Source organism: Pseudorasbora parva, chromosome 17 (genome assembly GCF_024679245.1).
Source record: "Pseudorasbora parva isolate DD20220531a chromosome 17, ASM2467924v1, whole genome shotgun sequence".
In the NCBI taxonomy this organism is placed as follows: Eukaryota; Metazoa; Chordata; class Actinopteri; order Cypriniformes; family Gobionidae; genus Pseudorasbora; species Pseudorasbora parva.
In genome coordinates, this window is record NC_090188.1 from 3378858 (window position 1) to 3591052 (window position 212195).

Below are 212195 nucleotides of genomic sequence, written 5' to 3' on the forward strand. Positions count from 1 at the left end.
TTCGATTTCGTTTCAACTCCTACGGTGGCCGATTTAGTCATGGCTTTCAGTTCGACCTCTTCGGTGAGTGTTGCGTCAACTCAAGTGATGAGGTAATTTTTGAAAACTATTATAATTTGCAGTTATTTAATTTACCAAATGATCTATGATCAAGTTAATCTATGTAAAATTAATAATAGAACTGAATAATAACCAGTTCATTGCTAACATCAGCTATCAGGTTCCCAGACGAATGCAAGCTCTTAGTAAAGGAACTTTTATCAGTGCTATCATTATTCTGTATGTTGTACAACACCACAAGCGTAAGGCAAACAAATTATAATGCAATTAAAATATTAATCTCATGTTATCCGTCATAGAACACGGATTTATGTTATAAGGTAAACAATACTTTTTCATCATTGACGCGACGAAAACTATCCTAGACGTCGTTCTAGTGTTATGCACAGCACACCATGATATAATTAGCTAAGCAACAATAAAACTTCCAATATACACAAATAGGCTGAATTAATATTACCTGTCGAGAAGAAAGCAGGCAACGTCGGCGTCCTTTTTAAAATCGTTGCTCCTCATGAGCTCTTTCCATCTTGGAAAGGCCACTCCAATATTGACTTTTGTCTTGTTGATTTGCCTGTTGCGCTGCCGTCTTAATTCTCTTTTCCGCTTCCTTGGCGACTCTGATCCATATCCCGCAATGTTACTAGGTCCCCGACCTGGGTCGAATTCGGTAATCAAATCCGGGACGTGGTTGCTTTCACACAGAAGGCGACCCGGCAATGCTCCGGGAATATTGCGGGTCCGACGTGCAGTGTGAAAGGGGCTTAAGAATGATCCTCCATCATCATATAGCAATCCCCCTCTTCACATTCGACACGGTGCCATCGAGTGTAAAAACGCGAAAAGCGAAGCTTGAATTTACGGGTATGTTCCTCTTTGGCTACTGTACTTTCAAGATGGAGGAGCAACATGGCGACCGCCATCCGAACCCCTCACCCGTATGTATTTTCAATGGCATATTATAAACTTACAAGAATACTTTATTACTTGAAAGAAGTAAATATACATTAATGAGCACATCTATTTTTGAAAGAACTAAGTGATTTTAGCTAAGAATAAACTAAAAAAGTTACACAGTGTAGCTTTAAAGGTCTGCATAATTAAGGGCGTGGTTACAGGTGGATAGCCATTTATCCGCGGTCTATAGTCATTGCGTCACTTAAGCTCCGCCAACATCCCGCCTTTTTGCCCATTTTCTGTTATCCGGGAGTGACACGCGATGACTCGCTCGCAAGATGGCGACACCCAGCTCGCCCCTACTTTAAGCTTCAGAACGGCTCATCGGGATCCTATGGATGATGTCATGGACACTACGTCCATATTTTTTTACAGTCTATGGTCAAACCCCTTTATCTAAACCTTACCGTCGGACTCATGTTTGTAGTTTTTAAAACACTTTTTATCCGCGTTTGTAGTTCGAGTCTAGCTCGCAATGGGTTGTGGGCAATATTAGCCGTTAGAGTGTGCGTCGATCCCATTTATTTACAGTCTATGGTAGGCTCTAATCTCGATCCTTACTCTGAATTCTGACTGGGAATAGTAGACCATCCGGTCATCTTTGCATTATCTCTTTTCAACATACTACAATTTGGGACTAGACATGTGCCAATTTTCGGTAATGCAATATAGCACCATAATGAATATGCGCAATATTGTTATCCTGGGCACTTTAAAATATCGTAAATAATAATTTTATAACAATTATTAAATTTTTTATAATGCACTCAGGAATATGTTGCCCATCAACCGTATAAATGCTCAACACTGCTGTATTCTACTTCAAATGGACACGTGCTCAGATGAAAATGAGAAGCACATGAACGAGTGAAGGAGACGCGCTGCTGAAGTGCCGCTCGCTGACAGCAGAGGGCGCTGATGAACGGCAGGATACAGCGATTACCCCGGAAACCCGCAAACACAAGCAACTGCGCTAGTGAAGTTTTTAAAACAACCAAATCTCAGCACCAAATACTTAAAGACTTAATAGGCTATTTATTTTCAAACTTAAATATTTGTATGTTTTAATCTGGACTACAACGTGCCCTAATGATTAGAATTATTAATGATTTGATTATTCGTTATTGTTCAGTAAAACTTTGAGACATACGACTTCATTAGTTAACATGTTAATTCATTATTACCAAACTGACAATGAAAAATACTTATAAAGAATTAATCATTCTGAGTAATGTTAATTTCTTAGTCACTGTTTAAAATCAAAATAACTTTTTTAATGGACCTAAGATAAAACTAACAATGATCAGTATTTCTTATCTAACATTACCAAAAACATTATACTTTCTGTACCAAATGTAGCTATTGCTTAATGTTAGTTAATGCAATAAATAACGAGACCTTTTGTTACCTGTTGTTTTTTATAGCCTAATTCTCTTGCACTTTAATCTGTTTGAAAATTGTACTTTAAAATTGTAATTTCTCAATGTTAAGTGGTCTCATTTTTTTCCAGAGCTGTATATATTTATGTTTTGGTGTATTATTGTATTTAAACATTCAGTTATTTTTGTTATTACAAAAAGTTCTTAAAGCTGTTATACTATGACAATGCTTTTTGTGCAACTTATTTCAATATCGTGATAATATCGCATACCATGATAAAAGCTTCGCAATTAATCGCAACATGAAAATTGATATCGGCTCATGCCTATTTGGGACATACTAATTCTATTTTCGAATATGCTAGAGTCTGGGAAACTACGGTACTTCAACACCAAAAATCAAGACAATCAACGGGCTTGATCAGTACGAGCACAATGTGTGGTCCGGCGATCTTAGCCCGCTACCGCATGTTATGTTCCCAGCATAGACTGTAAAAAAATATGGACGTAGTGTCTGTGACGTCACCCATAGGATCCCGATAAGCCGTTCTGAAGCGTAAAGTAGGGGCGAGCTGGGCGTCGCCATCTTGCGAGCGAGTCATCTCGTGTCTCTCCCAGATAACAGAAAATGGGCAAAAAGGCGGGACGTGGGCGGAGCTTAGGTGATGCAATGACTACAGACAGCTGATAAATGGCTATCCACCTGTCAATCAAAGTAACCACACCCTTAATTATGCAGAACTTTAAGGCTTTATATAATGTAAACGAATGAGTTATAAAAAAATTCACCCCCCTCACAATCGTCATGAGGGTCATAATTAGCCGTATAGACCAAAACCACAATTTGTACCAGACTGTAAACATGTTTTTATTCTGCTATAAAGTTGGGAATTTTAACATGAGCTCAATGAGATTCTGCTCCTTCTGGATCCTGCCTCTAGTGGCCAGGCAAGGAATTGCAGTTTACATTACTTCCGTATTGGCTTCGAGAGATCACGGGAGGTTGCCGTTTGGTTCCCAGGTGTGTTTTCTTACCTTGTTCGTGGTGTCAGTGCGCTGCTACAGCTGTACGGCTTCTTAACAAAGTGAAATGCATTTAACGTCAAATAATCGAAATGAGGAATTTTAAAAGTCTAGTATTCCCTGTATTTTTGTTCATGTTTCAAAACACACCAGTGCTGAATGAATCCGTGTTTGATCAAATCATTTAAAGCATTTTAAAGCCACAAGATGTAGTTTTTTGCCTCTAGAGGTCAGTTATTCAAAACAAAGGCATAGCTTGATGACGCAGAGCTTTTCTTCTGCCACAGACGAGTGCTCCTGCTTCTGTTACGCAGCGCTGTTATCATATTACACACATTTTGTGTTGAGAGTGATGTTATAATGCTACTCTGTGCGTTCGCTCAGTGCTACTGAGACACTTGTTCACACTGCGGTGAGCGAGATCATATTAGGCTTGGTAAAACATGGTACTCACAGTAAATCAAGAACAGCAGATTTAAAGAATAAGACTAACTGTGTTGAGCTGGAGAACAATGATTAGTTTCTGTCCATCAATGATCCAAACAGTTGATCACCGGTCTAATAAAACACACAATTTATCTTTAGTGTTTTCATGGTTTCTACAAAATTAAACCAAAGGGTAACACGGGTATGATGTCATAGTCATTAAGCCCAGGGCCCCGCAAAGCTTAACTCGGCCCTGCATAGGCCTGTCGCGATAGTCGATACATCAATTAATCGCACAATAAAAAAAAATGAGCTCGATAATTTTTCCAGCCGCGATAATTGCCATTTGCATGCTTTGTTTTCCTCGTTTCTCTCATTGACTGCGCGCGGCGAGTATAAACACCTCGGACAAACGGACGCGGCGCGCGCAGTCAACGAGAGAGACGAGGAAAACAAAAAAACATGCAAATTCCAATTATCGGGTGCGCCGTGAGGAGGCGTCATTCTCGGCCAGCAGATTCGTCTGGAACTCGTGGCTCTTCGGTTGTGGAGCCACACGCAAAGTTACGAAATTTTACGCGCTCAACGCCAAGCGAAATGGGTCTCGCGCACTCCGCGTCGGCGTCATTTTTGCCGCGCGCACCCTCGCACTCGAGCGGACGCGTCGTGGATAAACGAGGCTTAAAGCTATACTGAAGTTTGATAAACGCAAGTTAATTCTTCAGTTCAATCTTTGTGTGCTAAAAAGGCACATGAGTTCCTGTAGAGATATCAATACACGTTCTCCTTTTTTTGCCAAATAAATGAAAAGCATGTCATCAATGTCTTCTCTCGCTGTATCAAAATATCACTTTCCTCAGTGATGGTCAAGTTCGGTTTGTGCATGATTAAGCTATGATATAACATTTTTTCCTAAATTGTGGATAATTAATATATCATATGCTGAAGTATTTCTGGATTAAAAGAAAAAAAACAACAAGAACCGTACAGAACGGAAAACCCTTGAGCCTAAAACCGCGATACGAGCCGAACCGGGGGTTTGGTGAACCGTGCCGCCCCTAATATGCTCCTAAAACACAATCATCCGTTGCAGTTTTCATCCATTTTATTTATTGTTTTTGGTACTTATTTAAATGCATTTTTCTTTACAGACAGAGAGTCCATGCTTTTATTGTTTTTGGTTGTTTTGTTCATTTATTGTGGTTATTTAAAATGTTTTCCATTTTTAGTGTTAAATAGTCTTTAGAAATGAAAGTTAATTGATCTTTGAAAAGGTGTACCTGCATTTTTATGCCATTATCATGATTTTAGATGAAAATGGTCTCAGAACGACAATATTATCGTTTATCGCAATAATTTCTTGGCCAATTTATCGTCCAGCAAAATTTGTTATCGTGACAGGCCTACTCGTACATCGCACTCGGACTGCAGAGAATGCGCTCAGTGTAACGCACTTCGACAAAATAATACAGAACCAGAGAATATGGTAGCTTGTAGGCAATAACTGCACTTTTGGTTTAGAATAGTAATATTAATGCTAAGACTTTTCTTTCTCTATTAATGTTTGCTGTTGCATCCTTTACGTCTGACTTATCTCAATTTTTTAAGTTTTTAAACTTAACGCGTTAACGTGGACTAATAAATTTAGTGCCTTTAAAATGAATTTGCATTAATTTGCATTGTTAATTTTGACATCCCTAATTTTAATCCAAAAATGACTTGCTCATTAAGAGACACCTTGACACCAGTTTAAACATTAATCTAATAGTATTTATGCAGTTGTTTCAGTGTAAATGCATGATCCACACCACCTCTGAGTGTATTCAAGTCTTTATAGCCTAATTATTGTTTGAATTTGACATTAGATGATACATTTAGACTTTGACAAAATTGTCTATAAAAAGGTGAAATATATATCTTTTAATTATAAAAAACCTGTCACTTTCATGTTTACATTTTTATGATTGGTATAGTTATAGCTTTATCAATTCTGGTTTAAAAACAAATCATGTCTGGAGCAGAAATGCTGCAGGACTACACAATGAACTTTAATACTGCTTGCTTCTTAAACAAACCTCTAACACTAAATGTGCTGGAAAAGATTTAATGGTGTACTTAAAGTTATGGTTTCTCTTAGGTTTATATATAGTTCAGAACCAATATTTTCCACACCAGCTTCTAAAACCTGCTGACATGGCACAGCAAAGATGGACCACGGACCTTAGAACCAGCATAACTATAATGAGGTTAATAAAACGTGAAACTTATTGCAGAAATGTATTTATTTCTGAAATTACTACTTCCTGCCCTGCTCCATTCTACAGTAATGCTAGTCTCTATTACACCACCAAGTGTTGAGATTGTCGTTTCATAAGAGGAAAGAAACAATCAATGATGCAACTGACTTGTAAAATTAGCATTGTATCAGGAATGGCAACTTTTTACCCACAATAAATATCAGACCAGTGAACACAAGACAATTATTCACCAGTCAAATGAAATTAAATCTACTCATGCATTAAACAAACCTTCATAAATCCTCTTCATGAGAGAAACGACAGCGCAGGAGCCTGTAGTGTGTGAGTGTGTTTATTCTTGACCTCAGCTCTGAGTCTTATAAAATGCACACATTTGTTTAAAGGTAAAAAGTGGTGAGCTTTCATACATCAAACTCTGAGATATCGTCTCAGTTCAGTATTTCAGTGGAAACATACATAACTTAATTCCAGGAGTGTTAAAGCTTCCGCACGTGAACTCAAGGCCTCGTTACAACATCTGCAAAACTACAGGACACAAAGGGCAATCGGCTCTTATTTAACCAATTTTTTGCTGTGGAGGCAAAATAACAGTACAAAGGAAAAAAAAAAAAGTTTATGAAGTCTGAGGGGAAGTGATTTACACGGGTCATTGTTTTGCGTGGCTGGCGGTCGCTCCACCCCCAAGCTCTTTTGATTGGCCAGCGGAAGCTCCGCCCTCAGGCTCTTGATTGGCCAACGGAAGCTCCGCCCTAGGACTATTTTGTCCAGCAGAAGCTCCGCCCTCATGCTCTTGATTGGCCAGCGGAAGCTCCGCCATCAGGTTCCTTTGATTGGCCAGCGGAAGCTCCACCCTCAGGATCTTTATACATGCGACTCAGATGCTCCATTAAGGCCTCCAGTTCGGGGTTTCCTCCGAGCTCTGCGATGAGCCGGTAGGCCTCCGCTTCCAGATCCATCAGCGTCTGGCGGGTGTAGGCGAACGAGCCCACCTTCTCCAGGTAGTCAACGCAGTAGCGTTTAATATCCAGGTTTTCCGTGCGCTGGCGCAGGATGTTTTGCACTTGCGTGCTTTCAGGGCGGGACCAGATGGCGTGAATGGTGGGGAAGGAGAACTTGCCTTCCGTCAGGTCTTCGCAGAAGCTCTTGTTGGCGCTGTACTCTCTCGAATTCAGGTTGGCGTAGTCGTCGCGTATCTGGAAGAACAGGCCCAACGTGTCCAAAAGCGGCTTGAGATCTCGCTTCCACTCGGAGAAGAGCTGCATAAGTCCCACTGCGAGGCCGAAAAGCCCGCCGGTTTTCTGGAGCACCATGGCCCGGTACTCGGCCTCGCTCGGGCAGGTGTATGTGTCCCGCCAGTGGATGTCCAAACCCTGGCCGCGGTGCAGCTCCAGCAGCTGGCGCGTAAAGACCCGCACCGCCTCAGGGTGCTCCAGCATTAACACCTTCTCCAGGCCGAGGAAATAGACGTAGTTAGCGGAGTTGATGACCGACGGCACGCCGTAAATACTGTGGGCCACCGGGAACCCGCGCCGCAGCGTCGAACTGTCTTCAATGTCATCGATCAGCAGACTGGCATTGTGCAGCATCTCAGTCACCTCAATAATGACCTGAGGATTCAGAAAAAAAAAAATAGATCGACATGAAAACCAGATCACGTATAAACAGTCTAAAATAATCCAATTACTCAAACCACAATCTGAGCGATCAGACACATGCTTTTAGCAGACTAGAGCTAGACGATACGGTGGCTTTCTGCTCAAGGCAGTACAAATTGTAAAAAATAAATAAATAAAAAATAAATCTAAGTCTTCAATTAAATTTTCTAGTGACTGATCACATCTAAAAAAATTTCAGTTGGCCAAATTTAATTTCTGTGAATTGGGCTGTGCAATATATCAAAATATCGCAATATGCATATCGCAACAGCACTCAATATCTGAATGAGTTTAATAGGCTACTTCAACATTGGGAAAAGTGTCCGTTTTAGGCCGACGCATAGAGCAGAGAATCGACTGGGCACACGACTGTTACTTATGGGACTTGCTTGATGTTAAAAAGAGTTATTAAAACAGCTGCTTGCAGTCTGGTCTGGCACGCACACTCCGCCTCTCTGAAAGCATGTGATCCCTTCAGTTGTTTTGTTTTTTGTTACACACTCAAAACTGTTAACACACACAGTTATGTCAAAATGGCTGTCTTGATGAGTATTCATGTAAATCCAGTCGGTTATGCTTAAATGAACGATATCAGTCGGGAAAAGAAGCTGAATGCATGTTAATCGGATCCGTGCATTAGCTCTTAAAGTGACAGGCGGCTAATACAGTAAACCTGCCGCTGTCTGTCATACAACAGAAGAACAAGAGAAAAATCTCAGTGCTCTTGGCTGAATAACCTGAGCTTTATCATATATCAGTCTATATTTAATTCATATGAAGACTACAGTTTTTAGCTCTTATTTTTTAATAAGAAAGATAAATGAAAATAAAAAAAATATTTGTCCACCCCTAGTTCAGGAGTCTCTGTTTATCTGGATGTTCTAGATGTTAAGTTTTAGGTTGATTACCAAGTCAAGCAAAGAGTTTTTGGTATTTAAATATTTGCATAATTTTTTGTTTGTTTACACTGATGTTAATATTATATTGTCAGATTTATGACATTAACTTTTGCTAAAACACTGCTGGTCACTTTCAGAAGTTGTAGCGATGCTTTCTTTTCCTAGAAAGAATGTGAACCACATAAGTAATTCTCAGTTTTTAAATACTTTTAAAAAATATAATAGATTTTACACACACTAAAAAATTATTTAGAAAAAAAAAAATGACCTGGTTGCCTTAATTTTGAGTTCATTGAAATTCAAATTAAGTTAATACAATGAACATTTTTTGAGATTAGACAACCTTTTAGGAATGTTAACCGATGACTGTTTGACCGTATCAACGTTAACCGATCAAAGTTGTCGGTTAATAAAAAGTGATCTCTGAATTAGTCTATTATAGACAGTGGACTAAACGCTACTACAATTAGCCGTCTCATTCCAAAATCTTTGTGTGAAGTGAACATATCCCTCACACTCAATTTTTCATAACTCGCCTGTTTGTGCTTAATAAACCAATAAAAACATTTGGCGCGAGGTAAACAGGCTAAAACACTCGAGGTTAGAGTCAGGGCAGACGACAGTATGAAGCATCATTACATCTACATTTCAGTGGTAACACAAGGTGTTGATCATCTTTCTTTATTATTGTTAGCACTACCTCAAACTAAAGCGGCGTCTCTTCGGAGCTGTCATTTTCTTAAATGAGCCGCGGCAATGTTTTAAATGAACTTCTAATGCTAGACAAACGCCTTTATTTTCAACGCGATCACCTTGTACCCAAACCGTTTCGAAACTATACACTCTCAGAAAAAAAGGTACAGCGCTGTCACTGGGGCGGTACCCTAAGGTACAAAAGTGAAAAGGTACATCTTTGTACTTTACTCACCCCTAAATGGTACATATTAGTACTGTAAAAGGTACATATCAGTTCTTTAAGAGTGCAAATTAGTACCTTAAAGGTACATATTAGTACTTTTTTTCGGTTTTGTACCTTAGGGTACCGCCCCAGCGACAAATGTACCTTTTTTTCTGAAAGTGTAAGGAGCCATTTGTCCGATTACAAACAAGCTCCTCGGCGCCACGTTTGCGGGACTCATGTTTCACGCTGTAGGGGCTTTTAAAAAAGTGGCGTGAGTGGAAAAGAGGCGGCGGCGCCGGGACTGTGTGTGTGTGTAGTTTTTGTTATTTTTGGACCCAAATGTATTTTGGATGCTTCAAGAGACTCTAATTAACCCACTGATGTCTCATATGGACTACTTTGATGATGTTTTTATTCCCTTTCTGGACATGGACAGTATAGTGTGCATACACTTGCATATGCTCTCGGACTAAATATAAAATATCTTAAACTGTGTGTGAAGATGAACGGAGGTCTTACGGGTGTGGAACGGCATTAGGGTGAGCAGTTAATGACAAATTTCATTTTTGGGTGAACTAACCCTTTAAGGATGTGCTGAAGTCTATTTGAGCGATGTGTATGCGGTCATGAAAAAGCGGTCGTAGGATTTAAGATTAGATGTAAGCGGTCCATCTCTGATGGAAGCCTGCGGTCAGCTGAGCAGAGGCGGCTGTTATGTGGATCAGTGTGAGTTGTAATGGAGGTGAGAGCCTGCAGAGGGCAGCAGAGGCTCACACTGCGCTAATCACACAGGACTGTTTACCAGCAGGGTGTGTCTGAAACACACACACACACAACATCCTATACACTCAGTGAAGGACATCACACACACATCGCTGATCGTTAAACGCTTGATCATTGTGCACACACACTTAAGCCTACAGAGAATATACATTTATAAATATATTTAATTAAATTATGCTTGTAAACTAGAAATTCAAAAATATTTTAAATTAATAAATTACACTTACAACAAATTGTTAGTTTTCAATAATATATAATACAGTATAATTTATTAGTGACTAATCAATTTAAAATCATTATATATATATAAATAAATAAACATTAGTTTTAATTTAATCAACAATTAGATATTAGAACATTATATACAATACATAATACTACTAATAAATATAAGCCAATTTAACATATTAAATAACCATTTAAATGCAACAAAAAAAAAAAAAAACACCCAATGTTATTTTTCTTTAAATTAAAAATATTTAAAAAAGTCATCACAAACGAAACACGTTTAAACCAAGCTTTCCTTTTGGGAAGATGACAGCTGAGATTATAATATAATAACAGTGATTAATTGCATCCAAAATAAATGTTTTTTACATTGTGTACTGTGAATGATTATTTGTGTAATAGCAATTTTCTCACAATTTACAAATAGTTGGAAACATTTGGGATATTGTAGGTACTCAACTGAACAAAATATATAACACTGGCCTAGTGGTTTTTGGATATTTTACTGCAAAAATACTACATATTGCACCTTTAAATGATCATTTATTCCTGTGATCAAAGCTGAATTTTTTTCAGGATGGTTCCTCCAGTCTTCAGAAATCATTCTCATATGAGGATTCATTATGAGTGTTGGAAACAGCTCTGCTGCCTAATATATTCAATGAATAAAAGGTTCAAAAGAAAAACAATTTTCAAATAATATAAATCTCCTTTACTATCAATTTTTATCAATTTAACACATCCTTGCTGACTAAAATTGATTTATTTAAAAAAAGAAAAAGGAAAAAAATGAGTGACCCCAAATTACTGACCAGTGGTGTATAGTTACAACAAAAGAATTCTATTTTTAAAACATTTGCTTTTTCTTTTTTTTAATTAAATTTAAATCAAATATTATAAAAAAGTATCACAGGTTATGAAAAAATATGAATCAGCAGAACTGTTTCCAACACTCATTAAATCCACATCTGAGAATGATTTCTGAAGGTTCATGATCACTGAAGACTGGTGGAATGATCCTGAAAATTCAGCTTTGATCACAGAAATAAATGATCATTTAAAGTAGAATAAATTGAAAACCAAATATTTTACATTGTAATATATCACAATTTTACATTTTTTTTCCTGTATTGTTGATCAAATAAATGCAGGCTTGATGAGCAGAAGAAACTTCTTTCAAAAACATTACAGTAATGTGTCCAAACTTTTGGTCTGTACTGGACCTAAGAAATATTCATGTATATACATTTATAAATAAATATTTTTAAGTATATATTTAAGAAAATATGTTTAATTATACACCACAGACCACACACTATGTAAACAAACTTATTTTGGATGCTATAGATTTGACAGCAATAATATATAATACAGTATAATTTATTAGTGACTAAACAATTTAATATCATAAATATATATATATATATAATTAATACTATTAGATGTAATTAAATCAAATAGAAAATATCAACATGTTAGTTTAGACGAATTTAAAAGTTATATTATATATTAATTATATTGCAATATATTAAGTGAGATTGTATATTCTCTCGTGTCATAATTACAGAATTGATATGATTAAATATCATGAAGTGTCACGTGCGCTGTATTCCAGAGTGAAAAGCTAATGCTCTGTGAGTGAACCGGCGCTCGCCGCACTAAAACGGACACGAGCGCGCTGAGAGGGAACATATGGTGAGCAGAGGGGAGTCTGGGTAATGTATTCTCTCGTTAAAGCCATCAGCGCTGACAACGGCCCTCGAGGCGGGTCAGGTGACCTGTTACCTCACTGACACACCTGTCACCGTACATCAGCCAATTAAAGCCATGCAACTCCTTCTGTATGCTCAATATTTCAGCCTAAATTTGAGATTTATGTATTTGAATTGCATATGCAATTTAATGTGATGCACACGCCAGTCATACAGATTTATGCAATGGCGCTAATAAACTGAATGCATTTTAAAGGCACAATAACCAGGTTCATATATGTCAACTAATCTGATTTGTTTTAATCTCAAACATATGAACTAATTGAATATGGCTTGATCCACATCTAGTCATCTTTTAAGCGTTCATATACGGTTTAACTACATTAATGTCATTTTCACGAGGAACAGATTCAGGACGATTCGAAGCTATTTGAATGAATGCATTTTGGTAATATAGCATGATTATATGAATGCAGAACTCATAACAGTTTCAACATTTTTTTAAATAAAACTTGTAATTTTAAAAATATCAATTTGATTGCATTTATGAATGAATAACTAAACATGCACTATTTTTATTATACAAAACATATTCAAATACACATTAATTTATGCATGCATATATAAATGGAAATATTTAAACTATGGCATGATTATAAAATGAAAGGGACAAATATGCATCAGATTTTTTATATATATAAATTGTAATTGTATGCATGCATATATAGATGGAAATATTTAAACTACGGCATGATTATAAAATAATGAAATATGCATCTGATTTTTATTATATAAAAAATTGTAAATGTATGCATCCATTTTTTATATTTATTTTTAAACTATATGTAAACTATGCCATGATTATTTGAGTGCGGAAATTGCAGGCATAGAATCACAATTGTTATATAATTAGATGCGTGTGTGTGTGAGTAAGTGAGAGCCAAATTGATGAAACCTCTAAATGAAGAAAAAAAAACAAAGTATTTGATTTGCATGATGCATGCTGTAAAACAGGACCTTGATTTCCTAAAAGTCGTCAAGACTAAGAGCATTTAGATCAAGTCCACCAGCCCATCATAGTAACCTACTTTAAAGACAGGCTTGAACTTTACTTTCAAAAACGACAGAACTAGAAAACAAACTCGACATGAAAACACAACAAAAGCTGCTGTAGCAGAACCACCAGCAGGGGGCATCAGTGTTGGCATCGCTTCAGACATGAACGCCGGGAAAGGGAAACCGCCAGCAGGAAGACGTCCGGGGAAGATTTCAGAAACGGAGTTGACCTTAACAAGTGCGTATCAAGAGCTGCTCTGAAACGGAAGTTAAAAGCACTTACTGTAGACTACAGCTGTCAGTAATGGACGCGGCTGAGCGCGAGAGCATGCTGGGCATGTGGCCAGCGTCAGACATTTATCCTGTAAACATGCTTCTGATCGTGAGATGTCCCTGCAGAGCCTCTATACACACGTGCACACACACGCACAGACAGAAACAGACAGTCAGACACACACACCGACAGACAGACCAGAGACAGACAGACAGAAACACAGAGACAGACAGACAGAAACACAGACAGACAGACAGAAACACAGACAGACAGACAGAAACACAGACAGAGACACGCACACACAGACAGACAGAGACAGACAGAAACACACACAGACAGACAGAGACAGACAGAAACACACACAGACAGACAGAAACACACACAGACAGAGACAGACAGAAACACACACAGACAGAAACACACACAGACAGACAGACAGAAACACACACAGACAGACAGACAGAAACACACACAGACAGACAGACAGAAACACACACAGACAAAGACAGACAGACACACACACACACACAGACAGAGACAGAAACACACACACACACACACACAGACAGAAACAGACACACACACAAACACACAGACAGACAGAGACAGACACACACACACACAGACAGAGACAGACAGAAACACAGACAGACAGACACACACACAGACAGAGACAGACAGAAACACACACAGATAGAGACAGACAGAAACACACAGACAGAGACAGACAGACAGACAGAAACACACACACAGACAGAAACAGACACACACACAAACACACAGACAGACAGAGACAGACAGACACACACACAGACAGAGACAGACAGAAACACAGACAGACAGACACACACACAGACAGAGACAGACAGAAACACACACAGATAGAGACAGACAGAAACACACAGACAGAGACAGACAGACAGACAGAAACACACACACAGACAGACAGAAACACACACAGACAGACAGAAACGCACACACAGACAGACAGAAACACACACACAGAGACAGACAGAAACACAGACAGACAGAGACAGACAGAAACACACACAGACAGACAGAAACGCACACACAGACAGACAGAAACACACACACAGACAGAGAAACACACACAGACAGAGACAGACAGAAACACACACAGACAGAGACAGACAGAAACACACACAGACAGACAGAAACACACACAGACAGACAGAAACACACACAGACAGACAGAAACACACACAGACAGAGACAGACACACAGAAACACACAGACAGAGACAGAAACACGGAAAGACAGACACACACAGACCGAGACAGACAGACCACACACACACACACACACACCTCGGATTGATTGTATATCAGGTTGACGTCTAAGAACACTTGTGGAAGGAAAACAGATAAAGATCCCTACTGAACGTGTCTGCCCATGCCTGTAAAAACCTTAATCCGTTCATTCATTCACTGCAATAATCAGACCTGCGTTCACACTGACCGTGTCATGATGGACGGAGATCTGATGAGCAAACCGATAAAACTACGATTACTGGGACAGTGACATGTTTTGGTGAGATTCACTGTTTCTTTTAAATAAAATGATAGTCTGACTCTGACCTGTGACTGAAGTGCAGTAACTCATCGAACCGGCTGATTAAGGTTTCAAAATAAACTCCTATCGCAAGCTCTTAAAGGGTTAGTTCACCCAAAAATGAAATGTCTGTCATTACCTCCTCCCCCTAATGTCGTTCCACACCCGCAAGACCTCCGTTCATCTTCACACACAGTTTAAGATATTTTATATTTAGTCCGAGAGCGTATGCAAGTGTATGCACACTATACTATCCATGTCCAGAAAGGGAATAAAAACATCATCACAGTAGTCCATATGAGACATCAGTGGGTTAATTAGAGTCTCTTGAAGCATCCAAAATACATTTGGGTCCAAAAATAACAAAAACTACGACTTTATTCAGCATCATTTTCTCTTCTGCGTTTGTTTTCAATCCTCAAAAAAAGATTCAAACGGTCATGAATCAGCGTATTGATTCATGATTGGGATCGCCAATGTCACGTGATTTCAGCAGTTTGACACGCGATCCGAATTCCTGCTACATTGAACCCTCTAAATACACATGCACACACTGACTCTCACAAGCCCCTTTCACACTGCACGTCGGACCCGCAATATTCCCGGAGCATTGCCGGGTCACCTTCTGTGTGAAAGCAACCACGTCCCGGCATTGATTACCGAATTCGACCCGGGTCGGGGATCTAGTAATATTGCGGTATTCGACCCGGGACGAGCGCTGTGTGAACAAAAGCCGAAACTAATGCCGCACCGTGTACGTAGTTATCGTGCGACTCCTAGAGCTTGTTTTTTTCAATAATACAACCCTGCAGTGCCAGAAGAGCTCGGTGTTTTAAACGCAGAGAGTGTTCGTATACAAAAGAAATTAAACAAGCAGAAATGTGCGCAAACTGGACACCAGTCGAGACCACGGAGCTCCTTACTATCCGCACTGAAGCTGAGATCGCTCGCCGTTATACGTCACATCAGGATGTCACGTGTCAACTCGACCCGGGACCGTTACGGGTTGTGTGTGAAAGCGCACATATTACGGTATTTCGCTGGCAGTGTGAATGGACAAAATCTAGCGGCCCGGGAACAAATGCCGGGCCGCATTATTTGTGTATTTGCCGGGATCGTAGTGTGAAAGGGGCTACAGAGAGATACACACTCAGAGAGAGACACTCTCAGACTCGCACACACAGACTCTCAGAGAGACAAACACACACAGTCACAGACACGCACTCAGAAACTCACCCTCAGAGAGAGACACACACACACACACACACACAGAGGAACACACATTCAGAGACACACTTACTCTCTCACACACACACACAGACTCTCACAGAGAGACACACTCACACACACACACTCAGACTCTTACAGACACACACTCACAGGGAGACACACACTCTCACACACACACACACACACACACACACATACACAGAAACTCAGACACACACTCAGACTCTCAGTGCAAGACACACTCAGACACACACACAGATTATTAAAATAAACCCTCAGCTGATGTTGCTTTAGTTTAAATAAATAGTTTGGACATTATAAGCACTAAGAGTTCATGCAACATGTATATTTTTTTCTTGCTGACAATGATTTGGGGAGAGAAATTATTTCTGATAAAAACTAAATTGCAATGATGGTATATATATATATATATATATATATATATATATATATATATATATATATATATATATATATATATATATATATATATATATATATATATATAATAATAATATATAATGTACTGACGGTAACAGTTGCCTCGTAAGGTGAACTGGAAACATACATTTACATGCTGGGATAATTAAAAATGTGAACTTAATACATGATGCAGTTAAACGTCACAGGACCAAGAGTGCTGAATACCATCATGACTGGAAATGTGCCACTGATTTCAAATGAAAGCTCAATAAACAAGTAATGCACTATATATATATTTTAGATGCAATATTGACTGTTTCTTTTTTTCTCATCACAGCACAACCAGAAGGCGTCTCACAGCAGCATTCAGCCATTACGTAATGAGAGCATTTACGTAATGAGAGCATTTAGCGTCTCATTACTGAATGATTCATCCGTTCGAACGAATCATTTGAATACATGAATCAATAACTCTCATGGAGACGGTCACCTGACGCCACCTACTGGTGGTTTAGTGTCATGTTTAAAAGTATTATTCTTTCCAACATTTTTTTTATTGGTAAATTCAAAAAAATTATCATAACATTATTTAAAACAGTAATTGTTCAGTGTAAATGATTGGCAACAGGCCTATAGTCTTTTTCTAATTTAATACATGCTTCATCTTTCATTTTAAATTCTACAATTTGATCAGTATATTTCAAAAGATTAGGGGGAAAATGCCCTTTATAAAGATTCAAATATCAAATATGTCGAAGCTGTCTGAACAATGATGAGCATATTGCTTCAGAATAAATTATATTTACAACACAATTTTTTCCCCCCGGACAAGCAAATGTTTACTAGGAGCAGTGCATGACTGATTTACTTAAAGGCTTAATGTTGAGCTCTGAAATAATAAAATAAATTCAGGTTTGCTTGTTTTTGGGCTGGGAAAAAAAAATAAAAAAAAAAATTGCAATTTTATATTTATACATTTGTCTATAAAGTATTTATTTTTTATAATATTTCTGTTAAATAAAAATAAACAATTGCTCATTACTTTTGTACTTATTACGGCAATGTAAAATTATTTTTACAGTACAACTAATACTAATATTTAAGCGTTAATTTCTTCATTTTAAAATGACTACAATACTTACAATGAAACATCCAGCATATATGTATATTTTGTATTTAATATATGTGTATTACATAAACCATCACACACTGTGAAACAGTTTGGAAAAAAAAGTTACCTGTTTGCCTTAATTTTGAGTTCATTGAAATTAATTTTGAGTTAATACAATGACATTTTTTTTGAGATTCGACAACCTTTATTAAAAGATTTTGTAAGCATATTGGGTAATTGTGTGTTTTATTTCTGACGACGCAGTGAAACATGCCAAATAGTGCTATTTTCATGATTTATCACATTTTTTATGTGGTTCAGATACAATATTTTGAGTTTCAATTTATTAAACAAATTTCCTTCATTGTATCAACTCAAATTTTTAATTTCAATAAACTCAATTTCAAGGCAACCAGGTTACTTACTTTTTTAAGTTAAACCAACAATAACCCAATTTTTTTTTACAGTGCAGACTTTTTGATAAATCAGTCACGAAGTTACTAATTTATTTTGATTAATCAATCGAGTCCTAAATCTCATCCAGAATGCCTGAGCTCCAGTTTTTCCACAGAGCAAAGAGGACGTGGTTTAATAGTGCCAAGCTACAAAAATATATATGTTCAATAAGTTATGACAACATATATTTTTACATTGTTTTAACTCATCAAAATAAGTTAAGAAATTATAAACTTTTTTTATTAGTTATACAAGTTCTAACTCATTTTTAAAAGTCAGTTTAACATAATTTAAGTTGAAATAACTTAAACATCCAAGTCGATTGTACTGCATAGTAGTCCATATACATGTGTACTATATTTAAAGGCTTCTGACAATATTCATTCTAACATTTCTGATAATTCACTGGCAATCTAACCGTTCCCTGAAGCTCTGAAATGGACAATAAAATCAAATGCACTACAAAAAAAAAAGTAATCACAAACATTTCACAGCAGAGGAGAATATTAAATAAAGACGGTCATCTGTTCCTCTCACATTGACAACTTGCACGGTTCATTTTGGGACCTTGACTCGTCATGATCTGTCATTGTATGAAAAGATGTGCACCATAAAAAGCAGATTATCTATAGAAATATAGCCCTACTAGAGACTTACAAGAGAAGACGCATCACTTAATTGAGCAGCAAATGAGTGCATATTCATCATTCAATCAATCAAAATGTGCCTGCAATGTCAAAATACGAGTGACAGACGTTTTCAGCGAATTTGAGGCTCATCTACTAAATGATAATTGAGTTTTAGACTTCAACTGAATTTCTGTCAAAGCAAACGACCAGGCATTTACTACACTTATGTTAAAGTCAAAATAAATCAGATCAAATCTACTTTATTAGAGAAATCCTCAAAAAGATCCTTGCCTACATTATAGCAAACACAATGGGTGTAAAAATGTCCCGTATTATGCACATGAAAACTGCTGGAATGATTAAAAATTCATGCTCTGTACGGCAGAAAAACCCTTCCTGATATAAACAAGCCTTCTAATGATTCAGCCAGAGCTCCTACACCTCTGACCGCATTACACACGTCCAAAAGGGAAGCTGTTTTCAGTTCACAAGATCAAATAAACGTGGAAGCGGAGACGACAGGCTGCGTTAAACAGCGTTCCTGACTTTCTCCCGTCTGAAGAGCTTTAATGAAATATTCAGGATAAAAGGAGAGCTGCTGAACAGCCGGTTGAATGTGATCTGACGGACTTAGCAGATAACACAGCACATTGACGGAGATCGGCTGATTCACAATGACAAGATTAGCATAGCTTACTCACCGGATGAGTTACAAGTTCAGTATGATCGCTCGCAGACCAAAGCCTTCCGTACGGATAGTTTAATGCTTTACGTGAGGAGCCGATTAGCTAATAGCTGTCCTGTTACATCTATACAGACAAACTAAAGTCAGCATGAAACAAGTCTTTTCTTCCCTATATCGTTCACTAATCAATTATGAAAATCTACAACGATTCATTATCGATTAGTCACGTCTGCCCTGTGCATGGAAAACTTTCACCAGTACTGAAACAGGGCACCAAATCACAGCCCTGAATAACACATTCCTACGGACAAAATGAATCTAGAACAAGTGGAGACAACAGAGTGAGCTAAACATGAGAGTGGCCAAAAGAGCGTTTAACACACCCTGTCATGCGCTTTGACAGATGTGTGTGCATGCTCAGCACAAAACGGTTATCTTACAGGTTATCCACTGATCTATATAGAAAACTGTAGTTATATCCTCAACTGTAAATGTTACAAATTCACACAAGCATTTCCATTTAGCACTAAAGCACATCCTGACAGTCTGACATTAAGCGTCAAACTTTGCGTGCGCCAAACAGACGAAAGAACGCAGTCAAGAGGGAGACAATTAATATTCAGTGCAAAAACATTCATTTAGCTTGAATATATCTGCTGTTAGACAATTGTTTTAAAAGTCAATGTGTAATTGAATATAATTAAATGTTTCTACAGGATAAAGAAATATCTGGAGTTTGTTTTTCGTTATAATCATTTTTATATCATTGTAATATGTAGGGATTTAAACTGTCGTTTTGCTTAGTAACTTTTTTGCACAATGTATAACAGACATACACTCTCAGAGAAAAAGGTACAGCGCTGTCACTGGGGCGGTACCCTAAGGTACAAAAGTGAAAAGGTACATCTTTGTACCTTACTAACCCCCTAAATGGTACATATCAGTACTTTAAGAGTGCGTATTAGTACCTTAAAGGTATATATTAATACCTTAGGGTACCACCCCAGTGACAGTAATGTACCTTTTTTTCTGACAGTGTACCCTTACGAAAATTAACCATGGATTTATTATAGTAAAACTGATGCGGATTACCATTTGTAGCAAACTTCCCTCTCCCTCATACTCTTCTCCTACATTTGTTCTTGTTTGAGAAGCGTTTCACTCAGATATACGGCACAATAGAGAAGAAAAGATGCAGCTTCATGCCGACTTTAGAAGATAAGCATACGGTCAGTTTCAGAACAATTAAAAACCTATAAAACGTTTGCAAATAAACATAACATTTAACAAATGTAACAACTAATAGTTAAAGGGGTACTTCAGCGCTGGGAAGATGAATCTGTATTTAAACTGGGTCATCAATGCAGTAGAAATGTGAAATTATTTTTGAATTTGGTGTCTTCTAGACTGAGAAAAGACAGAAAATGTATTTTTGTCCCATGGGGATGAAAGACTACAATTCCCAGAATGCTTCGCTTCCCTGTGAGTTTCAGTTCATGCCTTTGCAAGCTTAACTTTCATAGAAATGAATTTGAGAAGTTAAAAGACTTACATTGCTCACCATAGCTCCGTTTAAATGATCCTGTCTGCAAGCTGAGCTCTCTCTGCCAGCTGAGTGTGATCTCCCATCCCCCATGCGCGGATTCAAAACATGCGGAAATGGCTCCCTCTGCTGGCTGTAGTCTTTAGCCTCTGGGCAAACATTCCTCCTATGATGCAAAAATTGTCATTTTGCATCATAGGAGGAATTTTTCCAGAAATAAAATGCATAAATCTCTTGTCTCAGGGAGATATGAGGGGGGAAAGCACAATAATTTGAATATTCTCCAGGGTTTCTACTGATACAAAGCCATATGCTAATCGCTGAAGTAACCCTTTAAATTAATTAGTCTGCACTAATAATCCAAATGGGTCAGAAAAAAAAAATTGCAGTGGCATTTGGAGCAGAGGACATCAAATCTGGCACAAACAGGCGCTGCATGTCTTATTTACACTTCTGTTCAATCAAAGTGTATTGAGATTTGACAGCAGTGGCAAAAGATAATCAATCAATAACGACTCAGTCTGTTCCCCACAGAAATATAACATACGGTATAAATTCAGAAGATTTGTAGGTATATATAGACTACTTTTATGAAGGCAAGTAATACGTTTTTTAAACCATTGATGTATTCCAAATAGAAAATGTATATATATGTAACGGAGGCCAGCTAGTAGTAGTAGTTGCTGTGTGAGTAAACCTCACTCCCCTGACCTCAAGAGACACTCTAGCGACTGACGCTAGGGGTTGCAGCCTTTAGCCTCCTTGTTAGAGCATCCGACTCTCATGCTGGCGGACCCGGGTTCGAGTCCCGGTCCTAACAGTAGGGGTTACATATACACACACAGACTGTGATTTAAATGGTGGCATTTTGCAACCTTTTTTCCAGCTGGTGCAACTAAATTTTGTGGCAGAAATAGTTTAATTATTTTTACATCATTCATCTGGTACTTTTGAGAGTGAAATTAAAGCATTTAAGAGCTTCATACTTTTTCCAGCACTTCAAAGCTCTAAAAATAAATAACATTAAAATGTGATCATATTTAATGTGGCGATTTGTAAAACTAAAAGTTTAATGGTGTAAGAAAACTAACACTTTGTGTGGCAAACAAGCACTTATTTAAAAAAAAAAAACAACAACATTAATTTACCACTATAGCCAGTAGATGGCAGCAGAGGAGCACTTATTGACTTAGCCATTTCCACTCCCCTTTCCTAATATTTGGGAAAAAAGTAGGAAGCCACAGTCTCATGAAAAACAAAAACTTTAAATTGTTGCACAAAGCAAGTAAAGAGCTGCTCTTATAATCACTGAAGCTGTTGGTCAGTTCAGTGCGAGACTATAAAAGAAAATCCTTGTGATTTTTCCTTGTGAAAAATTAGGTTTTTGCACATTACTGTTGTTAATAAAATGTAAATTTTATCAGCATATTGATTTAAGCTCAGTGCTTCACAGTTAAATTTCCAATAAACATGTAATATTATTAGTGACTGCACTTAAAACAATGCAAAACAATAGTCATTTTATGATTTAATTAACTTTATGATCAATTTTCTTCTAGCGCCACCAAATCAGGTGCTGGCGCCACTGCTCTCAAATGTTAGTCTGGAGCCCAATAAAATACTTTCATTATATGGGAAACATATTTTGGATATTTTTGCTAATTCTCATCCTTCTGCAAAACACAAAATAAGGTTGGTGTGTTATGATTGCGAGTAAATTACAAAATCAATCACTGATCAAAGGAATGCCGAGAAGGGTCTGGTGCGTTTATTTCTCTCTCCGCTGTAACACGATCCCCCGTCATGAACGCTACAACTCAATTTGAAGGGCAGAATGCTGAAAATGGCCCATGATGTGATGGTTAAAAGCTCAAATCCATTTGCATTGATCATTTTCAGTGTCTGCCATGCCAGTGCAGGGAAAGAAAAAAACAAACAGCCAAAACAGGAATTCAGGAAATGACCAGAATGCACAAGAAAGAAAAATTCTCTGAAAACGAGACAGATGTTTAAAAGTAGCCGTGTAATCTGATGAAAAACAGTAACAAGAAAACCATCAATATTATGACATCTGACCACCAACAAATACATATGAATTATATCATAACTGATTAAAAAACATTTAGAAATATCAAAACCATTTACATATACAAGTATTAAAGGTGCAGCAGTGATTCAGAAACAGGCAAGGGTCAGAGAGAGGGTGCAAAAGGATCATGTGAAGCTACATCACTGCTACAAGAAATCTTAATTATCATAAGTCATGTTAAACGTTGATTCAAGACAAAAGCCAGTGTAATGCGATAACAACTGTCCTCTTAATTAGCAAACAAAGACAGGAGGTTGTTAAAAACACTTTCAGAGAGCAGCGTGAAGCAGCCAATAGCGGGTTTTCTGCCAAGCTCCTGAGCAGAGCAGAAGTGAAACAGATCTGCTGCTTTACGTCTGTTTAAACTTTGCCCTCGGCAACCACAAGATGACTGCTAAATTTACCGTAATGTCTGTTGATTTTTCAGACGTCTGGATGTCTTTCACTCAGCTCTGACTGAGGCAGGGAGAAGTTTATACACACACACACACTTTTAGGGGTGTAAATTGGTCGGTTCATCACGATCCGATATCGAATCTCATAGCTAGCGATACGATATTTTACGATGCCTCAAAAAGTTCAGCAATATGATTCAGGGGTATATCAATCAATATTTCAAAATCATGTGCACATTTTACACAACCAGTTAAATTTGTATTAACTCAAAACAGTAACCAAAATATATAATAAACGTTTATTTAAAAATTTCACATACTGCACCCTGATTGGGGCACCCACAAATTTAAAAAAAAAAAAAAAACAGTAATCTAATGAGAACTTATGACATGACAAAAGTCAAGAAAGTATTTTAGGCTTCTGCAACAATGACTTTGCGTAAACATACACGCCACTTTCTAAAGCCAAGTTTTGCGTTATCTGTACGGGTTAAGTTATCCGCATGTATGTCTATGCCGAACCAAACCATTGTGTGTGTGTGTGTGTGTGTGTGTGTGTGTGTGTGTGTGTGTGTGTGTGTGTGTGTGTCCACAGTGTAAATGGATTTATAAAAGTACTAAATTATGTTTTGAAAATGCAGAATGTTTCTTGTGATAGGTAGGTTTAGGGGCAGGGGCTTTGTGTGTGTGTGTGTGTGTGTTGGGTAGGTTTAGGGGCAGGGGCAGTGTACACTTTGTACAGTATAAAATCCATTACGTCAATGGAGGCCAAACGGCGTTGATAAACATGCTAAAAAGTGATTGTGTTGATAGTGTGCCAAAATGGCATACGAATTGGCGTATCATACATATGCCATTTCAGGAGATCAGTCTAGCTTTGGTGCTAAAATTTGTCATGTCAAAAAAATGATAATGAAGGGGAAAACAATTATATAGGCTAAATACTATAACACAAAAACTAAATATTTATTTTTAATTGTAGAAGCAGATTTTTAATAAAGCAGCAACATATGTAGGAAAGAACAAGATATGATAATATTTTTTCATTGTACAAAAGTGTTATAATGTGACAGGCTCCAGTACTGAGCGGCACAAAGAATGATGTGCTTGAAGCAACACAGTCACAGCGCGCCGCTCCTATAGCACAGTTTATTCTTTTAACAGTTTTAAATTTCAGTGTGAAGAGCGATTCCTAGCGCTCTATTCTCCTCATATGCAAAACAATAGACCTTTATCAACTGAAGCACAAAATAAGTCAAAGAATCAATCCTGTGGCCTATTTGAGCTGCTTGAGATGAGTGCACGATGCTTTTTGCAAGGCTTAAACACGAGCAAATGATAAACTTTCGTGAAGATTCAGCACTGGCCCATTCCATTGACTGTCCCGAGCGACTTTAACAGGGTCTTAAAGGTCATTTAAACGAGAATGAACGCGTTGGTGAGATTGCGTAGACTGAGATTGAGGGGAAATGAGTGTGTTAAAACAAATGTGCCTCTTAAAGGGATAGTTCACTTTAAAATGGAAATTCTGTCATCCATTACTCACCCTCAAGTTGTTTCAAACCTGTATGAATTTCTTTCTTCAGCTGAACATGAGGGAAGATATTTTGAAGAATGTCAGTAACCAATCAGTTAACTGGAGCCATTGACTTCCATAGTATTTTTTTTTCCCCTACTATGGAAGTCAATGGCTCCAGTTAAGGTGTTTGTTTTTACTAAAATTCTTCAAAATATCTTCCCTCATGTTCAGCTGAAGAAAGAAATTCATACAGGTTTGAAACAACTTGAGGGTGAGTAAAGGATGACAGAATTTCCATTTTAAGGTGAACTATCCCGTTTAAATATATAAATAGCTTACATGTATCGATTTCTAACACGTGGCATCGATGCATAATATCATTGGACATTAGATAGATGCATTGTTATACCTCTATTATGCATATTTAAAAATATATCATATTACAATGTCTTAAACGGAAGTACAATAAAAATAAAATAAAAACACTATTGCATGAATGAAAATCTAAAGAGAAACATAGGCAATAGAGTTAAAGAGTCAAAATTGCACAGTGCATTAAAACATGTTTTCGTGCCTGTAGGGATTTGTAGGGCTGGGCGATATGGACAAAAACAAAACAAAAAAAAAACTATTGTGTTGGCTGAATGGCAATTATACAGTATATATTTATTTATTTCTATTCGTATATATACTTTTTTTTTTAAAAACAATCCTGCTCAATGTTGAAGAATAGAAGAATACAGTGAATATAACCCATGCAGTCATATTGTGCCATTCACAAAGCATGTGTACACGCACAAATTTGTGTGTGAAAATGTGCATATGAACGATTTTAACAACAAATCATAAATCCACCAAATATTTCATAATATTTTTTTTCTTTTAAATGTAAGAAAAAATAAATATAGGAACAACTGAAACCACAAGTACGCAAAAAGAACTTGCTGTGCAATCACTGCGCAAATAAATCACGCTATTCGCGAGCAGTTGGACGCTTGAGTTTATTCGCGCGTGACATTCGCTTCACAACAGATGTGAATTTGCATCATGGGAGGGGCTTCTGCCAGACGGCTCATCTCATTGTGAAATGGCTGCCATGGATTGTTTTAAAATACGACGACTAAGCTCCATTTGCCGGCTTTAACTACCTTTGAGGGTGCGTTCACACTTGTCATGTTTGGTTCGATTAAAACGAACCCTGGTGCGGTTGCTCGGTTAGTGCGGTTCATTTGAACATATGTGAACGCTGCCATCCGAACCCTGGTGCGCACCAAACAAGCGGACCGAGACCGCTAAAAAGATGGGTCTCGGTCCGCTTCCAAACGAACTCTGGTGCGGTTCGATTGATATATGAACGCAACACGGACCAAAGACATGTAAACGGACCAAAAACCAGACGTATAATGTCACAAGATGCCACGCATAATGCAGCTGATTTGACGACGCGGAAAGATCGGTGTACGTTATCCAAAATGAGTAACTTTAACGTTAGAGGGCAAACGTAGAGCAACGAGGAAGAGCCTCATCAATATTTGGTCAGACGAGCATGTTTCGAAAATGCTAGAAAAAACACACAAAAAGCATACCTGGCTCTTCTCATCAAAGTTCCTGTGCTGCCCATTATTAGCAGGTACAGACGACAGAACGGCTGTCTTTTGCACAACGGAGGAAATCCTGCTGCTGTTTTGAATATTTTAAACACTTTATGAGCTCTTCATGAGTTCTCAGCGGGTAAAAATAATGCCACATGTACACACATAAAATGATCGCGTTTAATCCAGCACACAGCGTTGAACATTTCATGAGCTCTTCATGAGTTCTCTGGTAAAAAATAATGCCATATGTACACGCATAAAATGCCCGCGCGTGTAATCCGCACACAGCATTGTTTTGCATGTTCGGTAAGCGAGCTCCTACGTCATATAAGCCGACCAATCAGGTTGTGAGCGTCTCCCTGTGCCTTTGGTTCGGTAACTTTAGGTTCGCTGTTAAAAATGCCCGTGTGAACGCTATGCGGACCAGGACTATTATGTTTGTTTTTGTTTTTTGGTCCGGACCAAACTAACCAAACGAACCGAACTACAAGTGTGAACGCACCCTGAGTCTCAATATGTTGAGCTCAAATTGAGTAAAGAGACTGTCTGACCTCCAAGCAAGATCCTTTTTATTCCCGTTTCTATAAAGTACCAAGATGTATCGTACAGCTCCGGGTATCCACATGATTTTGACGTTTTAATTTGTCACTACTAGAGCATCTCCTGATTGGTTAACGCGGCCGAATGTCTATTTGCCTCTTTGCGTTGACTTAACATGTAAATCCCTCGCGCTTAACGCTTCATTAGCGTCTGGTGTGAACGCACCATTACTCTGTATTCAAACTCGATATATACACACACACCGCCCAGCCCAGCCCAAATTACTTGCCTTAAAAACAACAGCTGTAGTACAGTTGAACCAAGTCGAAAAATCCTCATATTCACTCATTTTGTGCATTGTATTTGAACAGATCCACATTTAAGACCGCTTACTGATAATCTATACCATATGCGTAATAAATACATTTAACTTTCTGCATCATAAGGGGACGGAACCAAAGAGGGGCTTTGAATCTATTGAGAATCATTGGGAGTAATGGAGAACTCAAAAACATGAAGATGCATGTTTTATTATTTGTGAGAATTGCCTCAAAATACGCATGAGCTGTTGAATGATCGAGTCAATTCAAAGATTTTCATGTTCCCCACCTTCCACAACGTATTTGAACAAGTGTCAATCCAGCAGCACTGAACGTTTCTTGATAAACTAAAGTAAACCTTACCTGAAGTTTATCCTCTGGGACATTGAGCCAGTGGTTGAATGCTTGAGAGAGTTTTGTTCGGACTTGTTTTCCTATCAAAACAGAGAAAAGGGGGGAGAGATGACAAGAAATCAAAATGAGTTGCAGCGCAAACATGGACATGCCAATTTTCCAAGTTGGAAAAACACCCTATAATGGTAAAAATATCCCCACTTTTTTTATCCCCATAAATCATAGGCAGCATCTCAGGACAAGCAGTTTGCAGATTCTGGGGAATGTGACGTCACTTTTCACAGTCTCCGCCCACAAGTGTTGCTTTATTAGCATAGACCCCGCCCCAAGAGAGCCGTACACAGTCTGCCATGTTTATTCCTTATACCTCGCCAGAGCATTCAAGTAAGAAATGTGTTCTTAATAAAGCTACTAAAGTCATTTAGTCGAGCAGCGAGTGATTTTTTGTTTATCTTCTGTTGTTTGATTCGTATTAACAGCAAATATAGCAGCAGGTGCTGTATATTATCACATTAATACACAGATCTAATACACACACGGGATTTCTGTACTTGCTGCATACGTGCACAGACGGCTTACAGTGAACTGTGTGCGTTTCTGACATACCCTTGTGTGCATTTGACAGGTTAATGAAAGATTAAGGTTTCAGTTTTCCTTTGATTGAGCTGTGAAGGCTCCGCCTCTGGGGCGTGGAGCAGCAACTCATTTGCATTTAAAGGAGACGCACAAATCAGCTCATTTTCTCAAACCCAAAATTTGCCATTTTCAAAATGGTATATGAAATGATTTATTAGGAACTTTGATCTGAAACTTCAGACAAACTCTGGGGACACCGGAGACTAATTACATCTTGTAAAAAGGGGCATTATAGGTTCTATTTAATCTGAAATGTATACAAACAAAATATTTTATTTATTTGTTAACAGATCGTTCATACTTTTTTAGTCCTTAAATTAAATAATTGATTAATTTTGAATAAAAATAAACACTTATATTTTTTCCAAATAAATTTAAGTTCCCCGTTATAGGACTAATCCGCAATTTTGCACATTTCAAGTTTATTCCCGTTAATTCCCATGGAAAGTTTCCAAATCGCAGAATTTTGCAACTCTAATCATCATGATACATGAAACGAGCACTGAATAAAGTATTAATACGGTCATAAATCAATAGAACCTTTTTTTGCCTTTTAAAACACACTTGAAGGCCGAGGACTGACGAGCTCAGATTATTCAGCAAGCCGTCTTCACCAACCAAAGGCACCAAACGAATGTCATTCATCTCCATTCATGAGGCTTTCGCCTCCAGCTTCCTGTAACTCAAGCCTTCACTGAGTGAGTTACTGCAGGTCGCACTGATCTAATGACTTACTGGCAGCATCACTCCTTCACTTCGAGCCACAGTTTCCCTCTCTGCCCTTTACTAATAGAGACGGTCTCATGTAATCTGTCAAGAACATGTCAGACTCATTTCTCTATCCCAAAAGAAAATTAACATTTCAAAAACACCTTATTACTGTAATGCACAAAAAAATATTGTTTTTCGTTAGGCTTGCTGCGATAGTCTGTGTTATATCACTTGCCCACCGTGGTGCAGTCATTTTAATATTATCGAGTTAGAGAAGATGCACTACAATTAAAAACGGAAGGGGTCTGCTTAATAAAGCGTGAGCTGAACGAGAGTCGCAGTACAAATAACATGACGACCGTGGAAGATTAGGGTTCAAAGTAGACATGTGCCGGTATATGGTAATACAATAATGAACATGCACAATATTTTTATCATGGTCACTTATAAAATATTAAATCACAAATTATTCTGATATTTAGAATGCATTAAAAATACTTTATAGATTGGGTAAACCTAGCCTGATCTGCCGGCGATTTGATTTCGCCTAGCAACTCAGTCTGGAAACCTGTACATTAATTTCTACTGCTTCCATTACACTTTTGCCGGAACCAATCACAGACTGGCTTATCCAACTGTGTCACTATTGGTGGGTTTAACATGATGACGGATAGAGAAGCGATGCCTGTTGATCACGCATCTTGTGGTCTGATTGGTTGAAAGACTATCCAATTGCGTACAGAGTCATTTTAATACTTAAAGCCTTAAAGGGTTAGTTCACCCAAAAATGAAAATTATTTCATTAATTACTCACCCTCATGTCGTTGGACACCCGTAACACCTTCGTTCATCTTCAGAACACAAATGAAGATATTTTTGTTGAAAGCTGACGGCTGAGAAAGGCTTCAGACAGGCCTCCATTGGCATTCAGTACATTCCCACTGACACACTCACAAGACCCATAAAGGCACTAAAGACGACATTACAAAGTCCATCTCACTACAGTCGCTGTACAATAATTGTACCAAGCGGCGAGAACAGTTTTTGTGCGCAAAAAAAAAAAAAAAAATCAAAATAATGACTTTATCTGCCAAGATATTGTCTTCCGTGTAGGTCTCGGACGTGAACTCACCTGGAACTCGCCCGATAGCGGTGCTCCTCTTCCGGGTCATGTATTTGCTATGATTCGAACGGCGAAGCTGCGTCATATTCTCGCGCATGCGTCGAGTTCACGTCAATAATTTGGTGGATTATATCGTTATTTCGATTTTTGTGCGCACAATAACTATTTTCGTCGCATTGTAAAATTATTGTACAGCCCCTGTAGTGAGATGGACTTTGTAACGAAGTCTTTAGTGCCTTTATGGGTCTTGTGAGTGGGTCAGTGGGAATGTACAGTTTAATTTTTGGGTGAACTAACCCTTTAAGTCTATTTATTTTCAAATGTAAACATTTTTATATTTTGATCTGGACTACGTGCCCTAGATATTGTTTGAATGTTCTGATTTTTTTTATTTTATTTATTTTTTGCTCAGTCACACTTCATTATTTAACATTAGTTAATTCATTAGTTAACAAACTGACAATGAAAAACACTAAGAAATTATTAATCCTAGTTTAATGTAAACTTCAACATTTCATAACATTATTGAAATCAACAGTTGTATTACTGTATTATTAAATGGACCTGAGCTAACATTAACTTTTTTTTAACTAACATTATTAAATAACTTGTTAAAAAAAAATGTATTTGCCCTAGTAATGTTAGTTAATGTATTAACTAGCGAGATCTTATTGTAAAGCGTTACCTTTTGTTCTTTATAATTCTTTTTTTCCGTTATTTTATGTATTATAATATTTTAATCTAGTATCTTTTTAAAAACTATCGGTAGATTAATCGGTTATCGGCAAGCGAGGTCCAACCTAGCTATCGGTAAAATCCACTATCGGTCGACCTCTAATCAACACAATTACAAAAGAGTTACATTACTGACTTTAGTTAAGCAAAATTAATCTGTAACTTATTTAAAAATAATAAATAAAATTATATATAATTAATCAAATTAATTAAATGCAATCATAATACTAATTTAATAAAATAAAATTCCCACTAATGGGAAAAATCCAGAGAGTAAAGTATGGCGTTTAAATGAAGTCAAAAGTCGCGCGCACGAAAACCACGAGCACGCGAATAAACCCAAGCGCGCAAAACAGACCCACGAGAGGAAAATAGCAACGCGAGAGCGCATCTGTGCACCCGCGAGAGCGCATCTGTACACCCGCGAGAGCGCATCTGTGCAGCCGCGAGCGCATTTGTACACCGCGAGCGCGCGAAACAGTATTTAGGGGCGGAAATGAATACTAGCGCAAGCCCCTGCTGCCTAGCGCGCACAACTGCAAATGAGCGCTCGCGTGACTACCCAACACTCGCTCGCTCCTCGAGTTGACTTTTGACACTTTGAGGGCGGGGCAATGACTTTTGTCTTCCCACCTGTGATTGGTCATTTGTTTAATCAGTTTTACTCTTGTTTAAACATGTAGCAGGACTAGGACAAGGCACGTTTTAAGGAACCATTATGTCCGACCCTGAGTAGGTAATTTAATTTTTAAGTCTTTGTGTTTCGAGTGCAATATATTCAATATATGAAATTGTATTGTACAATTTCGAAGGTATTTTGTTTACAATCATCTTGAATAGTTTGCATAGGACCTTAACACCAAAAAAGATAAGCTAATTTAAGATAAAGCTGACTAACCCATAAATGTAGGATGTTAAAGGTTATTTTTGACCTACATTGACAATATACAGTAAATAAATCATCGCTGAGTAGCATTTCTAGCTACTTAACAAAGCTAGTATGCTAATGTATAAACAAAGCAGCGTAAATGCATCTTTGTGATTTATTTATCTGACACATGGTGCTGGATGTTCCGCTTGTGCCCGTATAAGGTCAAAGAGCTCTTGCAAAGCCTGGGTGATACCACCCATTGGGCCACTGAATCTGCATTAACGACAACAGCTGGGGCAACAGCCTTAGTCCTAATGGGTTGTTATCATAGCGCATCAAAATCCAGTGTTTTGTATTTTGCGTACGTGAGTTTTTGTTGTACATGTCTATTAAAAAATAAAAATAAAAATATGTACTGTGCTAATTAATTGAGATTTCTTACAGCTCTTACAGGTTGTTGGCCTTGTCCGTTTCGTTGCTTCTATTACTCTCCCCTTTTTTGTAAGTCGCTTTGGATAAATGCGTCTGCTAAATGATTAAATGTAAATGTAAATGATAGCAGGGGGTACTTGTATGTGACTGGACAGGGCCTCCAGAATATACAGCTCCTGACGACACAGAAACTCCAGATAATCTAAATCCAGTGGTGTTGTGCTGAAGGCCTGTTGCAACTTGTGTAAAAGATTTGCCAAAAAGTGGTGTCTTAGCTATTGACAGAACAAAGAATAATTAATGAGATGTTAAGATACCATGTCACTTTTGTGATAAACACACTTCAAAAGTTGAAAGGGTTACATTATCTCTACTCATCCTTTGAGTCCAGGAAAGTATTAAAAAAAAAATAGATAATGAGCATCAAAGTTTGATTTTACTTACTAATTTCCCTATTTCAAACATGGTCTTAGTAGTACATCTATCAAAATTATTTTCTTAATTGTTTGCATATAGGATGACAGAAAACATCAAAACGTCACTTTTTTTTGTTTTACACTTTTTACAGGGTCACATAGACCATCAGCAGAAAAACGCTTTCAGTGATGTAACCCTTAAGTTTCACTAATGCCGTTTGTAATGTGTTCTAATCATTTTATAAACGGCATTACGATAATAGCAATAGGGCAATAGGGGTCGGTGCTGTGGTTTGAATAAATTACAAAGATTGCATTTACGCTGCTTTGTTTAGTACATTAGCATACTAGCTTTAAGTAGCTAGAAATGCTACTCAGCGATGATTTATTTACTGTATATTTTCAATGTAGGTCAAAACTAACCTTTAACATCCTACATTTATGGGTTAGCCAGCTTTATCTTAAATTAGCTTATCTTTTTTGGTGTTAAGGTCCTATACAAACTATTCAAGATGATTGTAAACAAAATACCTTCGAAATTGTACAATACAATTTCATATATTGAATATATTGCACTCGAAACACAAAGACTTAAAAATTAAATTACCTACTCAGGGTCCGACATAATGGTTCCTTAAAACGTGCCTTGTCCTAGTCCTGCTACATGTTTAAACAAGAGTAAAACTGATTAAACAAATGACCAATCACAGGTGGGAAGACAAAAGTCATTGCCCCGCCCTCAAAGTGTCAAAAGTCAACTCGAGGAGCGAGCGAGTGTTGAGTAGTCACGCGAGCGCTCATTTGCAGTTGAGCGCGCTAGGCAGCAGGGGCTTGCGCTAGTATTCATTTCCGCCCCTAAATACTGTTTCGCGCGCTCGCGGTGTACAAATGCGCGCTCGCGGTGTACAAATGCGCTCGCGGGTGCACAGATGCGCTCTCGCGTTGCTATTTTCCTCTCGTGGGTCTGTTTTGCCCGCTTGGGTTTATTCGCGTGCTCGTGGTTTTCGTGCGCGCGACTTTTGACTTCATTTAAACGCCATAGTAAAGATTCATGGCATCAATGAGAAATCAAGCCTCTTGTTTCTGTGGAGAAATGCGACCTGCACAATTTAACGCGATTCACCCACTTCAATGCAAATTAATGACCTACTGGCGGTCTTTCTCAATCGCTTCACATGTGCGTCTGTTTTCGTTTGCCCTTCACTGGCAGAGACCACCGTTCAACTTCAGTTCCTCAATGATTTCTTCCCTGACCTCTGCAAAAACTAGCCAAGAGGGCCATCTCAGCCTCGCTGGTGCAGGGCTTCTGCACACTGTCACAAAACACATCATTAAAATTGCAAGAGGACGACAGGAAAACAAGAGAACGGGGTCTGATGCTGCAGCAGTATTTCTCAGCAAACTGAATATTTGAGGTGAAAACACTTTGAAACTCAGCAGGGCTTTAAAGGGATAGTTCACCCAAAAATGAGAATGTAATGTTTATCTGCTGACCCCCAGGGCATCTGAGATGTGTGTTTGTTTCTTCAGTAGAACACAAATGAAGATTTTTAACTCCAGACATTGCGGAGTCAGATACAATTGAAACAGTCGCTTAAAACCAGCATAGAGAGAGATTTAATTCTGTAAGATGGTGGAGTTTAAAAAAAAATGGTAATAAACCAGCATTTTTATCTTACAAAATCATGGCTGCATTAAAGTGTTCCAATAGTAAGGGGTTGTCAATACATTTTCATGGTAAGATGAACTCACTCCTCCAAAGTTATCACCATTTAAAAAAACATCCATTGCCAATTTGGAAAAATAAACCTACATTATAGTAAATGGAGGCTAAGCTACATGGAATAAAAACCAATCACAAATTGTCCTTGAACAGCAAATGAGTCTTTCACAGACTCTAAGAGTTATTGTATCACTGGCTTTTGCTGCGAGTCGACAGCATGAGTTAATAATAGACACATGGTATTGTCATGTGTTCGGCATTGTGCTGACTGCAGACTTCCTGTTTGAATGCAGAGCTCTTCTGACTTATAGGATGATGAGGATGATGCTTGTACCACAAAATGAGTAGCTGACACGAAAATGTCAAGCAGTAACAGCAGCTCCTGGCAATGTGACATGCTGTTTTCTATCTATACCTGAACTCTCATATTACTCAAAGACTTATTTGTACCTTTACATATTCAAAATATAGGGATGCACGATATATCAGCACCATATCGGTCAATAGATGTTCATTTATGTTATCAGCCTGGTAAGGAAATATATATAGGGCGGTATATAGGAGCCAATTAATTAATATATTTACTTCAGATGTTTAACATGATGGTTTTGAATCGCTTGAAATATGATTGCACTTCAAAAAAGGAAAATATGGTTAATGCAACATGAGCAGTGCAAGTCTGACATATTGGCTACATAAAATTATAATGAGAGAGAACATCATTGTGTGCTTGGGACATTAACTTAAATGGTGACACTTTTGTAATCAGGCTCTCAAAAATTATATAAACATTTGGATTTAGATTTGACGGCCAACAAATCGATTGGTTATCGGCTTTCAAATATCAATAATTTATCTGTATCGGTGCATTCAATGTCATTTTTTTACATTGTCACAAGGCATAAAATTGAAGGGACTAGGAGAAGAGTGAGGTAATTATATATTAATGCTTTTGCTCGCAATGTAGGGAAGTAAAAGATGACAGTGTTAATTATTTGGGTAAACCATTACCAATACCATATGCAAAATTCACTTTTACACAGTGTTTGAACATAAGTGTGGTGGCAGTGTGTACACAACCACCCTATAATGGTAAAAAAAAATCCACCCACTCCTTTTATAGCCCCCATAAGTCATAAGCAGCTTCTCAGAACAAGCCCTTTCCATGCAATTTGACATCACATACTTAGGCCCTGCCCATGACTGCTGACAGACTCCGTCCAATTAGCATAAACCTCGCCCCTTAGTGAGCGTACACAGTCCGCAATGTTTATCTCCTCGCCAGACCATTCAAGAAATAAATGTGCTCTTATTAAAGCTACTAAAGTTAATCAGTCAAGAGCTGTGAGTGGTTTTCTGTTCATCTTCTGTGGTTTTATTCATATTAACAGCAGATATAGCAGCAGGTATTGTATATTATCCAAGCGGCAACCTCCCGCGATCTCTCGTCAAATTGTGGTTTTGGTCTATGCGGCTAATTTTGACCTTCATGACAACTGTGAGCGGGGTGAATTTGGTCCTATAGGCGACATCATATTTTTTTTTTACAGTCTATGATATAACTTTATTACACACACACACACACACGATTTCTTTCCCTGCTGTTTATGTTCACAGACATAAACGACTGTGAACTTTGTGTTTTTAACAGTTTAAGCGCAATAACACGTGAAAGAGAACTTAGTTTAATACTCATGGGACACTCCATCTGACACACAGCTTTCTGTGTGTGTGCGTCGGGTGGGTGCGCTCAGAAAACCATATATCAGAAGTTTACACGCGTATGGCAAACTTTCATAATGATTAAGAATGGCAATGTTGCGTCAGCACGATAAGAGATTATAAATCAACAAACATGAGTAACGAGGCATGAGCTGTACAGGCTCTGCCCTCTTTAGATAGGGGACGGGACAGTATGGGGGTAATATTGTAGCTTTATTCCAAACAAATATATTGTTATCCACAAATAAATGTAAAGCGATTCACAAAAAATATTTTCACAAATCAATAGAATGAGATCCACAAATATATGCAGGAGTTTCACAAAAATTATTTAGATTCACAAATAAATACAATGAATTTTTGAATAAAAAAATTCCACACATATATTTTGATGTCACAAACACACAACTCTGCCTTGCATAAGTTGCATTCATCTGTGAATCGATTCCTGTGCATTTGTGGATCTCTTGCCCATCACAGCACAGCGCGTGGATTTTGAAACAATTCTAGCGTCTAGACTCAAAATCCACAAATACGTAGACTCCAACCACAGTTTACTTAAACCAATCAGATCACGGCCATATCGTGCTGACCAATCGTAGCACGTTCTCGTGCCAACCAATCATGTTTTGGCCAGTGCCGCTGAAAAACAGTTACGACCACTGATCTTTATGCGTCATGATACAATGCCATATGCTAATCGCTGAAGTGACACTTTAAGCATTTTAAACATGTTGCGTAGTTTCGTTTGGCAAGGCCTGTAATCGGAAAAATCACAGGCTGCATTTTTTTTTACTTTGCTACCTTAAATTAAAGCAGATTTTTCAAGCTGTTAGTGCTTCCAATTGCCAAATTTGTTGACAGAAATGCTTTGCACAGTTCTGTTCAATTTAAGAGAGTAATCAATATTAAATTCCAGCTTAAAGCAGGTCAAAATAAAGTCATGCAAAATATGTGCTTATAAATGTGGAAATATTTCAGCAAATGTCATTAGTTTCCTTTAAGGCTGCTGCATAATTCTGCAATAAATTAGTGTAGTGCACTGTACTAGACATTCATCATACCATCCTGCTGAAATCCCCTTCATCTCCATAGTGAGCACTTTTTCTACAGTCATGCCATTCTTAAAATATAATTTAAACTAGCTTTCAGTCTAAGATATCAAACTATTAATATATCTGACATTAAAGCAATAATTCTCTTCTAATGTTGTTCCAAACCCATATGCCTTTCTGCTGTGAAAGCAAAACACAAAAGGAAAATTAATAATATTCACGCAGATTTTTCATTCAACAACAGTTCATAGAGAATACAGCCATGAATGTCTATAATAAACAATAACAGTCGCTCGTACTCCTTGTGCACTTTAGGGCTGGGTGGTAAATCGATTTTGTACAGTTTTTATTTTTATTTTTAGAAGCTATATGGAGTAAGGCATGTTTATATTGATATACAGTAGTTTGAGGCTGCAGAATGAGCTGATGCGGGGAAAGTGCATGAGACAATTTGTCCCAAACATGACGTGCTTTATATTAAGGGATTCAAATGAACTGTTAAGACATGTGGTTTGAAGCAGCTGGCCCTGTCAGATACTCGCACCGTTTAAGATGTGGTGCTTTCCTCAGTGCATAACTTGCATTTCACAGGTATATTCTCCAATTGTAAATGTTAGAAAGTCATGCAAATTTTGCTCAATTTTCACTGTCCGGATAGGACAAGCCTTCTGCATGCTTAAATTCAGGCTTCCGTGAACAAGCACCAACAAGATGGAGCACAATAATTCTGACTAAAATGTTGTTGGACAATAAATGTGCCAGTTTGTTGATCTCTCTCTCTCTCTCTCTCTCTCAAAACTGATCACATCCCTCTTGCCCGTAAAGCTGCCGTCCAATACTCAACCAACCCTAGACCTGGAGGTTCTTGCTAATTATAGACCGATCTCAAACCTCACCTTCCTGTCAAAGGTTCTAGAGAAGAAAGCCGCCTCTCAGCTCCACAACCATCTCAAAAACTTTGAGATATTTCAATCAGAAATGTGCTCGGCCCACAGCACCGAAACTGCTCTGCTTAGGGTGACAAATGACCTTATGACAGCTGATTCAGGATTACCATCACTGCTAATTCCCCTTGATCTATCAGCGGCATTCGACACAGTGGACCATACCATCCTCCTGGACCGCCTCGACAATACGGACTATCTGGAGCAGCACTGCAGTGGTTTCAGTCCTACCTTTCTGACAGGACTGAGTGTTATTTTGGGATAATGTGAGTCCAGGCTGCTCCCTGTTACATGTGGTGTTGTGCAGGGGTCAGTTCTTGGCCCAATCTTATTCATCCTCTACATGCTTCCCCTCGGTCCGGTCATCAGCAGACATGGACTATCTTTTCATTGTTATGCTGATGACATGCAAATATATCAAGACTGCCCCGAGCCCCTCCACAGCTTTGTCACGACTCCCCACATGTCTTGCGGAGATTAAGGCATGGATGGGAAGTAACTTCCTCCAGCTAAACTCCAGTAAAACTGAGGCACTACTGGTTGGCACCCTTCATCAGATCCACTCCTCTCCCTTATCCCAGCTCATCTTTGACGGCCAGGTCATCACTTTCTCCTCCTCAGTCACAAATCTAGGGATTCGGTTTGACCCACAGCTGACCTTCAATGACCGCATTAAAGGGGTGATGAATTGAAGAATCAACTTTCCCTTGAGCTTTTGATATATAAAAGGTCATGGTAATATAAGAATATCCTGTAAGTTTCAGAGCTGAAAACTTCCTCGTTAGTCACAGAAATGCTTGTATTTCTTGGCGCAGCAAACGGTCCTGTGCTTCATACTGACGTCAGTGCGCGATGAAACACTGCCTCTACAGCGCATCTAATCCAGTAGCCTCGCCCACCGACTCATGGAGGGCTCGTGCCAGCAGCTCAACAACAATAAACATGCCGAGGAAGATTAAGATATTGCGCTACTCCTGGATGTGGAAGAACAGTCGCTGCATAAGCTTCCTTCTGATCCTAATATTAGGAATGAGTGGTTGAACTTTATTTTTAATGAAGTTTCAGCTCACGTGGGGAAGACATGTTCACTGCGGGATCATTTGCAAACAAATCTCCGGTCGATGCTGGATCGGGATCCGAGGAATTCTCTCTCTCTGGGCGGAGCTTGCGCCAAACGTGTATGTGCGCACAGTTCGCGCTTATATTTTGCGGGCTATGTGTAATATAAAAATAATAGTCCAATCAATCGAGTGTCGATGAGAAATAAAACATTGTGTTTGTTTGAGAAAGACGTTTACAAGCCCTGTGATCGAGAAAATCATTCTGGTTGTTGCTTCTCCCTCATTCTTTCCTTTCCGTCATGTGGACTGACAGCGGAGCTGAAGCTCATTAAATATGGAAATATTATCCAATCCCACGCCCATCAAAACCCAGCATTCAGGAGAGAGCCCCAAAACCAAAATAGCCTGTTACTTATTCGTTATGATTTTTTTTAATGTAAAAATCACAAAAACGTCATTAGTTGACCTCAGACAACTACATATATATATATATATATATACAGTCTTGTTCAAAATAATAGCAGTACAATGTGACTAACCAGAATAATCAAGGTTTTTCGTATATTTTTTTATTGCTACGTGGCAAACAAGTTACCAGTAGGTTCAGTAGATTCTCAGAAAACTAACAAGACCCAGCATTCATGATATGCACGCTCTTAAGGCTGTGCAATTGGGCAATTAGTTGAATTAGTTGAAAGGGGTGTGTTCAAAAAAATAGCAGTGTGGCATTCAATCACTGAGGTCATCAATTTTGTGAAGAAACAGGTGTGAATCAGGTGGCCCCTATTTAAGGATGAAGCCAACACTTGTTGAACATGCATTTGAAAGCTGAGGAAAATGGGTCGTTCAAGACATTGTTCAGAAGAACAGCGTACTTTGATTAAAAAGTTGATTAGAGAGGGGAAAACCTATAAAGATGTGCAAAAAATGATAGGCTGTTCAGCTAAAATGATCTCCAATGCCTTAAAATGGAGAGCAAAACCAGAGAGACGTGGAAGAAAACGGAAGACAACCATCAAAATGGATAGAAGAATAATCAGAATGGCAAAGGCTCAGCCAATGATCACCTCCAGGATGATCAAAGACAGTCTGGAGTTACCTGTAAGTACTGTGACAGTTAGAAGACGTCTGTGTGAAGCTAATCTATTTTCAAGAATCCCCCGCAAAGTCCCTCTGTTAAAAAAAAGGCATGTGCAGAAGAGGTTACAATTTGCCAAAGAACACATCAACTGGCCTAAAGAGAAATGGAGGAACATTTTGTGGACTGATGAGAGTAAAATTTTTCTTTTTGGGTCCAAGGGCCACAGGCAGTTTGTGAGACGACCCCCAAACTCTGAATTCAAGCCACAGTACACAGTGAAGACAGTGAAGCATGGAGGTGCAAGCATCATGATATGGGCATGTTTCTCCTACTATGGTGTTGGGCCTATTTATCGCATACCACGGATCATGGATCAGTTTGCATATGTTAAAATACTTGAAGAGGTCATGTTGCCCTATGCTGAAGAGGACATGCCCTTGAAACGGTTGTTTCAACAAGACAATGACCCAAAACACACTAGTAAACGGGCAAAGTCTTGGTTCTTGTTATGGATTGGCCAGCCCAATCTCCAGACCTTAATCCAATTGAGAACTTGTGGGGTGATATCAAAAATGCTGTTTCTGAAGCAAAACCAAGAAATGTGAATGAATTGTGGAATGTTGTTAAAGAATCATGGAGTGGAATAACAGCTGAGAGGTGCCACAAGTTGGTTGACTCCATGCCACACAGATGTCAAGCAGTTTTAAAAAACTGTGGTCATACAACTAAATATTAGTTTAGTGATTCACAGGATTGCTAAATCCCAGAAAGAAAGAAAAATGTTTGTACAAAATAGTTTTGAGTTTGTACAGTCAAAGGTAGACACTGCTATTTTTTTGAACACACCCCTTTCAACGAATTGCCCAATTGCTCAGCCTTAAGAGCGTGCATATCATGAATGCTGGGTCTTGTTTGTTTTCTGAGAATCTACTGAACCTACTGGTAACTTGTTTGCCACGTAGCAATAAAAAATATACTAAAAACCTTGATTATTCTGGTTAGTCACATTGTACTGCTATTATTTTGAACAAGACTGTATATATATAACACATAGCCAGTTCATGACACCTTTAAGCACATTTCTAAAACTTCCTTCCACCACCTTTGAAACATCTCCAAACTCTGTCCCCTTTTAACCTTTCCAAATGCAGAGAAACTTGTCAATGCCTTTGTCTCCACCAGGCTGGACTACTGCAATGGACTTCAGTGGGATTTCTGGCAGAAATATCCAGATGCTTCAATACTTCCAGAACAGTGCTAACAGAGTCCTTATAAGAGTCTGTAAATATGATCAACTAACTCCCATTCTACACACTGCACTGCCTTCCTGTTTCATCCCGGATCGACTACAAAATCCTCCTGCTCACACAAATGCACCGGACATGCACCTCCATATCTACAGGAACTCATCACTGAAATCCTCCACCTGCACCCTCAGATCTTCAGGCCACCTGCTTCTTTAAGTTCCCACCACCAGGCTTCGTACCGTGTGTGTGTGTGTGTGAGAGAGAGATGGGGAAAATCGAGCTTTCTGCTCGGCTGCACCGCGGCTTTGGAACCAACTTCCCAGTGAGCTGAGAGCAGTACAGAGCCTGGAGTGGACCAGTTTAAAGCAGAACTGAAGACTTTTCTGTTCAGAAAGGCTTTTATACGTGTTGATTGTTTGTATTATTCTTTCTTTTTACATTTTATTAATTTGTTATTTTTTTCTCTTTTTCCATTGTTGCACTTTGAGATTCTTCGGAATGAAGTGCGTTATAAATGAAATCTATTATTATTATTATTATTATTATATATATATTTTTATGAAAGTGGCCATTATAATGGGATAATCAAGTGTAGGCTAATAATAATTAGTCTGTGCTACGTGGATTAACCCTTCCCCCCTTTATTGTAATATTACAATGTCAGAATGTAATGTGAATTTAACTCCCTTTTTGCACACATAGCCTACATTCACGCATGTGACTTTTTAATAAATAATTATCCAAATAGAAAAACATAGAAAATACTAATATACTGTACATTCAAACCAAAATGTATTCAGTCAACATTCTCACATTATCAGTTTATTCACTATAGTTTAGAAAATGGTAATAAAATATGACAAGAGCTCAGAGATGGAATACAAATCAACCAATCAGCTGTTAGATTTAGCTACACAATTATATGAAACATTATAGGAGTGTCTGAATCAATTTTGGTTTGACTGTATAAATCGCCATTTTACCAAAAAATATAGAGATATGACTTTTTGGCCATAATCGCCCAGCCATACTATGGAAGTCAATGGGGTCCATCAACTGTTTGGTTACCAATATTCTTCACAATATATTTTGTGTTCAACAGATCAAAGAAAATCATAAAGATTTGGAACCACTTACAGGTGAGTAAATGACAGTATTTATTTTGTGGTGAACTGTCTCTTTAAATTGTGTTAAACTGATACATAACCTAAAATTAAAAAAACAACAAAAAAAAAACACTCAGCTTCTGCTTGAGTGCCATAATCACCATGCTGCTGATTGAAAGAAGCCAAGTGAAGACTTGTCATGTTTTTCACAGTAGAAAGCCAGTTTTTGAAAGACATGATGGGGAGTAAAATGCATTTTTTTTCTTTTTCGTGAGCTACTCCTTCAGCCCCATTGTACATGAAGACAAAAATAAACTACATGTGTAATGCCTTACCTGGCAGTTGTAACAAGTACTTGTACGGTTCCAGAAGAATCCTTTCAGAAGTTGCTCTTTTTTCTCCATCCATCCCTCCGTTTCAGAAACCTGCTGAGAGAGAGAGAGAGACACAGAGAGAATGAATAAGGTGACCCCTCAGAACGTCTCATAGATAATCTGACTAAATGCACAGCCAATTATTCTTGGCGGAGTTATTAATTCAATTTGCTTTACTTCCTGGTAAACACCTAACATTATGCATGCGGTGTCGGGACACCGTAAACATGGCATAATTTGTTCCAGGACACGTGCAATCCTATTTTAATAGAGCTCAATCTAATTTACTCTTGAAATAAATGTATGATACGGTTTAAATAAGTGTAAATACAATATATTTTGCACTGATAAAAAGTTTGGGATCATTAAAGAATTTTTTTTTGTTGTTGAAAAAAGTCTCTTCTGCCCACCAAGGCAGTTTTCTATGTGAATAGTAAAGTGTAATATATTCCTGTCATTACTCAAGTCTTCAGTGTCCCATGAGCCAACAGAAATCATTCTGATATGAGAATCTGATGCTCAAACATTCATGATTATTATCAGTGTTGAAAACAGTTCATATTTGACATATTTGGGGGAAAAAATGGTTGGCGGACCAAAAAGGTTGTCCCTCGTCTCTTAATGAGTCATGGGTGCGTTTTGGGTGAAACGTGCAATAAACCAATCAGAGTCTCATCTCCCTTTACCTATAAAACCCAGTTGCGCTCGCACCATGGAGGATTCACTTTTCACATCACTATAAAAATCACTATTTACATGGAGGAAAGCCGGAACGCTTCTCCAGAGAGGAATCCTTTATGTTTAATATTTAAACGGGTGCTGCGCATCCCTGTGTGTGTACTAAGCAGTGTACACGTGTTGTGCGCCCCTATAGGGTCATATAACTAAATCACGCTTTAAATGACACAAAAAATACTGCGCTATTGACTTTCAACATGACATCATGACTTTGCGTAAACATACACGCCACTTTCTAAAGGTAAGTAGCGTGTTATCTATACACATTTTGAGCTATCCGCGTGTATGTCTACGCCGTGTGATTCCGCCAACCTGATCTGACAGAATTTATATTTATAGCCTAATTTTATATTTTGGAGCAACTAACTCCACTACTACCCTAAACCTACCCACTCTCAACAATATAAAAAAGGTAACAGGCAAATAAATGTACAGTCACAGGTATTTATTGCAAAAACTGACCAAAAAAACAGTATAAAAGTATTAAGTCATGTTTCATACCAAGTCTTCTGAAGTCATACGATATCTTCATTTGAAGAACAGAGTTGATATTATTGTTTTAATCGTTGAAATGATGATCGCGCCCCTTTGTGAACAGAACACACACGCACTCGATTTCTGTCTGATTCAAATGATACACGCGAGACAAAAACGATGAAAATGACGCGATCAGTCACGAGAAACAGGAGGGCCAATGGCATTTTACAATCAAAGCTGACGTTATGACAATTAGTCACGAGACACACGGCAGCCAATGCTGTCAAAGCTGACCTGACGTTTCTTCCGGCGGCAATATTTGAAATTTATTATTAATCTTTGGCGGATGGAGTCGGCGTTCTGATCGCTTTTGGGGATTTTCTTCACACAAATCAATCGTTTGGCCTTGGAACACTTGGGAGTATTTGTACTTTCTGATAGGGGTGTAAGAAAATATCGATACACGTGAATATCGCGATATTATGTTTGGCGATATTGTATCGATTCTCAAAAACGCTGTATCGATATTTATATATTTATTTATTTACATCCAAGATCCGTGGCTTTGTGTTCGGTTTAAAACACAGACTGTATAACACCCAACCGCTAGATGGCAGTGTTATCTCAGAACGTATAACGGACGCGGACCCGGAGAAGCGCATGGTAAAAGTGCGCATCACTAGTGTTTACATTAGCAAACCCAGCTCTCAAGACGATAGAATTATTCCGCTCCTGCAGTATACAGAGCTGAAGTGTGGACTCATTTTGGCTTCAGCTAAAAAGAAGCCACTTAGGAAATCGACAAGAATCATTTTGTTTACAAAATAGACCAAGTTATAATCTAATACTCGGGAAACACATTGAAACAGAGAGCTCGCTTAACATCCTGACGTCACCCGCGCTGCTGATAAGTGTTTCGATAGAATGTCCTGCACGCTTTCCTCTCAGTAACAAAATAAACACATGCCAAAACTGACAGCGGTGGCAGGAGAACGAAAGATAATAGCGATGTGGATATGGATGCACCAGCTCTGCAGCTCAGTAACGTTACTTGAAATAGCACTTTATACAATAGACTGCTTTATAGAAAACAGCTTTAGGGTCCGATCACACAGAACGCGTTTTTCAGGTTCGAAAACGGGAGGCGCACTGTACTCCCTTTTTTGGTCGGCGTTTTTTCATTCAAAAATGAGCAGTGCGCTTTAATGTTTCAAGGCAACCCCTGAATCACCTGTACTGTCAGTCAAATCAATGTAACGGTCAACACAACGGAAGGCCCGCCTCTTCTTTCATTCGTTTGGACAACAGAACATAAGCGTGATGATGTTGCGCGCTTTTCCGCTCAGAGTTGACTTTTTTTTCAACTTCATGCGCTCGGAGCGCTCCTTCAGAAACGCGAGGCGCCCAGGGCGCATAGGCAGCGCGCATAACGCTCTCTGCCAACCGAAATCCATTCAAAAAAGGCGCCCCTCGTTGCAAAAACGCGTTCTGTGTGATCGGGGCTACTGTGTTAAATATAAAACAAACAGTCATTCAGTCATGAACTGGACTGCACTTCCTGTTGTTAAATAGCCACTGCTATACTGTGAACCTTTATAACATATACACATAAAGAACCCTGCAGTCACTTTACATTTCCCTTAACTTAGATTGCACATTGCATATGATTAGTGATATAAATTATAGGCTGTATTAATTAAATAAAATACTTTGTCTTGTGTTTTAGGCTTATGGTTGTGTTCTTTATTCTTTTAAATTATAAAAAATAACACTGAAACACACAAAAAAGAAATATCGCAATATATTGCCTCTCTTACAATATCGCAATATATTGCAATATATCGTATTGTAACCCCTGTATCGTGATACGTATTGTATCGCCAGAGTCTTACACAGCCCTACTTTCTGAATAAATTGTGCCTGCAGTCGTATCTGCCCGATATCCTGTGTTTTATAATACATAAATGGGAAGGTTTAGGGAAGAGTTTGAGTTGCGCGTTCAAAATGTGTCTGAATATGTGTGTGTCCACAAGGTAAATGGATTAATAAACATACTAAATTATGTTTTTTTGAAAATGTAAAAATGCAGAATGTTTCTTGTGATGGGTAGGTTTAGGGGCTGTGTGTGTGTGATGGGTAGGTTCAGTAGAAGGAAACAGTGTTGATAAACACGCTAAAAAGCGATTATGCGTCTTTATAGCACGCCAAAATGGCATACAAATTGGCGTGTCATGCATACGCCATTTCATGAGATCAGTCTGTGACTTTAGAGCAGGTTTGTGTTGGTCAATGGTCAGTCGTTTCAGTTCCTCAAAATAGCAACACACCAACAATGCTCCTGAACACACCTGGTTCTCAGGAACTCAACCTCGCTATACTTAATAATAATTATATCTGCTTTATAGCGTTCCCTCCAACTGAGTATTCTCTGTCTAGCTGTCTAGCGTGCGCAACTTCATGAGCTTGTATGAAAATCCCCGTTACGGATGTGACGCGAGTACATTTTTCCTTGCAGACACATTACAGTGAGCGGCTGTGAACAAATGAGTGCAGCCGTGTGCATTTTACTTTCGGTTTAGAATAAACACCAATTTGGGGGGGGCTGCTTGAATGGTTTATTAGCCTGTTATTCTTAATGGAAAATGCAACAAAACTGTACAATGACAAAGTCAAATGGCGCTTTGAAACCAAATCTTCCGCAATCATCTTGTCATTCAGCTCCTCGCTCTCGTGATGAATGAGATCTGAGCCCTGTGACTTTTCTTTCGGTTCAGTTTTTAATTGTAGTTAATCTGTTCCCTAACTGAACTAAATGATTTTTACTAATTATAGTAATGCATTTCTTTCTCTTTTCACTTTACTCATGGGCGTCAGAACCATGTGGGCGGGACAAGACCCACACACTTTTTTAAAAGCAATGATATTAGATCCACTCACTTTTATTGTCTCCAAGTCAGCACATGTCTGTTTGCCTACCCCTAACAGATAAACACTATTATTACACGGCTCTGTGAAATACTTGATTCTGATTGGTCAATCGCGCATTCCAGCGGTATGTTATTTCCAGATAACACCCGCTCATACGGGTACTACGAGTTATCTTGACCGGTACTACTTCTATGCTCAACGCTGGCGTCATCTTGTGGCTTAAACAGCCGTGGGTTACAATGGAAGACTTCAAGGCGGGTTTCCTTTATAACGTTTTTAATATAGATCTTTTTCTTACACAAACGCATCGATTGGAATCAGACGGCTCTATTAACCCATCGGAGTCATGTGGAGCACGTTATTTGACGGACAGCTGCATTTTTTATGACAAAAAATTTAAAAACAGCTCCAACTACTGCTGGGATTAACGTTAGCCTGGACTTTTTAAATATAACTCTGATTGTATTTGTCTGAAAGAAGAATGTCATATACACCTACGATAACTTGAGGGTGAGTAAATCATAGGCTTGGTTTCATTTTTGGGTGAACTAACCCTTTCAGCATTCATTCTCAACATTTATCAAGGGCATATGGCAAATCTTCAGCAATAGATAAAGGCTTAAAGCAGTTGGAACTGTTTTCCTTCGCGGAAGCTTTGTGTAAGAGCTAATAAAATATTTAATCTCGAGACAATATTTTGTGCCTAATAATTATTTATTTGATACTAGTAGCCGTGTAATAAGCGGGATAATGTACACCCAGCCGGTTTTTAATCGCAGAATAAACCCCTTCAGAGTGACGCTTATGGAGCGATTAGCATATGGCTTTGTATCAGTAGAAACCCTGGAGTATATTAAAATGATTGTGCTTCCCCCCCTCATATCCCCCTGAGACAAGAGATGTATGCATTTTATTTCTGGAAAAATTCCTCCCATGATGCAAATATCGTCAATTTGCGCCATCGGAGGAATTGTTGGCCAGAAGCTAAAGACTACAGCCAGCAGAGGGAGCCATTTCCGCATGTTTTCGACTCGCGCAGGGGATGGAGATCACACTCGCACCATTCATCTAGCAGCTGCAGCCTCAGGCATTCATGTTTAAACGATGCGGCCAGCAGAGCAAAGTGAGTGTTTCAACTTCTCAAACTAATTCCTATGAAAGTTAAGCTTCCAAAGGCATGAACTGAAAACGCGCCAGACTGAACACGCGCTGTAAATCTATGCCACGGACGCGTTTACCTCAGCTCTCATCACGAGCTCATCCATGACTGTCAGTATATCTGACTCCTGCAGCGTTTTGCGCTGTGACTCTCCCTCAGCGGCTCAATCACATATTGAACTGACACGTTCAGTTTTTAATTGTAGTGGGTTCTCTAACTGAACTGATTTTATGAAAATGAACGCGGTCGCGGTGGGAAAGTGAAAGTAATTCAGTAATCTAGTAGCGGTGGCTTTGGGAGTGGCCTCGTAGGGCAGCGAAGCATTCTGGGAATTGTTGTCTTCCATTCATGAGACAAAAATAAATGTTCTGTCTTTTCTCAGTCTAGAAGGCACCAAATAAAAAAAATTATTTCACATTTCTACTACATTAATGACCCAGTTTAAATACAGATTCATCTTCCCAGCGCTGAAGTACCCCTTTAAACGTATGTTAGTGAATTCCAAATGTGTAAAAAGGATGCGCGTGCACGCTTATTCATAATTTGCATATTCCCCCGCCCATGAGTTACAAATGCAAATGACGTGACCAGGAACGCTGTGGACTCATCTGGAATTCTCTCTCAGGTTTGGATCCATGATTTTGCATAAATGTTGAAGAGACTAATTGGCCATATGACTAGCAATAAATGTTAAATTTTCGTGTGTCCACCAAAATTATGTTTTAGCCAGCAAACACCTGGTGCTCTTCTGAAAACGGCCAGATGGTGGCGCTTGAAAGCGTTTTGCAAGGGCAGCTTTTTTTTCCAGCAGATACTTTGGTAGCTATGATACAGAATATCCATGGCAGTAATGTGATACTAGTATCTAATTTTGAAGAATAGTACTGAATTTAATAATATTAAAAATATTAGAATATTACTGAATAAAAAAATAAAAATAAATAAAATAAAACTATTAACTGTTATTGTATTAACTGTAACAATAACAATATTGTTATTGCATTGTATTACTAATAGTATTAACTATTATTGTTGTTCGGTTCGTGTACAAGTGGGATGATTGTAGTTTTTGTCCCGGCTCTCCTCCACTGTGTATTGGACGGCCTGGTAAAAATTAGATAATGTCACTAGCATTTTGCTAACATGATTTAACATGTTACTAACATGTTTTAACACACTGCTAACATGAAGTAACGTGTTAACATTAATAAGCAAATCATTAATAATCTAGCCGGATTTAACATCCCTTCACTTTATTGTGATACTAGTATGAATGCTAACTAGCCTGACAAGCCAGACCCACATCAAGATGTTTGGTCTGGAAACTCACCATTGAGAGCTCAATCCGAGGGGCGGATAAACGGCTGTCTTTCAAACTCCCTCTGCACGCGATAGGATAGCGCTACCAGAGCAACAAAGGTGAAACGGAGCTCGCTGACAGATTAAACATTCGCCGTATCCGGTCGGCTAAACTCTGAACACATCTTCCCTTTTTAAGAATGACTTCAGTGCCGTTCTTTGTTCTTTTCTCAGAGAAAAGCTTAACTCTAAGTCTTCCAGAGTCGCGGTCAAAGCTGATTCGAAAGACCGCCGCCGTTCGCCAGTTTCTGTGTTACTAGAAGCACAAGCGCAACTCGGCCGTCGTCATTATGGCCCCGCCCGCCGACTCTATACACGATGTGATTGGCCTGTCCAGATTGTGAGGAACACAGCTCAGAAGGGTATTGAGAGTTCCTAGACGACACTTGCAGGCAGATTAAATTTGCTGCCGCTAGGGTGCGTCTAGATTTCTAAGCTAAATGCTAACATGAATTAACATTATTAACATGTTTTGACACATTGCTAACAAATGAATTAACATGTCTTTAACATGATTTAGCATGTCGCTAACATTAATTAACATGTTAACATTTGGACATTTTGTTAACATGTTATGTTTTAACACATTGCTAACATGAATTCGCATGTTGCTATCATAATTTGCATTTTATGTTTTACTGTAGAAACATGGCAGCGACTTCACTGTAAGAGACCCGCAGTATGTGTGGATAGAAACGGCTATTAAACGGTAATAAAAACATAACGGTTCATTATGTAAGGTCTTTATACTCCATTGAAAACATAGTTATGAATATTATATTGCATTTCTGTCAATAGATCCTCACAAATTCTACACACTGCACCTTTAACGAAAATCGTAAGTTGGATCAGTTTGAAAAGTTACAGCAACCAGTAATAATAACATGTAATAATAACATAATGCATAAGAAAATATTGCGATTTTATACAGATAAAAATATTTTATCACTCCCTGAACAGACAACGCTCAATATAGACTATATCAGCAAAAGTGACTCCTTAACCCTGTTTTTGATTTGGGCTTTCACAACACAATGTGACAACACAATGAACGTGGTCTAACTGAAAGCCTTGCTTAATGGTGTCATGAGTATTGTGTGCATAATAAAGTTTTTGGATAATCAGAATCATGCATGATATTGGCATTTAAATGCACTTACAATTTGCCAAACAATTTCACTTATTAAAGAAATATTCACATTATCAAGGTTCATCATAATTACATTATTATTACCGTAATTATTATGCATGTATAATAACAGTTACAATAACGGTTATTTGTATAAATGTGCATTTATAATAATACAGTATGAAAAAAAAGTAAAATAAATATCCCACCTTTCCGACAGAAAATCTGCTTCCGCTTTCGTAAACCAGCACGTCACTCTTCCGCTTTCAATTTTTTTTCCAATCGCAGCCAGCTCGCTAGCAATAGCCAGTTAGCCAAAGACGGTAATTTAACTCCACTTTGGTTTAGAGCCTATTCAGAGCGCGATCAAAACGGCACCTCATGGTCTATAGTACTGTATTATCACGTTGTATGGAAAAGAGAATATGTTTTAGAGCCGCGCCAGAGCCACTTCGGTTGATCTGTCATGTCTGGGTTTGACAGGAAGCTCACTCATCCCTGCTGCTCGCGCTTAAATACGCCATGGTGTCCACAGAGCGCAAGCGCAGAAAGTGGGTGGGGCCTGAAGAGATTTTTTTCCTCTGACGCTGCATTGAACAGTGGTAGATGTAGTTTATATCTGCGCAATATATATATATACAACAACACTCATTCAGTGGATACTAACAGTGATGAAGAAAAGGTCTCAAAAGATTAAACTTGTCTTCTACACACACACACACACACACGTGTGTGTGCAGAAGACAAGTTTAATCTTTTGAGACCTTTTCTTTCATCACTGTTAGTATCCACTATTTATATATATATTTTTTTTATTTTTTTATTTTATTGATTTAAAAATATATATATAATTTCTTATTATTTGATGTTAGCTTAAATATCTTAAATTAGCTTAAATATCTTATTTTATATATTAGCCTATATATATTTATATCTATACTTATCAACCTATATTTTATATATTAGCCTATACATTTTTTATTTTATATTAGCGTATATATTTTTTATTTTATATATTAGCCTATATTTTTGTATTTTATTTTAGCTTATACATATTTTAAATGACTTATTTTATATATCAGCCTATATATTTTTATATATTAACATATATATTTTATTTTATATATTATCCTATGTATATATTTATATATTAACCTATATATTTTATTTTATATATTAGCCTATATATTTTTTTGTTTTATATATTAGCCTATATATGTTGTATTTTATATATTAGCCTATCTATATAGATATAAATATAACTATTTATTTAGAATCAGAATATAAAAACAGTCATGTTAAAACTTGAAAGATTGGTCCGTTCTTTCATTCAAATAAGCGTTTAGACTTTTCCTCAGATTTAATTGTGCGCAAAGAGCAGGCGCGTGAAAGTGGGTGGAGCCTGGACACATTTCCCCACCCGCCGTTGAACTCTGGGAAATGTAGTTTATGTCAATTATTGTGCGTTTCATCGTCCCAGTGACGACATAACGCGGGTGCCATCTTCAAAACATACAAGTCCCGTGTATCTTTGCGATTTCCTTGCGATTAAATTAACGCCGAGGCGTTTTTCTCCGATTTTACCTTCCAATAGAGAACGAACTGGGCGGTTGGTGCGCGCGGAGCAGCCAATGAGCGCCCGCGGTGTCCACAGTGGGCGGTTTGTGTATCCTTCAGTCCGTTTCAGACGCGGAGAGGATTACCACAGGAAAAAAAACGAGTGCAATTGCGGAGCTATTTTGTCGGATTTGCATCCCGACACATTTCCTACATTTTCGGACGACGTTTCCAGCGTTGATCGTCGATGATTTCCCTCGATTGTCCAATGGATTACTAGTTAAACGGAGGAACATCGCGATCTGTCGGATACATCAGGTAGGACATTATGTTGACCAGATAAAGTCTTAATGGAGACGGAGATCGAAAGAAAACTACACTGCGTCGAGCGTTCAACTAAACCATCACTTGTTAACATTATCCACGCGACTGCAATCGAATCGTTTGCCTTTATTTAGACCGCGATCTGAGGTTTTGTTAACCTTGTTTTCTCGCTGGCCAGAAGGGGTTTAAATAGTGCATCTAAACAGCAGGGGACTTTTTGTTCGCCTTTATTAGTTTGTTATTAGTAGATGTAGGAGACTGGGCAACTTTGGGCTTCACTTGTATCAGCAGATGTTGTGTTGGAATTTGCCAAAACACTCGATCACTTTCTTTTTCGCTGCTTGGCATGCATCAAATAGATGATGGGGAAACACTGCCTGGATCCCTTACGTAAGGCTTTGTGCGATCGAAAGAGATATTTAGACTAAAAGCGCTGAAATCTTTGAGTGTATGAATTGGGGTTATGTGCACAAGCTGGGATCGTTCACTTGCTTCCACTCCTCCCGTACGATCGTCCCTTCGAATGAATCAACAATCGTGCAGTTTTTGGTTCCGAACGTCCAATTATCGCCTATTTTCTGGAATTGCTGTGTTTATTACGAGCTCTAAGGTTACCTTTCTCCGGATCAGCGGATCTTTCTGAGCGTGAGCAGAAATGGCTGGCGAGTTTTCGAGCAAGCAGATTTTCATCATTACCGTCGGGTAGTTGTCAACCTAGTTGTTGTATTTGCCAAGATACGTTAGTCGGTTGCATTTCGACGGTTTCGAACGTTTGTCTTAAAATGACCGTTATTATTTGAAATTGTTTTAAAACGACCGTTATTGTTTGAAATGACATTGTCGTTAGGCGCATATGTTTTCCATTCAGTTGACGGGAGATGTCGGACGAAAACAAGTCCGATTTCCCCAATCGCAGCAAGTTGTACAAACCCTGTTGGGTTGACCTTGTTCGGAAAGCCTTTAGATCGTTCATTGTGTGGCACACAAGCCGTCAGCATTTTGTAGCCGAGCTCTTGTCGCCTCCATTTAAACAACGAAAGCTGGTCTCGTGTCAGTTCTTTGTGATTTAACCGTCTAGTTTGCGTGTGTTTCTCCATTGGGCTGTTTGGCTTTATTCGAAATAGCAAATGTCGCTGTCGTCCCACTTCATGAAGTCAACATGGCTTACAGCATTAAAGAGTGGGGGCGACAGATTTCGTTCCTTTGTACATTCAAATCAGCGCTGAACGTCGCAATGATAAGAATGTCGATGTCAAGCGACTGCAGTTGTGTGGCACAGAAATGGCGTCATAATGCTGTAGCGCAGTCGACATTACGCGAACCCTTGCGCGCGGACTAGTGTAGTTTAACAAACGCTACCTCACTTTCTCTAGTAGTTTAACTCTAGTTGTTTTACTCGATTGTAATGCGGACTGACTCCTCAACTCCGTTCTGAGCAAAGAGTTGAAGCGCTTCTGGGGTAAAATTGTGGTCATCATTATATAAACGGCTGAAACAGTGGGGGCTGTAAGCAACTACCACAAATGAAATGCACCTATTTCCTGACAGTTATCACTGAAATTGGTGTCTTTACAAATCACAACTGTCTCTGTGACAGCCACAGGCTCTGTAAACGGCAAAAAGAGTCAGGGGAGCGGTCCGTCCTTGCCTTAGCCAATCAGAAACGTGCTTTGTCCGTCAATCATTTTGTGCTGACATTGCTGGCATGTCTGTGGGGGGCGGTGTTGAAGTGATGGGGGTTGGGTTAATTCATTAAAAACAAGTGTTGGGGTAACTCATTACAAGTAACGCGAGTTACGTAATCAGATTACTTCTTTCAAATAATTAGTAAAGTAACGCATTACTTTTAAACGTACAATGAAATATCGGAGTTATTTTTTTTAATAAGTAAAGCAAGTTACTTTGTTTTCCCGTTTATTGACTGACAGCTCTCTTGTCCCAATGTTGAGTTAAATCGTAAGTACATAGGCGTTGTGTGTAAATGTGATGGTTATTGTAGTTTTAGACTAAATGTGAGCATGCATTTACTCATCTCACTTGCAGAAAAACTGATTTAGTATTCCTCAAAAAGAATAAAAAACGTGAAATGCAAAGTCAGAATATTACTAAAACCTGCAATAATTAAATATATTAAATTACACAAATATACTTTATGTATTTAACCCACTGATCTATATAGACAACCGGATTGTGGATTAAAAATTGAAGCCGCCATATTTGTATTCCCTAGTAAATTAATGCATTCTAATAAATTAAAAGGAAATTATATGATTTTACTGATAAACATTGCCTAAGCATATTCTTACAGCACAAACGTCCTAAACATGTAAATTGTTATTCGTTTAAAGTCGGGAATTTCCCCTGCTATTAAAAAGTTATGTTCATATTTATTAGTGAACATGATCAGATCAGCTGACGGATGAGACACTTCAGCGTATATATATATATTACAAATGTCAAAGTATGCATTCTGAAATCAGAATAAAGATTTATGCCTTGTAATCTGAAATGTGCTTGTACTGTTGTGTTTGTGTGTTTGTTGTGTTGCAGTATTGTTTTTATTCATACTGTAGGCTAACTGCAAATGTTTCAACAATGATTTCAGCGTTTTAAAGCAGTTAATGATGTAAACCATGGTTAAATTAATAATAAATTCAACAACATACCATATAACACTTAACTCGTATGGAAACTGAAAACAGCATACATTTGCATTCTAAGAGTGTTTAATAGATGTTGCTCAATCATAAATAAAATACACACATCTTAACTTATTCAGACAAATAATGCTGACTGCTTTGTTTCCAAAATGATGATGCATGGCAAAACTTTGACTTTAAAAACGATATAGTGCAATATACTATACAGTAAGTAACAGAGGCCTGTTTAATATTTATTGTATAGTCTATTCCAATCAATTTCTGAAGCTAAACACATGTACAAGTTAATCTTTAATATTTCCTCCATAATAATAATGATGATTATTAATTAAAACTTAATAAACATGTATAAATGCATATTTGTCATTTAAACTGAACTTAGGACTTATGATCGTTGGTCATTCAGTCTTTCTCTAAAAATAAATAAATAATGATAATAGATAATGGTAATTATTATTAGGGCTGTGTATTGCCAAGAATCTGGCGATACAATACGTATCACGATACATGGGTTACGATACGATATATTGCAATATATTACAATATTGTAAGAGAGGCAATATATTGCGATATTTCTTTTTGTGTGTTTTTGTTTTTTATAATTTAAAAGAATAAAGAACACAACCATAAGCCTAAAACACAAGACAAAGTATTTTATTTAATTAATACAGCCTATAATTTATATCACTAATCATATGCAATGTGCAATCTAAGTTAAGGGAAATGTAAAGTGACTGCAGGGTTCTTTATGTGTATATGTTATAAAGGTTCACAGTATAGCAGTGGCTATTTAACACCAGGAAGTGCAGTCCAGTTCATGACTGAATGACTGTTTGTTTTATATTTAACACAGTAGCCCCGATCACACAGAACGCGTTTTTGCAACGAGGGGCGCCTTTTTTGAATGGATTTCGGTTGGCAGAGAGCGTTATGCGCGCTGCCTATGCGCCCTGGGCGCCTCGCGTTTCTGAAGGAGCGCTCCGAGCGCATGAAGTTGAAAAAAAAAGTCAACTCTGAGCGGAAAAGCGCGCAACATCATCACGCTTATGTTCTGTTGTCCAAACGAATGAAAGAAGAGGCGGGCCTTCCGTTGTGTTGACCGTTACATTGATTTGACTGACAGTACAGGTGATTCAGGGGTTGCCTTGAAACATTAAAGCGCACTGCTCATTTTTGAATGAAAAAACGCCGACCAAATAAGGGAGTGCAGTGCGCCTCGCGTTTTCGAACCTGAAAAACGCGTTCTGTGTGATCGGACCCTAAAGCTGTTTTCTATAAAGCAGTCTATTGTATAAAGTGCTATTTCAAGTAACGTTACTGAACTGCAGAGCTGGTGCATCCATATCCACATCGCTATGATCTTTCATTCTCCTGCCACCGCTGTCAGTTTTGGCATGTGTTTATTTTGTTACTGAGAGGAAAGCGTGCAGGACATTCTATCGAAACACTTCTCAGCAGCGCGGGTGACGTCAGGATGTTAAGCGAGCTCTCTGTTTCAATGTGTTTCCCGAGTATTAGATTATAACTTGGTCTATTTTGTAAACAAAATGATTCTTGTCGATTTCCTAAGTGGCTTCTTTTTAGCTGAAGCCAAAATGAGTCCACACTTCAGCTCTGTATACTGCAGGAGCGGAATAATTCTATCGTCTTGAGAGCTGGGTTTGCTAATGTAAACACTAGTGATGCGCACTTTTACCATGCGCTTCTCCGGGTCCGCGTCCGTTATACGTTCTGAGATAACACTGCCATCTAGCGGTTGGGTGTTATACAGTCTGTGGTTTAAACCGAACACAAAGCCACGGATCTTGGATGTAAATAAATAAATATATAAATATCGATACAGCGTTTTTGAGGATCGATACAATATCGCCAAACATAATATCGCGATATTCACGTGTATCGATATTTTCTTACACCCCTAATTATTATTATTAAAAGATCGAGTTTAAGGTACGCCAAATACGTGTACGCCGCTCATCCGATGAGCCGAACTGAAATGGCGAGTAAAATCAAAGAATTTATTAATTTGGTAGCTATAATGTGCATGGCTGCGTCGTCACACCCGTTTCCCCTTGTGAACTATCGTTGTCTGAAGTGTAGTCCGTCTGTCGCACACGTTTTTGGACTTAGTCTGCTGACTGAAGGCATGAAAAGCATTTGATTGCAGTAGGAAACGTAGCGTAACAGTTTCTCAGTGTTGATGCACTTTGGGAGTTGTAGTTTTTATTCCGATTGTATTTCACATCCATTCATGAGAATCGATCGGGTCACTCGCACCGGTGCGCCTAAATATTTTTTCACAGTCGCACACAGTAATTTTCAGGCATAAATGCGATCAAAATTGGGCCCTGACTAGACTAAGCTTATTCGTCATCTCAAATCAAAGTACCAATATTGCTATGATTCTTATAGTATCAACTAATTGGGTTGTAATTGATTTGAAATTATAATGCCGCACGGTAGGGGTGTGCCATATCATATTGTCCACAATTATACCGGTATACATTTTTACATGATAAAAAAATGTCATACGGCGTTATCAATGTTATAGCGACGCGACAGCGTATGGCGCATTTACTTTCCCTAGCGCTCACAACAACACCTGTCTGAGAGCAACACGTCAGCCTCCGATGATGATTTAGTACCTAAAAAGGAGCTACTTTGTTACATGAGGTCAGCGTTCTTGACAACTGACAAAACATTGACAACTGAAAACTGTTATTGATGTTTGCAGCGCAATATTTGACCGGAAGGGTAACATTGACGGTTATTTTCGTCGGTTACAGCTAGTTAGCATTCTGCCTGCTTTGAGTCAAAGATGAAGTAGTGTATAAAGTAATATGTTTATTTGAATGAATGGATTATAGAATTTATTTGAGAGAGAGAGAGAGAGAGAGAGAGAGAGAGAGAGAGAGAGAGAGAGAGAGTGTCGTACATTCGTGACTGCGTCTGTTCAGCGTCTCTGTTAACAACGAAGATGTGCGTTTATTAATTAAAAATAGCAATGTAACCCCATCATTGCTGAGAAAAACAATGTAGTGATCCAGTGGTGAAGCTATTTTATTGCTGAAAGTCGTGGGGCAGCGTTGATAACAAGTTTCCGTGCTCCTGAATCTGCAGCGCGATCTCCGCTCTCTGTATATGAGTGATGCGTACGTGTGTGTGTGTGTGTGCAGGGTTGCCAGGTCCCAGAAATATTTCTAGCCCAATGACAACTCAAAACCCGCCCAAATGGAATGAAAACTAGCCCAATTTTTCAGTGTCCAATCAGATTAGACAACCACTGGATTCCCATAAAGGGCCCACAAATAAACTCATATATAAAATTAATATAAAATGTATTGTTTTTAAAAAAAAAAAGTCTCTTCTGCTCACCAAGGCTGCATTTATTTGATCAAAAATACAGCTTAACAGTATTATTGTGAAATATTTGTACATAAAATAAATAACTATTAAAAATAACTTGTTTTAATATAATCTAAAATGCAATTTATTTATGTGATTCAAAACTGAATTTTCAGCTGAATTATTCCAGTCTTCAGTGTCACACGATCCTTCAGAAATCATTGTAATATGATGAGTTGCTCCTCAAGAATTATTTATTATTATCAATGTTGAACAGTTTTTTTTCAGGATTATTTAATTAATAGAAAGTTCAAAAGAACAGCATTTATCTGAAATATAAAGCTTTTTCAACTTTATAAATGTCTATACCGTCACTTAATTAATTTTAAAGGCATCCTTGCTGAATAAATGTATTCCTCTCTTTGTTTACCCACCCCCTACCCCCGGTAGGACAATGTTACTAAAGTTTTCTATTTCAGATGAATACTGTTTTGTTTTTGTTTTTTACTTTCTATTAATAATCCTAAAAGTGTTTTAACATTGATAATAACCATATGTTTGTTGAGGAGGAAATAATTATTTTATAATGATTTCTGAAGGATCATGTGACACTGAAGACTGGAGTAATGATGCTGAAAACACAGCTTTAAATCACAGAATAAATTACACTCTACTATATTCAAATAGAAAACAGTTTCTTTATATTTTAATAATATTTCACAATATTACAGTCAACATTACTTTTTTATTTTTAATAAAATAAATGCAGCTTTGTTGAAGTTTCAAAAACAATCAAAATAGTCGATTCCAAAATTGTGTGTGTGTGTGTGTGTGTGTGTGTGTACAGTTTACAATCTCAGGGCTGTCTTCATTTAGACATATGCTAGTCTCTTCCCCACCCTTCTCATGTGGTGCTGAATAGATTTCAGCAGTAAAGAGAGAAAGCATCTGTGGTGATGGTTTTCTCCATTTACCTGACATTTTATAGTGCTGCTTGTTCATCCACGGACAACCGAACCGATGCTTCAACCACCAAAGGCATAACTCATGTGTCGTGATGATGCTTGATTTGTGAAATGCACAAGTGACGTGTCTACTCACGTGCAGCGGTTGTTGCCATGTGAATTCGTTCCCGGGGATCAATAACCACTAATAAACCGTTCCATTTAATTTTTTCTTTGGCTCTTTTATATTGTTTCGCGGCTGCTGTACTTTTTAATTGTAGCCCAAAAAACCGCAACTCCGTAATTTTTCCCGCAACTCCTTTTTTAAAATAGCCCAATTGTGCGGGAAAACCGCGACTCTGGCAACTATGTGTGTGTGTGTGCTCTTCATAATGAAAACAGTGCATTAATATAGAATGATCATTCATCTGACTTGGAACTACCTGTGCATTAAACAATTTTATTGCACACCTTCCAGCAAATCCGAATTGAATATTCACACAGACCATGGCATAAATTACTTTAGCTTTTGCTAAACTAAAATGTTATGTAAAATGTTATAGATTTACATTTCAAATTAAAAATTCTCTCAATGACAGTAGCTCATTGGAAAAGGATGCACAATGCCCTTAATTTTGTTTGCACTAATAAATGCTACTACTTACCAGCTGCAGTCACTAGGGATGTCCCAATCCGATCAAGTGATCGGAAATCGGGCCCGATCACGTGATTTCAGACTCGATCGGAATCGGACGTTACATCCCGATCAGGACTCGGATATATTATGGGGTGAGGTGAGCAGGGGTGCCGTTTAAAAGGTTCGCACTTGCACCGCGGTTCATCTCACATCTGATGACGCATTATATTATATTAATATGGGTTGTTATCTAACTTGAAAATAATGCTTTATGTATATTTCTGTAGATGGATACTAGTGCTGGCTCCTCAGTGATTCATTACAACAGCGCTAATAAAAGAAAAACGTGGGCAAAACGGTCTATCTGTGTAAACTTTGTTCAATTCATGCGAGTGCTGCCGTATTGTCATTGAACATGAGCAGTCATTTTCACCATCATCACCCGTGTGTAGAGAAGACGCGAATGAGACCGCGCGCGCTGATCTGTCTCTGTGCATCATCCGAAAGCGCGCACTCGTCTCACAGCGCGCAAATATTGAGTTCTCTTTCAAGTCTTGCGCTTAAACGGACCAACTCACACAAGAAGTATGTCAACATGTCCATCTTGATGAGTATCCAAGCAGACATAGTCTGAATATGCCTTAAGAGGACTTTATACAGTCGAGAAAGACGACGCAGAGCCTTCCATTAGGTCTTAAAGGGGCAGTAGCCTTTACTGCTGTCTGTTTAATGTCAAACAAAAGATAAGGAATCACTCACTGCTCTTGATTGAATAGCTTTTGTAAGGATTAGTCTTTAATTTAAACAGTTAAATATGCAGCTATTTTACATTTGATTAGCCTACTTTATTCAATTTCTCTACCTAAAAACTAATGTTAGACCTATAAAAACCTGAAAAGCATTGTTAATTACACTTCAGTCAAATTACATTTAAAATATTTTTTCCCCAAAGTTAGTTTGTCATTGTAGGCAGTTATCGTCACGATGATTTCATTTCAAGTGTTCGTTTTTTATTTTTTTTTAGTTTTAGTTAGTTATTTGATGCTATAAAAATGGCTGTGTGATGTCATGATTGACAGCTGAGATCGACAGCTTCTCTGACTGAAGTTGTCACTCAGGCACTAACAGACTTTTTTCGGGATTTTTGGGAGCAGATTATTTAATTTAATTTCCATAACTGTTTATTTCACACCAACTTTATTAATTGTTCTGCATCTGTGAGAATATGGGTGTGCTTTTGATATCGCCATTGTACTTCCTGCTCTTTTTATATTTACTGTTGCACTAAAATCCAAAAGTGAAGAATTTGTTATTTATTACTTGATTGTTCAAGCTACCTCACAGAAGTGCTCTGTTTGTTAGAGTTGTTGAGTGTTAAAATAAGATGAATAAAATAAAAAATAAGGAACATCCTGGTTCGTTTTTTCGCTCTTCTTTATTTTTTTTAAATGTATTATAGAAGTATCGGATCGGGACTCGGTATCGGCAGATACTCAAAATCAAATGACTCGGACTCAAAGGCAAAAAAACCTGATCGGGACATCCCTAGCAGTCACCAATAAAACTTTGCTCCATATATTTTTTTTCTATACTGTCAAAAATATCGTTAACGCAAATATTCTTGAAATATTGTGATATAATCTTGAGGCTATATCGCCCACCCCACCGCACGGTAGACTTGCTAGTTTCTTGTTGGTCTATATTGTCTGTGCACTACTTCTGAAAACGTAAATGTTAATCTCAAATGTATATTAGATTCCGAGGCTTGAATAATAGTGTGTTAAAAACGCATATAAAAAACACAGCATTGATGGTCTCGACCACCGGCGTGAAGTCTATCTCCAGCTGCAGGCGTGTGTGCCGCGCGACTAACAACACACTCTGAAGCACAGTTTGCTTTCATTGCAAAAATACAAACATGAAGCTGCAATCAACTGGTTGCATTACTATTAGTCATTTATTTGGGACTTTTATCAGTACTGATTTCAGTGACAGGCCCTGTGAAATAACCTGACGTTAAGTGTTTTCATCAATGGTTATTGGACTAACCATTTGATTACCATCTCAGGTTTTATGTTAAAACGTGCAAATATTTTGTGTAACAAATCTGAACCATTTGTTTTCACTTTTGTACAATTTAGAGCACATTCTGGGATAATGTTGTGCATTGGTGTTTCTGTGTAGATCTAAAGTTATTCACATTTCTCAGCATCAAAAAGCCTATGATGGATAAAATAGTATTGCTTTACTTTCTAACAACTCGAAGGCCGCCAGCTGGTCACACATCAGGAGATTTCTATGACTGTCCTTAGAGATGCACTGGTCCACCAGACATAAATTGGCCGCATTTACATTACATGGCTCAAGTTTCCCAATTTAGATTATTTTCCCCTCTTGTGTGGCATTGATCGGATACACCCCACAAATGTGTAAGCAAGAAAAAAGCACATGGATTCAGATAGTCTGCCATGTAAGCAGAGATATTTCCCTTTCTTTATTGAAAAAGTGGCGGTAGCGGCAGGTGGACACTAGGGCTGTCAAAATTGCTAAAAAATGACATTCGAATATTCCCTCTAAAACAAACAAAAATATTCAAACTATTTGAACATCTGGTTGCTCATTTTGTCCATGACGCGCATTACGTCAATAATAGGACAAATTAATAAAAGAGACATAACTTCTTGTATAGGTAATCTATTTAAGTTTATACATATTTAAAGGGTCATGAAACCCCCCTGCTGCAGCGGTGTTTTTTCACACCTTTGATTTGAAAAGGCTTGTTAAAAGGGGAGTGGTCGACTGTGAAAAGGTGGGATGGTATTGTGTGGAAAGAGGGAATGTTTGCATAAATAGGGGAGTGTCAGTAGGTGCATTAAGATTAGCGATACCAACAGCAGCAGTTACAGCGGTTCTGAGACATGTTCTTGGTTCACGTTGGCATTGTTTACCACAGTGAGATTAAATGAGCGATGAGTACAGCGAATGAGAGAGCTATGAGTGGCGTGCAGCAGAGATCGCAAATCATTCAGCTCTTCAAAGTTCAAACCAGCATAATTCAGTGAGAAATGAAAATAAATGTTATTCTGCATGACGAAATATTTTGCAAACGTGATAAAACTATATTTGTCCAAATATGCACGCTGTTTGGCAAGATGAACAACGCGCCGACGTGATAAGAGAACGTGAACCACCCAACATGCGATGTGACAGAGATGTGTAATTCTAGATCGGGGTAAAAGCGAAGGGGTTTGAGGCTTCATAGTCTCGACCGCGCATCTGAAGCACAGAGCGATGCGCGCTGGGTTGCCGTGACGATCCGCGCTGTCTATCACTCGGCAGCTAAATCTATATTTGTCCAAATATGCAGCACACTGTTTCACTAAGAGCCCGAACACATGCGGTTTAATGCATGGCTGTGACCACAAATAAAACGGAGAAGACGTGGCTTTTGTTGATTATCCTACAGATTACAGATTGGTTATTTTGCACTCCTGACAAAAAGTAGATAGTCAACGCTTGCAGGTTTGGCGTGCGATTGCTCAAGTTAATTTGACTTTACCGAGCCTTTGTAGCAAAGGCTTCCACAGACGGCGCCGGTTACAGCTCGCTCGGCGCCCTTTATGTTATTTCGTATCAGCAGAACGCCTAGCTTTCCTCCGTGACTTTTCCGCACGCTGCTTCCAAAACTTCCCCACCATATCTCTACAATAATGATGGAAGACGAGCCTGACAGAAGTGACTGTCTCATGCATATTAACTATATTATCTTGTATGCATACTACAGCGCAGGGATTGGACTGAATGAGCTTTATGTCATGAATATATATTGAGAATCGCTCGGAGCGGTCGACGTCAGCATGTGCCCAGCAGCCCATACTTGGGCCGAAAAGGCCGCGCCGACGTCAGCATTTGTGACGTTGCTCCGACTAAGCTTTTCAAACCGGAAGACAGAAATCGCTCTGAAAAATGCAAAAATAACTATTTTCACATATGAATACCATTAATGAGTACCCTTAGTGTTTTCAATAAAGTGCAGCCTATACATATCTGTTTACATCTCAAAAAAAGTGTTTTGGGGTTTCATGACCCTTTAATAACGTATTACTTACACAAAAAACAAGTAAATTAACTAATGGCCAAGAGCGCAGACCTCCCCCCCCCCCCCCTCTCAGGCTTCATTCAGTGATTGAAACAAATATTATTAATATTAATTGAAGTTTTATAGCATATTGAGCGCTTCGAGCGAGCTGTGCTGGGCTAAACATGAAGCTTTTCCTTGACATGAAACAGTAAATAATCACACCAGTGAAAGCGGTGCATTTATCCTTTATTCATGCAATATCTCTTCAGTCAGTACAGTAGCCGTACTCTTTAGTAATGTTTCTGTTTAACGTTAAATAAAATGAGGAATGGTATGCTAACTGTATCTTGCATAGCTTGCATATAACTTTATATCGTGGTTCAACAATTTTACCTCCTACCGACCAAAATCTAAAGTACTTCCAGACATGGCTTGGCTTGCTCAGTTGGGGACACTAAAATTATGATCAAAGGTATTCAACTAATTATACAAATAACATTTATGAATTAGGTTTTAATTAATTCTATAAACTGTAATACAAATCTGCCAAGATTGTCGCTATATGATAAATTGGAGTGGGCTGATGGCATCGCCGTTTTCTCCGGGGCGACTGTGCAGCCGAGTCTGGTTTTGTCGCAATATTATCCTGTTTGACACTGTGAAGCTGCTTTGACACAATCGTGATTGTACAAGCGCTAAATAAATAAAGTTGATTGATTGATGGCTTTAGATTTTGGAGGGTTTAAATCGCTTTCTCTGCTGCGGTCGAGTTGGGCTCTGCACTTTCTTCAATGCAAGACGAGTCAACTTTCAGCAGCGACTCCTGTGACCTGTCCCTGGACCCAACGAGCAAAGCTGACAGCCACGCCTTTAATACCGTGGGCGTTTTTTTAAATTGTTTTTTTATTTATTTGAATATTAATTTTCACCTTCGAAATTCGTTTTTTTAAAACTATTCGAATATATATTCGGATTTAGAATATTCGTTGACAGCCCTAGTGGACACCAACCACGATCACACACTCTTTTCAATGGCGCAATAGAGGACGAATGCTCAACACAATGTTTTGCTGACCGGAAGCACGAGCTTGTTTTATCATTTATTGCTGTCCATTGCAAATTGCACTGTTTTTACATTCTCTTCAGCCTAAGCTTTTTCAGGTCAGTTTGTTATAGTGTATAAATGCAGATACCAAATATAGGTCACTTTTAATAGAAGATGTAAGCTGGTTGTCAAAAAAATTGGACATAGTCATAGGGCTGGACGATATGGCCAAAATTCATATCACGATATTTTTCTTAATTTCGGTCGATACGATATAATTCCGATATCGATATGAACTATATAAAAGCTTTACAAAAAACTACTAAGAACTGCCACAAAGGATGTCTGTACCTATAAACTTCTGAAAAATGTATTGGCCAAGTCTATGAATAGTCCTCCTATAAAATATAATATTTTAGAAATAAAACCAGTACAAATAAATTAATGTTCACCTTTTATTTGTATTTAGCCTTTATATGAAAAAGAAATGTGAAATCAACATTAAATAAACATAAGACTCTCACTTTATTAATATTAATATCTTTAAGTTTAAACTATAATATAGGCTGATTATATTATTCTTAATATAGATTAAACAAAAGTGCTTCAGCCAGGATTCAGCCTGACTCAGAATATAGCGGATGGATCTGCTTCAGATGGTGGATCTGCTTCACAGCGTACAGCGCTCCTATGCCGCAGACGCAGTTTATTGAGCATTTTCTTTTAAGTTTTAAATTTCAGTGAAGAACAATTCATAGCGCTCTATTTTCCATTTATGCAAAACTATAGCATATATTTAATGCTGCAGTTATTTAATTAAAAATGCAGTAAACAACGTAATACAGTGAAATATTATTCTGATCTACATCATCTGTTCACTACGTGAATATATAGTAAAGTGTCATTTATTTCTGTGATCAAAGCTGAATTTATCATCATTACTCCAGTCTTCAGTGTCACTCATCATTCTCATATTAGGATTTGATGCTCAACAAACATTTATGATTATTATCAGTGTTGAAAACTGTTTTGTTGCTCATGATGCTCCTTCATTGCTTTCATATATTGTCGCAATCGTCTGACTGTCGTCGTCACCTTTCAGCTCATAACGATTTGTATGTATATGTAACGTCCTTCAGCTGCAGCTCCAGCGTGACAGTAACGTTAGTTCTGAGAATCCGCTTTTGGACTTTCTGTGAGAGCGCCCTCCTCATATTTAGATACGAATAAAATGACAGGTCATGCATAGATAATTTTTTGTCTCTGAAATTAAATCTTGATGTATTCACGTTGGTTTCTATGTATAGGCTACACTTGCCCGTGACCTCAAGAAGCGCGCAATCAACCGAGGTTAGAGAAAGCGGTCTTTAGCGTCCCTGTTAACTTGCCCGCCCTCGCTCCAGGTAACGCCGTTTGGAATCCCGCTCGGAGCGGGTCGACTAGGACCGGTGAGACCCAGTAAAAGTGCGGGGGATGAAAATACACTTTATTAAAAACGCAGGGGACACGCCGAACCACTTCCACCCCACTGAATTAACGTTAGTCTTTCTTCTCTTATCAACTATTTCTTTCTCCTTACTTGTGGAAGTTCGTTCAGTCACATTTGTGTTGCGGTCAGGGAAACTCTTTTTGTAGCTAAAACTTGCCGCGTTGGATCTATCAGCCTACTACTGCTGAGCACTGACTGTGTTTCTGTGGTGTACGTCATCGCGCAAGTAGCCAATCATGTTCTGCTCTTTCTGACGGCTGCGCCCTGAACATCAGTCAGTGAGGAATGCTGTAATATATTTATCGAAATATCGGAAATGTGTTTAAAAATCATATCACCGTTATTGAAAAAAATTATATCGCGATATATATTGATATTGAATTATTGTCCAGCCCTACATAGTCATAACAAATTGGAATAGGGCATCATGACCTGCAGTGTAAATGCAGGCAATGCACACAAACTGCATTGCAATTCTCTGTTCTCATCCTCTCTCGTTCTCATTATGAATATGTTTCCTTGTCTTTCAGCTGAAGACCTGAAAGTGAGTTCACTCAAGAGGATCACCGTCACCGTGGACGGAGATGAAGGTAATGAGCCTGATCTTTACAGCCACTGTATGAAGAGGAAATGGTCAGATGAATTGAGTTGTTTATAGACATTGGTTTACATCACAGCATGAACACTTGGGTTTCCACTTGCTTTTGTCATTTGGTTGTAGTTTGTATTGGGCGAGATGCTCATTGACCTGGACAGTTTTGTGTTTGCAAGTGTATAAGTCATTGGTATTCTCGGTTCTTTTTAATGTAGGTGGAAGACAAATGCGTAAATGAATGCTAAGTTTGACTTTTGATGAATGCTGCAAGCTTGAAATTGGATTTCCTGGGGTTTATAAGATGCTCATTGCCTGTTTTTACAGTAAAGCGTTAGTATTAGTTTGTTTTGGTAATGCATTATTATTTAGTGTGGATCTGTGTTTTTTTTTTACAAGAATCTCTCCTTTGTGTTGCACTTAATCTATTTTAATGCTGAATTTTGCATGATTAAAAAGTGCAAGCATGTTCCCTTAAATGTGCTGCTCTCTGGTATTTATCTTCACTCTAGTAACACACACCGTTAAATATTTCATTTAACTTCTTGTGCTCGGTACAGAAAACATAAAAGCGTTGCTTCCTGGTTTTCTCTTGGTCTATTTCTATCTATAAATTCATCATTGTATGAAATTTAATACCAGTCGACATTTATGCTTTGCTTTTGTTTCCATGGTGACTAGCGACCAAATCGTTACCTGTAAATGTAAAGTGAGCACTTAATGTATATCATATAGACCCTTTTACAGCCCACGTGATCAAAGAGTTGCACGCGCATTTTGGCAACGGAAGTGGTGTTGTTCCCTAGTGGTTCTAACATGTGAACGACTCCGAAAGTTTATCAAAACGGTTTCCCAGCATCAAAATGTCTAGCTGTTGCGTTTTTGGTTGCACTAATCGCTATTCCACCAATGGGCTTAAGTTTTAAAGGATTCCGACAGGATCACGGCCGTTTCAGAAGAACCGGCGGTACCTGTGGCTGCAGGCGATTAAATGCATTGATTGGAACGAGGACATAAAAATGCTTGCATAAAAAAAATCATTTGTAAAACATTTACTGCACTTGAAACTTAATTATTTATAATAAACCTCCCAACATTGGTGGCCACTGGTGTGTATAATGTACCCCCTATCCCCAGATTATCATATCAATAATCACACTACTTATCAATTTCATTTGTAATGATTTTATTAATAGTTTAATTGCAAAATAACCATCTGAGAAATGTATGCAAGCAACATAGTTGCTATTAAAGTACTGTAGCATTACAAAATTAAACTTTAAACAGAAGTGTGTCAACATAAAATGTAAGGAAAAGGATAAATGTATGTCGGTGTGAAGATTAAGAATAAATGTCGAAAATTGTATTGGACATTCTGTACATGCCCACAGACAACGTATTCATAAGCATCCAGTGATTTATATGCTTGTCTCGGGTGTACACGCTCGGTTTCTCGACTAAATACGTATCCGATTACTAAGTTATATCTGGCCATCTGCTAACGTCTTCTATCCACTCCACTATAGTACACGGATCTGGTAGCCGAATACCATTTGATAAAGTCAACTTTTTAAAATAACTTTCTCGGTTTGTGTTGCTTAATCCGCTCACGTAGCTTGACATGCTGCTGATTCTCGCCACTGTTTGTTGCCAAAATGCGCGCGCATACGTTGCTACGTCATGATTGTAAACAAACAGTAAAAGGGTCTATAGACTAAACTAGGTTAAATAACAAGGGGCAGTAGGGGAAGAGAATAGTCCAGTGGATGGCGAAAGCAATGTTGAAATGAAAGCATGCTCTGTCAAGGAGAAGACTGATAATCTTCTGAATTTAAGGGCCTGTTTACTAAGAGTGGGAGTCTTTTGGAATCTCACAATTTGATTTAAAATTGATTATTGGGGTCATGATTCGATTAAAACCCGATTCTAGATTTTGAATCAAATTTTGATTGAATATATGCATACGTTTGAGTGCCTGTGTGGAAAGATCGATGAACTGCGCATGAATCTTTCACAGAAACGGCTGATCTAAAACCGTCCTATTTGTCCACACACATAAGTCAACCTGTGCCTCAATTGGTTGTAGGCATGTGCCGATATCAATTGCCGATATCAAGCTTTTATCACGGTATACAACTTTATCACGATATTGAAATAAGTTCCAAAAAAAGTGTTGCCATAGTATAACAGCTTTAAGAACTATTTTTGTAATAACAAAAATAACTGAATGTTTAAATACAATAATGCACCAAAAATATATACAGCTCTGGAAAAAATTAAGAGAAATCAATTTTAAGTGGTCTCTTATTTTTTTCCGGAGCTGTAAAAGTTAATTTTTCAAACAGATTAAAGCGCAAAAGAATTAGGCTATAAAGAACAACAGGTAACAAATTACAATAAGGTCTCATTATTTAATGCATTAACTAAGATTGAGCAATAGCTACATTTGGTACAGAAAGTATAATGTTTTTGGTAATGTTAGTTAAGAAATACTGATCATTGTTAGTTTTATCTTAGGTCCATTAAAAAAGTTATTTTGATTTTAAAGTTATTAAACAGTAACTAAGAAATTAACATTACTTTTATATTTGAAAGGCGATAACCATATATTGGCCGATTTTGAGAGCCTGATTACAAAAAGAAAAGTCTCCCCATTAAAATCCATGTCCTAACACACAATTATGATGTTCTTATTATAACTTTATGTAGCCGATATGACAGCGCTCATTTTGAACTGAACTGTATTTTCCTTTTTGAAGTGATTCCAATCATATTTCAAGCTATTCAAAACCATCATGTTGAACATCTGAAGCATATCAGCTAAAGGAAATAATCCATTATTTATCGCTCTAATATATCGGCACAGTTTTCTTATCCAGCCAATAATGTTAACATTAAAATATATAAACATATATGAATAAAAACATATATCAGCTCGATAGTGATATGGTGACCCATATATCGTGCATCCCTAAAAAAATATAATGCATGCTGTTGCATTCTCAATATTTAGTAATTTAGCCTCAGATGCAGGATATACTCATTCGCTTTTACAAGCAGGTATTGATTTAATTCTGATACCAAAACCAATATTTGCCATTTGCTGTCTTATTTAAACTTTTGTCATTTAAAATAGAGTGGTGTTTTTAAAAAGCAAAGTTTAAAAATGCATGCATTAAGGTATACTAGCTAGTTTATTGCTCCATAATGGATCCATTTCGCATTCACCAACATGTATAAATACAACAGAAAGAAGTGTTAAACTGACGTGTGTGGTTTGTTCAGAGACTGTAGGGCTCTTAAATGTACTCAACATATTATTATTGAAAAGACCTTTTAAATGTTCTTCCGCGTTTCTCCCTCGTTTTGGCGGTTTGTCGTCACACAGGGTTAGATTTCTGAAAAGCTTAAGGTGCCCTCAACTCTTTGTTTTCTCTCCATGGTCATATTTTAATATTCATGTGTCTGTAATGAGTGTGTTTTATTGGTTGTTTCCTCACAGCATCATTTTGTAGGGCTTTGCAAACCTGTATTAACTCTAGTGTGGAGTTTTTCTACAATATTCACTCGTCACAAAGGGGCATTCTAGTCAATCTACTGCAGTATTTCCTCTCTCAATAAATAGAAAATGTGTTAACACCCGGTCATGCATTAGAAAAAACATACCGTCATCTACCACGAAACCGGTATAATTTAGAAAAATACCGTGATATACATTTTTGGTCATGCAGCCCAGCAGTAACTCACAACTTTGTGTGTGTGTGATTGGGATGCGCGGTGTACCGGTACTGGAAAAATACCGGTATATATTTTATTTCAAACGGTTCGATATCATGATTTCACACATTTCGTTATGCTGCTGTTCTGAAGTTCACCGCTAGATGGCAGCGCGCTACCCAAACTGACCCGAAACAACCGGCAAATGTGACGACATAAGCCCCGTTTCCACCAAAATTACCCGGAACAATTTGTACCAGGAACTTTTTTACAGGAACTTTTCTCCCCCCCAGAACTGCAGCTGTCTGCGTTTCGACCGCGATAAAGTTCCGAGAAGATTTGGCAGATTAGCCCGGTGATCTAGGACTGCACGCGACTGTTCCTCCAAGCCAGTGACGGACAAGGGCTGTCACTTTTCGATATGCATTCGAAGATGACGTGAAATATCCGTAATCGAACTATAAATAAACTATCCGGTTTTTAAAGTGCCATGTACAGGGCTCTACGCTAACTTTTTTCTTGAGGAGCACTTGTGCTCCTAATTAAAAAAATTTAGGAGCACAGTCAAAAATGTAGGAGCACATTCTAATCCATCAAACACATTCCAATTATAACTTTGCCATTACAAGACGATATTTGTCCTTTAATGTCCAGGGTCATTTTTACCATTATAAGAGCAATGTTTTCTAATCTTATTAAATGTATGCATCATCTGTCAATTTCTTAAATTCAACATAATTCTGACATTATATTATCATTAACTTCTGAGAGTACAGCACAAATACACACAAAAAGCAGAACTGGACTTCATACTATCAAACACCTGTGCATTTAATGCATGAGTTAATGTTGTATGAATGTTTTACATATAAGTTTTTGAATTTAGAAATATGTACAAATTAAACTTTAAAAGTTTAATATTTTAAATAAAAAAAGTCCATGCAAAGTATAAATATGAAAATAAAAACCGCCAGTAGGTGGCGGCAAGTCATTCAGTCAATAGTTCAAAACACAAGATTCATTTGAATCAAATCGCTTGGAGATGCGAATCAGTCTCGGTGAGGCTTTGATTTTCACAAATAGACAGTGTTGTGGCTAAAACGTTGTTACTTAATATCAACTTGTCTATTAGATTGTTGTACGAGATCAGTATCACACATGCAATCATGCCAATACTCGGAGCTCTAGCAAGCTGTAACTTTTGGCGCTCTGGCGCTTCATAAACAGAACCGCATGCGTCTCGCGGGGGAACATTGCAGCCGGATCTACTTCTCTCTGTTTGTGGTGAGTCACGCAGATATTGTGCTAATCCGCAGCGGGAAAAATTTATTTTGTGTGTAACGTTACGGTGATTCAGAATAAGACAAAAACCCGGTTTGGAAAAAATCTTCATGATATACTCGCTCATTATATACATTTAGTATTTTTTTTAAACAGCATGTGTGATAAAGATTAACTCAAGGGCTTTTTAAATGTATTATTAATACATTATTGTTTGATGGCATTTATGCCCCAAGCATCCGCTAATTTCTGGGTTTATGATAATCCAAACGTGGTATTTCCAGTTAATTTTGATTTGGCTGATAAACAGCGCGACGCGTCTGGTAAAGTGCGCATGGCTGCGTCGTCAGACTCGTCACACGTTTCACTTCAATCGTTGTAAACAATCGTTGTTTGAAGTGTAGTCCGTCGCACACGTTTTTGCTCTTCTTCTGCTGAGTGCTGACTGAAGGCATGAAAAGCAGTTGATTGCAGTAGGAAACATAGCCTAACAGTTTCTCAGTGTTGATTCAGTCAGTGTTGTAGTTTTTATTCTGATTGTACACATCCATTCATGAGAATCGATCGGGTCACTCGCACCGGTGCGCCTAAATATTTTTTCACAGTCGCACGCAGTAATTTTTAGGCGTAAATGCGCCCAAAATGGGCGTTATGTAGAGCCCTGATGTAGCGCAATTTTTTTTTTTTTACTGTCGGTGCGTTTACATGGAGCACTGTAATCAGTTTAAAAGTCCAATCTGAAGAAAAATGCTCCATATAAACACCTGATCAATCGTAATAAAAATGCCCAAACTGAATGAAATTTTAATCGTTTTGAGATGGGTGGATAAACCTTTTCATGAATCGATCAAACGAAACATTTCACCATGTAAATGACCTGACCGGATTACTTTTGAGTGCGTCCTTTTGTGATGTACACAGCGCACCTTCACCACTGAAGAGCACACGTCGTGCTCATGCACCAAGCATGACAAGAGAGGAAATTACATTTTTCTGAGGGATAAACTTTTTATTTCATAAGACGTTATGAAGATAATGTTGGCATAATGACACTGTCCCTACGCCTATGTAAGCAAACAATCATTAACTACTTCAACTGCGCCTGACATTAGAATTTATTTTTTCTGAGATGATTATTACACTTTACAACAAATTAATAGCTTTTATAAAACCGTAAAGTCCTGGTGGCCGTTGAGAGTTGCTATGGCATCCGTAAACACATTCCAGCTGCTGGAGATGACGGCGTTGTAGATAATTCAATATATTCGAATGCATTGCTTGATATTTTAATTCCGTTCGAACTAGATTTTTTTTTCCAAAAATGACAGCCCGGACAGTATTCATTTTTGTGTGTACCGATTGAAAGATTTAGTGGACTGTTTAGATGAGACGTTATCTAAACCGATCTGGTGTTTACATGTGATGACTTTCAATCGCAATCATTTTGTCACATAAGCAGTTTGTCTGCCGCATCAAAAATGTCAACGCTGTTTTCTCCAGCAGCTGAATGTGTTTACTGTAGCCATAGCAACTCTTAGCGGCCACCAGGACTAATACAGTATTATATTATAAGCTATTTATTTGTTTAAATAATCATCTGAGAAAAAAATAATCTTCTGTCAGGCGCAGTTAAAGTAAAAACTGCCTGTGGCAATATACGCTGTGTCATTACTCCAACATTATCTTCATAACTTACGAAATAAAAAGTTAACCCCTCAGAAAAATCATGTCAACATGAGCGCGGCGTGTAAGACTGATTATTACTGAACGTAGACCGAACCTCGCAAAAGACTTTTAAAAATGCCGAGTTGAAATAAAATGCTGCGTCAGCTCAACCAATCAGCATGTTCAGCGCCCAAGTCCCGCCCTCGAAAGTTCCTGAACTTTGAAAAAGTACTACCTCGCGAGCAGGGCCGTTTGGAGGGGGAAATATTTACCCGGAACTTCATTTAGACCCTGGTTCCTGCGGTCTAAACACACTGAGTACCACCCAAAGTTCCTGGTTCCTGGGTAAAGTTCCTGTGGTGGAAACAGGGCTATAGACGAACAAAATGGATAAAGCAGTTGAATCTCACTCAAGATGCCCAAAACGAATTAATAAAGAGAGGAGTAGAAGGGAAATTTGTAATTACTTTGCTTATAAAACTGATGAAGAACCATCAAACCCAGCCAAGAAGCATCTGTCACTATCCTGACTTTAAGACTTCTGAAGAGATCGACAGGTCAGTGATCATTCAAACCATCTCATTTAGACATTTTTGTTTTTTTAAAGGGATCCCATGGTGTTGAGACTTGTATGGCTTAATATAACATAAATGATGTCTCTTACTGAATTATGTAGTAGAAAACCCATGAAAGATCTACGTTATTTAAAAAATCGATTTTATATTTGGACCATGGGCGGCGCCATTTTGTTTGCGTTCTAGGTTGATGACGTAGAGTGGTTGAACTCCTCAATCAGCTGGCGTTACCCGTTGCTATTTTTACCACAACGCAACTCGAAAATTGTTTCAGAGTTAAACAAAACAAATGAATTGCTTTGTAATTGTACTTAAAACACACTCAAACATACATGTGCACACAAACTCACCTACACAAGTCACAAACAGATCGGCGGGCGCGCACACACACACCTCTGACAGACTGCTCTGTCTCAATCGCATGCATCATCACCAAAACATCCTGCCTCTCTTCCTCACGTTACTTTATCCCATCGTCCTACCTAGATATTTCCCTCTGCTGGTCACATTAGGCATTATAGTTAATCTACTATCAACAGTCTATCTGGGGAACAGGATGTGTTGAACAGGATATACACAGGGAATAGATTGAGGGTTATGTATGCGCGCGCAGTGCGTGCGTGTGTGTGTGTGTGTTCGCGCCGATCTGTTGGGCTGTGTGTGTGTTCGCGCCGATCTGTTGGTGTGTGTGTGTGTTGCTGTGTTCGCGCCGATCTGTTGGGGTGTGTGTGAGTCTGTGTGAGAGAGAGAGTTTGTGTCCACATGTATGTTTGAGTGCGTGAAGTCGGACAGCTGTTTGTAAATCGGCTTTACACTCGTTATTGCGGTGAACGTGAGACTGAATGACTGCACTCGAACATGTCCACTATGGTGTCGGACAACACTACAAATGTCCGTCCCTTCAAATAATGCCCTATTTAAGGGTATAGGGTCGATTTCAGATTCAGCCCCTGTCGTGGAGACTGAGCAGCCCAACATCTCGATTGAGACAGAGCCTGTCGTGTGCGCGCCCGCCGATCTGTTTGTGACTTGTGTAGGTGAGTTTGTGTGCACATGTATGTTTGAGTGTGTTTTAAGTATAATTACAAAGGAATTCATTGGTTTTGTTTAACTCTGAAACAATTTTCGAGTTGCGTTGTGGTAAAAATAGCTACGGGTAATGCCAGCTGATTGAGGAGTTCAACCACTCTACGTCATCAACCTAGAACGCAAACAAAATGGCGCCGCCCATGGTCCAAATATAAAATCGATTTTTAAAATAACGTAGATCTTTCATGGGTTTTCTACTACATAATTCAGTAAGAGACATCATTTATGTTATATTAAGCCATACAAGTCTCAACACCATGGGATCCCTTTAACACTGATCAACGCACACACACAGCCTAACATAAGATCGAATATCACAATCTCCAGCGTTCGTTTCAACCAATGACATTTAGATCTCATTATATTTGCACGCGTACTATTGCACTACATTCACGTTAGACACAACCGCCTGTGTTTATGTGAATACTCACTAAAGACGGACATTTTTACATCATTCTGTGTATTTGACTGTTTAAGGAAACTTAATGTGTAATGTGCGAGCTCTAAGTGACAGGTTTGTGTGTGTGTGTGTGTGTGTCGTTATGAGCTCATATCTCCTCTAACTGTTATTACGAAATGCTATAAAATCTCTTGCGTGTTCAAATGATTTCCGTTCTCCATCCCGAGACGAGCGTGAAATGTTGAATCGGATTATGCAGATCGCTTTAGTGTAGTGCGACGTCTTTTGAACCCAGAAGCAATTTGCTGATTTTGAGAGATTTTTGCTGAAATTATTTCTCACAAGGAAGTTTTCAAATGACTGATTTGATGTGATAAGCTTTGCTGATTCATTTACTAATAAACATTTGTGGTAATTTCCCACTTTATAAACTCAAAACTTGCATAATTCTACTCGTTCTCATGCAATATACCCGCGGCAATATCGACAGTGTGGTATTGTTTTAATATCGTTACTTCGGTATTAAATTGTGGTACCATACCGAAGCCAAAATTGTGGTATCGAGCCATCCCTAGTGTGTGAGCTCAAAATCCTGCTCAATCTATGCCACCCCGTGCTTAAACTCAGGCCCTGTAACACCAGCACCATTAAACCGGAGTGAATGAAACGAGAGAGGAGGTGGGTGTGTGTGAACCCGCTGTCGGAGAGAAGAGAGCGCAGCTGGTATTGGTGTATGGAGACTGTGGAAAATGTGCTTCAGATATTTCAGTTTTTATTTTTCTCACAGCAATAAAGTGCATCATGCAGCACAAGTTAATAGCAGTTGTAAACAGGCCTTAAGGCCCACTGTGCATGAGTTCAGTCTTCAACAGCGCTGTGATGAGAGTTCAGGCAGTGACGTGGAGGTGCAGTGGGCACTGAGTCACGCTCCATTAGCAAACTCCAACACTTTTTGCTTCCACCCCTGTAACATATGGTCATGCCCAGCAGCGAGGATGACAGCATGAAGATTATCACAGAGATCCATCATGCACTAGTGGTCAAGTCGGTGGCGGCGCTCAGACTCTCTGTTGGCTGTGGTTGCTTGAATGACCATAAGTGGTACAATGAGATTTACCCATCTGCTCCATTGACTAACCTGAGGCTCTTGTTCACATTGTTCATCAAGCTGCACTGACTGAACTTTTACTGCTCTTTTAGGTTTAGTATTATTATACTCGGGAAGAGAAGGCCATTTAATTGTCATGCTTACATAGTTTCTCACACACTAGAGACAGATGCACATTAGCCGAATCAACTCTTGTGTTTAGTGTCACGGCCAGCTTGTTTCAAGCCACAGCTTTAAAGAGGAATCACCGGTGTTTAGCAAATACAAGTCATTTTTTATTATCTTTAATGAATCTGTGTGATTATGATTTGATAGAATGAAGCAAGTGCGCCTTGTGGCTTCAATTAACTTGTAATTTGAGGTTATAGTGCAGCAAAATATATAGTTTTTCCATTGATTATTGGTAAATGGTAAGACTGCAGTTATATAGCGCTTTTAACAGACTTATGGCCATCCAAAGCGCTTTACATATTGCCTCACATTCACCCATTCACACACCGACGGCGGTGTCAGCCATGCAAGGCACCATCGTCGGGAGCAGCTGGGGTTAGGTGTCTTGCTCATGGACACTTCGACACTTGGTCAGGTGGAACCGGGGATCGAACCCCCAACCTTACGTTTTGTAGCCAACCTACATAAACCACTGTGCCACTGCCGCCCATTATTGTGATGTGTGCATCTGTGATAGTAACATCACAGGATGTGGGATGCCAGGTAGGGATCGTACCGTACGGACCTGGCACCACGGTTCTAAACACACGTGATTCTCGGCTTAATTGCAAAGTTTAACCATCAAAGAGCTAAAGTCTATTGTTTTCATGTGTTTTAGGTCCTGTCAGTTTAAACATTCGAGTGATTTTAAAACCGCTTGAGCACAAGAAGACTCAAAACAGAACTCAATTCAGAACCATGTTCTGCACGCACAAACACAGAGCAGCACAGACAGTAAATATACAACAGAATGAAAACAATGCAAATTTTGTTCTATTTCGCATCTATTTGTACTTGAACGGACATATACACGCCAAATTATGTCAAAATACCTTTCTCTGCAAGTATCATAAACAGTCATTTGTGGCTTAAGAAAGAAAATGCATATCATTATATTGGATCCGTGCATTAGCTCTTAAAGTGACAGCAGTCTAATATTCCTGATGTTCGATGTCCTTAATGTGAATCAAACAACAAAATACAAGGAGAAAATCACTTTTGTAGCTGTAACAAAGATAAATTATATTTAATTTATACTGAGAAGACATTTGATTATTCGACCAGTACCTGGACACTGTTAGACTGATCTAAAAACATAAAGCACTGTTTATTTCATTTGTATCTTTGTTCTATTGTATTTATTTATGCTTGTAACTTGTTTATTATTAGTGCAAATTCACTCCAATCATTCTCGAATGATTAATTCTTTCCAAATAGAGCTATTCAAGTCATCTGGTGAAATTTTCGTATTGCAATATATATTGCAGAAAAGCAAATTATATCCGTTTTTGTCCAATATTGTGCAGTTCTAGGTTATTGTTGGCTGTATACTGTTATATCCTGCCGAATGCGTCTTTCTTAAATGGAGCCACCGATCATGGTGCTCGTTGTTGTACTGCATTTTTAAACACAATTGCAATGTTTGCAATATTAACATTATCGTCATTTCAAGTAAAATTATACCAAACATAACTGTCATGTTCTGGTCAGTGTGACTAAACACATTTTTGCCCTTTAAAACTTTTTATTTTATTAATTTTTTATGTGAATATTATGACATGAGTAAAGTAAAAAGCTTTGTTTCCAAAGGAAATAATGGGTTAGCAGGCAAATGTTAGCCTACATCACGACCAAGGAAGCAATTGTAACTTTTGTACTAAGTCGACCAAGCCTTTTCTCGTCGACTAACATTTAGTTGACTAACTAGGGGGCAGCCCTAATTTAGGGTTTTTTATGAAATGGTTGACACCATAATAATAAACTAGACTGAAAAAAAAAAAAACATCAAACAATTAGTAACATTTTTTTACTTCAAATATAATATATTCAGATTCATTCACAGATATAAAATGTAAACGTCTTCACTTTCTGTCTGACTTAGGGATGGCTCGATACCACAATTTTGGCTTCGGTACGGTACCACAATCTAATACCGAAGTACCGATATTAAATCGATACCACAAGGTCTGATATTAGCGCGGGTATATTGCACGCGAATGAGTACAATTATGCAAGTTTTGAGTTTATAAAGCAGGAAATTACCACAAATGTTTATTGTAAATTAATTAGCAAAGCTTATCACATCAAATCAGTCATTTGAAAACTTCCTTGTGAGAAATAATTTCAGCAAAAATCTCTCAAAATCAGCAAATTGCTTCTGGGTTCAAAAGACGTCGCACTACACTAAAGCGATCTGCATAATCCGATTCAACATTTCACGCTCGTCTCGGGATGGAGAACGGAAATCATTTGAACACCTAAGAGATTTTATAGCATTTCGTAATAACAGTTACAGGAGACATGAGCTTATAACAACGACACACACACACACACACACACACACACACACACACACACACACACACACACACACACACACACACGCCTGTCACTTAGTCACGCTCGCACATTACACATTAAGTTTCCTTAAACAGTCAAATACACAGAATGATGTAAAAATGTCCGTCTTTAGTGAGTATTCACATAAACACAGGCGGTTGTGTCTAACGTGAATGTAGTGCAATAGTACGCGTGCAAATATAATGAGATCTAAATGTCATTGGTTGAAACGAACGCTGGAGATTGTGATATTCGATCTTCTGTTAGGCTATGTGTGTGCGTTGATCAGTGTTAAAAAAACAAAAATGTCTAAATGAGATGGTTTGAATGATCACTGACCTGTCGATCTCTTCAGAAGTCTTAAAGTCAGGATAGTGACAGATGCTTCTTGGCTAGGTTTGATGGTTCTTCATCAGTTTTATAAGCAAAGTAATTACAAATTTCCCTTCTACTCCTCTCTTTATTAATTCGTTTTGGGCATCTTGAGTGAGATTCAACTGCTTTATCCATTTTGTTCGTCTATGTCGTCACATTTCCTGGTTGTTTCGGGTCAGTTTGGGTAGAGCGCTGCCATCTAGCGGTGAACTTCGGAAAAGCAGCATATACCGAAATGTGCCAAATCATGATATTGTACCGTTTTAAATAAAATATATACCGGTATTTTTCCAGTACCGGTATATCGCGCATCCCTAGTCTGACTGTTGCATCCCTGGACTTCTGAAAGTTTCATAGCTGCCAGTTAAATCAGTTTTTATATCCAGTATTTATCAGATGTTTAGTGATAGACCGGGCGTATTACTCGCTAGTTAATAACAGTAGAAGTGGGCAGCAGACTGTCCAAAACTCAATGAGATCTCCGGCCTGCTGAGTGAGCACTACTGAATGTTGTAGCAATCTTGGCATGTAATTATATCACATGACATCACATCCTCGGTCATTTGAACGCTGTGTGTGCTAATTTTGAGCTGGTCATAACAGACGCTTCCCTCCCTCTGATATGATAATACAAAAGAAATGGCAGACAGGGCCGGTGTTTATCTCGCTTGCGTACTCCAAAGAGCGTGTTAACATCCGTCTGGATGCGTTGGCTTCCCCGGCCGTTCTGAGAAGCGTTTAATTTCACCTTGTGGCTAGAAATGCTGATGTCAACGCTCCCTCGACGATACTGCGACCTCAGCCAGCGGCGTTGAGAAATGATTATTGCAAATGGTGTATTAATCGGGCTTTGGCTCTCAGGTATGCAGATATAAGTAACACATCTCAGGACTAGGAAACCTGTTCTTTGTGTGCTTGTGTTATTAAGCAGAATATTGCAGGAGAAATAAGACGTTGGGCTGAATTGCAATTCCTGGAAAAAAAAGGGATTTTGGTTTATAATTGGATTGTAATTTTTTGGTAACGCTTTATTTTAGTGTCCTTATTACATATTTACTTACCATAGTAATAACAGTAAATTATGCACAATTATATGCAACTAAATCTCAACCTTAACCCCTAACCCTATACCGTCATACATGTTGTTAAATAATATTACTTAGTACTTAAATATATACTTTAGGGGTGACCCCTAATAGTCGAAGATTCGATGCATCGATATCCAGGACCAGATTCTACCACTGATCTCATGGTCGAATCTTCGCCGGTGTTATGAAACGAGGATCATACCATTTTAGGCAATATGGGTGTGCTCAATATTAGTGTTATAGACGTGTCGCGGCGCTGAGGGATCGCCCCTTTAAGAGCACTGAGCTTCGCACCGGATGCACCGTGCCTTTAAAATTCGAACACACATACACCGACGGCATTTGACGTCTGTCCGCGGCGATTAAATGTATATATATATATATATATATATATATATATATATATATATATATATATATATATATATTAGGGATGTCAACGATTAATCGATGATCGATTAATTGTCGATAAGACATTTGATCGATAAGACTTATCGATCATCGATTAAGCAGGGTCATGCGCGTGCGTGAGGAAACGGGAGGAAAAATGACGCGAGCGTGCCCGAGTTCTATTTGGGACCATTTAACAGCTGGAGTTACACCTTCATCATGACTGCAAGCTTGCATGTGCATTCACAGCCTTTTGTGCAAATGTAAGTTGTAATATTGTGTTTATTTTGTGCAGGCCTATCTTTAGCTGATTTATCTCATAAGGATGCATTTGGTTAATAATTAACGGTAGAGGCGAGCGGTAGTAAAAGCGTGGCGGTGATCAGCTTCAGCTCCAACAGCACTAATAATGACTATGATTGGGACTGTCATATTACACAACATTAATGAGAACACTATTGTAATAAAACATTGTGATTGTTAATTATTTGGGTTTATTTGCCGTGTTCATTGCGTTGATCCAAGAAGAGCGCGTGCACAACATGAGTCACGCATTCTGACTCGCGCATGTAACTTAGTTCAAGTTCACTTGTGCATTCGCATCAGATTGTGCTTGTTATATATGTGATCAATCATATAGGATGCGTTTCTTTCAGCGAAATAAAACGCACTAACAAATGGCTTCAGTCAGTAATGGCTACCGGTTTTCATTCAGTTTAGCGCATACAGAGCAATGCATAATAACGATGATTGGGACAGTCATATTATATACCAGAAATGAGAACACTTTTAATAAATGGTTGTAAAGTCATTGGGTTTAGGTGCCGTGTTCAGAGCGTTGTTCCTAGAGCGCGTGAACACCACGCGTCTCCCATTCTGAATGAATATCAGCAACTCAATTCAAGTTCACTTGTCCATTCGCATCATTTTGTGAAGATATATAATTTGTAATATTTTGTTAACTTCATATAAATCTGATTAATCTCATATAGGAAGCTTTTTGTTGAGTTAAATAACGTGCTAGCAAAGTTTCAGTGTAACTACCAGTGTTGATTCAGCGCATCCGCTTCAGCTCGCGCTGTTCAAACAGCAACGCACGACTAATAATAACTATGATTGGGACTGTCACATTACATAACATTAATGAAAACAATATTTTAATAAATCGTTTTGAATGAACTGGGTTTAGGTGACGTTTCAGCACGTTGTTCTTGCAAGTGCGTCCACACATTCTGAATAACAGATCTGAGGCGGCGTTCGTGTTGTATTACATGTTATATTTGGTTATTAAATAAGTAATTTAATTAAATTATAAATAACATCGACTAATTTTACAATCCCATAGCCCTTTGTTTAGATAAAAAAAAATCCTTCTCATTCATTTGGTGAAGAACATGGCGTTTTGAGCAGCATTGCACATAGGCCTACTGTCATGCTGTCGGCTATAAGCCACTGCTGTAGACGCATATTTCAGTATTATGGTTAACGATTAATCGATTAATTGACCGTTAATTTAAACGACGATCGATCATGGGAATTTGTGAAAATTGACATCCCTAATATATATATATATATATATATATATATATAAACATACTGATTTCACCCTGTGCTACAAGATACACTCATCGTGCAGCTCTTCTGTCAGAAGTCGATTCAAAATTGAGCTCAAGCGTATATCAGCGATGGAAATTAACTTTTTTGTCCACCGGCCACTGTGGCTGGTGGATTTCAAAATCTACCAGCCACTCCATGTTTTTACAGCCACTTTCTTGTTTTTAACCGACAATGTTTAACTGCATGTGAAAAATGAATACTACAAGCTCTACAATACTTAAGCTGTTTATTTAATCTCAAATCTCAATGAAATACTGACATTCTTTCACTCTTATACACACACAAACCATGAACTGATATACATTTCATTACATGAGTAGGGCTCTGTGTTCTCTCTCTTTTTTTTTTTTTTTACCCGGTTGGTCAACAATGAAACTATTAGTTTTGGCATCTTCTGAAGCGTGTTGACGACACACCGAACAGAACATTGTCAGTAGGGATGCACAGAAATAAAAATTATTGGCTGAAACCGAAGCACTAATTTTTTTTTGCCAATTATCCATTGCATTTATGGCTAATGCTGTGACTGAGTAACTTTACTAAAAATCAAGGCATTGCGATTGCATTAATTAATATTAAAGTTTCAAATAATAAATCAATTACAAATTATGCAAATATTTATTTAGCTCATTGCAACATCAAACAGTATAAAATATAATTCAAAGTAAAATGTTAAACTCAACCTCACTCATGTGTACATTAAATAATAATGTACAGGTCTACTGGCCTGCAGAAAGGTACAGAAATGTAATAAAGTAATCAAATGTAAAATAACTGCATATTTAACTGTTTAAATGAAAGATTAATCCTTACTAAACTTACAAAAGCTATTCAATCAAGAGCAGTGAGTGATGTCCTTTTGTTTGACATTAAACAGACAGCAGTAAAGGCTACTGCCCCTTTAAGACCTAGTGCTGGGATATGCTCTTCTTTCTCGACTGTATAACGTTCACTTGAGGCATATTCAGACTATGTCTGCTTGGATACTCATCAAGATGGACATGTTGACATACTTTTTGTGGGAGTTTGTCCATTTAAGCGCAAGACTTGAAAGAGAATTTTTTTGAGAATTGATTTTTTGAGAAAAGAGAATTGATTTGCGCGCTGTGAGACGGGTGCGCGCTTCTGGATGACAGTGACGGATCTTCTTTCAGCGCGCGTGAGTTCGTATTCGCGTCTTCTGGCACTACATCTGGGTAAATGACTACATCTGAAAACGACTGGTCATATTCGGACATGCGGCCGCACTCGCATGCACTGAACACAGTTTATAAAGAGGGGAAACAGTATGCTATTTTTATTTACCCGCCACGGTGGCCGTTAGGTGAAGCGAGTTTACCTGCCACAACTCAAAATCACCCGCATTTGGCTGTTGGCGGGTGCTAATTTCCATCCCTGTGGTATATAATGTTCACGTCTGCCTGTTGTGAGATCCCTGAGACACGGCGCTGAGCTTCAGTCCGGTGTTCGACCCCCTTTAGGCACAATCGGCTTAAGAACGTGCATATAAACGCACTCAAAGTGTTCTTTTCCGTTTTTTGGGGTCGAAAGCTTATAAAAACTCAGCTATGTGTTTTTTTTTAGCTTGTTTGCTGTACACACGGTCACATATCAGCTTTTAGACATTGTTCTGTTTTTTGTAATAAGTCTGAAATGACAAGGAGGCGCTTCACGCAATAGAAAGTCAATGGAGACGGTTGGATCGTTCCCCTCCCCTTGTGTGGGCGTGTACCGTATGTTATTGTTGTTCCTCTATACCCTGGTTTCTCAAATGCACTGATTTTTACAAAGCTCATCATTTTGAAAAGTGTGGTGTGCTCTGATTTGCCAGCGGCACTGGAGCATTGTGATTTGCCCGAATACCTTAAACATGTGACGGAAAGGTCATGCCCCTTACCATATTTGGAACATCAGCTCCCGAAGCAATATTGACGGGTGATAATGTATCTGTGTGAAGGTGTAACGGTTGTGTTGTGTTTGTAGGAGAGAGAGAGAGAAAAAAAGATTTTTCTCTGTGACCTCAAATGTATTGATACACGTGTGGATATGCTCTACAATGTGTTCAGTTGTTTTCCACCAAAAATACCTTCATAATAATGTCGGTGGTACTACCTTATCAATTCGAGCACAAATCTGATCCGGAAAATGCAGATTTCATAAACGCCGTCGTCACCCGATGAGCTGAGCCCTGATCAGCACATAATGCTGTGTGTGTGTTTAAACTAAACTCATTTAAGCCTTGCAAACATTCAAGAGCAAGACGTGAAAGAGAACTCGTGCACACTGAAAGGAGATTTGTGTGTGTGTGTGTGTGTGTGTGTGTGTGTGTGTGTGTGTGTGTGTGTGTGTGTGTGTGTGTGTGTGTGTGTGTGTGTGAAGCGCGCACACGGCGTGTCCCAGATAGCACGCAAATATTGAGTTCTCTTTCAAGTCTTGCGCTTGATTGGACAAATTCACACAAAAAGTATGTCAACATGCCCGTCTTGGCAAGTATCCTTGCAAACATAGGAGGTTATGTCTTAGGTAACATGTAAACAGTGGTTAAAGACGTGTGTTTATGTGTAACTGTGTGTACGGAATCTGTGCATTATGTTTTAAAGGGAAAGAAGCCTTTTCCTGCTGCGTGTGTGCGTGCGTGTTTGTGTGTGTGTGTTTAATGTTAATCAGACAACAAATGACAGAAATCACTCTCTCGAATGATTCAACTTTTTCATTTATCCTGTTGAGATTATAATATGCAATGTTGTTTTATATTGTATTTCTTTATTCAGTTTCTGTGCCTGGACCCTGAAAAGCAGTTCATTTCATGCATCTTTGCTCTATTGTATCTGTTTGTGCTGTTGCTTGTAGTTTGATTATTTGATCTTATTACAGCTGTAACGATTCCTTGATTGAATTCGAGTAATCGATTTAAAAAAAATCCTCAATTGCAATTTCCGTGTCGAGTAACCGGCAAAACGCCGGAAGTTAGGTATTCCACAGATGAGAATCCACAAACCGCATTATAAAGCCGGTTTCTAAGGCCGCACGATATCCTACAACCATTTAAAACCATACCATAGCATACGTGCTGTTGTGAATTCACAAAGGCTGCGATTCAATTAAATAATGCCGTGGGGCTGCAGATTTAATATTTATTTGCATGTGTGTTGGTTATGTGCGTCTTAGAGCGGCTCGTTCTGCTCCACATGAACTGTTATCATTCACACGTGTGGGTATTAGGTAAATCATTTATAAACCTACACCAACACAGGAGAATACGTCATTGTTTCTAACTATAGAAACGGTTGGTCGCGATTTCAAAAATGTTTTGTGGTCCACATATTCTTGTTCAAGAAATTACAATGGCTGTAGTATTTCTATTGTAAAGAAGTTGCCAAATATGAAACGAATGACGGTGGGACAATATTAAACATGGATTTGAGCTGCTGTAAAGTGGGACAACAACAATCAGGCTTGTTATGATGATTGTTTATAATGCATGTTAAATTACGTATTTTAACTGTTCTCTAAAACTATATATTTATTTGCCTTTAAAACTTTATTTGAATCAAATATTATAATAGGTATTTTGAAGTCATTTTAATGGCTATTGTTTGCTTGCGTCCATTTTAATTACCACCAAAATATCCGATTCATCTCCAGAATAATCGATAAATTACTCGATAACCAAAATAATCATACATAGCACATGCCGTACCGAAACTGTGACCCTAAAACTGTGATGCAAACCGGACCGTGAGTCATTTGAAGCGGTCCACCCCTAAGTAAAGGTATTCTAGAAATGTCTCAATTGTTTTTGCAAACCTCCTAAAATAAATAATTGTTGCGCTCATGTCCTATTTAATGTTATTTTACCTCTAAACATCTTTTTATTGCATGGTAAGACGGGTCAGCAATAGCACAGACTACTTCACCAGTTTAAAGGATTGAACGGCAAAACAAAGTGAGGCTTAAAAGCTGGGATATTTTCTACTGTTTGGTCTCGGAGAAGCTTAATTCTTCCTTATATTCCTCTCAATGTCCTTGTGCTTGGCGAATAAGCCTAGTCATGGTTAGATAAGAGTATTGTTTGGTTCTTGCTTTGAATTTTTGTCTATAAATGCAGTTGAGAACGTCTGAAACACACTGGCGATGTTTGTCTTTGTGTCCGCTCGTCTCTTATGTGTCAGATTGACCCATTTTGAGGAGTGTGATTTAGGGTTGGTGGAGAGACAGGCATCTCTTGGCTGTTTCTATTTATAAAGTATGACCCAGAAGACTGGCAGCGATGCCCTCCGCCGGCGCAGAGACCTCTTCATAACCCTGGTTTGCTTTCACGTCTGACACCCGTCTCAAGTCAAGTTATTGAAGTGCTTTAAAGCCATTACCATTTTTCAGTGACCAAAGGATAAATATTTTCTAATCAATATTCTGCTCTGAGAAGGAGGATTAAAGGAGTTTATCTGGATTTTTCGTAGCAATGTTTTATATAGAAGACTACTTATGGCACGCTGTTGTTAGACAGTTCATATAATCAAACTTTTTTGGAAAAGCATCTTTACATTCATCCCATTTAAAGCCCCTTTGTTCCAGATAACAATTGTAAATGTGTTTCAAGTGTGATTTTTTTTGATGAATTGTAGTTTTACCCTAATAATAATGATATTAATAAAAATGCAACAATATGATTCGCTATAGAGTTTAGTTTTTTCCAAGGCTCAGCTTAATGTGTTTATAAGGTATAATTTACCCCAAAATCGAAATTCTGTCAGTTTCCGTGACATTACCACTAGGGCCGGGACTCGATTAAAAAAATTAATCTAACTAATTAGAGACTTTGTAATGAATTAATCGCATTTTAATTGCATATAAATATTTAGCCTGAGAACAATGAGAAGTAATTTTTCACATGTATTTTTAGTATCCCATTGAATAATGAGTGAATACATAAGCTTAATCAACAAAATAATGTTTCTTTATTTCAGTCCAGCAGTGCAATGTTTGCCATCAAGTGTAGCAGAAGCATATTTGTGATATTTGAGGCCCGATGTGCTGCGGTGATATGCAAATTCCTTGTTGTATAGCTTGCACACAACCGTGCTCTTGACGACGCTTCCATTCTTTCGTTTTTTAAAACTAAATGTCCCATCCACGGGGCCAAGCAAAGCGGTCTCATCAGCTTCTTCGCTCATGTTCACTATGGTTTGTTGTTGTCGTGACTCGTGACGTAAGCGCTAGTTGGTGTTCCAGTATAATTGGTCTGTCGAAACTCATTCATTGAAAAACGTTCTGCGGTGCAAAAACAAGTGCGGTAAAAATTATGTTATTAATTTTTTGGCGTAATTAATCTTAATTAACACGTTAAAGTCCCGGCCCTAATTACTACATTAAATGACTATATACTGTATAATGTTAAATATAATGTGTAATAATGCAATGGGGAGCTATTTGTGGGTCCTGATAATAACACAATTATATTATTATTATTTAATACTAATAAATATTATTATATATTATTAATAAAAAAATATCTTTTTTTTATTTGGGCTTAAAATAACGCAATAAGTTCATCTTGATAATGTCAGATGACTTTGATAGAAAGTGATGTAATGGATTACAATCAACCAATCAGCTGTTAGATTTAACCACACAATTAGATATTACCAATTAAGGTCAACTAATACCCACGGTGCCTAAACCAATACTTAAAAAACAAATCATAAAAAATAAACACAAAATGGCAGTGAATGACATTAAAGAATAGCTTTTTTATTGTTCCTTAAATTGAACAATTTAGTAAAAGTTTAAAGTATACTTAAATATATAAATAGATAAAAAACACAATTTACTTAATCGTTTCACAGTAAAACCTAACCCAACTACAATAGGCCTAATTTAACATGAAATAAAAATTACAGAACTAATAACAGCAAAGTAGTCTCTATTACAGGAAGTGTATGTAAGATTGTGGCCAAAACTGGTACTGCGGCGTATCCCCCTCTCCTGACTCGGGGTTGCCAGATTGGCTGCAGGATCAGCAGGAATGTTTGTAGATCTGGAGCTGCGGTAACTAAACCAGATCTGGCAACCCGGATACAGAAACACTATTGACTTCATGATTAGTCGATAGTTGGAGGGCGGAGCTTCAGGCCAAAACACAACATGTCAACATCAACATCAGTTGAGGGCTGCAACAACAACTTTTAAATGACAATATCCTGGCCGGACTACTGTTGTCAGTGATAGAAGTGTTTGAAATAAACATGATTTCTTAATGTCTAGACATATCAGGGCCATTTTATGATTCATTTAAATACATTTCTTTCACACAGTTCCTTTAATAATTGGTCTGCTACAAACCATCTTCAATGTTCTGCTTTATTTTGCATAAAAATGACCATATCACCTTATTGTTTCCATGGCAACACGTTGTGCTTCTCATGACACACAGCAGCCAAAATCGCGCTGTATCACAGATGTATTGGTTTAATTGAGTTTTTTCTTTTTTATTCAAAATATTCACAAATTTGTTGTTTTGCGCATCTGTAATGCGCGATCGGCGGCGCCATATTAGTTTGTGCCTCAGAGAATCGAATCTGTTGGATTTACATCACATCACTCCATCCTCAGCTCATGAAATACATGGAAGTAAGTGTATTAAACTATATAGAGTTACTTTATACTACAGGGCCGTTAAACGCTTGAATCTGATTGGCTGATAAATGTTCTGTGGTGTGCAATTATTTTCTGGGAAACGCGTGATTATAAATCGTGATTATAGTTTTGAGCAAAATAATCGTGATTATCAGTTTAACCATTATCGGGCCCTAGTATAGCTGTCTTAATTTCTTCATGCTCAAACTTTTATTCTGACTGCTCTTTTGTTGAAGTGTTGCATATATGTGAATATTAAGGGTGTGAGGAGACACTAATCTCACGAGACGAGACACTAGATCAGATTCACAAGAACCACACAAGACGAGATTTTTACATAGTATTTTTAAGAAATCCACAATGATGAAATGACTAGAAATTAAAAAATGGTTTGCAGGTGCATTTGTAGGGCCCTATAATTTCCGCGATCACGGAATCGCGGAATTGGCATATTAACGCGGAATCTATTGTTAACGCAGATTTCCCCGGAATTGTACATATTTGTAATGAAATTCTGTGTCATGTGGGTTAAGAACGTATGTCTGAGGAAAGTGCAGACGGGGGGAAGCAAATCTTCGCGACACAACCCCTCCCGTCATTTCAGCTCGCCCTTCAAAACAATGAAAGTATGGCGAAGTTGGTCTCCACGGCTCTGCTTTCGGCAGCGAAAAAGTTAAGAAACTCGACGCTAACCGCGGTTTCACACTGCACGCGCAGGCAGCTTTGCGTATGGAGAGCGGGAGCCGCGCGCTCGTTGTGCTCAGGCAGCATTGGTCGCGCGCGCACCTGAACCGCGGCTCGTGTATTGCACAGACAGACAAATATTGTCCATTCTGTCAGATTTTCCGGTGTTCTACTCGACCCCTGTCATCTCGTGCTTTGATTTATAATGTGCACATTAGGCAGCAATGCATATCTGCTGCAAATGCGACCGTTTTCCCCTCTGTTAGTCTGTTCCAAACATGCATTTAACATGCTGTGTATGGCTAGTTTACATGATAAGTAACCTTAAAGTTAAAATTAAGCATCTAGTTTTAATCATTTAAAGGGGCCTTTGAAGTTGGGGGACAAAACTTCTGGCAGTGTTGTGTTTTCGTGTATTTTTATTTTTCACAGCTCTGAATATCATAATGGTGATTGTTAAACACACAGAACAATTCACTACATGATTTCATGACATGGTGAAATGTTATTTTTTAATGTTAATTTTCAGCTTTAAATGTTTTACTTAATAGTACTGTATGTAAAAGATGATTCTTATGATTTTTTTTTTTTAGTTCTTTTTTTAAAAAAAAATACTTGAAAGAAAAAGCTACTGGAGCACTTTCATTTTAACTTATATAAAGTATTATAATTTATTTTACCGGAAAGTTAAAGCTAATAACCATTAATATTTGAAGTACTTGAAGTGCAGTGTTATGTCAAATATCATATTTGTCCTAAAAAGTAAATGTGATGTTTGTTACCTCAGTAAATTTAAGGTCATTCCTATTTTTTGTTTTATGTTCTATTATAGTAACATTAAAAGCACACTCTTTTTTCACCAAAATAACAGTAAAGGGTAAAAAAAAACTGAATTGCCAAACATTTTAACGGAAAAAAAGGAATCTGCAAAAATTAAAACGGAAAAAACAGAATTTGCAAAAATTAAAACGGAAAAAACGGAATTTGGGAAAAAATAAAACGGAATTTGGGAAAAAATAAAACGGATTTTATAGGGCCCTACATTTGAAATGTTTTAACTAATCATCTTGTAAAGAATGTCATTTCATTTCTACCTTCTGAGTATTAATTATCATATAGGCTATAGTAAAAGACAGCAGTACTGTATATTTCCGGTATGATCGTCTCTTCAGACCTCAGAACTGCACATGAGCTTCTTTTGACCTCCTAACTGAACTCCTTCCCACAAATTGATCATAGATATTAAGTGCAAACAATAACTATAATCAAAGTACTTAATATTCAAAGTGCAAATAGAGACCAATTTCTTTCTTCAAGCATGATCCAGAGCTATTAGATGGTTACAACTAGCTTTATATTGGGAGATATTCTGTCGCATGCCTGTCCTGTCTTGTGTGCACATGTAGGTTTTGTGATGTCGAGCATGTGCTCCTGTCATTGTCAGATCCCTCCCCCTTGTTCTCTGATTAGTGTTTATTGGCCCCACCTGTGTTCCCTAATTCCCTTTTGATTTCTTCCCTTTATAAGCTCCTTGTGTTTGACTTGAGTCCTCGCACTATTTTCCTTTGTGTTGAAAGTGACATATTCGCATGCCTCAGGGAGCCGCTTTCAAACAGCGGTGACGTATTGAAATCGCGTTTGAATGCGCGTTCCCTTTAACTTTTAATTTCGCGATCGTGCGTATACTCTGTGATTAGGGAGCGGTGGTGCTGAACGGCCAGATTAAATATGAGTCTTCCACTTCTTTCATTTTCCTTCAGTACTCCGTCTGGGACTGCGGTGTAGTCTTGGTAGGGATGGGCATTGATTACATTTTCTTAGTCGATCGTCGGGAGAATTAACGATCAACTATCGATTAATCATTAATATTTTTATAATAAAATGATTTAACTTTTATAATTTAAAAATGCAATGAATACAAAAATGCAGTGCGGTTTTCCTCGATGAATCCTTTAAAAACAGCCACCGACATTAACCAGGGACGGATCTATGGTTTTTACTGGGTCATGGTCATCCACACACATTCATGCACGCGCACACACACCCCAACAGTAAAAGTACCTACCCGCGTGATCTGTGAGCCCAATACTGACAATACATGTAAAATAAATGCAAACATTTTTTATTTTTTTTGCTTTTTGTTGCTCATTTTGATATCTCATGTATGATGTCTTGATGTTTGTTTCTTTAGTTCCTCATTTTTTACACAGTTTGCATGGTTTACTGATTCATTATTTTGGCAACAATTATTAAAAAGCAGCATTAAAAATTTGATAACAAATAGTCTAAGCCATAAACAATTTAACTTGCGTTGTTCTGCTTTCACCTTATTCCAGTCTAAACAAAACATTTTGTGGTAGGCCTAATTTACTACACATTATCAATATAAATACTCAAAATAAATACATGAAAATACTGTGGATTATTAAGACTAATTCTTACTAACCCCTCTTGTTTAATGGGGTAAGCACACTTGCGTTGTCATGTCAGAGGTGTTGTGAGTAAATGATTACACACCGATTCGTGAGTTCAGTGTTGGACAGATCAGTTCATTAAAATGAATCGGTTCAAATGAGTCATTAGTTCGCGAATCGGACAAAAGTGGACACGTTATGTGTGAATCCAGACTCTTAAAACAACGCAAAAGATTGATCACAGAATCAACACTTCATAAGGATATTTTTCAGTTTATTTGAAAGTATGGTTCATGTCAGCTGCGTGTGCAAAACGTCTGTTAAAAGAGCTGCGATTTTTAAGCACAATTCACATCCAGCAGCAATTCAGGGAAAATATTGTGCGAACGCGCCACGTGGCGCACGGATTCAGTCTTCAGACCTTTTACCATTTTGTCAGTTCTGTTGATTTTGATTGATATGTGTGAGAGAGAGAGAACGGTGATGGTTTTGAGGACAGAGAGAGCGCGCGGCTCTCTGCTCGTTCTCCTTCACTCAGTTAACGAGGACACATGTTAACTGAGTGTCAGAACGAGCAGAGAGTCATGCGCATTAGTAATCTACATCAATTTATAAATCACAATAACTCATCAAATAAGGCTTTGGCAGGACAAAAATTAGCTTTGGCAGCCGCCAAAAAATGTTCAATGTAGGAAAAACCCTGGGATCATTTGACCCAAGGCCCTGTTGTACTTCTTATACACGGCATTGCAATGTTTGCAGTCAACTATTTCGGTTTTTAAATCAAAATGGTCCCACGGCACACTTCGCCATGACCTCTTCATGAGTATGCTTTTAAAATCAAAACGGAAGATCACTGATAATAACTGAGTATGGTGTCAAGTATTGTACCCTGGTGGTAAAATGTTGAATTACTGTCACACAGAGAAATTAATTTAATTGCTTCAGGACTCACACTACAACCTGCATAATTTATTTATTAATTTTGTTAAATGCAATTTTTACCGGTCCAATCAGCATTCAGAGGGAGTGGCTGAGAACTATGACGTTAATGTCGTGCGTTAGTTTGAGTTTTAGTTCAGTAATGGCGGCGGAGAAAGACACCCGTCTCCATTGACTTTCTATTGCGGGAAGTGGACTCCTTGTCATTTCTGACTTATTACAAAAAACAGAACAATGTCTAAAAGCTGATATGTGACCGTGTGTTCAGGAAACAAGCTAAAAAACACAGGAACAAAAACCTAGAAGTTTTTATAAGCTGTTGACCCAAAAACGAACGTTTAAGGACACAAAAGTGGATACAGGCAATAGAGACAGAGCGGTACATGCTATACTACAGAGAGAACTATGCCCACTGGAGGAGAACGTCATCAGAGACAGGAAATATAATATATAAAACTGACATTTGGATATTTGATAACACGTTTACTGCACACGTAGGCATACTGAGACATACTGAGGGTCAGGATCCCATAAATGTACCCATTCTTCCTGCTGAAGCTTCACGTCTTATGGCCTTCTCGTTTTTTGGGGTCGACAGCTTATAAAAATTAGCTGTGTGTTTTTTTAGCTTGTTTGCTGTACACACGGTCACATCTCAGCTTTAAGACATTGTTCTGTTTCTTGTTATAAGTAAGAAAAGACGAGACGACCGCTTCACGCAATACAAAGTCAATGGAGAGCGTTGGACGGTGTGGGCGTGGCCTAAATGCGCTCTGTCTCTATAGTTTTAAACTTCAACAGAGTGCCCGCCTTCGCCGAAGTAAACGCTTGTCAATGGAGAGTGGCCAGACTCTATGCACGGATTAAATGTACGAGAGTCTGGTAAGAGCAGGCTAGACCGTCGAGCTCTTCCTCCAGCACTGAGGAGTGAATGTGATGGTGTCGTGCTGATGGTAATGTCGCCTCTGAGAGATGAGCTCGTGATTCATGGAAAATGAACAGATTTTTATATGTTTGGCTATGATGGTGGGAGGCATATTTGACAGATTTTGCAGTTCAAAGGAAGCTGTCTGGCCTTGAGTGCTTGTTAATCGCCATGTTTGATGTTGAAGCCAGAGGCAGACTTAACCCAACCCGACCGGATTATTGAACAGCCCAACACCGCTCCGGCATGCTCACGACAAAGAGTTTTTTCTGTTCTTTTCAAGACTGACAGCAGAAAAAGACATTCAAGATCCAGAACTTTATTCAACAAATAGTTCAGACTAGGGCTGGGCGATAGGGCAAAAAAAAAGACATCTCCCATTTTCTTTCAGAACGATTCGTGACAAATTACGTTTGTCATGAATTCAGTTTCGACTACAAACGTAACTACAAAATGATTAACCGTCTGGTTAAAACATCTAAAGTGATCAACATGGTGTAAATGAAAAGCACCACTTATTATAAAGCTTAGCAGAAAATATGCATGAAATATGAAGGCAAATAGTGTACAAACGTATCTTAAACATATCTTATATACTCAGAAACAAAACAAATGAATTGAAGGAATCGCCTAGCTCTAGTTCCAGATTATAGATGAACTGTGGCCAGTGTGAAATGATGATTAATAAATGCACATTCTGTGTTAATTCTGTATTCAAGCTGAAAATATACAGTTAGATTATGCTATATTGACAGTAGTGTTGTCACGATACCAAAATTATGACTTCGATACGATACCAGACTAAAATATCGATATATCGATACTAAATCGATACCACAGTAAAAAAAAAAAAAAAAGATAAGATAAGATGCTTAATATGACAACAGAACTTGTTATTATTCATTGTTATTTTTTACTAAAAAATTCATGTGGCCAGCATGTTCCTTAGGGTTGGGCATCGTTTGGATTTGAACAATTATTGATCAATTACTATTAAAATTATCTCACAAATTTTTGCTATCTCAGTGTATTTTTTACAACGGGGTAATTGTGTTGCAATAGCTTACACACAGCACAAGAAAGCTTGATTTCAAATGGTAAATTGAATTTAAAAGACGAGTAAACAGTAATAAAATAAGGACAAATAAACAGATTACAAACAATAGCACAAATAAATGCAATAGAATAGAAGAAACAAATGAAATAGACTGCTTTATTTTTTTCAGGTAGGTCTAACATTCAGATAAGAAACTGAATAAAAAAATGCATAGTAATTACATTTAAAACAACATTGGATAATGTTCTTTGTAAAAAATTCAATAGCGTACAGATGAAACTATTAAAGTTACACAAGTTGATCAGTCAAGAGCAGTTGATCGTTTGTCTTTTTGTAGTTTGAATAACAAATGACTGCGGCCCCTTTAAGACTGACTCGTAGAGACTGAGAATCGTATCGTTTCAGATAATTCAGTATCGATACATATCGAAATATCGATATTTTTGACAACACTAATTGACAGAATAATATATTTTTTTTTTTTTACTATAAATGTCATTTTATTAAACTGTTTAATTTAGTACTAATTGTTCATAATTTATTAAATAATTATTAATAATTTTGACTAATGTATTAAGGTACGTTAAAAATAAAATGTATGATTATTATTAATGTTGGTGCCATGATATGTTTTGCGGTTCCCACCATTTCCACTTGATGTTTTAAGTTTTATTTTTGCAATGCTTTATATTTTTTATTTTTATTTTTAAAATTTTGTTTCTAAATATGTTGTTAAATTAAATGTTAATATTTTTAATTAAATTATGTAATAAGGAACAATATAAATATGTATAGAAATGATGAAATAATACATTATAATTATAAAATAAATAATTATAATATAAAAATGTAGAATTATAAAATAATACTTTAATAATAATAATAATTATTATTATTAATTGATAATAAAATAATTGCTATTATTATTATTATTATTATTATTTATTTATTACAGTTAAGGTGGCATCTAAACTGTTTAGTCTTATAATCATTTAGAATTAAAATAATATTCTGACTCATGAAATTAATTGTTAATAATTTAAAATAAATTATGTAACAAGGTACATTTATAAATAATATTTACAAATTATACAAAAATACATTGTAACTATAAAACATAAAATATATAATTATAATATAAATATATAATTATAAAATAATATTTTTATTTTTAATACTAATGCCATTAAATGTTTTACTGTTCCTGACATGTTTCCACTTGAGGTTGTAATTTTTTTTTTTTTTTTAAGATGTGTTTTTAAATATTAGTTATTTTTTCTATGCTATTATTATTTTTATTTTGTTACTGTTAATACGTTTAACTACTTACTAATCATTTTATGTATTTTGTTTGTAGTGCTTTGAGTATACGTTGCTATATATATATATATATATATATATATATATATATATATATATATATATATATGTGTATGTATGTATGTATGTATGTATCGGTGCCAGTTATTGATTTACTGTTGGTGCCATTTTCCACACACAAGCAAAAATATGGAGTTATTTCAGACATTTTTGCAATTCTTAAAAAAACGAACAGCCAGTGCCTGTTTTATTCCCTCACATGTGCCACTTGATGATTTTCGGTGGAATTGTCCACTGCATTATGATGCTGGTGTGTTTTATTTTAGTAGCATCGCTTCACTCTCTCATTGTTGGCGTTCACATTGTCAGAGGAAAGAGCAGTTTAATGCGCTCTCAGCTACTCGGGCCGACCTAACACGTGTGTTTAATCAGGCGGTGGACGGCAGGGAAGAATTTTCCACCCCAGCAGAGGTAGGTGAATCGAAACGCTGTAAAACAGCCAATGCGAGGAGCTGCTTTGCCCCTTGCATAAAGTCGCCAATATTGCAAAAGCTTTCCTGGTGTTTCAGTGCAGGTTATATAACCTTCTCTTCAGTGGAGTTTGTAGTAATGTTGGCAGTGCAGTGCAGGATTTTGAAGTCATCATTACTCTGCTGGCCAAAGTTCCTACAGCCCAATGCAAATCACTCCGCCGGGGAATCGCTCGCGCTCCTGCCTTTGAGGCCGGTCTGGCTGCACTTTCCAGAGAATACATGAGTGCCGTTCTTTGTTAGCTATTGTAGAGTAATGGATGCTCGCTCAGCAAAGGCGTGACTCGTGAAAGTACGACGGCGCTGATGATGTTGTTCAGAGCAAAGCACTGAAATACTGAAAACACTTTGAACCACTGAAATTGAAACACTGGAAACCTTCAAGTCACCGGAAGTGAATCAGGTAAAAAAGGATAACTAATGGATATCACCGTACTTCCTCTGTTGATTAATCACAGTACATTAAGACACCTTTTCTGAAAGGTTCTGTTTAAATATGCAAATGAGGCATTGACTAATTAAATATGCACTGATTTGCATACATTCCCAGAACAGAAATTGGATTGAGCCAGATTCCAAATTATTGTTTCATTTTGTTGACATTAATTTAGAGTATCTTTTTAAGTATCGGGAGCTCGCTGTGACTCTATTAATCAGAAATGCTGACTATAGATATCACCATGTTTTTAGAAGATTTGAACATCTTCAGAAAATACATGGGTATGAAAGTTTAGCTGTAACGCTGCTGAAGTGGAGATTTCTGACTCCAAACTGCATTGAAATTTAAATCTACATTGATAATGTGTAATAAAATAAACACTTAAAGGGGTCCTATATAATACCCCATTTTACATTATATAAAATAAGTCTGATGTCCCCAGAGTGTGTATGTGAAATTTTAGCTCAAAATACCCCAAAGATAATTTTTTATAGCATGTTAATATTATAATTTTTTTGTGTGTGTGAGCAAAAACACGCTGCTTTTGTGTATGTCCCTTTAAATGCAAATGATCTGCTGCTCCGCCCTCTTCTAGAAAGACACCAGCAGCTCTACATTCATCTAGCCTCGTTACATCTCATTGAATAATGAATTTTTTTAATGACGCTTTTGCGCCTGGCATTTTGCTCGTTATACACATTGGCACCCTTTGTTTAAACACAAGCCGTTAACCCTTTAGGCGCCAGAGGTTTTTTCCTAAAATGTCTCAAATCTTAATTTCAAAATGCTATATCTTAAAAGTGATAAAAAATAGACACTTTCTGTAAATTCGAGAAATATTAAGGATGACCCTAAGTTTATGTAGGGATTACATTTTCCCATCTAATTTGCATATTACGATGTCATAAGGTGGTGGCAATCTTGGATTATAGAATTTTCATGAAAAGCCACATGTTTAAATGATCAAATGCAGCACTTCTTTCCCCCCAAAATGTCCCTCACCTTCTGTGTGCTATATTGCACAATACTGAATGTTCAGGTAAATAGTAAACAAACTGTGTAAATCCTTACTAATAAATGATAGAAACTAACTGAATGCATGTAGCAGTGTTCCATTTGCTGTAGAGATTTTCCATTTACTACATACAGTAGGTAGTCTGATTCCATATATGGGGCACATATATATGATACATTATGCATAATAGCCTCTGCCCCGTGTCACACCGCGTCTGCTCCTGCTACAAGCAGCGCGTCCAGATCTGCTTCACGCGGCCGGCGAGTGTGCACCGAGCCTGCAGTCTCCCTCTCAGATACTGAAGCTTTCGCGCCTCGATCGCCCCCCCGGTTTCCGGTCCCAGTATAGCCACCCCTCTGTGTTTTCTAATGGACGCGAGGCAAACTAAATAATAAAATTACACTTCAAATATTTTTCCCCCAAAGTTAATTTATGTCATTGAAGGCATTTATCATCACGATGATTTAATTCCAAGTGTTCGTTTTTAAAATAAGTTTAGTTTTAGTTAGTTATCTGATGCTTTAAAAACGGGGGGTGTGATGTCATGATTGACAGCTGAGACTGACGTCTTCTCTGAGTGAAGTTGTCACTGAGGCACTAACAGACTTTTTTCTGAATTTTTGGGAGCAGATTGGAGCTTTAGCTTTAATTTCTACATTTCCATAACTGTTTATTTCACACCAACATAATTAATTGTTCTGCATCTGCAAGAGTGTGGGCGGGCTTTTGATATCGCAGCAGTGCTTCCTGTTCTACTTCCTGCGCTCTACTGCGCAACTCCGGTCCCGAAATCGCTACTGCGCAGACTCGGCCCCAAAGATGTCAGCGCCGTGCAGGCCGCCTGAAAGCTTCAAATATGGCAAGCGGAAACGGATGATGTCGAGTCGTCCATATTTTTTTACGGTCTATGGTGTGCACAGCCACGAACACTGTCATTGTCATTTTGACTCCCCACCCTGCCTCCATGTTGCCCCCGAACTGTTCTATGAATACTTCGACCTCTTCTAACATGCCCAGTGGCGTTAGATAAAGTCTCCACCACAATACTGTTGGCGTGATTGCTTCATGGCGAGCGCAGCAAAAATCTCCCACGGCCGCCTCATTCCCAACACTAACACACCTGCTAACTTCACGATGTACACTCCGACCCCGGGAAAAATCGTTCCCACCATTGACATTGGGCAAATGATCGACCGTTGCGTCGTCTAACGTCAGGGTTAGTTTCACTTTCAGAATCACCGTCATCTCATATTTCCCTTCAGAATCAGGGTCCGCGAATAGAAGACCCAGAACTTCATTGTGGGTAAGCTTTATTGATGCCATTAGAAAATAATAATAGTAATAATAATCTAATGCAAAGACTCGCTGACGTTGACAATGCTCTGAAAAAACAGATCACTCGCACACCAGCTCCGTTTTTGTTTGCACTGATTCAATGCGCTCTTGCTCGTATATTTTGTATAGAATCATGATGTTTTTATGAGTCGTGATGAAGTACGACATGTCTACCATCTAGTGGAGGGGAGGTTGAATGAAATTTCACACTCTATTTGACAAAATCGGCCATTTTATTCAGTGACACATCTTGTCGAGTAAACTCGACCTTGGCACCAAGAGGGTTAAACATCAGAGATAAGCGTGCACTAATAATTATCCCGGTGTGCACTAGCCTGGATGCCAGCCGAACTTAGCCCCGCCCACAACATTTTTAGGTCGGGCAATTCGGTCTGGCCTCGCTCCATAGAGGAGTAATTATCCCCGAACAGAAACTGTTCAGACCAATGAGATCATCAGGGCGGGCTTTAGACGATGACGGACAGATGATCAACAGTAACGTAATCATCACGTCATCAAAGGGGCTTGGGTTATATTTGTTCGAATCCTAAACGGAGAGCTTGTTTGGATAAGCATTCACCATCACAATTTCTCTCAGAAATGATGATCATGTTGGGTAAGTGCTCTGTGTATCATTAAATTATTTTACAACACTGGCAAAGATTGTGTATTCCAGCCTGATTTCAGCGCGCGTGCACAGGGTTGCCAAGTTTTTACAACAAAACGCGCCAACTACTAGCCCTATAGCTTCTCGGGGGGGTTCTCCGGGGAAAAAATGGCGTTCGGGGGTAAAATGTGTGTTATTTTTGGCAAGGTTGCTGCTAAAATTCGCACTCATGGGTCTATATATCACATAATAGTCGCTTCAACTCACGGATAAAAGCGGACTTGGCAACACAGTGCAGTTGAACTCTGTTGACATTTGACAATGCGTCGCTTCGTTGCTCTGATTGGTTGTCGGTCTGTCCAATTGAGGTCTTTCCTGGTTGGGTTGAAACACGCCCCATAATCACAGCCCAATGGAGCATCAGACTCATATTCTGACTAGAGCTGAGGATGAACACGTCAGGCTAGGTGTGCACATGGTTCTACACACATTCAAGTGTTGATCAAAAAAGAATGCATGCATACAATAAAATGTTTTTTTTTTTCTTTTAAAGCAGAGGTTTTGTTCTTTCTTTTGCTATATTGCATGTTCAGATATTCATTTAACAAAATATCCTGGGGGCCTTAACTTTTATGAAGATGATCAAAAATGTCTCGATGGCTGGGAAAGAGTTAAGCCATCGGACGTTTTGCATGGCAGATGCTTAAAGAGGTGAATAAAGCCCATATATCTAATTTAAAGAACTGATGCTGAATCGTGTCTAGCAACCAGAATCGCTGGATATATCAGTCTGTCCTAATCTGATTTTCGTTTTGAGAGGTCAGTTTATTTGAAGGTTTCACGTCACAGAGCTTTCGAGTGCTGTTCTTTCTTTTGTATTCCTGTTTCATCAGATTTGAATTGAAGGAAATGGGTCGGTAACTCTTTGTTATATTTTTTGATGGGTTATGGCAAGAAATTACATTCATATCTTGCCAAAGCACTCAAAAACACCAAGGCATTGAGGAAAATAAGTCCAGTTGGGATGAGAGAAGGGTTTTTGAGGTTGTGTGTCGTCTTACATTTTGTTCCAGACCAATCCAACCCTGTGTTAGCAGAGCAGATCCATCACTTATTTGGGCCGCTCTGGTCTTGGAAGATCAGGCCAAACCCAAACTTTTCCTCATGTCTTAATATTAAGCCTCAGTTTTGCAGTGTGAAAATGCAAGGGAGGGATTCGGGAAACCACAGCCGAGCAGATTCCAACGCAGCCTCGTATTGCCAAGGGATGGTCATGTAAACATTATGGAGCCGCGTCGGTTCCCAGGCGAGGCGGCTCTGTGAACTAATGAGGTGTTTATGTTGGAACGAAGTGTCTGCGACTCCCTCCTCCGCTGACTTCATCTGCCAGTATTGACTAATTGCCATGAATAAAGCCACATATCTTACCTAAAGAGCTTCAACCATGACGCTCAGCGTTTCAGACGCGTCACGTTGAATGCAATCCTCCAAAAGCTACTCTATTCATGCATCTCTGTTAAAAAGTAAGCTAATATTATAAAACAAATAGTTCTGACATGAAATCCTGATTGGTACATTCGTTCTGAAAGAGCTGATAAATGCATCGCCGTGAGGGCACATAAATTCTCTGTTAATGTGGCAAGTTGTAAACAACTAAACGCCGCTTCACTTTTTGCCTGACAGAAGTTCTTCCTCATTTTGTTTCTCAATCTGTGTTTTTGGACTACGGTGTTGCAGTCCAGATTCTTCTGGTTGACACACCATTGCAGTAGCCTCCTCTGAAGGGTTTGTGTTTCACTGCCAGACGGTTTGGTGTGGTAGGAAATGACCTAATGCATGTATTTGAGTGGTTAATTTTGGTTTCAGCAGTCTTCTTTTTAGAAGAGGTGTTAATATGCAATATAGTTTGAATGAGATGTTTCATCTTTTGCTTCCAATTGACCGTTCACAAAGACCTTTAGTTACTGTTGCTATGTCTGACAAGCCGTGCTTTCACACCACACACACACACACATTCTCACGCAGTGAAAAACACATCGCGGAGCAAATGGGATATACTGACAACGCATTGACAAACAGGACTGAGCAGGTTACTTTTAATATGAAACAATGTCTCAACCCTAAAATGTTGTAATTTTTGTAAAGAAATGTAAACAATAAATAGCATTTTGTGGCTCTTTAATGTGTGGTGAAAGGTCGCTGTAGCGCCTCAGTTAAAGCTGCTCATGAACTAGGGATGCACGATATTATCGGCAGGACATCGGAATCGGCCAATAAACGCTTAGAATATAAAAATCAGCATCGGCCAATATGAAAAAATTATGCCGATATGCCTTGGCGATATGCTAACGTGTAGATATGCGCCTGCAATAACTCACGTGTGCAAGGAGAGCTACAGCGCTGAGACCATGTCAGCACTGCGGTCATTCTTCAAGTGAAAACAAGCAAACCCATAGCATGAACAGTGATTTATATTGACTGTTTTTAAATGCTGCCTTGAATTTGTGAATGCGCTTGACCGTCAGCAGCAGATTTGCCCGGTTTTCACAACAACTAGACCAAAACGAACCCAAAACAAGCCCAATCGCGTCTCTTCTCTCTCTAGCGCGTGCGGCCGCCTCCACAGCAGCAGAAGCTCCTCCAGGTCCTAGTGCCCGCCAGACCGCTATAACTTTATACATGTAGTGGGGGTGCTGTTGTTACAGTTATACAATGAAAAGTAGAATACACAAATGAATTGAAGTTACTTCTTGTTCTGAATAAGCAAATAAGTAATGATTTCATAAATCACAAGCAAGACACGTGTAAATTAAATACTTTTATTTTTAAATAAAAGTATATTTTATTTAAAAGATTATTGTATTAATCTGTGATAAAATTTTAGGAAATGGATGATGAAAAATAATCCAAGGAGCTCTACAATAATTGTAGAGTTGAAAGACAGCATCAACGGATGTCATGCCACCCCCACTTCATGTGCACAAACGTTAAATCCAAAAATACAATATTTAGGTTACAGCTGCATCTGGGGTGAACAATGACTGACTTTATTATTGTTATTTTCAGGGCACTTAATATACTCTTATCATAAAAATAACTATTAACATTTATTTATCTTCAACAAGAATTCTTTTAGTAAGGAGACCTCAGAAATCTAAAACCAGAATTAAAAAGAAAAGTTTTTGCTCAAAATGGTGTTGTTTCCAAACAAAGGGAAAAAATAAACATATATCGGCATCAGCCAAAATGAGCTGAAAAATATCGGCAAAAATCCAATATCGTGCATCCATGTTATGAACCGATCATCTCATCCTTCTAGTTCATTTATAGTACCCAAATAAGCATGAAAGACGTCAGTACACACTCTTTTTCAAGTCCATCGACGTTAATTTACGAACTCTCTTGACTGCTTTGTCGGACAAAAATGGCGGATTCTGCGAATTGTGATTGGTCAGATCGCCTGCCAATCAAACTGCCGGCAAAGGGTGAATTGGCTTATACAAAATGATTGATATATTTGTCTATGAAGAATTTCAAGGCTCCACACTTTGACCAATTTTGGTCACATTTTGCAACCTTTTTTCCTGCCGGTGTGACTAAATTTTGCACTGGTGCCACCCTCACGTTAGCTTTCTGATAAAATCAGCAAATTAAACGAAAGTGGAACAAAACTGTGCTATTCGTTTGACCTGCGCAGCACGGACTGTTTATCAGTTCGGAGCTATAATAGGCCCTGTTTACACCTGGTTTTAAAGGGTTAGTTTGACCAAAAATAAAATTATCCCATGCCATCTTGCCCTCAAGCCATCCTAGGTGGATATGACATTCTTCTTTCAAACTAATAAAATTGGAGTTATATAAAAATGTCCTGGCTCTTCAAAGTTTTATAATGACAGTGACTGTTGGGTCATTTTTGAAGTTAATAAAAGTGCATCCATCCATCTTATAACTGCTCCGCACGGCTCCCGGGAGTTAATAAAGGCCTATTGAACAAAATTATGCATTTGTGTAAGAAAGTAGCTGTAGTTGAATATCTCTCCACATAAGCGTGCACTAGACTCTAGGTCCCCAATACTTTGTTGGCCGTTGTTAAAATATTGATGGTATAGATCTTTTAAAAAATGATCATTGTCCTCATTTTCAAGTCATTCCAAACCTAAATCATGTTTTTTAAGAAACTTCATCTGTTTTCCATACAACAACAGGTCATAGTGACTGATCTGTTAAGCCTTAAAGACACAAAAAAAACTGTAGTCCAAATGACATGCAATATATCCATCGCACAAATCTAGCAAAGAATATAGCACACAAGTATTATCGAGTGTTTAAAGAGAGCGAAAGAAATTAAAGTCACTCTGAAAGGGTGAAGGTGTTCATTTTTGAGTGACCTGTCCCTTTATGTTCATGTTCAACTTTTGAAGTGATTATAGGCTATAAACTGAAAGCCTGTGTAACGCTCATGAACTCAGCAGATTATAAGCAGATTTTGAACTCATGCATTTTATCTGCACGCCTCACTAAAGGGGATTCGAAGGATTTTTGAAAGTTAAACTGCTGAAATAAACTCTTCTTGAAGCCCAGAGTGGCTCTGATCATGCATGAGCTGAAAACACCTTACGGGCTCTGAATATATGAAGCCAAAGTAGTAATAAGTGTGCTTGCTCAAGGCCTCCTGACCTTCAGATCCCGCTCATCTCCAGTTGGTCACCATCTGTGTCCGAATTTGCTGCAATGGGCTGAGTATCTCTCACCATCCTTTATTAAGAACAACAGATGAAACCCTAGTAAGTGTTTACTAAACCAAACGCTCATGATTGAGACTTAAAGTGACGTTTTTCCTATTTTATATTATTGAATTGTCATATGCCAGTTTGTCAATGGTAAGTAAACCATTTATAGACTGACTTTCTGCAAAAAAATAAGGTGTAGAAAGAATTTTTACTCAGAAATCGGTAGTACATTTCAAACATTTCAAAGAAATGCATTGAATTTAGCCTGAAGTTTTGAAGCAGAAAGGCTGAAAAACATGTCAAATATGCCCTAATAATCTTTGTCTTATTTCCACCTTCATGTTTGCATCATAGTTCACACTGCAAGCAAAAGTGGCCCAAATCTGATTTTTTTGGAGGTAGTGTGAATACTCAAATCTTGCCCATATCAGATTTTTTCAGATCAGATTTAGGGTGCGTTCACACTTGTCATGTTTGGTTGGATTAAAACGAACCCTGGTGCGATTTCTCCTTTAGTGCGGTTCATTTGAACATCTGTGAACGCTGCCATCTGAACCCTGGTGCGCACCAAACAAGCGGACCGAGAGCGCTAAAGAGAGGAGTCTTGGTCCACTTCCAAACAAACTCTGGTGTGGTTCGATTGATATATGAACCCAACACAGACCAAAGACATGTAAACGAACCAAAAACAGGACGTAATGTCACAAGATGCGACGCTACAAGTCAGCTGATTTAATGGCGCGGAAAGATCGATCGGTGTATCCTAAATGAATAAAGTTAACGTTAGAGGGCAAACGTAGAGCAACGAGGAAGTGCCTCATCAATATTTGGTCCGACGAGCATGTTTCGAAAATGCTAGAAAAAACTCACTTAAAGCATCCCTGGTTCTTCCCATCAAAGGACCTGCAGTGTTGCCCAATTGACGGTACAGACGACAGCGGCCGTCTCTTTTCTGCATTCAACGGAGGAAATACGGCTGCTGTTTTGAATGTTTTGAACATGTTATGAGCTCTTCATGAGTTCTCAGCTGGTAAAAATAATGCCATATGTACACACTTAAAATGATGGCGTTTAATCCAGCACAAGCATTGTTTTGAATGTTCGCTAAGCAAGCTCCTACGTCATATAAGCCGACCAATCAGGTTGTGACCGTCTCCCTGTGCCTTTGGTTAATGCCAGTGTGAACGCTAAGCAGACCAGGACTATATGTTTTGTTTTTGTTTTTTGGTCCGGTCCAAACGAACCAAACTAACCGAACTACAAGTGTGAACGCACCCTTAGACCACATACATATGTGGTCCTGAATCTTGCCTAGTTCTAAAACTTTTACGTCAATCTGCATCGACATTTGTCACAATTATGTGTCAGCGAGTTAGACGTACACACAACAGACACAGTAACATTAAAAACCTGACTAGATATGGAGAACAGCGATGGAGCGAGTCAGTGGAGGGAGAGCGAGGTGATAGACCTAATTAATATATGGGGAGATACTTCAATTAAAGCTACGCTAGAAGTATCCTACCGTAACCGCTCTGTTTTTGAAAACACACGAAATGGAAGAACGGTGACACAAGAACGTGGCTTCAGTGCCAAAGGAAGGTGAAGAGTCTTAAAGTGAAGAGTGCTTACTTCCTCATAACCTCCCGAGCTTTAGTGCAACAGCGTGCTGCTTCTGGTGTCATTGATATTGTTCTTTTGCACGTGTGTGTTAGTTTGAAACCTCAAACAGTTCACACTGGAGTCAGATTTAGGCCACATTTTAAAAGGTAATGTGAACAGCCAAACAAAAAATCAGATCTGAGCAAAAAATCAGAATTGAGCATTAAGACTTGCAGTGTGAACGGGGCCCATTATGCAAAGATTGTGATGCACAAAGATGCATTGCATTGTGGGATGCACTATTGCACACTGTGCTCTGGGGCTAGTTGCACTGTGTTAAGACTAAAGCACTTATTTGTCCAACTAGCAATTAGTCAAAATGTAATCATTCTTACTTTTCTGATTCAAATTGAACCGATCTACCATTTTACGTAACTGATTTTAAAAAGTTAGGACCAGTCTTAAAGAAAAACAATTGATGACTTTTAGGACTAGTCTAAGTGTTTTATGCAACTGGTTGCACACTTTGGCACCTGTTAGTAGGTCATCTGGGTATTTCATGCATCTAGATGATTCACATTCTGTGCACGGTTTGGAAATGCCATGCTTCACCTTTAAATGTGCGAGTGATTCCTGTTCTCTGAGTGTTTTGTGGTTGTGTTCTGTCAGAGTGACGGCGTCCGTAGAGCTGCAGTAGTTTCTCTGGACCGCGTGAGGAGGACGGATGGCAGTCGTCTAAGAGCAGATTGTATGGGCTGTTTGTGTGATGTTAATGAACATCTGTGGCGTGTCTGCTGATGCCCCGTCAGGCTGAGAGCCACAGGATGGGGCAGGCTGAGTACTTCACTCTTTGGCAGCGCCAATGCTCCTTCTGGAGACTGAGAGAGCTTGTGACCGTCTAGCTGGGAACCTTAACAGAAGTGAATTGTGACGTACATAAGGAAATTGCATGTATAACTTTAATATCAGCTGATTTATGCATGTTCACTAAAATAATTAAAATAAAAAACATTTTACATTATTCACATATGGGCTATTCTTAATCATAAGTGATTGTCATGCAGTTCAGTTCCACGAATGCCCCTCAATCGTGAATTTTGGTAACAAACACCACACTTAAATGCTATTCATTCCAACACTGCTGCTGAATCACGTAAGGCGATCACCATCAGTGTATGCCGAACCCCAAAGGAATGATTCTTATCTGTCATTTACTTTTTTGTGAATCAAAAACAGTCTGAACAGTTACTGAATCATAACCGTTTCCAATCTTCATGCCGTTCAGTTCTATTTATATCTTTAAAATTGTTAATTTTAGTATTAAACACCATACTATAACAGTAAAATCCTTCATTTGAACACTGCTTCTGAATCTGTAACAGGAAATGTATAGCAATCAGTGACTGAACCCCAAATGATTGATCATTTGGTTCTTTTTAATGAATCAGAGACACTTGGATCACTCGGAACAGTTAATAAATTACTCATTAATTTAATGCCATATTTCACTCCAAATTAACCAAAAACTATTACTGTGTTTTGTTGTATTTAAAGCTTTTATCACTAACATCAGTGTTTTGACTTACTGGTTGACTTACTCTTTCCTCGCTTTTGTTCCGTCATTTATGAGACGAAGCTTCCCCACTTTTGACAGACTTTTTTGGCTTTTTGTGTTTTCACTGTTATATGGTAGAGGGCGCTGTTACACATCTTCTTGCGAATCTCACCCACATTCAAGTGTTGATTAAAAAAGATGCATGAATCTAGAAAAAAAAGTTTTAAAACATTCAATTTTTGTAAATATTATCAAAAACGTTGGTGGGAAAAGAGTTAATGCACAATTTATGATTGAAATCTGTTGGTGATCCCATTTGTTTTTGTATTTTTATTTAGTTTATGAATTACACCAATTAAAAGCTACTTTGTACATTTTATATCTTTGTTAATTTACCCTTAAACGCATATACCTCGGGTCTTTAGTGACCCGAGACGTCATTCACAACCCACCTCATTCATTTTTTGAAAAGTTAGACATTAATGGGATACTTCACCCAAAAATCTAAATTTGATGTTTAATTATTTTAATTACACCCAATTGACATGCCTTATATGAGCAACGGTTGAGTTAAAAATCTTCATTTGTGTTCTACTGAAGAAACAAACACACCGACATCTCAGATGACCTGGGGTCAGCAGATAAACATTACCATTTTGGGGTGAACTATCCCTTTAACACTCTTAACATTCCTCAATCAATTCATTAAAACAATATAACAATAAAAAAAAATACAATTTATAAAAGATTGTTGTGTGTGTGTGTGTGTGTGTGTGTGTGTGTGTGTGTGTGTGTGTGTGTGTGTGTTTCTTTAATTGTATAGGGTCGTTAATGGCTCGTGGTTTGTAATAATGCTAGGGGTGTAAGAAAATATCCATACATGTGAGTATCGCGATAATTTGTTTGGCGATATTGTATCGATTCTCAAAAACACTGTACCGATATTTATATATTTATTTATTTACATCCAAGATTCGTGGCTTTGTGTTCGAATTAAACCACAGACTGTATACAACTCAACCACTAGATGGCAGTGTTATCTCAGAACGTGACTGACGCGGAGCCGGGCAAGGTGTGTGTGTGTGTGTGTGTGTGTGTGTGCGCGTGTGCGCGCGTGCATTTGCTTTAGCACAAGACGATATAATTATTCAGCTCCCGCGGTTTACTGAGCTGAAGTGTGGACTCATTTTGGCTTCAGACACAAAGAAGCCACTCAGGAAATCGACAAATGACATTTTGTTTGCGAAATAGGCCAAGTTAAAATTCAGTAGCCTACTCGGGAAACATTGAATCTTAGAGCTCGCTTAACATCCAGATGTCGTCCACGTTGCCGAGAAGCCTTTCGATTTTAACTTCGAAATAAGTTAGCACATTTTCCTCTCAGTAACAAAATAAACACTCCAAAAGTGACAGCGCTGGTAGCAGAAGGAAAGCATCTGATCGTAGCGATGTGGAGATGATGACCAGCTCTGCAGTTCAGTAGCCTGACTTGAAATGGCACTTTATACAATAGACTGTGTTAAAGAAAACAGCTTTACAGTATTAAATATAAAACAAACAGTCATTCAGTCATGGAGTGAGTGAACTATGCACTTTCCAAATAGTTTGGAAATGAAAAACTGCTATACTGTGAACCTTTAAAACATTTACACATAAAGAATCATGCAGTCACTTTACTATTTCCCTTTAATAATAATAATAATAATAATGCGTTCGATTTATATAGCGCTTTTCAAGGCACTCAAAGCGCTTTACATAGAAGGGGGGAATCTCCTCAACCACCACCAATGTGCAGCATCCACCTGGATGATGCGACGGCAGCCATATTGCGCCAGAACGCTCACCACACACCAGCTGATTGGTGGAGAGGAGACCGAGTGATGAAGCCAATCAGGATATGGGGATTATTAGGAGGCCATGATGGACAGAGGCCAATGGGCAAATTTGGCCAGGATGCCGGGGTTACACCCCTACTCTTTATCGAAGGACATCCTGGGATTTTTAACAACCACAGAGAGTCAGGACCTCGGTTTAACGTCTCATCCGAAAGACTTAACATCCTTTACTTAAATTGCACAAAATAGTGATATAAATGATACTTTATTAATTAAATAAAACAGTTACTTGTCATGTTTTATGCATATGGTTGTGTTCTTTATTCTTTTAAATTAATCTTTCTAATAAAAAAAAATGTTCTTACAATATCGCAATATATCGTATCGTAACCACTGTATCGTGATATCTATCGTATCGCCAGATTCTTGGCAATACACAGCCCTAAATAATGCAAGTATATTTTCTTCTGTGAAATTCACCTTTATTGCACAAGGTGGCGATGTCTGATAAACAATGATGAAGTGTCGTTCACTCATAGTTACCTCAGACAGAGAGCAAAAGAATAGAAAGTATCATCGGCAAGACTTGAAATGGCTCAGCGGTTTACTGAACGCAGTCAAACTCTAGTGTCACTGTCACATGATGGTGCTGGATCTGTCACAGTAATATGTTAAATCAATTAATCAAAGTTTTATTTGCCATTTGTGGAGCACAAAAGATTTGTACACATACATTGGAATTGTACTGCCTTTCCCTTAGAGCATATTTGTACTGTATATCACTATTCCTATACGTTAGCCATTAGTCTCACTGCTGCTGATAGAAACTGTTATAAAAGCGTGTTAAAGCCTTTAGAGTGGCCATTTGACCAGCCATTGAGTTTTTAAAACATTACTGACCAGTCTTACCTTCACAGCCGTTGCTGTTGGGCCATAATGTCAGAAATGAGTTCTCAGCTAATGCCATTTTGAATGTGCAAAATGCACAAAGAAGATTTGAGAAAGTCTGCCAGTAGGTCATTAACTCACAGTTAAGAGGGTAAAACTCATTAAAACAGGCCACGGCCACATTTCACCAAGAACCAAAAGATTTTTGATTTCTCATTACTGCAAAAAATGAGATTTATGTTATGTGTTTTATTTAAATTGTAAAAAGTTTTTTTTAACATTTTAATAATAATTGAACTTCATTTTCTGATATTGTTTTTTATATAAAATAATTTAATTTTCTTTTTATTTAAAGACAATGGAAGTCCTTTGTTTTTAGATGGGATTTAAACAGAATTTTACAGAAATTATACAATAAAATGAGGTGAAATGCTATCGTTGTGGCCCGTGTAATGTGTGCTGATGCTGTGCATTTACATATTGATTAAGTTCTTTGTAAAGTGCCAACGATTACTAAATCAGTTCTGTTTGTTGTTATCGCTTTTCAATGAAGCGTCTCTTGTTTTAGTGGACTGTGATGAGACTGAATCAGACCTCTCCGTTACACTTGTCTTTGCCCAGCTTTATGTTGAGGAAACTATTGAATACTAGCGTTAGTAGTTCAGCTTCTTTCTTTCCATGGCCAGTGCGTTTAGTGAAGCCTAAAGCACTCAAAACACATGCTTTCTTTCCTGTACCTAATCATGTGATCATCAGAAACATTCTGCTCTTTTTGTGGTTGTGTGTTGGTTAAGGCACTTGTCATCTGGCAGTCCGTGGTTTGTTTAAGCTGTGAGTTTAAATGTAGCAGCTGTGTTTCATTTGCTGACACTTTAGTGCTGGTGTGATGGTTTTCAGTCTTCACTTTCTCTGCTGAAGACTAAAGGACTGAGTGCGTCTTGTCACAGTTAGCAAAACAATGTTCAGGGAGTCACAATGCCATTGCAAAACAATTCTCAACTGGTAACACTTCTGTTAGTTATCATTAGTTAAAGCATTAACTATGAGCAATACATTTGTTCTGGTATTTATTCATCTTTACGGCCCCTATTGTAACAATCTAAGCACACAGTCACTGTGCAGGTGCCATTAGGGCGCGTTCAAATCCACTTTTGCTAGTTTAACGACAGGAAAAACAGTCGGCGTGCCAGGCTCATGGTCCAAAAGGATTGTACCTCGTCTCTTAATGAGTCATGGGTGTGTTTTAGGCATAACGTCTCATCTCCCATTCCCTTTAAAAGCCCTCCATGGCGGATTCACTATTTACATTGGGGAATACAGACACCCTCAACCTGACCGGTCTAGTCCGTGTGTGTTTGCCACGATTGGTTAAATAAGTAGCCAGTTTCATTCGTCATTACTGCAAAAAGGTAATTCTGATACATGCAATGACTATCCATTATGGCATTTTTATCTTTATGTACACAATAGATATGTGCCGATTTTCGATAATGCGATTTATCACGATAATGAGTATGCACGATATTGTTATTGTGGGCTCTTTAAAATATCGTAAATAAATTATTAACAATTATACATTTTTTTATAATGCACTCAAGAATACTTTGCCCATCAACCGTATAAATGCTTAACACCGCTGTATTCTGCATCAAAGGGAAGCGCTCAGATGTAAATGAGAAGCACATGAACCGGTGAAGGAGACGAGCTGCTGAAGTGCCGCTCAGTGACAGCAGAGGGCGCTGATGAACTGCAGAATGCGGCGGTTACCCCGGAAACACGCAAACAAAACAAAAACACGTGTAGTTTTTAAAACAGCCGTTGGTTTTTTGTAATCTCAATGTTGATCATCACAGCACCAAATACTTAATACTTTAAGACTTAATAGGCTATTTATTTTCAAACTTAAACATTTTTATGTTTTAATCTGGACTACAACGTGCCCTAATGATTAGAACTGTTCTAATTATTCGTTATTGTTCAGTAAAACTTGAGACATACGACTTCATTAGTTAACATGTTAATTCATTATTACCAAACTGACAATGAAAAATACTTATAAAGAATTAATCATTCTAAGTAATGTTAATTTCTTAGTTACTGTTTAATAACTTTAAAATCAAAATAACTTTTTTAATGGACCTAAGATAAAACTAACAATGATCAGTATTTCTTAACTAACATTACCAAAAACATTATACTTTCTGTCCCAAATGTAGCTATTGCTCAATCTTAGTTAATGCATTAAATATTGAGACCTTATTGTAATTTGTTACCTGTTGTTCTTTATAGCCTAATTCTTTTGCACTTTAATCTGTTTGAAAATTTTACTTTTACAGCTCTGAAAAAAATCAAGAGACCACTTAACATTGATTTCTCAATGAGGGGTCTCTTTTTTTTTCCAGAGCTGTGTATATTTTTGGTGCACTATTGTATTTAAACATTCAGTTATTTTTGTTATTACAAAAATAGTTCTTAAAGCTGTTATGCTATGGCAACACTTTTTTTTGCAACTTATTTCAATATCGTGATAATATCGTATATCGTGATAAAACTTATTAAAGCAATTAAGCGCAACATGAAAAATTTATATCGGCACATGCCTAGTACACAATAATAATCTTTTACATTGTAATCCTTTTATTTTTAATATTTGGTTTATGTGGTGCTGCACGTCCCTGTGTGTGTGTAATAATCAGAGTGTATGTTGTCCACAGCCTAAGCGCCTATAGGCTCATATTACTAACACGCCCTATAAATAACACACAAAAACTGCCCCATTGACTTTAGAGCCGGTTTGTGTTGGTCAGTGGTCAGTCCTTTTCAGTTCCTCAAAATAGCAACACACCAACAATGCTCCTGAACACACCTGGTTCTCAGAACAGATGCCCATTGGTGAGCAGATGTGCCCGTGCATTTGATATTTAAACAACGTGGAGCAGAACATGAAAATGAAAACTGTGTCTGGCTGAAACTAGCAAAAAACACGCCTGGTGTCACATTGCATTGGGTGTATGATAGGGCCCTTAGTGTTAAAGGTGCACTATGTAACATTTGGCCCTCTGGTGGTTATAAAATAAAACTGCATACATTTTGCAGTAGACATCGTTTTGGTTGGACAGGATTATCATACTGCTAAGACAACCATAATGAAAGGATCTTCACATGATCTGACCTCTGTAAGAGAGCTACAAATGACAATTTATCTGTTCAATACAATATCATACTTGCCTGTTGAGTAATAAAAACGCCATCATTCATATTTAAATCATATGATTCGATTTGTGTCTTCTGATTGGTTTCTGTAAACAGGCTTTTGCTGACAAATGGAAGTAGCTTTAGTGGTTTCTGCCAACAATTTGGTATTTCTGAATGGGCTGACGCCATACACTGTAAAAAAATATGGACGTAGTGTCCGTGAAGTCACCCATAGGATTCTGAAGAGCAGTTCTGAAGCGTAAAGTAGAGACGAGCTGGCCGTCGCCATTTTGGCCTCGTGTCATGCACAGATAAACGGCTATCCACCTGTCAATTAAAGTGGCCACGCCCTTAATTAGGCAGAACTTTAAGGCTTTATATAATGTAAATGAATGAGTTATAAAAAAATTCACCCCCCTCACTGTTGTCATGAAGGTCATAATTAGCCATACAGTCCAAAACCACCATTTTTACCAGGCTTTAAACATGTTTTTTGTGCTGAAAAGTTGGGCATTTTAACATGGGGCTCAACGCGCGGTGACAGGCTCCTTCTGGAGCCTGTCTCTAGTGGCCAGTTGATGAACTGCAGTTTAAGTCACTAAAGTATTGCCTCCAAGAGAAACGGGGAGGAGCCGCTTGGGTGACGCTGGGATTAAGTTGTACACTAAATTATGGGATTTAGTGGATTTGAAGCGAAAGCATTTGATACACGTATACTATGTGTGGAGACCATTCGCTCAATATCATTATCTCATTTTTGATGACTTTTGCATTTGACCTCTTGAATTTCTTAGTGAAAATAGTTTCTACACCAAATGGTTTTTAGAGTAGCACATTCAGATGTTTGTCCATGATTAAGGTCCTTTGACTCTTTTTTTTTATTTTATTAATGTAATCTGGGCTCTCAAGAAAAGTCCAGACCTTGAGGGAACAACTGGCTGATGTTTGCAGAAACCAATCTTCCCAAAGTCCTAATCTCTGATTCTTGGGGATATGAAGAAAGCTGGACTGAAGAGAGCGTTTATGTCTTATGTCTGTGAGGTCTTTACGTCATGTTCTTGTGGGTGTCTGGATGTCTAATGACTCAATCACTAGCCTTGGGAACCCTTGTGTCTGTGTTGGTTAAGATGTTATGTGAGTGGGTGTGTGGGTCGGTTATCTCTCGGCCTGTTCGCTGGTAAAGCACACACTCTTCAAACGAGAGAGACGGGTCGCCAGGGTCAGGTACACAGAGCCAGTCCACCTACACATGCTATTCCTGCTCTCCCTGTCATCTTAAGATCAATAAAAGATGAAGTGTAGAGATTGCTCAGAGCTGAGGTGTGCTGGCCGAGTGTGTGTAAGGTGACGTTATACTTAAATCACAGATTATGAGAGAGACCCCGCCAAAACTGAAGCGCTAATGGTGCGTTCACATGGAGATGAGAGGTCTTTAATTATTTCTCTCAGTACAACAAAATATATGGTACAATCTGTGAGATGGTTCAATTTAATTTACTTAGGTAAATTAATTTAAGTTAATTTAATTGAATTTAATTTAAGATGATTCAAATGGATGTCAAACATCTTCTATAACAATGTCTTAAAGGGTTAGTTCACCCAAAAATTAAAATTATTTCTTTAATTACTCCTAATGTTGTTGGACACCCGTACCACCTTCATTCATCTTCGGAAACACACATGAAGATATTTTTGCTGAAAGCTGACGGCTGAGAAAGGCTTCAGAAAGGCCTCCATTGGCATTCAGTACATTCCCACTGACCCACTCACAAGACCCATAAAGGCACTAAAGACGGCATTACAAAGTCCATCTCACTACAGGGGCTGTACAATCATTTTACAATGCGACGAAAATAGTTATTGTGCGCACAGAAATCAAAATAACATTTTTTTACTTTTTGCGACAAAGTTATTGACGTGAACTCGACGCATGCGCGAGAATATGAGGCAGATCCGCCGTTCGAATACATGACCCGGAAGAGGAGGAGCCGCTACCGCCTGAGTTCACGTCCGAGACCTACACGGAAGACAATAACTTGCCGGATAAAGTCATTATTTAGATTTTTTTTACGCACAAAAACTATTCTCATCACGTCGTAAAATGATTGTACAGCCCCTGTAGTGAGATGGACTTTGTATCGACGTCTTTAGTGCCTTTATGGGTCTTGTGAGTGTGTCAGTGGGAGTGTACTGAACACCAATGGAGGCCTGTCTGAAGCCTTTCTCAGCCGTCAGCTTTCAACAAAAATATCTTCATTTGTGTTCCGAAGATGAACGGAGGTGTCACGGATGTCCAACGACATGAGGATGAGTTATTAATGAAATCATTTTCATTTTTGGGTGAATATCCCGTTTACCCTATTTAATCAACACCTCAAACTCGTTGTTGTGTTCCTCAAATCATTCCTGAGCCATTTTTGCTTTGTGGCAGGGCACATTATCCTGCCCCATACGCAACAAACTGAGCTGCTCTGTGTATTCTGACAGCTTTCTATCAGAACCAGCATTAACTTCTGGAGCAGTTTGAGCTCCAGTAGCTCGTCTGTTTGATCGGACCACACGGGCCAGCCTTCGCTCCCCACGTGCATCAATGAGCCTTGGCCGCCCATGACCCTGTGGCCGGTTCTCCACTGGTCCTTCCTTGGAGCACTTTTGATAGATACTGACCACTGCAGACCGGGAACAGCCCACAAGAGCTGCAGTTTTGGAGATGCTCTGACCCAGTCGTCTAGCCGTCACAATCTGGCCCTCGTCAAACTCACTCAAATCCTTACGCTTGCCCATTTCTCCTGCTTCACACACATCAACTTTGAGGACTAAATGTTCACTGCTGCCTAATATATCCCACCCACTAACAGGAGCCGTGATGAAGAGATCATCAGTGTTATTCACTTCACCTGTCAGTGGTCATAATGTTGTGCCTGATTGGTGTACATCAGTGACGCTCTTCACCGAGCGCTTACACAGATAAAACTCACTCCACTTTCAAAACACTCAAATGCTCCTGTGCGCTGATCATGGTTTTCATACTCTATATTCAGACGTCAGTACTTGCTTAAAGCGTAATTGTGCTTACTTGTCTTACTTTACAGTTGTAATCGTTTGTGAATGAAGTTGGTCACCTGTTGTTCACTCAGTTTCAGTTTGTTGGCTGATTCGACAGTGATTTAACTGGGCTTCACACACTAGCCTGAACACACATTTCAGTCATTTCTCCAGTTCCATGCTTGAAACGGGACGCTATTCTTGACTCAATTTCAAAGAACACTTTCTGCCAAAATGATTGCATACTTTGAACTGGTTGTTTCAATTTGTTCTATTGATAAAGTTTGTTTATGAGCTGTTTAATTCATAACATTTTATTGCAAATTAAAATGAATGAACCAAATTATTTTATTAATACTAAATCCATAAATCCATGCCATGATTGTAACAGAAATATTCTATACATTAAGAGTCGGACTAACCTTTTCTTCTCTGAGTGTAGAGACTTGACCTCTTCCTCTGTTACATTATCATTAATCGACGTGTGTGTGTGTTTGTGTGTGTGTACAGACACTGGAGGAGCCCCCTTACCTGACCGTTGGCACTGATGTGAGTGCCAAATACAGAGGGGCGTTCTGTGAGGCCAAGATCAAGACCGCCAAGAGACTCGTCAAGGCAAAGGTGAGCCACTGAAACACAAGATCATCATTTCAAGACATTTTGAATGCATTGATTAGAAAAGACTGTTATGCACATTTTAGGTGTTGACTGTGATCGTATGGCCATTAAAAAAATGAATGCACCGTAAGAGATCTGTATTTAAAGGGTTACTTCAGCGATTAGCTTATGGCTTTGTATCAGCATATGCTTCTCCCCCCATATCCCCCTGAGACAAGAGATTTATGCATTTTATTTCTGGAAAAATTCCTCTGATGACACAATTATTGTCAATTTGCGTCATCGGAGGAATTGTTGGCCAGAGGCTAAAGACTACAGCCATCAGAGGGAGCCCTTTCCACATGTTTTCAACCCGTTCATGGGGGATGGAGATCACACTCACAGCACAGCTCGCAGCTGCAGCCTCAGGCATTCATGTTTAAACGGTGCGGCTGGCGGAGCAAAGTGAGTGTTTCAACTTCTCAAATTAATTCATACGAATGTTAAGCTTCCAAAGGCATGAACTGAAAACACTCCAGACTGAACACGCGCTGTGAATCTATGCCGCGGATGCGTTTACCTCAGCTCTCATCACGAGCTCATCCATGACTGTCAGTATATCTGACTCCTGCAGCGGTTGTGCTGTGACTCTCCCTCAGCGGCTCAATCATATTATAAAGAACAGACACATGCAGTTTTTAATTGTAGTGTCTGTTCTCTAACTGAACTGATTTTATTAAAATGAACGCGGTGGGAAAGTGATCCAGTAATCCAGTAAAAATATTTCAATCAGCAGCGAGATTATTTCTCTCACCCCATTGCCAGATCATTTAGCTTGTTTTAAACAAAAACTCTTCCAGAAAACAAGAAAACTTATCTAGTAAATCATATCTAGTCTAAATGTATCTTGACTTTTAAGAATATTTAGATATTGACAAAATCTAAAACAAGAAAATCATGTTTTGCAGCGTGTCATGAGTTTACATTGCTCATTCCTCGTTCCTAATGAAATAATCTGGTCGTTTTCCTCCTTTCCCTCATCAGTGTTTCTCTTTGGCTCTCGTCTCCTCATGTTGTTCTCCTGATGGCTCTGATGTTTTATAATTCCTCTCTCATAGCGCTGAGATGTGATTAGCTGCTCCTTACAAACCAGAGACCTTGTTCAAGGTTGTAATCATATTCCTGCTGTTGTACTACTGATGACATCATTGTGTCTGCGCTCTCTCTCTCTCTCTCTCTCTCTCTCTCTCTCTCTCTCTCTCTCTCTCTCTCTCTCTCTCTCTCTCTCTCTCTCTCTCTCTCTCTCTCTCTCTCTCTCTCTCTCTCTCTCTCTCTCTCTCTCTCTCTCTCTCTCTCTCTCTCTCTCTCTCTCTCTCTCCCCCCCAGGCTTTTCACGGCAGTGTGTTTTCTCTCTCTTTCTCTCTCTCTCTCTCTCTCTCTCTCTCTCTCTCTCTCTCTCTCTCTCTCTCTCTCTCTCTCTCTCTCTCTCTCTCTCTCTCTCTCTCTATCTTAGTTCTGGGATTATTAAGGCATCTTTTGCTTTCTAAACTTCAAAATTTCTAAATTAAACTTTCATATATTTTAGATTCATTGCACACCGACTGAAATATTTCAGGTCTTTCATTATTTTAATACTGATGATTTTGGCATACAGCTCATGAAAACCCAAAATTCCTATCTCAAAAAATTAGCATATTTCATCCGACCAATAAAAGAAAAGTGTTTTTAATACAAAAAAAGTCAACCTTCAAATAATTATGTTCAGTTATGCACTCAATACTTGGTGGGGAATCCTTTTGCAGAAATGACTGCTTCAGTGCGGCGTGGCATGGAGGCGATCAGCCTGTGGCACTGCTGAGGTGTTCTGGAGGCCCAGGATGCTTCGATAGCGGCCTTAAGCTCATCCAGAGTGTTGGCTCTTGCGTCTCTCAACTTTCTCTTCACAATATCCCACAGATTCTCTACGGGGTTCAGGTCAGGCCAATTGAGCACAGTAATACCGTGGTCAGTAAACCATTTACCAGTGGTTTTGGCACTGTGAGCAGGTGCCAGGTCGTGCTGAAGAACCAAATCTTCATCTCCATAAAGCTTTTCAGCAGATGGAAGCATGAAGTGCTCCAAAATCTCCTGATAGCGAGCTGCATTGACCCTGCCCTTGATAAAACACAGTGGACCAACACCAGCAGCTGACATGGCACCCCAGACCATCACTGACTGTGGGTTCTTGACACTGGACTTCAGGCATTTGGGCATTTCCTTCTCCCCAGTCTTCCTCCAGACTCTGGCACCTTGATTTCCGAATGACATGCAAAATTTGCTTTCATCCGAAAAAAGTACTTTGGACCACTGAGCAACAGTCCAGTGTTGCTTCTCTGTAGCCCAAAAGTGTCTTGACCTGGGGAATGCGGCACCTGTAGCCCATTTCCTGCACACGCCTGTGTACGACGGCTCTGGATGTTTCTCCTCCAGACTCAGTCCACTGCTTCCAAAAGGTCCCCCAAGGTCTGGAGTCGGTCCTTTTCCACAATCTTCCTCAGGGTCCGCTCACCTCTTCTCGTTGTGCAGCGTTTTTTGCCACACTTTTTCCTTCCCACAGACTTTCCACTGAGGTGCCTTGATACAGCACTCTGGGAACAGCCTATTCGTTCAGAAATGTCTTTCTGTGTCTTACACTCTCGCTTGAGGGTGTCAATGATGGCCTTCTGGACAGCAGTCAGGTCGGCAGGCTTACCCATGATTGTGGTTTTGAGTAATGAACCAGCCTGGGAGTTTTTAAAAGCCTCAGGAATCTTTTGCAGGTGTTTAGAGTTAATTAGTTGATTCAGATGATTAGGTTAATAGCTCGTTCAGAGAACCTTTTCATGACATGCTCATTTTTTTGACGGAATTTTGGGTTTTCATGAGCGGTGTGCCAAAATCATCAGTATTAAAACAATAAAAGACCTGAAATATTTCAGCTGGTGTGCAATGAATCTAAAATATATGAAAGTTAAATTTTTATCATTACATTATGGAAAACAATGAACTTTATCCCAATATGCACATTTTTTGAGAAGGACCTGTATTTTTGTGTCTCACAGACTTAAACATGTGGTTTTTCTGTCTTCCTGTAGCTCAAAAACTGTACCGCGTGGCACTAAAAGCATCAAATGCATGAACTGACAAAATATATACCGTGATTTATATAAAGTCACTGCATACATAATGTGATGTTTTGAAAGTGGATGTTTTACAAATCCTGTTGTTTTCCGTGACTTGAACTCCATTAAATCTGCATATGGTGCGGGAATTGAAGATTGGTTTTATATCCGGGCATGCGCAAGTTCATTTGAATATACTCCAGGGTTTCTACTGATACAAAGCCGTATGCTAATCACTGAAGTAACCCAAATCAGTGAACAAATCAAATCAGTCGTTTGGACGAATTGTTTGACCTGACGCCTACTGGTTTAGTTTCATGTTTAAAAGCTTCATTTTTTCCAACATTCCTTATTTGTATATTTAAAAATATTTAAAACAATCGCATAACGTTATTTAATGCAGTTAATAATTGTATTAACTTGTAATTTTTAAGTGTTTATGATTTAATGTGACTGGTAACAGCCCTATAGTGCCTTATTATTCTAATTCAATATATTGATAAAATATTAGATTTTAAAATGAAAGTTTAATAAGATTAGTGGAGAATGCTCTTTATAAAGGTGAAACATATCACAAATATGCAGATTAAAATATATCAAAGCTGATTAAACACTGACAAGAACATCGCTTCAGAATTACATTTACAACACAAATGCAATTTCTTTCCGGACAAGTAACTTTTTTTACTTGGGCAAGTGAATGACCGATCTAAGGACGAAGGACAAGCACATTGAAAAAGTAAATGTCGAGTCCTGTATGTAAGTGTGTGCGTGTATATACACACACACACACACACACACACACACACACAGTAAGTGTAATTGAAAGCTCGTCAGCATTGACCTGCTGTGGAGCAATCAGACCTCCATCAGACGTGAGATGCTGAAGTGTGAGACTTATCTCCTGTGACACACACACACACACACACACACACACACTCACACACAAACACACGTCTCACTGATGATAGTCACTCCACAAACCACTCACAACACAGCTGGAGTCATACATGTGTAACCATAAACACAGTCATGGCCATGTGAGAACGATCAGACCTAACAGAGTCAATCCATTATGGACTTACTCATATTCTCGTTTGTTACTAGTATGCTTATGTATATCATACAGTCAGCATATTTACATTTTGTCAATATTTCTATTTGTGTCATTGAATTAGCTCAAAACAATGTGTTGGGCATAGATTTTTTTTTAATGATGACTATTTATTGTTTTGCCCGTAATTACCTTCTTAATTTAGAGAAATAGAAGAAGAAAAAAAAATACGTTTTAAATAAAACAATAACTAAACTTTTATTTGTTGTTTGAAAATTATTACACATGATTTATGTTTTTATTTATATTTTAAAAAATATAATTAAAACACTTTTTAAATAATAAAATTAATTAAACTTTTTTTTTTATTAAAAAAATGTTTTTTAATTATTTAATTATTTTTTATTTTATATCTTAAAATATATCATTACATTTTTTTTAAAGGGGTGGTAAAACCCAATTTCACTTTTCTAACTTTAGCTAGCGTGTAATGTTGCTGCTTGAGCATAAACAACTAGCCTGACAAGCCAGACCCACATCAAGATGTTTGGTCTGGAAACTCACCACTGACAGCTCAATCTGAGGGGCGGATAAACGGTTGTCTTTCAAACTCCCTCTGCACGCGATAGGATAGCGCTACAACCAACCAGAGCAACGAAGGTGAAGCGGAGCTCGTTGATAGATTAAACATTCCCCGTATCCGGTCGGCTAAACTCCGAACACATCTTCCCTTTTTAAGAATGACTTCAGTGCCGTTCTTTGTTCTTTTCTCAGAGAAAAGCTTAACTCCAAGTCTTCCAGAGTCGCGGTCAAAGCTGATTCGAAAGACTGCCGTTCGCCAGTTTCTGTGTTTACTAGAAGCACGAGCGCAACTCGGCCGTCTTTATGTTAAGCCCCACCCACCGACTCTATAAACGATGTGATTGGCCCGACTAGTGTTTGCCGTTTACAGCTAAGAAGTGTATTGAGAGTTGCTATACGACACTCGCGGCAGATTAGATTTGCTGACGTTAGGGGGCATCTAGATTTCTAGGCTAATAAAAAACATCTGCAAAGCTACAACGCTCAAAGTTTAAAGCAAAGGGAGATGTTTGCTTTTAAAGAAATCAATTTCTAAGGACTAGAGCAAAAGGCCGGTAGGGACTACAGACATTCCTCCAGATTCGCTGACATCAGCGGGTAAAAGATTTACATAAACCCCTATAAAATATTAAATAAGGGGCGAGGCCATTTTTAATTGCTGTGGAGAAGAATAGGCTGGAGTGTGCTGGGCGGTTAGCGAATCAGAACACAGCTGGGCCAGCTAACCAATCTGAGCCCATTGCGTATTTTTGAGGAACCGGCTTCATAAAACCAGGAAACTATCAGACCGACAGCGTGCAATAAAGGTAAAATGTATGAAAAATAATGCAATTTTTTTAAAACGAAGCATGAACACGTTACAGTGTACAATCAAGCCTTTAAAAAAATGTGTTTTACCACCCCTTTAAATAAAAAATAATTCAACTTTTATTTTTTTTAAAAGGTTTTTTAATGATATTTATTTATTTTTTATTAATATTTTTAAAAATATCATTAAAAAACGTTTAAAATAAAAAAATTAGACTTTTATTTTTTATTTATATATTTTTAAAAATATAATTTAAAAACCTTTAAAAAAAAAGAAAATTAAAGAAAATTATTGCTTTCTGATTGTAACATTGAAATATTAATGTTCTGTGAAGCTGCTTTAAACAATGATATACAACTTCAATTGTATTGAATTATTTATATTTGTGCGATTCTGCAGATGTTTTTATCCACATTGCATTCATGTTCAGTTCATGCGATTCCTGGGAACTGAACCTGTGAGCTATGAAAGACATTATTTATATTTACTCACAAAACTTGTGTTGGACTGTAAAAGATTCAGAGAATTGTTCTTCTTCCTGTTGTTCAGATTGATCATCGTGCTGGACGGTATCTGTTTCATTCAGATTTCAGCTTTATCTTAATTATGTGTTGTGGGTGTTTGTGACATCTTGTGGCTCATCTTTCCCCCCGATCCTCTCACACAGGATGTTTTATCCGCCCCACTCTCTCCGCATAATGATCTTCAGTTCTGTGGCATACAGTGATTGGGTTACTCAGTGTTTGGTTTGATATCAACACAGGGTCGCTCTGGTGAGGATCTGTCTTCCTGATACAGCGATCGATGCATCTTGGCCTTTAGGGAAAGCCCTTTCCGTGTTTCCTCCCCTCACTGACTGTGTGTCTGTGTGTGTGGCTCTTTCCAGGTCACCTTCAAACCGGACGCGTCCACTGCGGAGGTGCACGACGAGCACATCAGAGGACTTCTGAAGGTAAGAGCCGATCTGCCTCCTTCAGCACAAATACAGGCCATGTTGCATCACATCCTGGGCTTGAGGAGAATGTGTCTGTCCGCGCTGAAAGAGAAAATCCTGAGCGATGCAGCAAAATCAAAGCTATTTAGAACGTAATCATTTTGCTCATGTTGTTCCGAAACCCCTCTGACGTTCATAACTCCAATGAACGCAAAACGGGAAATATTTGAACTCTGTAAAGCCTGACATTAGATTTTTTTTAATGGAACAGTTTATTGAATATTTAGACAAAAATATAAAAAAAATTCTATGCACGTGTTGTTGTTGATTCATATTTGATTATTTTTGTGATGCGGATAACGTGGATGGAATCCAGTCATAAAAACGGATGCAATTACGTGGAATTTGGTACATTTTTGATGAATAAATCAAAAGCAGGTCAGCACATTTAAATCAAATCGTAATATAGACTAGTGTCTGTGAATATTAAACCGCAAAAAGACTTAAAGATTGAAGATTTAAATATGAATCCTGCATGTTCTGCGTGTGTCTGTGTGAATGAATGGTTTAATTTAACACACACACATGTTTTTGTGAAATGTGGGGACATTCCATAGACGTAATGGCTTTTATGCTGTATAAACTGTATTTTCTATCCCCCTATACTGCCCCTGCCCCTAAACCTAGCCAACACACACACACACACACACACACACACACACACACACACACACCCTGCCCCTGCCCCTAAACCTACCCATCGCAGGAAACTTTCTGCATTTTTACTTTCTCAAAAAAAAAAAAAAACTCCTCCTGTATGATTTATAAGCATTTTGAAAGGTGGGGACATGTGTAATGTCCTCATATTTCACCCTCTCCTGCAATACCTGTGTCATACCCATGGCATTATACACATTTGTGTCCTGATATGTCACAAAAACAAGTGCACACACACAGAAGCATGCGTGACACTTGCTGTGTTTTCATTCTCTGCCGTCTCACTGTGTGAGGACATGAATGCATGAACTTCCTCTCCAGAGTCACTTCATGAGCATTTTACCGTTTAATTTGAGAAAAACTATCATTTTTCCATAAACACACAGAAACTCTTCACAGCAACCTGTCAAAATAAAAGTTCAGTTTAACTTAAAACAGAAATATATTAGTGTTGGACAGTAGAATTTAACTACATCTCAATGTAATAATAATAATAACGCTAATAATAATAAATGTATCATATATATATATATATATAATAATGCGTTCGATTTATATAGCGCTTTTCTAGACACCCAAAGCGCTTTACATAGAAGGGGGAATCTCCTCAACCACCACCAATGTGCAGCATCCACTTGGATGATGCGACGGCAGCCATATTGCGCCAGAACGCCCACCACACACCAGCTGATTGGTGGAGAGGAGACCGAGTGATGAAGCCAATCAGGATATGGGGATTATTAGGAGGCCATGATGGACAGAGGCCAATGGGCAAATTTGGCCAGGATGCCGGGGTTACACCCCTACTCTTTATCGAAGGACATCCTGGGATTTTTAATGACCACAGAGAGTCAGGACCTCGGTTTAACGTCTCATCCGAAAGACGGTGCTCTTTGTCAGTATAGTGTCCCCATCACTATACTGGGGTGTTAGGACCCACACAGACCACAGGGTGAGCGCCCCCTGCTGGCCTCACTAACACCTCTACCAGCAGCTCCTGGTTTTCCCAGTTGGTCTCCCATCCAGGTACTGACCAGGCTCAGCCCTGCTTAGCTTCAGTGGGAAACCAGTCTTGGGCTACAGGGTGATATGGCTGCTATATATATAATTTATTATAATAATAAATACTATTATTAACATTTTTTTTTTTATAAATGTTTGTCTGATTTAATATGATTAAAAGATAAATTAATGTAATGTTTTATGCCTTCATTGGACTGTTATACAAATGAAATGCACAAAACAGAGTTTTTGAAATTAAAAACGAAACTAAATTGTATTTTGAAATTAATACATTTATGTTTTTATGAATTCAATTAATTAGTAATGTGTTTTAATTATTAAAATCTAATTAAACCATGAAATGGAATCTAGAAAACTTGAAATAAAAAACAGAAGGGAAACAATTTAAACGTATTTAATTGTGCCCCAAGTGTAATTTTTGTTAAACTTTTAATAAGTTGGTGTTAAATTCTATAAGTTTCATGATTTCAATTAATCATACATGCGTTTTTTTGATAACTAGAAGTTAATTTGACCAGAAAAAAAACAAGGAATTTGGGGGGAAATCTAAGGGAATTTGAGAAAAAATCTAAAGAAATGTGAGAATTTTATTTACGAAATCTGGTGGAAAATCCAATAAATTTCATAGGAAATTTGAAAAAAAAATATCTAAAAAAATTTGGGGGGGAAATCCTAAATAATTTCTAGCCTGGATGCCAGCCGAACTCAGCCTAGCCCACAACATTTGAGCTCGGGCGGTTCGGTCTGGACTTGATCCACAGAGGAGTAATTATGCAGAACGATTAAATGATTAAATATAAATGTAGAACAGAAACTGACCAATGAAATCGTCAGGACGGGCTTTAGACAATGATGGACAGATGATCAACAGAAACTGACCAATGAGATCATCAGGGCGGGCTTTAGCCGATGACGGACAGATGATCAACAGTAACGTAATCATCACGTCATCAAAGGGGCTTGGGTTATATTTGTTTGAATCCTAAACGGAGAGCTTGTTTGTATCTGCATCACCTTCACTATTTCTCTCAGAAATGATGATCATGTTGGGTAAGTAACTGTGTGTCCTTAAATTCTTTTTTTTTACAACACCGGCAAAGACCGTTCATTCCAGCATGTTTGCAGACAGGGTTGCCAAGTTTTTACAACAAAACGCGCCAACTACTAGCCCTAAACAAGCCCACATGCCCAATACATTTTCGGGGGGTAAAATGTGTGTTATTTTGGAAAGGTTGCTCCTAAAATTTGCATTCCTGGGTCTATATATCACATAATTGAGGTCGCTTCAACCCGCGGAAATGGAAAACAACCCGTGGGAAAACCGCAGACTTGGCAACACAGTGCAGTTGAGCTCTGTTGACATTTGACAATGCGTCGCTCCGCTGCTCTGATTGGTTGTAGGTCTATCCAATTGATGTCTTTCCTGGTTGGGTTGAAACACGCCCCATAATCACAGCCCAATGGAGCATCAGACTCATATTCTGACTAGAGCTGAGGATGAACACGTCAGGCTAACAAATTATATACGGAATTTGGGAAAAGATAAAATGAAGTTCAAACAGATTTTGAGAAAACATCTAATGAAAATCACACCAAATTTGTGGAATTTTTTTTAAATGCATTTGATATGAAATATGAGAAGGAAAAAAATGGATATCATAGGGCCCTAGATACTTCAGGCTTTTATGGCTCTTATTGTTTAATATTGCGAGATAATGGGGGAAGAAAGGGGCCAAACTGAGCAAAAAAAAATTATTCAGAGGCCCAAACTGAGCAAAAATATGCAAATATGCTGATATTTATATTGAAAAAAGGATAAAACCGTGATAAAACCGTCTAAACTATCAGGCGACAGAAGGACTGGTTTATCAGCACATTTTTTATCATGTTAATCATTTAGAGGCCTTATAAATATGCATGTCAAATATGATAAAGTAGGCTTTATAGGGTTAAAGGATCTGCTCTTTACATACAGTGAAGTTCCCAGAATGCATCACAATTGCACGCTGGTTTGGACACGCTGGTAAATCTGTTGTGTGGAGTTCATATTTGATGCCAGTCATCCATATAATCCTCTATTTCATATTTATATTGCGTTGAAATCTGTTTGTTTTCCCCTTCCTTTTTTTTTTTTTTTTTTTAGCTCAATCATTTGTTTTAAATCTCCTGGCAAAGCATCCATTGCATCTGTAGCTGTGATTATGAATATGACAGTAATTATTCTCCGCCGGCTGCCATCAGCTCATCAGAAAACATCTCGCTTATGTCTGGCAGAAGTGTTTGCTTTGAGCACTTACTGATTCTTTTACAGAGAGAATAAATGACACCTACAAGCAGCTCAAACATGAAGAGCTGGAAACCGCTGAGGACGAGAGCAGATGTAGATTATTTATTTATATATATATATATATATATATATATATATATATATATATATACAGGGATGGATTGGCAATTTGTGCGTTCTGCAAAAGTCCAGAGCGGCCGTCCAATCGAGGGCCGTCGTCTGTCCGGCCGTCAGCAAAAAAACAACAAAAAATCATGGCCTGTCCCTAGGCCCTTTTTTGGGGGGCTGCAGCTTCAACTTATGCCTCAGCCCCCCTAAAAAAATATGTAATTAACCTTTAAAACAAATGAAAGTGGCGGGAGGCTTCGGCCTGTCTTTTAGTCTGAGTTCTTCAATCCGCAGCGGCTCCGAGCAGAGCGCACGTCAGGAGCAGAGGTGTATGGGTGTGCGTAAATCTGAGCCTCATTGGCCTGTCACCGCTCGTCAATGTCAAAATATTTGAGAAAACCAATCAAATCAGAGATGGCGGGCTTTATGTTCACACAGAAACTGCTGAGGCTGAGCATAAATTTCAGCAGCGCAACTCGACGTCAAGTGAGAGAAATGTAAGCGACTAAACTAAACATTCATGTTTGATAGCTGCTGCTTTAAGTCAAAAGACAATAATATTTAGGCAAATTAATAAACTTTTGTCTAATTTCATCATTTTGAGTTGAAAATATATATGTGATTCATGTAGCCTAGGCCTAATTAACAAACGAGAAATATTAACAAATCCATTTTCATCAGATTAGGCATATTGATAATGAATGTGTATATATTGTAAATTAATATAATTCCATTTGTAACCTTCAGTAAATAATATAAAATAATAACTCAGCTTTTTAGCCTGTATTTGGCATAAGATAAGTAATGAATGTGTTTATATTGTGAATTAATTTAATAAACTTAAACTTTAATAAACAGTAAATTAACGTGTCTAAGAACATTATTTATAAAACATATAAATATCAGTATGTTAATATGTAAACCATATGTTTATTTTATTCACTGATGAAAATGGAAAAACTATATCAGTCAAAGCATTATGCATTATGAAGAGACAGTGCAAGATAAAAACAGAGGAAAAGAGAGATGTGGAGATAAGAAAGACAAATAATCTCCTGCCCAGTGACATGGTTTCAAGCTATTGTTATCTACTTTTTTGGCCTTCAGAACATCTTAAAATGCACATATGTAGGTCATAGAAATAAAAAATGTCTCAGGGGACCGTGCCCCTGAACCACCCTAACATTTGGGATATCAGATTATAAACCTGCCAACATTACTGGGTACGATTATTGCATGTAGGCTACAATATGGCCATGCAATAAGGTATTAATATTAGCTTTATATGTAACAGCCAATATCCTATGAATGTTAGTAAGCTACTAGTTAATAGTGCAATTTGGACTAAACTAAAGTGTGAATTTTTTTTTTTCATAGGCTACCCTCACTGGGGGCTAACCCCCTAAAATGAAAATCCTGGAAACGCCCCTGATATGAACAGCCATCAGCAATGGGGCACTAATATGATCACTTACAGTGCCTTGCGAAAATATTCGGCCCCCTTGAACTTTGCGACCTTTTGCAACATTTCAGGCTTCAAACATAAAGATATGAAACTGTAATTTTTTGTGAAGAAACAACAACAAGTGGGACACCATCATGAAGTGGAACGAAATTTATTGGATATTTCAAACTTTTTTAACAAATCAAAAACTGAAAAATTGGGCGTGCAAAATTATTCGGCCCCCTTAAGTTAATACAGCTGTAAGCCGCTTGGGGTATCAGTTTTGCACATCGAGAGACTGAAATTGATTTCATGATTGTGTTCCACTTGTTGTTGATTCTTCACAAAAAATTACAGTTTCATATCTTTATGTTTGAAGCCTGAAATCTGGCAAAAGGTTGCAAAGTTCAGGGGGGCTGGATACTTTCGCAAGACACTGTAGATACTGCTACATGCAACAAAACAAAAAAAAACTGAGGAAGACGAGTCGGCCTACTAGCCAATTTGTGATTGGTCCCCGGAATCAAATCGCGGCAGAATGGTTAGCAGAAAACGTAAGGAGAAAGTGGATGGGAAAAAGTTAAAGAAAAGAGGGCCAAGTACAGTGTAGTTCATAGTACACCATAGTACAGTGTCTGTTGAGCACGGCTAGAGGCGAATGGCCGGATGATGGGCCTATTTGGAAGAAAGTCCAGGGCTGCTTTTTAGCCCCAGTCTGTCCCTGTATGTGTGTGTATATGTATATATATATATATATATATATATATATATATATATATATATATATATATATATATATATATATATATATATATATATACAGTATTGTTCAAAATAATAGCAGTACAATGTGACTAACCAGAATAATCAAGGTTTTTAGTATATTTTTTATTGCTACGTGGCAAACAAGTTACCAGTAGGTTCAGTAGATTCTCAGAAAACAAATGAGACCCAGCATTCATGATATGCACGCTCTTAAGGCTGTGCAATTGGGCAATTAGTTGAATTAGTTGAAAGGGGTGTGTTCAAAAAAATAGCAGTGTGGCATTCAATCACTGAGGTCATCAATTTGGTGAAGAAACAGGTGTGAATCAGGTGGCCCCTATTTAAGGATGAAGCCAACACTTGTTGAACATGCATTTGAAAGCTGAGGAAAATGGGTCGTTCAAGACATTGTTCAGAAGAACAGCGTACTTTGATTAAAAAGTTGATTAGAGAGGGGAAAACCTATAAAGAGGTGCAAAAAATGATAGGCTGTTCAGCTAAAATGATCTCCAATGCCTTAAAATGGAGAGCAAAACCAGAGAGACGTGGAAGAAAACGGAAGACAACCATCAAAATGGATAGAAGAATAACCAGAATGGCAAAGGCTCAGCCAATGATCACCTCCAGGATGATCAAAGACAGTCTGGAGTTACCTGTAAGTACTGTGACAGTTAGAAGACGTCTGTGTGAAGCTAATCTATTTTCAAGAATCCCCCGCAAAGTCCCTCTGTTAAAAAAAAGGCATGTGCAGAAGAGGTTACAATTTGCCAAAGAACACATCAACTGGCCTAAAGAGAAATGGAGGAACATTTTGTGGACTGATGAGAGTAAAATTGTTCTTTTTGGGTCCAAGGGCCACAGGCAGTTTGTGAGACGACCCCCAAACTCTGAATTCAAGCCACAGTACACAGTGAAGACAGTGAAGCATGGAGGTGCAAGCATCATGATATGGGCATGTTTCTCCTACTATGGTGTTGGGCCTATTTATCGCATACCAGGGATCATGGATCAGTTTGCATATGTTAAAATACTTGAAGAGGTCATGTTGCCCTATGCTGAAGAGGACATGCCCTTGAAACGGTTGTTTCAACAAGACAATGACCCAAAGCACACTAGTAAACGGGCAAAGTCTTGGTTCCAAACCAACAAAATTAATGTTATGGAGTGGCCAGCCCAATCTCCAGACCTTAATCCAATTGAGAACTTGTGGGGTGATATCAAAAATGCTGTTTCTGAAGCAAAACCAAGAAATGTGAATGAATTGTGGAATGTTGTTAAAGAATCATGGAGTGGAATAACAGCTGAGAGGTGCCACAAGTTGGTTGACTCCATGCCACACAGATGTCAAGCAGTTTTAAAAAACTGTGGTCATACAACTAAATATTAGTTTAGTGATTCACAGGATTGCTAAATCCCAGAAAGAAAAAAATGTTTGTACAAAATAGTTTTGAGTTTGTACAGTCAAAGGTAGACACTGCTATTTTTTTGAACACACCCCTTTCAACTAATTGCCCAATTGCACAGCCTTAAAGGGGGGGTGAAATGCTGTTTCATGCATACTGATCTTTTTACACTGTTAAAGACTTGGAATCCCATACTAAACATAGACAAAGTTTCAAAAGTTAAGGTGGACGTTTGATGGGAGTATTTCTTTGTCAAAAATACTACTTCCGGTTAGTCATAAGTTTCGGCAAGTTTTTTGAGATCATGCGTCCCCATTGACGTTAGTGGGGGCGGAATTTCCTTGTATGAGCCTTACGGACAATTCTACCGGAAGCGCGTGAGAGAGAGCGAGGGAGAGAGCGAAAGCAACAGGCTATGCCCATCAAAACGCTGGTTTGTAGGATGCTGGACAGGTGACAATTACACATAGCACATAACAATGTCACCAAAAAAGTGGGTTTTTGGTTGCCAGACCAAGACAGTCCTGCACAGATTCGCCAAAACCCCGCGTTAAGGCAACAGTGGATGTAATTTGCTTTTCCGGATCAGCAACTGAGTTGCGCGAATGTTTATATCTGTTCGCTGCATTTCGGTGCCGACTGTTTCATAAACAAGGCCCAGCTTGACGCCGGCTTTTCCAATCGCCTAATGCTGAAGGATGGAGCAGTCCCAACGATAAAGGTCCTAACGTTAGAACCGCAGGCTGTGAGTAAGAGTGCTTCAAATGTCTGTGTCTTTGCCTATGCTCATCAAGTAGCCCAAACATGATCACGTATAGTTAATTGATCAATGGAGCATGCGATGTGTAGTGCGTGTACATTTGTTTAGCTGGCCACTATATGTGTAACTTTATGTTTGTGTATTGTAAAAGCACTCCAAACAACAATACACAAAGGGGGGAAATATGTTGAACTAAATAAGCGCGCTTCTTCATTCAAATGCGCTACTATTCCGTGTCTATCTATGTAAACACTAGCCTGCGGTGCAAAACCAGTCCGCTTACTAACGTTAAAATTGTCTACACAAACCACGCGTAAACACACAAACACACGTGCACAACTGCACTTCCCACATGTACACCTTCAAAGACAAAAATACGACGATATAATTCAAGTATAAATATGTAAATAACACAAGCCGCTAAGCATATTATATAGTTAGTGTATAACTTGTAACTTACCACATAGAGACGTCCTGCTCTAGTCGTTTTTGCTGCTGCTCCTGTTCAACTGCAGCCTCTGGGTCTGATTCCGGATCATAGATGTATGGCTGTATCTGATTAAAAGCCATTTTTTTTTTTTGAATAAAGTTTTTTTACCGCTGTTAGGGATGACGCTCGACTCAACACACAGCGCGCTGCTGCACACGTCATTATTTAGCTCCGCTCACACGACACGCCCCCACCCGCTCGGCTTTTTTCGGAAAGACTCGGAACAGCGCATCTTTCTTATATAATTATTAAAAAAATAAAGACTTTTCGGAGATATGCAGGATGCAATGCTACTCTATAGGTACTCAAGATTGACATGACACTGACTGAAACTGAGTGTTTCACCCCCCCTTTAAGAGCGTGCATATCATGAATGCTGGGTCTTGTTTGTTTTCTGACAATCTACTGAACCTACTGGTAACTTGTTTGCCACGTAGCAATAAAAAATATACTAAAAACCTTGATTATTCTGGTTAGTCACATTGTACTGCTATTATTTTGAACAATACTGTATATATATATATATATACACACAAACACACACATATATACAGGGCTTGACATAAACGCTTTTTCGCTTGTCCGGAAAAGGGGCAAGTGAAAGAGAATTTTACTTGCCCAGCCAGACAAGTAGGTGATTAAAACGTCAAAAACAAAAAAATAACTAGGGTATAAGTGCAAGTGTGATTCTGCATTCATTAGTGTAAGTGGTGATCAATAGTGGATAATAATGTATAATGTAATGAACTGACTGTAACAAGTTTGTGCTGTTGAGGCTCGCGCAGCCTCTCAAGGAGATATCGAAACCACTGAAACTCAGTAACAGCCTACTGCAGTACAAATTAAAAAGCATTTATAACATATGAATTTTTAACACTTCTAACATGATACAGTTAAGCAACATCACAACCAAGAGTGCCGTTTTCCTTGATTCAATGACTCACTCATTAAAGGGTTAGATCAGCCAAAAATGAAATGTCTGTCATTAACTCCTCCCCCTAATGCCGTCCCACACCCGTAAGACCTCCGTTCATCTTCACACACAGTTTAAGATATTTTATATTTAGTCCGAGAGAGTATGCAAGTGTATGCACACTATACTGTCCATGTCCAGAAAGGGAATAAAAACATCATCACAGTAGTCCATATGAGACATCAGTGGGTTAATTAGAGTCTCTTGAAGCATCCAAAATACATTTGGGTCCAAAATGTTATTTATATACATATATTAGTTCTGTCAATTGATTAAAAAAATATTAAGTGCAATTTTTTTCTGTAACTAACATCCGTTTTTTAAATATTTTTAGATTGTAATAATTTACTCTCCAAATTAATGTAGAAAGTAATTAAACAATATATTTTAAATATTTGTTGTAATAGCTTTTTATGTAGACCAGTATCACTGATACTAAAACTGATACTGATGTCTCTGTAATTCAATATTACAGTATACTTAAAAGCCATATCAATTTCAAGTGATATGGATACAATTACGCTTGCAAACTGCCTCCAAAAATTTCATCAGTCAAAAAAAAATTCAGAAAAGGGTTGATTTGATTTTCTGCGTTTCCGCATCCGTAAAAATGCATTTTGAAAGACGTTTTAACAACCCTGAGCCACCATACATATTATTGTATCAACGGAAATTGGTGGTCTTCATTTTAATACGTCCAGTATCGCTAGCAAAGCATCAAACTGAGCCACTGACACTGAAGTAAACGTTGAATCGCTCTGGATGAATGCTCTAGATAAGGAAGTGGAACTCTCCTTCCTCTCTACGCCATCACAGGATTGGATGGACCCAATATTTCCTCTTTCTTTTTCTCTTTTTAAGAAAGAGGACAAAAAAACATCCTCAATACTTGAAGACGTATTGTTTTGCGTTTTTTCCTTAACGCATTAATTAATACGCATCAGACTCAGTGTGCAAGGTGTCTGTGCATGACACATTTTTTGGATCACGAATAGGAAAAACTGCATGCGAAAATATCGGACTCGGTGTGCAAAGACCTTAATGTGGGAAAAATAACTGCATTCCGGTCGCTTATCTCCAGCTTCAGTGTTTTAAACACCCAGTGGATGGGTGAATGCAATCCCAGCGAGTGGTACAACTCTCAAGCTTGTGAACGAGTGTGTGTGTGTTTACATGGAGCACTGTAATCGGTTTAAAAGTCCAATCCGAATGAAAATGCTCCATATAAACACCTCAATCGGAATAAACCTTTTCATGAACCGATCAAACGGAAAATTTATCCATGTAAGCGACCTGACCCGATTGCTTTTTAGTGCGTCTTCATACACGTGATGTTCATACACAGCGCGCGCCTTCACCACTGACCGTGTGCCGCGCTCACACGGAGGCTATAATGTTGAGAGGAAAGTTAATTTTTCTGAGGGGTAAACTTTATTTCGTTAGAGGTTATGAAGATAATGTTGGCATAATGACACAGACATAGCCCGGCCACATCCTCTCATTTTTACAGCGTTTGTCCCAGGCACTTTTTACTTCAACTGCGCCTGACAGAAGAATTTATTTTTTCTGAGATGATTACACTTTACAATAAATAAATAGCTTTTATAAAACCGTAAGTCCTGGTGGCCGTTGAGAGTTGCTTTGGGATCCGTGAACACATTCAGCTGCTGGAGAGGACAGAGTCGACAGACAAACTCCTCTGTGTGATGATTGCGACTGAAAGTCAGCACATGTTAACCGCAGATCGGTTTAGATGTAAATAGTCTACTAAATCTTTTTATCTGAATTATTTTATTTGGAAAGACAAAAAAGTGTGCATGTAAACGTGGCTGCTGTGTGTGTTTCTCTGGTGTCAGGTGGGCGCTGTGGTCGAAGCCAGAAACCAAGATGGGATCTACCAGGAGGCCATCATCAACAAACTCACCGACGCCAGCCTGTACACCGTCGGTAAGGGATTACATTCTGCACATCCGCTCACACCGCTGGCTCTGTACCGGAGACAAAGAGGAAATCCGGCTGTCTTCGTTTTAAAGTTTGCTTTAGGTTGTGATTGTGTTACATTGTGTGTTAGGATAATATGAGGTGAGTCAGTCTCCATCTCCCACAAAACATGAAAGGTTGTGTTTTTATTCCTCATTTTGAATAAAGTGAGTCACAGCAGATGTTTTCTCCAGCAGATGGTTTGTGTGTCTATAATTTGACACTGTCGTTCTTTCCATTTAATTTGAACCGTATTGTATGTCGTAGTTCCTAATAGAGTTTCTAGCCAACTGGTGATCAGTTTTATTCTCATTTGGTGTTCATTAATGAACTCACTTCACCCAGGGCTCTATGATTTCTGCAGTGCGGAGTCAAGCAATCCACTCACAAAACTTGTAATTTCAATGAATAAATCAAAAGCAAAAATAATTTGTAAAATGGAAAGAATTCAAATAATTAGACATGCTTTTTGATTATTAAAATGTAATTAAACAATCAAAACTATTAAAAATCCAGAAAACTTGAAACAAAAGAGAATTTGGTAAAAAATAAAAAGGAATTTGAGTTGATTTAAAAAAAAAAAAATGTATTTCATAGTGCCCTAAACAACTAAGTTTTGTTAAACTTTTAATAAACTGTTGTTAAAGTGTATAAGTTTCGTGATTTCAATTAATTAGACTTAAATTAAATTATTCAATTAATTCGATTTTCTCAAAGGTAATTTAACCATTAAAATGAAGTCCAAAGACATTAAAACGAAAAAAAAAAAAAATCTGAATTTGGGGAAAAATAAAACGATTTCTTAGGGCCCTATTTAAAGGGGTCATATAATGGAACATGCACTTTTACAAGTTGATAATACAGCAATGTGTGTTGGTAGTGACTGTACACAACCATCCTATAATGATAAAAATCCATCAAGTGTTTTTTTTTAAATCTCCTTATATGTTTTCCCCTGTCTGAAATCAAGCCGTTCGATGTGTGACGTCACACGATCAGCAGCGCTCCCACGACTGTTTAACAGCAGCGTTTCAGCTCAGACCCGCCCTGAGCGAGCGCAAGCTGTCCGCCATTGTGGATATGCTGAGGCAGTATGGCGTCTAAGCGATTGCAGGGTTGCCAACTTTTAAGTTCAGGTTGGAGTGAGATTTTTTTGGGGGGCCCGGGGGGGGGGGGGGGGGGGTTGCGTAATGCTTTTGATCTTGATTCAGTATCAGTTTATATCTAGTATATATACTATACATAATAATAAAAAATATGTTTGTTTTAGCACTAGTTTAAACATTTCTTGGGTCAAATGATATGTGCCATTCCTTAATATTCACTTGTGAGTGCTTATATAAGTATCATTATTCATTAAAAATATTAGGATGCAAGTTATTCAAGTTTTGAAATTTCACATTTAAAGAAATCTAGTGTTTGATCTATCTAAATATTTATTAGAATGCAAAGACTGCAATACTTTTTTGAGCAACTAGATTATACATGGATATTTATTAAAGAGCCATAAGGCACCTACTGGTTAATGGCATTACAAATAAACATTTTTTTTTTTTTTTTTTTAACCACAAAATGACTGTATTTGTCCTCTTTGAATTGGAATTCTCTATTTTAACATTAATTACTAAACATATTGTAATATAAAAATTAGAAGAAATATATAGGCTACAAATATTAGAAGAAAAATATTTTAAGTGGTCATTTATTGACAATAATTGTTGCACAAATAGTATTTAGTACCAAAAGATCTCCTCAAAATATTCAATAAATATAATTTAATGAGTATGAGTGTGATCAATTAGTAAGGAATACCTGAGGGCTAAATACAAGAATAACATTAATGTTAACAATGTTGCACTCTCCATAATAAAACGATCCTGTAAATATGGCTGACTTAATAATCAATAAACACTAACACTATGCTGTACTGTTTACCAAAACTTGCAGCAAACATCTGTATGGTGAAACTGTTGTGTATCCGCTTAAGCCATTTAAATTCATTGGCACAGCGCTAGAAGTATTGAGCGCTCATGGGCCACGTGACCAGCGCGCGCCGCAGGGAGACGAGAGCATGCAACTCCGCTTTTCAACGCCTCTGGCTTTAACATTATGCCACATTAGCGCCAAAACGCTATTTATTGTTTGAATTTCATTAAAACACATGTTAAAAAATTAAAGCTCATAGCTTTGTTTAATATCAAAAGCAGGTTTGGCAATTTGGCGTGAGATTGAGTTGGGCGGAGTGAGAGCGTGACACAGAGCCTGAAAGCGTGAGTCTCACGCCAGATGCGTGAGAGTTGGCAACCCTGCGATTGTGGTGTTCTGTTCTTGGGTGTAATAATGAACACAGCAGTCATTTTGATGTTGATATATCTGATATATCGAATTGATACGGTTTAACTTGCACAGATGTGTCCTGAGAGACTCACGTTGTCAAACTTTCTACTGTTGTCTAAGCCAGTGGTTCTCAAACCTGTCCTGGGGACCCCTCACCACTGCACATTTTGCATGTCTCCCTCATCAGACACACCCAATTCAAATCTTAAGTCTCTACTAATGAGCTGATGATTTGAATCAGGTGTGTTTGATGAGGGAGACATGCAAAATGTGCAGTGGTGAGGGGTCCCCAGGACAGGTTTGAGAACCACCGGTCTAAGCAACGCTTGACACTCAAACCCCCCACATAACAGAGGTGCAAAGCTCATTAGCATAAAAGGCATATGCACAGAAACGGCTTTTTCACCAGGTTAAATGAGTGATTTCTTAGAATACTAAATAGAATTTTTAAATCAAGTATATTACAAAGTTTAATTTAGACACTAAATAATAATATTAACTTGTACAAAAATGGCATTATATGACCCCTTTAATTTATACGCAGAATAAAGAGGCGGGGGCTGGTTGAGTTAGTGGTGTGTTGAAACTGGCAGTTTATGGTAAGGGGCCGGACGTTTTCCAAACACGCTGGAAGCGCTTGACCAATCACAACACACTGCTCCAGCCGACCAATGAGAGCACATCGTGCTTTTCAGAAGGCGGGGCTTCATAGAGACATGAATAAACAGAGTTACTGACAGACTGGGGAGAGAGGAGCCGCAACAATGGAGAATACGAGGAGAATAATCAACAATAAAGCTGGAAAACCTGCTCTAGTAGAACACAAAAACAACAGCAAGACTTAATAGTTCACCTAAAAAATTCTAGAATGTGTGTGATGACATCTCTCTCTCTCTCTCTCTCTCTCTCTCTCTCTCTCTCTCTCTCTCTCTCTCTCTCTCTCTCTCTCTCTCTCTCTCTCTCTCTGTGCAGTGTTTGATGACGGGGATGAGAAGACCCTCAGACGCTCGTCTCTCTGCCTAAAAGGAGCGCGCCACTTCGCTGAGAGTGAGGCAAGTCCTCTTTCTCCTTCTGCATTGGTTTATGAGACTATTAAAGTCCTTTACATCGCTGGCTTTCGCATCACATCCTGTTCTGGACAAATTCATTTACATTTGTTGACATGTAAGAGGGATTTCTGCAGACATTGAGATTTTCAGATCCTGTGTTTTGAAAGAGAACTGGATTTATTATATATCAAAACAATATTTTTTAGTTTGAAACATTCAGATGAAAAAAGAAAGAAAGAAATGGCCAGGTTTTCATTGCAAAACTGTCATAAATTAATTTGTTTATTTCCTGTGTTAACTAATATGATTCTTTTGTTTAAAAATTGTGAGGTTAACTTCTAATCGACTGTATTAAGACTGTATTGAAACTCTTCTGCGTAGTAGAAATGACCCAGAACTGTGTGGAGTCTGAGGCGTTTCATTCCCAGGTGATTATTAGAAAGTGTGTCACGTCTCAGTGTTTGCTCAACAGTGTGCTCGACTGACATGAAACATGTCCTGTGGAAGAATGTGTGTATGCAAACACTTCTAGGTGCACAAGTGAGAGTTTATGTGTCATCTTCTTCCCGAATGGCGTTTTCTTCAGTCAGTTTTGTTATGGCAGAGCAACAGTTTGAAGGGAAGCTTCCTGTGTAGTTAAAGACTGTTTATAGCAGCTCCCTGCCAATGTGATTTTAAAATGTTGTTTGTTAGTAGGGCTGTACAATTGGTGACTGGATATTTGTGCTAAGCTATATCACGCTGTCGGTTTTATTTAGATTGATCACGCAGCCCTTACTCTTAAGGTTTGGTACGGCCTCAGTAATGCAAAATCATGAACTGTGAGCCACGATGACGCATCCGCCTCAGTGTGCTTGTGTAGATGTGTTTGTTTCTGAGCTGAAAACAAACGCTCAGTGTGGCTTTCTTAGCGCTAACTGGCTCTCTGATTCTCTTCCAGACACTCGACAGGCTTCCTCTTACCAACCCTGAACACTTCGGCACTCCTGTCATCGGAAAAAAAGGAAACCGCGGAGGCCGGCGGTCCAATCCCATGTGAGTGTGTTTACATGCATTCACTGCGTTTTTAGTCAAGTCGAGTCGCCTTTATTTCTGTAGGGCTTTGTGCAATTCATTTTAGAACAGCTTCACTGTAATAAACGGGTAAAATATCAGTGTTGCAACATTCATCATTTAAAGGCGCGGTGTGTAAATGTTAGCGGCATCTAGTGGTGAGGTTGTGAATTGCTCACGCCTCCCTTTTGAAGCATATAGAGAAGCTACAGTGGCCGACACAGGACAAATATGTCGTCTGAAACAGCAGTGAGTAGCTAGCGCTCCTTAGAGCAGTTTGCCTCTTTAGGGCTACTGTAGAAACATGGCGGCGACTTCACTGTAAGAAAGTGTGTGTGTGTGTGTGTGGATAGAAACGGTTCCTTCTAAGGTAATAAAAACATTATTATGTATTATGTAAGGTCTTTAAACACCACTCAAAAACATAGTGATGCACCTTTAAGAAATGCCTTCAGCTATAAGCAGCTCTGCAGAAGACAGTTAGTGTCAATTTAGTGCAATGTTGATTGGGGTTACCGTATATACCCGAATATAAGACGACCCTGAATATAAGACGACCCCACCCATTTTCCAGACTTATTTTTCGGGGGGAAATTGATTTTTGTGGAAAAAATCTGTTTTTCAACAGAAAAAAATGTATTTGAAAATTCTACTGTTAATTCATTTGATTTTTTTTACACCATTCATTAAAGGGCTCGACATTAACAGGGTCATCTGACCAATCAGAGCAGGGTAGCTCTTGGAAAAGAGGGGTTTAGAGAGACCACATTTTTTATCGAGCCGGTTCAGAGACTGAGAGCGAGGAGCTGATGCTACAATGTAAATAATGAGAAAATTACTGTTTTTTGACCTTTGATACAACCTTTGAAACCTGTTTTAGAAGACTCCAAAACAAATTGAGACCTTTAAAATAGCAGAATAGGGGCATAAAGTCATCGAGATGCAGTGCATTACATGCACGTTCTTAAGGCGATTATGCCCAATAAGCCAACAATGATCATGGTCATGTAAACGCAGTAACCCGTTTTCTTTTATCGGAGTACGGTCATAAACAGCGTGAGCATAAACCGGTCGGGACAGGTAGTTTTTTGCCTCTTACCCTGATTTTGCGCGGCATGTAAACGCATTAACCTGCTTTCTGTCGGCTTATTGAAGTGCGCATGGGGGACAGGTGACAAAAACACCAACTTAGAGCACATTAAAACGCATCCAGACAGAGCGAGCTAGCGTTTTGCATGAAATAAGGACATATATCACAAACACAGATTCTTTTAAGACCCAGAAAAAGGTAAAGATATGTTCTCATCTCAAATATGTTCTCAAGTCAAATATGAGAGAGTAATGAGGGATAATATTATCCGTTAATCTCCCACTGACATGCTTTATTTAACATCACAACTGATGTAACATTTGAAAAACACTTGAGTCAGATACGGACATTATTATTTTTGATGTCACTAAAAGGAAATAACCCGGTTTATTAATAAAGTCATGTAAACGTGGTTTACTTGCGTTGTCAGTTTACTGGTTTGCATGTAAACGGGGAAAACTGCCTATTTCAATAAGCTGATATTTGAGAATTATCAGCTTGCTGGTGTGCATGTAAACGCACCCATTAATTCAAAGTCTAATCCTCACCTGAAGGATGAAGCACATGTGGGTCCTGATGCTCCAGGGATGCGGAGGCTCCTCGGGGAGTACCGATTACACAGTGAATGCTGTTGTAAAATACACCTCTTCTTTAGCAGTCACAAATGGGACAAGCGCTGCCCTGGAATTCTCAATCCCCAGACACAAATCAGAGAAAAGCCAGTGTTTTTCCTCCAGTCGTTTTGAAACGGGAGCATCCCGTCGGCTCTGTGACAAATAGGATTCTTGTGTGTGTCGGGGAGAGGCGTGACCTCACAGTTATCTCCGTCAGTCATGGCTGGCCGTGCGTGAACTTAAACAAACCAAAGTCGTTCTGAGGGGTCAGAGTTGATTGTAATGCAAAATAAATTAATCTCTTTTTTTTTCCCCTTCAGTATAAATATCAAGATGAGCAGTATCTTTTTTTTGCTTCTTTTAGTTTTCATTTTAGTTTCAGTAATTTGATGTCCTTTTGTCATTATTAAAAAACCTTTCCATAATGCCATTTCCATAATAATTCATTATTTTTATTTTAGTTTTAGTAATTTTAGTAATTCAACATAAACTGATGTATATATTTTTATTATAATTATATTTTTCCTGTAAATATGTCAAAATAAGATAGATAAATTGACATTAAGACAATGTTATATTAATATTATTTATATATTATTGTAGTATTTATTAATAGTTTGACTTCATTTTATTATATATATTTTTCAGTTTTCATTTGAGTTTTAGTAATCTTTTTGTGCTTTTGTCATATATATAAAAATCCATAATGCTGTAATTTTAGTTTTAGTAATATTAGTCATTCAACATAAACATTATGTATAATGCAGAAAAATGATAGTATTTATTAATATTTTGACTTAGCTTTTATTTCCATTGTGTGTGTGTGTGTGTGTGTGTGTGTGTGTGTGTGTGTGTGTGTGTGTGTGTGTGTGTGTGTGTGTGTGTGTGTGTGTGTGTGTGTGTGTGTGTGTGTGTGTGTGTGTGTGTGTGTGTGTGTGTGTGTCAGTTTTCATTTTAGTTTTAATGATTTTGTTGTGTGCTTTCATTTATTTATTTTTTAGATTTCCATAATACTTTAGTTTATTCCAGTTCTAGTTTTAGTAATTCAACTAATTTCACTTTTTATCTAGTTATTTTATGTTCAAGTTTTTAATGTAATTTTTATTTTATTTTATTGCAGCCTGATTTCAGCCACAGAAATGTTTAATAATTAAGAGTCAAAACTGCAGAGTACAGAATCTCCGGATCAAAACAGAAGTAAAAAGTAAAAAAAAGAGGAGAAACAAGTGTGCTTAAAGCACTTTAAAAGATGCTGGAGGTGAAAGAGTTAATTATCAAACTACTTAATTCATTATTATAATTTTTTTAATTAATACTTTAAAATAAAAAAGACCAATGTTGTAAGAAAAGCTACTTTTGTAGGCGTGTAGTTAAATGAGTAGTTTATCTGCACACTGTAGTATGTTTTCCTGGTGGTCCCGTCTCAGGTTCCCGCTCCTCTTGTTTTGGTGTTTGTGTGAGTAGGAGTCCCTGTGGCTTATCAGGTCATGTTTATTCCTGACGCAGGCTGTTGATTGGCCCATTTAACACTAACAAGATTGGCTCTCCTTGGCGGTGAGCATGAGTGTCGGGTCCTAATTGAGAGCGGCCGTTGAGTCACGCTGCATATCGAATATTGGCGAGTGAGAAGCTCGTCAGCTCACAGAGCCTAATTACCTATTATCATCAGAACGAGCAAGAAAAGCATTGTGTGTGTGCCGCTGAGATACAGGTGATGCTTGTCTTTAAAAGGAGAATGGGTTCAATCATGTTTAGCTCTATCTGACTCATTAAAATCATGACATGCTGGGGTGAAATCTGCACATAAGGTTATTTTACTATTTAAAGCAAAATCACAACAAAGCAAAGTATCAAATAATGCAAATAATACCACAATTCTTAATTTACCTAAAAAAATAATGTACATAATTTTCTGTATGCAAAATATAATGTCTCATTTATTTCTTTGGATTTTGGTCAAATGTGACCTGGAAGTGATTTAATGACATTTACCCACATTCATAAAGTTTTATTAAGAATAGACTTGCTTATGATTTCCCTAGTGAAAAATAAATACATTTATTTAATGCTAAGTATATTACAAATACATTTACACATTTATGTACTTATTATAAATAGTCTGCAATTGTACTTTTGCTGTACTAAATTGATAAACTTAATATCTGCTAAATTGGGACAACTAACTTCGTGCTTAATGCAGTTTAGTTAACCCAGAAATAGTGTTGAAGTTCAACTAAAGATATACTTTAGCATAATTTATTGCTAATATGGAATTATTGCTAGTATTCTTTAAATATATTGCATTTAAAGCCTGATGCTTACTTATAGTGATTATTAAAACGCATTTTAGGCTTAATATTGTGCTCTGTGCAATTCAGTAAACAAATTAAGTTTAATAATAATATTTATATCACTAAGTCTCAAGCGAAATGTGATTTATGCTATATTTAATATGAAATTAATCTCTTTAAATACATTTTGGAATAGGTTATATTCACTAGAATTGTCCCTCTGAATTTTATATTGTTGTGTTTTCTCAGGGGATATTAATATTACTTAAATACCTTTCAGTATTTATTTCACATTAACACGTTATCTCTTTCCACAGTCAAGAAGAGGAGTCATCTTCATCATCTAGTGAGGAGGAGGAGGGCGATCAGCAGCAAAACGAAGAGCTTTACGGCAAAGTGGTGTGTGTGGATGGGGTCGTCACTTGCGAAAAAAAGAAAACCACATGGTATCCTGCCCTGGTGAGTCTCGACTGTGCAAAAATTAAGTCAATATATAGAGTTAAATTCTACATTTATATGCAAATTAAAAAAGTGCATAAAAACATGCTTTATTAGTTGGAATGTTTAAACTCTAATTTAATTTAAATGAAACCAAATGGAACATATAGATACAATTCTGTGTTTAAAGGCACAGTATGTAAGTTTTGCCACTAGGGGTCACTTATTCAAAACAATAACAAATTAATGAGTGTGGAATCAGTGGAGTGCCGATGGGTGCAATCCGACGAACTCGGGCGGAAATCATGTTCATGGATGAGCGAATGTATTAAAGTTTTATTAACTTTCCTGCAGTATGAAGCAGGGCGGAGTCGAGAGCCTGCTGTTTATATTATGATTATATGCTGCAGTCAAACGCTTTCGTTTTGTTGTTTGTTTGTTTGTTTTATGATTAGAGTTAAGTTTAATGTCTGCCTCCTTCGTCCCTGAACTGCAACTTTGTTACAGTTGCGTTTGATCACTTAAAAAGGGTCATGAACTGCATTGTTTTATTTTTACACCAGAAATTGTCATCATTTAGAAACAAAAGGCTTTTTTCCTGCCCTTAATTTAACCTCAATTCAAACAGAGCATTCAAATTAGTGTAAACGCCCACTGCTGTGATTGGCCGCTGTGAGACTTCAGTGTAAACGCCCACTGCTGTGATTGGCCGCTGTGAGACTTCAGTGTAAACTCCCACTGCTGTGATTGGCCGCTGTGAGACTTCAGTGTAAACGCCCACTGCTGTGATTGGCCGCTGTGAGACTTCAGTGTAAAAGCCCACTGCTGTGATTGGCCGCTGTGAGACTTCAGTGTAAACGCCCACTTGCTGTGATTGGCCGCTGAGAGACTTCAGTGTAAACGCCCACTGCTGTGATTGGCCGCTGTGAGACTTCAGTGTAAAAGCCCACTGCTGTGATTGGCCGCTGTGAGACTTCAGTGTAAAAGCCCACTGCTGTGATTGGCCGCTGTGAGACTTCAGTGTAAACGCCCACTGCTGTGATTGGCCGCTGTGAGACTTCAGTGTAAACACCCACTGCTGTGATTGGCCGCTGTGAGACTTCAGTGTAAACACCCACTGCTGTGTATGTAACTTAAGTATGTTTTTACTATTACAGTTCTCAAAGTTAACTAATCGAGAAAAGTGTTGATTATAGCATTATATTCAGGTTGCAGTGATGCAGGATGAGCATTTTAGCCAATTACAGACGTGTTGAGCGCATGAATGCCGTGATCTCGTCATTGCAACTCGATTTCTGCACTCTCATGAATACTTTCATCATAACTAACAGTGCAAACACAATGTAATTAAGAGAACCATCCTGTATCGCTCTTCTCCTCGGCATCTCACTTATGATGGGCGGGGCCAAAGGGGGCGTTGATCATCTTCATTTCACCTAATGAGCCGTTTGTGCTTGGTTACAATAAAAGTAACTTGTTTTTGACTAACAAGGAAGTTTTCAGTTCTGAATCTTATTGATTTCAACAATATTCCAGTAGTTTGATTACCTCTTATGTCAGAAGCTCAAGGAAAAATATATCGCTCAGTTCATGATCCCTTTAAATTCACATTATTTTATTTCATCCTGATGATACGGCCAGAAAATCATATTAATAAAAGTTGGAAAGCTGAATGACTTGTGTTGCTATATATATTGTGTGCTGGAGGAACTGCTGTGTTACTGATACTACAAACAAACCTCTTTATGATTTTGCTATTAGACAAAGTAGTGTTGTCTCTACAAACATGTGACTTGTGGTAAAACAATTCAAACAATAAGACTGTAACTGTAACTGTGTTGAGCTATATACAGTGCTGTGTATAGTCTTAGGCATGTTGGTATTTTCACCCCCCAAACATGTTTTTAAGCCAGTTATTTACTCATTTTGCAATAGTGTGTCAGTCGGTAATATCAGTTTACATTTTATAATTGTAATAATCCATTCCAGTGAGATTTGTGTATGCAGAAGGAGTCTGACAACAGCTTTTTGATACACACGGAGATCTAATCTCACCATCATCGAGTCCGTCTGAGATTACATGAAAAAAAACTGAGACAAAATTCACAAAAACTGAGACATCTCCAAGACGCTTGAAGACTCCTGCATGCACAAATCTCACTGGAATGGATTATTACAATTAATGGCAAAATAAATGTTTGAAAATGTAAACTGATATTACCAACTGACACACTATTGCAAAATATAAAAATAACTGGCTTAAAAACATTTTTAGGGGGTGAAAATACTAACATGCCTAAGACTTTTGCAAAGAACTAATAGCTTTCTGTCTAGAGATGTATCCAAACAGTTTCCCTCTTCAGGAAATCACGCTTCAGCTGTAAACAGGATGAGCAGTGCAGGTTTCAGGAGAGACTTTTTTTCTCTCCAGTGTTAATGCACTTGTTCCTTTCTGAAGTTGCACATATTGAGCTGCGTCATTGATGTAGGCAGGCGTTCTCTTGTTTCTTACACATCGGTCCTTGTTTACATGCAGCTGATGATTCACAGAGTCACTGCAAACCAGGCACTGTCCCTTTAAATATTCCTGCTAGCTTTGTGTTCCTCCAGAGATGTTGTTCTTGCCATATTGTTTCGTCGCTCTCTGTCTCCTCCTCACGGCTCTCAGCAGAACGACAGCTTGAGAGAGGAAAGCAAAGCCAGTGAATGTCCGTAATGAAGCCATGACAGGCTCATCTGATCTCTGTTGTACAGTCTATAGCCCTATTCGGATGGGATTAGTTTAACATGGGGAGATGGGGGTAAAGTAATTATTACCAGAGGTTCTCAGTGATTTTAGTCCCTTCCGAATGTGGCATCTCGGTAATCATTACGGACAATGTCAGTGAAGATTACCAAGACTTTTACGTTCTGGAAAAAGGTCTAGAAAAATTACCTCTGGTAATACTAATACCGTTCGAATAGACCCGCTGTAAAATGTATGGTAAAATGCTGTCATTTCCCTGTTTAAAAGTTTAAAAAAAAAAGTGTTTTGCACGAGCATTCGGTTGCGCTGTGGGACAACTCTGTGGCAAACCTCCAGTATTTTCCGCATATCATTTCAAGCTAAATGAATATCAAAAGCACTTATTAGAGGCACAACACTTATTTTAGCTCTAGGAAAAAAAGTGTCTGTTACCAGCACAATCCAATCAGAATCGTTAAACTGGACCTAACTGTTTTATATAACATCTATAGGCTATATAATATACAGTGAGGAAAATAAGTATTTGAACACCCTGCTATTTTGCAAGTTCTCCCACTTAGAAATCATGGAGGGGTCTGAAATTGTCATCGTAGGTGCATGTCCACTGTGAGAGACATTTAAAAAAATCCAGAAATCACAATATATGATTATTTAACTATTTATTTGTATGATACGGCTGAAAAAAAGTATTTGAACACCTGAGAAAATCAATGTTAATATTTGGTACAGTAGCCTTTGTTTGCAATTACAGAGGTCAAACGTTTCCTGTAGTTTTTCACCAGGTTTGCACACACTGCAGGAGCGATTTTGGCCCACTCCTCCACACAGATCTTCTCTAGATCCGTCAGGTTTCTGGCTGAGAAACAACGGAATTTGAGCTCCCTCCAAAGATTCTCTAATGGGTTTAGGTCTGGAGACTGGCTAGGCCACGCCAGAACCTTGATATGCTTCTTACAGAGCCCCTCCTTGGTTATCCTGGCTGTGTGCTTCAGGTCATTGTCATGTTGTAAGACCCAGCCTCGACCCATCTTCAATGCTCTAACTGAGGGAAGGAGATTCCCCAAAATCTCGCAATACATGGCCCCGGTCATCCTCTCCTTAGTACAGTGCAGTCGCCCTGTCCCATGTGCAGAAACACCCCACAGCATGATGCTACCACCCCCATGCTTCACAGTAGGGATGGTGTTCTTGGGATGGTACTCATCATTCTTCTTCCTCCAAACATGTTTAGTGGAATTATGACCAAAAAAGTTCTATTTTGGTCTCATCTGACCACATGACTTTCTCCCATGACTCCTCTGGAACATCCAAATGGTCATTGGCAAACTTAAGACGGGCCTGGACGTGTGCTGGTTTAAGCAGGGGAACCTTCCGTGCCATGCATGATTTTAAACCATGACGTCTTAGTGTATATTACCAACAGTAACCTTGGAAACGGTGGTCCCAGCTCTTTTCAGGACATTGACCAGCTCCTGGGCTGATTTCTCACCTTTCTTAGGATCATTGAGACCCCACGAGGTGAGATCTTGCATGGAGCCCCAGTCTGAGGGAGATTGACAGTCATGTTTAGCTTCTTCCATTTTCTAATGATTGCTCCAACAGTGGACCTTTTTTCACCAAGCTGCTTGGCAATTTCCCTGTAGCCCTTTCCAGCCTTGTGGAGGTGTACAATTTTATCTCTAGTGTCTTTGGGCAGCTCTTTGGTCTTGACCATGTTAGCAGTTGGATTCTTACTGACTGTATGGGGTGGGCAGGTGTCTTTATGCAGAACTTCAAACAGGTGCATCTAATTTAGGATAATAAATGGAGTGGAGGTGGACATTTTAAAGGCAGACTAACAGGTATTTAAGGGTCAGAATTCTGGCTGATAGACAGGTGTTCAAATACTTATTTGCAGCTGTATCATACAATTACTCCTGCGAGTTACTCCTCCCAATTCTGCTAGTTTTACTGAGATGTCTTGTCCCATGTGAATTGGCCATTAAAGTAGCGCCAGGTAACTTTTCATCCTTCATAATATATTTTCAAGTCCCTTGTGATGATACATCAACTTATAAATAGGTTGAATGACACGTCTGCCATAGCCTGACGGGGTCTGTATCGTTTTTAATCGTACTTTTAAACTTCGGGTTTCGAGTAGTAACCCGAGAACAAAAAGAACTACAAAATGCGACTGCTTTACGGTATATACGTCACTTCCACCAACACACACACTTCCTTGCATTCGGACGTGCGAGCCCAACTATCATGTACAAGTTTGGTAGGGGCGTACAAAATCTTATTTTAGGATACCTAACATGTCTGTCGTATTTGTTTATTTATCCAACTGTAGGGGGACCCAAGAGCAAAACCTACCTGGTGCTACTTTAATATTACAGACGTCTTGGAGTAAAATTACTTTACCCCCATCTCCCCAAGTTAAACTAATCCTGTCCGAACAGGGCTTTTGAAATACAGGCTCGATTGTCAGTTAGGCTTTCTTAAAATATGTTTTTGCCAGTATTAATGGGTGTTCAAGTCATTTTTTGTTTGTTTTTTTCTAATTTTTTATTTATTTTTTAATGCCTGAAAAAAGCAGGGCAAAAATAACATATTTTTTCTTTATGCACATCTTAAAAATATTCATATTAAGTGAATTGTATCAATCTCAGAGTCAATCTTTTTTATAGGGGGGCTGAAACACTCAGTTTCAGTCAGTGTCATGTCAATCTTGAGTACCTATAGAGTAGCATTGCATCCTGCATATCTCCGAAAAGTCTTTATTTTTTTTATAATTATGTAAGAAAGATGCGCTGTTCCGAGTCTTTCCGAAAAAAGCAGAGCGGGTGGGGGCGTATCGTGTGAGCGGAGCTAAATAATGACGTGTGCAGCAGCGCGCTGTGTGTTGAGTTGAGTCGAGTGCGTCGTAAAGCTGTGTCATCCCTAACAGCGGGAAAAAAACTTTATTCAAAATAAAAATATGGCTTTTAATCAGATACAGCCATACATCTATGATCCGGAATCAGACCCAGAGGCTGCAGTTGAACAGGAGCAGCAGCAAAAACGACTAGAGCAGGACGTCTCTATGTGGTACAAGTTATACACTAACTATATAATATGCTTAGCGGCTTGTGTTATTTACATATTTATACTTGAATTATATCGTCGTATTTTTGTCTTTGAAGGTGTACATGTGGGAAGTGCAGTTGTGCACGTGTGTTTGTGTGTTTACGCCTGGTTTGTGTAGACAGGTTAAGTTAGTGTTTACATAGATAGACACGGAATAGTAGCGCATTTGAATGAAGAAGCGTGCTTATTTAGTTCAACATATTTCCCCACTCTTTGTGTATTGTTGTTTGGAGTGCTTTTACAATACACAAACATAAAGTTACACATATAGTGGCCAGCTAAACAAATGTACACGCACTACACATCGCATGCTCCATTGATCAATTTCTATATATAGTAATATATATAGTAACTATACGTGATCATGTTTGGGCTACTTGATGAGCATAGGCACAGACATTTGAAGCAGTCTAACTCACCGCCCGCGGTTCTAACGTTGGGACTTCTCCATCCTTCAGCATTAGGCGATTGGAAAATCCGGCGTCAAGCTGGGCCTTGTTTATGAAACAGTCGGCACCGAAATGCAGCGAACAGATATAAACATTCGCGCAACTCAGTTGCTGATCCGGAAAAGCAAATTACATCCACTGTTGCCTTAACGCGGGGTTTTTGGGCAATCTGTGCAGGACTGTCTTGGTCTGGCAACCAAAAACGCACTTTTTGATGTCATTGTTAATTGTGCACATTACCTGTGCAGCGCAGCCTACGAGCGCTTTGATGGGCATAGCCTGTTGCTTTCGCTCTCTCCCTCTCTCTCTCTCTCTCTCTCTCTCTCTCACGCGCTTCCGGTAGAATTGTCCGTAAGGCCCATACAAGGAAATTCCGCCCCCATTAACGTCAAAGGGGACGCATGATCGCAAAAAACTTGCCGAAACTTATGACTAACCGGAAGTAGTATTTTTGACAAAGAAATACTCCCATCAAACGTCCACCTTAACTTTTGAAACTTTGTCTATGTTTAGTATGGGATTCCAAGTCTTTAACAGTGTAAAAAGATCAGTATGCATGAAACAGCATTTCACCCCCCCTTTAAAAGTCAGAAGTTTGGAATAATTAATATATTCTTCTTAATAACATACTTACCAAGGCTGCATTTATGTGATTAAAAATACAGTAAACCTTAATTTTGGAAATATTACAATTTAAAAGAACTTTTTGAGTATATTTTTAATGGCAGTGCATAACTGTTTCCACAAAATATGATGCAGCTCAACTGTTTACAACACTGATAATAATCATCATTGTTGAGAATGAAAGGATCATGTGACACTAAAGACTATTTTACACTATATATTTAAATAGAAAACATTTTAAGTTGGAATACTGTTTCACAATTTTTACTGTATTTTTGATCAAATAAATGTAGTTTTGGTGGGCAAAAAAAGTCTTAATTATTGCAAGAAACTGGAAAGGTAATGTGTATACATATAATCATTAATGGACTTGCATGAAATGTTTTGATATTAAAAATATTCCTGTTTACCTAGTATTTATTTCCTTAGGTCTAAACCATTTTTTTCAGGTTGGTGCACCTTAAAAGACTAAAACAACGTTTTCTGTGCCAAACTGTCATTGATGTGATCTTCTGTCTTCTGTTTCTTCATTTTTTTCAAAGGTCATCTCTCCAGACTGTCATGAAGATGTGACATTGAAAAAAGACAACGTTTTTGTCCGCTCCTTCAAAGATGGAAAATTGTGAGTAGCTTTCAAATGAAGTTATTTCAGTCCGTGCTTCTACTTTTAGCTCTCGAGGTGCAGAAGAAGTTAGCTCACGTGTGCTGTTGTTTCTGTTTATAGCTGTGACTTTATAAAACATCCTTTAAATGTGACAGAAACACTGAAAATGAGGGAAGACGCCACCACTGGGCACATGCAATGGAGGAGCCGGTGATATTTCTGTGGGCTAGGCGGAGAATATTGTAGTTAAATGCCCGTCTCGGATTAACCTTCCAAAACCAATTTATACTGCAGAATTGGTCTTATTTAAGCGCTGTGCTGAGAAATGTCTGGTTATGAAAATATTTGTGTTAGACCTCATGGAAATGAAACCTGTGAGTGCCGCGATTATACAGACTGGAGCTTCCTGATGATTCTCTAAATAGACAAAACTCTTGTTTCCAATGTTGTGCTTCAATAGACAGACATCAAACTCTAAATTGCCAGGATGTTGCATATATAGGGTGTTAAAGTGTTTGGATTGTTTTTTCTGGTGTTTACTATTACGGGTGTGCGATATTGACAAAAATTATATCTCAATATTTTCTGTGATTTTATTGATAATTAGATTATATTTAGGCATATGTACGTTTACGACTGTCGTGGACGGCTGTCTACTCAATTTTTTTATATTTTATTCCTTGCTGTGGTCAGTTCACAGCATTGACAGAAATCATCTATTAACTTTTATGAGCATTTTTACCTTTATAAAGACATTTGTTTTAAACTTAAATAAATGTATGCATCAATGTTTTGTCAAATTCTTACATTTAATGAATAAATTCAAATAGAATAATAAGACACAGTAGGGCTGTTCAATCAAATGAAATCAGCATCAACTAAATTCATGCAGAAGACACACAGAAGCTGCATCTGAAGTGGCATTTAGATCATTTACACTGACTGTTAATGAGCTCAGAGGGACATGACTAAGTTAACCTGCAGTTACACATGCAGAAATAATGTGTTGATGTTTTAAACATAAAACTTTAAATATTGATATTTTGAAATGATTTTAAAAATGAAAAGATACTTTAAATGTGAAATTAAAACCGTCAGTAGGTGGCAGCAAGTCTCTGTTAATGAGTGAGTCAGGGGTGTGACGAGACACTTGGCTCACGAGAACGAGACAAGAATTTCACACTGTATTTTTAATATCCTCAATGGCAAAATACATAACTAGAAAAATAGTCTGCAGGTGCATTTTGAAATGTTTTAATTCATCATCTTGTAATGAATGTCATGCCAGCTCTACTTTATGAGTATGAATTATCAAATGCATTGAAATACAACACTATACAAGCACTGTATCAAACAAACTCAACTGACTGACTTCTCTGTATGATGAGTCTCTTCAGTTCTTACTGTACATGAATTATGAGAACTAATGACGAGGCTGTGTGTGACCTCCTCGTTCAACTCCTTCCCACAAATTGAACATAGAAATAATAACAGTATAATCAAATTTCTCTCTCAATATTCAAAGTGCAAGCAGAGAGCAAAACAGAGACCAGCGCTAAGAGGAGGTTACAACGACACAGCCCAGCTTTTCACTCTACGAGAAATCTAGTCACCACTACAAATGGCTGTCTCCTCAAATAATGCCCTACTCGAGGGTATGGGGGCGATTTCAGATTCAGCCAATGAGCTTCAAACGATACATTCAGGAACGAAGCATTTGACTTTCTTAATGAGTGAGTCATTGAATCATTCATTCAATCAGTTCGTTCATTGAGTTACAAAACATTGCTGTGTGTTGCTTAGAGATGAAAAAAACTCCTGTTGGTTTGTTTGGAACTGTATTTTTTGGTGAAATAGAGCCAAAACAGGCATTATTGTGTCTAAAATATGTCACTTAATATTAACTTTGTTTATTGAACATTTTTCACATTTGCAATCATGCTGATATTTGGAGGTATAAAATGTCTCTCTTTGTGTGATTGATTAACTGTATAAAATTATGTAAATAAAATATACATACAGCAGTGTTTTTGCCCAACATCTTGAATATTGAGGGCATTATAAATGCATTTTAATAAACTAAAGCCGCATTTCCAACGAAATTACCCAAAATGATTTGTCCCAGGAACGTTTTCCCTTCACACCTGCTGCTGTCTGCGAATCGGGGTCTAAAGTGCCATGAAGATTAGTTCAGTGACGTAGAATTGCATGCGACCTCCCAGTTCCCGTTGGATTTCGTCCTCCATATAAAATTAATAAAGCCTGAAATTTGTCGTCCCACCCCAAAAGTGTCTGAACTTTCAAAAAGTACTACTACCTTGCGAGCATGCTCAATTGCACTGGTCTAACCTACTAGACTCTCCAGGTGTGTGTGTGTGTGTGTGTGTGTGTGTGCGCGCGTGTGCGTGCATCTGTGTGTGCGTGTGTGCGTGTGTGTGTGTGTGTGTGTGTGTGTGTGTGTGTATGCCCTTGTTTATATTACATTGGTAGTGTTAGCTTGGTCAATGCACTCAAACGGAGTGAGGATCCAAAACTGCCTTAACAGCTTAGCAACACTGACCTGGATGTACCAAGGGATGGAGGCTGGTAACTGGGTGACGGAAAGGTGTTTATTTACAAGGTGCAACGTAGAGGCAGTTCCCAATAAAGTGCTGGTGATATTTACAAGTCCTTATTTACAGTAAAAAACAAACAAAAAAAAACAAAAAACAAATATCCAAAAATGTATTTACAACAGGCTGTGTAAAATATTTAGCAGTGAAAGGCTAAACCAATAAATTGGTCCAATACACTGTAACATGATTCAGGTTTACTGACTCACTCAACGAGCCCTGAACAATGCTGCATGAAGCATTTAAATAGGCTAAGCCACTCAATAGGACTAAACCAAAAATAAAGGAAGAGGTAACATAGAAAATTAAGAAATACATTGCAAATGCAAAAATAAAATAAAAATACATAAACTCTCATAATATACAAATACATACACATTTAGGTAAAGAAAAGAATGTAATAAACAATATGAAGTATATAAATACCCTCAATTAAATGTTAACCTGTGGGCAAAACTCCCCCTGTTCAACTACACAGTTGAACTGCGCCTTTTAGTGGCGGGAACAGGATATACAAAATGGCGGACGTAAATGCAACTCAGTTTGACTGTTTGGAATGGGATGATGAACGAATACGTAAGTATATCTGTTTGTATTTGTAAATGGATGTAGGAAAAATAAAAAACGTTTAACATGAACACTTGTTGTACGTTTCTTTTGAATTACACAAACACAAAGTAACAAACATTAAACTTCTAAACATTTAACCAAAGAAACAAAAAGTCAGGGATGTGGACAAAGCCTCAACAACAAACACACACAGGTGGAAATACAAACATTTCTGTGTTAACTGGTGTATATTCTTGCGCAAGACAGAGATGAATGTATGTGTATGTGAGGTGATGTAGAGAGTCCAAATCAAAATAAAAGTCCTTTCATAATAAAAGTCACTTGTCACAGGTCTCTGTGACAGGTAGGTTTAGGGGCAGGGGCAGTGTAGGGGGATAGAAAATATTTGTATGGTATAAAAACCATTACGTCTATGGAGAGTCCCCACAAAGATAGTGGACCAGACGTGTCCGTGCATGCGTGCGTGTGAGGGATATACTCGATAAGTCCGATCACACATTGTTAAAAGAACAATCAGGATGTTATTGTAGATGATATACTACACACCCCTAGTTACTATCTCAAATCAAGAGTCCTGCACCCTTCAGTCTCTTTGATTATTTTGGTCTCAATGAGTCAAGTCCCTCCTTCAGTGCAAGTCTGTGGGGAATAAATATTGTGTGCGTGTGTGCGTGTGTGCGTGTGTGTGTGTGTGTGTGTGTGTGTGTGTGTGTGTGTGTCTGTGTTACATGCCAAAGTTTAAAGTCGCCATGAAAGGGAAGTTGCGCTTTTCTATTGTGCCATATATCCGAGTGAAACGCTTCTGGAACAAGAACAAATGTAGGGCGGGGCTTGAATTTGTCTGTGTGGAATTTGATTGGATGCTTGTGGTTTGCTATTGGTGGATCTCATGTGAGTGACAGGTTGCCCCGCCCTCGTCGTCAGAGAAGAGATGTCTCTGTAAGAGGAAGGGGAAGATATTCTGGTTTAAGATGTGAGCTTGTGTTGCACATCTTTACTGCTCCCTCTAGTGTCTGCTTCGGCACAGTAATGACATCACTGCCACATGAGGATTTATAAATACTGATGAACAAAGACATGTCTTCTAACTGTTAATGACCTCTGAATTCCCTCATTATAAGCAGCTTCAGAAGGTATTTGGACATTGTGTGACCGTAAGGAGAACTGACTTTATTCATCCACTAAAAATCACCATCCTGAAGCATTTGAGCAGCGATTCAGACACTTTTAACAGGACGTGGCTGATTCATGTTCATACACTGTAAAATTAAAGATTATTAGAGTAAAATTTCAGTATTTCAATGTTGCTTGCTGCTTTTTTGTAGTTCTTTGTAAAATTTACTTGTAATTTTTGAGTGCTAATTGTTTATACACAAACAGTACGGGCCAACCTCATGTCTGTACAGTATTCTGGTTCTCAGAAATGGCCTGTTGTGTGATTTACATAATCACAGTTTTCCCAAGATAAAGGTTTTATTGTCATATTTGGTGCATTTTTGAATGAACCCTTATGGAAGCCCAGTGTTATTGGTGGATGTCGGGAATAACATTGATGTTTTTGCAGGGCATGAAATGCAATTAATTCAATAAAAATGTTTAATTGATATGAATGACATCCATAATTCTTTTTAAACGTTTCATACGGCAGTGTGTTGAATTATGATCAGTAATTAACTAAGTTATTCATGTTGTCTCTCATATGTAATGAAGCCCTGCCCTGCTAACAGTGTTTTATTTGATTTTGCAGTTACACAGTTTTACGGAAAGACATTCGAGTGCTGGATGAAGAGAAATCTCCCAAAGCGGACGCAGGACTCAAACCGGGTGAGAGCAAGAGCGCCACCTACAGAAAGACATTTAGGGCAGGGTTATTATTGTTAATCATAAATAAAACCATCAAGATCATTGGAAACACTAGGTCTTGTTACTTACAAACAATGAACAGTACATTTGTTTACAGTATTTATTCATCTTTTTCAACATTAGTTATGTATATTAGCTGTTAATCGATACAACTTTTGATGTTAATAATGTATTAGTAAGTATTGAAATTAACAGTAAGTATTAGTTTGTTTACACATTTTCATTAGCTCTAAATTTTATTTTATTTAAACTATTTGATCTTGTTCATTTACTTTAACTTAAAGTACTGAAATAACAAACTAAATAGACAGAAACTAATAAAAAAAGTAAATTTAAACTTTAGCTAAAATGACTTTCACTTAAATGTTATGTTTAGTTTATGGTTTGGTTTAAAGTAACTAGAACTATACAGACAAAGAAACTAATAAAAATGACAAAAACAAACAATACAGTTTGTAAAACTTTTCAATAAAATGGTAAAATGTTTAGTTTATGATTTAGTTTAACTTGAAGTACTAAAATAACTAGAACTAAATAAACTAAAACTATATCAACATTAAAAAAATCTAATAAAACTGTCAAAAACACATGTTAAACTTTAACTAAAATGAAAGCAGTAAACTAAAAATGTAAAATATGATTCATACTTAAGTACCAGTACACGGTCTTTATCATTTTGACCCATTTTCAAATACATTTTTGCTTCAAATGAAAGCTGGTTGGTTTGGTTCATGGCTTATGACTCTTAAAAAAAACCTCTTTCCTTATGGGAAAAATACTTCCGGAAACATGGAACTAAACGAGAGGATCATGAAAGCTGTTGACACGCCAAACAAGAGTTTTCCCATTGAGCACATGTAATCTCATTGTCTCTGTTGGTGTGTTTGATAGCGTTAGATGCAGCGTGGGAGTTTCAGCGTAACGGCACTGTGCCCAACACGTGGAGGACGGAGGTGAAGGATGAAAGCTCAAGCAGTGAGGCTGATGACGAGGAAGAGGAGGAGGAACAAGAGGAAGAGGCCAGCGGCGAAGAGGAAGAGGTGACGACAGCATTCATGATCATAAAGCGTGTGTTGAGGAGAAACATCAGTGAAAGGTTCACACGAATCAGAATCTGAATGGGATTGAGTCAGGGAATCAAATGCTTGTGCTGATGTGAGTCGATATAGTGGCGCTTTCACTCCTCCAGCACAAGTCCTGTCATCAGCGGTGCGCTTACCTTGATTTATTAACCACTAAATATCACCTTTGGAGCTTAAGCGGCGTGTTTCTTCATAAAAGAGTGATAGATGAACAGCTTGTGCGTGTGTGATGACAGGTTTAGTCGGAAAACTACGGCCTGTATTAAAGCTGTGTCAGACATGTGTGTGTAATCCAGATTATAGAGGAAAACCACATCACAGCCAGAGTTGGTTTGACGGTCTTGACGACACTAATTTAACCACAGCTTCATAATAGTGTGGCTTTCCCAGTAACTGACAAGCTGCATTTTCTTACATGAAGAGACCAAACTGGCCAGTTTTACGATCAAGCGTGAGCAAAAATCATTGATGCTTGCTAAACTCGACTCGTTCTCGCTCTCACGCTAATGAAAACCAGAAGGTTCATTTAATTGATCCTTTTCAAAGAAAGACACAGACTCATTTGAGCCCCTGTTCATCATTTTATTTTTTATGCATCAAAAATAATTAGTCAAAACCTGTTATTTATCACTGTTATTAAGTTATTGATACATTACAAGTGTTTGTTTTTTTGTAAAATAAATGTCTGATTATACACTACCATTTTAAAAGTTAGGGGTTTCTTGTTCAGAAATGAATACTTGTATGTAGCAAGAATTCATTCAATTGATGAAAAGTAATAATATTACATAAGATTTAATAATCATAAATGTGTGTTGATCATCAGATCCTCATATGAGAATGATTAGTGAAGGATCATGTGACTCTGAAGACTGGAGTTATGATGATAAATTCAGCTTTGATCACAGGAATAAATCACACTTTACTATAAATTCTGTTATTTTAAAATGTAATAATATTTCACAATATTACTGTTTTACTGTGGTTTTCTAGTCAAATTAATGCATCTTTGGTGAGCATAAATATAAGGGCTGTCAATCTATTAAAATATTTAATCGTGATTAATCGCATGATTGTCATGAGTTAACTCGCGATTAATCACACATTTTTAGCAATTGTAAATGTCTCTTAAATTAAGTTTAAATTAAGTTTTTAAGACTCTAATCAACATGGGTATGGACAAATATGCATGCTTTATGCAAATGTACATTTATTATTAGTGAAACCATACTTTTGGTTTAAGCATGAAGACTAGACGTATCAAAGGTCACAGATGTTCATGTCTCTTAAGCCTAAACGTAAAAATTAAGAAAAAGCAGTGATTTCTCTCATTTTAAGAATATAAAGGGAGTTTTTACACTGGCAGTTTAATTCAGAGCAGAGCACAGTTCGTATGAAAAATTGGTAATGTGAAAGCTGTCATGCGGACCTGTGAGCGCACCAGAACCACACCATACCGGAGGAGGTCCATATTCCACAAGTAGGAATTTAGTGCGGCCCCTTTAAGAGATCTGCGTTCCCTGTTAAACTGTTGGTATTTTGTGTGTGTGTGTGTGTGTGTGTGTGTGTGCCGAACCGTGCCGATTCACGCGAACAGTGTGAGTAACACCGACTCGGGAGTGCGCTTGTTAAAAAAAAAATGGCCTGTGCATTCGTTTTAGCCGATTGTAATGTATTTAGTTCAATAAAACACATCTACTGTAAGTGGTGATGTGTTAATGATTTACCTCAGAAAGAGCGAGAGTGAGCTTCAGTGCATCGCGCTCGGACTGCAGAGAATGTGCTCAGTGAAAAAACACACTTTTCTTTCTTATAGACCTGGAGTCTAATAAAAGTTAAACAGAAAATATGGTAGCTTGTAGGCAATGCACTTTTGGTTTAGAATAGTAATGTTAATGTCAACCCTTTTCCTTCTCTATTAATGTTTGCTGCTGCATCCTTTGCTTCTATGACTGCTCTCACTTTCTCCAACTACGGGCTATGCCACGGATCAAACAGAAAATGTGCGCTGCGTTAACGCGTGTTAATAAATTAAGTGCCGTTAAAATGATTTTGCGTTAACGCGTTAACTTTGACAGCCCTAATAAATATATTGTCCCTCTAAATAGTTTCAGAGCTGCACGATTTTGGATAAATAGAGAAATCAATTTTTTGTGTGTGTCAAACTAAGATCACAATTCTCCAAAATAACATAAATTCTAAAAAATGTTAATTGATGCAGTCTGAATGATTTTTTAACAGGCACTTGTCGCCACCTACTGGTGTAATGATATATAATCGATACAATTGTTATTTAAAGTGTCAAGTTACTTTCAAAAGGTTCTGTAGACATCATTGTTTATATCCAAACTATAATCTTTTATCCCTTCAGTGATATGATTATTTGTAACACAGATCTAACAAAACTGTGTGGTTGAAAAGACTTGTCTGTTTTGCCGTTTTATACATGACATCTCTCTCTGGCTCAGCGGAAGCGAACACAGATTTAAATGTTTCGCTGTGATATTGGCAACGGTTTAAAGGGATAGTTCACTTTAAAATGAAAATTCTGTCATCCTTTACTTACCCTCAAGTTGTTTTAAACCTGTATGAACTTCTTTCTTAAGCTGAACACAGGGGAAGATATTTTGAAGAATGTCAGTAACCAAACAGTTAACTGGAGCCATTGACTTCTGTAGTATTTTTTTCCTACTATAGAAGTCAATGGCTTTTACAGAATTTTCATTTCAAAGTGAACTATCCCTTTACAGACACAGGAGAATCGTTGTCATTTAGGAATGAGATTGCAATCAAGATGGTGATCTTTTCTAGTTGGTAGCTTGTATTTTCTGCTGTTTTCAAATGTCTGTGAATGACACACATCTCTGTGCGTTTGTGTTTCCTGTGTGCAGGAGGAAGTAGAGCCGTTCCCAGAAGAGAAGGACAACTTCCTACAGCAGCTTTACAAATTCATGGAGGATAGAGGTGAGTGTTAGTGTATACACTAGTGTTAGTATTTATTCATGTTTTGCTTTTATTTTCATATTTTCAGTTTTAATAAAAAATGTATATTTTAGTAATTTTTTGCTTTTTAGTGCTGTCAAAATTAGCATTAACCCAATAATTTTTTTCAATTTAATGCATTGAAAATATCCTTTGTCTAGCCTTACATTTATATGATCACACATTCAAGCGCGACAAGACAGAAGAGAACGCACTGACTGTGAATGACCTGACTATGACACACACACACACACACACACACACACACAATGCTCAGAAAGACAGAAGAGAACGCACTGACTGTGAATGTCCTGACTATGACACACACAACGCTCAGAAAGACAGAAGAGAACGCATTGACTGTGAATGACCTGACTATGACACACACACACACACACACACACACACACACACAATGCTCAGAAAGACAGAAGAGAACGCACTGACTGTGAATGTCCTGACTATGACACACACAACGCTCAGAAAGACAGAAGAGAACGCATTGACTGTGAATGACCTGACTATGACACACACACACACACACACAACGCTCAGAAAGACAGAAGAGAACGCATTGACTGTGAATGACCTGACTATGACACACACACACACACACAACGCTCAGAAAGACAGAAGAGAACACACTGTCTGTGAATGTCCTGGCTATGACACACACACACACACACAACGCTCAGAAAGACAGAAGAGAACGCATTGACTGTGAATGACCTGACTATGACACACACACACACACACACACAACGCTCAGAAAGACAGAAGAGAACGCACTGACTGTGAATGTCCTGACTATGACACACACACACACACACACACACACACAACGCTCAGAAAGACAGAAGAGAACGCACTGACTGTGAATGTCCTGACTATGACACACACAACGCTCAGAAAGACAGAAGAGAACGCATTGACTGTGAATGACCTGACTATGACACACACACACACACACACAACGCTCAGAAAGACAGAAGAGAACGCACTGACTGTGAATGTCCTGACTATGACACACACACACACACACACACACACACACAACGCTCAGAAAGACAGAAGAGAACGCACTGACTGTGAATGTCCTGACTATGACACACACACACACACACACACACACACACAACGCTCAGAAAGACAGAAGAGAACGCACTGACTGTGAATGTCCTGACTATGACACACACACAATGCTCAGAAAGACAGAAGAGAACACACTGTCTGTGAATGTCCTGACTATGACACACACACACACACACACACACAATGCTCAGAAAGACAGAAGAGAACACACTGTCTGTGAATGTCCTGACTATGACACACACACACACACACACACACAATGCTCAGAAAGACACGTGCGATTATCACATGATTTTATTTCAGCTTTTATTTGAATTGACAAAAATGATTATGAATAGTTTTATGGTACGTTTAAATGACAGCGATGTTATAAAAACCGAAAAGTTTTTCCTTTGTGTAGACGACAACATTGTCAAAACGATCCCCGTTCACACGGATCCGTGAAAACGATTAAAAACTCTGTATTTTTCATGCCAGGCCATCAGATGGCGATGGCACTTGTAAACACATGACGTCTGCACAAATTTGTGTTTTGTAGTTTACATGGACACAATGTGCATTATGAAATCCATTGTCAAAAGTTTTTGTTGTCGTGTAAATGAACAGCCAAAACACATTAAAAGTTTTGCGTTTTTAGTTGAAAACATTGATGTGTTAACGGCCCGTATAGTTAGCACTAACAACACTGGAGGATCTTTTTTGGTATCTTTCAATAAAACGTCTGGCAAATGCATCAATGCAAATGTTCATACTCACTAGCATCTTGTGTTTTTTCAGGAACTCCTATCAATAAACGACCCGTGCTGGGCTACAAGAATCTGAATCTTTTTAAACTCTACCGGCTGGTGCACAAGCTCGGAGGATTTGACAATGTGAGTTTTATTTGTGATCCCTTCCCGTGGAGCGAAAGACTGTCACGATCTGCTGTTTCGTCTGCATTCGCTTTCACACGCTGAGTAGGACGTGTTCCCTCCCTGTGTTTCAGATCGAGAGCGGATCTGTCTGGAAGCAGGTGTATCAGGATCTGGGCATTCCCGTGCTCAACTCCGCAGCCGGTTACAACGTTAAATGTGCCTACAGAAAGTACGTGCATCTCAGTGACAGTGACAGCAAACATGAGTTGTTTGGCAGTGGCATTTCAAGACATCACTGTCTGTTAGCTCTTTCATTCCTCCAAGTTGATGTCAGAACTAGGGTTGGGCATCGGTTTGATTTGAACGATTCTGATTCCGATTCCGATTCTTACTTTCGATTCCGGTTCTTTTCGATTCTCGATTCCGATTCTTTGAGGGGTGGAGTCAAAACATGTCACATCGATATTCAATGCTATTTTCAATAAAACGGGGGGAAAACGCTGCATATACTGTCAATTAGATATTTTTTATATCATTTTTTTTTGTCTGTCTTTTGAAAGTCTAGGCAATCAAAAATTTCTTCTGAAGAGATCACTTTATATGATAAAGCTTTTAAGCTTTTTCTCATATATAAACATTGATCAATGACTATTAAAATTATCTCACAAATATTTGTTAACTCAATGTATTTTTTACAATGGGGTAATTGTGTTGCAATAGTTTACACACAGCACAAGTAAGCTTGATTTTGAATGTTAAATTGAATAAACAAAGATACATATTACACAAAATAGCACAAATAAATACAATAGAATAAAAGATATAAATGAAATAGACAGCTTTATTTTTTCAGGTAGGTCTAACATTCAGGTAAGAAACTGAATAAAAAAACGCAAAGTGGCTAATTAAATTTAAAATTACATTGGATAATGTTTTTTGCAAAAAAATAAATAGTTTCATATAAAACCATTAAAGTTACACAAGTTGATCAGTCAAGAGCAGTGTGATCGTTTGTCTTTTTGTAGTTTGACTTTGAATAACAAATGACTGCGGTCCCTTTAAGAACTGCCGCACTCATGGATCCTGAACACTGTTCCTGTTACTCATTCTTCATTTCTACCTGAATTGTTTAAGACTGTGTTTACATACTGTTCAAAATGTGCACTGAGAATTTGTTTGAGTGTATTTGACCAATAATAAGCAGGAAAAAGAAGCACATATTTGCACTTGTATGTCAGAGGGGGCTTTATTACGGTGTGTGTGTGTGCGCGCTTCAGATGTGAGCCTGAAATCTGCGGGGATTCGTAGAATTATGTGCAATCCCGCGCGAAATTCAGACCGATCACACACACTAACACTAACACGCTGTCTTAAGGAAAAGTCCAGCAGAACGCGCGTCCGCCGTGTTCAGAGGTTAACCGGCTGAGTGAGAATATGCGGCTGCGCGTCAACTCGCTGTCAGTCAGAGAGGAGAGGAGCTGGAATCGATTGTGTAGGCTGAGCAGGCTATCGTATCTTTACAGATATTTCAGTATCGATATTTTTGACAACACTAGTTGCACTGTGCCGACCCAGGCTTTTAAAAGTGAAATAAATCCACACTTCAGAGCCGCTTACCGGGCTTCCATGGCTAAAAGAACAAGCGGGCGCGCAAGCTCCGGAAATCACGTGGCCATGGAAACCAAAACTTGCGCACTTGGAACCGAAGATCGGAACCGAAAATAAATAACGATTCCAATGGAATCGTTATTTTTTAAACGGTTCCAAGTTAGAACCGGTTCTCGATGCCCAACCCTAGTCAGAACTGTGTGCTAAACAGCTGCAAACATCCTCTCTCATAACCCATAGTAGTGCCACCAGCAGTTCAAAGTTTCATGATCATTTTGTTTTTAACCAGATTTGTCTGGTATTTTACCATATATTCACACAAAATGTACTAATATTTCACAATACATCTGTTTTACTGTATTTTTGATTAGTATTCTGTAAAGCGTTTAGAGATCACACGTGGTGTTGTTGAACTCTTGCAGGTACCTGTATGGCTTTGAGGACTACTGCACCTCCACGGGAATCACGTTCCGCATGGATCTGCCGTATAAGACGGGTGAGAAGAGTGAGGTGAACCCTGAGGAAACAGCCAGCGGCGGAAACGGCGTCTCTTTAAGCACATCAAGCACAGAAGAAGAACTGAAAGCCCTCAAAGAACCAGAGAGCTCTAACACACAGCATGTGCTCAAGGTACTAAACATCATCTCAGCGTCTGTCTGCTGTGGCATACTACTACACTCTACTAACACTATTCATATTACTCACTACTCACACTACTCGCACTACTACACACTACTCACACTATTCATATTACTCACTACTCACACTACTACACACTACTAACACTATTCATATTACTCACTACTCACATTTCTAAACACTAGTTCTACACACTACTCACATTACTACACACTACTCACACTATTCATATTACTCACTACACACTACTACACACTACTCACACTATTCATATTACTCACTACTCACATTACTACACACTACTCACACTATTCATATTACTCACTACTCACATTACTACACACTACTCACATTACTACACACTACTCACACTATTCATATTACTCACTACTCACATTACTACACACTACTCACATTACTACACACTACTCACACTATTCATATTACTCACTACACACTACTACACACTACTCACACTATTCATATTACTCACTATTCTTATTACTACACACTACTCACATTACTAAACACTACTCACACTATTCATATTACTCACTACTCACATTACTACACACTACTCACACTATTCATATTACTCACTACTCACATTACTACACACTACTCACATTACTACACACTACTCACACTATTCATATTACTCACTACTCACATTACTACACACTACTCACACTATTCATATTACTCACTACTCACATTACTACACACTACTCACATTACTACACACTACTCACACTATTCATATTAGTCATTACTCACATTACTACACACTACTCACATTACTACACACTACTAACACTATTCATTTTAGTCACTACTCACATTACTACACACTACTCACATTATTACACACTACTCACACTATTCATATTACCCACTACTCACATTACTACACACTACTCACACTATTCATATTACTCACTACTCACATTACTACACACTACTCACATTACTACACACTTCTAACACTATTCATATTAGTCACTACTCACATTACTACACACTACTCACATTACTACACACTACTCACACTATTCATATTACCCACTACTCACATTACTACACACTACTCACACTATTCATATTACCCACTACTCACATTACTACACACTACTCACACTATTCATATTACTCACTACTCACATTACTACACACTACTCACATTACTACACACTACTCACATTACTACAAACTTCATATTACACACTACTCAAGCTATTCATATCACTCACTACTCGCACTACTACACACTACTCACACTATTCATATTACTCACTACTCGCACTACTACACACTACTCACACGATTCATATTACTCACTACTCACACTACTACACACTACTCACACTATTCATATTACTCACTACTCACACTACTACACACTACTCACACGATTCATATTACTCACTACTCACACTACTCACACTATTCATATCACTCACTACTCACACTACTACACACTACTCACACTATTCATATTACTCACTACACACACTACTACACACTACTCACACTATTCATATTACTCACTACTCACACTATTCATATTACTCACTACTCACACTATTAAACAATACTCACACTACTACACACTACTCAAACTATTTATATTACTCACTACTCACACTACTACACACTACTCACACTATTCATATTACTCACTACTCACACTACACACACTATTCATATTACTCACTACACACTACTACACACTACTGACACTATTCATATTACTCACTACACACACTATTCATATTACTCACTACTCACACTACTACACACTACTCACACTATTCATATTACTCACTACACACACTACTACACACGACCCCCACTATTCATATTACTCACTACTACACACTACTCACACTATTCATATTACTCACTACACACACTACTCACACTATTCATATTACACACTACTGCACACTACTCACACTATTCATATTACTCACTACTCGCACTACTACACACTACTCACACTATTCATATTACCCACTACTCACACTACTACACACTACTCACACTATTCATATAACTCACTACTCACACTACTACACACTACTCACACTATTCATATTACTCACTACTCACACTACTACACACTACTCACACTACTACATGCTACGCATTCACACTAATCATTGCTCAGGCTATTCATACTACTCATACTATTTTTACTACTCCCACTACTAATACTACCCACTATAAATTAGTATTTTTAGTCACACTAGTTTTGATTTTAACATCTTACCTAAGCTATTAAGACTGTCAAATGTTTGAGGTCAGTAAGATTTTTTTAAAGAAATATGTTAATTTGGTAATTATATAAAACATATTATCTCCATGTTTTAGCAACTTTATAGTGTAACAGTACTTTTTCACAAGCTGCTGATAGGCGGTGTACAGTGCACACTGTGCATTAAGCAGTAAACTAGTATTGAATTTGAAAGACTTTAGACTAACAGCTTTACCTTGTGTTTTGTCTCTCAGCAGGATTGCCTGACCTCATGTATATTTATAAGTCATGCTTTTTTCCCTCGAACACAAGCTGCTGAATCAAAAACAATGATGCGTTTACAAATGTTGCCAAATCATAGTTTAATTAGGGTCAAGTGATATTAATTTCAAGAGCATATCGGTGAGGGTGACATGTTATTTCTCCACAGGAGGAGAAGACCGAGACCACAGCCCCATGTGAAGATAAAGAGGATATCAGCAGTGTCAACGAGGAGGAGGAGGAGGAGGATAACCCCGCTGACGAAGAGGAAAATGATACGAACGAAGAGGCCAAAGAGTGCGGACTGGCAGAGAAAAGAGACATCACTGAGACCGTGAAGGAGGAGCCATGTGAGGAGCCCGAATGCAAAGATCTTTCAGGGTAGGTGTCACTTCCTCTCTGAGCTTCAGTGCATGGCTCTGTGGATCTCTGAAGAAGAGAGAGAGAGAGAGAGAGAGAGAGAGAGAGAGAGAGAGAGAGAGAGAGAGAGAGAGAAAGAAACAGAGACAAAACCAGATGTGCTCAGATATGGATGCATGGGAGGCGAAGCCGGAGAGAATTTGGAAGAAAAACTATGAAAAGTCAGATCATGAAACTCTTATTAACGGTGTATTGTGAAACTTGTTTTGATGGTGGATGCTGCTGTAGCTTCTCTCTGGTTGTGTCTCATGTCAGTCGCACACTTACTGAAACTGCATGTTGGCCGAAGCGTGTGCTCTTTTAGCTTGCTTTCTCTCTCTCTCTCACCCTTTATCCATCTTGTCTTGAACCATCCCACATGTCTCCAGCAAAAAAAGCCTTCGTTCTTATTTTTGCTGCACTTTTTGTTTTCTCCATCTGTTAGAAATACAAATATTTAAATCAATATCATTTGTGATTTGCTGTGAATTTTATTTGTGAGATATTTCAGCAACTCTTGAGCTGTTGATGGAATAAAGCTAAAGTTATTTATGTTTTTTTTTTTCTGATTTAATATCTTTAAAATAAGTAAATAAACATAAATACCAGAATGTATTTTGTGTTTGTGAGCAGGTTACATAGTCAACTGTGTCATCATACGCTACCGTTCAAAAGATTGGGCTCAGTTTAAAAAGGCCATTTAAATATTGGGAAATATTATTATAATGTAAATCAGCTGTTTTCTGTGTGAATATAAAGTAAAGTGTAATTTATTCCTGTGATCAAAGCTGCATTTATTATCATCATTACTCCAGTCTTCAGTGTCACATGATCCTTCACTAATCATGCTAATTAGGGATGCACCGATATGAACACTTTGGCCAATACTGATAACCGATAATTCTTTATATTTGAAAGCCGATAACGTTACATTAGTAGATAAATCAAAATACAACTTTTTATAGCATTTTAAAATGTCTGATTACAAAAACAAACGTATCGGCATTAAATCCACATCCCAAGCACACAATTATGATGTTCTCATTATAACTTTATGTAGCTTTACGGTATGACAGACTTGGGCTGCACATGTTGCATTAACTTTTACTTTTTGAAGTGATTCCAATCATAATTCAAGCAATTCGAAATCGATAAATAATGGATTATTTCCTTCAGCTTAGATGCTTCAGATGTTCGCCATAATGCGATAACATTTAGGGATGCTACCTAATAGTCCACTAAGCATTAGTCGCCTAGAAGAGGCTTGGTCGACCAAAATATTATTAGTCGGTTAGAAATAAAACCTCCACAGGAAGTGGCGAAATCACACAGGCTGTGACGGACAGATCGTTAACAGCTGGAAATCCAAACATTCGCTCATCATTCATCGACCTCTGATATGAACATGTAAAACATGCATAGTATAAAACATGCAAGTAGTAGCAACTTTACAAGTCGTATTTAAGGTCGATGAATGATGAGCGAATGTTTGGATTTCCTGCCGTTAACAATCTGTCCGTCACAGCCTGTGTGATTTCTCCACTTCCTGTCATTTTGGGTCATACAGTAGTAATGCAAACTGTAAAAGGCATACTTTTTATTGTGTGCTTTTGTAAAATAAAGAAAACAGAAAATTAGGTTGCACTTTCTGCCGTCTCAGTCTCAGTTATCTTGAGCGTCACAAATGAACTAACAGACATGAGAAATATATCTATAGAGAGATGTCTGCTTTTAAATGAACCAATTAGAGTGGAAAACAATTATTGTCAGATGATGTGATCCTGAAATGTGCGTATAGACTCGTCCACTGCGGAGATGAGAGTCAGGATCGTCGACTTAATCTCTGAAGCCAAAAACACACTGAACATGATCAATAAATGATTAAAAATGTTTAAACAGTCTCCTTCTGTTTCACAGCACACTCATAACCATTGCGTTTGCCAGTGCGCTGTGGTGAGCTTTATGCGTGCGCTTGATTAGGCAATATATTATATATAGTCAGTTAGTGATTGCCGTCTAATGGTTAGTAGGACAGCACTTCTAACATTTAAAAAAGAACATATATTAGCCGATACTGATATGGTGGCCGATATATCGTGCATCCCTATTCTAATATGCTGATTTGCTGCTCAAGAAACATTTCAGATTATTATTACGGTTGTGCTGATTCATATTTTTGTGGATGAATTTTGTTCAGGATTCTTCTAATGAATATAAAGTTTAAAAGAATAGCATTTATTTGAAACATTATAGTGCATTTTTACAGGCACTTTTGAACAATTGATTCAAAAGTGCATTCTTGCTGAACTAAACCTGTAGCTGATTGTGAGTCAGACATCAAATCTGAATTATTCCGGCACTGTTTTTGTGGAAAAATGATCTCTTCGAATCTGTGGTTTTTGTTTTGAACGATTCAGGTGTGACTTTGAAGCTCAGTCGAGCGATGGACTGACTAGTAAAGCTTTACCACTGCTGCCCAAGTGTTTCCCGGCGCTTCCTGCTCTCTCATATCATGCCTTTAGTGTTCTGCTGTGTTGTTGTGAGATGATGTGTGGATGAGAACAGACCCTGATGCTCAGATCATGTCGAGCCTTGTGCCTGGTTAGGGTTGGGAATCGAGAAGCTGTTCTGTTCTGCAAAAAAAAACAAAGCTTTATTATTTTCATGACTTTATAATAGGGCTGTCAATCGATTAAAATATTTAATCGCGATTAATCACACACTTGTCATGAGTTTACTTGCGATTAATCACAATTTAAATCAGCACTAGGTAACTTTTCAACCATTATAATATATTTTCAAGACTCTTGTGAGGATAAATCGACTTACAATAGGTTGAATGACACGTCTGCCATAGCCTGACCGGGTCTGTATCGTTTTTAATCATACTTTTAAACTTCGGGTTTCGGGTAGTAACCCGAGAACAAAAAGAACTACAAAATTCGACTGCTTTACGGCATATACGTCACTTCCACCAGACCTTCATAACAACTTTGACCTTTTGACCTTCATGACAACTGTGAGGGGGTGAATTTTTTTATAACCCATTTGTTTATGTTATATAAAGCCTTAAAGTTCTGCATAATTAAGGGTGTGGGCACTTTGATTGACAGGTGGATAGCCATTTATCCGCCGTCTATAGTCATTGCATCACCTAAGCTCCGGTGACGTAATGTACGTCACCCACATCCCGCCTTTTTGCCCATTTTCTGTTATCCGGGAGTGACACGCGATGACTCGCTCACAAGATGGCGACGCCCAGCTCGCCCCTACTTTAAGCTTCAGAACGGCTCATCGGAATACTATGGGCAACGTCACGGACACTACCACTCAAATATTGAATTGAAGTATCATATAGATTCTGTAAATCGGTAACCAATAGACTAGGCTACTATAATAACGCTGGCTTGTAAACGTGAGCATCTCGATCATTTGGCGTTTGAAAAAAAAAAAAAGCCATGAAATGATATTCATATGACATGCTGAAACATATGCCACTGTACCTGGGATGAAGACATTTCACACGCGACGCAGGCAGAACAGAGCATGTGCTGCTCCTGCAGTGTTCAGGGCTATCGTGGTTGTCATGTCAACAAATGCACGCACGCATCCCCTGATGTAGGATGACAGAGCTTACGACAGTAGTTGAGGACAATACTGTCTCCCAACTGTAGGGGGACCCCGAGAGCAAAACCAGCCTGGTGCTGCATGCTTTAATTGCACATTTCTATCAGTTGTAAATGTATATTAAATTAAGTTTAAATTAAGTTTTTAATACTCTAATCTACATGGGTATGGACAAATATGCATGGTTTATGCAAATGTACATTTATTATTAGTGAAACCATAATTATTCAATAATAATCAATAATACAGCATGAAGACTAGACATGTATAGGTCTAGGTCATAGATGTTTATCAAAGAACTTGTTCATGTCTCTTAAGCCTAAGCTTAAAAAATCAGAATAAGCAGTGATTCCTCTCATTTTAAGAATATAAATAAAGGGAGTATTTTTTTTTTTTACTGCCGGTATTTTGTGTGTGTGTGTGTGCGCGTGTGTGTGTGTGTGTGTGTGTGTGTGTGTGTGTGTGTGTGTGTGTGTGTGTGTGTGTGTGTGTGTGCGCGTGTGTGTGTGTGTGTGTGTGTGTGTGTGGCGATTCACGCGAACAGTGTGAGAAACAGACTCGGGAGCGCTCTTGTTCAGAAAAGTAACCTGCGTATTAGTTTTTGCCAATTGTAATGTATTTAGTTCAATAAAACACATGTACTGTAAGCGGTGATGGTGTTAATGAGTTACCTCAGACGTGAGCGAGAGTGAGTTTCAGTGCAAAAATCAATTAAAATTAATTTGCATTAATGCGTTAATTTTGACAGCCCTACTTAATTGTTTTTTGATTTCATTGAGCTATGGAGTTGATTTACTCACAGGTTAAACTCTAAAGCCTCGATCAGACTGTCAGTCCAAATCCGTATGTAAATAATCATATGTACTTTAATATCCTTTTTAATCAAATTTCTGGAAATCCATTTCAGTCTGATCAGATTTCGTGTGGTTTGTGTGAATTTATCACGCCACGTAAAGCGCAAACGTCAGACGTTGTTATAGAAAACATGCTGAAAGTAGCTTCAGAAACAAGGCTGTGTTGACAATATAATGGAGACGTGTTTTGAAACCGGCGGAAACATCAAGCGTGTAATAAAGCCGCACATACCAGCGTCTCTAGGGGTGTAACGGTACACATATACGTACCAAACCGTTTCAGTACACGGCTTCCGGTTAACAGTCGGCTTGTTTTACGCACAGAACATACTTCAATCCGAGCTTCCATACGAACATATTACGTATTCTGTACGTTTTGTCCAAAAAAAATTCTAATAATTAATGCTGTTTTGACGCTATTTAATGTGGCGAGACAGCTCACTCATGAAACATATCTTATGAAACATTTTTAAAAAACGCAGCGCACTGCTCTTTTCTGAATGAAAAAACGCTTACCAAAAAAGGCAGTGCAGTGCACCTTAAAAATGCGTTCTGTGTGATCGGGGCCTTAAAGTTATGAATAAGCTGGTATGTTCCAAAAAATGACAAAATTAGCATTTAGGAGATATAAGCATTCAACATTTACAGTCTCTGTAATCACACAGAATGCGTTTTTCAGGTTGGATAACGCGAGGTGCACTGCACTGCCTTTTTTGGTAAGCGTTTTTTCATTCAGAAAAGAGCAGTGCGCTGCGGCTTTTTTTTATGTTTCTAGGCAACCCCCGAATCACCTGTACTGTCAGTCAAATCACTGTAACGGTCAACACAACAGAAGGCCCGCCTCTCCATTCATTCGATTGGACAAAAGAAAATAAACGCGATGACGTCGGGCGCTTTTCAGCTCAGAGTTGACCTTTTTTCAACTTCATGCGCTCGGAGCGCTCCTTCAAAAACGTGATGCGCAGCAAGCGGTTAAAGCGCGAGGTGCCCAGGGCTCATAAGCAGCGCGCATAACGCTCTCTGCCAAACGAAATTCATTCAAAAAAGGCGCCTCCTGCTGCACAAACGTGTTCTGTGTGATCGGGGCCTCTCACTTCCGTTAAAACGAATCTCAGATTTAGATGACATCATCGCAGACTTCACCTTCTCGTCAAATCTTCTGTCCAATCAGAATGCGCTCTAGAATCTAAAGCCCGCCCCCTACACTGCTAAAGCTGAAATCGGTCAGTTGTTAACACACACTTACTCATTTCTACATGGTGAAAGGCACAGCACACTATACATGCGATAGGAAACGATTCAGTGTAAATATGCTTTTTGAGGCGAATAAAGTCTGTTTTCACATTAGTTTCACACACACACACACACACACACACCAACGGCTCTGGTCTAAAGTTAGACTACAGACACGAGAGCGCAGCGCGGATGATATGCGCGACTCCGCACAGATAACAAACGTATCGACCCATCTGAAGAATGCTGCATTTCAAAGCGATATGGAGGAGATTATGATGATAAACAGTGTTAGAGGAAACTGGCTTTACCAAACAGAAAGGCTCTAGTCAAACTGTATATTAACGAAACGCTATTGGCTGTTTCAAAAAAGGGGAGGAGCTGCTAACAGCTGGAGCCGTTTCAGGGGAAATCACGTCAACACATTGAATAATGCGGCGCGTTATAAAGCACTTCAGTGGACCTTTAAAGAAAGTTCTAAATGAAATGGAACAGAACTAAAAAAAAAAACATTTGAAGCGATTCCCACCTCTACTGCTCAAAGTTGCACTGACTCTAATTTGAAGCATTTGGATGCACATGTAACTTTTGCCTTTTGAGATTAAACTTGCCTAACTAATCTCCCTCACGTAGCTGTGATCTGATTATTCAGCTGGTTTTCACAGATGCTTTTTTGTCATCCTGCAGTGGTGGTTTTCCAATGATGCTTTCCCCTTCTTGTTCTGTATTGAATCACACAACTGTGTTACCAGGGTCCTGCCTAGCACCAGCTCAGTTGTCGCATCACTAGTTGAGAGTCGTCCGCTGCTAACTAACCAGGGTTGTTTCTCGGTTGAGCTTTATGAAGTGACTCATCGGTCAGAGCGGTAGAGTTCAGTGTGCTAACTGTCTAACGTGGCTTCCTCTCTGCTCTCTAACGTGATTGTGATTTGCCCCTTTGCTGAGCTTCGCTGTGCCCTCTTGCTGCACTTTGACCCTTTCCCTGTCTCACACACACACGCACACACACACTTGAACTCAAGTTCAAAGTCACATTTGAAATATCTTACTCGCCCTCATGTTGGTCTAAACCTGCATGACCTTATTTCTTCTGTGAAACACTAAAGGAGATGTTTAGCTGAATGTTCATGTAACATGTTTATATAATGACCACAGGCTGTCAAGCTCCAAAAAAAAGGATAAAAAAACTAAAACATTTATATTACCATAAATGTAGCTGCGTAGTTCAGGTGTGTGTGGTTCATCCCCACACCGTGCATCTTTCTCCATTCACTGCCATTTAAACAGGCTTATGTATTCTGAGAAAATAACTTTTTCCAAGCAACATATACATCACTACTTGTAGATGTTTCAATAAAAGATGTATTTTAAAAAAATATTAAAATAAATTTATAAATTAAAAAATATGTATATAAAATGGTATAATAAACCTATATTTTGTTTTATTATTGTAGATGTTTCACTAAAATATTTAGTATTTTTACAGTATTCAGTGATTTATTGTTTAGCATATTTTTTGTTTTATTTATTTATTTATATATTATACATGATAAAAAATAATAAAAATAATGAATAGTTTTATACTTTACAAGTATATATATATATATATATATATATATATATATATATATATATATATATATATATATATATATATATATATATATATATATATATATATCATAGTTTGTCATGTTTAACTTTTTATATATAAAGAAAGATAGATAAATAGAAAAAAAACTATATAATCTTTATAAAAATGGTTGAAGTTTCACTAGTCATTTAATTTTTTTATTTATATACATTATAAATTATATTATTATTTTTGATAGAATTTAGAATGACCAAAATGAATAAAACATTTAAATAATGATTTTTTTTTTTTTACTAATAAAACATTTACAATAATTTTGAAGAATACTAATTGAGATTAGGAATAATTATTTTCATAATAATTCGTAATAATAATTTATATCATATTTTTAACCTATTATAAAAAAATTCTAAATAAATAAATGTTTTAAATGTGAGATTTTATAGGCTAACATATAAAAACATGTTTCATATATATTATAAATTATATTATGATTTTTTATAGGACTTCGAATCGACCTGCAATATTGTCGTCCAATCAGTGCCCTTTTTGCCCTTTTCCTCCAGCTCTAGAGTGATTTGTCACAGTTGTGTATTTCCAGCAGACCAGCTGCCTTTGAGATGAATGGCAATTCAGACGGATCGTCTTCATCCAGATTTTACTGACGTATTTGGTATTCCAATAAGTTTTCTGCGCATATCATGAATCATCCAACAGAGTTTCAGGAGATAACAACTTGGTATACAAAACAGTATGGCTTCAGATAGAGGACGTTTATTTATTGCAGTCTTTTTTGGAGCTTGACAGCCAATGCTTTCATTATATTGAGCTTGAGATTCTTCAAACGGAAGAAACGCAAGTTTCATGAGCAACAGCGTGAGGGTGAGTAAATGCTGACAGAAGATTACGAAATATTCCTTTTAAACCAATCAGGCAGTTTTAGACCAGCTTCTTAATATATATTCCGGGTTGAGGTTCAGACAGCCGGCTGATGACCCCATAATGTCCTCCTCTGACGTTCAGGAGGATTGTTAGACTGATCCGACAGGGAAAGATGAGGATAAGTAGAGTTAAAGGGTTAGTTCACCCAAAAATGTAATGTATGTCATTAACTCCTCACCCTAATGTCGCTCCACACCCGTAAGACCTCCGTTCATCTTCACACACAGTTTAAGATATTTTATATTTTGTCCGAGAGCGTATGCAAGTGTATGCACACTATACTGTCCATGTCCAGAAAGGGGGAAAAAAAACATCATCACAGTAGTCCATATGAGACATCAGTGAGTTAACAAATAAAGATTCAAACGGTTATGAATCAGCGTATTGATTCATGATTCGGATCGCGTGTCAAACTGCTGAAATTACGTGACATTGGCGATCCGAATCATGAATCAATACACTGATTCATAACCGTTTGAATCTTTATTTGAGGATTGAAAACAAACACGAAAGAGAAGACAATGCTGAATAAAGTCGTAGTTTTTGTTATTTTTGGACCCAAATGTATTTTGGATGCTTCAAGAGACTCTAATTAACCCACTGATGTCTCATATGGACTACTGTGATGATGTTTTTATTCCCTTTCTGGACATGGACAGTATAGTGTGCATACACTTACATACGCTCTCGGACTAAATATAAAATATCTTAAACTGTGTGTGAAGATGAACGGAGGTCTTACGGGTGTGGGACGACATTAGGGTGAGGAGTTACTGACATCAATTTCATTTTTGGGTGAACTAACCCTTTCAGAAGCACTAGGCTGAGACAGTGAGCTTTCAGGGTGGGTTTTTTGGGGAGGGCGTTGTGGGGAAGCCTAGGGTCAGGAATCAGGAAGTACTGAATTGTCTTTCTTGCAGGGATGTCAGCAGTCAGGAGTGGGAGGAAGGGGAGGAGTTTGAGTGTTACCCTCCTGGGATGAAGGTGCAGGTGAGGTATGGGCGAGGCCGAAATCAGAAGACGTACGAAGCCACTGTGAAAGAGTCAGACCTGGAGGGGGGAGAGGTGCTCTACCTGGTGCACTACTGTGGCTGGAACGTCAGGTAAGGCAGGACCCTGGGAACTCATGCCTCATTTGTTTGCATTTACCAACAATTTGGTAGCCCCAACCTGGAGTTAGAGAGTCTGGTGCATATGGAGATTTTGTAGGCCAAAATCTGGAAACGAGCATTTTAGGGTTTCATTGATGGAACCAACTTCCGGTTCCATCGTCAGGAAGTCAGTCAATGGGTTTTTGGAAGTCTGAAATAAGGTCTGTGGTGAACACAAGCTCGAGATGTTGTCACGTTTTGTTCTACAACATAAAATACGTCAGTAAATACCCCCTTGTGATATTGTCAGGGATGTTAAACAACATCACGTAAGCTGATGACTCAATAACTTGTGTTTTTGCGATGTTTTTTTTAAATTTAGGAGGAGTTGTCGAAGCTTAATGGTGGTGCTGTTGAAGTCATGCGACTGTGGTGAAGTTTGTTCATTTCTGCCGTTGCATTCAGGCTTCATTTGTGAAGTTTATTACGATGAACAAACTGTGAAAGAATTATAAACTTTTTTGGGGCACAAAAGCCAGTGGAAAAATCTGTTGAGGGAAACGCTGATGCGAACGTACGGGTTGGCCTACAAAAAAAGTATTATCAGTCAAGTGACCAACCACAGCTTTTTTGGTTGTAAGATTTGGAAATGTGTTTAAATAATGCAGTGGATGCAAATGAGTTGGAAATGATCCAAATTTCTGCCCATGGAAAGGTACTGATTATTTCACTGGCCGTTCAGTTCATGGATGTCTATTTATTAATGAGTGCCTTTCAAAGATTTGATGCAAATCGGGAAAACTATGGTTGTTCTTGCAATATGAAGCTGGTATTTTGGGAACACGGCTTGCCGGGTTGAAAAAGTGCTTTCTGGTTTTGTGTGCAACATGCATCAGGCGGACTGTGTGTGATCTCGTGTGTGTCTGAGCTGGGGCTGTGCGATTAATCATTGGGTTGATTTTGGCACCGATTAACGATTACTGTCGCCTTCATTCCTGCGCACCTTCCTTTCATTCACAGCGCTGCGCTTTCATTCCTCAAACTTAACATCAAAATCAGCCGGATAAGTGAGTGTTGCTGTTGCAGAACTGCGGGACATGTTTGATATTAAACAGTGTTATTAAAAGTGTATTAAGCTGCAAAAGAGACGCTGTTCCTCATGCGGCTTTCTGTGAGCGTACCCCGAGTATGAGCAGAACGAAGAAAAGCAAATGGGCTTTGGATGCGTGCCAAAACGTACACACACAAATGCCTTTTTGGAGAGTATTTTGGCCCGGTTTCACAGACAGGGTTTAGATTGAGCCAGGATTAGGCCTTTGTTCAATTACGACATTTAAGTAACTTGCATAGCATTATATAACATGCCTTATATAAAAACGTAAGTAATGTGCATCTTAAAACAAAACAAACATATTTCAAGATATGTCAGTGCAAGTTGCTTTCAGTTAAAACAGCTCAAACAAGCATTTTAGTACGGGACTAGTTTAAGCCATGTGTGTGAAACTGGGGGGTTATGTTTTAAAGCTGCAGTCCGTAAGTTTGGCATATTTAGCCATATTCGGACTGTAATTGTGTGCAAGGTATTTTAATCATTTACAGGTGCTAGTCAGTGATTTTATAACTGTCTAAATCCAGAATGTTAGTGTTTTTCTCCCACCACCCGAGTAAAAATCCACGGTAGAAGAGATCGCTTATATCTCTTCTGTTTATATCCTCTGACCACTGCAGAGCACCGTATCGTTGTAATTTGGATGCAGTTTAAAGATCTAGCCTACACTTATTTACATATTATATACGTATTTACAAGAATAATCTTTCATCACCGCTCAAAAGAGAAAGGAAAAAAAAAACACTTAAACATTTGAAATGAGCCGTTATTACAGCAGTAGTTAACGTTATATAGCAGCATTATATTATATATTTGCAGCATTATATTAACTTATTTCCGCTCATTTCCACATTTTTAAAAGGATATCTTCCATTTTTTAAACAGGAGATTTGAATAATTATTAATTTCCTATTATTAAATTAAATATGATTTTATTCCAAGCATATGACATTTTTACAGCAGACAATCTGCAAATTGCCTTCTACGCCCACAAGCAAATGTAGACCAAATCAAGCATCTTATCTTTTATTGAAATGAAATGACTTTCTCTTTTTAAAGTGCATTAACTTTTCAAACAATTGTTATTAAATAAATATATTTTCATTAAAGGGGGGGTGAAACACTCAGTTTCAGTCAATCTCATGTCAATCTTGAGTACCTATAGAGTAGTATTGCATCCTTCATATCTCCGAAAAGTCTTTAGTTTTATCATATTTATAAAAGAAATATAGGCTGTACCGAGTCTTTCCGGAAAAAACCGAGCGCCTGGAGGCGTATCGTGTGGGCGGAGCTAAAGAATGACAAGCGCGCAAAGCGGTGACGTCCTCAAGCGTGGAGAAACCCATCCATCTCAGCTAATACAGATAATGATCCACAATCAAATCTGAGGGAGAAATAAATTGAACAGGAGAAACGGCAACATCAGGACGTCCGTCTCTGTGGTATGTAAGTTACTGTATTTAATGGCCTCTCCACATTTCTGTGTGTTTACTCGCATTGTATGAGGACATGATTCGGTTTATGGACTATTGTATGCGACTAGACCTTAGAAGTAGCAAGCATACTGTAACGTTATACACAGAACAACAATGGAGTAACCGTTAGCGCATTTGAATGACAAAGCACGCGATCGTGTCGTTTACTGATGTTTACTCATGCGACGGTAGCCAATAGCAGAGACATTTGAAGCAGTTTAAGTTAACTCACCGTCGAAGCTTTATCGCTGGGACCGCTCCGTCAGAAACACACTTCTTTGGTATGATTTGGTAAAGTCCTGTGACAGCAGTGGTGTGTAAATCCATTTTGAGACGCAACTGAAACGATGTTGTCAAGCTTCCCGTCATTTCTGCGTTCAAATCGGTTCAAATGCAGCGCTGCCTTCCCGGAATGCTGTGCTGAAGCGCTGAAGTCGCTCGACGTCACCCATAGGAATAAAGTGGAGCGCGGCGCCGTTCACGGACGACTGGATCTGCAGCTGAGAGACTGTTTACAGCGTGCTGTAGTCACGCGCGCGCGCACCCTACCGGGAGAAGAGCCCGTACGGCCCATACAAGGACCTTCCGCTCTTATTAACGTCAAATAGACCCATACTCGAAAAAAACTCTCCGAAACTTGTGAGAAGCCGGAAGGAGTATTTTTGACACAGTCTATGTATTTTTGAAACTTTGTCTATGTTTAGGATGGGAATCCAAGTCTTTAACAGTGTAAAAAGCTCAGTATGCATGAAACAGCATTTCACCCCCCCTTTAATGAGCATGTAAGGAAAATTAAGTAACAATAGTGCATAAAACTGCAAGTGTGTCAGTAACCTGGGAAAACACACTTCAACAGACAGCGTAATGTGAACTGACATTCATCTACATATTGTTCGTCAAGAACACTAAACAGTCAACCTGACTGCAGTGAGTGCTGGGCGTTTTTTGCTGAGGTATGGTAAAGTGTGTCTTTGCCCAGCTGCGCAATATGTGGATACATATATAACGTTACAGCATGACTTTTGCCACCAACTGAGAGGATTTTCGTCAGCAGGAAAATGGGCAACGTTGAACAGTTGCCCATTTTGTCCCCGACTCCAAGTCCTCACTCTTTTTTCCCGCCTTTTTTCAAATTAACAACACGCCCGCACCGCTGTACGGGATAAACAAACCGCGTCAGATACGTCATCTTCATGTCTCGCACGGGGCGGCTCTACCAAAAAAATGTGAATGTTCGGTTTTTGCATTCGAATGTGCTTTTTTTTTCTTCTTTTTTTCAATTCTACAAAGATTCAAAATTAAATTTTTTATTTGACAGCCCTACCCACTAGTACCACTCAAATTATAACACATTATTACAAGCTTACTGTTGTGAATCGGGCTAAATTAAGGAGAACACTGGCTGGTTATGTACTTGCTCAAAATTGGATTTTGAATCATTTTTAACCCACAAATGTTACGGACTGCAGCTTTAAGTAAACATACAGAGTTGAGGAAGCAAGCACTGATGCTGACATCCAAGCATCAGTATGGATCCATGCATTTGCTCTTAAAGTGACAACAACCTAATAAACTTGCTGCTGTCTGTCATTAATGATAATCATACAGCACATGACAAAGAAAAATCCCTCTGTGATCTTGACTGAATAACTTAAGTAGCTTTGTACAGTATGAATATGCAGTGTTGTTTTGTGTTTTATTATTCAATTGTTGTTGTAGGGTATTAGTTGTCTGAATACCTTAAAATAATACTTGATCATATTGCCCACCAATGTTCATGATTCCGATATTGGCCAAAAATTATCATTATGATTTTTGCCATAATCGAGCGGTCCTAATCCGAGACTTAACGTCCTGTGGAAACGGTTCACCTTAGTGATGGACCAATGCTGCCTTCACGTGCTATCAGAATTATCATAAATACGAGTTTCCGAGGTAAAAATTGCACATAAACGCCCTTGTGTTTACCACTGGGAAGTTTGGGAATAATTTTGATACCCAACTTCCCGAGATGGGCGTAGCATAACTGTTAAAAATGGTGGATGGGAGACGAATTTCTGCTGTGGTGGGTGTTTTAGTAGTTTTTTTGTGCAACAGTTTCATTATCTTGTTGTTAAAGTAGTACATATTTACATAAATTAACAATCATTTGAAGCATATTGTGTATTTTAAACACATTGAAAATCGCATATAGTTGACCATCATTCCAGAATAGTGAGCAAGTTTAACTATCTAGATAGTGTGGTAAAAGTAGCTATACAATAGGATCATGTAGGGCTGAAAACTATTGCCATTTTAGGCTTTAAGCAGCCTTATCTTGTCTACATTATGCCTTTATTGTAAATGTGATTGTAAACAATATGCTTTCGTGTAGTGCTGCTATGTTTGCCAGTGATTCTATGATTTTCTGAATTGACTGAAATAGTTTTAGGGCCCTATCTTGCACCCAGCGCAATTGACTTTGTACACCGCCGCTTGTGTCATTCCTATTTTGCACCCGTGCAAAGCGCGCTTTTCCCTCCACAGAAGCACGTCGCTAAACTAGTGAATGAACTTGCGCTCAATGGGCGGTTCAGCGCAAAAAAGGAGGCGTGTTCTGGCGCAAACAATCCCCGGTGCTATTTTGCTGTTCCATTAAACAATTGCGCCACTGACCAGAAAAAACCTGGTCTAAAGTCAGTTGCGCGTTGCGGATGTTCATTATGCTATTTTAAGGGCGCATGACCATAATGTACAGCATACTCAACGCACATACACTTTTCTCATGTAATCTACACAGATGCAACAGTTATTTTTGCAAATCATAAATTGTTACACTAAAAAAATATTAACACGAGATGACGGAAATCATTGTGGTGTGCCACGAAGATGTGAAAAAATAGGCATAAATCTAGCTTACAAATTATTCAGGCTAATTGTAGTAATTAAGGATCAGACCTGTTTGCCCAATAGTGGCAAGAGATATCTGTATATAAGGACATCTGACAAATTGGTTTGTCCGTCAAGAACCAGGAAAAAAATCGACTGAAAAACTGAAAGAACTGTTTAACCGACGCCTGTTTAACCGACGCTATTTTGGGTGGGTTTCTCCCATCCCCATACAACACAACTTCTCTGTCTTTCACTGCTCTTACAAGAACATCAGTCTCCTCGGCTGTGAACCGCTCTGGCGTGCGCCTGGTAAATACGCCATAATAATAGCGATCCATAATGGAACTCGCGCAGCTGCTTTTAAAGGGAATGTTGGATGCCGCTCTGATTGGTTTATTCACGTTACGCCCAAACCACACCTATGAATAATGAAGCTACTTCAGACCAACCCATTTTAGATTTGCGCCGGGCACAAGAGCCATTTATCCCGCCGGGAAAATAGCAACAGCGCCGAGACCCGCCCACAAAGTTACTTGCGCTTCGCGCTTTGACACTTGCGTTTCAGATCGTTAAAATAGGACCCAAATTGTTAAAATAACATTTTCCCAAGACGCACAAAAGTATGAACCTGGCGTCCTCCATTCTTTCCGGCAACAAAGCACCTGAACACAACAAGCTCGTAATCACGACTTCTGAAGTGGGAAGTAGGAAACGTCCGATAGCACGTGAAGGCAGCATAAAACAGCCTCTTATTACCATCTTTGAGGCAGTGGAAGAACATTAAATCATAGAGAGAAGTCAAGTGTGCATTCATGTAGAAATGCATGTGGCATTTATTTTAGTATTTGATGCATTACAGAGCTTCCGGCTTCTTTTCTGTGCCTGAGAGGTTGATCCGAAACGAATAGAGCGTGAAAGTACGTACACTGCCATTGACTTCAGTGACCCGTATGAGGAGGAGGAGAGCGATCCGCTAGCATTCATCTCAGCGAACCACAGCTTACATGTTGCCATCTTTGCTCAGTTCTGGATATGTTTTTCCTTCCAGCTCTCATTAAAAACGAATGATTTCTGGGTGTTTTGCCATTGCAAATGGTTGTCTGTATGCTTTACCCTTAAGACAGGACAGAAATCAACTATCAGTTGTTATCATGACATGCTGAAGTTTTACTTCTCAGATCTGGGTCATGTTTGTTTGTGTTGTGTGGATATTTCTGATTTGCACAAGCGCTGAGACTTCTGTTTTGCTGACAAAAATAGAGCTGGTCCTTCTGAACATCCTGCTGCAGATTTGATGGTTTATGCCAGTCAGTATGTTGTGTCTGTTTTGCAGTAGCTATGTTTACATGGACACTTTTTGCTTCAATTGGAATGAATGAAATCTCTTATTCTCTTAATAGTGACTTTATATTGTGCGCTTGTGACTTGGACAGTGTAATTTCTAATTATTTGGAAATTGCAGTTCATAATTGCAACAAGACGCAGTTTTATTAGTTTTGAGGACGTATTAATTAGTAAATGTTGACCAATCTTTGTCTCCTAACAGGTATGACGAGTGGATCAAAGCTGATAAGATTGTCAGACCAGCCAATAAGAACGTCCCCAAAATAAAGCACCGCAAAAAAATAAAGGTACAGTCTGATTTTATTAAGAAGACTTGTTTTTTTGTTCACCACTACCTTTTAAATAACTTCTTCTGTTCACCAAAGCTGAATTTATTTGATCAAAAATACAGTAATATAAAGTAAAGTGTAATTTATTCCTGTGATCAAAGCTGAATTTATCATCATTACTCCAGTCTTCAGTGTCACATGATCCTTCACTGATCATTCTCATATGAGGATCTGATGCTCAACACACACTGAAAATAGTTATGCTGCTTCATATTTCTGTCGATACATCTTATTTTTCAGGAGTCTTCGATGAACAGCCACGTTCTTCAAAAGAACAGCATTTATTTGAAATAGAAATCTTTTGTAACATTATAAATGTCTTCACTGTCACTATTGATCAGTTTAATGCACCCTTGATGATTAAAAGTATTCATTTCTTTCTACAATATTTTTAGACTTTTGAACGGCTGTGTATTCTTCCTGTATATTCATATTTGGAGGAGCTACACTGTTAATTTGCCGACTTTGTTTAATGACAGAATAAAGCAGAGCGAGAAAGAGACCGAATAGAGAGACTGACGGACAGAGAGGATCTTCCTTCATCCAGAAATCGCTTAAATCGGTTGTCCAAATCCAACTCTGGCAGTGATGTCTTCTCAAAGATGGACGAGTCAGGTGATGAACGAAACCAGCAGACGCCCGTCAAGCCCATCGAGATCACATCTATTCTCAACGGCCTCCCAGGTACATTTATATTCACAGTGCTTAGAATATGTCGTATTTTTTAAGGTAAAGTGTGCAATTTGTCAATACTAAAAAGCTTTGTTTAGAGCAGGGTTCCTCAGATCCTGCCCTGCAGAGTTTAGCTCAAACCATGATTAAACTCACCTACCTGTGATTTTCTAGTGATCCTGTAGACCTTGATTAGCTTGCTCAGGTGTGTTTGATCAGGTTTGGCTAAACTCTGCAGGGCATTGACCCTCTAGGGCAGGATTTGAGGAACCCTGATTTAGACTCACTGTAACTAAGCCATTAGTCCTAATGGGTGAAAGTCACAGACTGTGACTTTGTGAGACTTTGATTTGTTTGTTTTTGCAGCCTAAAATCTGTGTGTGTACAGACTGTGGCAGAAGGAATAGTAATGTGAGGCGTTTGGGAAACTCATTTTACTTGCAGTTCCATTTTGCGCCACCAGTGTCTGAGAAAATGCACACTTCACCTTAACAGAGCTCCAGACTGACCAAATGGTGGCATTTTGCAAGCTTTTTTCCTGCTGGTGCGACTACATTTTGTTAGAGGTGGCACTGGTGCCCAACTGATAAGAACTGCCATTTCTGATACACACGAGAAACATCAAACGAAACGAAAGTGGGACAGAACCGCGCTACTCGTTTGAGCTGCGGACCGTTTATCTGCTGGGATCAATAATAGACAGCACAGCGCGAGCTCACACACGGGCCGATCTCGATCACGTGATACCGTTACTACACAGCGCTGGAGATCCTGTGAGAAAGAGTTTGAATTCATCACAGAATTAATAATATCGCTCGCTACAGATATCAGATCAAACTGAGCTCATGAGGAAACCAGGAGAAACATTGAGACATTCAGGGGTTTCAGTCCACAAATCACCAACACTTACCATGATTTACTGAAGTAACACCACATGGGATTGTGGCAGAAATAGATGAATGTTTATTTTTTACATTATTTATCTCAGGGTTCGTACTTTTGAGAGTGAAATCAAAGCCCTTTTCCAGAGCTTCACACTTTTTCCAGCACTTCAAAGCACTAAATATTATCACATTTTAATGTTATTCATTTTTAATGTGATGATTTGTAAAACTAAAAGTTTAAAGGTGTAGGAAAACTAACACTTTGTGGCAAACAAGCACTTTTGTTTAAAAATGTATACTATAGCCAGTAGATGGCAGCAGAGGAGCACTTATTTAGCCATTTCCACTCCCCAAAGTCTCATGAAAAACTAAAACCTTTCTTCTAATTGTAAATGAATTACACTGAAAGCAAGTAAAGAGCTGCTTTTATAATCACTGACGCTATCGTTAAGTTCAGTGTGAGACTATAGAAGTGCATTTAATAAGAGCAGAATATTTACATTCTCCCTTTGACAGTGAGGTTTTTGCACATTACTGTTGTTTAATAAAAGTTAATTTTATCAGCATATCAATTCAAGCTCAGTGTTTCTCTGATATATTTCCAACAAACAAATATGTAACATTATTAGTAACTGCACTTATTAACGAAACAATGTAAAACAGTAGTAATTTTATTATTTAATAAACTTTGATACATTTTCCTCCAGCGCCACCATCTGTAGAACTTATGCACTGCTCTCAAATGCTAGTCTGGAATCGGATCCCTGTTTAAGCGTACTAGTTTCTAACAGGGTTCCCATGAAGATGTAAAACTATAACTATGCATAAAGACTCATTGATTAAAAAGTTGTGGAAGCCCTGTTGTTATGGTCTAATTTGGCATTGCAAAAGAGTTCATGTTTGATGTCCGTCCCTCTGTTTCCCATAGGCTCGGAAAGCTCCACAGATGACAGTGAACGAGAAGACGATGGTGATGCTGATCATGACGAAGAGGATCATCCAGGAGGACGAGGGAGTCTTCGCAAAGGAGGTCCTCCAGAGCGCTCGCTTACACCTCAGCACTGGGATAGCCCGCCTGAAGGCTTCAAAGCTCCAACAGTTGTAGATGAGGAACCCACTGTCCAGAACAGCCCAGAATCAGGCAAGAGGAAGAGCCAGTTTGAGGTGGACGTGGAAGGGTCTGGCGGCAGAAGAAAAAAAGCAGAAGCTCTAGGCGAACGCAACTTGAAAAGCCCAGCAAAAGGTAAAACTAGAAGCAGTAGAGGCGGAGATTGGCTACCAAGTAGTTCACCAAAAAAGTTGGAAGAACGAGGCCCTGTGGAGGATCGAGGTGAAAGCAGTTCTGAAGATGAAGCAACTGAACTTCAACCCAAGGACGTACCAAAAGGCAATCAGAAAACCAAAGGCTCGCCTTCAAAGAAATACAATGGCGTCAAGGAGAAGAATAAAAGCGGATGTTCAGGATTCTGGGAAATCCCAGAGAAAAGAGCCAAAATGTCCGCAGGGATTGAGGAACGGTCACCCAGCTGTCGCACCAAAGGCCAGAAGGATGTTTGGTCCAGCATCCAAGTTCAATGGCCCAAGAAGACTTTGAAAGAGCTGTTTTCGGATTCGGACACGGAGGCAGCCAACTCTCCTCCGCCTGCGGTATCCACTCCGGAGGAGCCGTGCACCGAATCGGCACGAGATGAGGAGGAGGAGGAGATTGCTGAGGAAAAGCTTCAGGAGCCTCCTAGCAGCGGCACCAACTCAGTCCTCAACACGCCTCCGACTTCTCCCGAATCGCCCGCCGTGGCCGAAAGACCCGCTGAGGTTCTGGCCGATATCCGAGCGCCCTCGCCGCCCGCCAGTCCTCAGACCGTCTCTTTACCCGAAGGACCTCTGATTGAGGAGCGGGCAGGGGGGCGCAGCGAGTCCGACAGCAGCACGGTGGAGGTGGAGAGTTTAGGCGGAGAAGTCCCGGAGATGCATCCGGAAGAGGGGGCAGGTTCCCCTTCCAAGGCCTTCGACGGCAACCTGTCCTGCAACAGTAACAGCAACTGCAGCCTGACGCTCAGCAACAGCAGCCAGCTGGAGAGCGAGCAGAAAGCCAAAGGTACGTACAGCCAGATTTACTGAACGGTAGGGCTGGGCGATATCTAAAAAAAATATATATCTCAAAATTGTCAAAGTTTTTACAATATTTGATATATCGATATGTTTGCAATTGCTTTTAAATAAAAATAAATATTTTCTTTTGCCCCCATTAAAAACAACAAAAACTATATAGATAGAAATAAATCAAATGCAAAATGTTTGCGTTTACTGAACAGGCTGGGATGATCAAAATCATGGGTCATGATACGAGCAATTTCATATTTTTTAAATGTACTTTTATAATTACGATATAGATTTAAAATTTTGTCTTTTTATTTTAAAAATTAAGCAAAATATGCAAATTACAAACAATATTACAAAAACAGTGCTTTATTTTTTAGCTATAGGTCTATTTAACAGAAGCAAGTATTTGGGAAAGTATGCATGTTGAATTTGAAATATTCAATATTCACAATATTTTCAAATTTTACATCGTCGTCAAAATTATTCCGATATTATCGCTAATATTTGATATATCGCCCAGCCCTACTGAACGGGGCAAATTAGCATGAGAGAGCACAATTCCATAAAAGCACCGTTGGGAGTGGACAGTTCAGTCTGCGCGTGATCTACTGACGACACATAAATGAATGAACACAGACCCAGCCAGATCATTTACATAATGACTAACACGAACAGTTAGCATCAGGTTTAAAGGTGCAGTGTGTAATCTTTAGTAAATCAACTTTTAGTATATCACCTTGAGTGATTCATTGAAATACTCTCCTCCTATAAATACTGTGACTGAAAGGGAATCTCCAACAAATGCAATAAGATCAGCCGCAGAAATAACCCTGCCCATGCCTTTCCAGCGCTAATTTATCGCTGCGTGTCTTCAGTAAATCCTGACAGTCGTTTTTAATGCCAAAACTATTAACTATTCGCTTATTAGCATGCATATTACTAGGATATTGGCTGTTTATTACAACTTATAAAGCACACATCAATGCCTTATTCTACTAGGGGTGTCCTCGATTAAGGATTTAGACATTCGAATCAGAATTGTCGAATCTCTCTATGGTCGACTGATAGTCAAATCATCTGTGTGTGTGTGAATGGGTTGGGAGGGGCACGACACTCTCAGCAGAAGGGTAAAACTATTTTTATTTTCCTTCACACACGACTGACCACAGCAACAACTTTTAATAAAGCGACCAAAACTGCCTGCCAACTGACAGACGAACTGACAATGGCTTTCTTATTTAGGTTTAAATAAAAGCTAATGTGGTGGATAAACATTCGTAAACCGTTTTCTCATAACATGTTAAAGCCGCGATCGAAATACAGAACATCATACAAATATATAAAACAACATTTTGATAAATAACCCTAAAAAAATACCTGCCTAGAGAGGAAATGAGCACTGAGTGCGTTTACATGCATGTTCTTAAGCCGATTGTGCCTAAAGGGGGTCGCACACCGGACTGAAGCTCAGCGCCGTGTCTCACACCAGACACGCACATAATACACACAAGCTCAATTTTGAATCGACCTCTAACAGAAGAGCTGCACGATGAGTGTATCTTGTAGCACAGGGTGAAATCAGTACATTCACGATTGGAGGGAAATATAGGCTAATATAAATTTAATCGCCGCGGACAGGCGCCGAATGCCGCCGCCAGTGTGTGTGTTCGAATTTTAAAGGCGTGGCGCCGCGTCCAGTGCGAAGCTCAGCGCCCTTAAAGGGATCGCTCAGAGCTGCGCCACATCTTTATAACACTGCCTGCGTCTCAATCAGCTCACTAGTTCAGTAGTCAGGGCACTGATTAGGACATAAGTCAATGGGCTGACTCTCTGATCAGTGCCCTGACAACTGAACTAGGGAGCTGATTGAGACGCGCCCCATTAATATTGAGCAGTGAGCACCCTCATATTGCCAAATGGTATGATCCTCGTTTCATAACACCCGCGAAGATTCGACCGTGAGATCGGTGGTTGAATCCGGTCCTGCATATCGATGCATCGAATCTTCGACTATTAGGGGTCACCCCTAAATTCTACATGACCTTATTCTACATCCCTTAATCCTACCCAATACCTAAACTTAAATGCTACAAAAACTACCTTACTAACTATTAAATTAGAAGTTTATTGAGGCAAAAGTCGTAGTTAATAGTGAATGTGTTCCCCACACTAAAGTGTTACCTACAAACAGATTTCTATTTTAAATAAATGCTGTTCTTTTGATTTTTCTATGCACCAAAGAATCCTGAAAAATGAAAACTATTATGCTTTCCACAAAAATATAAACTGTTTTCAACATTGATAATAATCATAAATGTTTCTTAAAGGGGGGGTGAAACACTCAGTTTCAGTCAGTGTCATGTCAATCTTGAGTACCTATAGAGTAGCATTGCATCCTGCATATCTCCGAAAAGTCTTTATTTTTTTAATAATTATATAAGAAAGATGCGCTGTTCCGAGTCTTTCCGAAAAAAGCCGAGCGGGTGGGGGCGTATCGTGTGAGCGGAGCTAAATAATGACGTGCAGCAGCGCGCTGTGTGTTGAGTCGAGTGCGTCGTAAAGCTGTGTCATCCCTAACAGCGGGAAAAAAACTTTATTCAAAATAAAAATATGGCTTTTAATCAGATACAGCCATACAGCTATGATCCGGAATCAGACCCAGAGGCTGCAGTTGAACAGGAGCAGCAGCAAAAACGACTAGAGCAGGACGTCTGTATGTGGTACAAGTTATACACTAACTATATAATATGCTTAGCGGCTTGTGTTATTTACATATTTATACTTGAATTATATCGTCGTATTTTTGTCTTTGAAGGTGTACATGTGGGAAGTGCAGTTGTGCACGTGTGTTTGTGTGTTTACGCGTGGTTTGTGTAGACAGTAAGCGGACTGGTTTTGCACGGCAGGTTAAGTTAGTGTTTACATAGAAAGACACGGAATAGTAGCGCATTTGAATGAAGAAGCGCGCTTATTTAGTTCAACGTATTTCCCCACTCTTTGTGTATTGTTGTTTGGAGTGCTTTTACAATACACAAACATAAAGTTACACATATAGTGGCCAGCTAAACAAATGTACACGCACTACACAACGTCAAAGGGGACGCATGATCTCAAAAAACTTGCCGAAACTTATGACTAACCGGAAGTAGTATTTTTGACAAAGAAATACTCCCATCAAACGTCCACCTTAACTTTTGAAACTTTGTCTATGTTTAGTATGGGATTCCAAGTCTTTAACAGTGTAAAAAGATCAGTATGCATGAAACAGCATTTCACCCCCCCCCCCCCCCCCCCCCCCTAAGCATCAAAACTGTAATTAATGTTTTATTTTCTTTGAATTATAAAAAAGTCCTATTACATTAGTACTTTACAAGGTTCCATTTGTTAACATTAATTAACTATATTTGTTATCTAACAATGAAAAATACTTGTCTAATTGTCTAATTTAATGGTCATTTTAATGTATTAATCAAAAGTAGTATTTGTTAATATTGCTCAATGGACCTGAGCTTACATAAACTAATATTTGTTTTGTTTATTAACTAATGTTAACAGATTAATAACTACGGTAACACTTTTATTTTGGGGCAATTCTCACTATTAACTAGTTGCTTTATGTCATGCATATCACTAGAATATTGGCTGTTTATTAGTAATTATAAAGCACATATTAATTCCTTATTCATTGATCATATTCTACATCCATAATCCTGCCCAATACCTGAACATAACTATTAATTAAGGAGAATTCAAAGGGCAAATTCATACTCCGACAGTAGAACTGATATGAAATTCATTACAAGATGATGAGTTAAAACATTTCAAATGCACCTGCAGACTATTTCTCTAGTTGTGTATTTCATAATTGAGGATTTCTTAAAAATCTAAGAAACATCTAAGAAAAATTATTATCACTTTTATTTATTTTTAAAAGGTGATGAGATGTTTTTTTTTTGTGTGGCTCTTTATTTGTCAATATGCTGTGAATATTATTTAAATCTTGACACATTAAACATCAGTACAAAATCATTTAATGATATGTTTCTCGCCCGTCTCGCAGCCTCGTCCAGTCAGAAGCGGCACAAAGAGTCTCAAGGTGGCGGACCGTCAAAGAAACACAAGCGGAGTCATAAAAACCTGAGCTTACATCCCAAGAAGAACCGCAAACCAGGTAACAGAGGTCAACATCTGCTCAAAGAGCTCATGTGGTTTTAGCGCAATCTTTCTAGAGCTTTAGCAGGATTTCTACCGAGCCGGGTCAGTCTGTGTCGAGTCCTTTATTCCTGCAGGTGTGTCTCTGCACATGCCTTTCCTGAGTGTGACAGTGTGGCATCAGCTGGTAATCGTCTGTGATGTAAAGCTGTCGGCTTTACTTCTGTAGCTGACTTTAAGTGATGGCTTTGTCTCCAGATGAAATTACGGTTTGCTAACGCTCTTCTGCCAATAAAAACAGATTCTGCTCACGGTGCTTTGACAATTCAGTTCTCTTTAAAGGATTAGTTGATGTCAGAATGAAAATGTCCTGATCTTTTACTCACCCCCATCTCATCCAAGATGTTCATGTCTTTCTTTCTTCAGTCACAAAAGAAATTCATTTTTTTGAGGAAAGCATTCCAGGATTTTTCTCCTCATAATGGACTTCAATGGGAACCAACGGTTGAAGGTCCAAATCAATGCAGTTCCAGAGGAAGAGCTGCAGAGGCTCTGACTGATCCCAGAGGAATAGGGTCTGATCCAGACAAACCATCAGACATTTTCTAAAAAATGCATATACTTTTTAACGTAAATTGCTCATCTTGCATCACCAAGGATTGCACAATCACTTCGGAAAGGTCACGCTAGATGTTGGCAGAAGCTCCGCCCCCGTGTTTATAAAGCACTTGTGCAAAGACTAACACAAAAATCCTTTAGCAAAAAAAATGTTGAACAACGATGTCAGGCGATTTTGAAGTTGGAGATTAAGTGTTTTTTGTTGTAAAGGGAGTTTGCGTTAGTCTTCACACATTCGCTTGGGGCGGTACTTCCGCCTACATCTAGTGTGACCTTACCGACCTGATTGCCAATCCGTGTCACGTCGCAGAGCAGTGCAAGATGAGCAGTTTAGGTTGGGGGGGATTTTGGATTTAATTTAATGGCCGATGGTTTGGCTAGATAAGACCCTGTTTCTCGTCTGGGACATTTTGGTTGCCAAGTCTATGGTGTGGAGAAAAAAACCTGGAATGTTTTTCTCAATAAACTGAATTTCTTTTGTGACTGAAGAAAGACAGACTTGAACATCTTGAATGAGATGTTGGCGAATAAAATATCAGGAAACTTTTTTTTTTGAAGTGAACTAATCCTTTTAAACAACCTAACTCAAACACTTAATTTCAATCTTCATTATCTGCTTTACTATAAGTAACTTTGCAACTACATGTCAACTCGCAGTCATTAGAGTATTAGTAGACTGTTAGGTCAGGGTTCAGGTTATACAAGTTGATATGTATTTGCAAAGTTGCTTATAGTCAGTAGGAAAGAGTCTAGTTTTCTTTGCATTCACACCGTCCCTGAACCTGGAAGTCAATTCTAAGCACATTTGTTTTAGTTAGCTCTGGTTGAGCTTTGAACTTAGTATTTCAATAATTTAATAACAAATTAAAAAAACTTTTTTTTTTTTTTTTTTGAGGTACAATTTTGACTGTACAATTAAAATATTAGCTTTAATTATGAATTATTATTAGCAAATTGTGGTTATTATTATTATTTTTTGCAGTGCACTGGTAGAAGGTCAGGTTGAGGTTTGAACTTAGTACTTCAAACTTTATTTTACAACAAATAAAAAATAAAACATTTTTAACGTTTGTGTTTTTACTTTAAAATTATTTAATTTATTAAAACATAAAAATGTCAAATTAACTATTAAAGTATAATCAAGTATTTATTATTAGTTTTAATGATTAATTAATTGCACAAATCCCAGTTTGGCAAACCTTAAGTGCTCTGCTTCCACACAGACTAAAGCGGAGGACTTGTTGTTTATTCATGCATAGATTGTTTTATTAGTATGATATAATGAATGCTGGCGAGTCCTGTGACACTCAGTGTGTGTGTGTGTGTGTGCAGCCCACAGCAGCGACAGCGAGGACCAGTGTATCAGCGAGAGCCCTGCCAAGAGCAGCGGCGAGCTGAAGTCCAGCCGGACGCCCCCCTCAGGCCACAGGTACCCGAAGCACGGCGAGCCCGAATCACACAGCCGGACCAAGTGGACTTTCCAGATGTGTAAGTGCTAGCATTTGTGCTAGTCTCATCGAGTGTTGTCAAAAGTACCGACCACAATACCAAATCGATACTGAAATTTAAAAAAATGTGATGCTTTGAGTCGAGCGGAACCATAAACACCTCTAATCGGCCATTGTGCTCACACGCTCATCAATTAGGTCTGTGATTGGCTAGTTCAATCAGCACTTCACAAGCATGTTGTAAATATACATCAATGACGCTTTTCACAGAAGGCTTACACAGTTACACACGGAGCGATTTAATGCAGGCGTCTATCAGTCTACCGGTCCGCTGGTCAGAGTATGTGAGCGGAGTGGAGTGAGGAGCGGATTTTTTGCAGTTTTCATCGCTTTTTCATTTTTCATTGCTCTGAGAAAGCTCCACCACCGCTCCATCACGAGTACAATTCATGCCAACGGCCTATAATATAGCAGTATTTTTTAGTCAGAACTCACACATTAAACACATGTAACTAGCTTGATTCAGATGGATCACTCAAATCAGAAAGAATGTAAAGGTTATGAAGACGGCAATGGACATGAGCGGGATGTTATAGTTTAAGGATTTTTTTTTGTACCTTCTGCATACTGAATATGATCGAGTGAAAGCACCTTTTCAACATGTAGCACTTATTCACACACACAGCCGCTCTCTCTAATCCATTCAAACAAATGTAATCTTACAGTGCTTATCTGCTTAGTTATCTGTATCGGATTTTAATGGTGCCCTAGAATGAAAAATTGAATTAACCTTGCCATAGTGAAATAATAAGAGTTCAGTACATGGACATCACATACTGTGAATCTCATGTAAATCTCGTAAATCCAAAACTCAACAGAAACAAAAGTGCTTCTCAACATAAACCCAACCGTGACGTAAGCGTTGGGGATCATTTATATGCACACCCCCAACATTTGCATCTGTCCAAACAAGCCGAATCTACTGATGGTAAACAAGACACTCGACGATAGCAAACACGGCTCTCATGACACACGGCTGAGGTTTATTATAATCAGACACCACAACAAATCGTTCGTTTGCTCAGCCCATTTCAAGCAAGCTTCGCTCAGCGTCTTAAACTGAAGAAAGGGGCGACTATATTCCTGCAAGCAGAAGTAATTTATCCGCTTATTGACGGTTTAAACAATTTCTGATTTAATTGAAAGTTTATTAGAGAGACCGGATTGTCTAGATGACGCAAGATGCTTACAGTAACAATAGGATACTCCAAGTACCACACAAAACTAAATAGCGTGTCTAATGACAAAGGGTAATATTATTTTGTATTACAAAATACAACCGTAGATACTTTGGTTCCAGATCGTTCACGCGATCCTTCTAGCAAACGTCACCTTTTCCACCATATAAGTTAAAACGATAGTCAATTGAGATTGATAAAATGCAGCTTACTTGTTTATTGGTGTTTTGAGATCAACCGGGCGCGCGAGAGAGCTGGTGTGCATATGGTTGCCAGATGGTTGCTAGATGTTTAGGTAAAAACCCGTGTTTACAGGTTTCTTCTCGCAGAAAAGCTCTGTTTGGGGCTCTGTTCTGTTCAGACAAATCTGAAAACACCAATAAACAAGTAAGCTGCATTTTATCAATATCCATTTGAGATGTTTTGCTTAAGGTGTCATTTAGTCGGTCTGTGTTGTGTCAGGACTCACGAGCCGCTTCACTGAACTGCTGTGAGCTGCTGAAATAAGCCAATCAGAGCAGAGCTCAACATTAATATTCATGACCCTCCCAAATAAGGCAAAAACAGAGCATTACATCCTAGGGACAATTTATAGGGTTGTAAATGGACCTGTAAAACTGTATCTGGACAATTGTTGCCCTTAAATAAGCCCCAGACCCTCTATGTAGATATCAGAGAACAATTTAACATATTGTTTCAAATCATTAATCATTTAAATTAGCAGAAATCTGTAATGTGACCCGTAGATAAAATAACTGATGAAAACATACTATTTTCATCTTTCCAAACTAAATTTGCACTGTAAAAGCAGCAATTATGTTTAACTTTTAATGCTGATAATGCCTAATAAGCTTGGCATGTCGTAGGAAAAACAATGTTTGCTAATTAGCAAATCTAATCTGCCGCGAGTGTCGTCTAGCAACTCTCAACACACTTCTGAGCTGTAAATGCCAAACTCCGGTCGGGCCAATCACATCGTGTATAGAGTCGGTGGGCGGGGCTTAACATGGATGGACTGTAAATGGACTGCATTTATATAGCGCTTTTATCCAAAGCGCTTTACATTTTTGCCTCACATTCACCCATTCATACACCGACGGCGATGTCAGCCATGTAAGGCGCCATCCAGCTCGTCGGGAGCAGCTGGGGTTAGGTGTCTTGCTCATGGACACTTCGACACTTGGTCAGGTGGAACCGGGGATTGAACCACCAACCTTCTGGTTTGTAGACAACCTACATGAGCCACTGCCGCCCCACACCATTGGTCCGCAAATTTCCTCGGAGTGAAGACGGAGCAGTGTTTCTGATATTAGTGAGCGAGGAGTGGAGCGGAGAGCGGGAAATGGTGAACCCGGAGTGGAGCTGGAGCGGAGTGATTATTGAATGCTTAGAGCGCCGAGGGGAAATTGCTGCCGCTCCACTCCGCTCACATACTCTGCTGCTGGTCGACGCCTGCTTGTGCTTTCAGACGCTCCCGCTGCCAAAACACTTTCCAACACTTCCGTGTGCTTTGAAACGCTCCTGTGAGTTAATCATTGTAGCCAATCACAGGCACATCCGATGAGTGTGTGAGCACAATGGCCAAACAGAGCATACCTGTCAAGTATCCCGTTTTGGCCGGGAAAGTCCTGTATTTTACCCTTCTTTCCCGCCGTCCTCCCGTATTCGTATTTTCCCGTAAATCTCCCATATTTTAACTTGCGCTATTAAAAAATAATAATACCGGAGTAAAAAAACAAAAAAACATTTCCAATCTGAGCGCTGCGATCCTGCTGTAGCCTACAGGTGGCCGTTGTAGCGAGGTTATAGTGTGTGAGGTCAGATGACGACGGGTGACAACGCGTGGGGAAAACAAAACAGAGACGGATGATGAACGTAACTAACGATAGAGACGGAAGGCACTCCTGCCAATAAACCCAAACCCGCATGTAAATACCGTGATCAATGGGACAGCGGATTTAATTTTCTGAAGAGAAGCAGGTGGGGTCACGCGTTTTGTAACTGCGACTTCATCATGTGCGACAGCGGAAGATCTTTTAAAGTGACAGTATTCACTTATAATGACAATGAACAAAAGTAATTGCTCACTAAATATGCTCTGCTCTTGAGTAAATAACTTCAGTACCTTTAATAAGGATTATCTATATATAATTCATAACTTATGCAGTGCAAACTGATAACAATTTATGTATATTTCCCACTTGATAAGTTGTTATACAGGTAAGAAGAGCACAGGTACAAATAAAATGTATTATTATTATTATTATGGGTTTATGTGAGGATTTAACACACCATCATCTACCAATCACCCTCCCCATCCCGGTTTTTGATACCCAAAAGTTGACAGGTATGAATCAGGTGTTTATGATTACAGCTGATATCAAATCAGTTCTGAAAAAAGTGCTCAAAGTGTCACATTTTTAACGTTTCAGAACCGATTTGATATCACGGTCGGTACTTTTGACAACACTAGTCTCATCCGTTTGATATGAACTGAATGTCTGACGCCGCTCCCTTTCGCTCCTGTTTGTCCAGCGGACCTGGAAAAGATGAGCAGTCTAGAGCGGATCGCTTTCCTTCAGGAAAAACTGCAGGACATCAGGAATCACTACCTCTCGCTCAAATCTGAGGTGGCGTCCATCGACAGGAGACGGAAGCGCATGAAGAAGAAGGAGCGCGAGAGTGAGTGCTCGGGCTGGATTACAGGATTATTAGAAACTGTTATACTATTCATATTTCTGCTTAGCTTTTTATTTTATATAATGATTTTTTTATTTTATTTAAATAATTATTTTAATATCCATTTTATTTTAAATAAGTTAAGTCATTTTAGAACTTTAATTGAATTAATAGCTTTAGTAATGTTGTCATGAGCTTTTGTCTTCTTTTTTATTTCAGTTTTAGTCATTTTTTGTGGTTCTAGTTTTTATTTGAGATATTTATAATTAATTACAAAACAAGAGTAACTGCACAAATACAGTTGGTCATTTTAGTATTTCAACATCAACACTGGTGCTGGGAAACATGACTTTTAAAAGTAACGTTACGGCGTTTCATTATTCATTTTAAAATGTAGCAAGTTGCACTTTGACTTCATATGGAAAGCAATGCAGTTTTTATCTATTTTATCTAAACAAAATTCACTTGTCCTCCTCAATATCTATGGTGGTTACGGCCCTGCAGTACAATACACCCAGAATACTTTGAAGAAATCCAAAATAGTTAAAATGGTATAGTTTTTAATTATTACTTCTGCTAAATTTGATATTGCATCCGAGGTGAGCTAGGCTGGGCTTGGTCCTTCTCCCCCATGCACATGAAATTGTGACTGCAGAAAAAGAAATATTCACCATTCTGCTTATAATATATAGCGTACTATATTTAATTTTATCAGGATTTACCATATTTAATGTGACAATAACATACATCATACAAAACTAAATCTGTCTAAACTTAAATCCACAATACATATTGTTGCATTTTTGTATTGCAATATTGTGACACGATACACCCTACAATATATTTTGAATATTCTCATTTGAATTGTATCATCAAATGTACAAATTACATTAAAGTAAATACTTTATATCCCGTTACACTTCAGTGGATAAATGGTATGGAGGATGGATGCATGCATTTTAATGAGAAAAAACTAGCCCTAGCTTAAATGTTTTCAGCCATGTCACTACTGATTTTACACTTATCGGTCACAATAATATCTTAGTATTTTATGTTTTTGTTTTTATGAAATAGGGTTGACGTCAGTGAAAATCTCAAAAAGATTAATAATAGATACAGTAAGACAGAAATACTGCATCCTGTTCACGGCTCGTTTTCGTCAGCTGAAAACATGTTTGAAAATTGTAAATTGACCCAAAGCGCCATCTGCTGTTCTGGTAGAGGAAGTTGCTCAACTGCATTTGTGAGAAAATTAAGCTGAGAGATTAGCCCCTTTCACACTGCACGTCGGGCCCGCAATATTCCCGGAGCATTGCCAGGTTGCCTTCTGTGTGAAAGCAACCACGTCCCAGGATTGATTACCGAAATCGACCCGGGTCGGGGACCTAGTAACATTGCGGGGTTCGACCCGGGACGAGCGCTGTGTGAGCAAAAGCCAAAACTAATGCCGCAACAGATGTGACGTAGTGATGACGTAGTAATCGTTTGGCTTTCTCCAGTTTGTAGACTTTCATCTCAGACTTCGCTCAAGTTGCAGAACAAACTCAAACGTGGTGTGTGACATGCGAAAGTACTGACGCCACTGATCGGCGGTGAAGTTTTCTAGGACATCAGTCCAAAATACAACACCTTGAGGTCTTCGTAGCGTCCACATTCTTCTATCAGAAACACCCAGTTGCATGAGCCGTGTACACAGAGTGGTAGCTTTTAGCATCTGATGGCGCCTCTGTGCTCTAAGTCTCGCTGCTTCACATTGTTTCTGACTCTCAGCAAGCTTTGCTTCCAGCGTACGCGTTATCTCATTAACTCTCCGGAAAGAAGTCAATATCGAAAAACATGAAGCAATTTGAGCATTTAGCATAAACAACAATGCCGCTAGTTGCTGGTCAACAGCCATGTTTACAAAGCAATGAGAACACTTCCGTTTTGCCTTTCCTTATTCTTTGGTGCCAATCTTTTTCGACTCGTACATTATACGTCACATCCGGATGTCACGTGTCGACTCGACCCGGGACCGTTACGGGTTATGTGTTAAAGCGCACATATTACGGTATTTCGCTGGCAGTGTGAATGGACCAAATCTAGCGGCCCGGGAACAAATGCCGGGTTGCATTATCCGTGTATTTGCCGGAATCGCAGTGTGAAAGGGGCTATTGTAACAGACATGTATGCATTTGTGTGTTGACTAGATTTGGTATTTCAAAGGTTACATGAAATTTGTTGGATGGTTTGTATTTATTTGTGTAATATGTATGCTCACTCATTTATTTGCAAAACACAATAGATGTATTTGTTACTCCTCTGCGTTTTTGCTCAAACTGTTCTTTGTATTTGCACATCGCTTCCTATTTATTTGCAAGTCGAGTTTTCCTTTGCAAAGCAGATCGTGTTTGTTTGCAAAATGCTGCATTTGTTTGTTTAATTATGGCACAAAAATCATTCCATACTGTCCTGTCCCAGCAGGTGCAGCGGCGGCCTCGTCCTCATCCTCCTCCTCTCCATCCTCCAGCTCGCTGACGGCGGCGGTCATGCTAACGCTAGCCGAGCCCACGGTCTCCGGCGCCTCACAAACCTCCGGGCTTTCGGTGGAGTGCAGGTGACAGGAATGGGACGGCCCGGCAAAGAGCACTTAACCAGCATCCGGTCCGGCTCGGGCCGCTCGCCCCTGCACTATCAGACGGAGAGACACTGACAAACACAACAACGGGGCACAAGTATGACGAAACAATAGCCACCAGATACAGCAACAAGCACTATTTTATATCGACAACTGTTTCCTTGGCAAGCTAATTGCACTCAAGTGCACTTTTTTCTGAAAGTTGGGTCGGGTTTGGCGATAGGACAAAGACTATTTCTGTTTGTTTGTTTCACAAACCAACCCCACGGTGTCCATGACTATTTTATCCTGAATATGAATTCCACTACAGTGATGGTCACTGTAAAACATGTTCAGTTCCACCCATAGAAAACCATTGGGATCCGTTTGAGATGGGCAGTGCCTTAACGTTCGGGGCACTCGTGAGGAATGCTGGGTAACCTGTAAGCGGAGGGGGAGATGTGTGTGTGTGTCATAACGCCTCCAGAAGGGTTCGGCTGTGAGCTTCACACTCGCAGGAAAGAGAATGTCTTGTTTATTTTTAATCATAACACGGCAAGAGCGTCACGTCTGTCCACGTCATATTTCACCCTAAAATCAAAAGGAGACATGAAGACTTCAGATGCAAAAGCCTCTAAATCCATCTGACGCTTTTCTTTAAAATAAGCATTTTTGTCAGGTTTCCATGTATAGGTTTCTACCCGTACTTCTGAATGGGCTGAGGCTGAGATTGGGTGGGTTTGAAGAGAAAGTATTTTATGAACGTATTGTTTATGCGGAGAGCATTTACTCTGTATTATCATCTCATTTTGGACCAAAGTGGCTTTTACAGGCTTTAGCATCTGAACTCTTCATATATATATACAGAGCGCAATGAAAATAAAAGCCATAAAAGTAAATGACTGATTTTTTTTTCTGCTGGGAATTTTTTTATATAAAACTTTATATTCATTATGTATATAAATAATTACTGTACTATACAGTAATGGGAATCACTATTGAATTTTTAAATAAATAATTATAATTTCACAATTATAAAAAACAGTCCTAATGATCCTAAAAATTTTGGTTTTATTATGCAAGATTTTTTTAACTGTGATTTATTTAATATGCATAAAATATGTAATTAAAAAACTGTATTACAGTAATGAGAATCTTAATTCTGAATAATGAGAATAACATACTTAATAAATAATTATATATTAATTTCACAATGAAAAAAAAAACGTCTTAATGATCCTTAAAAATTGTGTTTTTATTATGCAAGATTTTTTTTTTTCATTGTGATTTTATTTATGTATTAAATATGTCATTAAAAACTATTACAGTAATCAGAATCACCATTGAGAATTATATATTTATTAAATAATTATATATTAATTTCACAATGAAAACAAATTTTAATGGCCCAATAAAATGCAATCTTTTAAATTGTGAATTGTGTTAAATATTTAATCAAAAATACTGTATTACAGTATGTCATGAGAATTATATACTGTATTTAATAAATAATGATTCAAGAAATTTTTCATTGTGAATTTTTTTTTAAATGTTGAAGGCAATTTTAAGACGTTTTTTAATTAGATATAATTTTTAGATAATTTTTCAAATAAACTGCCGTAATGAAAATCACCATGAATTGTTTATTTAATAAATAATTAAATATAAATCAACTTAAAAATTTGTAATGATACTAAAAAAAATATATAATTGTGAAATGCTTTATATACAATGATGAAACATTTCACAATGAGAAGAAATCTTGCATCATGAAACTCATTTTAGTAGGGATTTATTAAATATATATATTAAAACTAGTGTATTACAGTAATGAGTATCACCATTGAGAATATTAAATAATTATATATTAATCAATTTCACAGTTGAAAAAAGTCAAACTAGTACTAATCAGTAAGTTTGTGTGTGTGTGTATATATATATTGATATTGATATTGATATTGTAATGTTTTAATTGAGTTTTAGGGTGAAATGCGACTGGTTTTGAGTTTCATCCCCGGTGTGGGTTTCAGATGACGCCTTATGAATGTTAAACCCTAATCTGTCCTGTGTGTTTTTAATGATCTCAGAACGCCTTATGAAAGATATATTGATCTTCATCCTCCGCGTCCGCTCAGTGTGTTGGTCCCGTCGACAGGAAGTGGGGCTAAGGGCTATGGAGGATTCGCGTTCAGCATCTCTGGAGGTGAAATGTATTATGATTGTTGACAATTCGAGAATTGAAGACTTTTTCTGGCAGCCAGGATTCTACGTGTATTTTACTACTGAAATCTACCCGGACCCTGTGGGTGGGGTTTTAATGGTTAATGTGGCAGTATTCAGAAGTGCAATGGCAGATTCATCTGGAATCGTGTGCAATGACAGATGCCCGTCTGTTCTGTGCGTAGCCTTTGTGTGTTTGCGTTTTCCTTTTCTTTTCTTTCTTTTTTTCGCCCGCCTTTTACAATGCCATACATGTAGGATGTCGCGTTAAATAAAGCACTGTGGGAAAAACACTCGTTTTCGTCCGTTCCCGTTGTTCCAAACACATTTGATGCTATTTTCCCGTGCAACACCAAGCCAGACTTTTCTTTTTCATGCATCAACACCTCTGAAATGTCCACACGACACTAATTCCAGTTCCTGAAGCACATCATATAATTCACGAGGACTCTTGAACAGTGGCTGCACGGGAAAATAACGGCACGGTTTGCAATAACGCGAAGCTGTGGGCTCGTTTGTAGTCTGATCGCCACGGACTCTGTTTAAAGATGACGCTTCCCTCTCGACTTCTGGAAATGTTCATCCTGCATCTGAGGGTGACGACGGTGAAAGCGTGCATTCGTAACGAGACGCGGTGTGTGTGTGAAGACATCTTTCCTTTGTATAGACTCCCTGTTGTATGATAACCTGAAGGACTGTACCGTTTGGCACTTGTGTGTAACTGTATGCCTTTGTTATACATTTGTATATTGAGAAGTGTGTTTCGAGTCGAGCTATTTAATATCTTGCACTGTTAATACCATGAACGTTTCTGTACAGTTTTAACCGTAGCGTCTCTGTGTGCATTTGGAAGGTAAAAGCATGTCCATTTTCTTACTCGTTTCTTTTGCGTTTCGTTCTTCGGTAGGAGTTTGTTTTGATTCTGTTTCTCACTTCTTCCGTTTTCTTCCTGTCTGTGTATTTCCGTTAAACTGTGCTTGTACTAGGCTTTTTTTAATAATGTGCCGTTTTCCAATCTGTACATGAAGTGTAAAGTTTTATGGATCTTTACAGAAATGTTCAGAGCGAGAGAGAGAAAGAAAGCGTAACGGAAAGTTCTATCATATTTATTAAGCTCATCTGAAGATGGACCGTGTGTAATTTATTGTACAAATGTAAGCAGAAAAGCCTTTGAAATAAATGCCATAGTTTGTGAGCTCTAATGTCTCTTCACTTTATATCACAGATGATTCCCGCTATTGATTTTTTATAAATGGAAGCTTGTTTCTGCCACTGAACAAAAAAATAATAAAAGTAAATGCGACTTTTTATCTCACAATTATGAGATTAAAGTACTGTACAGTAATTATGAGTTATAAACTTGGATTTGTGAGAAATAAAGTCAGAATTTTCTTTTTCTATTCTGTGGTGGAGACAAGCGTTCATTGTTTTCCTATTTGTGGAGATATAATATCTTTTGGAGAATTGCAGAAACTGAACATTTATCCATTTATATTCTTATAAAGGGTATATACACTATATTCCCAAAAGTATTGGGGCGCTCAATCAATCAATCAATCATTGAGTTCAGGTGTTCAGTCACTTCATGTCCACAGGTGTATAAATCAAGCACTAGGCCTGCAGACGCTTCTACACACATTAGTAAAAGAATGGGTCGCTCTCAGGAGCTCAGTGAACTCAAGCGTGGGGCCGTGATAGGCTGACACCTGTGCAATAAGTCCATTCCTGACATTTCCTCACTACTAAATATTCCACGCTCAACTGTTAGTGGGATTATAACAAAGAGGAAGCGATTGGGAACAACAGCAACTCAGCCACAAAATGATATAGGTCACATAAAATCACAGAGCGGGGTCAGCGCATGCTGAGGGTCAGCGCATGCCAGACTTCTGTGGCCTTCAGATGAGCTCAAGAACAACATAGAGAGCTTCATGGACTGGGTTTCCATGGCCGAGCAGCTCATCCAAGCCTTACATCATCAAGAGCAATGCAAAGTGTGGGATGCAGTGGAGTAAAGCAGCCGCCACTGGACTCTAGAGCAGTGAGACGTGTTCTCTGGAGTGACCAATCATGGTTCTCGATCTGGCGATCCGATGGACGAGTCTGGGTTTGGCGGTTGTTTGTTAGAATGGGACTTCCCTGACTTTGACTCCCCTACCATTGTGCCAAGTGTAAAGTTTGGTGGAGGGGGATTATGGTGTGGGGTTGTTTTTCAGGGGTTGGGCTTGGCCCCTTAGTTCCAGTGAAAGGAACTCTTAATGCTTCAGAATACCAAGACATTTTGGACAATTTAATGGGCCCAACTTTGTGGGAACAGTTTGTGGACAGCTCCTTCCTGTCCCAACATGACTGCACTCCAGTGCACAAAGCGTTGGTCCATAAAGACATGGATGAGTGAGTTTGGTGTGGAGGAACTTGACTATATATAAATTACCAATAAAAAATATTATTACATCTGTTCATATGATAATGAAATTGTAATGAAGTTCGTTGTTAAGGGAAGGAGGCGGGAACCGGCGATCATTTAAAGACTTTAATAAATAAAATAAAACGTAAATTCCAGGCCTGGTCCTCTCTCGTCCTAGCCTGGATGCCAGCCGAACTTAGCCCCGCCCACAAAATGTTTAGGTCGGGCGGTTCGGTCTGGCCTCGCTCCATAGAGGAGTAATTATCCCCGTGCAGAAACTGACCAATGAGATCCTCAGGGCGGGCTTTAGACGATGACGGACAGATGATCAACAGTAACGTAATCATCACGTCATCAAAGGGGCTTGGGTTATATTTGTTCGAATCCTAAACGGAGAGCTTGTTTGTATCTGCATCACCTTCACTATTTCTCTCAGAAATGATGATCATGTTGGGTAAGTACTCTGTGTATCATTAAATTATTTCATTTTATTACAACACCGGCAAAGATTGTTTATTTCAGCGCATGTTCAGACAGGGTTGCCAAGTTTTTACGACAAAACCCGCCAACTACTAACCCAAAACAATAGCTTCTCGGGGGGTTATCCGGGAAAAAATGGTGTTTGGGGGTAAAATGTGTGTTATTTTGGCAAGGTTGCTGCTAAAATTAGCACTCATGGGTCTATATATCACATAATAGTCGCTTCAACCCGCTGTAGCGACTCAGGCGAATCAAACACACAATCGCCAGTTACATTTAACAAATATGTTTTGATTGCTTTGTGCTTAGTAACAGACCTTCCCCCAACACAACAGAGAAAGATTCTCCGTTACCCTGGAAACCATCTGATAAGACGTTTTACGACCCAAAAGAATTTGGCCACACGAAAAGTCCAGAGTTAAAGCTTGTAAAACACACGCTTTTGCCTCAAATTATAGACAACCATCTATAAATGAACATGCACCCCAGGACATTATATGTAAACACATAACTGTCTTGTAAAATGTTTCTTCTGTATGGTATTTTGCATCTTTTTGTCTTTGTCTTAACAACTTACTAGTTCAGGTAACCTCATATATGTCATGTCTCCTATCAAATTAATGCTCACTTCACGACTTACACTTCCATGTATATCACTTATTCAGAAAATGCAGTGTGTGTTTGTTGCATTAATTAGAGTATGAATGGTCAGAGACCCACTGAGTCAAACTTGGAACAAAGAGCCATAAAATCTTCTGAGGAATTTCCCGCCTGGAAATCCCAACAATCTCATTGGTTAAGTCTAACCCCGGAGGGTGGGACTACTCCCAGACCTTAAAAAGGGAGGTGCTCGGATGCCCTCTCTCTCTCTCTTCTCTCTCTGGCTGAACCAACACGTCCCTCCAAGCAGGGAGGGCCTTTATACACAGAGCCATGTGCTGTGTGGGACCAGAAACCGAGGCCCACACACACTACTGGGCCAGCAGGCCCCAGCTCTTCTCTTCCACAATCCTCTTCCCCTCTTCCCCTCTTCCCTGGTTCTCCTTGCTTCCCTACTGATTCATCAAATTCCTAGCCCCGAGGGCATTTCTTCAGGGAGAACACAGAGCATCTCTAGAGCAACCAGCCGCTCCACCCCGACCTCGGAAAGAACCGCCAGACACGCAGGACATTTGAACTCGGAACACACACACACACGCGAGAAGCCAGAACTAAAGCAAGTATTCTTATTTCCAAATTCAAACTGCTGTTAAGAGGGTGTGTTATTTTCCCGTTGGGACAAGTTAACTCCGTGAAGGTTGTATTTGATGAACTGAAGGAAGCTGTCCCCCCCCCCCCCCCCACTCTCTTTGTCTCTCTCTCTCTCTCTCTCTCTCTCTCTCTCTCTCTTTTTATCTCTCTAAGTTCAGTCTATTCATTATCTTCGTTTATGTACCATATTCTTTCGTTTACTATCTATATTTCTACTCTCTTGATGCATATTTAGTATGTACTTTCTGTGTGAATTGTAGTGTTATTTTTAGTCTGTGTTTATTAAACCTCCAAAGGACATTTAATGAGTTGAATCTGTTATTCTGCCACATACACAAAGTCAATGAAACTTGCGATCTAAACGTTACCTAACTGCTTATGCTACTATGTTAGTAAAGTAAACTGTATGACCATTTGAAATATTGAACTTGTCCTGATCAGTAAAGTTAATGATTCTCATGCGCTCGTAAAGCAGTAATCCCTTATGGAGAATTGATTTGAAAGTCTATAACTAATTTGCAGGACAAACTTGGTAAGATAGTTTCAAGCAATTCCGTAAAGGGTTACTTGTATTTAATTAAACATTTTTTCCCTATCGGAAATTTTTAATACGTAATGAACGACTAGCAAATTATATTCATAAATTCATGAATATTGAATATTAAATCCCTTTTGAGTTAATTATTCCCCGAGACATTAAACTCATAGTCGTTGTTGTTACACCGCGGACATAGAAAACAACCCGTGGGGGGGAAAACGCAGACTTGGCAACACAGTGCAGTCGAGCTCTGTTGGTGTCGCTCCGTTGCTCTGATTGGTTGTAGGTCTGTCCAATTGATGTCTTTCCTGGTTGGGTTGAAACACGCCCCATAATCACAGCCCAATGGAGCATCAGACTCATATTCTGACTAGAGCTGAGTATGACCACGTCAGGCTACTCTCGTCCTTCATTGTCGTTGCTCTTTATGCTCCTCCGTGAGACACAAGGCCAGCGCAGCTCATTATCATTAACGACCGGCCTCATCCCACTCTCACGGTCCCTCAGCCTCGCTGCTCGCCAAAGAAAACTTACGCATTGATGTGCAAGTTTCTTTGTTCTTAGTTTTGTTTCTGTCCCAATTTACCTTAATGTGTTAGATAAAATGGGACGGTAGCATTCAGCTAAAGTGGGATATCCTATTAAATAAAAGATAATTCATTGCTTAAAGGGATAGTTCACCCAAAAATGAAAATGTGATGTTTATCTGCTGACCCCCAGTGCGTCCAACATGTAGGTGTGTTTGTTTCTTCAGTAGAACACAAATGAAGATTTTTAACTCAACCGTTGCTCTGTGTTGGTCATATGATGTAAATGGGTAAGAGCAACAAAAAAACATGCTTAGACAACATGCACACAGAGAACCTGTGGCTCATGACAACACATTGATATCTTAAGACACAAAACCATCAGGTTGTGTGAGAATCGAGCCGTATTTATATAATTTTTTACCTCAAATACAACGCTATATCCAACAGTCTGGAACGCGCGTCACTTCTGGTAAGGTCAAAATACACGCTCTGGCTCGTATTTCGAGTATATCCAGGTCGTGTATTTTAACCTTACCGGAGGTGAAGCACGTTCCAGACTGTTGGATATAGCGTTGTATTTGAGGTAAAAAATTATATAAATACGGCTGTTCTGTGTGTTCCGTATTTATATATGTATAAATACGATTAACTAACCCTTTAAAGGTCCCGTTTTTCGTGTTTTTGAAGCTTTGATTGTGTTTACAGTGTGCAATATAAAGCCCCGTTTCCACCAAAATTACCCGGAACAATTTGTACCAGGAACTTTTTTACAGGAACTTTTCTCCCCCCAGACCTGCAGCTGTCTGCGCTTCGACCGCGATCTAAAGCACCGAGAAGATTAGGCAGATTAGTCCGGTGATGTAGGACTGCGCGCGACTGCTCCTCCAAGTCAGTGACGGACAGTAATCATTTTTGCATGTACCGATTAAAAGATTTAGTGGACTGTTTACATGAGACGTTATCTAAACCAATCTGGTGTTTACATTGTGACATGCAGTTTGTCTGCCGCATCAAAAATGTCAACGCTGTTTTCTCCAGCAGCTGGAGTGTGTTTACTGTAGCCATAGAACTCTTAACGGCCACCAGGACTGATACAGTATTATATAAGCTATTTATTTGTTGTAAAGTCTAATAAACATCTCAGAAAAAAATTCTTCTGTCAGGCGCAGTTAAAGTAAAAACTGCCTGGGGCAATATACGCTGTGTCATTATTCCAACATTATCTTCATAACTTATGAAATAAAAAGTTTATCCCTCAGAAAAATGAGCTTTCCTCTCTTGTCAACATGAGCGCGGCGCACGCTGTCTCGTCATGTAAGGACGCACACTTAAAAGTAATCGGTCAGGTCGTTTACATGGTGAAAAAAAATTATTAATGAGTATGGAAGAGATTCAAGCTGTGCTGCTTTTGCTGGTTATGTATAGGTTTACTAAAGAGGAAATAACCAACAACAGAAAAGAGCACTATATGCAGATTCAGCAGCATATTCAGAAAGCTTGTAAAGCTAGATTTAAAATGACAATGTATATTATTATCAGCTATTACGGACATTGCACATGTGAGATGGCTGAGACGAACGCGCGCCATCAGACAGAGAGCAAGACTGATATTTACTGAACGTAGACCAAACCTCGCAAAAGACTTTTAAAAATGCCGGTTGAACTAAAATGCTGCCTGAGCTCAACCAATCAGCATGTTCAGCGCCCAAGTCCCGCCCTCGAAAGTTCCTGAACTTTGAAAAAGTACTACCCCGCGAGCAGGGCCGTTTGGAGGGGGAAATATTTACCCGGAACTTCATTTAGACCCTGGTTCCTGCGGTCTAAACACACCGAGTACCACACAAA

The 212195-nt window shown here is 38.5% G+C and overlaps 2 protein-coding genes across 5 annotated transcripts; one reads left to right on the top strand and one right to left on the bottom strand.

Moving 5' to 3' along the window:
* Positions 1 to 6420: 6420 nt before the first annotated feature.
* ggps1 (geranylgeranyl diphosphate synthase 1) lies at positions 6421 to 51628 on the bottom strand. 2 transcript variants are annotated; one of them, XM_067422154.1, is made up of 4 exons: positions 51309 to 51628; positions 43271 to 43360; positions 28082 to 28152; positions 6421 to 7710 (listed from the first exon to the last, which is right to left on the bottom strand). In XM_067422154.1, exons 2-4 carry the CDS (start codon positions 43341 to 43343, stop codon positions 6886 to 6888), a joined length of 969 nt encoding a protein of 322 aa, XP_067278255.1. In that variant the 5' UTR covers positions 43344 to 43360; positions 51309 to 51628; the 3' UTR covers positions 6421 to 6885. The 2 variants fall into 2 exon arrangements, with proteins under 2 accessions (XP_067278255.1, XP_067278256.1); XM_067422155.1 differs by having other exon boundaries at positions 43271 to 43363.
* A 992-nt stretch (positions 51629 to 52620) lies between these two features.
* arid4b (AT-rich interaction domain 4B) lies at positions 52621 to 203983 on the top strand. 3 transcript variants are annotated; one of them, XM_067420933.1, is made up of 24 exons: positions 52621 to 52974; positions 67712 to 67771; positions 118893 to 119003; positions 125450 to 125515; positions 137324 to 137414; positions 140757 to 140836; positions 141774 to 141868; positions 146199 to 146340; positions 153789 to 153868; positions 158780 to 158856; positions 159787 to 159935; positions 162869 to 162941; positions 164829 to 164923; positions 165037 to 165134; positions 166936 to 167143; positions 169840 to 170051; positions 179240 to 179422; positions 186411 to 186495; positions 187017 to 187221; positions 189022 to 190188; positions 194254 to 194364; positions 196296 to 196451; positions 200185 to 200331; positions 202789 to 203983. In XM_067420933.1, the coding sequence occupies exons 2-24, from the start codon at positions 67766 to 67768 to the stop codon at positions 202926 to 202928; spliced, it is 3777 nt and encodes a 1258-aa protein (XP_067277034.1). In that variant the 5' UTR covers positions 52621 to 52974; positions 67712 to 67765; the 3' UTR covers positions 202929 to 203983. The 3 variants fall into 3 exon arrangements, with proteins under 3 accessions (XP_067277034.1, XP_067277035.1, XP_067277036.1); XM_067420934.1 differs by having other exon boundaries at positions 52622 to 52974; positions 202792 to 203983; XM_067420935.1 differs by lacking the exon at positions 179240 to 179422 and having other exon boundaries at positions 52622 to 52974; positions 202789 to 203982.
* The last annotated feature ends 8212 nt before the right edge of the window (positions 203984 to 212195 follow it).

Excerpts from the sequence above, each read along its gene's own strand:
- ggps1 (XM_067422154.1), bottom strand. The coding sequence starts at position 43,343 with ATGGATGGAGAAAAAAGAGCAACTTCTGAAAGGATTCTTCTGGAACCG. Across the intron at positions 28,153-43,270 it reads GTACTTGTTACAACTGCCAG|GAAAACAAGTCCGAACAAAA; the intron begins GTAAGGCATTAC and ends CTGTTTTGATAG. Across the intron at positions 7,711-28,081 it reads TCCCAGAGGATAAACTTCAG|GTCATTATTGAGGTGACTGA; the intron begins GTAAGGTTTACT and ends CTGAATCCTCAG.
- arid4b (XM_067420933.1), top strand. Across the intron at positions 159,936-162,868 it reads CCAGCGGCGAAGAGGAAGAG|GAGGAAGTAGAGCCGTTCCC; the intron begins GTGACGACAGCA and ends TCCTGTGTGCAG. Across the intron at positions 190,189-194,253 it reads GAGCGAGCAGAAAGCCAAAG|CCTCGTCCAGTCAGAAGCGG; the intron begins GTACGTACAGCC and ends CCCGTCTCGCAG.